This window comes from Mobula hypostoma, chromosome 11 (assembly GCF_963921235.1).
Source record: "Mobula hypostoma chromosome 11, sMobHyp1.1, whole genome shotgun sequence".
Classification (NCBI taxonomy): Eukaryota; Metazoa; Chordata; class Chondrichthyes; order Myliobatiformes; family Myliobatidae; genus Mobula; species Mobula hypostoma.
In genome coordinates, this window is record NC_086107.1 from 92,555,164 (window position 1) to 92,843,521 (window position 288,358).

The following is a 288,358-nucleotide window of genomic DNA, read 5'->3' on the forward strand; positions in this document are numbered from 1 at the left end:
TCTCATTAAAACCACTCCTCCTTCACATTAAAACCACTCCTCCCTCCCCACAACCGCCTCATTAAAACCCCTCCTGCCTCCCCACTACTGCCTCTCTCATTAAAACCACTCCTGCCTCCCCACGCGATCACCCCCACAACACAACACCCCTCCTCCCTCCACATTACGTTCCTCCATACCACAACCCCCTCCCTCTTCACACCTCCACATCCCTCCCCACAACCCCCTCCTGCCCTACAACCTCACACTGATGATGAGATATCTACACCATCGGCGTGTGAGTGAGGAGATGTTGAAAGGCCTGCTTTTTGTGTGTGTGTGTGTGTACCATGTGAAATATTGAGCACTCCCAGGATTAAAAGCAGGAAGCGCTTGCCACATTTGGCAGGTCAGGCAGCGTCTGTGGAGAGAGGAACAGAGTTGGGGACCACGATACCATAGCAGATAGCGTGACACTGTTACAGCTCAAGGCGTCAGAGCTCAGAGTTCAATTCCAGCACTGTCTGTAAGGAGTCTCTATACATCCTCTCCATGGAAAGCATGGGTTTTTCCAGGATGTCCGGCTTCCTCCAAAGACGGACCGGGTAGGTTAGTTCATTACGGTAAAAATTGTGTCCTGATGACGTTAGGGTAATTAGAGTTGCTGGAATGGTGTGGCTCGGTGGGTTGGAAGGGACTACTCCACACTTTAAATAAGTAAATCAAGTTAAGGACGCTTTCTTGGCCTGAGTTACTGCTTGTCTCTCCACAGACGCTGATCAGCTTAGCTTTATTTCTCACATGTGCAGCGAAATCTGGCCTGTTGAGTGTCTGTTGCTTCAGTGGTTTAGTTTTGCATTAATGCATCTCGAAGGGACTCACATTCTCTCACGGGCAGACAGTAACTGCTGGCCTTGGTTGTACTGCCAAGATCCGGAAAATTGATCAGATAAGAAATAAGTTAATTGAACAAAAGGGTACAGGTCAGATACAGAGATAGAGGTCTTTAGACCCACCATTCCTGTGTTCGTCCATCGTCAACACTGATGGTGTCGAGACTAGCGTATGGTTTGGATTTAAGTGAAGGAGAGTTGCACAGCGTCAGCCTCACTCTCTCTTCCCAATTCCCATCTGGATCCAGTGGCAAGACAGAATTGAGATGGCTGGAGATAAGACTAGGCGCAGTGGATGACCAGGATGTCTTCTGTGTCTTGTCCTGCTCTACACGTTCCAATGCGCTTGCAAAGACCGCCTTCTTGACCGTTGGACCTTCCATTGGTCTTGTCCGCTCAATCTGCCAGAGTCTGTCTTCACGTGCTGGGATAGACAACTCCCTATCTCACCGAGGGTTTGAGACCCATTGGCTACCCTCACCTGGTTTAGCCGGCTTGTCGAAGCCGTTGCCCGGGGTGTGGCCGCTGTCGCATGCAAACAGCTACGGGGAGCCACAGGTGAGAGCTGAGTGCCAGGTGGGGACCAAAGGTGGACAAACCGCCTTGAAAAGGGCGCGACATGTTCCCCCACCAGAGGTGCTACCCCTCCCTAACACCCCATACGCCATCATCCCTGTACTGACCATTAAAAAGCATCTACCTTTACATTGGTTTATATCCTTCCACTGGATCCTAAAGGTTGTGATAGCTGGGAGTGGTAATGGGGACAAACTCAATGACGTGCATCTCAAATAGCCTCAGAGAACCAAATGACTCACTTTCAAGGACTCTCCATTCCACGTTCTCGACATTTACTGCTTAATTACGTCTTTCTGTTTGTATTTGCACCGTTTGTTGTCTTTTGCACACTGGTTGAAGGCCCAAGTTGGTGAGGTTTTTCATTGATTCTGTTATGCCTTATTAAGTATGCCCACAAGAAAATGTATCTCAGGGTTGTATATATGTACCTGGGTACATATCTGCAGAATTCCTGTTGTTTACCTGGGTAATAAAGTTGTTTTGCTTCGGGCAGATGGGGCCCGTCTAGGAGAAGGAAAGCTCTGACCTCACCCCGCCACTGCCTTGCGGCCAAAGCCACTCATGGGGAAGGTTTCCGGAGTAAACCCCGAGAGAAAAATCAGGTACTGGGGACCCTAAGGCAGTTGTATGCTGAGTTCGACACTGACTGGCAACTCCTGGTGCCAAACTGTATCGATCTCTGCCATTGCTTTGGATCCGTCGGCTGAGTGGAGAGAGGGGAGCCTGCTGTGCGTACTGTCTGTCAGAGTTTGTACGTTCTCCCTGTGACTGTGTGAGCTTTCCTCCTGAGTTCTGGCTTAATCCAACGTTCCAAGCGTGTCCCACCACCAGTGCAGGTGGACAATAATGTGCAAGGTCCAAAATCAGGTAGACTGAAAGATAGGTTTTACCATTCAAGTGTCTTAATACAGTGGGATAGAAGTTCTTCTTCAGCCTGGTGGCACATGCTTCAAGCTCCTGCATAAATATCAATCACTGTAATAGAAAGAAACTTGTTGCTCATGAATTCCAATAAAGAACAAGGTATAAACTAAGGCCATAAGACATATACGTAATATCCGCATTCCAGTTCACGGTCCAGTTCATAGTTCCTTATTCCAGGTTTTCCGGTTTTCCCTTTTTCTGTTGTGTGACAATAGACAATAGACAATAGGTGCAGGAGTAGGCCATTCAGCCCTTCGAGCCAGCACCACCATTCACTGTGATCATGGCTGATCATCCACAATTAGTATCCTTTTCCTGCCTTCTCCCCATATCCCTTCACTCCGCTATCTTTAAGAGCTCTATCTAACTCTTTCTTGAAAGAATCCAGAGAATTGGCCTCCACTGCCTTCTGAGGCAGAGCATTCCACAGATCCACAACCCTCTGTGTGGATAAGTTTTTCCTCAACTCTGTTCTAAATTGTCTACCCCTTATTCTTAAACTGTGGCCTCTGGTTCTGGACTCCCCCAACATTGAGAACATGTTTCCTGCCTCTAGAGTGTCCAATCCCTTAATAATCTGATATGTTTCAATCAGATCCCCTCTCCTCCTTCTAAATTCCAGTGTATACAACCCCAGTCGCTCCAATCTTCAACATATGACAGTCCCGCCATCCCGGGTGTTCTAATTGAGGCATCTGGTTCCCATTTTGGGCTGACTACATAAGTAGCTCCTTGGTTCAGCTTCATTTGCTGGACTGTTCCCTTCCCTTCACCTTTCTGCTGAAGCCTTGCCTACAACCTCTGCCTGAAGCCCTGGCCTGCAACCTCGTCCTGTCCTTGTGCCTCGCCCAGCCCAGGAGTACCTCGTTTAGTCCAAGCCACGGCTTTGTGTTCTCGTCCTGTGCAGGTGTTCCTCGTCCAGGTCCAGCTTTCCTAGCCAAGTCCTAGCCCAAGTCTGTGTCCTGTCATGTCCCTAACTCCAGTCCTAGTCCTATTCCCAGTACTTCAGTATCTGTGTCTTGCGTTTGGGCCTGCTCCCAGTGCCCCCATTGTGACACTAATAGTGATGGAGGGAGGAATTCATCCAGTGTACGCTGCTGTGTATGGGATGTCCAGGGAGGGGTAGCATCTCTGGTGTCTTGTTCATTCTTGGGGAGCTCACTCACTTTTGGTCTAGCTCACACTTGGCTCTCACCTGTGGCTCCAGGTAGGTGTTTGCATGCGGCCGCGGCCTCACCCTGGTACACTGCTTCAACAGGCGGATTAAACCAGTTGAGGGTAGCCGGCAGCCCTATATCCCAGTGAAATAGGGACATGCCTGTCCTCGCATGTGAAATCAATTCCAGCAGGCTGGGTGGATGGGATCAGCAGTGAGATCCAAGAGCCGAGAAGGCGGTTCTGCAAAGCTTTGTGGAGGACAAAGGGCATGACAAGGCGCAGAGGTCATGGTTATCCCCTGCAACCAAGGAAGACCCCAGTTTGTGACGACTACTTGTACCACCAGCCTCTGACTTCCAAGACTGAGAGAGTGCAACTGTCCCAAAGCAACTTTGAACTTCTCCGGCACAGGTTAACACCTCATCATCAGCGACGATGGACAACCAACACGCTGCTGCGTTCTTCTGATTGACTGTAAATTTATAACATTAGTGCAGACACCTAGTGCAGATAATTGACTCAGTCAGGGTCTATCCGAACCAGAAACCCTGGAGGAACAGCTCCGTGCGAGCAGCTCTTCCCGCGCCACACAGCTTGCGGTGCCGGTAACCAAGAGGAACTCAAAGAAATGCAGCTACTATCTGCGCAAAGTTATCAAGGCAGCAAAACGACAATACAGGGACAAGATCCAGACACAACGTTCCACCAACAACACACGCAGCTTATGGCAAGGCCTGCACACCATCACAGACTTCAAAGCCAAACGCAGTGGAGTTTCTAACATCACTGTCTCTCTCCCAGATGAGCTAAATGTTTTTTTTAATATGTTCGGTTCAATGTCGCCAACAGTGAGCCGCTGAAATGATCTGCACTTTGGCCATCTCTGAGGCTGAAGTATGCAAGTGTTTCCAATGAGTGGACAGTCACAAGGCTGCGGGACCGGGCGGCATCCCAGGGCGGGTACTCAGGATCTGCGCGGCACAACCGGCAGGTGTGTTTACAGATATTTTTAGTCTCTCCCTCTCCCAGTGTAGAGTGCCCTCCTGCTTCAAAACGTCCACCATTGTCCCTGTACCTAAAAAGACCAAGGTAACATGTCTGAATGACTGGCGTCCTGTCGCACTCATCTCAATAATAAGCAAATGCTTTGAGAGGCTGGACAAGGACTACATCTTCAGCTTGCTACCACCCACACTGGACTCTACAATTCACCTACCGACATAACCGAACAACAGATGATGCAACAGCCACAGCTGTACACACCGTCCCCACACATCTGGAGAAGCATGCTTATGTGAGAATGCTGTTCCTGACTACAGTACAGCATTCAACACCATAATTCCCTCCAGGCTCGACAAGAAGCTCAGAGACCTTGGCCTTGGCCCTGCCTTGTGTAGATGGATCCTGGACTTCCTGTCAGATCGCCTGCAGGTGGTAAGAGTGGGCTCCCTCACCCCTGCGCCTCAGGGCTGTGTCCCAAGCCTCCTCCTTTACTCTCTGTATACCCATGACTGTGTCGCCACCCACAGCTCCAATCTGCTAATTAAATTTGCTGCATTAATTGGCCTAATCTCAAATAATAATGAGGCAACCTACAGAGAAGAAGTCATCACCCTGACACAGTGGTGTCAAGAAAACAACCTCAATGTTGCAAAAACAAAGGAGCTGGTTGTGGATTACAGGAGGATTGGAGACAGGCTAACGCCTATTGACATCAATGGATCTGGGGATAAGAGGGTGAACAGCTTTAAATTCCTGGGCTTACACATCACCAAGGATCTCACGTGGTCTGTATCTACCGGTTGTGTGGTGAAAAAAGCACAAAAACCCCTCTTTCAGCTCAGATGTTGAAGAAGTTTGGTGTGGGCCCCCAAATCCTAAAAACTTTTTACAGGGGCACAATTGAGAGCATCCTGACTGGCTGCATCACTGCCTGGTATGGGAACTGTACTTCCCTCAATTGCAGTATTCTGCAGAGAGTGGTGCGGACAGCCCAGCACATCTGTAGATATGAACTTCCCACTCAGTACATTTACAAAGACAGGTGCGTAAAAAGGGCCCGAAGGATCATTGGAGACCCGAGTCACCCCAACCACAACTGTTCCAGCTGCTACCATCTGGGAAACAGTACCGCAGCATAAAAGCCAGGACCAACAGGCTCCAGGACAGCTTCTTCCACCAGTCCATCAGACTGATTAACTCATGCTGACACAACTGTATTTCTATTTCTATGTTATTTTGACTGTCCTGTTATACATACTATTTATTATAAATTACTATAAATTGCACATTGCACATTTAGATGGAGATATAAAGATTTTTACTCCTCATGTACATGAAGGATGTAAGTAATAAAGACAATTCAATTCAATTCATGCAATGCTTCAGATGCTTGCAACCTCTAAATCTTCATTGTTATTGTGACATTCAAGGTGATTGTCAATATCTTCAAATTCTTCATAGTTCCAAACTTGTTGAAGTAGTGAAATTGTTTCATTTTCACTCCCAGCCATTTCTGGCATCTCCAAGCCTGAATGCTTGAAACCACCGTGAGCAAAACGGTTCGAAATTATCTTACTGCATATTTTTCACCAACTATTAGTGACGAAAATCACTGCTTTTTGAACACAAACACACACAACTAATGCTATTTAAAAACTGTTAGCTCCAAGCACGGCATAGAGTCTAAGGTCCATGCAAGTTTACGCAACTGATACTGGTTAGAAACTGTTTGGCAATGGTCTCATGCCCCAATTAAACTCCATAGTGTTCCAGATAAACACAGGGAATCCCAACTATTTTCTCAATTAGTTTTTGTTCTTTAACAATTGCCCCAAAAAAGCAGCTGCCCCAACTAACTGATAGCCCAATTAATCATGATCTACAGTCTGGTGGAGGTGGATATGATAGGGTCTTTTAAGAGACTCCTGGATAGGCACATGGAGGTTAGGAAGACAGAAGGCTATGCATAACCCTAGGTAATTTCTAAAGTAAGTACATGTTCGGCGAAGCATTGTGGGCTGAGGGGCCTGTATTGTGCTGTAGGTTTTTTATGTTTCTATGTTCTATGTTATCGTAAATGTCATCAAATAGTAACTTTAGATTCATTTTCTTACAGGCAATCACAGTAGAACAAAGAAATACAAAAGAGTCAATGAAAAGAAGCTACAGTCAACCAAAGACTGACAAAGAACCAATGTGTAAAAGGAGGGAACTGTACAAATGAATAATAATAGGCATCCATTAGACTTGTGAGACCATGGATTTGCACCTTGGAAGGTTTCCAGGGTGCAGGCCTGGGCAAGGTTTTGTGGAAGACCAGCAGTTGCCCATGCTGCAAGTCTCCCCTCTCCACGCTACTGATGTTGTCCAAGGGAAGGGCACTAGGGCCGATACAGCTTGTCACCAGTGTCGTCGTAGAGCAATGCGTGGTTAAGTGCCTTGCTCAAGGACACACACGCTGCCTCAGCTGAGGCTCGAACTAGTGACCTTCAGATCACTAGACTGACACCTTAACCACTTGGCCACGCACCAACGCACAAATGAATAATAACAATAATATTAATAACAATGCAGGTTGAGCCCCCCTTATCCAAAATGCTTGCGGCCAGAAGAGTTTCAGATTTTGGAATATTGGCATCTATGTAATGAGATAGCTTGGGGATTGGACCCAAGTCCAAACACAAAAAACTTCTGTATTACAGATACAGCCTCTGCATACACCCTTATTTATAGTATATTGATGTATTGTACTGTATAAAACAACACGTTTCATGAAATAATGTCGGTGAGAATAAACCTGATTCTGACTCTGACAACAGATGAAGCTTCTTATTTCCCCTCCAAAGGGGTAAGTCGGGGAGTGGAGAGGTAGAAACCCCCTCACACTGCATGGACAAGAGAATATGGCAGATAGGGCCCAGCAAGGAGACTACCCGGGCAATGCTGTTGACCAACCAGGGTAAAATCCTGTCAAATTTTACTAACTCTTATGTTATTCTTTTATCAATATATAAAGAGTTGACATAATATCATTAAAGTCATTATCTTTAATGTTACACAGCATGGAAGCAGGCAGCCCATCACATCCATGCAGATTATCAAGCACCCATTTACAATAATCCTACACTGATCCCATTACTGACTAACCTCCTCCCCCTACGTTCCCAATGTACACACCAGGGACAATTTACAGCGGCCAAGTAATCCACCTTGCACACCTTGAGGATGTGGGAGGGAACCACAATGCCCCCTGGTGGGTGGGGGGTGAAATCACTGCTGTCACAGGGAGAACGTGCAAACTCTACACAGTCAGCACCTGAGGTCGGGATTGAACCTGGGTCTCCAAATCTCTGAGACAATATTGAATTGAATTCTTTGTTTCTTACATCCTTCACATACATGAGGAGTAAAAATCATCATGTTACGTCTCCATCTAAATGTGCGATGTGTCATTGAAAGTGGGCATGCAGGTACAGCAGGCGGTGAAAAAGGCGAATGGTATGCTGGCATTTATAGCGAGAGGATTCGAGTACAGGAACAGGGAGGTACTACTGCAGTTGTACAAGGCCTTGGTGAGACCACACCTGGAGTATTGTGTGCAGTTTTGGTCCCCTAATCTGAGGAAAGACATCTTTGCCATAGAGGGAGTACAAAGAAGGTTCACCAGATTGATTCCTGGGATGGCAGGACTTTCATATGAAGAAAGACTGGATGAACTGGGCTTGTACTCGTTGGAATTTAGAAGATTGAGGGGGGATCTGATTGAAACGTATAAGATCCTAAAGGGATTGGACAGGCTAGATGCAGGAAGATTGTTCCCGATGTTGGGGAAGTCCAGAACGAGGGGTCACAGTTTGAGGATAGGGGGGAAGCCTTTTAGGACCGAGATTAGGAAAAACTTCTTCACACAGAGAGTGGTGAATCTGTGGAATTCTCTGCCACAGCAAACTGTTGAGGCCAGTTCATTGGCTATGTTTAAGAGGGAGTTAGATATGGCCCTTGTGGCTACAGGGGTCAGGGGGTATGGAGGGAAGGCTGGGGCGGGGTTCTGAGTTGGATGATCAGCCATGATGATAATAAATGGCGGTGCAGGCTCGAAGGGCCGAATGGCCTACTCCTGCACCTATTTTCTATGTTTCTATGTTTCTATAGTAATTTATATTAAATAGAAAAGCCAGTGTAATATAGAATACACTCAAATCAGTGGTCCATTAGTTCTTCAGTCTGACGGCCTGGTGGAAGAAGCTGTCCCTGTTGGTCCTGGCTTTTATGCTGCAGTACTGCTTCCCGCCGCATCATGTCATCCTGAAGGTCAAGTGTGCATGGGGTTGAGAGTGTTTACGGGCGGCTGTGTGTTGGGTTACGTGGTCATACACATTCAGACTTTGGGAATACTTACGGGTGGCTGCCTTCAAGATGTTAATGCTGGGAAACGTTTAACAGTTTAAAGTTGGGTGTTTCAGGTTCAAAGAAAACCACTTCTCTGAGTGTATTAGCTTATTGACTGACTCTGCCAATTTCTAGACCAGTGGGAATTTGGTTTGATGTTCTATGAGTGACTTCATCAATTATTCAGGACACGAGAACTACTAGCCATTAGGTTCCTGAACCAGCCTGGATAATTTCACTACCTCAACACTGAACTGATTCCACAACCCAATGGCACACTTTCAACAACCTTGCAACTCATGTTCTCAGTATTATTTACTTACCATTTATTATTATTATTATTATTTGTTTTTCTGTATTTGCGCCATTTGCCTTCTTTTCCACATTAGTTTTTTCTCAGTCTTTATCTGTAGTTTTCCATTGACTCTACTGCATTTCTTTGTTCTACTGTGAATGCCTGCAAGAAAATGAATCTTTAGTATATGGTGATATATACATACTTTGAAAATAAATTTACTTGGAATTTGAAACTGGACCTGCAGATTGTGGGAGTGTCCATGTCAGAGTCTGTGTCATAGTGCATGGTTTTCCCACTAGAAACAAGCTTACTTCCTCAACCTCCAGCAGCTTTTGGGCCTTAGAACGATGCAGTTCTGAGGGGGTCTGGCGTCAGAACAATACTTAACATAGTTACTGCCAGACCTTGGGCAGCCTTAGACTTATAGAGCACTATAGTACCGAAGCAGGGCTTTCGGCCCATCTGTCTATGCTAAACTCTAATTCTGCCTAGTCTCATCAATCCGTACCTGGATCATAGCCCTCCATATCCTTTCCACTCATATCCAAACTTCCTATCAAAATATGGATAATCCCAAGTTGAATTATCCGATACAAACTTCTCTTAGGTGTTGCGGTTGAACCCACATCTACCACTTCTGAGTGGGGTCAGAATCCGGTTTAATACTGTATGTCATGAAAGTTGTTGTCTTGTGGCAGCAGTACGGTGCAATACATTAAAAATACAATCAATTACTCTAAGAAATATATATTAAAATTGAATTAGAAAGTAGTGCAAAATAGAGAAAAAACAGTGAGATAGTGTTCATGGGTAGGTTAGCTGTCTGTTCAGAAATCTGATGATGGAGGGGAAGACCCTGTTCCTAAAACATTGAGTGCATGTTTTCAAGCTCCTGTACTTTGTCCCTGATGAGAAGAGGACATGTTGTGGGTGATGGGGGTCCTTAACGATGGATGCTGCCTCTTCGAGGCATCACCTTTTGAAGATGTCCATGATGCTGAGTCATTGCTTTGAGATGCTTTAAACTGGTGACTGGTGGTAATAACTATTATTTATTAATTATTATTTGATTTGATTTTTTTAAATACTTGCGCAGTTTACATTCTTTTGCAAATTGGTTGGTTGTCTTTGCTTGTGTGGAGTTTTTCACTCATTCTATTGTGTTTCTTTGTATGCCCACAAGAAAATGAATCTCAGGGTCGTGCATGCTGAAAATTTCTGCACGTTCTTTGATAATAAATTTACTTTGCACTTTGAGTTGGTGCTGCTGCTCCACGAGAGAAGTGAATGGGATCAGTGCACAGCCGTGGAAGTTTGTTGAACAGTGTAACCCTCAGTTTCGGCCGGCGCCATTAGTCTAGGGGACGACAATCTCCAGCCCCGCCAAGCTTGTGAAATCTCGTTTGTGTGGATGCTGTGTGATGTGTTGCCTGGTTACAAATCCGTACCACCAAATATTCAGACGGTACACCATATGCAATTAAACGCTTGAGCTTTATAATTCTCAATATAGGCAGGAGGAGAAGATGGTGGCGTGCCTGCGTGTGCGCAGCCCTCCGGTGAAAAATGATATCGTATCTGTTAAATAGGGGCTGTGGACAATTCTGATTTGATGGAGAATGGGCATGAAAGCACAAAGGAACATCTGGAGAAATTTCTGAAACGCCCGTTCGCTGCTGTCATTACTGTGTGGTCGGGAATCTTTTGGAGGGTAGGCCTCAAAATCCCCGGCCTTGCCTGCTATTGGCGACCGAAAAGGAGGTCGAATCGTTCGGACAGAGATGGCGCTCAGTACTCGGTGTCGTAGAGCTAATCAGCGCTCGAAGTTTTCGGATGACTGAGAGTCGGATTGTGGTCGGCATGGCAGGGAGAGTTTTTCTTCCTTCTCCCGTCTGCGTGAGATGTGGGACATTTGAGAAACTTTGAACTTTACTGTGCTCATGGACTTCTTCATCAAGTTATGGTATTGTTACACTGTTTGTAACTATATGTTATAATTTATGTGGCTTTGTCAGTTTTTTTCAGTCTTGGTCTGTCCTGTGTTTTGTGATATCACACTGGAGGAAATAATGTATCATTTCTTAATGCGTGCATTACTAAATGACAATAAAAGAGGACTACGTGTCTTCATAATCTAAAAAAAATTGACTACAGGGTGAGTAAAGGAAACAACAAGAGAAAGGGCCCATTTTAATGAAACAGTGTAATGAGCACGTTGGAGCTCACGGTTTTCCATCCATTCATTCCCCATCAACTTCCTCCGAGTGTTGTCAACTCCCGGACCCTCATTTCACGTCCACTCCATCTTGTAGTCTACCAGCTCTCTGCATTCGCGCCTTTTCTCTTCATCTCTCACTGACAAAAGACTGTGAACATCTCCTTTCAGGCACACAAGAAAGAAACAACACTCCCCCTCACTGGATGGCGTATATTCCAAAGCCCCTGTTATTTCTAATCATAACCCAAACATGATACTACAGAGAAACCATTACCTTAGCAGTGGAACCTTTCCCAGGGGGTTACAATGGTGAAGTGGGAACTGAATCTGGAGTTATAGAGTCATACAGTATGGCAACAGGCCCTTCAGCCCATCTGGTCCATGCCAGTCAAGCTGCTTCATCCAAATTAGTTCCATATACCGTGCATCTAAGCCATATCCTTTAACTATATCTTCTTAAATTTCTTCTAACTTTTACATTATTTTTCTTTTAAATCCGTGTATCTGTCTTTTTTAAATTTAAATTTTCTTTTTAATGTTGTTACTTTGGCTGCTTCAACCACTTCCTCTGGCAGCCCCTTCCATGCACTGATCACCCTCTAGGTGAAAATGTTGCCTCCCTGAGTTCTCTGAACTCTCCCCTTTTATCTTAACCCTGTGTCCTCCAGTTCCTGATATCCCAGCCCAGAGAAAAAGACTGTGCATTCACCCTGTATATACCCCTCATGAGAAAGTCATAGAACAAACACAGCAGCACAGAAGGAGGCTCTTCAGCCCATCTAGTCTATTCTGAACTATTAATTTGCCTAGTCCCATCGACCTGTACCTGGATCCCACATCCCATCTATGTATCTATCCAAATGTTGTGATCAAACCCATGTCTACCACTTCTGGTTGAAGTTTGTTGCACACTCTCACCACTCTTTGAATGAAGAAGTTTCCCCTCATCTTCTCCCTAAACATTTCACCTTTCACCCTTAACTCATGACCTCCAGTTCTAGTCTCACCCAACCTCAGTGGGAAAAAAATCCACTAGCTTTCAGCTTATCTGTATCCTTTATAATTTTGTATACCTCTATCAAACTTCCCCTCATTCTCCTATGTTCTGGTAAATAAAGTCTTAACTTATTTAACCTTTCCCTATTACTCAGGTCCTCAAATCCTGACATCATTCTTGTCAAGTTTCTCTGCGCTCTTTCAATCTTATTGACAGTTTTCCAGTAGGTAGGTGGCCAAAACTCCACATAATGCTCCAAATTTGACTTCACCAATGTCTTAACTCCAAGATAACATCACAACTGTACTCAGTACTTTGATTTATGAAGACCAATGCGCCAAAAGCTTTCTTTACGACCCTGTGATTCCATTTTCAAAGATTTATGGATCTGTATTCCCAAATTCCTCTTTTCCACCACACTCCTCAGTTTCTTACTGCTCACCATGTAATTCCTACCTGATTTGTCTTCCCAAAGTGTAACACCTCACACTTGTCTGCATTAAATTCTATCTGACATTTGTCAGCTCATTTTTCCAGCTGGTCTAGATCCCACTGCAAGCTCAGATAGTCGTCTTTGATGTTCACTACACCCTCAATCTTGGTGTCTTCCGCAAATCTGCTGATTCAGTTAACCACATTATCATCTACGTCATTGCTATAGACGACAAACCACAAAGGATCCAGCACTGATCCCTGCTGCTCTAGTTGGAGAGGGAACCAGCTACTACCTTTATCTGGCTTCTCCCACAAAGCCTTTGTCTAATCCAATTTACTATCTCATCGTCGATGCCAAGTGATGGAACCTTCTTGACCAAACTCCATGCGGGACCTTGTGAAAGGCCTTGCTAAGGTCCATGCAGACAACATCCACTGCCTTTCTTTCATCAACTTTCTGAATAACCTCTTGAAAAACTTTTTAAAATTGGTTAGACCCAAAGCCAGGTTGTCTATCCCTAATTAATCCCTATCTGTCCAAATACCTATTGTATACATCTGGACCTTTAGAGTACCTCCAATAACTTACCTACTACTGATATCAGGCTCACTGGCCTATTATTTCCTGGTTTATTCTTAGAACCTTTCTTAAACAACAGAACAACATTAGCTATCTTCCAGTCCTATGGAACCTCAACTGTGCACCTGCGGCTAAGGAAATTTTAAATATCTCTTTTAGGGCCCCTGCAATTTCTGCACTAGACTCTCACAGTGTCCGAAAGAATACCTTGCCAGGCCCTGGGGATTTATCCTTCCTAATTTGCCTCAAGACAGCAAACACCTCCTCCTCTGTAATCTATATACAGTTCACGAGCTTTCTGCTGCTTTGCCTCACTTCTATAGATTCTGTGTCCATCTCCTGAGTAACTACAGATGAAAAACCTCCATTTAAGATCTCGCCCATCTCCTTCATCTCCATGCATAGGTAACCACTCTGATCATCCAGAGGACCAATTTTGTCCTTTGATAATCTGTTTGCTTAATATATCTGTAGACCCCCTTGGGATTCTCCTTCACCTTGTTTGCCAGGGCAACCTCATGCCTTCTTTTAGCCCTCCTGATTTCATTCTCAAGTGTTCTCTTGCATTTCTGATACTCCTCAAGTACCTCATCTGCCCCTTCCTGCCTAAACCTGCTACGTACCTTCTTCTTCTTAACCAGGACCTCAATATCGCTTAAAAACCAAGGTTCCCTAAATCGTTATCCTTGTCTTTTATTTTGCCAAGGACAGGCAAAATTGGCGGGAGGAGAGAAAGCAGCGCGCACAGCCCTCCGGTGAAAAATGATATCATATCCGTTAAATAGGGGCTGTGGACAATTCTGATTTGATGGAGACAGCACGGAGGAACACAGAGGAACATCTGGAGAAATTTCTGAAATGCTCATTCGCTGCTGTCGTTACTGCGCGGTAGGGAATCTTCCGGAGGGAAGGCCTCAAAATCCCCGGCTTTGCCTGCTGTTGGCAACCGAGATTGAGGTCGAATCGTTTGGACAGAGATGGCGCTCAGTACTCGGTGTTGGAGAGCTGATTTGGAGGCTCGAAGTTTTCAGATGACTCAGAGACGGATTGTGGTCAGGCATGGCAGGGAGAGTTTTTCTTCCTTCTCCCGTCAGCGTGAGGTGTGGGACATTTGAGAGACTTTGAACTTTTTACTGTGCTCATGGACTTCTTCATCAAGTTATGGTATTGTTGCACTGTTGTAACTATATGTTATAATTATGTGGTTTTGTCAGTTTTTTCAGTCTTGGTCTGTCCTGTGTTTTGTGATATCACACTGGAGGAAATAATGTATCATTTCTTAATGCATGCATTACTAAATGACAATAAAAGAGGACTGCGTGTCTTCATAATCTAAATCGGTACTCTCAAAATTTTATCTTTGAAGGCCTCCTACTCATCAACTACACCTTTGTCAGAAAACAATCTGTCCCAGTCCATGCATGCCAGATTCTTTCTGATACCATCAAATTTGGCCTTTCTCCAACTTAGAATGTCAACACAAGGACTAGATCTATCCATCAGCATAATTATCTGGAAACAATGGCGTTATGATTACTAGATGCAAAGTGTCACTCTGCACAAACTTCTGTCACCTGTTCTGCTTCATTCCCAAATAGATCTAGTATTGCACCTTCTCTAGTTGGGACCTCTATGTACCGACAAGAGACTTTCCCGGACATATTTGACAAACTCTAACTCATCCAGCTATTTCACAGTATGGGATTCCCAGTCAATATATGGAAAGTTAAAATCATCTAATATCACAACCTTGTTTCTTGCAACAGTCTGTGAACTCTCTATAAATTTGCTCCTCTAAATCCCACAGACTGTTGGGTGGTCTATAATATAATCCTATTAATGTGGTCATCCCTTTCTTATTTTTCATTTCCATCTAGTAGATGGGCTCCTCCAAACGACCAGGTGCTGTGTCTTACCGTGGCCGATGTGAGGAGAACCCTATGCGGGGCCAACCCACAGAAGGCTGCTGGACCAGACAATATTCCTGACAGAGTGCTTAGAGGATGTGTAGACCAGCTAGCTGAGATTCTCACTGACATCTTCAACATCTCCCTGAGCAGCTCCGTCGTTCCTACGTGCTTCAAGACTGCCACCATCGTCCCCGTGCCAAAAAAGTCTTCAGTGTCCTGCCTCAACGACTACCATCCCGTTGCACTCACATCCATCATCATGAAGTGTTTCAAGAGGCTCATCATGTGGCACATCAAGACCCTGCTGCCCCCCTCACTGGAACCCCTGCAGTTCACGTACTGTCCCAACCGTTCAACAGACGACACCATTACCATCACCCTCCACCTGGCCCTAACATCTGGACAAAAAAGACACATATGTTCGAATGCTGTTCATAGACTTCAGTTCAGCATTCAACACAATCATTCCTCAGAAACTGATTGGAAAGCTGAGCCTACTGGGCCTGAACACCTCCCTCTGCAACCGGATCCTAGACTTCCTGACTGGGAGACCTCAGTCAGTTCGGATTGGAAGCAGCATCTCCAACACCATCACACTGAGCACAGGGTCCCCCAGGGCTGTGTGTTCAGTCCACTGCTGTTCACTCTGCTGACCCACGACTGTGCTGCAATGCACAGCTCGAACCACATCATCACGTTCGCTGATGACACAACCGTGGTGGGTCTCATCAGCAAAAATGATGAGTCAGCATACAGAGAGGAGGTGCAGAGCCAACAACCTGTCTCTGAATGTGAACAAAACAAAAGAGATGGTTGTTGACTTCAGGAGGACACGGAGCGACCACTCTCTGCTGAACATTGACGACTCCTCCGTAGAGATCATTAAGAGCACCAAATTTCTTGGTGTTCACCTGGCGGAAAATCTCACCTGGTCCTTCAACACCAGCTCCATAGCAAAGAAGGCCCAGCAGCGTCTCTACTTTCTGCGAAGGCTGAGAAAAGTCCATCTCCCACCCCCCCATCCTCACCACATTCTACAGAGGTTGTACTGAGAGCATCCTGAGCAGCTGCATCACTGCCTGGTTCAGAAATTGCACCATCTCGGATTGCAAGACACTGTACCAGCAGTTATGGTCAAAATGACAATAAAAAGTGACTTGACTTGACTTGAGCTCTCCAGTTTATCCTGTCTGAGGACTGCTGAGACATTTTCACTGACTAATAACGCACCCCTCCTCCTTTAATCCCTCCTTCTCTAACATGTCTAAAATATCGAACCCCGAAACATTGAGCTGCTAGTCCTGAAGAAGGGTTTCAGCCTTAAACATTGACTATCCATTCTTTTCCATAGATGCTGCCTGACTTGCTGAGTTCCTCCAACATTTTGTGTGGGTAGCTCTGGATTTCCAGAATCTGCAGAATCTCTTGTGTTTATCAGCTGCCAGCCCTGCCCCTCCTACAAGCAAACCTCACTAATGGTGACAATATCATAATTTCATGTGCTGATCCATGCCCCAAGCTCATCAACCTTTCTTACAATACTCCTTGCATTGAAATATACACAACTCACAGCATTAGTCCCATCATGTTCATCCCTCCTGACTTTGTATGTAAGCTTAACCATCTCTCCCTACACAATTCCATTCTCTGCTCAGGCACTCTAGTTCCCATCCCTTTACAATTTTAGTTTAAAAATCCCCATGCCACACCAGTGAACCTCCCCACAAGGATATTAGCACCCCTCCAGTTTAGGTGCAAAGCATTCCATCTGTACAGGTCCCACCTTCCCGGGAAGAGAGCCCAATGATCCAAAAATCCAAAGCCCTCCCTTGTGCACCATATCCTTAGCCACATGTTAAACTGTATGACCTTCCTATTTCTGAGCTCACTAGCGGGTGACAATACTGAGATCACAACCCAGGAGGCCTTATCCTTTACCTTAGCACCTAACTGCCCGAACTCACTTTGGAGGACCTCATCACTCTTTCTACCCATGCCATTGGGACTGACGTGCACAACGACCTCTGGTTGCTCACTCTGTACTTAGGAGTACTGTGGACTCAATCAGAGATGTCCTGGAACCTGGCACCGGGAGGCAACATGCCATCCAGGAATCTCGTTCTCATTCATGGAATTTCTTGCCTGTTCTCCTAACCAATTAATCCCCTGTCACTACAGCGAGCCTCTTCTCCCCACTTCCCTTCTGAGCTACAGAGCCAAACTCAGTACCCAAGACCTGACCACTGTGCTTTCCCCTGCTAGCTCATCCCTCAAACAGTATCCATAGAAGTATGTCTGTTATTGAGGGGAACAGGTACATGGATACTCTGCTCTGGCTGCTCCTGACACTCACCCAGTTTCCTTGAGTGTAACCTCCTCCCTGTATGTTCTGTCAATCAACACCTTAGCCTCCTGACTGACCAGGAGCTCATCCAACTCTGGCTCCAATTACTTAAGAAGCTACAGCTGGATGCACTTCTTGTCTGGGACAGGGGAGGACTTCCTGCCTTCCCACATCTCACAAAAGGAGCATTCCCCTAACCCGCTTGGCATCTCCCACTGCTCTAACTGTGCAATAAGAGAGAAAGAAAGAAATGAAATGAAAAAAATCTACCTACCCCGTCCGCTTCTCCTCATCGGAGCCTCTACGATCCAAAGCCTGAACTGTCCACTCTAACACTGCTCCGCTCGCACAATGGCCGCTCCGCTCAAGCCTGACGTCTTTTTATTGGCCCTTAACAAGTGCTTAATTATGTACAGTCCGTCTCCGCGGGAACCGCTGCGCGCAGAATGTTCCGACTGCTTCCGTTTCCGACATCTAATCCGTGTTGTTCCAAGGAGGATTTGATCAGAAGCCCTGGGTTCAAGCGCTAAGATTGTGGACTGGTGCGTCTGGCTGTGGACTACAAGCAGGACATGAAGGCGCTTCTCTTCTACAGAAGCAGAACACGCTAACAACCCAGAGAGAGTATTCCATGGGTTTTAAAGATAACTTTATTTGCCCCGTGTATATCGAGACATCAAAGCATATACAATTACGTTTGTGTGGGAGATGTGCTGGGGTAAGTGCCGGCACGCTTCCGGCACCAACCTAGCAAGCTCCAATTCACTAACCGTAAGCAATACGTCTTTGGAATGAGGGAAGAAACCCACGTGGGGCCTACAAGATGGTTGAGGCGGGAATCGAATCCCTGTCACTGGTGCTGTAAAGCGACTGCACTGACTGCTACACCATCGTGCTGCTCCTGAAAACGTTTTGCATGGGTTCCATAAAAAAACTTTTTGTTGAAGGACTTTTTGTCACCGCTAGGTGGTGCCCGAGGAGGGCTCCATCCACAGCGGAGTCGGAATCGAAGTCACAGTTATCATCGCTGACGGGAAATTTGTCAAGAAATTTGTCTTGCGGCAACAGTACAGTGCACTACATAAAAGTCACAATAATTAAATCGATAGATAGATACTACAAATGAGGAATAGAGGGGTAGTATTCATGGGTTCATGGACTGTTCAGATATCTGATGGCAGAGGGGAAGAATCTGTCCCTGAAACGCTGAGTGGAAAACTTTACATCTAACTTGTATACTCCCTGCCCGAGGAGTGCGTGACGAAAAGAAAGCACGGCAACGGCTATATTTCATTCGGAGTTTGAGGAGATTTCGCATGTCAGCACAGACTCTAGCAAATTACCACCGGACCGGTGTACCGTGGAGAGGGAGCACTCTGACTGGTGACATCACAGCCCGGTGCTGAGGCCGCGATGTACAGAGTCGAAAGAGGCCGCAGAGGCTTGTAGACTCAACCAGCTCCTTCACGGGACAAACCTCCCCAGCATCGAGGGCATTCTCAACAGGCAGCGCCCATCTTTAAGGACCATCGCCACCCAAGACATGCCTTCTTCTCGTTTCTACCGTCAAGGAAGAGGTACAGGGGCCCGAAGACCCCCACTCAATGCTGTAGGAATACGTTCTTCCCTTCCACCATCAGATTTCTGAATAGTCAATGAACCGATGAACACTACCTTACTATTCCTATTTTGCTCTATCATCCATCTATCTATCTATCTATCTATCTATCTATCTATCTATCTATCTATCTATCTATCTATCTATCTATCTATCTATCTATCTATCTATCTATCTGTCTGTCTATCTATCTATCTATCTATCTATCTATCTATCTATCTATCTATCTGTCTGTCTGTCTATCTATCTATCTGTCTATCTGTCTATCTATCTATCTGTCTGTCTAACTATCTATCTGTCTGTCTGTCTGCCTATCTATATAAATATCTGTCTGTCTATCTATCTGTCTGTCTGTCTATCTATCCGTTTGTCTGCCTGTCTATCTATCTATCTATCTATCTATCTATCTATCTATCTATCTATCTATCTATCTATCTATCTATCTATCTGTCTGTCTGTCTGTCTAACTATCTATCTGTCTGTCTGTCTGCCTATCTATATAAATATCTGTCCGTCTATCTATCCGTTTGTCTGCCTGTCTATCTATCTATCTATCTATCTATCTATCTATTTAGGTAGTTAGCTAGCAATTTATTCATTGTAACCTATAGTAGTTTTTTTAATATCTTGCACTGTGCAGCTGCCACAGAACAACAAATTTCACAACATATCAGTGATAATAAACGTGATTCTGATTCCGAGAGGGTAGAGGGAGGTTTAACTGGTATCTAACCCTAGTGTCTCCGCCCTGGAAGTGTGTATGGTGCAGAAGGGAGAGAGCTCTCCTCAGAGCCTAACCCATGCTTGTGATTTCTGGAGCAGAGCATGGCGCGACTTCGTCACTTCAGCTGCTATTTGGCTTGTTTCTATTTTCGGTACGCACTCTCGTCCCCACCTCATCATCTGAGCTGCGAAATGAAGTGTGCCGCAACACTCGTCTTTAATAGAAGCGAGGACCAGAGGCGCATTCTTCCTCAGCAAATTCCTCACCACACTCATAAACTCAAGAAATTTTGCAGATGCTGTAAATCCAGAGCAACGCACACAAAATGGCAGAGGAACTCAGCAGGTCCGGCAGCATCCATGGAAATGAATATACAGTCGATGTTTCGGGCCGAGACCTTTCATCAGGACCAGCATTTTGTGTGTGTCCACTCAGTCTCTCGTGTGTCTTACCGCACTTTGTTCATCTGACTGTCACAAGTTCACCCGCTGGTGAATCTTGTGATGCTACTCGCTCGCTTTGTTGTGAATCCAGTAATCTTGCTGAAGTCCTTTCCAAGGGTGTCTCAGACAAGACCCCTTTAAGAGAACACAGCAACTTCCCCTTTAAATGATCCGAGGTTCCCTCCTGACCAGGAGCGCCCTCTGTGGGCTGATCTTGAAGTACAGGTGTGAAGCATCAGACAACTGAGGCATAGGTAACTAGAATGTTTCTCCCGTGGTAGGGGGACTCAACAGCTAGAGAACATAGGCTTGAGGCGAGAGGAAGACGTTTTAAAGGGGATCTGAGGGGTATACTGTTGATATCTGGAACTCGTCCTCAGGGGAGGTGGTGGAATGAGCCTCTTTAGACGCAGAAGGTGGTGGAAGCCATGTCATTGGGTGTATTTAAGGCAGAGGTAGGTAGGTTCTTGGCTGATAAGGGAGTTAAAGGTTACGGGAAGATGGCGGGAGAATGGGGTTGAAAGGTAAATCAGAATGACGGAGCAAACTCAATGGGCTGAATGATTCCGCCCCTGGTACAAGCGCACAATTCATCGAAAGTCACTCCACAGATGGATGGGGCAGTAGGGGAGAAAAAAGCATTTAGCACGCTGCCCTTCGTCAGTCAGGGCACGGAGTACAGGAGCTGGGTCATTATGCTGGAGATGTACAAGTCATTGGTGAGTCCGCACTTGGAGTATAGTGCACAGTTTTGCTCACCTCGTTATAGGGTTAAACTGGAAAGAGTGCAGAAAAGATTTACGAGGTATAAAAGGTCTGAGTTGTAGGGAGAGGTCGGCAGGCTGGGTCTTTATTACCTGGAATGAGAGCCAACTTTATAGAGATGTTTAACATTATGAGGGGTATAGATAAGGTGGACGGTAACTGCCTTTTCCCCGGGGTACCGGAGACCAAAACGAGGACGATAAGTTTAGGGACGGAGGTTCCCAACGTTCACTTATGCCATGGACGAATACCATTAATCAAGGGGTCTGTGGACCCCACGTGGGGACCCCCGGTTTAGAGTAAGAGGGGGAACACTTAAAAGGGACCCGAGGGGCGACTTTTCCATGCAGAGGGCGGTGTGTATATGGAATAGGGTGCCAGAGGAAGTGGTTGGGGCAGGTAGAGTAGTTTCATTAAGAAGTGCTTGGACAAGTACATGGAGGGGTGGGCTTGAAGGGCTATGGGCCAAAAGCAGGAAACTGGATGGGCACCGTGGCTGGCATGGACTGGTTGGGCCGAAGGGCCTGTATCTGTGTTGTATTGTTTTATGACTCTATTTACACTCAGTGGCCGCTTTTAAAAAAATACACCTACATTTGCTTGCTAATGCAAATATCTAATCAGCCTATCCTGTGGCAGCAACTCAATGAATAAAAGCATGCAGACGTGGCCAAGAGGTTCAATTGTTGTTCAGACCAAACATCAGATTGGGGAAGAAATATGATCTCAGGGATTTTGACTGTAGAAAGATTGTTGGTGCCAGACGGGGCGGTTGCAGTATATCAGAAACTGCCGATCTCCTGGAATTTTCACGCACAACAGTCTCTGGGGTGAACAGAGAATGGTGTGAAAAACAAAGAAAAAAATCCAGTGAGCGGCAGTCCTGTGGGCGAAAACACCGTGTTAATGAGAGAGGGCAGAGGAGAATGGCCGGACGGGTTCAAGCTGACTGGAAGGTGACAGTAACTCGAATGGTAAACGCGCTACGCACAGGAGCATTTCTCTACGCACAAACCGAACCTTGAGGTGGATGGGCTACAACAGCAGAAGAGAATGAACATACAGAAATGCACTCAGCTGCCACTTCTGTCGGCACCTCGTGTACCTAATAAAGTGGCCGCCGAGTGTATCTGCAACAGTCTCGATCAGATACTCGCACCGTTCCACATTCGACTGATCATAGACTATGGCTTTGATGTACTTACCCCAGCTGGACTGTTCATGTGGCAGTTAGCCAGGGGATCTGGAGGGAAGGGAATGGACTAAAATGTCTGTAATCTACACTAGAAATAAAAACGGACCTCTCTGTACATGAATAAATGGTAGAACTTACGATATCTCGCTCTGTTGAAAATTGATTCACTAAATCTCATCGGTCTGATGGCCACATTGGGCGGCGGGAGAGATGAAGGGGGTGGGGAGGAGAAGGAGGGGGTGCTGCGGGGACGGGGCGTCTGGATTTGGCCTCAATCTATTTCTGCCCGTGGGGGGTGGGGGTTCGCAGTCGACACCATTAACCCTTTGTCCCGAGGGGAGCGCGCACAGTTACCAGCCACCATCGGGCGGATTTAATTCCGAGCTCACTTGACTTGTGTGAGAGAGGGGAGAGCCCGCCGTGCCCAAGGAGGACACTACCTGATTCAGTCCTACGGCAGCAAGAGAGGCGAGGGCGTAAATCACAGGTCGTGGCAGAATGCCGCGGTGGTAGGTGCATTTAATAGAATGAGACACCTGTCACGGGCATGCGGAGGAGATTTCTGTGTACGGGAATGATGTGAAACACAGGATGGGATTGATAATTAATTGGACGTAAAAACTGTGTGTGTGTGTGTGTGTGTGTGTGTGTGTGTTGTGTGTATGGTGAGCGAGACAGAGGGGAGAATAAAAGGGCACAGGAAGGCGGATGAACAATACATCCGCTTGCAGCCGGTGTCTCCGAGAAACGGACGAGAGACCATCGATCGGGAGGGTTAAAAGGGACGGGTATTACATAGAGACAACGCTACGGCAGAGGAGGGAGGGAGGGAGGGAGAGACAGAGAGAGAGAGAGAGAGAGAGAGAGAGAGAGACGGAGAGGGAGGGAGGGGGAGAAAGAGAGGGAAGGACAGAAAAAGGGGGCGAGGAGAGGACAGGGAGGGAGGGGATAGAAAGGGGCAAGGAGGCGGGGAGGGATTGAGAGGGAGAGGGAGGGGTGAGAAAGAGGGAGAGGAGAGAAAGGAAGAGGGAGGCAGGGGAGAGAGAGGGGAGCGGGAGAGGAGAGGGTGAGGAAAGAAAGGGGAAAGACAGAAAGCAGGAGAGGGGAGAGGAAGGGGAGGGAGGAAGAGAAAGGAGAAGGAGGGGAGGAGAAAGAGAGGGGAGGAGAAAGCGAGAGAGGGAGGAGGGAGAGGGGGGAAGAGAGAGAGAGAGAGAGGAAGGAAGGAGGAGGAGGTATTGGGAGGCTCGTCTGCCAAGAAGCGGTACAGCAGTCGGTTCCGAGGCTCTAGGATCGGGCTGCGTGAAGTGAGAGGGCGGAGAGTCGGTCGGGCGAGCTGCCCGGAATCAGAGGCAGCAGCGGGGGACGAGCAAGGTCTCCGGGCCGGAGACAGCGAGCAGTGGAGGAAAGTTAACGCACCGCCGACTGGGGGATCGACTGTTCCCCGAAGCCCGAGGATCTGTGACCGGGGGGGACCCACACTCCCGGCCCCGTACTGAGGATCCCAGCCCGGCAGCAGCGACTGGAGCCCGGACCCAGGACCAGGGCCATCCTCCCGCCCCGACAGCTGCAGGAACTCCGGCCGGACGTCTAACGGCAGGTATTTACCAGTGCTCCCGCTCCCGTCCGTCCGTCACTGACTCAGCGCCGCGTTCACCGCACTCCCAGCGGCCGGGATCTCGTCTGACAGCCCAGTGCAGTCCGAGCTGGGTACAAGTACCTTTACGTTCAGGTACAGATCTACCCTAGTTGCAGTCGGAAGTGGGTAAAGGTCCAATTCATGTACAGGTATACCCAGAGTACAGTCGGAACGGGTACCATGCTCTTCAGAGTTCCATCCCTTGGATACCGGTCCAGCGCTCATCGCCCACGCTCGGGGTTACAGCAGCCGATCCAGCTGTCCTCTGTTAGGTTTGGGAATTCCTCAACATCCCCCCCCCCCCACCCCTTCCCTTCATACACACGCCCTCTGAAAGCCTCTCCCGCTGGGGCAATTCACCCAGTTCTCGCTGTATCCCTATATCTCTCTCCCATTTTCCATTCCACTATTCTCCTCCTCGATCCCTCTCCCCTTCTATTCCATCCCTTCCCTCTCTTTCTCAATCCCCATGTGCCATTCTCTTTTCGATCATTTACCTCTTGTTTCCCCAATTAGCTCCCTTCCCATTCCCTCCTACCCTCTCTACAGCATTTGCCTCATTACTGTACACACTCCAACCTCTCCATCACTCCCCCTGTCTCGACCCCCTCTCCTGCTCCTCTGTGCCTTGCACTCTCCTTCATTCAGACCTCCACTATCCCTACATTCGACCCAACATCGTCCCCTGAACTACTCCTTCATAATTCCCCTTCTCCTCCCACTGTCATACCCCTCCCCTCAGCAGATACTACACCTCCCCAACACACTTTCCCCTGTTTTTTCTCCCTCCATCTCCCCTTTCTCACTGATCCACTCTCTTCATTTTCTCCATGCCTGTACAATCTCTCCTTTCTCCCTTTGTGCATAGAATCTCACCCCCTTCCCCGTGTATGTACATTCTCTCCCCTTCCCTTTGTGTGTACAATCTCCCCCTCCCTTTGTGTGTACAATCTCTCCTCTCTCCCCTTGTACGAACAATCTCTCCCCTCTCCCTTTATGTGTACAATCTCTCCTCTCTCCCCTTGTATGTACAATCTGCCCTTTCCCCTTGTGTGTACAATCTCTCCCCTCTCCCTTTGTGTGTACAATCTCTCCCTTTTGTGCACAATCTGCCCTTTCCCTTTGTGTGTACAATCTCCCCTCTCCCCTTGTGTGTACAATCTTCCCTGTCCCTGTGTGTACAATTTCCCCTCTCCCCTTGTGTGTACAATCTCTCCCCTCTCTCCTTCGTGTGCACAATCTCTCCCGATGTGTGTACGATCTCTCCCCATGTGTACAATCTCTCACCTTGTGTGTACAATCTCTCCCCTTGTTTGTACAATCTCTCCTCTCTCCCGATGTGTGTACAATCTCTCCCCTTGTGTGTATGCTCCCCATTCCCTTGTGCATACACTCACGCCCCTTTCTCCGTGTGCATACATTCTCTCCCATCACCCCTTGTGCCTACACACTCCTCTCTCCCCTCTTGCGTACAGTCTCCCCACTATAAAGTTCTAATTCAACGTGAATGTTATTATCAGAGTACATATATGACACCGCGTACAACACTGAGATTGTTTTTTATGGCATACTCAGCAAATCTATGGAATAGTAACTAAAACAGGATCAATGAAAAAGCAAGAGCATAGAAGACAACAAACTGCAAGTACAAGTATAAATAAATAGCAATAAATAATGAATATGAAATAACAAGATAAAGAGTCCTTAAAGTGAGATCATTGGCGTGGGAACATCTCAATAGATTAGTGTAGTTACCCTCCTTTCTTCAAGAGCCTGATGGTAGAGGTGTAGCAACTGTTCTTGAACCTGGTGATGCGAGATTTGGGGCTCTTATATCTTCTACCTGATGGCAACAGCGAGAAAAGAGCACGGCTTGGGGCAATAGCTTTGCTGATGGTGGAAGCTGCTTCCCTCTGACAGTGCTTCAAGTAGATGTGCTGAATGGTTGGGAGGGCTTAACCCATAATGAACTGGATGTTAACTCTCTCCTTGAGTGAACGCACTCTGCTCTCCCCTTGAGTCTACACACTCCCCTCTCTCATTTAGTGTACACACTACCCTCTCTCCTTCAGTGTACACACTCCCCTCTCTCATTTAGTGTACACACTCCCCTCTCCCCTTGAGTCTGCACACTCCCCTCTCTCATTTAGTGTACACACTCCCCTCTCCCCTTGAGTCTGCACACTCCCCTCTCTCATTTAGTGTACACACTACCCTTTCCCCTTCAGTGTACACACTCCCCTCTCTCATTTAGTGTACACACTCCCCTCTCCCCTTGAGTCTGCACACTCCCCTCTCTCATTTAGTGTACACACTACCCTCTCCCCTTCAGTGTACACACTCCCCTCTCTCATTTAGTGTACACACTCCCCTCTCCCCTTGAGTCTGCACACTCCCCTCTCTCATTTAGTGTACACACTACCCTCTCCCCTTCAGTGTACACACTCGCCTCTCCCCTTGAGTATACACAGTCCCCTATCCCCTTGAGTGTACACACTCCCCACTCCCCTTCAGTGTACACAGTACCCTCTCCCTTGTATGTACACAGACCCCACGCCCCTTGAGTGTTCATACTCCCCACTTCCCTTAAGTGTACACACTCCCCTCTACCCTTGAGTGTACACATTACCCTCTCCACTTTAGTGTACGCACTCCCCCCGCCGTTAAGTGTACACACTCCCCTCTCCCCTTGAGTGTACACACTCCCCCTCCCTTTGAGTGTACACACACCCCTCTCCCCTTGAGTTTACACACTTCCCTCTTCGCATGAGTGTACACAGTCCCCTTTCCCCTTGAGTGTACACATTTCCCACTCCCCTTGAGTGTACACACACACCCATCCCTTTGAGTGTTCACACTCTCCTCTCCCCTTGCGTGTACACGCTCCCCTCTCGCCTTGAGTGTACACACTTCCCTCTCCCCATGAGTGTACACAGCCCCCTCTGACCTTGAGTGTAGACATTCCCCACTCTCCTTGAGTGTACACCATACCCTCTCCCTTGAGTGTACACACTCCCCCCTCCCCATGAGTGTACACATTCCCCACTCCCCTTCAGTGTACACAGTACCTTCTCCCTTGAGTGTTCATAGTCCCCTCTCTCCTTGAGTGTACACTCGCCTCTCCACTTGAGGATTCACAGTCCTCTCTCCCCTTGAGTGTGCACAATCCCCTCTTCCCTTTAGTGTACACACTCCCCCCTCAGTTTGAATGTACACACTCACCCTCCCCTTGAGTGTACACACTCCCCACTCTCCTTGTGTACACACTCCTCTCTCTCCCTGAGGGTACACAGTCCCCTCTTCCCTTGACTGTACACACTCCCCTCTCTCCTTGAGTGTACAAACTCCCCCCTGCCTTTGAGTGTACACACTCCCCTCTCTCCTTGAGTGTACACACTCCCCCCTCCGTTTGAATGTACACACTCACCCTCCCCTTGAGTGCACACACTCCCCACTCTCCTTGTGTACACACTCCTCTCTCTCCCTGAGGGTACACAGTCCCCTCTTCCCTTGACTGTACACACTCCCCTCTCTCCTTGAGTGTACAAACTCCCCCCTGCCTTTGAGTGTACACACTCCCCTCTCTCCTTGAGTGAACACACTCCCATCCCTTTGAGTGTACACAGCCCCTCTCCCCTTGAGTGTACACACTCCCCCTCCCCTTGAGTGTACACACTTCCCCCTCCACATGAGTGTAGACAGCACTTCTCCCCTTGAGTACGCAGTCCCCTCTTCCCTTGACTCTACTCAGTCCCCTCAGCCTTTGAGTGTACGCAGACCCCTCCAATTGAGTTTACACACTCACCTCTATCCTTGAGTGTACACAATCCCCTCCAGTTGAGTGTACAAACTCCCCTCTCCCCTTTAGTGTACGCACTCCCCTCTCCCCTTGAGTGTACACACACCCATCTCCCCTTTAGTGTACACACTCCCCTCTCTCCGACTGTACACAGTCCCCTCCAATTGAGTATACACACTCCCCTTTCTCCCTGAGTGTACACAGTACCCTCTCTCCTTGAGTGTAAACATTCCTCACTCCCCTTGAGTGTACACTGTACCCTGTCCCTTGAGTGTACACACTCCCCTCTCCTTCAGTGTACACACTCCCCTCTCCCCTTGAGTGTACACACTCCCCTCTGCCCTCGAGTGTACAGACTCTCCCTCCCTTTGAGTGTACACATTCCGCACTCCCTTTGAGTGTACACACTCCCCCCTCCCCTTGAGTGTACACACTCCCCTCTCTCCTTGAGTGTACATGTCCCCCTCTTCCCTTGACTGTACACACTCCCCTCTCCCCTTGAGTGTACACACTCCCTTCTCATTGAGTGTACACACTCCCCTCTCCCCTTGTGTACACAGTCCCCTCACTGTATGAGTGTACACACTCCTCTCTCCCATTGAGTGTATACACTCCCCTCTCCCCTTGAGTGTATACACTCCCCCTCACCTTGAGTGTACACACTCACCTCTCCCCTTGAGTGTACACAGTGTCCGCTCACCTTGAGTGTACACAGTGCCCTCTCACCTTGAGTGTACACACTCCCCTCTCCCCTTGAGTGTACATATCCCCCTCTTCCCTTGACTGTACACACTCCCCTCTCCCCTTGAGTGTACACACTCCCCTCTCCCCTTGAGTGTACTCACAACCCTGTCGCCTTGAGTGTACACACTCTCCCGTTCACTTGAGTGTTGACAGTCCCCTCCTCCCTTGAAAATACACACACCCCTCTCCCCTTTAGTGTACACACTCCCCTCTCTCCCTGATTGTACACAGTCCCCTCCACTTGACTATACACACTCCCCTATCTCCCTGAGTGTACACAGTACCCTCTCTCCTTGAGTGTACAAACTCACCTCTCCCCTTAACTGTACACATTCCCCTCTCGCCTTGAGTGTACAAACTCCCCCCTCCCCTTGAGTGTACACACACCCCTCTCCCCTTGAGTGTACACACTCCCCTCTCTCCCTGACTGTACACAGTCCCCTCCACTTGACTATACACACTCCCCTTTCTCCCTGAGTGTACACAGTACCCTCTCTCCTTGAGTGTACAAACTCACCTCTCCCCTTAACTGTACACATTCCCCTCTCGCCTTGAGTGTACAAAATCCCCCCTCCCCTTGAGTGTACACACACCCCTCTCCCCTTGAGTGTACACACTCCCCTCTCTCCCTGACTGTACACAGTCCCCTCCACTTGACTATACACACTCCTTTTTCTCCCTGAATGTACACAGTACCCTCTCTCCTTGAGTGTACACACTCCCCTCTCCTCTTGAGTGTACACACTCCCCTCTCTGCATGAGTGTACACACTCCCTTCTCATTGAGCATACACACTCACCCCTCCCCTTAACTGTACACACTCCTCTCTCGCCTTGAGTGTACACACTCCCCCCTCCCCTTGAGTGTACACACACCCCTCTCCCCTTGAGTGTACACACTCCCCTCTCTCCCTGACTGTACACAGTCCCCTCTCCCTTTGAGTGTGCACATTCCCCACTCCCCTTCGTTGTACACAGTACCTTCTCCCTTGAGTGTACACAGTCCCTCTCTCCTTGAGTGTTCACATTTCCCTCTTCCCTTGACTGTACACACCCATTCTGTCCTTGAGTGTACACAGTCGCCCCTCCCCTTCAGTGTACACACTCCCCCTCCCCTTGAGGGTACACACTCTCCTCTCCCTTTGAGTGTACACACTCCCCTCTCCCATTGAGTGTACACACTCCCGTCTCCCTTGAATGTACACAGTCCCCCCTCCCTTTGATTGGTCACACTCCTCCCTCCCCTTGAGTGTACATACTCCCCTCTCTCCATGAGTGTTCACTGTCCCCTCAACCCCTTGACTGTACACACTCCCCTCTCCCTTTGAGTGTACACACTCCCCTCTCCCTTTGAGTGTACACACTCCACTCTCCCCTTGAGTGTACACACTCCCTGTACCCTTGAGTGTACACATTCCCCTCTCCCCTTGAGTGTACACACCCCCCCTTGAGTGTATATAGTCCCCTCGCCCCTTGATTGTTCACACTCCCTTCTCTCCTTGAGTGTACACACTCCCCTCTCTCCTTGAGTGTGCACACTCCCCTTTCCCTTTGAGTGTACACACACCCCCCTCCCCTTGAGTGTACACAGTCCCATCTCTCCCTTGAGTGTACACACACCCCTCTCCCCTTGAGTGTACACGGTCCCCTCTCCCCCTGAGTGAACACACTCCTCTCTTCCCTTGAGTGTATATAGTCCCTTCGCCCCTTGATTGTTCACACTCCCTTCTCTCCTTGAGTGTACACACTCCCCTCTTCCCTTGACTGTACACACTTCCCTCTCTCCTTGAGTGTACACACTCCCCTCTCCCTTTGAGTGTACACTCGCCTCTCCCATTGAGTTTACACACTCCCCTCTCCCCATGAGTGTACACACTCCCCGCTCCTGTTGAGTGCACACAGTCCCCTCTCCCCTTGAGTATATACACTCCCCTTTCTCCTTGAGCATACACACTCCCCTCTCCCATTCAGTGTTCGCACTCGCCTCCCCCCTTGAATGCACACACTCCCTTGTCCCCTTGAGTGTACACACTACACCCTCCCATTTAGTGTAAACACTCAGCTCTCTCCTTGAGTGTTCACATTCCCCTCTTCCCTTGAGTGAACACACACGCCTCTCCCTTGAATGTACACAGTCCCTCCTCCCTTTGATTGTACACAGTCCTCTCTCCCCTTGAGTGTACACACTCCCCTCTCCTTGAGTGTACACACTCCCCTCTCCCCTTGATAGGTCACACTGCCCCCTCTTCTTGAGTGTACATACTCCCCTCTCCCCATGAATGTACACGCTCCCCTTTCCCCTTGAGTGTACACATTACCCACTCCCCTTCAGTGTACACAGTACCCTCTCCCTTGTCTGTACACAGACCCCTTGCCCCTTGAATGTTCACACTCCCCACTTCCCTTGACTGTACACAATCTGCTCTCCCTTTGAGTGTACATACTCCCCCTGCCTTTGAGTGTACACACTCCACTCTCCGCATGAATGTACACGGTCCCCTCTTCCATTGACTGTACACAGTTCTCTCTCTCCTTGAGTGTACTCACACCCCTCTCCCCTTGAATGAACACATGTCCAACCCACTTGAGAGTGCACTGTCCACTTTCCCCTTGAGTGTAAACACTCCCCAACCCGTTGAGAGTACACACTCCACTCTCCCCTTGAGTGAACAGTCCTCCCTCTCTCTGTGAGTGTACTCACACACCTCTCCCCTTGAGTAAACACACACACAACCTGCTTGAGTGTACATACTCCCCTCTACCCTTGAGTGTACACACTTCCCCCTCCATTTAAGTGTACACACTCTCCTCTCCCTTGAGTGTACACTTCCCTCTCCATTTGAGTTTACACACTCCCCTCTCTCTTGAGTGTTCAGACTCCCCTCCCCAGAGTATACGCACTCCCCTCTCCCCTTCAGTGTATTCTTGCCTTGCTTGTACACTCTTCCCACTCACCGTATGTGTACGCTCCCTCCTCTCTCTCCGTGTGTGTACACTCCCTCCTCTCTCTCCGTGTGCATACAATCCCTCCTCTCTCTCCGTGCGTGTACACTCCCTCAACTCTCTCCGTGTGTGTACACTCCCTCCTCTCCCTCCGTGTGTGTACACTCCCCCCTCTCTCTCCGTGTGTGTACACTCCCTCCTCTCTCTCCGTGCGTGTACACTCCCTCCTCTCTCTCCGTGAGTGTACACTCCCTCCTCTCTCTCCATGCGTGTACACACTCTCCTCTCTCTCCGTGTGTGTAAACTCCCTCCTCTCTCTCCGTGTGCATACACTCCCTCCTCTCTCTCCGTGCGTGCACACTCCCTCCACTCTCTCAGTGCGTGTACACACCCTCCTCCCTCTCCATGTGTGTACACTCCCTCCTCTCTCTCCGTGTGTGTACACTCCCTCCTCTCTCTCCGTGTGTGAACACACCCTCCTCTCTCTCCGTGTATGTACACTCTGTCCTCTCTCTCCGTGTGTATACACTGCCTCCTCTCTGTCCGTGTGTGTACACTACCTCCTCTCTCTCCATGTGTGTACACTCCGTCCTCTCTCTCCGTGTGTGAGTACACTCTCTCCTCTCTCTCCGTGTTTGTACACATCCTCCGCTCCCTCCATGTGTGTACACTCCCTCCTCTCTCTCCATGTGTGTACACTCCCTCCTCTCTCTCCATGTGTGTACACACCCTCCTCTTCCTCCGTGTGTGTACACACCCTCCTCTCGCTCCGTGTGTGTACACTCCCTCCTCTCTCTTCGTGTGTGTACCCTCCCTCCTCTCTCTCCGTGTGTGTACTCTCCCTCCTCTCTCTCCGTGTGTGTACACACCCTCCTCTTCCTCCGTGCGTGTACACTCCCTCCTCTCTCTCCGTGTGTGTACACACTCTCCTCTCTCTCCGTGTGTGTACACTCCCTCCTCTCTCTCCGTGCGTGCACACTCCCTCCACTCTCTCAGTGCGTGTACACAACCTCCTCCCTCTCCGTGTGTGTACACTCCCTCCTCTCTCCACGTACGTATGCTCCCTCCTCTTCCTCCGTGCGTGTACACTCCCTCCTCTCTCTCCGTGTGTGTACACTCCCTCCTCTCTCCCCGTGTGTGAACACACCCTCCTCTCTCTCCGTGTGTGAACACTCCCTCCTCTCTCTCCGTGTGTATACACTGCCTCCTCTCTGTCCGTGTGTGTACACTCCCTCCTCTCTCTCCATGCGTGTACACTCCCTCCTCTCTCTCCGTGTGTGTACACTCCTTCCTCTCTCTCCGTGTGTGTACACTCCGTCCTCTCTCTCCGTGTGTACACTCCCTCCTCTCTCTCCGTGCGTGTACACTGCCTCCTCTCTCTCCGTGTGTGTACACACCCTCCTCTCCCTCCATGTGTGTACACTCCCTCCTCTCTCTCCATGTGTGTACACTCCCTCCTCTCTCCACGTACGTATGCTCCCTCCTCTTCCTCCGTGCGTGTACACTCCCTCCTCTCTCTCCGTGTGTGTACACTCCCTCCTCTCTCCCCGTGTGTGAACACTCCCTCCTCTCTCTCCGTGTGTGAACACTCCCTCCTCTCTCTCCGTGTGTATACACTGCCTCCTCTCTGTCCGTGTGTGTACACTCCCTCCTCTCTCTCCATGCGTGTACACTCCCTCCTCTCTCTCCGTGTGTGTACACTCCTTCCTCTCTCTCCGTGTGTTTACACTCCCTCCTCTCTCTCCGTGTGTGTACACTCCCTCCTCTCTCTCCGTGTGTGTACACCCCCTCCTCTCTCTCCGTGTGTGAACACTCCCTCCTCTCCCTCCGTGTGTGTACACTCCCTCCGCTCTCCCCATGTGTGTACTCTCCCTCCGCTCCCTCCGTGCGTGTACACTCCCTCCTCTCTCTCCGTGTGTGTACACTCCCTCCTCTCTCTCCGTGTGTGTACACCCCCTCCTCTCTCTCCGTGTGTGAACACTCCCTCCTCTCCCTCCGTGTGTGTACACTCCCTCCGCTCTCCCCATGTGTGTACTCTCCCTCCGCTCCCTCCGTGCGTGTACACTCCCTCCTCTCTCTCCGTGTGTGTACGCTCCCTCCTCTCCCTCCGTGTGTGTACACTCCCTCCTCTCTCTCTCTGTGTGTACGCTCCCTCTTCTCCCTCCGTGTGTGTACACTCCCTCCGCTCTCTCCGTGTGTGTACACTTCCTCCTCTCTCTCCGTGTGTGTACACTCCCTCCTCTCCCTCCATGTGTGTACATGCCCTCCACTCTCTCCGTGTGTTTACACACCCTCCTCTCCCTCCGTGTGTGTACACTCCCTCCTCTCTCTCCGTGTGTGTACTCTCCCTCCTCTCTCTCCGTGTGTGTACACACCCTCCTCTTCCTCCGTGTGTGTACACACCATCCTCTCTCTCCGTGTGTGTGTACACTCCCTCCTCTCCCTCCATGTGTGTACGCTCCGTCCACTCCCTCCGTGTGTGTACGCTCCCTCCTCTCTCTCCGTGTGTGTGTACACTCCCTCCTCTCTCTCCGTGCGTGTACACTCCCTCCTCTCTCTCCATGTGTGTACACGCCCTCCTCTCCCTCCTTGTGTGTACACTCCCTCCTCTCTCTCCGTGTGTGTACGCTCCCTCCACTCCCTCCGTGTGTGTACGCTCCCTCCACTCCCTCCGTGCGTGTACACTCCGTCCCCTCTCTCCGTGCGTGTACACTCCCTCCTCTCACTCCATGTATGTACACTCCCTCCTCTGTGTGTGTGCGTACACTCCCTCCTCTCTCTCCGTGTTTGTACACACCCTCCGCTCCCTCCGTGTGTGTACACTCCCTCCTCTCTCTCCGTGTGTGTACTCTCCCTCCTCTCTCTCCGTGTGTGTACACTCCCTCCTCTCCCTCCGTGTGTGTACACTCCCTCCGCTCTCTCCGTGTGTGTACGCTCCCTCCTCTCCCTCCGTGTGTGTACACTCCCTCCGCTCTCTCCGTGTGTGTACGCTCCCTCCGCTCCCTCCGTGCGTGTACACTCCGTCCTCTCTCTCCGTGTGTGTACACTCCCTCCTCTCTCTCTCTGTGTACGCTCCCTCCTCTCCCTCCGTGTGTGTACGCTCCCTCCTCTCTCTCCGTGTGTGTACGCTCCCTCCTCTCTCTCCGTGTGTGTACACTCCCTCCTCTCTCTCCGTGTGTGTACGCTCCCTCCTCTCCCTCCGAGTGTGTACACTCCCTCCGCTCTCTCCATGTGTGTACTCTCCCTCCGCTCCCTCCGTGTGTGTACACTCCCTCCGCTCTCTCCGCGTGTGTACACTCCCTCTTCTCCCTCCGTGTGTGTACACTCCCTCCTCTCCCTCCGTGTGTGTACACTCCCTCCGCTTTCTCCGTGTGTGTACGCTCCCTCCTCTCCCTCCGTGTGTGTACTCTCCCTCCTCTCTCTCCGTGTGTGTACACTCCCTCCTCTCCTTCCGTGTGTGTACACTCCCTCCGCTCTCTCCGTGTGTGTACACTCCCTCCTCTCTGTGTGTGTACACTCCCTCCTCTCTCTCCGTGTGTGTACACTCCCTCCTCTCTCTCCGTGTGTGTACGCTCCCTCCTCTCTCTCTCTGTGTACGCTCCCACCTCTCTCTCCGTGTGTGTACGCTCCCTCCTCTCTCTCCGTGTGTGTACGCTCCCTCCTCTCTCTCCGTGTGTGTACACTCCCTCCTCTCTCTCTCTCTGTGTACGCTCCCTCCTCTCCCTCCGTGTGTGTACACTCCATCCGCTCTCTCCGTGTGTGTACTCTCCCTCCGCTCCCTCCGTGTGTGTACACTCCCTCCGCTCTCTCCGTGTGTGTACACTGCCTCCTCTCCCTCCGTGTGTGTACACTCCCTCCGCTCTCTCCGTGTGTGTACACTCCCTCCTCTCCCTCCGTGTGTGTACACTCCCTCCGCTCTCTCCGTGTGTGTACGCTCCCTCCTCTCCCTCCGTGTGTGTACTCTCCTTCCTCTCTCTCCGTGTGTGTACACTCCCTCCGCTCTCTCCATGTGTGTACACTCCCTCCTCTCAGTGTGTGTACACTCCCTCCTCTCTCTCCGTGTGTGTAGGCTCCCTGCTCTCTCTCTCTCTGTACGCTCCCTCCTCTCTCTCCGTGTGTGTACGCTCCCTCCTCTCTCTCCGTGTGTGTACACTCCCTCCTCTCTCTCCGTGTGTGTACGCTCCCTCCTCTCCCTCCGTGTGTGTACACTCCCTCCGCTCTCTCCGTGTGTGTACTCTCCCTCCGCTCCCTCCGTGTGTGTACACACCCTCCTCTTCCTCCGTGTGTGTACACACCATCCTCTCTCTCCGTGTGTGTGTACACTCCCTCCTCTCCCTCCATGTGTGTACGCTCCGTCCACTCCCTCCGTGTGTGTACGCTCCCTCCTCTCTCTCCGTGTGTGTGTACACTCCCTCCTCTCTCTCCATGCGTGTACACTCCCTCCTCTCTCTCCATGTGTGTACATGCCCTCCTCTCCCTCCTTGTGTGTACACTCCCTCCTCTCTCTCCGTGTGTGTACGCTCCCTCCACTCCCTCCGTGTGTGTACGCTCCCTCCACTCCCTCCGTGCGTGTACACTCCGTCCTCTCTCTCTGTGCGTGTACACTCCCTCCTCTCACTCCATGTATGTACACTCCCTCCTCTGTGTGTGTGCGTACACTCCCTCCTCTCTCTCCGTGTTTGTACACACCCTCCGCTCCCTCCGTGTGTGTACACTCCCTCCTCTCTCTCCGTGTGTGTACTCTCCCTCCTCTCTCTCCGTGTGTGTACACTCCCTCCTCTCCCTCCGTGTGTGTACACTCCCTCCGCTCTCTCCGTGTGTGTACGCTCCCTCCTCTCCCTCCGTGTGTGTACACTCCCTCCGCTCTCTCCGTGTGTGTACGCTCCCTCCGCTCCCTCCGTGCATGTACACTCCGTCCTCTCTCTCCGTGTGTGTACACTCCCTCCTCTCTCTCTCTGTGTACGCTCCCTCCTCTCCCTCCGTGTGTGTACGCTCCCTCCTCTCTCTCCGTGTGTGTACGCTCCCTCCTCTCTCTCCGTGTGTGTACACTCCCTCCTCTCTCTCCGTGTGTGTACGCTCCCTCCTCTCTCTCCGTGTGTGTACACTCCCTCCGCTCTCTCCGCGTGTGTACACTCCCTCTTCTCCCTCCGTGTGTGTACACTCCCTCCTCTGCCTCCGTGTGTGTACACTCCCTCCGCTTTCTCCGTGTGTGTACGCTCCCTCCTCTCCCTCCGTGTGTGTACTCTCCCTCCTCTCTCTCCGTGTGTGTACACTCCCTCCTCTCCTTCCGTGTGTGTACACTCCCTCCGCTCTCTCCGTGTGTGTACACTCCCTCCTCTCTGTGTGTGTACACTCCCTCCTCTCTCTCCGTGTGTGTACACTCCCTCCTCTCTCTCCGTGTGTGTACGCTCCCTCCTCTCTCTCTCTGTGTACGCTCCCACCTCTCTCTCCGTGTGTGTACGCTCCCTCCTCTCTCTCCGTGTGTGTACGCTCCCTCCTCTCTCTCCGTGTGTGTACACACCCTCCTCTCTCTCTCTCTGTGTACGCTCCCTCCTCTCCCTCCGTGTGTGTACACTCCCTCCGCTCTCTCCGTGTGTGTACTCTCCCTCCGCTCCCTCCGTGTGTGTACACTCCCTCCGCTCTCTCCGTGTGTGTACACTCCCTCCTCTCCCTCCGTGTGTGTACACTCCCTCCGCTCTCTCCGTGTGTGTACACTCCCTCCTCTCCCTCCGTGTGTGTACACTCCCTCCGCTCTCTCCGTGTGTGTACGCTCCCTCCTCTCCCTCCGTGTGTGTACTCTCCTTCCTCTCTCTCCGTGTGTGTACACTCCCTCCTCTCCTTCCGTGTGTGTACACTCCCTCCGCTCTCTCCATGTGTGTACACTCCCTCCTCTCTGTGTGTGTACACTCCCTCCTCTCTCTCCGTGTGTGTACGCTCCCTGCTCTCTCTCTCTCTGTACGCTCCCTCCTCTCTCTCCGTGTGTGCACGCTCCCTCCTCTCTCTCCGTGTGTGTACACTCCCTCCTCTCTCTCCGTGTGTGTACGCTCCCTCCTCTCCCTCCGTGTGTGTACACTCCCTCCGCTCTCTCCGTGTGTGTACTCTCCCTCCGCTCCCTCCGTGTGTGTACACTCCCTCCGCTCTCTCCGTGTGTGTGCACTCCCTCCTCTCCTTCTGTGTGTGTACACTCCCTCCGCTCTCTCCGTGTGTGTACACTCCCTCCTCTCTGTGTGTGTACACTCCCTCCTCTCTCTCCGTGTGTGTACGCTCCCTCCTCTCTCTCTCTGTGTACGCTCCCTCCTCTCTCTCCGTGCGTGTACGCTCCCTCCTCTCCCTCCGTGTGTGTACGCTCCCTCCTCTCTCTCCGTGTGTGTACGCTCCCTCCTCTCTCTCCGTGTGTGTACGCTCCCTCCTCTCCCTCCGTGTGTGTACACTCCCTCCGCTCTCTCCGTGTGTGTACTCTCCCTCCGCTCCCTCCGTGTGTGTACACTCCCTCCGCTCTCTCCGTGTGTGTACACTCCCTCCTCTCCCTCCGTGTGTGTACACTCCCTCCGCTCTCTCCGTGTGTGTACACTCCCTCCTCTCCCTCCGTGTGTGTACACTCCCTCCGCTCTCTCCGTGTGTGTACGCTCCCTCCTTTCCCTCCATGTGTGTACTCTCCCTCCTCTCTCTCCGTGTGTGTACACTCCCTCCTCTCCTTCCGTGTGTTTACACTCCCTCCGCTCTCTCCGTGTGTGTACACTCCCTCCTCTCTGTGTGTGTACACTCCCTCCTCTCTCTCCGTGTGTGTACGCTCCCTCCCCTCTCTCTCTGTGTACGCTCCCTCCTCTCTCTCCGTGTGTGTATGCTCCCTCCTCTCTCTCCGTGTGTGTACGCTCCCTCCTCTCTCTCCGTGTGTGTACACTCCCTCCTCTCTCTCCGTGTGTGTACGCTCCCTCCTCTCCCTCCGTGTGTGTACACTCCCTCCGCTCTCTCTGTGTGTGTACTCTCCCTCCGCTCCCTCCGTGTGTGTACACTCCCTCCGCTCTCTCCGTGTGTGTACGCTCCCTCCTCTCCCTCCGTGTGTGTACTCTCCCTCCTCTCTCTCCGTGTGTGTAAACTCCCTCCTCTCCTTCCGTGTGTGTACACTCCCTCCGCTCTCTCCGTGTGTGTACACTCCCTCCTCTCTGTGTGTGTACACTCCCTCCTCTCTCTCCGTGTGTGTACGCTCCCTCCTCTCTCTCTCTGTGTACGCTCCCTCCTCTCTCTCCGTGTGTGTACGCTCCCTCCTCTCTCTCCGTGTGTGTACGCTCCCTCCTCTCTCTCCGTGTGTGTACACTCCCTCCTCTCTCTCCGTGTGTGTACGCTCCCTCCTCTCCCTCCGTGTGTGTACACTCCCTCCGCTCTCTCCGTGTTTGTACTCTCCCTCTGCTCTCTCCGTGTGTGTACACTCCCTCCTCTCCCTCCGTGTGTGTACACTCCCTCCGCTCTCTCCGTGTGTGTACGCTCCCTCCTCTCCCTCCGTGTGTGTACACTCCCTCCGCTCTCTCCGTGTGTGTACGCTCCCTCCTCTCCCTCCGTGTGTGTACTCTCCCTCCGCTCCCTCCGTGTGTGTACACTCCCTCCGCTCTCTCCGTGTGTGTACGCTCCCTCCTCTCCCTCCGTGTGTGTACACTCCCTCCGCTCTCTCCGTGTGTGTACGCTCCCTCCTCTCCCTCCGTGTGTGTACACTCCCTCCGCTCTCTCCGTGTGTGTACGCTCCCTCCTCTCCCTCCGTGTGTGTACTCTCCCTCCTCTCTCTCCGTGTGTGTACACTCCCTCCTCTCCTTCCGTGTGTGTACACTCCCTCCGCTCTCTCCGTGTGTGTACACTCCCTCCTCTCTGTGTGTGTACACTCCCTCCCCTCTCTCCGTGTGTGTACGCTCCCTCCTCTCTCTCTCTGTGTACGCTCCCTCCTCTCTCTCCGTGCGTGTACGCTCCCTCCTCTCCCTCCGTGTGCGTACGCTCCCTCCTCTCTCTCCGTGTGTGTACGCTCCCTCCTCTCTCTCCGTGTGTGTACGCTCCCTCCTCTCCCTCCGTGTGTGTACATCCCTCCGCTCTCTCCGTGTGTGTACTCTCCCTCCGCTCCCTCCGTGTGTGTACACTCCCTCCGCTCTCTCCGTGTGTGTACACTCCCTCCTCTCCCTCCGTGTGTGTACACTCCCTCCGCTCTCTCCGTGTGTGTACGCTCCCTCCTCTCCCTCCGTGTGTGTACACTCCCTCCGCTCTCTCCGTGTGTGTACGCTCCCTCCTCTCCCTCCGTGTGTGTACTCTCCCTCCTCTCTCTCCGTGTGTGTACACTCCCTCCTCTCCTTCCGTGTGTGTACACTCCCTCCGCTCTCTCCGTGTGTGTACACTCCCTCCTCTCTGTGTGTGTACACTCCCTCCTCTCTCTCTCTCTGTGTACGCTCCCTCCTCTCTCTCTCTGTGTACGCTCCCTCCTCTCTCTCCGTGTGTGTACGCTCCCTCCTCTCTCTCCGTGTGTGTACGCTCCCTCCTCTATCTCCGTGTGTGTACACTCCCTCCTCTCTCTCCGTGTGTGTACGCTCCCTCCTCTCCCTCCGTGTGTGTACACTCCCTCCGCTCTCTCCGTGTGTGTACTCTCCCTCCGCTCCCTCCGTGTGTGTACACTCCCTCCGCTCTCTCCGTGTGTGTACGCTCCCTCCTCTCCCTCCGTGTGTGTACGCTCCCTCCTCTCTCTCCGTGTGTGTACGCTCCCTCCTCTCCCTCCGTGTGTGTACGCTCCCTCCGCTCTCTCCGTGTGTGTACGCTCCCTCCTCTCTCTCCGTGTGTGTACGCTCCCTCCTCTCCCTCCGTGTGTGTACACTCCCTCCGCTCTCTCCGTGTGTGTACGCTCCCTCCGCTCCCTCCGTGTGTGTACACTGCCTCCGCTCTCTCCGTGTGTGTACACTCCCTCCTCTCCCTCCGTGTGTGTACACTGCCTCCGCTCTCTCCGTGTGTGTACACTCCCTCCTCTCCCTCCACGTGTGTACACTCCCTCCGCTCTCTCCGTGTGTGTACGCTCCCTCCTCTCCCTCCGTGTGTGTACTCTCCCTCCTCTCTCTCCGTGTGTGTACACTCCCTCCTCTCCTTCCGTGTGTGTACACTCCCTCCGCTCTCTCCGTGTGTGTACACTCCCTCCTCTCTGTGTGTGTACACTCCCTCCTCTCTCTCCGTGTGTGTACACTCCCTCCTCTCTCTCTCTGTGTACGCTCCCTCCTCTCTCTCCGTGTGTGTACGCTCCCTCCTCTCTCTCCGTGTGTGTGCCCTCTCTTCCCTCTCCCCCTCCCCCCTCTGCTTGTGTGTACACTCTCTTCCCCTCTCTTATTGTACATGCACACACGCTGCTCTCTCCTTGTGTGTAAACTCTCCCCTCTCCCTTTGCTCATTCTTCCCTCTCCCTTTACATGTACCCCTTCCCCTCTTTCTCTGTGCATACCCTCTCCCCCTCTCCTCTCATGCACACACTTGCCCCTCCCCTTGTATGAATATTCTCCCCTCTCCCCCTCTGTGTACCCTCCCCCCTCCCGTCTCCTTATATCTGTGCTTCCTTTCCCCCTCCCTCACCTCGATGCCTCCTCAATCGATTCCCTACCCTCTCACTGTAGCTGCTCTCCTTTGGTTTCGTTGAGCAAGTTCTGCGTGTTCTGTCACCGTCACCCTGGCCTTTGCACATTATCCCCACTCGTGGCCCTCCATTAAAATTCCAATTAAATTCGCACAACTCACTAAACCTGTGTAAAGTCTCTATGAATTCATTACTCTCTGCACATCAACTCGATGAATATAAATGGAAACTTTCCTTTTCTTATTTTTCCATTTATAAGATCAATCAAGATATCTGCTGGTGAGTTTTCTTATCCTGCAACCATCAGGCTCCTAAACTAATCTGATAACTTCAGTCATCTCATCTCAGAACTGAACTAATTCCATAGCCTACAAGCTCACTTTCAATGGCCCTACACTCATGTTCTCAGTATTATTTATTTACTTTTTTACTTTATTTATATTTACTTCTTTTTGTCTTCTTTTTCACATTGTCATTCTTTGTTTTTTGACACTTTTGCATAAATTCTATTGCATTTCTTTGTTTTCTAGTAAATGTCTGCAAGATGAATCTTAAGGTAGTATATGGTGACATATACATACTTCGATAATCAGTTTACTTTGACTTTGACTTTGCCCAAGAAATCGAGCCATGCCAGTGTCTCTGTTAAATTCTATCAAGCTCACCTCTGCCCCTTAACTGGGGTTAGAGTCATAGAGAAAGGCAGCACAGAAAGAGCCCTTTGGCCCATCTAGTCCATGCTGAAACCTTTCAAACCGCCTATTCCCATTACCTACACCCAGACCATTGACCTCCATATCTCTACTATCCACACACCTATCCAAACTTCTCTCAACCTTTCAAATAGAAATTGCATCCACCACTTGTGCTAGCAGCTCGTTCCACACTCTCACAACCTGCTGAGTAAAAAGGTTTCCCCTCATGTTCCCCTTAAACTTGCCCCCTAGGCCTGAGTCGACGTAGTAGTAGTAGTCCCTTTAAACTTCTCACCTTTCATCCCTAACCTATGACCTTTGGTTGTGGTCTCACCCAACCTCAGTGGAAAAAGCCTGCTTGCATTTACCCTGTCTATACCCCTTATAATTTTGTATATCTCTTTCAAGTCCCCTCTCAATCTTCTGCATATTAAAGAATACAGTCCAAACCTATTCAATATTTCTTATAACTCAGGTCCTCCAGACCCGGCAACGTCCTTGTAAATTTTCTCTGTGCTCTTTCAACCTTGTTTACATCTTTTCTGCAGGTAGGTGACCAAAACTACACACAAAACGTTGAATTAGGCCTCACCAATGTCTTATACAACTTCAACATAAGATCCCGCCTCCTGTACTCAATACATTGATTTATCACCATTGCCATCTAACCTAGGTTGTCCTCACCTCCGTTGGTTGAACTGTGTCTACACTGAGCCTGATCCACACTGTGGCTTCTTCCATTGAAGCTGGACCCACCTGGCCTCCACATTGCTTCTACCTCAAACAGGATTAACCCTGACACTGCCTGGCTGAAGATGGCAAATGGAAGGGCTGAGATGGCCTTTTCCGAGCACCGCTTGCTCGGTGTCATTCAAAGGGTCACCAATGATGGAGAGGTCAAAGTTCACTCATCCCTAAATCCCAGCTCTCTGTGAGCTGTGGAATGGAATGAGAGGCCCCATCATGAAAGAACAAGAGGTACAGTGCTGTTGAAAAGTCACAGCTTATATACAGTGCCTGTAAAAAGTATTTACACACTCTCCCCTTGGAAGTTTTCATGTTTTATTGTTTTACAACATTGAATCTCAGTGGATTCTATTTGGCTTTTTTGATACTGATGAACAGCAAAAGACTTTTGTGTCAAAGTGAAAACAGATCTCTATAAAGTGATCTAAATTAATTACAAATATAAAACACAAAATAATTGGTTGCGTAAGTTTTCAAGATGACACACCAAATCATCACTGGTGCAACCAGTTGGCTTGGGAAGTCACTTAATTAATTCAGTGGAGATTTGTTTTTGGAGACCTGTGTGCAGTCAAGGTGTTTCAATTGACCGCAGTTAAGATACGCCTGTACCTGGAAGGTCCGACTGCGGGTGAGTCAGTATCCTGGCAATTACTACAACATGAAGACAAAAGGACACTCCAAGCAACTCCACAAAAAGGCTATTGAAAAGCACAAATCAGGAGATGGGTGCAAGAAAATTTCCGAGTCACTGAATATCCCTTGGAGTACAGTTAAGTCAATCATCAAGAAATGGAAAGAGTATGGCACAGCTGTAAATTTGCCTACAGCAGGCCATCCTCGATAACTGACAGAGCATGCAAGAAGGGGACTAGTGAGGGAGATCACTAAGTGACCTATGATAACTCTGGAGGAGTTACAGGCTTCAGTGGCTGAGATGGGAGAGACTGTGCAAACAACAACTGTTGCCCGGTTGCTTCACCAGTCACAGCTTTATGGGAGAGAGGCAAAGAGAAAGCCACTGTTGAAAGAACCTTACATGAAATCTCAGCTGGAGGTTGCCAGAAGCATGTGAGAGACTCTGAAGACAGCTGGAAGAAGGTTCTATAATCTGATGAAATCAAAATTGAGCTTTTTAACCATCAGACTAAACACTATGTTTGGCATAAGCTGTACACTGCACATAATCAAAAACACCCCATCCCCTGCCGTGAAACATGGTGGTGGCTGCATCATGCTGTGGGGATGCTTCACTGCAGCAGGCCCTAGAAGGCTTATGAAGGTAGAGGGTAAAATGAATGCAGCAAAATACAGGGAAACCCTGGAGGAAAACCTGATGGAGTATGCAAGAGAATTGCAACTTGGGAGATAATTTGTTCTCCAGCAAGACAATAACCCAAAGCATAAAGACAAAGCTATGAAGGAATGGCTTAAAAACAACGAAGTTAATGTCCTGGAGTGGTCAAGTCAGAGCCCAGAACTCAATCCAATTGAGAATTTGTGGCTGGACTTGGAAAAGTGGTGTTCACTCTTGATCCGCATGCAATCTGACAGAGCGTGAGCGGTTTTGTAACGTAGAATGGGGAAAAAATTGCAGTGTCCAGATGTGCAAAGCTGATAGAGACCTATCCACACAGACTCAAGGCTGTAATTGCTGCCAAAGTTGCATCTACTAAATACTGACTTGAAGTGGGTAACAATCAATTATTTTGTGTTTTATATTTATAATTAGATTAGAATCACTTTGTTGAGATCTGTTTTCATCTGTTTTCACTTTGACATGAAAGACTTTTTTTTCTGTTGATCAGCATCAAAAAAGCCAAATTAAATCCACTGTGATTCAATGTTGTAAAACAATAAAACATGAAAACTTCCTGGGTGGGGAAATACTTTTTATGGGCACTGTATATAGATAGGGTGCCTTAGACTTCTGCACAACGCTGCAGTAATTTTACATATTATACTGTACTGTTGTCACAAAAAAAATCATGACATATGTGAGTAATGATAAACCTGATTCTGATGTGGGTCTCTATTCTGGACTGAGAGTGGGAAGGGGGCAGGGAGAGGGGAATCACCGTTGGGAAAAGGGGGAGGGAGCGGGAAGCACCAGAGAGACATTCTGTAGTGATCAATACACCAGTTATTTGGAATCAAATGACCTTGCCCGGTCACTCAGAGCTGAGAGTATCTGCGCTCACGGCACCCCCTGCCCCTGGCACTCCTTCTATGCCACCTGTCCCACACCCCTCCGAGGATGCTCCACTCCCATCCTTTGCTCCCGCCAGATTTACAAGCGTGCTCCATGTTGACAAATACAGTACTGTGCAAAAGTCCCCATAGTGCCCGGAACCTCCAAGTGTTGCAAACTAACCCCTCGCACATGAAATCTAACAGGAGGCAGATCAAATGGCCTGCAGCTAACATGACTTCACTGTGGAAGCAGTTTGATGAAGATGTTAACCAAATTCTGGAGGCAACGGCGAAGGGAGGGGTTGATAGGAAGCTGCAAGTCATGACAACAAATATTGTTAGTCAGCAGGCTGGCTGGAGAGCGAGGTGTCTCCCAGTGGAGGCTGGTTGTAGGAGATTCGTAGCCCGTTCTTTAGTTAGAGCCATCAGCATTTTGGGCATCAAGGGAGAGAGGAAGAGGAGAGCCATCCGCAGTACCACCGATGTGGCAGAGAGGGCCTCAAGATGGCTGTGGCTCAAAAGAGGGGAGCCACAGAGTCATAAGTAACTGGCCATCTGGACACAAGCTGGGGTCTGATCAGCCCCGGCTGGGTCACCTGGAGGAGGTTGTATGATGTTGAAAGACCCGAAACACCCGATGATTCCAGAAACATCACTGAAGATGTGTCCAGAAGCATCAATAGATGTTATGTACACAGTGTCAAAGGTAATAACTACAGCAACAAAACATTAATCTCAGTCTGAAACACCAACTGTCCACTTCCTTTCATTGATGCTATCAGACCTGTGGAATTCCACCAGCACCTTCGCGGACTCATCCATGGTTGATAGGTTCTTGATTAGTCAGGGCATCAAAAGTTACAGGGAGAAGGCAGGGACTGGGGTTGAGAGGGAGAATAAAACAGCCATGATGGAATGGTAGAGCAGACTTGATGGGCTGAAGGCCCTAATATAACTCATATGTCTTATGTCTTACTAACAGTGCAAGGCTCAGGAAGCAACATAATTCCTGGTCGAAGGAGCTCCTTACATGCTGTAGCTTCTAAATAACCTGTGGTGTGGTTTTCTGTTGATGTCATGACAATTATACTGCAGTTTAACTTCTGTGCTGGCATCAGTGGTAGATGCAGTTAATAGGACGTTATTGACATAGGCTGGCAGAATGGGCTGACAAGTAGCAGATGGAATTTCATACAAAGAAGTTCGAGCGTATTTTGACAAGTGAAATGGGACAGAAAGTGAAATAATTTCAACTTTATTCCACAGTTCATCATCTGTGAGCTCTGTGCGTAGAGATTTGATCACGGCAAGACACATTCTGTTGAGAAACAATTGGCAATGTATCTGGGAGTTTGCAATTTAAAACAGAAGGTGCTGAGTAACAAAGGGGAAAAATTCAGTTCAGCCTTGACGGTCCAGTTCTGCAATGAGCTCTTCTGCCCTGTGCGGGGTGCTGGAGAGCATTGGGGTCTAGGGTTTCTTGAGCAACTGAATTGGTTAATTGTTGTTTAGCAAGAGTCGGTAATCATTTAGATTTGATGTGGTTTTGTCGAATGATTCATTCTTTGTAATGTGGTCTCCTGGTGCTTTCTGCTTAAACTTGTTAAGTTTATCTTGAGAGGTTTGGGGATTCCGTGTTCCTTGTATTATTTAGTGGATGCCCAATTATTGCTAATCACGGGGTCCTAGTTTTGAGAATGTTACGTATCACAGTGTCGCTTGGCCAAGAAAACCATGTTCTTTTGGAATTCATATGAATAATGTTTTGGTCACCATTTGTACATCTTTCCTCTGCACGTGGGTTCCGACAATGCCAGTGCATGTTGTGACAGGTTAGGTCATAGCTGGAGGATTCCATGTAGCTCTCGTCATCAGAAGGATGGAGACGTCCTTAAGAGGGTGTAGGAGAGACTTAGCAGCTGAGATTCCTCAGAACAAAGGAAGTTAGAACACAGAATACAACATAGAACATTACATCACAGGACAGGCGATTCACCCCACGATGTTTTGCCTACCATTTAACCTGCTCTAAGATCAATCTAACCCTTCCCTCCCACAAAGCCCTCCATTTTTCTATCAACCACATGATTTTCTATCAACCATAAGATTCTTAAATGCTCCTAATATATCTACCTCCACCACCACACTGGCAGAGTGCTTCACGTACCCACCACTCCCTGTGCAAAAACAACTTAGCTCTGAATTTTCCCCTGTGATTTCCTCTAACCACCTCAAAATGATGTCCCCTGGTATTAGCCATTTCTGCCCTGGGACAAAAAGTCTTTGGCTGTCCACTCAATCTATGCTCTCATCATCTTGTAGACTTTTATCAAATCACCTCTCATCCTTCTTCACTCCAGAGAGAAAAGCCCTAACTCACTCATCCTTTCCTCATAAGACATGCTCATAACTCGTAAGAGTAGAGGATATATTGGATAAATGTGAGCTAGATTATGATGTTTGGGGAGGATTGATAAAGTAATTGTCTTGCTCTTGGGTGTCATTGAGTGACATGGTAGTGTAGCAGTTAGCATAACACTCGTCTGTGCCAGCGACTGAGATTCAATTCCCACGTCTGTCAGTAAGGATTTTGTACATTCTCTCTATGATCGTGTGGGTTACCTTCGTGTACTCTGCTTTCCTCCCACGTTCCAAAGATGTAAGGTTTAGTAAGTTGTAGGCAGGCTATGTTTCCATCACTTGTGGGCTTGTGCTAGGTCATCTTCAGATGGTGTTGATTGTTGACACAAACAACGCATTTCACAGTATGTTTCAATGTACATGTCACAAATAAAGCTAATCTTTAAATCTGATCTTCAGTTAATCCTGCAAAGAATGGGGAGGGGGGAAGACTTGAGGCTTAGGGGAAGGTCCATGAGGTGGATGTGAGGAAGAGCTTCTTTGTGAGGTGGCTTGGGTTTTGTTGATGGAAATGGAGGTGATCGAAGATTTCAGAAGGGATTTGGGCAGGCGTCAGATGGAAATGAAGGTGCGATTGGAGGCAGGTGGTAAGAGAGCGGACCTGAATGGAGGGCCTGAACTTCTTCACTCAGAGTGTGGTGTGAGCGTGAAACGAGTTGCCAGCAGAAGTCCTGACGAAGGGTCTCGGCCTGAAACGTCGACTGCACCTCTTCCTACAGATGCTGCTTGGCCTGCTGCGTTCACCAGCAACTCTGATGTATGTTGCCAGCAGAAGTGGTAGATTGCAACATTTATGAGAAGTTTGAATAAATACATGGATGGAGGCCTGTGATCCAGGTGCAGGCCAATGGGACGAGGCAGAATAACAGTTCGGCATGGACTAGGTAGGCCAAAGGGTTTCTGTGCTGTTGTACTCAATGTCTCTGAAATGTGTGTGGACTGGATGATATCCTCGTGTCGAGAGAACTCGAGGAAGTCTACTCTTCCCAGTGTGATCAGACTAATAATTATCCCTTTCCAACATCAGAGAGGGTGCAGAAAATCACCAGGAATTTACTAGAATGGAGGATTTGAATTGTAAGTTGGGACATTATGTTACAACTGTACAAGATGCTGGTGAGGCCATACTTGCTGTGTAGTTCTGGTCATCCAGCGATAGGAAGCATGCCATTAGACTCAAAAGGTTGCAGAGAAGATTCACGAGGATGTTACCAGGACTGGTGTGCCTGAGTTATAAGGAGAGGTTTAGACCGTTTCCCCCAGACTGTAGGACGCTGATCGTGTATAAAACTGGGGGCGCACAGTGCATAGTTCCCTGAAGGTGGAATCTCATGTGGATAGGGTGGTGAAGAAAGCTTTTGATATGCTGGCCTTTATAAATCAGAGCACTGAGTATAGGATGTAATGTTGAAATTGTACAAGGCATTGGTAAGGCCAAATTTGGAGTATTGTGTACAGTTCTGGTCACCGAATTATAGGAAAGATGTCAACAAAATTGAGAGAGCACAGAGAAGATTTTCTAGAATGTTACCTGGGTTTCATCTCCTAAATTACAGAGAAAGGTTGAACAAGTTGGGTCTTTATTCTTTGGAGCGTAGAAGGTTGAGGGGTGACTTGATAGAGGTGTTTAAAATTATAAGGGGGATAGATAGAGTTGACGTGGATAGGCTTTTTCCATTGAGAGTGGGGGAGATTCAAACAAGAGGACATGAGTTGAGAATTAAAGGGCAAAAGTTTAGGGGTAACATGAGGGGGAACTTCTTTACTCAGAGAGTGGTAGCTGTGTGGAACGAGCTTCCAGCAGAAGTGGTTAAGGCAGGTTCGATGTTGTCATTTAAAGTTAAATCGGACAGCTATATGGACAGGAAAGTAATGGAGGGTTATAGGCTGAGTGCAGGTCGGTGGGACTAGGTGAGAGTAAGAGTTTGGCACGGAATAGAAGGGCTGAGATGGCCTGTTTCTGTGCTGTAATTGTTATATGGTTATATGGTTAACAGTAGCATAGCGGCTAGCGGTACACAATTTCAACACCAGTGACCTGGGTTCACTTCCTACTGCTGTCTATAAGGAGCTTGCACGTTCTCCCTGTGACCGCGTGGGTTTCCTCCGGGTGCTCCGCCTTTCATCCCTCATGCTAAAGGCGTATGGGTTAGGAGGTTAATGGCTCCGTTAATTGATCTGAAGGACCTCCCCGTGACCGCGTGGGTTTCCTCCTGCAGTCTAAAAACCTATTGGTAGGTTGGTCATTGTAAACTGTTCAGTGATTAGGCTGGGATTAAATCAGGGGCTGGGTGGCACGGCTGAACCCAGGAGGGACCATTCAGTGCTATATCTCAATATGTTCAGAAGCTGATAGTTTATGATTCAGATGAAGAGAAATTCTCTCAGAGGGCAATGAGTCTGCAGAATTCTCTCCTTCAGTCTAATCAGTGTTGAGGATGTTCAAATCGGAGATCTTGGACACCGGGGATATCAGGAGATACTGAGATCAGGTGAAAACGTGGATGAGATTCGCATTGTCTTATGGACTGACAAAGGCTGGAGGAGTCTTATGGGTTCTGTTGTAATTCTGTGTTCTTGAGAGGTGACATACACTCAGTAGTCACTTTATTAGATGCCTTCCGTACCTGATAAAATGACCAGTGAGTGTATGTCTGTGGTCTTCTGCTGTTGTTGGCCATCCACTTCAAGGCCTATTTTATTATTGAGATACAGTGCAGATAGGCCCTTCTGGCCCTTCGAGCCATGCATCCCTGTAATCCCCGACTTAACCCTGGCCTAATCACGGGACAATTTACAATGACCAATTGACCTACCAACTGGTACTTCTTTGGACTGTGGGAGGAAACAGGAGCACATGGAGTAAACCCACGTGGTCACAGGGAGAACATACAAACTCCTTACAGGCAGAGGTGGGAATTGAACCCAGGTCGCCTGTACCGTAAAGCATTGCTAACCACTAGGCATCAACATGGCGCTGATTCAGATTTGGTCTCCTGCACACCACTGTTGTAACACATGGTTATTAAAATCACTATAGCTTGAACCAGTCTGGCCATTCTCCTCTGACCTCTCTTATCAACAAGGAATTTTCACCCTCAGAAATGCTGCTTACTGGATGTTTTCTGGTTCTCACACCATTCTCTGTAAATTCTAGAGACTGTTGTGCATGAAAATCCCAAGAGATCAGCAGTTTCTCAGATACTCCAACCACCCCATCTAGCACCGACAATCATTCCACAGTCAAAGTCACTTAGATCACATTTCTTCCCCAGTCTGGTGTTTGGCCTGGAGCTCTTGACCATTTCTGCATGTTTTTCCGAATCAGGATCAGATTTAATATCTCCGGCATATGTCGTGAAATTTGTTAACTTTACAGCAGCGGTACAATGATAAATAAATATACAGAAAAACAAACTGCCCTATATTAAGTATATATATGTCTGTTAAATGGTTAAGTTACAACAAGTAGTGCAAAATAACAGAAAATTTGAAGCAGTGAGGTAGTGTTCGTGGGCTCAATGTCCATTTAGAAATCGAATGGTGGAGGGGAAGAAGCTGTTTCTGAATCGCTGAGTGTGTGCCTTCAGGCTTCTGTACCTCCTTCTGGACAGTAACAGTGTGAAGAGGACATGTCCTGGGTGGTGGGGATCCTTAATGATGGATACCGGCTTCCTAAGGCTCCGCTCCTTGAAGATGACTTGGATACTATGGAGGCTGGTACCCATGATAGATCTGACTAATTTTACAAGTTTCTGCAGCTTATTTCTATCTTGTGCAGTAGCCCCCTACCCCCCACACCAGACGGTGATGCAGCCATTCAGAATGCTCTCCACGGTATATTTGTAGTTTTCAAGAGTTTGAGTTGACAAACCAAAACTCCTCAAACTCCTAATGAAATATAGCCGCTGTCTTGCCTTCTTTATAGCTGCATCAATATGTTGAGTCCAGGTTAGTTCCTCAGAGATATTCACACCCAGGATCTTGAAATTGCTGACACTCCCCACGTTGGATCCCTCTATGAGGATTGGTTTGTGTTCCCTCATCTTACCCTTTCTGAAGTCCCCAATCAGCTCTTCGTTCTTGCTGGTGGTGAGTGACACCACTCAACTAACTGATGTACCTCACTCCTGTAGGCCCTCTCGTCTCCACCTGGAATTCTGCTGACAATGGCTGTATCATCAGCAAATTTGCAGGTTCTGTTCGAGCTATGCTCAGCTGCACAGTCATAGGTGTAGCGGGAGTAGAGCAGTGGGCTAAGCACACGTCCCTCAGGCGTGCCAGTGTCAATGGTCAATGAGGTGAAGATTCTATTTCCAATCTGCACAGATTGTGGTCTTCTGGTTAGGAAGTCAGGATCCAGTTGCAGAGGGAGGTACAGAGGCCCAGGATCTGTAGGTTTTGGCATTGAGTTGCTGTCACATGATTGGCTGATTAGATATTTGCATTAACGAGCAATAAAGTGGACTGAGTCTATGTTGGGAGATTCCGTATACATAAGTGCTGTACATTAAGTGATCACTTTTGAAGAGCTAGAGCAACAGAGGGAATGTATTGCACAGTGCAGTGGCTTTTACTGATCTCATAACCAGATTCGGAGACTGAGCATCCACGGTCAAATCCCATCCTGACAACTAAGACTGTTGACAAAAATTTGGAGACAGAGAGCTTGTGTCAGCAAAAGTGACTGCGGCTCCGTAAAAGTGATTATCAACTCACACTTGAGTTGTCCTCAGTGTGTTTGATAGGACACTGTCAAATACAAAAAGTCTTGTTCAAGTTAGTCTGATGTCAATGGAAAGTTCTGCGGGGAAGTCTATAACAGAGGCAAGCTCACAATGAAAGATAGGGTGAAATTTTGCTGCTAGTGCAGTGGACAGGGATGTAACAGTGACACTACCAGGTACTGGGACAGCTAATTGTGCTCAACATAATCCAGATTAATATTATCTCCCTAAACAGAAATATCACAGTAATTCATTGGCGTGACTCCTACATAGAAACTGTGGAGTTAGGGTTAGTGTCAAGAGAGCTTCACTTTCTCTATAATCCATGCCCTCTCTCTGTGCCAGAGTGTGGTCTAGGGGAGAGAGCTTTACTCCACATTATTCCTGTTTAGCAGGTGACTGTGAGAGGACCTTAACTCTGCCTAACCCATGGTCTATGAGCGCTTGTGGAGATTAGTCATTAGTGCACAGACCTTCACCTTAATGAATCAATAGGTACATTTAATGTCAGAGAAATGTATACAATATACATTCTGAAATTCTTTTTCTTCACAAACATCCACAAAAACAGAGGAGTGTCCCAAAGAATGAATGACAGTTAAATGTTAGAACCTCAAAACATCCCCAGCTCCCCCCTCCCACGCATAAGTAGCAGCAAAGCAATGATCCCCCACCAGCAAATAAAAAGCATTGGTGCCCCCCCCCACCAAGCACACAAGCGTGCAGCAAAGGCACAGACTTGCAGTTCCCCAAAGACTACTCGTTCACCCAGTATTCAACATACCACAGGCTCTCTCTCTCCCTAATAAGGGAAAAAGAAGTGTCCTCATTTCACAGCGAGCGGGGAGACATAACAAAATATGTCGCTTCATGTCGCTTCGTGTCGCTTCTTCCGAGCTCTGTGCCCAAAGAACTCGGGTCTCTGGGCACACAGGCAGCAGCCAGCTCGCTGCTTTCGACCTTCTGTCTCCCACGACGCACCAGTTTCCTGCAGCGGCATCAACCTCGAGTCCGCCCGCCTCCCAGCGCCATGAAATCCCAGAATCCTGAAGGCGCGCCTGTCTTTTAGGCCACGTCCTTGGCAGATCGAATAGCGGCCGGTCGTGAGACCCCGAGAACTGATCCCCTTTCCGCAAAGAACCGAAGTCAGCATGTAACTCCAGGTCAGGGTCTTCCAAAGAACCCTGAAAGGGAAAAATAGAGATATTAAAGATAGAAATAGAAATACAACACAATAAAAGGAAATAGCAAACCTGAACACTGCAAATTCTAATGGATTGGGTGGGTGGAGCAATCCATTTACAAATGGTGTACTCCTGAACTTCAGCGCAATCTTCCATCGCTATCATCAGTTCAAAGTTCATTTCCTTGCGGGCATACAATAAATCCAAGAAACATAATAGAATCAATGGAAGACTGCATCCAAAATAATGGCCGAACAACCCATGTGCAAAAGGCAACAAACAGTGCAAATATGAAAGAAAAAAAAGAAGTAATAAATATCAAGAAAGTGAGAGGAAGAGTCTTTGAAAGTGAGTCCATAGGTCATGGAAACAGTTCTGTGATGAAGTTATTCCCTCTGGTTCAAGAGCCCGATGGTTGATCCATTTTTCAGCCCAGTTTTCCAGTGGGTCCAAATCCCGCTGCAAGCTTTGATTGGCTTCCTTGCTGTCTACTATGCCCCAGTCTTAGTATCATCCGCAAATTTACTGATCCAGTTAACCACACTATCACCCAGGTCATTAGGGCGTACCATTTCCTCAGAAATAACTGTTCCTGGTGGTGTGGGTCCTGAGTCTCCTGCACCTTCCTTCTCATGGCCGCAGTGAGAAGAGAGCATGTCCTGGGCGGTGGGGGTCCCTGATGATGGATGCTGCTTTCCTACGACATCTGTGTCAGATCACCAGGAGGTCCTCCCCAGTAAGCAGTTTATATGATTCTGATGCCTTCTCAAAACCCATGTTTAAGGAAATGTTTTCTCTATTGATTATCCAGAGTTTGTTGCAGATATGATTGTAGATTTTCAGTGAGATTTCAGCTGCTGTTGTTCCGTTGGTAATTACCAGTCTTCACATACTTCAGGCTGGGGACCTCAGCCAATTATGTTGTTGACCTCAACACTTGAACTGAGTCATTGTTCCCTTAATCCTTTTAGTCAAGCATTGAGTCATAGTACACTTTGGCTCATCTGGTACAAATCTGTTATCCTGCCTAGTCTCATTGACTCACACCTGGACCATAGCCCTCCCTACACCTCCCATCCATGTAACTTGTCCTAACTTCTCTTAAAGGTTGCATTCAAACCTGCATCCACCATTTCTACTGGAAGCTCATTCACCACTCACACAAACCTCTGCGTGCAGAAGCTCCCCCTTAGGATTCTCTTAAATATTTCACCTTCACCCTTAACCCATGACCTCTAGTTTTAGTCTCACCCAACCTCAAGTGGAAAAAAAAAGCCTGCTGCATTTACCCTATCTATACCCCTCATAATTTTGTGTAGGTCTGTCAATTCTCCCTTCATTTCCTACGCTGCAGGGAATAAAATCCTAACCTATTCAGCCTTTCCCTATAACTCAGGTCCTCAAGTCCTGGCAACATCCTTGTAAATTTCCTCTGCACGCTTTCAGTCTTTTTGATATGTTTCCTGCAGGTAGGTGACCAAAACTGCATACAATACTCCAAATTAGGCCTCACCAACTTCTTATACAATTTCAGCATGACATTCCAACTCTTTTACTCAATATATGGTCAGTATGCAAAAGATCGCTTTACAACCCCCGCTATCTACCTTTGACACCACTTTCAAGGAATTATGGATCTGTCTTTCCAGATCCCTCTGTTCCTCCTGCACTCTTCAGTCCCTTTCCATTCACTGTATAAGTCCTACTCTGGTTTGCCCTTCCAAAGGACCACACCTCATACTTGTCTGCATTAAATTCCATCCGCCATTTTTCAGCTCAGTTTTCCAGCTGGTCCAAATCCCGCTGCAAGCTTCGATTGGCTTCCTTGCGGTCTACTCTGCCCCGATCTCGGCGTCATCCGCAAATTTACTGATCCAGTTAACCACATTATCACCTAGGTCACTGGCATGTACTGTTTCCTCAGAAAACCTCATTCAATCCAGGTTCCACCTACAGACTCACTTTCAAGGACTTTACAGCTCACATTCTTAGTTCTGTTATTGTTTATATTTGCACAATTTGTCTTCTTTTGTACATCAGTTGTTTGTCACTATTTATGAATAGTTTTTTATATATTCTATCGTATTTCTTTATTTTCCTGCAAACGCCGGCAAGAAAATGATTCTCAAGGTGGTATATGATGACATATATGTACTTTGACGATAAATTTACTTTGACTTTGACCCTGGATACTGTCTGTGTGGATCTTACTTGTTCTCCCTGTGAATGCGTGTTTTAATCCCAGGTGCTCCTGTTTCCTTCCACATCCCAAAGTCGTGCGAGGTCGTAAGTCAATTTGACACAGGAACTTGCCCCTAGTGGGGGTCATTGATGGGGAGTGTGTGAAGAATGCTTGACCTGGAATTATGAGGCTGATTTAATCAGCAATAGTCCTTGTCCCCAAGACAAGGATTCTGTTCCGGGGTCACTGCCTGAGACCTCCATAGACTTGGGATCAATTCTAACCTCTGGTGCTGGCCATCTGGAATTTGCATGTTCTCCCTGTGTCTGAGAGGGTCGAGAAGATTCATTTTATAGAAGAATGGAGGGCCATGTAGGAGGGAAGGGTTAGATTGATCTTAGAATAGGCTGGCACAGCAGTGTGGGCCGAATGGCCTGAAGAGCACTGTAGTGATCCATGTACTATGTTCTATATGAGAATAGAAGTGTGTAAGGGGTCAGTTGAGAAGTCAGCACGCACCTGATGGGCGAAACGGCCTGTGTGATGTGTCTCTGAGTCGGTCAGTAGCTGGACCTCAGCTGGAGCGCGTTGATAATCCAAAGAACCGAACTGGAGGGAAGTCCACTCACAAGGTTTAGTGGGTCAAGTGATCAGTGTGGAAAGGTGAGAGAGAAGGGGATTATTCTCTTTGTGGCCAAGCGCGTGGCCAAGTGGTTAAGGCATTTGTCTAGTGATCTGAAGGTCGCTAGTTCGAGCCTTGGCTGAGTCAGCGTGTTGTATCCCTGAGCAAGGCACTTAACCACACATTGCTCTGCGACGACACTGGTGCCAAGCTGTATGGGTCCTAATGCCCTTCCCTTGGACAACATCGCTGGCATGGAGAGAAGAGACTTGCAGCATGAGCAACTGCCAGTCTTCCATACAACCTTGCCAGGCCTGTGCCCTGGAAACCTTCCAAGGTGCAAATCCATGGTCTCACGAGACTAGCGGATGCCTTTGTTAAGTTGACTAAACTTCAGAGAGAATCGGGCTTGGGTTTAATATCAGATTTAGCTGGAAGTATTGAAATTGGTAAATTGATTTATTACTGTCTCATGTACTGAGGGACAGTGAGCACTTTGTTTGTGGGCCATCTATACCAATCATTTAACTGCAGCAGTGCATCAGTTGAAAACCTTGTCTTACATACCATTTATACAGGTCAATACCTTACAACACTGCATTGAGGTAGAACAAGGGGAAACAAAAGAATGCAGAATGAAGTGTAACAGCTACAAAGAGAGTGCAGAGCAGGAAAAGAATAAAGTGTAGAGTACAGTGCAGGTAGACAATAAGCCACAAGGTTATAAGGATGAAGGATCAACTTTATTTGCCCTGTACATTTACATGTATTACAAATTCGCTATAGTGTGTTGGCACAACATGCCACAAAAACATTCAACAATTATAAAGAAAAAATAATTATATCAAAATATGAAACATATAAGATTATTAAGAGCAACACACATCAAAGTTGCTGGTGAACGCAGCAGGCCAAGCAGCATCTCTAGGAAGAGGTGCAGTCGACGTTTCAGGCCGAGACCCTTCGTCAGGACTAACTGAAGGAAGAGTGAGTAAGGGATTTGAAAGTTGGAGGGGGAGGGGGAGATCCAAAATGATAGGAGAAGACAGGAGGGGGAGGGATGGAGCCAAGAGCTGGACAGGTGATAGGCAAAAGGGGATACGAGAGGATCATGGGACAGGAGGTCCGGGAAGAAAGACAAGCCGGGGGGGACCCAGAGGATGGGCAAGAGGTATATTCAGAGGGACAGAGGGAGAAAAAGGAGAGTGAGAGAAAGAATGTGTGCATAAAAATAAGTAACAGATGGGGCACGAGGGGGAGGTGGGGCCTTCTCTAACTTGCGCTAATGCCCCACCTCCCCCTCGAACCCCATCTGTTACTTATTTTTATGCACACATTCTTTCTCTCACTCTCCTTTTTCTCCCTCTGTCCCTCTGAATATACCTCTTGCCCATCCTCTGGGTACCCCCCCCGCTTGTCTTTCTTCCCGGACTTCCTGTCCCATGATCCTCTCGTATCCCCTTTTGCCAATCACCTGTCCAGCTCTTGGCTCCATCCCTCCCCCTCCTGTCTTCTCCTATCATTTTGGATCTCCCCCTCCCCCTCCAACTTTCAAATCCCTTACTCACTCTTCCTTCAGTTAGTCCTGACGAAGGGTCTCGGCCTGAAACGTCGACTGTACCTCTTCCTACAGATGCTGCTTGGCCTGCTGCGTTCACCAGCAACTTTGATGTGTGTTGCTTGAATTTCCAGCATCTGCAGAATTCCTGTTGTTTAAGATTATTAAGGGGTTGGACATGCTAGAGGCGGGAAACATGTTCCCGATGTTGGGGGAGTCCAGAACCAGAAGCCACAATTTGAGAATAAGGGGTAGGCCATTTAGAACGGAGTTGAGGAAAAACTTTTTCACCCAGACAGTTGTGGATCTGTGGAATGCTCTGCCTCAGAAGGCAGTGGAGGCCAATTCTCTGGATGCTTTCAAGAAAGAGTTAGATAGAGCTTTTAAGGATAGCGGAGTGAAGGGAGATGGGGAGAAGGCGGGAACGGGGTACTGATTGTGGATGATCAGCCATGATCACAGTGAATGGCGGTGCTGGCTTGAAGGGCCGAATGGTCTACTCCTGCACCTATTGTCTATTGTCTATTGTAAAATAAAGTTAAAGTACAGATATGGAATAAAATGCACATAATAAGCATTGTAAAAAGCAGTTTAAAATGTTTACAGTGCAGAGACGGGCGTAACAGATAGAGGGGTGTGGGATAACTAGAATGGTTGATCAGATTAACTGCCGGGAGGCGGGGGGGATACTTTTAAGATGGCATGAAGATTTTGTTTTAATAGTCCTATAGTGCTTTCCAGAAGGGAGCTTTCGGACAAGGTGGAGTGTGCAGTGGGTAGTGTGACCGTCAGCGCAAGTGTCCATTCTATCGTACCAGGCGACCAATTTAATCCAGAGTACAATTTCTGACAGGGACAGAGCTCCTGGTCTCCAGAACATCCTGTTAGTCATTGAAAGAAGGCAAAACAGGAGGTAGGGTGAGAGTTATGTTCCCTGCCAAAAGCAATTCCTTAATTGCTTTTAAGAGCTCAGAAATACTGCAAGGTGAAGTTTAAAAAAATATATATATATGTACATGGGAATGTAATTAAAATACATATAAATTAAAACAGATCTTTTTAATGTTTCCCTTCCATCACATCATCTTTAAAGTTGATAATAAATATTCCTTTAAACTTTGAACTTTTGGGTTCAGCGGAGAGGAGAAATGATTTGTTAGAGGAGACAGAAGAGGCACCAGGCTCAGGTCCTGAACGGGAGGAGGAGGAGGGGTGGAGGAAGAGATCGGATGAATGCAACAGAAGGGCTCGCCGGAGTGAGGCAGATTAGTGCGGAGCAGCAGGCAAGAGGGGTGGGGAGTGGAATTAATAAAGCAAATGGATTAAGACATCTACCAGGTAACCTGAGGCAGTGACAGCTGAGCTCTGATACCAGACGCAGGCTGACGGCGAATGGTGCCCTCCCATGATCGTCTCAGTCTGCTGAGGGGAAGATGAAAGAACATAGAGCATCACAGCACAGTGCAGGCCCTCAATCCATGATGTTGTGCCAAACCTTTAACCTATTCCAAGTCAATCTAACTATTTCCTCCCACATAACTCTCCATTTTTCTATCATCTCTGTGCCAACCTAAGCATTTCTTATATGCTCCTAATGCATCTGCCTCTACCATCTCCCCTGGCATGTTGTTCCACTCCTGTGTAAAAAAAACTTACCTTTGACATCCCTCCTAATACCTTAATAATCTAATGTCCCCCCCATACTTTCCTCTAGTCACCTTAAAATTATGCCCCGTGGTATTAGCTGTTCCTGCTCTTGGATAAAGACTTGGGCTGTCCATCTGATCTATGCCTCTTTTCATCTTGCACACCTCTATCGTCACCTCTCATCCTCCTTCGGTCCAAAGAGAAAAGCCCTAGCTTGCTCAACCCGTCCTCATAAAACATGCTCTCTAATCCAAGGGGGCATCCTGGTAAATCTCCTCTGCACACTCTCTGGAACTTCCACCTCCTTCTTAGAATGAGAAAACACAATCTTCCACGTGAGGTCTGGCCAGAGTTTTACCTCTCTGCTCCTACGACTAATGCAGCCCAGCACACCTCAAGCCTTCTTAGCAACCCTATCAATCTGCGCGGCACCTCTGAAGGATCTATGGACGTGGACCCTCTGTCCTTTCACACTGCGAGTAATCCTGTGTTCTGCCTTTAAGTTCAACCTTTATCTCAGGATCTACAGTCCTAACCCCTCTTGGTCAATCTCCCCTGCACCCTCCCTAAAGCTTCCACATCCTTTCTGTAATGAGGTGACGAGAACTGAACACAATATTCCACGTGTGGTCTGGCTGGAGATTTATGGAGCTGCAACATTACCTTGCCAAGTTATTTCACTGAAGGGTCACAGAATGTTCCTGGTACTGGGAGACAGAATCTTTGGCCGGGTCAGAGGACTGGTCCTCCTGATAGATCCCACTGGGAGCTGCTGCTCAGAGAGTAGCAGGTCTGTCTTGTAGATTCAAGGCCTGCTCCAGAAATCTGACTCTCTTACTTCTGGCACTGGGGAAAGTGCAGCAGCATCAAACGAGAAGTAAATTTATTATCAAGGTATAAATATATTACCATATACAACCTTGTGATTAATTTTCTTACAATGCCAGCAATTGGGAGATCGGGATTCAATTCCCACTGCTGTCTGTAAGGAAGTTGCACGTTCTCCCCATGACTGCATGAGTTTCCTTTGGGTGCTCTGGGTTCCCTCCCACTGCCAAAAGACGTACAATTTGGGTTAGGAAGTCCTGGGCATGTTATGTTGGTGCCGGAATCGTGGCGACACTTACTGGCTGTCTCCAGCGCAATCTCAGATTGTGTTGGTCGTTGATGCAAATGGTGCATTTCACTGTATGTTCCCATGTACACGTGACAAATAAAGCTCATCTAACCAATTTACAGTGGCCAGTCAACCCATCGTCCATCACGTCATTGGGATGTGGGTGGAAACCAGAGCACCTGGGGGAAACCCACACGGTATCGGAGAGAATTTGCAAACTTCACACACCAGCAGTGCCGGAGGCTGGAATCGAACCCAGGTCTGCAAGGGCTGTGCCAGCATGCTACTCCTAAAACGGTGACTACAAAGTGCTTTGGGATGCCCTGGGGAGGTGATGGGACCGGGCGAGTATGTTCAGTCAGTTCGACAGGCAGTGGGAGAGGGGAAAAAAATATTGCAACAGTGAAGATGTTCAGCTAAGAGTGTAGTCATCGAGAGCACTTTAGCTCAAAAGCAGGCCCTTCAGCCTATCTGACCCATGCCAACCCCATTCTGCTGCTTAGTCCAGGGGTTTCCAATCCTTTTATACCAATGAGCCTTACCATTAACCGAGGGGTCCATGGATCACAAGTTGTGAACCCCTGGCCTAGTCCCATCAACCCACACCTGGACCATACCCCTCCATACCCCTCCATACCCCTTCCATTCTTGTACTTATCCAAACTTCTCTTAAATGTCGAAATCAAACCTGCATCCACTACTTCTGCTGGCAGCTCGTCCCACACTCACACCGTCATCTGAGTGAAGAAGCTCCCCCACATTTTCCCTTAAATATTTCATCTTTCACCCTTAACCTATGACCTCTAGTTCTAGTCTCACCCAACGTCAGATACTCAATCTGTACCCCTCGTAATTTTGTATACCTCTATCAAATCTGCCCGCATTCCTCTGTGCTCCAAGGAATAAAGTCCAAACATATTCAACCTTTTTTTGTGGCACGTGGCCAAGTAGTTGTGGCATTGGACTAGCGATCCGAAGGTCGTGAGTTCAAGCCCCAGCCGAGGCAACATGTTGTGTCTTTGAGCAAGGCACTTAACCACACAATGCTCCAGTCCACCCAGCGGAAAATGAGTACTGGCAAAATGCTAGGGTTTAACCTCGTGATAGACTGGCGTCCTATCTGGGGGGTGGGGGGTGAATCTCGTACTCTCAGTCACTTCACGCCATGGAAACCGGCATGAGCACCGGCCTGATGGGCCTATAAGGCTCAGGACGGACTTTAACTTTTAACTGTTCAACCTTTAACTATAAATTAAATTCAGGCAACACACTTGTAAATTTTCTCTGCATTCTTTCAGTTTTGTGATATCTTTCCTGAATGAAAACAAAGACTTTCTGTGCCCCCCCCCGCCCCCAATCAGGCACGTAGTTGGTCAGCTGGAGGTTAGAGCGAGGGAGAACAATGCAGGAGTCTGTGACCTACCTCAATATGTATTCCAGGATGAAATCACTCAGCAGTGCGCCTGCTCCTTGATTTTGCTGAGCTCCTATACAGCCAGCAGCTACTGTGTGTGGGGAGGGAGCGAATACTACTCTGGTAGAAGGTGCCTCAGAGGGAGGGAGACAGAGTTGGAAGCCTTGTGGCAGGTGGCAGCGGGAGCCAGAAGGATCTCATTTAAAGAAAAGCTGGTCTACAAGATCCATAAAAACATGAGATTCTGCAGCTGCTGGAAATCCAGAGCGACACACGCACAAAATACTGGAGGAACTCAGCAGGCCAGGCAGCATCCTTGGAGAGGAACGAACAGTCGATGTTTCAGCCCCGAAATGTAGACTGTCGTAAGACTCACCTTCAAGAGTGTTGACATTTATAGTGGAACGTCAATGTATACAGACAGATCCAAGATGTCTGTTAAAACATCACAGCTGTAAGTCGTCCAGATATTGGTGATCTGAGTTTGGCGAGTCCAGGGCCAAAGTCTAGAGGTCGGGCACACAGAAGATGGCGTGTCCTGAGGTCAAGGCATCCCGTCCCGTTTTTTCCTTGCTGTTGTTGTGGTGTTTGTCTTGTATTTTGGCTGCATGTTGTTCTGCTGAACATTGTGGGCGTGCTATGTTGGTACCGGAAGCGTGACGACCCTTGTGGGCTGCCCCCAGCACGTCCTCGAACTGTGCTGGTCGTTGACGCTGTGATGCATTTCACCGTATGCTTTGACGTACATGTGATAAATAAATCTAATTTTGCTGCAGGGTTGCAAACATACCAATACTTACGGGAGGTCCCAGGTGACCACCTGGAGTGGATCAATATTTAGGAGAGTGATATTAAGTCAGTATTCATGGAGCTACGAGAGATTTTGCAGATACTGGGAATCCGGAATGCCACACACAGAATGCTGGAGGAACTCAGCAGGTCAGGCAGCATCTTGGAGGGAAATATACAGTCAACGTTTCAGGCTGAGACCTTTCATCAAGGACTGGAAAGGAAGGGGGAAAATGCCAGAATAAAAGACACAAAAGATTCTGCGGATGCTGGAAATCCGGAGCAACACACGCACAAAATGCTGGAGGAACTCAGCAGGTCAGGCAGCATCTATGGAGAGGCATTAACATTGTTTTGGGCTGAGACCTTTCATCAGGACTGGTAAGGAAGGGAGCAGAAGTCAAAATAGGGTAAAGGATGGTAAAGACTGCAAGCTGGCAGGTGATAGGTGAGACCAGGTGAAGGGGAAGGCGTGTGGAAAGGATGTGAGAAACTGGGAGGTGATAGGAGGAAGAGGAAGAAGGCTGAATAAGATGGAATCTGATTGGAGAGGACCGTGGAATGAAGGGAAGAAAGAGGGGAACAAGAGGGAAGGTGAAGGGCTGGTGAGGAGAAAGGTGTGTGGGTGGAGGAGAGGGATGAAGGATGAAGCTGGAAGGTGATAGGTGGAAGAGGTAAAGGACCAAAGAAGGAATCTGATTGGAGAGGAAATTGGATTATAGAATAAAGGGAAGGAGGTGGGGAACCAGAAGAGGGAAGGTGCAGTGATGGGCAGATTATGAGGATAAAGGATGGGGAAGAAAATGGGGTAATAAGGCCAGAGGGATAACGGAAGACCAAGAGGCAACATTGAGGCTTTAAGTCTGTCCCGAGCCTTTGTGGCCCATCAGGCCGGTGCTTATGCCAGTTTCTGTGCCGTGAAGCGACTGAGAGTAAAAGACTCCCCACCGCCGCCCCCCATAGGACTCCAGTCGATTGTGAGGTTAACCCCCAGCATTTGCCGGTACCCATTTTCAGCTGGGTGGACTGGAGCAGTGTGTGGTTAAGTGCCTTGCTGAAAGACACAACACGCTGCCTCGGCCAAGACTCGTACTCACGACCTTCAGATCGTGAGCCCAACGCCCTAACCACTTGGCCACGCACCACACTAACATTGGGACTTAGTCCTCCATTAACGTGTCAATCACGAAATGAGACCAGCACATCCACCTCCCCTCCTCCGCCTCTACACTCTTATGCTTGGGAACTTGCTGACGATTAAGATTAGCTTTATTTGTTGCATGGACATTAGAACATGCAGTGAAATGTGTCATTTACGTCAAATCAAATCAATGAGGATGTACTGGGGGCAGCCCACAAGTGTCGCCATGTTTCCGGCTCAAACGTAGCGTGCCAAGAATGTTGTCACCCTAACCATACGTCTTTGGAATGTGGGAGGACACCAGAGCACCCGGAGGAAACCCACGTGGTCACAGGGAGAACGCAGGAGTAGTGGGAATCAATCTCCAGTCGTACAGCTAGCGATGTAAAGCATTGCACCAGCCACTAAGCTGGAGTGTTGCACCGATGTGCCTGTAGCCCCAGTGAACATGGATACTTGGATACCTGGATCTGCTTGTAGCACGACGTTGAGGTTGCCTCCGTGCATACTGACTCCCTCCAGCGATCACTCCTGTAAATACTGATCCACTCCTGGCCACCGCACCCCAACCCCCCACCGACAAGACTGACTTAATACTCCCCCCACCAACAATACTGACTTAACGGCGTGATTCCACGCTAAGTATCACCAAGTCCAGACCACTGTAAAATTGATTCCCACCTGGACAGATACATGGTTAGGAAAGGTTTAGGGAGATATAGACCAAATGCAGGCAGATGGGGACTTACTCAAGTTGGCTAGTACTTGGCATGAATGTTAGGCTGAAGGGCCTGTCTCCATGCTGAATAATTCTAGAAACGTGACTCCATTCTAAAGCTGCAATAAGGGTCTCGGCCCAAATTGTCAACTGTTTATTCCCCTCCATAGATGCTGCCTGACCTGTTGCATTCCTCCAGTATTTTGTGTGTGTTACTTAGAAAACATTGTCACATCTACACTCCTGCAGCCAGTACTGACATAGAGCTGTGGCCCCCTGTAAGCTTTGACTAACATCTGGGATCTGTCTGTAAACACTGACCATCTGTTATTGCATTGTATACACTGACTAATATCTGGCGCTCAATAATTTCACCTTTTGGGGCCCACTGTGAGTACTGGCATGCATACACTCCCAGATTTGTCTAAATATTGATGTATATCTGGAACCCATCTCAAAATCTTGGAATGCATCCGGGAGCCATCTGCAAACACAGGCACACATCTGGGAGCCACCTGTAAATACATTCACACATCTGGGAGTTACCTGTAAATACAATCACACATCTGGTGCCACCTGTAAATACAATCACACATCTGGGTGTCACCTGTAAATACAATCACACAGCTGGTATCACCTGTAAATACAATCACACATCTGGGAACCACCTGTAAACACAATCACACATCTGGGTGTCGCCTGTAAATACAATCACACATCTGGGAGCCACCTGTAAATACAATCACACATCTGGTGTCACCTGTAAATACAATCACACATCTGGGAGCCACCTGTAAATACAATCACACATCTGGGTGTCACCTGTAAATACAATCACACATCTGGGTGTCACCTGTAAATCCAATCACACAGCTGGTATCACCTGTAAATCCAATCACACATCTGGTGTCACCTGTAAATACAATCACACATCTGGGTGTTACCTGTAAATACAATCACACATCTGGGAGACACCTCTGAACACTTGCCCATGTAGGAGCCATGTAAGATAACACGCCTGGGAGCCATTGGCAAGTATAGACACAGTTGGGAATCCCCCTCCTTCCCCTTCCTCCCCCTCCCTCCCTCTCCCTCCGTCTCCTCCTCCCCAATTCTATCCCTCTCTCCCCTTTCCCTGTCCTCTCTCCCCCTGTCTCCCCCTCCCCATTCTCCCTCTCTCTCCCCAACTCTCTCCTCTTCTTTCCCCTCTATCCCCTCCCCGCCCACTTCCTCTCCCTGCTCCCCACCCTCACATCGAGGTTCAGCAACCTGGGACACCAGGAGGGACCTCAGTTTACAACTGCTTGCTAAGTGATTTTCTCCGCAGTGCTGGACTCCCTCGGAACTGTACTAGAGGCATCCACCCAGTGATACGTGTCAGCTCGTCCGAGAGTTCTACAGCACTGGGCAGGTCCTTCAGTCCAACTCATGCATGCCAGGTCAGCCTACCTGACCTGAACTCATTTGGTCCATATCCACTTTTCCTAACCACGCCAGATTCAGATTTATTATTACAGGACTTCGAAACATACAGACATCCAAACAACCAATTTACCTCTATTTCTTCACCTATATCCTTGAGTAATTCAATCACACACAAGAGAAAATCTGTAGATGCTGGAAACCCAAGCAACACACACAAAGTGCTGCAGGAACTCAGCAGGCCAGGCAGCATCTATGGGAAAAAGTACAGTCGACGTTTCAGGCTGAGACCTGCTGAAAGTCCTCGGCACGAAACATCAACTGTACTTTTTTCCATAGATGCTGCCTGGCCTGCTGAGCTCCTCCAGCACTTTGTGTGTGATCCTCTAGTAATGGAGGGCCTAGATAGTATGGACGTGGAGAAGGTGCTTCCTAAAATGGGAGAGTTTAATATCAGAGGGCACAGCTTCAGAATAGATGGACAGAGATGAGGAGGAATTTCTTTAGGTGAATCTCTGGAATTCATTACCACAGATGGCTGTGGAGGCCAAGTCACTCGGTATATTTAAGGCAGAGTTTCTTGATTAGTAAAGGCAGTAAAGGTTACAGGGAGAAGGCAGGTGCAAGGAGTTGAGAGAGATAATAAATCAGCCATGATGGAATGGTGGAGCAGACTTGATGGGCTGAATGGCCTAATTCTGCTCCTGTATCTTGTGGTCTTATTAACTGCCCCAGATTCCATCACTCATTCACGAGCTGGGCGCCAAGTCCAGCAGCAATTAACCTCGCAACCGGCACACCTTTGGGCTGTTCTTCACTCGACTCCCCTCACTCCATCACTGAACTGTTCCCACAACCTGTGGGCTCACTTTCAAAGGACTCTCCATCTCATGTTCTTGGTATTTATTGCTTATTTATTTATTATTATTATTTCCTTTTTTTCTTTCATATTTGCACAGTTTGCTGTCATTTGCACATTGGTCGATGGTCCACGCAGTTGGGCGCAGTGTTTCATTGATTCTTTATGTTTCTTGGATTTGCCCGCAAGAAAACGAATCTCGGGGTGGCAAATGGTGACATGCATGTACTACGATAGTAAAGTTACTTTCCGAACTTTGAAATTCGTGGGAGGAAAGCGGAGCGCCCAAGGGAAGAGCAAACACTCACAAGGAGGATATGCAAACTCCACACTGGCAGAGTCAGAGGCTGGGGCTTCTGGAGTTGAAAGACAGAACAGCTATTGTGATTTGCCACTGTGGAGCCCCCATTACAGGACAGTATGTTTCCCCACTGATGTGATCACACACACTGAGGCAGAGATCAAACTTCAAAGTCAACAGTTCCATGGCTTTCTTTGTGTCATGGCTGTCTGTGGGAAGACAAATCTCAGGGTTGTATACTTCGATAATAAATGTACTTTGAATCTTTGAAATTTATGATCAATGTACATTTATCAACATATGTTACCCTGAGATTCATTTTCTTGCAGGCATTTACAGTAGAACAAGAAAAACTATAGAATCAATGAGAAACTATGTCTTATGGAAAGAGAGAGAGATGGAGAGGTGTAGACCTATTTTCAGCTAGCAATGGGATAATTTGTTCCTCGCACCGATTTTATAAATAGACTGTGCTGCATTGCAAATACTGACTGCTCCGTTCAGCTAAATCACAAAGGCCTGAGCTGCAAAGAAAAGGCTTAAGGTTTCTGTACATAAGAACGCCAAGGGAAATCAGACTGATTTGGCCAAATACAATGCAGAAACCGTTGCTGCACTTGAGTGAGCTAAGCCTGGTTCGGGTTTCTTCAGAGCAAGAGATTGAGAGGCAGCTGAGCTGATATTTAAGAAAGAAAGAGAGAGAGAGAGAGAAAAGAAACGGAACTGTTAAAAGCAATTAAAGTCTCCCTGCTTCAGTGAACTTCGGGGAGACAGCTCGGATTGTGTGCGAGTGGGCACAGGAGTGCAGAATGACTCCTGGCTCCTGGCTGCAGGAGATACATTAATCCCCACCACGGAAGGAGATGGGAAAGTAGGGAAAACATAAATCTGGGTGAAGATGTAAAGACAGAGGAAGGGTGAAAGGAGAGATTTCAGACAGATAATTTCCGAAAGGGTTTTCCGGCCGGTGGAGTATTTTGCTTGAGATGTGGTCAGTGTTGTAACGCCAGTTTATACACTGACTGTGTATACACTGGTTTATACACTGGTTGTGATGCCAACTTAGACATGCTGATTATCCCTCCCTGTTACGGTGGGGGGTGAGAAAAGAATATATGTAGACCAGCATGTCTCATTCAGAATAATACTCAGCCTGTGACTGCTGGGCAGGGCCATGGCATGAGGTCTCATTCGAAAGGTAGTGGTTTTGGATTTGTAGCCCTGCTTCTGAGCTGCATTGGAGCGTCAGACTCCACCTGGCATTAAATCCTCTAAGGGACATCTGACATCTACAGTGGCCTCAAATGGGAGCAAGGTGGCAACAGAATTTGGGAAGGAAGGGGCTGGTGAGCCTGGGTTCTGCTCTGATGGTGTGTGGCACGTAAGGTATGGGAAAGAATGGTGGCCTTAGGGTGTCTTTTGGAGGAGACCACAGAGAGGCAGAGTTAGTCCATTGAGTCTGTTCTGCCATTCCAATATGGCTGATTTATTCTCCCTCTCAACCCCGTCCACTGGCTCTCTGGTGTGTAGCATCCCCTCAGTTCTCACACCCCCTCAGTTTTGTGACACAGGTAGCACTCCCTCAGGTCTATGACAGAGTGTCGTCGCAGTCCCTCAGTTCTGTGTCACAGTGTATCACCACCACCCCCCCCCCCCCCGCCTCACTGGCCGGCTGGTGGCGCAGTGAGATCAGTGCCGGACTCCGGAGCAAAGGTTCCCGAGTTCGAATCCAGGTCGGGCCACCCCCGAGCGCGCTTTCCATCCGTGCCAGGTTGAGTGTCGAGCTAGCCACTCGGCCTCGTAAAAAATACAAGGGTAGAGTCAGGAACGTTCATAATGTGATTCGGTTAATCCCGTCACCACGTGCCAGCCAAGAATGGCTGAATGTCTGGTACGACATGCTTAAAAAACAACCCTCAGTTTTACGTCACAGTGTCCCACCTCTGTCAGTGTAGCACCCCCTCAGTTCTGTGTCACAGTGTAGAACCCATCCGTTCTGTGACACTGACTAGCAACCTCTCAGTTCTCTGTCAGTGTTGCATCCCCTCAGTTCTGCGTCATAGTGTAGCACCCCCTCTGTTCTGTGACATAGTGTAACACCACCCGCCCCCCCCCCACCAGTTCTGTGTCACAGTGTGGCACTCCAACTATTCTGCCCGGGAATGTCACCCTGCACGTTTTCCATGTGGATATCTGTGCACATTGTCTCCTTTCGCACAGTGTTTGTGTGTAGTTTCCCACTGATGCTGTTACATTTCTCTGTTCTACAGTGAATGCTTTAAGAAAATTGATTTCAAGGTAGTATCTGGTGACATATAGGTACTTGGATAATAAATTTACTTCTGTTCAATTAATAAAATAATCTTGCATTAAAGTAATGACTTACTTTACTAATACATTAATGTACAACTTTAATTACTTGAATCAAAGTAATGCACTACTCAGTAATGTATTCACTATAATAAAATAATCTTGAATGAAAGTGATGTATTGTCCCAATAACAGAAGTCCACTGGGTCAGGAATTTGTCGCTGTTACATACCCTGGCTGATAAGTGACTCTGGACACATAAAGAGCAGTGCAGTTATGTGGTGGTTCATATTAATGCTTTGCACACCAGGGATTGAAATCTCGATCCCACCGCAGTCTGTACTTTCTCTCTGTGCCCACGTGGGTTTCCTCCCGGTGTCTGGCCTTCCTTCCGCGTCCCAAAGACGTACAGTTCGGGTTAGTAAGCTGTGGGCGTGCTTCGTTAGCAGTGGAAGAGCGGTCACTCTTGTGGGCTGCTCACAGCGCAGTCTTCGGACTGCGTTGGTTATTGACGCAAGTGACACGTGTCACTGTGTGTTTCAGTGTGCGTGTGTTGAATAAGGCCAGTTTTTAAAAACCGTGAATGGTTCACTGCTAGAGCAGCAGTCTCGTGGCTCAACATTTAACAATTATAAAGAACAAGTAAAAATAAACTGAGAGATTAAAGGACAAATTTGGAATAAAATGTGTACAAATACTGTACATAAATATCAGCATGTATTACAGTGTAAACAGTATTGTAAAAAGTGGTTTAAAGTATTTACAGTGCAGTGACTGAGGTAATAGATAGAGGGGGGTGGGGGGTTAATGAGAATGGTTGATCAGATTAACTTCCTGGGGGAAGGAATTTAAGATGCCATGAAACCTCATATCGTCCAGGTATCCTGCCCTCATAATACCCAGGTATTATACCCTCACATCACCCTGATGATCTGCGCTTCCCTCTTCAAGCATCTTTGGCATTGTGATTACCACAGTCCCCTTTCCCCTCAGTGCATCTTTGAGTCCAACCATTCACTGTAAAGATTAAGTTAGCATTGTTTGTCACATCAAAACATCAAATAACAGTGATATGCATCACTTGCGCCAACGACCAACACAATCCAAGAAGGTGTTGGGGGGGGGGCACAGCTTGCAAGTGTTGGCAAGCTAGCATGCCCACAACTTACTAAGTCTAGCCTGCACATCTTTGGAAGGAGGGAGGAAAGCAGAGCACACAGAGAAAAGCAATGTGACCACTGTAAGAACGTACCAAATCCTTACAGACAGCGGGCAGGAATTGAATGCCGATCACCGGTGTTGTAAAGCATTACATTAACCACTAAGCTATGGTTCTGCCCTATCTGTCTATGCAGCCATCTTTAAGCACTCTTAGTTCTTGTGTACATCAAGGACCACTGTTAGTGGCCAAACATTCACTGTTTACATCTTGTCTTTATTTGACCTTTGAAAATGCATCATTTGGCACTTACCATGATTAAATTTCATCTTCTAATGTTTTGCCAAGATTAAGATTGCAAATTGGGGGGGGGGGGGAATGAATCAAAATCATAAACACAAGAGGTTCTGCAGTTTTCTGGAAATCCAGAGCAACACAATAAATTGCTGGAGGAACTCAGCAGGTCATGCGGCATCTGCGGAGGGGAGTGAAGAGCTGGTGTTCCAAGCAGAAGCCGGGATAAGAAGGTGCTGGGAGTGCAAGCTGGCAGATGATAGGTGAGGCCAGGGGAGAGGGAAGGTGGGTGGATGGTGGATGGGGATGGAGTGAGAAGCTGGGAGGTGATAGGTCGAAGGGCTGAAGAGGAAGGAATCTGATAGGAGAGGAGAGTGGACCATGGGAGAAAGGGAAGAAGGAGGGTCTCCACAGGGAGGTGATGGGCAGGTGCCTGTAAAAAAAAATCTCAGAATCTCATACATACTTCAATAATGTTCGCATTGATCTTTCCTTTGAAATTTGAGAAGGGGTAAGATGGGAGCCAGAATGTGGAATAGGAAAAGAGAGAGTGGGGAGGAAGAAGAAATTCCCAGAAGCTAGAGAAATCGATGCTTATGCCATCAGGCTGGAGGCTACCCAAACGGATATGAGGTATTGTTCTGCCAACTCGAGGATGGCCTCATTGTGGCAGTAGAGAAGGCCACGGCCAACATGTCAGAATGGGAGTGCAGAGGAGATTAAAATAGTGTCACAAATTTACGGAAGGAAGCAGATCCTCTGGCTACTGTGGCTCATTACAGCAATCCCCACATTCCCACCGCGTCTCCCAACTCCCCCCTCCTGTTTTGCCACTCACCCTGTGGCCAATTAACCCACCAAACCTCTACTGCTGGAATGGGATTGGGAAGTAGAATTAAAATGGATGGTCGTTGGGATCCTCAGGCTCGGAAATGAATGCTTGGGAATGGCTGAGCTGTGCTAGAATCCCTGCTAACCTGCACAGACAAAGAGTTAACGTGAAGTGAGCGACTTTGTTATTTTAAAACTGGAATGGGGTATATTTTCTTTTTATTTAGAGATACAGGTTGGTGCAGGCATAGGTTAATTTGTCACTCCTGCTTTCTTCATATTTGCCCTTACGTGCTGGGTGTTTCCCTGGCTACTCTAGTTGCCTCCCATATCCCAAAGAATAGTAACGGTTAGTGAATCGTGGGCACGCTATGTTGGCAAGTCAGTGCAATTATGAAGAAAGCACGGCAGCACTTCGACTTCCTTAGGACTCTGCAAAGATTTGGCATGACATCTAAAACTTTGGCAAACTTCTACTGAGGTGTCGCGGAGAGTATATTGACTGTCATAGCCTGGTATGGAAACACCAATGCCTTTAAATGGAAAATCCGACAAAAAGTAGGATAAGATGATCAGAGGCACTGATCATATGGATAATCAGAGGCTTTTTTCCCAGGGCTGAGATGGCTAGCACAAGAGGGCACAGTTTTAAGGTGCTTGGAAGCAGGTACAGAGGAGATGTCAGGGGTAAGTTTTTTACGCAGAGAGTGGTGAGTGTGTCAAATGGGCTGCCAGCGACGGTGGTGGAGGCGGATACGATAGGGTCTTTTAAGAGGCTCCTGGACAGGTACATGGAGCTCAGAAAAATAGAGGGCTGCGGGTAACCCTAGGTAATTTCTCAGGTAAGGACATGTTTGGCACAGCTTTGTGGGCCGAAGGGCCTGTATTGTGCTGCAGGTTTTCTATGTTTTCTAAGTTTCTAAGTAGTGGATACAGCCCAGTCCATCACGGGTAAAGCCCTCCCCATTACTGAGCACATTTACACAAAACGTTTTTGCAGGAAAGCAGCATCCATCATCAGAGACCCCCACCACCCAGGACATTATCTCTTCTTGCTGTAGCCATCAGGAAAAAGGTACAGGAGCCTCAGGACTCACACCATCCGGTTGAGGAACAGTTATCAGGCTCCTGAACCAAAGGGGATAACTTCACTTGCCCCATCATTGAAATGTTCCCACAATCTAAGGACTCACTTTCAAGGATTCTTCATTTCATGTTTTAGTTATGTATTGCTTAATTATTTGTTATTATTATTTCTTTCTTTTTGTATTTGCAGTTTGTTGTCTTGACACACTGTTTGAACACCCAAGTTGGTGCAGTCTTTCATTGATTCTATCATGGCTGTCATTCCTTCATGGATTTATTGATTATGCCCACAAAGAAAAGAATCTCAGGGTTGTATATGGTGGCATAGATGTACTTTGATAATAGACTTTACTTTGAACTTTGAGCTTTGAACATGATACAAACTCCTCACGGACAAGACGGGAATTGAATCCTGATCGCTGCGGCTCCAATGAGGTTATGCTAACTGTTGTGCTACCGTGCTGGGGTCATCCCACAAGTGTCACCTTATTCTGGCTGCCAATATAGCATGCCGCCAAGTTACGAGCCCTTACTAATCAGTGCGTCTTTGGACTGTGGGAGGAAACCGGGGCTCCTGGAGGAAACCTGCACGCTCACAGGGAGAACGTGCGAGCTCCTTACAGTAAGCAGCAGGGATTGAACCTCTGTTGCTGGCACTGTGAGTCATTATGTTAGCTGCTACACTACTGTGCCACACTGCCACGCAAAGAGAGGATTAACAGACTGAACTAGAAATTAGAAAGGCACAGAGAGGAGGGACAATGTAAGCAAAGGAGAAAAAGGGAGAATGAGCACATCATAATAAATGGTCACCCATTTCATAGAGCGAGGAAAAGGACCTTTTTCTCCTGGGGGTTGTGAGTTTTCAGTAGTTATGGGGGCCAGAACTGAATATATTCAAGGTGGAGATGTAGAAATCGGTCTGCCAATTATTCCACGGTGATGAGGACAGGAGCAAAGTACAGATGGGGCCAAGGTTCGAGCAGGCATCAACTTACTGAATGTTGGGAGAGACTCAAGGGGATGAAAGGTCAACATTTCTTGCTCTGAGAGAGGACGGAAAGGAAGATGAGGGTGAAAGAAGGAAGGGTAAGAAGGGAAATGGAGGTTAAAAGGGTTGAGAGAGAGATAGGGAGGTGGACGGGAAGAGAAGGGAGAGGGAAGGACATGGCAGTGGTTGGAGATTGCAGACAGCGAGATGTTGGGAAGTAGAGGTCTAAGCGTTGGGGAGGGGAGGGAGAGTTGGAATCAGAATCATTGGAATATGTCATAAAATTTGTTGTTATGCAGCAGCAGTACAACGCAATATGTAATAAAATCTGTAAATTACTGTAAGAAATATAAATATACTAAAGAAGTTAAGTAAGTTGTGCAAAATGAGAGGAAAAAGGTAGTGATGTTGTGTCCATGGGTTAAATGTCCATTCAGAAATCTGCTGTTAGAGGGGAAGAAGTTATTCCTAAATCATTGAGTGTTTGCCTTCAGGCTTCAGAGAGACGGGAGGAAAGCGAGAGGAATGGAGGGAGGTGGAGAAGGAAGGATAAAGGAAGAGGATATAAAAGGGTGGGGAGAAGGGGAGAGAGGGATAGAGAAGTGGAGGGGTAAGAGAGGTAAAGTGGATAGAGATGGCAGAAAGTAAGGTGTTGTGGGGAGGAGAGGAGAGAGAGAAGACGGAAAGAAGACTCCTAGATAGGCACATGGATGATAGAGAAAGAGAGGGCTAGGTAGGAGAGAAGTGTTGGATTGATCTTGGAGTAGGTTAATAGAATGACAGAACATTGTGGGCTGAAGGGTATGTACAGTGCTGTACAGCCCTGTGTTCTAAAAACTGCGAAGACAGAAAAGCGGAAGCGGGAGGGAAAGCTGGGGGAGGGGGGGGCACAGATGTACACGCTCCGTGGAAGAGTCAAGCTCATGGCAAGTTTCCTGGGCCTCCTTCTCAGCTCATCATTCCCCGTTAAGTGTGTTCCTTTCCTGTCACTCTCAGCTCAGAGAATTGGCTTTGTCTGTCTCGTTACTTTTGGACGTTCTGCATAAATGCTGTGTGCAGGTGGGTGGAGATATATTTGGGAGCTCAGTGTTATGTGACAATGATGCAGCCAATGAGAGAGGTATCCTCCCTCCACACTGCTCCTCATGAGTTTCACTTTGCCTTGCAGCCTGAGAAGTAGAGCACCAACCTTCAGAATGACTTCTAACTGCGAGAGAGATTTGCCATCCCTCTAAGTATGCCATTTCTTCCATGAGAAATCAATGGAAACAGAAATTAAAGGGAGTCTGGCCAGAGATTTCGGAATTATTGATGCCTCCTCCACTGTAAGCAGTGCTCAATGTCTCTGCTCTTTCTCTTCCGAGGGGGTGGAATAGGAAAAGCAGCAGGGTTTCATACTGCCGTGTCGTTGCCATTGTTCCAGCTTTGACAAGACCATGAGAAGGGCCTGGACTGGCCAGTCCACAGCAACAACGTTCCCCAGATCTGCAGGATAAAGAGGGGCTGCTCCTGACTCCTCACCCAGCCACCAAACCCTCTCACCAGGAACACCAAACCGAGCACGAAATCTGACGGAACGAAGGGTGGATGACTCCCAGCCCAGTCCGCGTCCGGGCTTGGTGGCGGAACATTTTGGGTCTCGTTCACCGGCACGCGGCTTGCCCGAAGTCCCGGAAGAATTATACCAGAATCCAGATCCAACGAGGTGCCTCCTCTCCTAAGTGGAAGATCACGGACTCACTAGCTGAGGATCAAGGGTTGGGATTCACCCAGCAAGGTCCGCCTCTCTCAGTCCAGGCTTTCGGAAGGCCTGACGAGGACAGTCCTCTTGCCCCTTGTTAGAGTTCGGGGTAGCCTCCGAGTTGACTTTTCACCGGGATTCTAGGCCCAGCTCCCTGCCCTTGCCGCCTGCCCGCCCGCCGCCTGTGTGATGCTGTGCCGAGATGTCGGGCGATGGGGAGGAAGAGCTGTGCCGCAACGCGCTGGCGCTGGTCAATGAACTCTGCTTCAGCATCCGGGGCAATCACAACAATGAGAAGTGCATCGAGTTCTCCTACCTCCTCCGGGACCGGGACCGCACACGCCACATCGAGACAGGTAATGTCACCCATCGCCTCCCAGTACCCCCCTCCCTGTCACCATCCCCACCCCCACTCCCCCCACCCGGCCTCTCACCACACGGGACAGAGGCCATTCTGCCCGTTGTGCCTGTGATAGCCCTTGGAAGGCCTGAATGACTGACACCATCCTTTGCTTTATTGTCAGTTTTTTCAGGGATAGATGGGGGTGGGAGATCGGGTGGTATTTACACATATACAGTACATTGAACTGAAGGGTAGGGCAGGGGTAAGGTGTGTGCAGGGGAATCAGGATCAAAATTAGGTTATTATCACTGACATATGCTGTGACACTTGTGTTTTTTTGTCGCAGCAGTACACTGTTACACTTAAAATGTACTATAAATTACAATAAGAAATATATATATATAAAATAATCCATATGAAAGATATGTATATGTTTATATCTGTAAAATGTGTGTAGGGTGTATACATATGTATATACTGTGTGTGTATGTGTATATATAAGTAGTGCAGGCAAAAGGAGATAAAGAAAACTTAGTGAGGTTGTGTTCATGGGTTCATTGTCCAGTCAGGAATCTGATGTCAGAGAGGATGAAGCTGTTCCTGGAGTGTTGTGCGTGAGTCTTCAGCCTCCTGTACCTCCGCCCTGAGGGGAGTAATGGGGGGGGGCATGTCCTGGGTGGTGGGTGTCCTTAATAATGGAAGTGGTCTTCCCGAGGAATCGCCTTTTGAAGGCGTCCTGGATGATGGGGAGGCTGGTGCCCATGATGGAGCTGGCTGAGTTGACAACTCTCTGCAGCCTTCTCTGATCTTGTGCAGAGGCCACTCCAACGCAGACGGTGATGCAACCACTCAGAATGCTTCCCACAGAACGTCTGTGGAGATTTTCTGGAGCCTTTGGTGACATAGCAGATCTCCTCAAGCCCATAAGGCTCCTCAAAGTCAGTGGTCCTCTGCGGCTGTACCCCATCCACTTGAAGGTTCAATGTGTCCTGCATTCAGAGATGCTCTTCTGCCCACCACTGTTGTAATCTGTGGTTATTAGAGTTATTGTCACCTTCTTGTCAGCTTCAACCAGTCTGGCCGTTCTCCTCTGACCTCTCTCATTATCAAGCCACTTTCGATCAGAAAACTGCCACTCACCGGATCCTTTTATTTTGTTTTTCACACCAGTCACTGTAAACTTCAGAGACGATAGTGCCTGAAAATCCCAGGAGATCAGCAGTTTCTGAGTTTCTCAAACCAATCCACCTGGCACCAACAATCAATCTGCGGTCAGTTGCTTAGCTCCCATTTCTTCCCCATTCCGATGTTTGGTCTGAACAACAACTGAACCTCTTGACCACGTCCGCATGCTTTTATGCATTGAGTTGCTGCCACGTGATTGGCTGATTAGATGTTTGCATTATTGAGCAGGTGTAGAGTGAATGTAATAGAGTGGCTACTGAGTGTTTAGCCACTGGCCCGAATTGGATGCCACAGTAGCGTAGCGGTTATTGCGATGGGCCATTCCAGAGTTCGAAGTTCAATTCAGATGTCGTTCTGTAAGGAGTCTGTACATCCTCCCTGTGGAATGCGTGTGTTTTCTCCGGGTCCTCCCGTTTCCTCCACAGTCTAAAGACGTACCAGACAGGTGAATTGGTCACTGTAAATTGCCCCGTGATTAGGTTGGGGTTAATCGGGTTTGCCGGGGGTTAAAGGGGCGAAATGGCTCGAAGTGTTTTGCTGGGGCTGGCCATTGTATGAACGCCCTTTTATGCTGCTGTACCTGGAGTGCCCACAATGGAACTGACGGAGCTGACGAGCGTTTCTCTGAACCCTCTGGAGAATGGCAGAGTTAGCGAGGGAAGAGGGGAGGGGAGAAGGAGCAACTGCGGGTGGGGGCGAGGAGGTGTAGGTCTGAGTGAGGGTGATGCTTGGTGACATAGGGGAGGGCCGAGTGAAGTGGTAAAACTAGTTGGTAACTAATGTTATTATTGCCATTTGTACTGAGGTACAGGGAAAAACATTTATTGTTGTCATCCATAGACATCATTTCATTAAGTTCAAAGTAAATTTATTATCAAAGTACATATATTGTATGTCAACATATATAACTCTTAGATTAATTTTCTTGTGGACATACTCAATAGAATAATAACCATAATATAATCAATGAAAGACCACAGCAACTTGAGTGTTCAACCGGCGTGCAAAAGACAACAAACTGTGCACATACAAAAAGAAAGAAAGGAAGAAAGAAAGAAATAAGCAATAAACATTAAGAACATGAAATGAAGAGTCCCTGAAAGTGAGACCAAAGGTTGTGGGAATATTTCAATGATGTGACAAGCGAAGTTATCTCTTTTGGTTCAAGAGCCTGATTGTTGGCGGGTATTATTTGTTCCTGAACCTGGTGGTGTGAATCCTGAGGCTGATTATGTCAGTACATTGAAAACAATAACAGAATGCAGAGTAGGGTCGCTGAAACAAGCCCTTCGGCCCAACATGGCCATGCTGACCACATCATCATCCCTCCCATAACCCTCCAATCCCCTCCATTCCATGAACCTATCCATATACCTCTTAAATGTTGCAATTATACCCACTTCATCTGCCTCATTTGGCAGCTCATTCCTGGTACGCACTACCTTCTGTGCAAAGAAGTTACTTCTCAGGTCTCTTTCCAATCAGAGAATCTGACGGGAAGAGTAGGGTACAGGGAAAACTGTGGAAGAGGGTGCTGAAGCGTGATCTCTCTGTGAGATGGCGCGGGTATGGTGGGTTGAGCAGCTGGGGAAATCTGGACACATCTTCTACTCCATAGAAGCAAATTGCCCTCTGCCCCGAGGAACCGCTTCTGAAGCAAATGTTAAGGTGCTCCCTTTAGAGGGGAGCACAGGGAACAAAGGCAGGAGTGGGTCACTTGGGCCATCAACACTCTGCAGATTCTATAAGTCCAGAGCAGTACACACAATACAGAGATTGAGTAACTCGTCCACCTATCACCTCCCCAGCTTCTGACTTCATTCTCCCTCCCCACCCACCCACTTTCCCTTTCACCGGGTCTCACCTATCACATGCCAGACTGTACACCTTCCCTTCCTTCCACCTTCTTATTCTGGCTTCTTCCCCCTTCCTTTCCAGTCCTGGTGAAGGTATTCATCCCAGAACGTTCATTGCTTATTGGTCTCTATGGATGCTGCCTGGCCTGCTGAGTTCCTCAAAGATTTTGTGTGTGTTGCCTTGATCAGGGTCATTGGGTCGACTCTACTTCTCACACGATCCTATTCCTTCTCAGCTTCCTCACCGAATCAGTCCTTACTTTAGGTTTGACACACTGCTGTGTTATGTTGAAGTTGTATAAGATGTTGATCAGGCAAAATTTGGAGCATTGTGTGCAGTTCTGGTCACCTACCTACAGAAAAAATATCAATAAGATTGAAGTAGCGCAGAGAAAAATTTACGAGGATGTTGCCCAGACTTGAGGACCTAGGTTACAGGGAAAGATTGAATGGGTTAGAACTTTATTCCTGGAGCATCGGGGAATGAGGTGAGATTTGACAGAGATATGCGAAATTATGAGGGGTATAGATAGGGTAAACGAAAACATGCTTTTTCCAGGTTAGGTGAGACTCGAACTAGAGGTCATGAGTTAAGGGTGAAAGGTGAAATGTTTAAGGGAAACGTGAGGGTGACCTTCTTTGCTTGAGAGTGTGGATCGAGCATGTTTGATTCAACGTTTAAGTGAAATTTGGATAAGTACCTGGATGGGAGGGGTATGGGGGGGCTTATGATCCAGGTGAGGGTCAATGGGACTGGATAGAATGAAAGTTTGGTATGGACTAGATGGGCTGAAGGGCTTGCTTCTCTGCTGTATGACTCGACAACTTCTCAGTCGCACCCTGGAAGCACACATCCGCAGCCTTCAATAGCGCAGAGAACTGCAGAGCTTTCTGCAAACAGGAATTTCCTCCAGCCTCTGTCCAGTGGGCTCCTCCTTACATGCAGAAATAAGCCACGACAGAGTTAACCTGGAATTAGGACTGTCCAAGGATGGAGAATTGGTTTCTTCCCACGATGAAAATCAGTCAAACTTTTATAACAATCTGCTGGCTTAATGACTGCCATTTTTCTTTCCAAATCCAATTCTCTTTAATTGATTGAATTAAAATTCCCCCGGAGGACTCAATCTCATTGTTCTCGATTCAGGTCTCTGAATTACTGGTACTGTTAGAAATCAACTATGTTTTGACATCCTCCCCCCAGCCAGGGACAAGAGAGGAACAACGGTTGGACATTGGGGGAGATGAACTTTTTTCCACTTTAAAATCATAGGACGCAGAACACAGAACACAGACACACAACAGTACAACACAGGACCAGGCCCTTCAACGCAGGATGTCTATACTGAACATATGCTGAATTATTCTCATCCCTTCTGCCCAGACATGATTCATATCTCTCCAGTTCCCATATATTCATGTGTCTGTCTAACAGTATCTTGAACAGCTCTATTGTATCTGCCCCCACCACCACCCCCTGATCGTGCCCTGATCCAGGAACCCACCACTCTCAGTGTAAGTAAAAACTTGCCCTGCACATCTCCTTTGAAGTTACCCCCTTTCACCTTAAATAAAGTTTAAGATTAAAACGTACTGTGAAATATTTGATAGCATCAAATCAAATCAGTGAGGATTGTGCTGGGCAGCCTGCAAGTTTGGCTAGTCTTAAGGCGCCAACATAACATGCCCACCAGTCACTAACCCTAACCATACATTTTTGGACTGTGGGTGGAAACCAGAGCATCTGGAGGAAATCCACATGGTCATAGGGAAGATGAACAAACTCCTTAAAGACAGTGGCGGGAATTGAACCCTGATCGCTGGCCACCGCACCACCCTCATGACGTCTCTACCTTGGGGTAAAGGATTCAGGCTGCCTACTCTATCTTCCTCTCTCTCATAATTCTGTTAACATTTTTTGTTAGAAAATTTTTTGTTTTCTCCAGAGAAAACAACCCATTTTTTGTCCACCCTCTCATTGTCGATCATAGCCTCTAAACCAGGCAGCACCCTGCTGAACCTCTTCTGCACTATCTCCAACCCATCAATGTCCTTCGACCAGAACTGCATGCAATAACGTCATGAGATCCTTTACTTCACCCTGAGAGGGCAGCGGACCCCTTGGCTTATTGTACCTTCAACACCCTCAATACCACTTCAGTTCATTAGTTCTCTGCAGTGGGTCCACATTGCAGGCAGGAGGGGAGAGCATCCCCAATAAGTTGAGGTATCCAACGCACAGATATAACCACATAACAATTACAGCACGGAAACAGGCCATCTCGGCCCTTCTAGTCCGTGCCGAACTCTTACCCTATCCTAGTCCCACCAACCTGAACTCAGCCCATAACCCTCCAATCCTTTCCTGTCCATATATCTATCCAATTTAACTTTAAACGCCAACATAGAACCTGCCTCAACCACTTCTGCTGGAAGCTCGTTCCACACAGCTACCACTCTCTGAGTAAAGAAGCCCCCCTCATGTTACCCCTAAACTTCTGTCCTCTAACACGCAACCCATGTCCTCTTGTTTGAATCTTCCCCACTCTCAATGGAAAAAGTCTAACCACGTCAACTCTATCAATCCCCCTCATAATCTTAAACACCTCTATCAAGTCCCCACTCAACCATCTACACTCCAAAGAATAAAGACCTAACTTGTTCAACCTTTCTCTGTAACTTAGGAGAAGAAACCCGGGCAACATTTTAGTAAACCTCCTCTGTACTCTCTCAATTTTATTGACATCTTTCCTATAATTCGGTGACCAGAACTGTACACAATACTCCAGATTTGGCCTTACCAATGCCTTATACAAATTCAACATTACATCCCAACTCCTATACTCAATGCTCTGATTAATAAAGTCAAGCAAACCAAAAGCTTTCTTCACCACCCTATCCACATGAGATTCCATCTTCAGGGAACTATGCACCATTATTCCTAGATCCCTCCGTTCTAGAGCATTCTTTAATGCCCTACCATTTACCATGTATGTCCTATTTTGATTAGTTCTACCAAAATGTAGCACCTCACATTTTTCTGCATTAAACTCCGTCTGCCATCTTTCAGCCCACTCTTCTAACTGTCCTAAATCTCTCTGCAAGTTTTGAAAACCTACCTCATCATCCACGACACCAACTATCTTAGTATCATCTGCATACTTACTAATCCAATTTACCACCCCATCATCCAGATCATTAATATATATTACAAACAACATTGGACCCAATACAGATCCCTGAGGCACACCGCTACACACCGTCCTCCAATCTGACACACGGTTATCGACCACTACTCTCTGGCGTCTCCCATCTAGCCACTGCTGAATGCATTTAACTACTTCCATATTAATGCCTAACGATTGAACCTTCCTAACTAACCTTCCATGTGGAACCTTGTCAAAGGCCTTACTGAAGTCCATATAAACAATATCCACCGTTTTACCCTCGTCAACTTTCTTAAGAAAGTTGAGATACCTGTATAAAATGTGCTAAAACTTTAATGACACCCAGAACAACATACATAAAATGCTGGAGGAACTCAGTAGGCCAGGCAACATCTATGGAGAGGAATAAACAGTCATTGTTTTGGGCCGAAACCCTTCATTTGTCCCGATGAAGAGTCTTGGCCCGAAACGTCAACTGTTTATTCCTCTCCATAGATGTTTCCTGACCTGCTGAGTTCCTCCAGCAGTTTTTGTGTGTGTTGCTCCGGATTTCCAGCATCTGCAGAATCTCTTGTGTTTATGAATGACATGCAAGTGTGTCTCAGCTGGAGAAGATCAGAGGAGGTTCTAGACCAGTAATTTATTGATACTGGGATCATTTATTACTGTCATATGTACCAGGATACAATGAAAAACTTGTCTTGCATTCTGTTCATGCAGATCAAATCATTACACAATGCATCGAGACAGAACAAGGTAAAACAGTAACAGAATGCAGAATAATGTGCCCACAGAGAGAGTGCAGTGCAGGTAAACAATGAAGTGCACGATCATAACGAGGTAGATTGAAAGGTGCATTATTATACTAGGGACTCAACTACCATTGTTCTGAACCTATATTACAGAAAATAATAAGGACCCAGAATGGTGGATTTTATACAGGATACATTCAGAAAGTAGTTGATTTATCAGAAAAGGGAGATGGTGATGTTACATTTTCCATCTTATTGTACGAAAGCTCCATTCTGGAGTCTGATAACAATAGGTTTAATGTATGAGGAGCATTTGATGACTCTGAGCCCATACTTGCTGGGGTCGATGGGGGGGAGGGGGTCCTCATTGAAACCCGTTGAATACTAAAGCCTAGATAGAGTAGGTGCAGAGAGATGGTTTCCTAAAGTGGGACGAGAGGATCTCGGAATACAAGGACATCCTCTAGAAGAGAGATGAGGGGAAATTTCTTTAGCCAGAGAATGAAGAATCTGTGGAATTCCTTGCCTCAAATGGCTGTGGAGGCCAAGTCATTGGGTATATTTAAAGCAGAGGTTGATAGGTTCTTGATTAGTAAGGGTAATGAAGGTTATGGGGAGAGGGCAGGAGATTGGGAACGGATAATAAATCAGCCATGATGCGATGTCAGAACAAACTCGATGGACTAAATGGCCTAATTCTACTCTATGTCTTTTGGTCTTATGGAATAGAAGCCATCCTGTCAAACTGAAGGATTGTAGGTTGAGTGTCTTTCAGCCTTCCTCTGGCTCCCATTGTTTCCTCAGTTCCACAACCACCCCTTCCCCCTGAGATTTGTAAAAGAAAATCTGTGGTATGGCAGGACTGGGATTTCCAATAAATGTGCGGAGGTTTCCTGTACATAGAAGTCCTATTCATGGACCTGCCTAGGAGATTGGGAAACTCTGAAGGGGTCATTGGTCAGCAGGACTATAGTGGGATGAAGTCTTGTTTCTGTATTATAGGACTCTGAAGGCAAGCGCAGCTGATGAAAGCTTCCTTGTATGCTCAATGATTGGCTTACAAGATTCTTGCAGCGGCTGCTTGGAGGGCGGGATGGTTCAGCTTGTTCATGGATTCAACAGGCATCAATGAGGGTTCTGAAGAAACTGAGGGATGGAAGAAGCTTAGTGAGACTGACCAAGGACATCCTCTCAAGCCTAGCCCCTAAATGCTTCTGCAGTCTGGTCCATCCATGAAATTTAGTTAATTGCTAATTGAGAAAGGCATGGTTGTTGCAATTTTCTAATCCAGGGCCAGTCTTTGAGTAGGTTCAAAGCCCTGAGATTGATAGCTTACTTTGTTCCCTGAGGGACAAGGACAAACCAATTACAAAGAAAGCGGAAAAATATGTCCTCTTTATCACTAAGATACCCAACACCACCTTGTCTTATAGATCATGAATGAATTCAGTGATGAGTTTGAACAATTGGAAACAGAGGGAGAATGAGACTCAATGGACTCAAACCCGGCCCAATTCTGCTGCTCATTTTAAAAATATGGCTTCATAATCTTGAATGAAACTTTCGCATTCATTAAGCACAGCCTCCACACATCCAACCTTAAATACTGGTGAGCATGGGCCAATCAACGACGGAGGGCTAACCCAGAGATCCCCAAGGACTATGGGCAACATCATAACTAGGTCATTTGCTCGCGGTGTTGATCTGTGAAACTTCCTACTAAATGGCTTTTACATGTTCTGCTCTCTGGTCTCTAGTAAAAGCACCAGAGATACTGCAGATGCTGGAAATCCAGAGCAACACACACAAAATACAGGAGGAGCTCAGCAGGACAGGCACCATCTATGGAGGAGAATGAACAGTCGAGGTTTCAGGCTGACACCCTCCATCAGGACTAGAAAGGTAGGGGGGTAGAGGCCAGAATAAGATCATCTGCCAGCTTATATTCTTTCCTATCGCTCCCCCCCCATCTTCTTATTCTGGCTGCTGCCTCTGTCCATTCTAGTAGAGTTGCAGCCCAGAACGTCGACTGCAAATTCTTCTCCATAGATGCTACCTGAACTGCTGAGTTCCTCCAGCATTTTGAATGTATTGCCAAGATTTATTGGCACTCATATATGTCATGAGAATTGTTGTTTTGTAGTAGCGGTACAGCGCAAGACATAAAATTTAACATAAATTACAAATTTTACTAAGTAGAGTAAAGGATGGATGATGAGGCAGCATTCACAGATTCACAGGCCCTTCAAACATCTGATGGCGGAGAGGAAGAAGCTGTTTTTGAAATGTTGTGTGAGTCTTCAGGCTCCTGAACCTCCTCCCTGATGGAATGGACTTCATGAAGTAGAGCCGTGCAGAGATACAGCGCAGAAGCAGGCCCTTCAGCCCATTGAGTCCATACTGGCCCTCAACCATTGACTTACATTGCTCTTATCCTGACTCATTTTATTCTCCTCACACTCTCGTTATGACTCTGGGCCTGGACTTGCTGGAGTTTAGAAGTGGGGGGGGCAACTTATTGATACCTAGCAAATATTGAAAGGTCTAGATAGACTGGATGTGGAGAGGAGGTTTCCTGTAGTGGGGGAGCCTAGGAACAGACAGCACAGCCTCAGAATAGAAGTATGTCCCTTTAGAACAGGGATGAGCAGGAATTTCTTTAGCCTGGTGCTGCTGAATCTGTGGAATTCATTGCCACAGATAGCTGTGGAAGCCAAGTCACTGGGTATATGTAGCGTGGAGGTTGATAGTCAGGACATTAAAGGTTATGGGGAGAAGGCAGGAAAATGGATCTGACAGGGAAAATAATCAACCATGATCAAATGGTGGAGCAGATATGATGGGCCGAATTCTGTTTCTACGTTTTAAGGTGCAGTGGTCTAACTCTCCACAACTTCTGCCATTCACTCACATGCTGGGGGCAAAGTACAGCAGATATTTAACCCACCAACCTGCACGTCTTTGGGTGTGGGACTTCCCAGCGGGAAGCCCAAACATTCACAGGTCATTGGGCAAACTTGACGTAAATGGCACCAGAGGTTGGATTTCTGGTGTTGAAAGGCGGGCTATGCCCCTGTGAAATCCCCCATAAGCAGGATAGTATGCCCCCCCCCACACACAGAGGTGACCTTTCACACCAAGGTAGAGATCCCACTATACCTAGCCCCATCAAAGCTGGCCTTGTCCCCATTGCTAAAATGACAGACCACCGATCGGCATCACAGCGGGAGAGTGACGTGCCAACACATTATGATTCTACTAGGAAGCCGGGGTTAAAATTGGGCCCATATTTGCAATGTTGATCCGAGGGATGTTGGTGCTAAAATGTCTCACTTTACATAACACCAGGAACTTCGCCGTCTGTGAGCCACCTGTTCTTTTTACAGATCTGTATCACAGATGCCGCCCTTGACACAAGTCGACTTTTTATGACTGAGTTTCAAAAGTCTTCCAAGGGGGTGTTCTCCATTTGAAGCTCCATTTAGCAGTACAAGCATGTAGCTTCCTGAAATTGGCGTCACGGGTAGGTAAAGTGGTAAAGGAGGCGTTTGGCACCTTGGCCTTCATTAGTCAGGGCACCGAGTGTAGGAGTTGGGACGTTATGCTGCAGTGAGACAAGATGTTAGTGTGGCTGCACCTGGTGTGTCATGTACAGTTTTGGTAACCTCGTTACAGGAACAGCGTCATTAAGCTGGAAAGGGTGCAGAGAAGGTTTACGCAAATGTCATCAGCGCTCAAGGGAACAGACTTCATTCCTTTGAGCAACACACACAAGTCACTGGAGGAACTGGGCAGGTCAGGCAGACTCGATGGAAACGAGTGGACAGTAGGCGTCTCAGGCCGAGACCCTTTGTCAGGACTGGAAAGGAAGGGGAAAGACGCCAGAATAAAAGGGTGGGAGGAGGGGAAGGAGGTTAGCTAGAAGGTGAAAGGTGAAGCCAGGTGGGAGGGAAGGGTTAAAGGCTGGAGAGGCAGGAATCTGATAGGAGATGAAAGCCGACCATTGGAGAAAGGGAGGAAGGAGGGGTACCAGGGGGAGATAAGAGGCCAGAGTGGGGAATAGAAGAGGGGAGGGGGAGGGATTTTTTTTTATCGGAAGGATAATCAATATTCATGACATCAGGTTGGAGGCTACCCTGGCAGAATATAAGGTGTTGCTCCTCCACCCTGAAGGTGTCCTCCTTGTGGCATAACAGGAGGCCGTGCACGCCTTAGGAGCATGAGGCATGATCTTAAAGAGGTGCCTAAAATCACGAGGGGAATAGATAGGGTGCCCTCAGGGAAAGGGATTCAGAAACAAACAGGCATAGATTCAAGGTGAGAGGGGAATGATTTAACGGAGAGCTGGCGGTATATTCTTCATACCAAGGGTGATGGGGTACATGGAACAAGCTGCCAGAAGAAGTGGTTCCGAATTGGGATCAGAACCAGGTTTATTCTCACCAGCATGTGTCGTGAAATTTGTTAACTTGGCAGCAGCAGTACAATGCAATACGTGATAATATAGAAAAAAATAAGTAAATCAATTACAGAGAGTATATATATGCATATTAAACAGTTCGATTAAAAATGCTGCAAAACGGAAATTTTATATATATATATATATATATATATATATATATATATAAATTGAGGTAGTGTTCATGGATCCAATGTCCATTTAGGAATCGGATGGCAGAGGGGAAGAAGCTGTTCCTGAATCACTGAGTGTGTGCCTTCAGGCTTCTGTACCTCCTTCCTGATGGTAACAATGAGAAGAGGCCATGTCTGAGGCATTGCTCCTTGAAGATGCCTTGGATACTGCAAAGGCTGGTACCCAAGATGGAGCTGACTAATTTTACAACTTTCTGCAGTTTCTTTTGATCCTGTGCAGTAGCCCCCGAACCCCATACCAGACAGATGCAGCCTGTCAGAATGCTCTCCACAGTACATCTATAGAAGTTTTTGAGTGTTTTAGGTGACAAACCAAATTTCTTCAAACTCCTAATGAAGCATAGCCACTGTCTTGCCTTCTTTATAGCCGTGTCAATATATTGGGACCAGGTTAGATCGTCAGAGATCTTGACACCCAGGAACTTGAAATTGCTCACTCTCTCCACTTCTGATCCCTCTATGAGGATTGGTTTGTGTTCCTTTGTCTTACCCTTCCTGAAGTCCACAATCAACTCTTTCATCTTACTGACGTTGAGTGCAAGGTTATTGCTGTGACACTGCTCAACTAGCTGGTATATCTCACTCCTGTACGTCCTCTCATCTCCACCTGAGGTTCTGCCAACAATGGTTGAATCATCAGCAAGTTTATAGTGGTATTTGAGCTATACCTAGTCACGCATTTGGGGGTACCGAGAGAGTAGCGCGGTGGCTGAGGCTGGTACAATAACATTTAAAGGGCACTCTTACACATTCATGAATAGGAAATGTTGAGAGTCAAATGCATTAAAATACCAACTGAAAGGAGTATTTTGTCGACATGGACCTATTGGGCCCAAGGGCTTGTTCCATGTTGTCTAACTCTCTGACTTTGAGTCCTCAGATTCAGATTCATTTTCAGCTTTATTTATCACATGTACATTGAAACATACAGCGAAATGTGTCATTTGCATTAACAACCAACACACACAAAGGTGTGCTGGGGTCAGCCTGTAAGTGTCACCAAGCAGTCCAGCGTCAACATAGCACGTCCACAATGTTTGCCAGAACAACACAGAACACAACAGCAACAAAACAACAGCGAAACAAGCCCCTTTCCTCCCTCCCACTAACTCACGCACCTAGTCCTCTAACGTCAGGATAAGCCCTCTTCTAAGACCAGACAAGTCGTCTTCTTCAGCATCCAACCTCCAGTTTACTCATGGATTCACAGATACTGAGTCTTGAATTCCCTAGTGGACTCACAGAGATTTGCAGAAATGGGGCTACGGCCATCGGGTTCAAGTTCCAGTCTTCCAATAGACAACTTGGCTTTGATTTGAACCTCTGATTGACCTTTGGTATTTGAATCGGATCTCTAATCAAGCCAGTCCTCTGATCAACGATGATGCTTCGATCATCGGTATTAAGCTAGGGCTCGCCGAAGATGTCAAATGAGGGCCCTGGATGAAGGCCCCAAACTCCAGGCCTCAAATGAAGGACATACCGACTGTGGAACCCCAAACATCCTTGCCGACATCTGACCGTGCCCTTGCAGCTGGTCTTTAAAAGTGGAGCAGAGTTAGACTCAGGATACGGCCTGTCCCCCAATTCCCCCAAATCCCTGTCCCTAAATCCTATCATGACCCCAACTCTCTTCTCTGTGCTCGGAACCATCCTACAAGTCATGGTTGTGATAGCTCCTCTGCCAAACTTTCTTTTTCTCTGGACCACAAAGTTCTGTCTCTGCCTAGAGGTGGAGCTCAGTTGTCAATAGAAGGGACAGGAAGCTATCATTCCCTACCTCCATAATGTACACTTAGTGGTCACTGTATTAGGTACAGGAGTGGAATCCGGTGCGGACTTCTGCTCCTGTAGGCTATCCATTTCAAGGTTCAACACATTGTGCTTTCAGAAATGTTTTTCTGCTTACCGCTGTGGTAACAAATGGTTATTTGAGTTACTGTCACCTTCCTGTCAGCTTGAACCAGTCTGGCCATCCCCCTCTGACCTCTCTCATTAACGAGAATTTTTTGCCTGCAGAACTGCCACTCACTGAATTTTTTTTTTGTTTTTTGCACCTTTCTCTAAACTCTAGAGACTGTTGTGCATGAAAATCTCAGGAGATCAGCAGCTTCTGAGATAATCAAACCAGCCCATCTGACACCAACAATCATTCCACGGTCAAAGTCACTTAGATCACATTTCTTCCCCATTCTGATATTTAGTCTGAACAACAGCTGAACCTCTTGACCATGTCTGCATGCTTTTATGCATTACGTTGCAGCCGCATGACTTGGTGATTAGATATTTGCATCAATGAGCAGGCGTACCTAAAAAGTGACCACTGAGTGTGGATTAGCCTGTGAATTACACAAGTTTGGCAGTGTTTGGGCGAAGATATTTTAAAATTCAGTCCATAAATGTCTGCTTTGTTTTCTGTAAAAGACCAGCCTGATGTAGACGTCTGAAATTTTCCTGAGGCAAGCGAAACTTGCCTCAGCTAAAAATCATTTAACTAATGGTGTATGTTATTAGGTTTTCCAGAAAAATAAACATGTTGCAAGGTGTAGGACTTGTAGACCCAACAGGCTGTTCCTTTGGTAGATCTCGAAGACCTTCATGTGGATAGAATTCAGACTGAGAGGTGAACAATAACCTCTGATTGTCCATTGCACAAGGGAGATCAGTAGTTCTACAGATACTGCTGTGGTGACGCCGTACCTGTGTGCAGTTTTGGCCGCCTTATTTAAGGAGAGGCATGCTTGCTTTGCAGCTAGTTCAGAGGAGTTCAGGGGCGGCCCTACAAGGAAAGTTAGTACTTGTATTCAATGGCATTTAGAAGAATGTGGGGTAATCTTATTGAGCCATAATATACTCTTGAGGGATTGTGACTATAGATCCTAACATAATGGTGAAACTTGAAGGTAGAATGCAGGGTTAATAGCAGAGGTGTAGAGGAACAGAGTGATCTTGGTGTACATATCCAGAGATCCCTCAAAGTTGCCCGACAGGTTGTTAGGGTGCTTAAGAAGGTGTATAGTATGTTGGTCTTCATTAGTCATGGGATTGAGTTCAAGAGCCGCGAGATAACCCTGCAGCTCTATAAAACTTTGGTCAGACCACAATTTGTTCAGTTCTGGTCACCTCATTATACTGTAGGAAGGATGTGGAAGCTTTAGAGAGGGTGCAGAGGAGATTTACCGGGATGCCCCTTGCATGTCTTATGTCTTATTGCAAGCTAGGGTGTTTCTCGTTGGAGCAAGGGAGATTGCGAGGTGACTTGACAGAGGTGTACAAAATTATAAGAGGCATTGATCCAGTGGACAGCTGGAGACTTTTTTTTTCCATGGCAGAAATGACTACTGCAAAGAGCCGTAATTTTAAGGTGATTGGAGGAGAGTGTAGGGAAGATGTCAGAAGTAGGTTTTTTAACACAAAAAGTGGTGGGTGTGTGGAACAAGCTCCCACGGGAGGCGGTAAAGGCAAATATATTAGGGATACTTATGAGTGTCTCAGGTAGGCACATAGATGATAGAAAATGGAGGGCTATGTGGGAAGTAAGGGCTAGATTGAATGTGGATGAGGCTAAAAGATAGCAGAACATTGTGGTGTGATAGGCCTGTACAGTGTTGTACTGTTCTATGTTCTATAAAGATAAGGCTTAGCTTTATTTGTCAGATGTTGATCGAAACATACAGTGAAATCTGTCAAAACATCAATGACCAACACCACAGGATGTGCTGGGGGCAGAATTAGGCCATTTGGCCCATCGAGTCAATGAACTCATGTCCTCATACTTTAATTCTACACTATCCCTCTTGGTTCAGTCCCTTCCCACCTACATCTGTGATACATCTCGAGCTCTCGATCTCTTACCTACCTTTCAATTCCCTGGTCCTGACCGCCTCGTTTTCACCATGGATGTCCAGTCCTTATGAACTTCTACCCCCACAAAATGGCCTTAAATCTCTCTGCTTCTTTCTCAATAAAAGAACCAACCAGTTCCCATCCACCACAACCCTCGTTCGTCTAGCAGGACTAGTCCACACCCTCATCAGTATTTCATTCGACTCCTCTCACTTTATCCAGACTCAAGGTGTAGCCTTGGGCACCGGTGTGGGCCCCAGCTGTGCCTGCCTCTCCACTTGCTACGTGGAACACTCCGCGTTCCAAGCCTTCCATGCTAATGCTCCCCAGCTCTTCCTTCGCTACATCAGACACCCATGTTCATCAACTTTGCCCCTAACTTCCACCCTGCCCTTAAATTCACTTGGTCCATTTCTGACACCTCCCTTCATTTTTCAATCTCTCCGTCTCCATCTCTGGAGACCAACCGTTGGCCAACACCTTTTATAAACTTACTGATTTCCACAGTTCTCTTGACTCTACTCCTTTCCACCCTGTCTCCCGTGAAAGTTCTAGTCCCTTTTCTCAGCTCATTTGTCTATTCACTTCAGTTCCCAGCATGTGGCTTTCCTTTCCAGGACACAAGAGATGTCCTCCTTCTTTAACGAATGGGGTTCCCTTTTCTCCACCATTGACGCTGCCCTCGCCCGGATCTCCTCCATTTCCTGAAAATCCATGCTCATCCCATCTTCTCACTGCCTTAACAGAGATAGAGTTCCTCTTGTCTTAACTGCCACTCCTTGAGTCTCCACATCCAATATGCCATTCTCCACAACTTCCGCCACCTCCAGAGGGATCCCACCACCAAACACCTTTTCCTCACCCCCACCCCCCCCCATCTCTGCTTTCCACAGGGCTTGCTCCCTCTGTGATTCCCTCATCCATTTGTCCCTCCCAACTAACCTTCCTGGCGAGACTTATCCCTGCAAGTGGCCAAAGTGCCCATTCACCTCCATTCAGGGCCCCAAACAGTCCTTCCAGGTGAGGCAACACTTCACCTGCGAATCTACTGGGGCCGTCTATTGTGTCCGGTGCTCCCAATGCAGCCTCCTCTACACCGGTGAGGCCTGTCGTAAGTTGGGAGACTGCTTCTTTGAGCACTTCTGCTCCATCCACCATAAACAGATCTTCCCAGTGGCCAAATATTTTAATTCCAATTCCCATTCCCGTTTTGGCATATCAGTCCATGGCCTGCTCTTGTGCCTCCCTCAGGATGGAGGAGAAACAGCATATATTTTGTCAGGATAGCCTCCATCCTGATGGCATGAATATCGATTTCTCCTTTAACCTCTCCTTCTTCCATTCCTTTTGTGGTCCACTCTCCTCTCCAGCCTCTTACCCTTCCTACCCATCAAGCTTCACCTATCACCTTCTCGCTATCCTCCTTCACCTGTCCCCACCCCCATTTTTTTATTCTGGCATCTTCCCACTTTGCTTCCAGTCCTAAAGATGAGTATCGGCCCAAAACGTCGACTGTTTATTCTTTTCCATAGATGCTGCCTGACTTGCTGAGTTCCTCCAGCATTTTGTGTGTGTTGCTGTTATTTTCATCCACCATTTGTTTGTCCCCGATCACTACCTCTCCAGTGTCATTTTCCAGTGGTCCGTTATCCATTCCCGCTCCTCTTTCACTCTTTGTACAGTATTTCTAAAAAACTTCTGTGGAAATGTGCAGCGTGTGTACCATATTGCGGGAGCATCAGTGCCTCTGTTGGCCATGTTTCTGGTAAAAACGTAGTCTGCCCACAACTTGTTGACCCCAACCCATTCGTCTTTGGAATATGGGAGGGATGCGGAGAAACTGGAGGAAACTGACATGGTCACCTGGAGAACATGCAGCCTCCTTACAGACAGCAGTGGGAATCGAACTCTTTCTGCTCATGCTGTAAAGTGTCATGCTACAGCTGCCCCGGGCTTGAACCTGGATCTCCAGGAGGATGTGTGCTCCAAGCCCCGCACCGTGCTCTGTGCGTGCAATTCAGCTCTGAGCTCCATCTGTCCGATTGCGCACATACCTCTCCGCGAGTCTCCACCACCGCCTCTGTCATCCTCACACTTCTATGCTAATGCACTCAACTGTGTGCACGTGTGCACACACACACACACACACACACACACACACATATGTTGAAAGATTGGAGCGACTGGGCTTGTATACACTGGAATTTAGAAGGATGAGAGGGGATCTGATTGAAACATATAAGATTATTAAGGGATTGGACACGCTAGAGGCAGGAAACATGTTCCCGATGTTGGGGGAGTCCAGAACCAGAGGCCACAATTTGAGAATAAGGGGTAGGCCATTTAGAACGGAGTTGAGGAAAAACTTTTTCACCCAGAGAGTTGTGGACCTGTGGAATGCTCTGCCTCAGAAGGCAGTGGAGGCCAATTCTCTGGATGCTTTCAGGAAAGAGTTAGATAGAGCTCTTAATGATAGCAGAGTCAAGGGATATGGGGAGAAGGCAGGAACGGGGTACTGATTGTGGATGATCAGCCATGATTACAGTGAATGGCGGTGCTGGCTCGAAGGGCCGAATGGCCTACTCCTGCACCTATTATCTATTGTCACATGCACAATATACAGTCCATCCTACCTTATTACAGTCAGACTCTCCAGCGTTCACTGTCACGCAACATTCATAGAACATAGAACATTACAGCACAATACAGTCCCCTCAGCCCATGATATTGTACCGCCATTATAACCTACTCTAAGATCAATCAATTCCTTCCCTCCTACGTAACCTCCATTTCTCTATCATCCGCGTGCCTATCTAAGAGTCACTTAACGCCCCTAAAGTATCTGCCTCCACCATCGCCCCTGGCAGGGTGTTCCACGCACCCACCACTCTCCGAGCAAAGTAATCTGTCTCTGACATCCACCCCCCATACCTTCCTCCGTCCATTGTAAAGTTATGCACTTTTGTATGAGCTGTTACTGCCCTGGGAAATTCTCTGACTGCCCACTTGATCTATGCCTCTTGGCGTTTTGTACTCTTCTGTCAAATCGTGTGTGAAAGCAGCTGAGTGCGTGGCTGGGAAGCTCGGCGAGATCCTGAGCGGTAAAGATGCAGAGGAGCCAATGGCTCTGTCTCCACTGTAAGTCATCAGTGATTCAACGCAGGGTGTAAACAGGCAATGTCTGCAGAGTGCACCCTCGGTGTAATTACAGCGCCAGACAGCTTCCCCTCAATGGGAGCTGTTTAACATGCAGGCTGATGTGCACAGATATAGTGGCAGTCTGCCACCACTCGATGCGGAGCTGGCTGCAGAGCTAGACCCAGGATAAGGTCTCTCACAGCTTCGCAGATGCCTCACCTCAAATCAACAGCCCTCACCTACGATTCCCCTCACCCGTTCTTCTCTTTGCCACATCAAACACTCGTCTGGAAACTCATAAACGCAAGAGATTTTGCAGATGCTGGAAATCCAGAGCAACACAGACACACAATGCTGGAGGACACTTCAGGGCCCCAGACAGTCCTTCCAGGTGAGGTGACACTTCACCTGTGAGTCGGCTGGGGTGATATACTGCGTCCGGTGCTCCCGATGTGGCCTTCTATATATTGGCGAGACCCGACGCAGACTGGGAGACCGCTTTGCTGAACACCTATGCTCTGTCCGCCAGAGAAAGCAGGATCTCCCAGTGGCCACACATTTTAATTCCACATCCCATTCCCATTCTGACATGTCTATCCACGGCCTCCTCTACTGTAAAGATGAAGCCACACTCAGGTTGGAGGAACAACACCTTATATTCTGTCTGGGTAGCCTCCAACCTGACATTGACTTCTCTAACTTCCGCCAATGCCCTACCTCCCCCTCGTACTCCATCCGTTATTTATTTTTATACACACATTCTTTCTCTCACTCTCCTGTTTCTCCCTCTGTCCCTCTGACTATACCCCTTGCCCATCCTCTGGGTCCCCCCCTTGTCTTTCTTCCCGGACCTCCTGTCCCATGATCCTCTCATATCCCCTTTGCCAATCACCTGTCCAGCTCTCGGCTCCATCCCTCCCCCTCCTGTCTTCTCCTATCATTTTGGATCTCCCCCTCCCCCTCCCACTTTCAAATCTCTTACTAACTCTTCCTTCAGTTAGTCCTGACGAAGGGTCTCGGCCTGAAACATCGACTGTACCTCTTCCTAGAGATGCTGCCTGACCTGCTGCGTTCACCAGCAACTTTGATGTGTGTTGCTTGAATTTCCAGCATCTGCAGAATTCCTGTTGTGTGCTGGAGGAACTCAGCAGGTCAGGCAGTGTCTATGGAGGGGAATAAACAGTCGATGTTTCAGGCCCGAAATGTAGACTGTCACAAGGCTCGTCTTCATGAGCGTTAACGTTTATAATGGAATGTCAGTGCTTACAGGCAGATCCAAGATGTTAGTCAAAACCTTCAAACGGACCACAGCTGTAGGTCATCTGGATGTCCGCACATAGGAGGTCCCAGTTTGGTGAGTCCGGGGCCAAGGTCTGGAGGTCAGAGGCACAGAAGGTGGCCCATCCTGGGGTTGGAGTCCCAGGTCAGCAGGTCCAGAGGTCCAGAGGTGTCCCAACGTGGTGCAGGAGTGTGAGTAGGACGGGGTTTGTCTTGCTGTTGTTGCATTTGTCTTGTATGTTGGCTGTGTGTTGTCGACACGTGTTAGTCATTGACACAAACAACGGATTTCACTGTGTGTTTCAATGCACATGTGATAAATAAATCTAATCTGGAATCTTGAACCTTGCTGTGGGATCGCAGACATGCCAATACCTACAGGAAGTCCCAGGTGATTGCCTGGAGTGGATCAATATTTAGCAGAGTGATATTAAGTCAGTATTCATAGAAGTAACTTGGAAACACAAGGGATTCTGCAGATACTGGAAATCTCTTCATCATCCATATAGCTTTTGTTCATGGCATTAAACAGTGTCTTTCAGGAGGAAAACTCAGTAATGAACATTTTTGTGCGGACCATAAGACAGAGGAACAGAATTAGGCCACTCGGCCCTATTGAATCTGCTCCACCATTCAACCCTAGCTAATTTTTTCACCCACCCCCCATTCTCCCCATAACCTTCAACCCTTTTACCAGTCAAGAACTTACCCACCTCTGCCTTAAATATTCACCTGGCTAAAGAAATTCCTCCTTATCTCAGTTCTTAAAGGAGTTTCCTATATTCTGAGGCTGTGCCCTTGAATACCGGAATCTTCTACTGTTGGAATCATCTTCTCCACATCCACTCAATGCTGGCCTTTCAGTATCTTGTAGGTTTCAATGATGTCCTCCCCATCCGCATCTTTCTAAACTCCACTGAGTACAGGATGACAGCCATCAAACCCTCCTCATATGTCAAGCCTTTCACTCGCGGAATTATTCCTGTGAACCTCTCCTGGACCTTTTCCAGGGCCAGCACATCAGTATTGTCCCTCGGAGGTCAGTGCTGGGCCCATTCGTGTCTTTCATCTATATCAACAATTTGGATAAGAATGTACAGGAGCTGTTAGTAAGCTTGAAGATGAGACTGGATGGTATAGTTTGTATGGTGGATAATGAAGAAGATGATCATTATACGCTATTCCAGCTATATGTTGAGTATAAAATTTGTGAGGTCATGATAGGCCCTTCCAGAGCACCTTAAATATTTCACCTTTCACCTAAAACCTGTGACATCCGGTTCAGCTCTCTCCTGGCCTCAGTGGAGAAGCCTGCTTGTATTCACTGCATTTTCACAATTTTATTAAATCTCCTCTCATTCTCCTATGCTCCAGGGAATGCAGCCCTAACCTGTTCAACCTTTCCCTATAACTCAGGTCCTCAAGTCGTGCAATGTCCTTGTAAGTTTTCTCTGCGCTCTTTCGACCTTATTGATATCTTTCTTCAGTGAGCAGCTCTGCACACAATAATCCCGGTTCACCCTGATCTTCTTCCTCGTCTCAGTGGCCTGCGCCTAGACCATGCTTCTCCATACCTCTCCCATCCATGCTCCTATCCAAACTTCGCTTAAACATTGGAACCGAACCAGCACCCACCACTTCCCCTGACAGCTCACACCATCCTTCGAGTGAAGAAGATCCCCCTCAGATTTCCCCTTAAATATTTCACCTTTCATCCTTAACCTCTGATCTCTTGTTCTAATCTCACCCAACCTAAGGGGAAAGAGCCTGCCTGCGTTGACCCTACCTCCATCCCTTATTATTTTCGATATCTCTATCAAATCGCTCCTCGTTCTCCTATGCTCCAGTGAATGATGTTCTAACCTATTCAATACCTTCCCTATAACTCACATCCTCAAGACCCGGCAACATCCTTTCAATTTTCTCTGTGCTCTATCAAGCTTATTGATACGATAGAATGCTTGAAAGTCACTATGCTTAAACATGTATGAATGAATTGTTGGGGAATTATAGAGGGGGTTGGCGGACAATTTGATACCAGGCTCTTTCCTTTATTGTGCATTAAATAAATCCCTCCATGGTACTTCCTCCTCACTCAACCATAAAACACCCAGACGTTAGGGATGTGATGGTGCTGGAGGAAAAGCACAGGAGATCCACCCAGATGTTGTCTGGAACTTGGCGTTCCAGTGACGAGGAGAGACTGGACATTAGAAGTCAGTGGAGGGAACCTGATGGAGGTGTGAGAATTACCAAGATCATGGATAGGAAGATAGGTGGAAAATTTCCCCTATTACAATATCTAAGACTAGAAGGTCTTAGTTAAGGTCAAAGTAAGAGGTTTTGGAGGGGACCTGAGGAAGAGGATTTCCACCCACAATGTGTATGGAATCTCCCACACGCTCCCTGAGAGGGTGGAGGAGCTGGAGGCATGTCAGAAGTATCTCGATGAGCTCCGAGATCACTAAGGTATAGAAGGCAACTGATGAAGTGCTGGTGAATGTGGACCAACACAGTCGCATAACGGTTAGTGTAGCGCTTTACTGCACCAGTGATCGGAAGGTCAGGGTTCAATTCCCTCCACTGTCTGGAAGAAGTTTGTATGCCCTCCCCACTACTGCCCCGGTTTCCTCCCACGTTCCAAAGATGCACGGTTAGGTTTAGTAAGTTGCGGGCGTGCGATGTTGGCGCGGGAAGCGTGGCAACACTTGCAGGCTGCCCCAGCACACCTTCGGGCTGTGCTTCTGGCTGCCTCCCCCTTCCTTTCCAGTCCTGATGAAGCACCTCAGCCTGAAATATTGGCTCTTCTTGAGTTCCACCAGCATTTTGCGCGTGTTATTCTGGATTTCCAGTGAAGAAAAAGAATTTCTGGATGTATATTGTATATAGTTCTATGACATTAAATGTACCTATTGAAACCCATTGATCTACAGAATCTCTTGTGTTCAGGCCGTGTTGGTCATTGATGCAAATGACACATTTCACAGTATGCTTCGATGTACATGTGACAAATAAAGCCAATCTTTAAACCTTATCTTCAGTACATTGCGGTCAACTTCATGGTGTGCTGAGAGAACGCATTCATCAAATGTCAAATAGAGACTTCATTCTGAGGTAAAAGAGAATTATTGGCATGCTGGCATTACTGTTTACAATCCTAGCAGGTCAGTGGGACTAGGCAGGAAAACAGGGCAGCACAGATTAGATGGGCTGAAGGACCTGTTTCCCTTCTCTCTGACTCAGTTACAGAGCTGGAGCAGGTTGTGGATTTGAAAGTTTTGAGAAATCTTGCAGCTCAGCCAGGCTGGAGGCCGTTTATCGTCACTGCATGTAGGCCCTTGATAAATGGGAGCTGGTGCAAGCTGTAGTCCGGGCAGCGGAGTTATGGATTGGATCGTTAACTGCGGGGATAGATGTCCGCCCAGCCAGTGCACGGACATTGCTCAGCCTTGAACTAATGAGTGGATGAGGGCCTCAACAGCAGCTGAGCTGGACCAGAGAAGGTTCCGGACGAGAAAGTGGGCCGTGTTGATACCTGTGGAGATCTGACCAGAAGACTCAATGTGGAAGAACACAGAACAAGTTACAGAGTTGCTGTGACACAAACCTCAGTGCCAGTGCAAAGAAATTCAGGATTCAAGATCCAGTGTTCAAGTCTATTTGAGACACACAGTGAAATGTGCCATTGCGTTAACAAACAACACGCAACTGAGGAGGGGCAGGTGGCAGTCCGCAAACGTCCCCACACATACTGGCTCCTTGATAGCGTGGCCACAATGCTCGGCAAAACGAAGCAGAACACAACAAGCACCAAAGCAACAACAGCAAAACAGGCTCAACCTCCCCCCACCCCCCCCCCCAGCCACATCCACGGTTCTTTAACCTCAAACAAGCCGCCTTCTTCGACATCCAGCCTCCAGTGGGCTCGGGCTCAGATTCCGGCCTGCAAACACCGAGCTTCAACTTCCACCGCTGACTCGCAGAGATTCGCAGACTCAGCTTGGGCCAAAGGGACTCGACTTCAGAACTTCTGAATCGACTCTCAGGCTTCAATCCTCATCATCGATCACCACACTCCAGACTCACCAATGACGGGACCCCGAACACTAGGGGTCGAACTCTGGTCGCACTGATTCGCGAACCCAGGGGCTCATTGAAACTTGTTCCTTCTGCCTGCACTGAACTCTGACTCTGGAACCCGCCAACAACTCAGTGACCTGCGTGGGGGGCTGGGGGTCCACATCTACTTTCTGCCATCCTGACATCCAGCCGTGGATGCCCCACGTCTGCCTCACTGGCCTTTGAAAACAAAGGCCTCGACTTTGGCCTAACCTCTAATTCCCCCACATCATTGTCTCTAAACTCCAACCCTCACATCTGCTCTAAAGGAACGTCCTTCTGCTCTGAGGCTGTGTTCTCGGGATCCTGGACCCTTCCACTATTGGAGGCTTCCTCTCCATGTCCACTCTATCCAGGCCTTTCAATGTTTGACAGCGTTCAATGAGATTCCCCGCCCCCCGGTTTCTTCTAAACTCCAGTGAGTGCAGGCCCAGAGCCATCAAACACTCCTCAGATATTAAAACTTTGATTCCTGGAACTATTCCTCTCTAGGCCCTCTGCTAAATGCTATGACATTGGCTGAGAATTTTGGAAGCAGAGGTTTGCCGTTGTTCTGCATTTAATTCGAGCTACTGTTGAGCTGACTGACTGTCTTGGTAATATTTTTTATTTGTTTGAAATTCAATGAATTATCTAGCAGCCAAACCACTGAAAGGAATAAACTAGTGTCTTAATTACTGTATTTGACTTTATTACACAGCCTAAAAATCTTGGGCAAATTATTTGCGTGTTTATAAGTAATTTACTGTGGAACATATCTGTTGTCACTGCCTGGAATGAAGGCTTTCCTACTGCCTGTGATATTTTACATCATTGTGGCTGTGTCAGAGAACCAACGCGATAAAAATGCACAGGCTTCCTCAAGGGATAGACAGGGTGTCGTCGTGAATAGTAAGTTACTAAAGTACTTTGCTTGATGAAGTATTTACAGAGAAGCTCGAAAGATGAGAGAATGCCCAGAGTCTGGGAGACCGTCCAAAGGAGATTAATTATAAATGGTGCTATGGATATTGGTTATGTGGGAAGACTAGTGATGTGGATTAGTGTGCGCAAAATGCTGGAGAACTCAGCAGGTCAGCATTATCTACAGAAGGGAACAAACAGTCAATGTTTCAGGCCGAGACCCTTCATTGGGACTGGAAAGGAAGGGGGAAAAGCCGGAATAAGAAGGTTGGGTTGGTGGGGGGGAGGCCAGGAGCACAAGCTGGCAGGTGATGGGTGAGGGGGAAGGTGGGTGGGTGGGGGAGAGGGAATTTATAGTAAGTAACAGAAGGTGTACTGACACACTCAGCAGGTCAGGCAGCATCTGTGGAGGGGAATAAACAGTCGACGTTTCGAGCCGAAGCCCTTCTTCAGGACTCAGGTCTTGTTTCAGCATCTGCAGAATCTCACTCGTTAGTGATGTGGAATGCTCTCATTAGATTTGAGAAGCTGAGGGCAAAGCCCGGAAGCAAAATACTGGAAATATGAAATTTCAGATAAGCAGCAAATACTGGAAATGCGCAGCAGGCCAGGCAGAGAGAGAAATACAACGCAGAACATAGCACATAGAACGGGGACAGTTCCAGCACAGGGACAGACCCTTCCACCGTTGGCAACTGTGCCAAACAATGATGCAGTATGAAATAAACACCCTCAGCCTGTACGTGATACTTATTCCTTCAATCCCTGAACGTTCATGTGCCTGTCTAAAAGCCTCTTCAGTGCCTCTATTGCACTGGTACCACCGGCACTTCTGGCAGCCCGTTCCACGCGCCTACCACTCCACGTAAAAAGATATCGCCCCCACACGTCTCCTTTACGATTCTCCTCTCCACCCGCCAAAGCGGAACTTCCTGGTGGCCAAACATTTTAATTCCCATTCCCACTCCCGTTCTGACATGTCTTGTGCCACGATGAGGCCACCCTCAGAGTGGAAGAGCAACAACTTAAATTCCGTCTGGGTAGCCCCTGACCGGAGGGCTTGAATATAGGTTTTAAAAAATTCCTCCCCCCCCCCTTCCTTCTGTTCCCTACTCTGGCCTCTTACCTCTATTCACCTGCCTATCACCTCCCTTGGGTCCCTTCCTCCTATGATCCACTCCCTTCTCCTATCCAATTCCTTCCTCCCGAGCCCTTTATCTTTCCAACCCATCTGGCAGGTACAGGGTTCTGAGCTGGATAATCAGCCATGATCATACTGAATGGCGGTGCAGGCTCAAAGGGCCGAATGGCCTACTCCTGCACCTATTTTCTATGTTTCTATCTGCTTTCACCTATCGCTTTCACCTATCACTTTCCAGCTATCCTTCTTCCCCTCCCTTTACCATTTCATTCTGTCGCCTCCCCCCCGCCACCTTCCTTTCCAGTCCTGAAAAAGGGTATCAGCCCAAAACGTTTACTGTTTATTCACTTCCACAGATGCTGCCTGACCTGCTGAGTTCCTCCAGCAATTTGTGTGCGTTGCTTTGGATTTCCAGCCTCTGCAGATTTTCTTGTGTTTATGTTATTCTTTAACAATTTTCCACTCTCATTTTACATTACATTTCTGTCCCGGGAAATGATTCTGCGTATTCTATTTATGCTTCTCATAAAGTCATAGAACACTACAGCTCAGAAACTGGCCCTTCAGCCCATCTAGTCCATGCTGAGACGTTATTCTGCCTACTCCCAACGACCTGCACCTGGACCACAGCCTCCATACCCCTATCATCCATGTACCTTAAATCATGAAATCGAACCTGCATCCCCACTTCCCCTGGCAGCTCGTTCCACTTTCTCACTACCCTCTGAGTGAAGAAGATGCCTATCAAGTTCCTCTTAAACATTTCACCTGAATTCAATACTCTACAACTGTGGCCGGACCAGTCTTATATAGTTGCAACATGACTTCCTGACTTGCACTTAGTGATCCAGCCGATGAAGGCAAGCATAGAGCGCACCTTCTTTACCATCCTAACCCCTTGTGTTACCACTTTCAATGAGGCATAGACATGACTCCAGGATCTCCCTGTACATCAGTGCTGTCAAGGGTCCTGCCATAGGGATATGGATCATCTGCAGGCAAAAGAGAATTAGTTCAACTAGTAGAATTACTTGTGACCCGAAGGGTCTGATCCTGTGCTGTACTGTCCAATGTTCTGTGCATTAACATTGTTCTATAGTCTATGCTCTAGGCTCTGTGGTCTATGATCTATGCTCTAGGATCCATGTTCTATGTTCTATGGTCTATGGTCTCTGCTCTATAGTCTATATACTCTATGCTCCATGCTCTGTGCTCATGCTCTAAGGTCTATGGTCTATGCTCTAAAGTCTTTGGTCTACAGTCTAAGCTATATGGTCTATGCTCTAAGCTCTCTGCTCTATTGTCTGTGCTCCATGGTCTATGCTCCATGCTCTATGCTCTAAGGTCTATGGTCTATGGTCTATGCTCTCTGCTCTATGGTCTGTGCTCCATGGTCTATGCTCTATGCTCTAAGGTCTAAGGTCTATGGTCTATGCTCTCTGCTCTATGCTCTAAGGTCTAAGGTCTATGGTCTATGCTCTCTGCTCTATGCTCTAAGGTCTATGGTCTATGGTCTACGCTCCATGCTCTTTCTCCTTACATTTGACCTCGCAAAGTGCAGCATTTCACATCTGCCCAGATTAAACTGCTTGAGCACAACAGATTCTGCAGATGCTGATAACCTTGAGCACTAGATGCCACAAAATGCAGCAGGTCAGGCATATCTGTGGAGCAGAATTAACTGTCGACATTTCAGGCCAAAGTCACTTCATCAGGGCTGGTAGGGCAGAGGGCAGAAGCCAGGATAGGAAGGTGGGGGGAAGGGAAAGGCTTACAAGACGGCAGGCGATATGTGAGACCAGGTGAGGGGGAGAGTGGGTCGGTGAGGGAGGGGAGATGAGGTAAGAAGCTGGGAGGTGATAGGTGGAAAAGGCTGGAGAAGGAGGAATCTGATAGGAGAGGAGAATGGACCATGGGAGAAAGGGAAGGAAGAGGGGCAGCTGAGGGAGATGATGGGCAGATGAGGGGAAGAGAAGGGGTATGAGGGGAGTCAGATGGGGAATTGAAAAAGAAGGAAGGGGAGGGGGGAGATATTACTAGAAGTTCGAGAAATTGACGTTAATGCCGTCAGGTTGGAGGTTACCCAGAAGCAATCTGAAGTGCTGCTCCTGCAACTTGAAGCGCCCTTATTGTGGCAGTAGAAGAGCCCTTGAGTGACATGTCAGTATAATTAATATGGGTGGCCATCCTAAAATCTTGCCTATTGTGGTGGACAGAGAGAACATGCTTTAATTGGAAACCAAGTGTACTATATCCAAGTGTGATCTAATTTGTAGTTCCACAATATTTTATTACTAACCTATGTGTTTTCCACCCCTTGTCTCAGATATCTCGGTCAGCCTGCTCTCCGTGATTGTCACCTTCTGCGGCATTGTGCTCCTCGGGGTCTCTCTCTTTGTCTCCTGGAAACTGTGCTGGATCCCATGGCGGGACAGAGGCCTGAACCCCCAGCGCCAGAACTCTCACCACCATCCCCACCACCACCTCCATCACCACCACTCACATTTCACTGACCTCGCTGTCGAGAGGGTCGACGGTGGGTCTGAGATGCCCGAGAGGTCCTACCTCGACCTGGAGTCCTACCCGGAGTCCGGTATTAAGCTGAGCCAGACCTCTCCTGATATCCCGGTGGACACCAACTCAGGGAGTAAGGAGAACAGCATCCCGAATGCACACTCCCAGCAGCAAGTCTCTGCGCCTCCTCCAGCAACAAGGTGGGGAGCTTCGGTCAAATGGACGTTGGAGTTGGTTCTTGGGTGGGAGGGGGGTAGAAAATGTGAATTTTAGACCGAAAGACTTAGGAGCAGAGATAAGACTTTGGCATGGCTGATTTATTTCCCTCTCAACCCCATTCTCCTTCTTTTTCCCCATAACCTTTGATGCTCTTACTAATCAGAAGCTATCAATCGCCTCTTCATTGACTTGGCCTCCATAACTGTCTGTGGCAATGAATTCCACAGATTCACCACCCTCTGCCAAAAGAAATTCCTCCTCATCTCTCTCCTAAAGGGCACCCTTCTCTTCTGGGACAGAGCTCTCTGGTCCTAGAGTCTCCCACTAAAGGCGTTATATATAGTTTTTGGACGATGGTGGTGGGGAGAGCAGACTTGCGGCATGGCCAACTTGACCCACTCTAGCGTTTGTACTCCCTATGAACCATGACTATCCTTCTCATAGCAACATTATAAAGATCCAGATTCAAATTCAGATTTATTTACATTCAGTAAAATGCAGCATTTATGTTAACAGCCAACACGCCAATGAGCCAAAAAAGACAAACTGCGCAAATACAAAACGACCAAATAAATAATACTGGGAACACGAGTTGTAGAGTCCTTGAAAATGAGTCCGTAGACTGTGGACTTGGTTCAGAGTTGTGGTGAGTGAAGTTATCCACACTGGTTCGGGAGCCTGATGTGTAGTAAATGCTGCTGAACCTGGTGGTGTGGGACCTGAGGCTCCTGTACCTCTTTTCCAATGGCAGCAGTGAGAAGAGACCAAGGCCTGAATGGTGGGGGTCCTCGATGATGGACGCTGCTTTCTTGTGGCAGTGCACCTTGTAGATGTTCTCAGTGGTGAGGAGGGCTTTTCCTGTGATAGAATGGGCTGTGGCCAGCACCTTCTGTAGGCTTTTCTGTTTCTGATACAACCAGTCAGGATATTCTCCACCGTACATCAATAAAAGTTTGTTAAAGTTTTAAATAATATAGTGAAGCTTTGCAAACTTCTAAGGAAGTATAGTCACTGTCATGCCTTCTTTATGTTGGTACCTACGTGCTGGTCCCAGAACAGATCCTCTAATATGGTAATGCTAAGGAACTTATAGTTACTCGCCCTCTTCCTCCTTGGATCCCCTCATGAGGACTGGCTTATGAACCTTTGGCTTCTGCCTCCTGTAGTCAATAATCAGCTCTTTGGTCTTGCTGACTTTGTGTGAGAGGTTGTTGTTGTGGCTCCACTCAGCTTTAATTTCCCTCCTGTATCCCTTGCAGATTTAACTCGCTCCCGAGACCAATCCCACAGCAGTTAAGCAGCCCAGATTGTGCGACTCAAGCTGATGAGAAGGTGGAGCAAGTAACCAGCATTGGGCAGATCAAGCCTGAATTGTACAAACAGCGGTCGATCGACGCGGAGGCGAAAAAACACCAGAAGGGCAATTGTGGCCGGATCAACTTCCTGCTGCGCTACACCTACGCGAGCGAGCAGCTGATCGTTAAGATCCTGAAGGCCCTTGACCTCCCCGCCAAAGACGCCAACGGATTCTCCGACCCCTACGTGAAGATCTACCTGTTGCCTGACCGCAAGAAGAAGTTCCAGACCAAGGTCCATCGCAAGACCCTCAACCCAATCTTCAACGAGACCTTTCACTTCAACGTGTCCTTCAACGAGCTCCAGAATCGCAAGCTGCACTTTAGCATCTATGACTTTGACCGCTTCTCCCGGCATGACCTCATTGGGCAGGTGGTGCTGGACAACCTCCTGGAGTTCTCGGACCTCTCTGAGGGCACGACCATGTGGCGAGACATCCTGGAAGGCACCTCGGTGAGTTGTATTGGGGTATTGAGGGGTGGGGGGAGGTTTATTTGGCCTTGTGGGCACATCATAGAGTGATGGAGTCACACAGCACTGAAACAGGCCCTACAGCTCTTCTGGTCCATGCTGACCAAGATTCCTGTCTAAGTCAGTCCCATTTGCCAGCATTCGGTCCATATCCCTCTAAACCAGGGGTTTCTGACCTTTTTTTATGCCATGGACCAATATCATTAACCGGGAAGTCTGTGAACCCCAAGTTGGGAACCCCGGCTCGAAACCTTTCCTTTCCATGTACGTGTCCAAGTGGTCTTAAATATTGTTGATGGATTTGCTTCAACCACTTTGTCTGGCACCTCATTCTATGTACACACCACCTTTGCATGAAAAATTTACCCCATGGTTTCCTATTACCTCTCTCCTCTCACCTTAAACCTGTGCCCTCAAACCCTTCCTCTTTTGACTTTAAATGGTGGCTGGCAGTCCAACTTAAAGGTGGGTTATTGGCACCAACTGGACTGGAGTGTGGTATAGAGAACTGGGGGGAAAAACCTTTACTACTTCTCTTTTCAAATGAAAGATAAATTATCCCAGAAAGCCCAATAGATTGTAAGTAATGAAAGACAATACTGTGAATTAAATTAAAGCCACTCCCGTAACTTAACAGTTTTTAAATGAAAACCATCATTGGGTTTTGTCAACCCCAAAATATTGTAGTGAAGACTGCAGTTGATTTCTTTTCATCTTATATGCTTCACACTGTAATAATATATGTTCAGCTGTTTCAAAATGATGACAAAATCTACACAACCCAGAGTGAAGTTTTCCAACAAGATGTAAGGAATTATTAAGCATAGTATGCCCAAGTCTAAGTCATTTCAAAATAAATCTTCCCCTTCTTGCTTTAACCCCTTCTCCCATAAACCCATCAGTTTTATGTATTCTGTAAAGGTTTCACCCCTTATACCCATTATTCTACAAGTCATGCTATAATTCCCCACCCAATTCATAACCCTACCCATCAAATTCTTGATTTCCCCAAACCAAGGAAAAAAGACTTGAGTACCTTCACCTGATCTATGAGACACCTGCATTGATTGGACAGGAAACTGGTGCTCACTACCGCTGATGAAACACAAGTGTTGATTGGACAGGAAATCAGCACTCCCTATCACTGATGAAACACAAGTGTTGATTGGACAGGAACCTTGGGATCAATATTACTGATGAGAAAACAGTGTTGATTGGGCAGGACCAGCTTCTCATGAACATTCAATTGACTACCCATCAATAGGGCAGAACCTGGTTCTTGTTAACGTTGGCTGAACTCTCAAAGTAAGTGGTCAGAACCTAGCCTAATTAGCATTGAAATTGGCATTTACTAGCATTTAGTAAAATGCACTTGGACTATTGTGAACAGTTTTGGGCCCCTTATCCAAGAAAGGATTTACTGGTATTGGAGAGGGTCCAGAGGAGGTTTATGAGAATGACCCTGGGAATGAAGGGGTTAACATATGAGATTCAAGGTTGTTTAATGTACCCAAGTGTAACGGAGAACACAATAATTATTACTCTGGATCCAAGGTAGCACTAAACAGCATAATAAAATACAGACGACAATAAAACAAAACATAAGCGCAATAAAATATAAATACATAAAGTAGCTCATTTACATAGTTTGATTGTACGTACATAAAGTGACATGAGACACAAGAGTGTCTGTATCATTTCCTATCAGAGTCACCTTATGTACATTACTGCGCAAAAGTCTTAGGCATATGTAAAAAAAAATCAGTAATGCAAAGATGCTTTCAATATAGTGAAACGTTTCTAAATATCAAAAATTTACTACAAAGAGCAGTAAACAATAAAAAAAACTAAATCAGATCGATATTTGGTGTGACTACCCTTTGGCTTTCAAACTGCATGAATTCTGTTAGGTAAATTTTTGTGCAGTTTTATAAGAAAATCGACTGGTAGGTTGTTCCAAGCATCTTGGAGAGGTTTCACAGTTCTTCTGCAGACTTTGGCTGTCTTGCTCCCTTCTGTCTGTCCAGGTAATGGTCAGGCAGCCTCAGTGATGTTGAGATCAGGGCTCTATGGAGGCCATACCATCTGAAACCTCATAAAAAATCAAGGGTGCCTAAGACTTTTGCATAGTACTGTACATAAAGTGACTGACAGGAAATGATAAAGTAGTGGTGGTGGGGGAGTGTGGTGTTTTGGTGGGTGATCAGATTTCCTGCTTGGGGAAAGTGACTGGTTTTGAGTCTGGTGCTCCTGGCATGGATGCTATGTTGCCTCCTCCCTGATGGGAGTGGGACAAATAGCCTATGAGCAGGGTGGGTGGGATCCTTTACGGTATTGCTGGACTTTTAATGGCACCTTTCTGTATATGTCCTTGATGTTGGTGATGCATTGGGCTGTGGTGGTTGCCTGTTGTAGAGCCTTCCTAATCGGATGTTCTGTACTGTGCATCTGTAGAAGGTCATGAGTATTGATGTCTCTCAGTACTCATAATGTGAGTATTGAGGATCATTTGATGGCTCCGGGCTTGTACTCACTGGAATGTATAAGAATGAGGTGGGATCTCATTGAAATCCATTGAATATTGTAAAGACTGAGTTGAGTGGACTTGAAGAGGATGTTTCCTGTCGTGGTGGAGTCTAGGGCCAGAGAGCACAGCCTTGGAGTAGAAGGCTATCCCTTTAGAACAGAGATGAGGAGGAATTTCTTTAACCAGAGGCCGGTGAATCTGTGGAATTCATTGCCTCAGTCGGCTGTGAAGGCTTAATCATTGGATATATTTAAAGCAGAGGTTGATAGATTGTTGATTAGTAAAGGCATCAAAGGATATGGGTTAGGAATGGGGTTAGGAATGAGAGGCAATATAAGTTAACTATGACAAAATGGCAGAGCAGATTTGATAGGCCAAGTGGTCTAATTCTGCTCCCATGTCTTGTGCTCTCATTGTCTGAATACCCATATTGTTCAGGCAGAGCCCAGAATTTAGTAGTGGAGACACAAGATACTGCAGATACAGCTGTCCATTTCCCTCCATAGTTTCTGCCTGAGCCAGTGAGTTTCACCAGCAGCTCATTTGTTTCCGCTCCATAACTCTCTCGTATTGATCGGGTGGGCCTGGTCTTCATCAGCATTAGATTCAAGAGGCAGTGTAGATGCTGGAAATCTAGAGCAATACGCACAATTTCTGGACCCATGTCACCCCAACCGCAATCTATTCCAGCTGCTACCTTCCGGGAAATGGTACCGCAGCATAAAAGCCAGGACCAACAGGCCTGAGACAGCTTCTTCCACCAGGCCATCACACTGATGAACTCACGCTGATCTGAGTGTATTTCTATGTTACATTGACTGTTCTATTTATTATAAATTATTATAAATTGCTATGATTGCACATTGCACATTTAGACGGAGACGTAACGTAAAGATTTTTACTCCTCATGTATGTGAAGGATGTAAGAAATAAAGTCAATTCAATTCAACTCAGCGGGTTAGACAGCATCTATGGATGGGAATAAGCAGTCAATGTGTTGGGCCGCATCCTGATGAAGGGTCCCAGCTGAAATGTCGACTTTTTAATTCCTATCCCTCGATGCTGCCTGACCTGCTGAGCTCTTCCGGCACATTCTGTGTATTAATTCATCAGCATTAATTAGGTGTAAACTTTGAGTAACTGTTAGCATTGATCGAGCAACACTGGCGTCTCCCTGGCATTGATTGAGTGGGACCTGGAACGAGGTAAATGTTGATTGGGTGTTAGTGTTGATGGAGCAGGGGCAGATCCTTGTTAGTGTAAATTAGGTGCTAATATTATTAAGTTGTACCTGGTGTACCACACTGAAATAGCATAATATTGTAATGCCATTAGATACAGGAGCAGAATCAGGCCATTCTGCCCATCGAGTCTGCTCCGCCATTTAATCATGCTAAGTTTTCATCCCTCTCAACCCCATTCTCCTGCATTCTCCCCTTAACCATTGACACCCTTACTTACAAAATACCGGATGAACTCAGCAGGTCAGGCAGCATCTAGAGAGACAAAGAAACAGTTGATGTTTTGGGACGAACCCTTCAGCTGGACTGGAAAGACAGGGGACAGAAGCAGAATAAGAAGGTGGTGGAAAGGAGAGGTGAAAGCTGGCAAGTGATAGGTGAAACCAGGTGAGGGGGAAGGTGGTTGAGTGGTGAAACCAGGTGAGGGGGAAGGTGGGTGCGTGGGGGTAAAGAGGAATAAATGAGAACCTGGGAGGTGATTGGTGGAAGAGGTAAAGGGCTGAAGAGGGAGGATTCTAACAGGGGAGGAGGGTGGACCATGGGGGAAAGGGAAGGAGGGAGGGACACCAGAGTGAGATGACGGGCAGATGAGGCAAAGAGAAGGGGAATGAGGATAACCAGAATGGGAAAGAAAAAAGAGCAAAGGGAACGGGGGTGGGGGGGGGAAGAAATAAACGTGTTGGAGAAATCGATGTTCATACCATCAGTTTGGAGGCCACCCATACGGAATATGAGGTGTTGCTCCCCGAAGATGCTGCCAGACCTGCTGAGTTCCTCCAGCATTTTGTGTGTGTTTCTCTGAATTTCCAGCATCTGCAGACTCTCTTGTGGTTATAGGGTGTACCTGGTCATTGCAAGCACTGACAGAGAGGAAGGAAAGGAAGAGGAGAAAGAGGAAAGGAAGGAGTGCTAGTCAGTAACTGATTCCCTCTGTCACACAATGCCTACCAGTCCCAATAAAGCAGGTCTTTAATCTCGCATGACAAGATGGCTCTCCTGACACCACTCTGCTTAATACATCCAGCAGCGGTCAGGTTACGAAGATTGTTTGCCTTTTCAATTCACTGTGACTCCTGCTTAGCCTCGAATGCGTAGGCAGACAGAGGAAGAGTCCTCTGAGCCACTTTAGAGAGCATCAAATCTAAACTGCTGTCAGCAAACAGTGTGTATCCCTGGGCACACACTGCCTGCCCTGTAGTTTTCCGTCCAATCTTTCAGCTGCGTTGGGAACAGCTTGAGCTGAGAATGTGACTCGCTTCATCACCATCTGTTTTGCTGAAGGGGGTCGTAATTATAGCATCAGAATGAGGCCATTCAGCCCACACTGCCTGAACTAGCTCTTAGGAGGCACTGAACAATTTTTTTTGTCACTGCTCCTTCCCTTTGCCTTATTTGGATGGATGTTTCCCAGTCAAGTATTTGTCCAACCCCAATCTAAAGATGAAAGGTGGGCTCTATTTGTCACTTGTACATCGAGACATGTGGTGAAGTGTGTTGCTCGCAGTATTCCTTGATAGTTGTTAGGGTCCAACCATTCACCAAGACTAGACTAGTGTTATTTGTCACAGGGATGTCAAGATGTCGAAACATACAGTGAAATGACCAATACAGTCCGAGGATATGCTTGGGGCAGCCCGCAAGTGTCACCATACATCACCACCAACATAGCATACCCACAACTTACTAATCCTGACCCATGTCTCTTTCTGGAGGTATGTGGAGAACTCGGAGGAAACTCATGCAATCGTGGCAATAATGTACAAACTCCTTACAGAAATCAGTGGGAATTGAACTCTGACCTTCTGATCGAAGGGGCGATAACGTGTAGCAATGACCCCTACGCCACCCCGCCACCTATACATATTGACCTTTGAACTTGCTGGCACAGGCACATTCTGGACCATGTTGAGCTGCCTCAGAAATTGGGGATGACCTTCTTCCACTCTGGATTTGTGTGTTCCAAATCTCAGCTGGGGTTATTGTATGACCCACAGACTCGTCCACACGGATGGGGCAGACAGAGGTCGCAGGCAGGGGTGTTTTAGAGATGGCTTACCTCTTCTCCTACTTGCTCAGGGTCACCGTGTGATCTCGGCAAGTAGCCTCAAGGTTCCCAACACCATCCTGAACGCTCCTCCACTTGGAGTGGTCATGCACTAGTGGTTCCCAGGAGATAGTGTGGAGATTGTCTTTCTTCCAGACTTCCTTGAGAATAATGAAATAGGAACAGGATAAGCCATTTGGTCCTGCAATCCTGTCTTACCACAATCTACACTGGATTCACCTCCCTTTTTGTGTCTGTCCGCCATCGATCTTTCAGATATCGATCTGCTCCACCTTAAATTTATCCATGTTAAATTATTAAGGGTATAGGTAAGGTAAATGAAAGCAGGATTTTCCAACTGAGGTTGGGTGAGACTAGAACCATAGGTCAAAGGTTAAGTGTGAAAGTTGAAATATATAAGGGGAATCTGACGGGAAACCTCTGCACTGACAGAGTAGTGAGAGTGTGGACCAAGCTTCCAGTGGAAGTGGGGAATGTGGGCTGGTTTGCAACACTTAAGAAAAGCTTGGATAAGTAGATGGAGGGGAGGGGTATGGAGGGCTGAGATCCAGATGTGGGTCAACTGGACTAGGCAGAATAACAGTTCAGCATGGACTAGATGGGCCGAAGGGTCTGTTTCTGTGCTGCAATGTTCTATGTTGGGTGGTGGGGTGGAGATACGTCTCTACCAAAGGAGGCATAAGGTGCTTCCTCCCTCCACTAGCCTGCAGGTTGCCCTTGGGCAAGGTGTAGCACCTGCTTCATCCCCCGATCAGGGTCATGTGAAGCCATGTGAGCAGATGGTGGATGGTCGAATGAACAGCCAGTGCATATCACAATTACTGGTTATGCGAACACTGACACCAGGTAGACAACCTCTGAAGAGTATTGACAATAGCTGGGGGCGAGGGGGTCACCTATCTTGTAAAGACACTGCCCAGAAGAAGGCAATGGCAAATCATTTCTCTAGGGAAATTTGCCAAGAAGAATCATGGCCATGGAAAAACCATGATTGCCTATGTCACACGAAGCGAACAAGTGTTCCATGACTATCACTCTACATTATGATCAGATTTCCTTTTGGATGGAAAATTCCAAAAATTCACCAGTCTCTAAAAGAAGGGATTTTCAAACTATCTCCTTTTGTTCATGTTTCTCTAGTGAAAATATCTCAACATCTGAAAATCCCCTCAATCTTCTAAACACTGAGAAATACAGCCCCAAACTTCCTCTTCTTCAGCATACCCTCAAATGTTTGCCTTTGTAACGCCTGCAACCATTTCCCCCAGCAGAACTCAGCACAAAGCATCCCTGAGAAAACTATACAAACATTCCACTTTCCATTTTACAGCTACGTTTCAAAGTCAAGTTTCTTGTCATAGACGCAAGTCCATATTTGACTAGGTGCAATGAAAAACTTACTTGCAGCAGCCTCACAGGGAAAGTGCAACAGATAAGGAGCATTCACACAAAAAGCATAAACTAAACACAGTTTTTACATTTTTAGAACAAAAATGTCCATTTTGGTGCAAACAGATCATAGTTTTCATCAGGTTGCTATACAGAGAAATGAGTTGTGTTACTCAGGTTGGTTCAGGAACTGAAGAGTTAAAGGGAAGTAGCTGTTCTTGAATCTAGTGTTGTGGGTCTTCAGGCTCTGCACCTCCTTCCCGACGGGAGCTGCAAATGGAGGATTTTCCCGGGGTCAATCTCCCAATAACTGAAAGTCAGAAATGACTCTGTAATAGTTTACTGATCGACGGATCTAGCAAATGCCCCTCACCTCCTCAGTGGATCTCCCCTGCCGTCTCCTCAAAATTCCTGGGCACCGCTCGACTAATAAGAGGAGTTTTGCACGGTGCCTTTCTCACCCAGAGGATGTCGAGTTGCTGGAATACACCGTTCGAAGCAGTAATTTAAAAAAGTGTGTAGACAGGCCTTTGAATCTCCCAGGCTTGGCTGGCAGAGTAGCATTATGTTGAGCATAACACTATTAGAGTTCCAGTGACATGGGTTCAATTCTGCCATTGTCTGAAAGGAGTTCCATCTTGACTGCAGGAGTTTCCTCCAGGTGCTCCAATTTCCTCCCACATTCTAGCGACATACAGGTTAGTAGGTTAATTGGTCACATGGGTGTAATTGGGCAGCGTGGGCTCATTGGGCCTATATATCTAAATCTCTTAATGGGCCAAGAGCTGGGAAATAGAACTAATGCCAATGGGCGTCCATGAGTGAGCACGCATCTGATGGGCTGAATGGCCTGCTTCCGTGCTGTGTTGCTTGATGACTATAGCCTCTACCAGTTAACATTTCCAGTGACAAAAATACTGTGCTAACCTGAGGGTCCAGACGAGGTTTACAAAAATGATCTCAGGAATAAAATGGTTAACGTACGCAGAGGCCTGTACTCACTGGAGTTTAGAAGAATGAGGTGAGATCTCTTGAGACCCATCGAATGTTAAAAGGAGCATGAGAAATTCTGCAGGTACTGGAAATCCAAAGCAACACACACAAAATGCTGGAGGAAATTGGCAGGTCAGGCAGCATCTATGGAGATGAATAAACAGTCGACTGGAAAGGCCATATTGAAGTGAGTGGATAGAGTAGACATGGAGAGGATATTTCCAGTAGAGGGAGAGTCTAGGACCAAAGGGCACAGTTTCAGAGTAGAAGAATGTCACATTAGGACAGAGATGAAGAGGAATTTCTTTTAGCCAAAGGGTGGTGATCTATGGAATTCATTACCACAGATGGCTGTGGAAGCCAAGTCATTGGGTATATCTAAAGTAGAAGTTGGTAGGTTCTTGATTAATTAGGATGTCAAAGGTTACAGGGAGAAGGCAGGAGAATGGGGTTGAGAGAGATAATAAATCAGCCACGATGGAGTGGTGGAGCAGACTTAATGGGCCAAATGGGATATCCTTATATTCTGAGGCTGTGTCCTCTGGTCCTAGACTCTCCCACTGTTGGAAACATCATCTACATGTCCACTCTATACAGGCCTTTTAGATAGAAAGCGAAGTGCAAGGTCCACGATGAGACTGTCTGGCAGACCCAAAGTTTATATTTGTGGTGTAAAAGACCCATGATCCCATGATCTCTGTTACCAATACAAAAATTGACTAAGACTTTCTGATTCCTCTCCTCCTTCCCTTTCTTCCATGGTTCATTTTCCTCTCCTATCAGATTCCTCCTTCTTCAGTCTTTTATCTTTTCCTCCTATCACCTCCCAGCTTCCCACTTCATCCTCCCCCACCCACTCACTTTCCCCATCGTCTGGTCTCACCTATCCCCTGCCAGCTTGTACTCCTTCCCCTCCTGCCACCTTCTTATTCCGGCTTCTTTCCGTTTCCTTCTCAATCCTGATGAAGGGTCTAGGCCTGAAATGTTGACCATTTATTCCTCTTACCACTTCTCTTCTCCTCACCTGCCCATCACTTCCCTCTAGAGCTCCTCCTCCTTCCCTTTCTCCCATGGTGCCCTCTCCTCTCCTATCGGATTCCTTCTTCTTCAGCCTTTTCCACCTATCACCTCCCAGCTTCTTACTTCATCTGCCCTTCCCCCTCACCTGGTCTCACCTATCACCTACCACCTTGTACTCCTTCTCATCTCTCACCTTCATATTCTGGTTCCCCCCCTTCTGTCCAATCCTGATGAAGGGTCTCAGCTCAAATCATCAATTATGTATTGTCCTCCATCGATGACGCCTGACCGCATGAGATCCTCCAGGATTTTGCGTGTGTTCCCGCTGCAGAATCAATTTTGTTTAACATCCACCCTATTAAGTCCTGTACAAGTTCTTTAAGTTTCAGTCAGATCACTTCTAATTCTTCTGATCTCCAGGAACTGCAGGTCCATTCTACCCAGACCCTCCTGGTGGTAAGCCCAGCACCAGGAACCAGGCAGGTGGACTGCGCTCTCTCTGTGGCCACTATATGATTCTTGCTATAAAAACAGACTCTCAGTTAATGTCTACAAAGCGAAAGAGCTGTTTATTGACTGCAGGAGAAGGAACTTTGAGGTCCATGAGCTTGTCCTCATGAGGAGATTGGAGGTGGAAAGGGTTAGTAACTTTAAGTCCGTTGACATTACCATTTCAGAGAGTCTGTCCTGGGTCTAGCACACAACTGCCATCACAAAGAAGGAAAGATAATGCCTCTACTTTCATAGAAGTTTGCGCTGATTTGGCATGTCATCTAAAGCTTTGACAAACTTCTATAGCTACACAGTGGAGCGTATCCTGACTGGTTGCATCATGGCCTGGTATGGAACCACCAATGGCCAGAGCAGAAAATGGACTGGTCACAGCCCAGTCCACAGGCAAATCCCTCCCCACCATTGAACATCTTTACAAGAAGCATTGCCACAAGAAGGCAGCATCCATCATCTGCGCCCCGGCCGCCCATCCAAGCCATGCCATCTCCTCACTGCTTGCGTCAGACCAACAGGAGGTACAGGAGCCTTAGGTTCCAGAACAGTTATCCTTCTTCAACCATCAGGCTGCTGAACCATCGTAGATAATTCCACTGAATTAACTCATTTTAAAGGACTCCACCATAGTAGTATTTATTTACTTTTTATTATTTGCATGTTTTGTCTTCTTTTGCACACTGGTTTATTGAGATACAGCGCGGAATAGGCTCTGCTTGTCCTTCGAACTGCGCTGGTCAGCAACTCCCACTTGAACCCTAGCCTGATCCCAGGACAGCTTACAATGACCAACTAACCTTCCAAGCGATATGTCTTTGGACTGTGTGAGAAATCCGGAGTGCCTGGAAGAAATCCACAGGGAGAATGGGAAAAATGTACAAATTCCTTACCGGTAGCAGCAGGAATTGAACCTGGGTCACTGGCACGGTAAAGGGCTATGCTAACCATTCCACTACCATGCCGCCCCATCTGTGTTCATGTATAGTTTGTAAATTAATTTCTATTTCTATAGTTTTCTGTAAATCCCTGCAAGAAAATTAGTCTCAAGGTAGTATATGGTGACATATGCGTATTTTGATAATAAATTTACTTTGAACTTTCAACTTCAGATAAGGGGATTATAGGTGAGGAAGCACATTCAGTGTTTGGCTGCAAAGGTTTAAGGAGCTGACTTATTATCACTTTTGGATGTTATGTTGAGTTTGTGTAAGACATTGGTGAGGCCTAATTTGGTATATTGTGTCCAGTTTTGGTCACCTACCCATAGGAAAGATGTCAATAAGATTGAAAGAGTGCAGAGAAAATTTACAAAGATCTTGCTGGGACATGAGGACCTGAGTTATAGGGAATGGTTGAATAGGTTCGGACTTTATTTCCTCGAGCGTAGGAGAATGAGAGGAGATTTGATAGATGTATGCAAGGTTATGAGGGCTGTAGATAGGGTAAGTGCAAGCAGGCTTTTTCCACTGAGGTTGGGTGAGACCAGAACTAGAGGTCATGGGTTAAGGGTGAAAAGTGGAAACCGAACGCTGAAGGGGAACCCGAGGGGGAACTTCTTCACTCAGAGGGTGATGAGATTGTCCAGCAAGCTACTAGAGGAACTGGATAGGTACATATAGATGGGAAGGGTGTGGAGGGCTAAGGTCCAGGTGCAGATCACTGGGACTAGGTGGATTAATACTTTGCGTGGACTAGGTGGCTCAAAGGGCCTGTTTCAGTGCTATATGACTCTATGAGTCTGTGGCTCTATCTGTCAAGCCTGCTGCCTCTACCAGCTCTCCTCCACTCCAGCTGCCATCACCACTTGCAATTATAAGACCATAAGACCATAAGACAAAGGAGCAGAAGTTGGCCATTCGGCCCATCGAGTCTGATCCACCATTTTATCATGAGCTGATCCATTCTCCCATTTAGTCCCACTCCCCTGCCTTCTCACCATAACCCTTGATGCCCTGGCTACTCAGATACCTATCAATCTCTGCCTTAAATACACCCAATGACTTGGCCTCCACTGCCGCCCGTGGCAACAAATTCCACAGATTCACCACCCTCTGGCTAAAAACCCTGCTCATACCCCTGCTTCATTATTCTCACCGTCCCTTCCTCCCCAAGGGCACAGAAGGTTCCCTTTCACCAGCAGTTCAAGAAGGCTGTGTTGGATTCTGATACTTTAGCGATCCAAAGTTTCCAAGAAGTCAAGAATGAAGCATAAAATTTGTTGCTTACGGTCGTTTTATTAAATGTTACAAGATCCGTGAATGCTTGCATGAAAATGAACCTCAGGGCAGTATCTGGTGATATAATCATTCTTTGATAATAAATTTACTTTGAACTTTGAACTTTGAAGAGCAAAGAAGAAGTGCCCAGAGAAACAAAGATAAGAAAACAGACTAAAAAGTAGTCGTCGTCTTTTCATACCAGACAAAAGATGACAGAAATTCCTTTGATAACAGTTAACCAATAAAATAGCTGATTCAAGTGATACGACCCTGAAACCAAGACGTTTCTAGAAAAATACAGAGGAAACTGCACCGTAATTACTGGAAAATTCGCTGAACAATTATACTCACACTCAGTGGCCACTTTATTAGATACTTCCTGTGCCTAATATAGCCAGTGAATGTTTGTTCATGGTCTTCTACTCCTGTAGCCCATCCACTTCAAGGTTTGACGTGTTGTGCATTCAGGAATACTCTTCTGCACACCACTGTTGTAACGTGTGGTTATTTGAGTTACTGTCACCTTCTTGTCAGCTTGAACCAATGTGGCCATTCTCCTCTGCCCTCTCTCATTAACAAGAAGTTTTCACCCACACACAGATCTGCTGCTCACTGGATTTTTTTTTTGTTGTTTTTTCACCATTCTCTGTAAACTCTAGAGTAGGGTTCCCAACCGACTCCTTGTATTGGTCCACGGCATGAAAAAAGAGACTTCTGTTTTGTTTTGCTCAAGAGACTTCTGTGTGTGAAAATCCCAGGAGATCAGCAATTTCTGAGATATTCAAATCACCCCATCTGGCACCAACAATTATTCCACGGTCAAAGTCACTTAGATCATACTTCTATAGGTTTGAGGTTGGGAGGCTAAACTGCTTTAAGTTCCTCGCCATCCACATCACCAAAGACCTCGCGTGGTCTGTACATACCGGCAGTGTGGTGAAAAAGGCACAGGGGCACAACTGAGAGCATCCTGACTGGCTGCATCACTGCCTGGTATGGAAACTGTACCTCCCTTAATTGCAGGATTCTGCAGAGAATGGTGCGGACAGCCCAGCGCATCTGTCGTTGTGAACTTCCCATGATTCCGGAGGTTTACAAAGACAGGTATGTAAAAAGGGCCCAAAGGATCACTGGGGACCCAAGTCACCCCAACCACAAACTGTTCCAGCTGCTCCCATCCGGGAAACGGTACCACACCATAAAAGCCAGGACCAACAGGCTCTGGGACAGCTTCTTCCACCAGGCCATCAGACTGATTAACTCACGCTGATTTGAGTGTATTTCTATGTTACATTGACTGTTCTATTTATTATAAATTATTATAAATTACTATGATTTAGACGGAGATGTAACTTAAAGATTTTTACTCCTGTAAGAAATAAAGTCAATTCAATTCAGTTCAATTCAATTCTACCCTATTCTGATATTTGGTCTGAACAACAACTGAACCTCTTGACCATGTCTGCATGCTTTTATGCATTAAGTTGCTGCTACATGATTGGCTGATTAGATAGATGCATTAATGAGCAAGTGTACAGGTGTACCTAATAAAGTGGCCACTGAGAGTGGAAACATGGAAGCAAGCATGGGAATGTTAATACACAAGAAAAATAACATTTCTACAGCTCACCCCCACCTTCGCGAGGGCAATTGTGTTTGAGCTGTAGCCAGTGCCAGCGGCGTTCCAAGAACAGGATTCCAACGGGAATATTGCAGCCTTGTATTTTCGCCAAGATTATCAGACCCTGCGTCATTTAGGTACCCGTCCATTAACGTGTGGCGAAATTTGTATGAGTCGAGGAGGCAGTGTGTAAGTGATTACTTTGGCAGGAAACGCTGCTGAACACTGCTGCACTTCATTTGTAGTGTAGACCCCTGGGCAGATGCTCCAGCCTGCGCTCTCTCTGAAGCCATTAGATAATAGAGTTCATCCATCACGTCCCCATTTAAAGGAAGGATTAATTATGTTGAAAGCTAATTGAAATGCCTCTGCATGGTCAATCTCAATGATAAAAGACAGAGACACAATGTCTAAGCTGAAAGAAGGGCCTAGAACAGGAATCAATGCACAGTGACATGAATATTTCAGAGATAATTGTCCTGTTGGATTATTGAACTCACTGTACAGTGGAAGCTTACAGTATAGAATTGACTCTGTCGCTGCTGTGGCGCTCTGAGTGGTTAGAACATGGCAGAGAGAGCATTTGTGGTATCTCTCTAGTGCTTGAGGTGTCATAGTCATGGAGTACCACAGTACAGAAACAGGCCTTTCTGTCCATCTATTCCATGCTGAACTACTACTCTGTCTAGCCCCATTGACCTGCACCTGGACCGTAGCTCTCCATACTCCTCCCGTCCATGTATCTATCCACCCTTCTTTTAGCTGTTGTATTCAGAACCACATCCACCTCTTCCATTGGCAGCTTGTCCCACACTCACACCAACCTCTGTTTGAAAAAGTTCCCCCTCAGGTTCCCTTTAAATATTTCACCTTTCACCCTAAACCTATGACCTCTAATTCCAGCCTCACACAAACTCAATGGAAAAAGCCTGCTTGCATTTACCCGATGTGTTGTATATCACTCTTAAACTACCCTCAATTGCCTCCACTCCAGGGAATGAAGTCCGAACCTATACGGTACAATCTTGCCCTATAACTCAGCTTCTTAAATCCCAGCAACATCCTTCTGTCTGCAGTGGGTGGTCCATCACTTGGGAGTGAACGGGAGGGTGGGGGTGGGGATGGGGGGGTCACAGCCAACAGTAGTGCAGTCTCGCAAGACCCTCCAAATCCACAAATCCACTGCCAGGATGAGGATAATGGATCAGGTCTCAGATCCAGTGTCATTTTTTTAATATACAGTATTTTGATTTTTGCATGTTTTCTTAATCTATTCAATATATGTAACTGATTACTTGTTTATTGATTATTATTATTTTTTATTTTATTTATTTTGTCTGTGCTATATTATGTATTGAACTGCTGCTGCTAAGTTAACAAATTTCACATCAGATGTCTGATTCTGATTCTGACCCAAGTTCGATACCAATCTCTGTGCATGTATGTGCAATTTGCATAACCAGACTTTCCTGAGGCAGCGGGAAGTATAGACAGACGACAAGATGATGACAATGATCATAATGAGGTAGATTGTGCGGTCATGAGTCCCTCTTATTGTATCAGGGATGGGAGCTACCTTTGAGCCTGGTGGAATGTGCCTTCAAACTTGTACCTTTCTTGGTTTTTTTGTGCACAGGGAGAGGGATACGGGGGTCAATGTGCCTATTCCGTTTAGTTCACTTTTTTTGGTCTGGGAGGAGGGATTTGGCAGTTGATGTGCCTATTCCATTTTGTTAAGTTTTTTTGTGCAGAGAAGGGGACTTGGGGCTTGTTGATCATGCTTCCTGTTTTTTTTCTTGGTTTCATGGCTACCCAGAGATGAAGAATTTCAGAGTAGTATATTTGAACCTTTGGTGCCCTTACCAGTCAAGAACCTATCAGCCTCTGCTTTAAATATACGCAGTGACTTGGCCTCCACAGCTGTCTGTGGATATAAATTTTGTGGATTCACCACCCTCTGGTTAAAGAAATTCCTCCACATCTCTGTTCTAAAGGGACGTCCTTCTATTCTGTTGTGTCCTCTGGTCCGAGACTCCTGCACCTTCTTGGCAGATCTCATGTTGGCAACATCTCTGTGTTCAAGGCCTACTTTTTAAAGAAAGTCTTGAAATCATGAATTAGCATTTATATTGTGCCTTCTCCTGGAGCCTTTTGCAGCCAATAATGTATAATCTGGGCACAGCAAACAGCAAGCCCGACTCCTAGTCACTGAAAACACCCAGCATTTCCTTCCCACCGCAACGCTTTCCCTAAACAGCGTGAGAAAAAGGGATCCTGGTCCATTCCCTCATTCTCCACAGTGCTTTCTGCTAGGCTGATGTCCCTAGTTATGGTCTCCTGTCAGAGAGAACAGAGAAAGTGTAACGGCCCTTCCCCTTCAGCCAACAATCTTGATCTGAGCCATAACCCTCAGATCTGTTGTCCGAACTCTTGATCCCACTATCGATGTCTTTGTGGTCTTGATCAACATACTCACAAATTGCTGGAGAAACTCAGCTGATCAGTTATCTACGGAGGATAATGAGAAGATTAATGCAAATTATTGCCTACCTGCACTGCACTTTGTCTATAACTGTAACACTCTATTCTGCATTCTGTTATTGTTTTCCCTTGTACTAGCTCAATGGGCACCTGAAATGAAATGATCTGTAAGGACGGCAGGCATAGTAGAGTTTTCCAGTGTAAACACAAGAGATTCTACAGATGATGGAAAATCTGGAGCATCATACACACAAACACACACAAACATACACGTATACACGCACACCATACATACACATATACACACATAAACACATACACACACACACACACACACACACACACACACATATATACACACATACACACACACACACACACACACATATATACACACATACACACACACACACACACACACACACACACACACACACATATATACACACATAAACACATACACACACAAATAAACAGATATATATAGAACATAGAACATAGAATAGTACAGCACAGTACAGGCCCTTCAGCCCACAATGTTATGCCGACCCTCAAACCCTGCCTCCCATATAACCCCCCCACCTTAATCTCCTCCATATACCTGCCTAGTTGTCTCTTAAATTTCACTCATGTATCTGCCTCCACCACTGACCCAGGCAGTGTATTCCACACACCAACCACTCTCTGAGTAAAAACCTTCCTTTAATATCCCCCTTGAACTTCCCACCCCTTACCTTAAAGCCATGTCCCCTTGTATTGGGCAGTGGTGCCCTGGGGAAGAGGCGCTGGCTGTCCACTCTATCTATTCCTCTTATTATCTTATATACTTCTATCATGTCTCCTCTCATCCTCCTTCTCTCCAAAGAGTAAAGTCCTAGCTCCCTTAATCTCTGATCATAATCCATACTCTCTAAACCAGGCAGCATCCTGGTAAATCTCCTCTGTACCCTTTCCAATGCTTCCACATCCTTCCTATAGTGAGGCGACCAGAACTGGACACAGTACTCAAGTGTGGCCTAACCAGAGTTTTACAGAGCTGCATCATTACCTCGTGACTCTTAAACTCTATCCCTCAACTTATGAAAGCTAATACCCCATAAGCTTTCTTAACTACCCTATCTACCTGTGAGGCAACTTTCAGAAATCTTTGGACATATACCCCCAGATCCTTCTGCTCCTCCATACCACCAAGTATCCTGCCATTTACTTTGTACTCTGCCTTGGAGTTTGTCCTTCCAAAGTGTACCACCTCACACTTCCATGGGTTGAACTCCATCTGCCACTTCTCAGCACACTTCTGCAACCTATCAATGTCTCTCTGCAATCTTTGACAATCCTCTACACTATCTACAACACCACCAACCTTTGTGTTGTCTGCAAACTTGCCAACCTACCCTTCTACCCCCACATCCAGGTTGTTAATAAAAATCACGAAAAGTAGAGGTCCCAGAACCGATCCTTGTGGGACACCACTAGTCACAATCCTCCAATCCAAATGTACTCCCTCCACCATGACTCTCTGCCTTCCGCAGGCAAACCAATTCTGAATCCACCTGGCCAAACTTCCCTGGATCCCATGCCTTCTGACTTTCTGAATAAGCCTACCATGTGGAACCTTGTCAAATGCCTTACTAAGATCCATATAGATCACATCCACTGCACTACCCTCATCTATATGCCTGGTCACCTCCTCAAAGAACTCTATCAGGCTTGTTCGACATGATCTGCCCTTCACAAAGCCATGCTGACTGTCTCTGATCAGACCGTGATTCTCTAAATGCCCATAGATCCTATCTCTAAGAATCTTTTCCAACAACTTTCCCTCCACAGACGTAAGGCTTACTGGTCTATAATTACCTGGACTATCCCTACTACCTCTTTTGAACAAGGGGACAACAATAGCCTCCCTCCAATCCTCTGATATCATTCCCATAGACAACACACACATATATACACATAAACACACACACACACACACACACACACATACACACATAAACACATACGCATACATATACACACATAAACACAAACACACACTTACACATATGAACACATAATATGTTGGAGGTACTCAACAGGTCAGGCAGCATCTATGGAAGTGAATAATCAGTTGACATTTCAGGTCGAGATCCTTCTTCGTCAGAACTGGAAAGGAAGGCAGAAGATGCCAGAATAAAAAAGTGGGGGGAGAAGGAGGACTAGCTAGAAAGTGATTGGTGAAGCCAGGTGGGTGAGAAACGCAAAAGGCTGGAGAGGAGAGTGGACCATGGGGGAAAGGGAAGAAGAGGGGCAGCAGGGGGAGGTGATAGGCAGGTGAGGAGAAGAGGTAAGATGTCAGTGGCAAAAGAGGAGGCCATGGACTGACATGTTGGGACGGGAACGGGGATGGGAATTAAAATGGATGGCCACCGGGAAATTCCACTTTGAGCAGATGGAGTGGAGGTGCTCGACAAAGTGGTCCTCCAATTTACGTTGGGTCCCACCAATGTAGAGGAGGCTGCATTGGGAGCATTGGATACAATAGATCACCCCGACAGATTCACAGATGAAGTGTTGCCCAGCCGGGAGGGACTGCTTGGGGCCCGGAATGGAGGTGAAGGAGGAACTGAATGGACAGGTGTAACATATCTGTCACGTCCACTATACCCTGGTATGTGTAACAACAATAAACCTGCCTACCATCTTATTTTAAGTATTGGCAGGATCGGAGTTGTGATTCCTAATCCTTAATTGGACTATTGTGTTCTGTTCTGATCACCTCATTATAGGGAGGATGTGGACACATTAGAGAAGGTGTTGAGGAGATCTGCCAGCATGTTGCCCGGATTAGAGAGCATGTTTTATGAGGATAGGTTAAGCGAGCTAGGGTTTTTCTCTTTGGAACGAAGGATGAGAGGCGATTTGATAGAGGTGCACTGGATGACGAGAGGCACAGAGTGGACAGCCAGAGACTTTTTCCCAGGGCAGAAATGGTTAATAGAAGGGACATAATTTTGAGGTGATTGGTGGAAATGATAGGGGGATGACAGAGGAAGGCTTTATGATTTGCTGTAGAATGTAGGCATTGGCGGTGAACCAGTCTGTATATGCCCACCCCGGCTGTCGTTGCCAACTTGGTAATGAGCCATTTCTCTGACCTGCCGCAATTACACTGAACAGAGACGATTGTTAGTACCACCCCTATGAAGTTACATTGCCATTGCTCCTGCCTATCCATTCTGATCCCTTAACTAAACCTGAAAACTCTAACTGGATTTGGGAGACTATGGATACATTTGACCTTAGAGCATTCTCTTATATTCGAATCATAAGACCACAAGACATACGAGCAGAATTAGTCCATTCAGCCCATTGAGTCTGCAACCCCATTCTCGTGTCTTCTCCCCATAACCTTTGACACTTTACAGTCTCCACTTTAAATATACCTAATGACTTGGCCTTCGCAGCCATCTGTGGCAATGAATTCCACAGATTCAGCATCCTCTGGTTAAATTCCACATCATCTCTGTTTTAAAGGGTTGTCCTTGTATTCTGAGGCTGGGCCCTATGGTCCTAGGCTCTCCCTCTAAAGGAAAGATCATCCCAGGTTCTTCATCAGCTTTGGGCAAGGCCAATGGTTGTGAAGAGTGAAGTACAGACACACAATTTTCTCTCTGCTTCTGACTCACCATACCAGAGATCCGGGTTCTATCCTGACCTCAGGGGCTGCACATTCTCCCTGTAACCTCGTGGGTTTTCCCCAGGTGCTCTGGTTTCCTCCCACATTCCGAAGCTGTGCAGAGTCAGCAGTTTAGTTGGCCTCTGTGAGTTGCCCATGATGTGTGGGTGAGGGGTGTAATCTGTGGTTAAAAATTAAAAGTCTGTCACGAGCCTTGTGGCCCATCAGGCTGGTGCTTATGCCAGTTTCTGTGGCGTGAAGCGACTGAGAGTACGAGACTCCTCCCCGGACAGGATGCCAGTCTATCTCTAAGTTAACCCCCAGCACTTTGCTAGTACCCATTGTCAGCTGGAGCATTGTGTGGTTAAGTGCCTTGCTCAAGGACACACACGCTGCCCCGGCCAAGGCTCAAACCCATGACCTTCAGATTGCTGGTCCAATGCCCTAACCGTTTGGCCATGTGGAGGGGGGAGTGAATTGATGGGGGTGTGGGGAGCAGAGAAACTGTGATTAATGTACGATTGGTGTAAGTGGGCAGTATGGATTCTGAGGGCGGAAGGGCCAGATTCTGTGCAGTATCTCCCTTCAATTCTCTGTGCAAGGGGCTGGTCTTTCGGAGTAGCTGCTTGCAGAGAAGAGAACCACAAGGCAGAGGCAAGAGAAGGCAAAGTGGTGCAGCACATGCCACGACCTCACCACTCCAGGGACACAGGTTTATAGAACATAGATCACTACAGTGCAGGCCCTTCTGCCCACAATACTTTTGCTGACCTTTTAATCTACTCCAAGATCAATCTAACCCTTCCCTCCAACATACTGTAGCCTCCCGTTTTTCTATCATCCATGTGACTAACTTATATATGGGCTTCCGTGAATCTCATGAGACCATGGATTTGCGTCTTGGAAAGTTTCCAGGGCGCAGGCCTGGGCAGGGTTGTATGGAAGACCAGCAGTTGCCCATGCTGCAAGTCTCCCCTCTCCACGCCACTGATGTTGTCCAAGGGAAGGGTATTAGGACCCATACAGCTTAGCACCAATGTCGTCACAGAAGCAATGTGTGGTTAAGTGCCTTGCTCAAGGACACACACGTTGCCTCAGCCAAGGCTCGAACTAGCGACCTTCAGATCACTGGACGAACGCCTTAACCACCTGGCCACGTGCCAACACTGTGCCTATCTAAGAGTCTGTTAAATGTTCCTAATATATCTGTGTCTACCACCACCCCTGGCAGGGTATTCCATGTGCTCACCAACCTGTGTAAAAGAAATACGTTCAATCCTAACCTCGGGCATGGAGTTTGCACGTTCTCCCAGTCACCATGTGAATTTCCTTTGGATGCTCTGGTTTCCTGCCACATCCCAGAACTTTTGCATACTGTTAGGTTCATTGTCTTTAGTGTGTTCGTGGCAGGTAGAATGTGGGGAATTCTATTATGCATTGGGTTGGGTTAAAATCAGTTCTGTTTTCCTGGTTTTAAGTATAAATGTTTAGAGTGACTATATTCTGAGAGCACATTTGTCTAAATGGGTTTGTCTATCTACTTTCTAAGTTAACACTGGCAGAACAGATATTGATTCACAAAATAAAAAATATTAAAATAAATAAATCAATCAATAGGTTTCAATAGGTACATTTAATATCAGAGAAATGTAGACAATATACATCCTGAAATTCTTTTTCTTCACAAACATCCATGAAAACAGGGGAGTGCCCCAAACAATGAATGACAGTTAAATGTTAGAATCCCAAACTCCCCCTCCCACGCACAAGTAGCAGCAGGGCAATGACCCCCTCTCCCCCCACCAGCACTCAGGCATGCAACAAAGCATCGATAAAGACACAGACTTGCAGTACCCCAAAGACTACTCGTTCACCCGGTATTAGACACACAACAGGCTCTCCCTCTCCTTAATAAGAGAAAACGAGGTGTCCCCATTTCACAGCGAGAGGAGAGACATAACAAACAACTCATTGATTTATGTTCGAAGTCTGTTGCATCTCTTAAGTTTGAAGAGAATATGGATTGAACAACATGGCTTTTGTCTAGGATTCATGTAAATGTGTGCTGATGCTTGTCCTTTGTCAAGAGAGATGTGCTTCTGTGCAGTGTGACTCTGTGAGTCTCACAGAGCAATTCACCATCCCGTTCTCCCTCAGTACCCCTCATTCTCCCTCATATACCCCTCGATTCCCTCAGTGCCCCTCATTTTCCCTCATATGCCCCTCAACTCCTTTAGGTTCATCTACTACCTACACTAAAGAATGATTATCCTACTAGAACATCCTTGGGATGTAAAGCGGCCATTCTTCCTTTGAACCTTGTGGCCAAAATGTTACGTAGGTGCAGACAAAAATGACAACGGAGTAGTATGATTGAACGTTTTTACTGAGCTGTCTTAGTAATGGAACACAATGCACAGCTTACAGAACATCTGTCCTGGGACCAGCTCATAACTGCCATCACAAAGGCAGCACAACAGTGTTCGTAGAAGTTTGCGCAGATTAGGCATGTCACTAAAAACTTTGACAAACTTCTATAGACGCGCAGTGCAGAGTATCCTGACTGCTTGCATCATAGCCTGGGATGGAAGCACCGATGCCCAGGAATCGAAAAGCCTACAGTAAATGGTAGATGAAGCCCTGTCCATCACAGGCAACGCCCTCCCCATCAGTGAGTACATTTACATCGAGTGCTACCACAAGAAAGCAGCATCCATTGTCCAGGACCCTGATCATCCAGTCTATGCTCTCTTCTTGCTACTACCAGAATCGAAATCCTTTATTATCGCCAAGTCTGTGGACACATACAGGGAATTCGATGTCGGTTTCCCTGAGCTCTCGCTGTACAGAATCAAAAAGCAAACAAAACAATAGCGCAAATAATCGTGAACTATATACAATGAGGTATACCTGTGTATGTACAGGTGGACTTGGTTTATAATAGACTAAAATTCAAGTTTTCATAAGACTGATGGCATTCAGAAAGAAACTGTTCTTGTACCTATTTGTCCTGGCATACAGTGATCTAAAGCACCTCCCAGAAGGAAGGAGTAGGAACAGGTGATGTCCAGGGTGTGATGGGTCTACAATGATGCTGCTTGCTCATATAAGTCCTGGATCGAGGGCAGCTTCACACCAATAATCCTCTCCGCAGCCCTGACGGTTCTTTGGAGTCTATTCTTGTCTTGTTTGGTAGCTGATCCAAACCAGACAGTGATGGACACCATTGGACAGGAGGTGCAGAAGGCACCATAGGTCTTACACCACCAGGTTCAGAAGCAGTTATTACTCTATAACCACCAGTCTCCTGAACCGACACAGATAATCTCATTCACCACAAAGCCGAACTGATCCTATGACATACTTCCAAAGACTCTGCAACTTACGTTCTCAGTGTTCTTTTTTATTTGCACAAATTATCTCCTTTTGCACATTAATTGTTTGTCAGTTTGTGCTTATGTATAGTTTTTCATAAATTCTGTTGTATTCACTTTCCTGTAAATGCCTACAAGAAACAAATTTTATTTTGACTTTGACTAACCAAGGGCAATCCTCTTCCTTCAGGAGAAGGCCGACCTAGGTGAGATCAACTTCTCTCTGTGCTACCTGCCAACAGCCGGGCGACTCACCATCACCATCATCAAAGCCACCAACCTCAAGGCAATGGATTTAACCGGATTTTCAGGTAGTTTCACCAGATAAGCTTACCTGCTCTCCTTTCAGCCGAGGCAGTTACACACTCTGACCCCACTTCGGTTCACTCACACTGCTCCATCCCACCCCCACACAATAATAGAGCGCTGATGTAATCTATCACACGCCTGTCTCCACGTGAAGGAGGGAGGTGGGAGAAGCCCGACTATAGCCTTGTCTTCCTCCACGACGAGGCCACTCTCAGGTTGAAGGAACAACACCTCGTATTCCATCTGGGTAGCCTCCAACCTGACTGCGTGAACATTGATTTCTCTAACTTCCAGTAATATCTCCCCCATCCCACCTCCATCTCTCTTTTTCCATTCTCCATTCTGGTTACCCTCTCACCCCTTCTCCTCTCCTCCCCTGCCCATCACCACCCCTCCTCCTTCACTAACTCCCATAGTTTACTGTCCTCTCCTATTAGATTCCTTCTTCAGCCCTTGACCTCTTCCACCTATCACCTCCCAGCTTCTGACTTCCCACCCACCTTTACCCTTCTATCCCTCAGCTTCTGACTTCCCACCCACTTTTACCCTTCTACCCCTCAGCTTCTGACTTCCCACCCACACACCTTACCCCTCACCAGGTCTCACCTGCCAGCCTGTACCCCTTCCTCTCCCCTCCCCCACCTTCTTACTTTGGATTGTTCCCTCTTCCTTTCCACTCCTGACGAAGGGTTTTGGCCCAAAGCATCAGTCCTCCACAGATGCTTCCTGGTCTGCTGAGTTCCTCCAGCAATTTTCATGTGCTGCTTGGGGCGATAACTCCTGGCTGGTTTCTGTGTACTGCTTCTCCCTGCGTAGGGTGCCGAGGCCAATTACAGCAGGGGTCGGTGGGGGTGGGACTGGTCTCTGCGAATATTGGGGTGAGTGAATCAATGGGCTCAAGGCTTTGGCGTACCTCAGCCCGAGAGATGTCCCAGCAGCCTGCTCTCCTCCTGCAGATCCCTACGTGAAAGCCTCGCTGATATGCGAAGGGAGGCGGCTGAAGAAGCGGAAGACATCGATAAAGAAGAACACGCTGAACCCGGTGTACAATGAGGCGCTGGTCTTCGACATTCCCAATGAGAACATGGATCATGTCAACGTGATCATCGCCGTCATGGACTATGATTGGTGAGAACCCCACTGGGCAAGCGATTCCAGTTTGTTATCTCCTGTGGTGTCTGAGATAAGATTGACTCTTAAAGTCCATGTGTGCATAGGGTTAATAGCGTGTGTACGTGTGTGACGTACATCTGTGCGTGTTTGGCAAACATATGTGTAAAAATTAGCTTTAGTTGTCAGGGATGTCAAAACATATAGTGAAATGCGTCGCTTAAATCATTGTTTGTCACATGCTTGCGAGCGTTGTCATGCTTCCAGTGCCAACATAGCGTGCCCACAAGTCACTAACCCTAATTCGTACATTTTTTTTGGAGTGTGGGAGGAAACTGGAGCACGTTCACATGGAGAACGTACAAACAGCGGCCAGAATTGAACCCCCGATCACTGACATTGCAGTAGTATTACCCTGACCATTATGCTATGTGCCGCCTGTAGATGTAGGAGTGTTTCTGTGCAATTGGTAGTACATCCGTGTGTGGATATGTTTGTGACAGCGTGTGTCCCACACATACTAACTCTTCCCCCCCCCCCCCAGGCACAGTCCTGCGCACGCTGACTCTCCCTCAATTCTCATTCGAGAGGCGACAGGTCTAAAGGCGCGACACTGCCAGTAGAATCCAGAGTTTAGTGCGCAAGCCTCTGTCAGCGAGATCAAAGCCTCGACCTTCTGGCTTAGATATGAACACGCAGTGCGCTAAGAGGCCTGTGGTCGAATGAGTTCCTCCCCATCCAGAATGTGTGGCGCCACCTACAGGCTGCCACCAGCACATTCTTGGGTCCGTTGGTTCTTAACGCAAACGATGCATTTCACTGTATGTTTCGATGTACTTGTGATAAGTAAATTAGTCTGAATATGAATCCTCATTTTCATCAGCTGCTCCGAGTTAAAATTCGGCCTCAGTTTGAGGAGACAATGTCCTATCTGAACACTGTGTAACTGGCTACAATGGGCCATTTGATCTAGTCTCTGGGAACATGGGTGTTGCAATGTAATCAGGTGAATATGTGAGAAAGGGTGGTCAGCAAACCCAGTCAGTCTGATCTGCACACTTCCATATTAACCCTTCCCTTCCCAGAGCCACACTGATCGGTCGTTTCATCACCTACCTACCATCCAGCGCAGTCTGTACTCTCAATGGCCAGGTCAGTGGGGAGAGGCCATTTACCCCCTTTCAGAGCCATGCTACCCCTCTATGAGGCAGATTTTAATGTTATCAACTGCAGCTCTTATAGGGAGCAAGACCGATGCCTGGATAAGTAGTGATGGTGAGTGTAGGGATTTGACTGAACTTTTTCTCATAACGTATAGCGGGTCAACAATGATTTATTGAAGGTGGTGGAGATTCTGCAGTTGCTGGAAATCTTGAGCAACACAGACAGAATACTGAAGGAACACAGTAGGTCAAGCAGCATATATGGAAGGGAGTGAACAGTCAATGTTTGAGGTCCAGTCCCTTCAGCAAGCGTGGGAAGAGATGAATAGATCAGGAGAAGAAAGATCCTTTTTGATAAAAACCGGACATCCCAATGAAGTTTTATATGATATGTTCAAGTTCACTGTCATTCAACTGTATAGATAAACGAAACGATGTTCCTGTGGGACCAAGGTGCAAAACACAGTATGTATATCGCATACAGTACATAAAATAATTTTAGCACAATAATATTAAGAAATAATAAAGTAAGTGTTTTGCAGATGTACAAGTTGACATGAAGTGCATATATGACATATTGTTAAATAGAAGGTTCAAAGTTCAAAAGTTCAAGGTGAAATTTATTATCAGAGTACATACACATCACCACATACAACCCTGACACTCTTTTACTGCAGACATGCTCAGTAAATCCATAGGATAGTAACTGTAAACAGGATCAATGAAAGAGCAAGAGCTTAGAATACAACAAACTGTGCAAATGCAAATATAAATAAATAGCAATAAATAACGAGAGCATGAAATAACAAGATAAAGAGCCCTTAAAGTGAGATCATTGGTTGAGAGGGTATCTCAGTAGTTATCCTCTTTTGTTCAAGAACCTGATGGTTGAGGGATAGTAACTGTTCCTGAACCTGATGGTGCCGGTCCTGAGGCTCTTGTACCTGCTACCTGATGGCAGCAGTTAGAAAAGAGCATAGCCTGGGTAGTGAGGATCTCTGATGATGGATGCTGCTTTCCTATGGCAACATTTCATGTAGATATGCTGAATAGTTGGGAGGGCTTTTACCAAGATAGACAGGGCCGAATCCACTATCTTTTGTAGGATTTTCCACTCGAAGGCATTGGTGTTTCCAAACCAGGTTGTAATGCAACCAGTCAAGACACTTTCCACTACATACATATAGAAGTTTATCAAGGTTTTCGCTGACATGCCGAATCTCCTCAGAGTCCTAAGTCAGTCGAGGCACAGTTGTGCTTTCTTTGCAATTACATTTTTATGATGGGCCCAGGACATGTCCTCTGAGATAGTGACACCCAGGAATTTAAAGTTGCCAACCCTCTTCACCTCTGATCCTGCGATATATTATTGTACAACAACATAATGCTACCGGCACTGTCGTTCTGTGTGTAGTGTGTTCTGGGTAGTAGCACGGTGCTCAGAAATTTCAGCCAGAAGGGAGAAGCTGTTACCCAGTCTGGCAATCCTTGTTCTTATACTACGCTGCCTTCTTCCTGACGGTAGCAGGTCAAAGAGATTAAGGGACGGGTGGGAGGGGTATCTCACAATGCTGAGGAATCTGCGAATCCAGTGCTTTGGTGTATATCTTGATGGTGGGAGTTGGGGGGGATAGAGAGAGACCCCAGAGATTCTCTCAGCACTCCTGACAATCCATTGCGGCGTCTTGCAGTCAGATGCCTTGAAACTCCAATACCTAATGTTGGTCAGCACACACTCAGTGGTTCTCTGGTAGAACGTGATTACAATGGGGACTGCGAGTTGCCAATATAGGGACTTGGGGAATTGCTAACATAGTTGCCACTTTACACATAGCAGAATTCCACTGGAAGCAAAGATAAAGTAATTCCTTTTCTATTGACATTGATTGAAGACTTACTGTTGCCTGTGATTCTTTGAAGTAGTAACATTGAATTTCACCTACGATTGGAGGCAGTGACAATGAGATTTGCCCGTGCAGAGGCTCTCTTGATACCTCGCCAGTAAGTCAGATTGGATTCTATCCTTAAGTCACAACTTCCCAGCTTAAAACAAGATGCATTGGAGAGGGTCCGGGGAAGGTTCATGAGGATGATCCTTGGAATGAAAGGGTTAGGAGCATTTGATGGCTCTGGGCCTGTACTCACTAGAGTTTAGAAGAATGAGGGGGAATCTCATAGAAACCTATCAAATATTGAAAGGCCGAGGCAAAGTGGACATGAAGAGGATATTTTCTACAGTGGGAGTGTCCAGAAGCAGAGGGCTCAACTTTGGAATATTGCATCCCATTAGAACAGAAATGGAGAGGAATTTCTTTAGCCAGAGGGTGATGAATCTGTGGAATTCATTGCCACAGAAAGCTAAGGAGGTGAAGTCATTGGATATACTTGAAGGTTGATAGCTTCTTGATCAGTAAGGCCATTGAAGGTTATGGGGAGAAGGCAGGACAGGGATAAAAATCAGCCATGATGGAATGGCGGAGCGCACTTGATGGGCCAGATGACCTAATTTTGCTCCCACATCTTACATTCTAAGATCAGTAAACAGCGTCATAGCGTACAGCTCTTTAGTGAAAGGGGGAGTATGTCAGGCAGCATGCGCTCAGACCCATGGCTGTGCAGTGGAAGCTCCGTGTGCGGAGCTCAAAGTTCAAAGTAAATTTATTACCAAAGTACATAGATTCATATTATTGCAGATGTTCACTGAAATACAATAGAACCAATGAAAAACTACACACAAAGAGAGACTGACAAACAACCGATGTGCAAAAGAAGGCAAACTGTGTTAATACAAATAAAAATAAACAAATAATACTAGGAACATCCATTGTTTGCTCCTTGAAAGTGCTGTGCATAAATCCAGGGCAAAGGTCAGGGACCACACGATGTTCTGGTCCTTTCACAGACTTTAAAAGCAACTCCAATTCAATGTGAGGTTGGAGATAATAAAAAGAGAGAGATCTGTAGGCTCTACTTTGTATTTTCTGCAGTGTCTCCTTTCTAATCCCGGCCACCAGTTACAGGTAGCTTTTCGCCTTTTGTGAGGTTGCTATCTTTGGGCTGTGTGCTCCATTTATTATTGGTATGTAGCCATTAGCTGGAACTGTCTGGTCTACACATAATTACAGAATTCTTAGTGTAAAGTAAGATCTCCTTGCAATATCATTGTGTGTGGTTGGCACAACAGTGCAGTAGCTTTACATTCGAGGTTCAATTCTTGCGGCTGTCTGTGAGGACTTTGTACGTTCTCCCAGCGACCGTGTGGGTTTCCTTCAGGTACTCCAGTTTCCTCCCACAGTCCAAAGGTGCTCAGGATGGGGTTCATGAGTTGGGGACATGTTATGTTGTTGCTGGAAGTGTGGCGATACTTGTGGGCTGCCTTCACCCCATCCTCGGACTGTGTAGGCTGTTGATGTAATTTTCTCTTTTTATTGTATGCTTTGATGTGCAGTACTAGACGCATATATATAGAGCTGGGGGGCCTAAGACTTTTGCACAGTACTGTATTTGGCGATGTGGAGCAGAGAGCAAGTTTGTAAATCTGGCAGGAGCAAAGGGCGCTGGGAATGGTGAGGGTGGAGTGACACGGGAAGCAGCGTGGGACAGGTGGCAGCGAATGAGTGCCAGGGACAGGGGGCGGTGTGGATGTAGACACACCCAGCACTGAAACACCAGGCAAGGTTATTTGGTTCGAAACAATTGGTTGATTGATCATTACAGAATGTCTCTCTGGTGCTTCCCGCTCCCTCCCCTCTCCCTTCCACTTTTCCCAACCGTGGCTCCCCTCTCTCAGTCCACAATAGAGACCCGTATCAGAAACAGGTTTATCATCACTTGCATATGTTATTAAATTTGCTTTCTTATGTCAGTAGTACAGTACGATACATAAAATTACTACAGCACTGTACAAAAGTCTAAGTACCCTAGCTTTATACAGTATCTGTGCCTCAGAGTTTTGCTCAGTTCTGTACATGTGACAAACATAGCTAATCTTAAAACCAGAAGATCATAAGATATAGGAGCAGTATAAGGCTATTCAGCCCAACTAGTTTGTTCTGCTATTCCATCATGGCTGATTTATTGTCCCTTTCAACCCCCATTTTACTGTCTTCTCCCCATAATTTTTGACACCCTGACTCAAGAACCTATTAAAACTCAACTTTACATATATCAAATGACTTGGCCTCCACACCCATGAATTCCACAGACCCACCATCCTCTGGCCAAAGAAATTGCTCCCCATTTCTGTTCAAGATGGCATCCATCTTTTCTGAGTCTGTGCCCTTCGGTCCTAGACTCTTGCACTATTGGAAACATCCTCTCCACGTCCACTTATCTTAAATCCAAGATCGGAAGATTTTTGATGGGTCAAAGATACGTGCTTTGACCTGGGGGGATCGAGGGATTTAGATCACAACTCATTCAGAATTGTGATAGATTATTTGAACAGCCTCTAGAAGCTGAATGAAGCTCCTCCGGCCCCACTAAAATGCAAATCGTAAAGAGCATCAGCAGTGATTGAAGAGTTAATTCAAGTGATTAGTTAAACAGCTCAGCGCGTAAACTCTGCTTCTCATGACAATGGTAGAGGGGGTGAGTTTCAATCAGCCAAGGTTTGATTTCTTTTAAATGTTAAGCATTTTAATCATTATAGTGGTGGCAGTCTGTCAGTGGGAGTTCCTTGGCTCTCTGTCAAGAAGCGCGAGTTACTCACAGAAACAGAAGAATACTATCTCTCAGCTTCTCGAGGGCGTACGCACCACTCGGCATCCAGAACCCAAGGTTCTTCCAAAAAATTCTTGGATTGAGATTAGTTCGGTGTGTGGTGGGTGGTCGGAGGAGTTCACTTCTCAATAGTCTCCGCAGAAATGTTTTTACATAATGGTTTCTCAGTAACAACCCCCTCCATCCCTGGGCTGGCTTCCTCAACGAACAGCACTAGGCAAAGCAGATGATTCTGTCACGCATCACATTAGTGTTTATGGGAGTCTGCTGTGGGATATATTGGCAACCACATCTCCTGCAGTTCAAAAGTGGCCGTGTTTCTAAATGCATCCCACTGTGAATATTTTACCAGAATTAGTTCCAGGCTGGTTACACATTCTTCCTCCTCTGCAGCATGAGCTGAGGATGGTTCAGAATTTAAGGCACATTAGATGGGAGGTTACAGCTGAGAGGCCTGGGTTAAAATCCAGTCCTGGCCCATGTGGTGGACAATCTGTCTTGATTGTTGTTGCTGTGTTCAAACTGGCTTTTGATTAGGCAGAAATATTTTTAACAAAATATAAATTACCTGGGGAATTGTCAGGCTTAGTGGCTTATCATATTTATGTTTCCTGCAGCTACAGGTTCCATATATCATATGTTCCTACAAAGTAGAAGTCCATTTGGTCCATCCATTCTATGCTGGCTCACAGAGCAATCCCATTTTACCACTGGGTTTCCTTTGAAACAGATACAATTGTGCTGTTTAAGAGGCTGGTAGATTGAGACATGAATATGCATGGAATGTAGATCTTGTACAAGCAGAAGCTTGGCATTTATATTAATGATTTGGATGATAATGTGGTTAACTGGATCAGCAAATTTGAGGATGACACTAAGATTGGGGGTGTAGTAGACAACGAGGCTATCAAAGCTTGCAGAGAGATCTGGACCAGCTGGAAAAATGGGCTGAGAAATGGCAGATGGGATTTAATGCAGATAAGTGTGAAGTGTTGTATTTTGGATGCACAAGCCAGGGTAAGATTTACACAGTGAACGGCAGGGCACTAAGGATTACGGTAGAACAACAGGATCTGGGAATACAGATCCATAATTCCTTCAAAGTGGCATCACAGGTAGTTAGGGTCGTAAGGAGAGCTTTTGGCACATTGGCACATTATCTACAGGAAAGATATCAACGAGATTGAAGGAGTACATAGAAAATTTACAAAGACATTGCTGGAACTTGAGGACCTGAGTTACAGGGAAAGGTTCAAAAGGTTAGGACATTATACTTCATACTTTATTGTGGCCAAACAATTGATACTAGAACGTACAATCATCATAGCGATATTTGATTCTGTGCTTCCCGCTCCCTGGATTTCAAATCGATAGTAAATATTAAAAATTTAAATTATAAATCATAAATAGAAAATAGAAAAATGGAAAGTAAGGTAGTGCAAAAAAACTGAGAGGCAGGTCCGGATATTTGAAGGGTACAGCCCAGATCCGGGTCAGGATCCGTTCAGCAGTTTTATCACAGCATTCCCTGGAGTTTAGGAGAATGAGGGGATTTGATAGAGCTATACAAAATTATGAGGGGTATAGATAGGATAAATACAATCAAGCTTTTTCCACGGAGGTTCGAGAGTCTAGAACTAGAGGTCATGGGTGTAATGTTTAAGGGTTACCAGAGGAGGAACTTCACCCACAGGTTGGTGAGGGTGTGGAACAAGTGGCAGAGGATGGTTTGATTGCAGCATTTAAGAGCAGTTTGGATAAGCACATGGACGGTGAGGAGAGCTATCATCCAAGTGTAGATCAATGGGATGAGGCAGAGAATCAGATTGGCACGGACTAGATGGGCCAAAGGGCCTACTTCAGTACTGTAGGGCTGTATGGCTCTAGAACTCGAAGTGAGTTAGTTTAATTCGGTGTAGACATCATGGGCCTGTCTCGAGCTGATCTGTTCCACTTCCAACAATCCATGTTCTGTCCTCCTCATATTCCCATTGACTCTCTCCAGATTCTGCTTCTCACCTACCCACCTGAGGAAATTTGCAGTCGACAATTTCCCTTTCCAAGCCAATATCTTTGGGATGTGGGAGGGGTTCAGAGGCCTTGGAGGGAAACTCACATACTCAGCTATAAACTCCAGACAGACAGCACCAGCAGGTCTCTTTGTGTTGTAAGGTAGTGTCCGTACAGACCCACTAACACCAGCGTACTGGAGAAGGCCAACATGAACAGCATTTCCAGCATGAGAAAGCAATTCCAACTCAGTCCTGATGAAGGGTCTCGGCCCGAAACGTCGACTGTACTCTTTTCCTAAGATGCTGCCCGGCCTGCTGAGTTCCTCCAGCACAGTGTGTGTGTATGTGTGTGGTGCTCCAGTGGGTAGGTTGTGTTTCATATCTCCCCAAACAGATCTTTTATTCCCAGTTGTAGGAAGCTTAGAGAGCCCCTGGTGAGCAAAGGAAACACTCTAAAGACAACATCAAAATCAGGCTGAGAAAAAAATCATCTAAAAACTGGGAAGACATTGCACCTTATAGAATCTGTTCGAGAGGGAGGCACACGACATGAGAATGACTTTCTCTGTGCTGCTGAGAACAAGTAGCAGCTGTGAAAGACAACCGAAAGACACGAGCACTTACCACAGCCACCAATTACTCATATCCACACTGCACCGGAAGATGGGGATCCTGGATCAGCTTATACAGCCACCTGAGGAAAAACCGATAGACAACCCCTTGGGAGAATACCATACTCGACTCGAGTGATCACTACAATGCTGACTACTGTACTCGTGTGAACCTGGTTGTGATGAACAAAACAACAGCTTGCCTTTAATATAGCAAGGTGCCCTCCAGAGGCATTATCAGAAAAGCCTCTTTCAGACTATAACCAAACCAAGTTGGCACTATGTGAAGGTTAGGCTAGAGAGATTTTAAGGACCGTGTCCCAGGAGGAAAGAAAGAGGGAAAGAACTGCCAAAACTTAAAGACCTCTGCAAATGAACTTGGCCAACGTCGACTGAGTGATTTAAAAAAATGGGATGAGTAAGAGTTTTGGGATTGAAGGAGCACAGAGATCCTGGAGCACTTTACGTAGGTGGCTACTGCACAGGATCGAAGTAAGCTGCAGAGAATTGTAAAATTAGTCAGCTCCATCATGGCCACTAGTCTTCATAGTATCCAGGACATCTTTAAGGAATTGTGCCTCAAAAAGGCAGCATCCACCATTAAGGATGCCCATCACCCAGGACATGCCCTGTTCTCATTGCTACCATCAGGAAGGAGGTACAGAAGCCTGAAGGCGCACACTCAACGATTCAGGAACAGCTTCTTCCCCTCTGCCATCCGATTCCAAATGGTATTTGAACCCATGAACACTACCTCACTACTTTTTTATTTCCTTTTTTTTGTTCTACTTATTAACATATATAGACCTAGTGTAATTCACAGATTGTTTTCTCTCAATTATCATTTTTTTATTTATTCATTTACGTGATGCGGGCATCACCAGCTAATCCCATGCCTAGTTGCCCACCCTTGTGAAGGTGGTGATGAACTGCCTTCTTGAACCCCTGCAGTCCCTGAGGTGTAGGTGCACCCACAGCGCTGCTAGGGAGGGAATTCCATGATATTGACCCAGCGACAATGAAGGAACGACGATATGTTTCCAAGTCAGGATGGTGAGTGACTTGGAGGGGGATTTCCAAGTGGCGGTGTTCCCAGATTTCAGCTGTTCTTGTCCCTTTAGGTGGTAGTGTTCGTGGGACTAGAAGGTGTATCATGTATTTCATTGCACTGCTGCCATAAAGTTAACAAATTTCACAACATATGCCAGTGATATTAAATCTGATTCAGGTGACTCTGATTCTGATGAAGACACCCAGTGAGGATTGGAAGATAGGATTAAGCATTTTATAATCTAATGTTGCTTAACGAGGGGCCATTGCACCAGTCACTACATCATTTTATAGCAGGGGTAAGTGAAATCGATTTGGATGCAAGGGAGGAAGAGCCACGGGGTGCACCTAGTTTTGAGTGGTATGTTAACAGAGCATGTAGACAGAATACGGTGGGGGCACAGAAGAGTGGCAGTTAGTGCAATTGTTTTACAATGTCAGCGATCCCTGATCGGGGTTCAATTCCCGCTACTGTCTGCAAGTATGTTCTCCCAGTAACCACGTGGGTTTACTCTGGGTGCTGCAGTTTCCTCCAGGAACTACAATTTCCTCCCACACGGGTTAGGGTTAGTAAGTTGTGGGTCTGCTATGTTGGTGCCAGAAGCATGGAAATACTTATGGACATGACAGCACATTCTTATAACCATATAACCATATAACAATTGCAACACAGAAACAGGCCATCTCGACCCTTCTATTCCGTGCCAAACTCTTACTCTCACCTAGTCCCACCGACCTGCACTCAGCCCATGACCCTCCATTCCTTACCTGTCCATATACCTATCCAATTTTTTTTTTAATTACAAAATTCAACCTACCTCTATCACTTCTACTGGAAGCTCGTTCCACACAGCTACCACTCTCTGAGTAAAGAAGATCCCCCTCGTGTTACCCCTAAACTTTTGCCCCTTAACTCTCAACTCATGCCCTCTTGTTTGAATCTCCCCTACTCTCAATGGAAAAAGACTATCCACGTCAACTCTATCCATCCCCCACACAATTCTTGGATTGTGTTGGTCACTCAACGTCCTGAGAATGAATGGTTCTGGGGATGTCTGAAGCTCACAGAGATGTACACTCACAAAGGGGCAAGACTGAAGCCAGAGCATAAGACCACAAGATCATTAGGCATTGGAGCAGAATTAGGCTATTCAGCCCAACAAGTCTGTCATGGCTGATTTATTATCCCACTCATTCTCCTGCATTCTCCCTTAACCTTTGACACCTTTACTAATCAAGAACCTATCAAACTCTGCTTCAAACATACCTAATGACTGGCAAAGGATTCCGCAGTGTCTCTGGCTAAAGAAATTCACCCATCTCTGTTCTAAAGGGACGTCCCTCTACTCTGAGGCTGTTCCCTCTGGTCCTAGACTCCCCAGCTATGGGGAAAATCCTCACCACATCCACTCTATCGAGGCCTTTCAATAGGTTCCAGTGAGATTTCTAAACTTGAGTGAGTGCAGGCCCAGAGTCAACAAACGCTCCTCATGCATTAACCCTTTCATTCCCAGAAACGTTCTTATGAACCTTCTCTGGGACCTCTCTAATGCCAATACCCAGGTACCACAGTGGCGCCACAGGTGGAGTCACTGCCTCACATCTCCGGAGATCTGGGTTCTATCCTGACCTTGGCGCTGTCTGTGCAGAATTTGTACGTGGTCCCTGTGAGCTTCAGATGCTCTGATTTCCTCCCACATTCCAAATGGGTGCGAGTTGGTCCACTGTACAGTGTCCCTACTGTAGGTGAGAGGCTGAACTTGTGGGCAGTTAATAAGAGAGTGGGGAGAATAAAGTACAGAGAAAATTAGTCGGAATAAGATTGACCTCTGAGGTGGCATAGGCTCGATGGCTTGGCTTGAAATAGGAAATCTGGTAATATAGTATTCATTCATTCATTACGTGCTGAGTCGTAGGACGTGGGCAATCATGATCTTTCCATGACTATGATTGCCCTTGGCAATGTTTTCTACAAGAAGTGATTTGCCATTGCCTTCTTCTGGGCAGTGCCTTTAGAAGACGGGTGACCCCAGCCATTATCAATACCCTTCAGAGATTGTCTAGCATCAGTGGTCGCATTACCAGGACCAGCTGCTCTAATCGGGTGGGGGTGGGTGGCGGGTAGGCTAAGCCGGTGCTACACCTTGCCCAAGGGTGGTCTGCAGGCTAGCGAAGGGACGCAGCGTCTTACACCTCCTTAGTAGAGACGTATCTCCACCCCACCACATGATTCCACCATGTCAAAAAGGCAAGTTTCCCCAAAGGCGTGTAGCCAACTGTACCCCCCTCACTTGTTCTCAGGTATTAAAGCAAGTGTTCAAGAATAGTGTCAGACCATTCAGTTTAGACACGATCGTCCTGTGAATTTTATTGCAGGGCTAAGCTGGTACGTCACCAAAGACTCCAGCAAATTTCCGCAGGTGTATCCTGTAGAGCACTCTGAGTGGCTGTACCACCGTCTGGTATGGAGACTCCAATGCACAGGGTCGAAGAAAGCTGCAGAGAATTGTAAGCTCAGCCCGCTCCACCCTCCCCGCCATCGAGGACATCTTCAAAAGGCAATGCCTCAGGAAGGCAGCATCAATCATTAAGGACCCCCAACCACCCAGGACATGCTCTCTTCTCATTATTACCATCAGGGAGAAAGCACAGGAGCCTGAAGACACACACTCAGCGCTCTAGGAACAGCTTCTTCCCCTCTACCATCAGATTTCTGAATGGTCCATGAACCCATGAATGCTACTTCACTATTTTTGAACTACTATATATATGGATATTCAGTATATAAATACTGAAATTATATACGGTATCCCTTTATACTGTATATAGAGAAATATACAGTAAAGAAATACTGTATATTTCTTTAAAAATAAGAAATATTTGTATATATAGTTCTTACTGTATTGACCGTACTGCTGCCACAAAGAAGCACATTTCATGATATATTTCCTTGATAATAAACTTGATTCTGATTGTGATTCTGGCTTTGACTGGCAGCCCTTGTTGATTTAAGACTTCCCCCAGCTTGTCCCTGCAAAGTATTTCTCTGCTGCACTTGCTCACATTGAGAAAGCTGCTCTCCAAGTGAGATGGATGGGCCACAAGATCTCAGTGGATAGCCGGCAATGAAACGGTATGTAATATTCAGGGAGTGCGTGATTTCATTGCAGTCGGGCAAAACAGATGGAGCAGGGTGTATTTTCTTTTGTCTGTGAAGGATTGTTGAGCCAGGAGCTGCTAGAAATTTATGGCATGTCATTATTCTGTTCCCTTCTGCATTTATATTCAAATCTGTTTGACAAGTTTTAGCCTAAACTGCAGTTTAGTGAAGTGGTTGATTCCACTATCTTCCTTTGTCAGAGAATATTATATCAAGGCACGTTTAAACAGAGGTTTTATTGTTTAATCATTGAGAGAGCTGTAATTTCATTCATACATTCATAGGATGAGGGCATCGTTGGTAAAACCAACACTAATTATCCAACAGTAATTAACCTTCAACACACATAAAAGTTGCTGGTGAAGGCAGCAGGCTAGGCAGCATCTCTAGGAAGAGGTACAGTCGACGTTTCAGGCTGAGACCCTTCGTCAGGACTTAGCCTGAAACGGCGACTGTACCTCTTCCTAAAGATGCTGCCTGGCCTGCTGCGTTCACCAGCAACTTTTATGTGTGTTGCTTGAATTTCCAGCATCTGCAGAATTCCTGTTGTTTTAGCAATTAACCTTACAGACTGGGATTTCAAAAGGCAATTAAATGTCCCTCTGCTGAACTACCTATCAGAATTAGAAGCAGAATCACATTTATTACCACTGGTGATTTCTTTATTTAGGGGTACAGTGCCGAATAGGCCTTTCCAGATACACCACCCAGAAACTATCTACTAACACTAGCCTAATCACAGGACACTGTACAATTAACCTACTAACTGGTACATCATTGGAGTGTGGGAGGATCCTGTAAAATGTCAGATTGCCAAATGGTCTCCCTGACGACTACACCTACGGGGACTGCACCCAACCTCAGCTCCTGACCGACAAGGTCAGGGAACTGGATCTGAAGCTGGATGCATTCTGGATCATCCAGGAGGTCAAATATGATGGCAGAATATAGTATTAATGGTAAGGCTCTTGGCAGTGTGGAGGATGAGAGGGATCTTGGGGTCCGAGTCCATAGGATGCTCAAAGCATCTGCGCAGGTTGACTCTGTGGTGAAGAAGACGTGCATTGGCCTTCATCGATCGTGGAATTGAATTTAGGAGCTGAGAGGTAATGTTGCAGCTATATAGGACCCTGGTCAGACCCCACTTGGAGTACTGTGCTCAGTTCTGGTTGCCTCACTACAGGAAGGATGTGGAAACCATAGAAAGGGTGTAGAGGAGATTTACAAGGATGTTGCCTGGATTGGGGAGCATGCCTTATGAAAACGGGTTGAGTGAACTCGGCCTTTTCTCCTTGAAGCGACGGAGGATGAGAGGTGACCTGATAGAGCTGTATAAGATGATGAAAGGCATTGATCATGTGGGTAGTCAGAGGCTTTTACCCAGGGCTGAAATGGCTAGCATGAGAGGGCACAGTTTTAAGGTGCTGGTGAGTAGGTACGGAGGAGATGTCAGGGGTAAGTTTTTTACGCAGAGAGGGTAAGTGCGTGGAATGGTCTGCCGGCGGTGGTGGTGGAGGCAGGTACGATAGAGTCTTTTAAGAGACCTTTAGATCGGTGCACGGAGCTTAGAAAAATAGAGGGCTATGGGTAACCCGAGGTAATTTCTAAGGTAGGAACATGTTCGGCACAACTTTGTGGGCCGAAGAGCCTGTATTGTGCTGTGGGTTTTCTATGTTTCTATGACACATTTACAGAGCTGGGCACACCCAGAGTGCAGGCTTTAGACAGTAGAAGGGTGACCGTCGGGAGCGGTAAGGGGAGTAAGGGGTCAGTGCACCAAGTAGACCCCTTTGGATGATGCTGGAGGGGAGGATCTACCCGGGCACAGCAGCGACGGAGACACTGTGGCTGGCTCTGAGGATCAGCAGAGGAGGGTAAAGTTAAGCAAAGCGATAGAGACAGGAGACTTGGTAGTTGGGGGGGGGGGGGGAGACAGGAGATTCGGTGGCTGTGAAAAAGATGCCAGGATGTGTTGCCTCCCAGATGCTTGGGTCTAGGATGTCCCAAAGCAGCTGTTGGGCATTCTCAAGGGGAAGAGTGAGCAGCCAGAGGCTGGAGTGCACATTGGCACCAATGACATGGGTATAAAGGGGAAGGTGGTCCTGTGCTGTGAGGATAGGGAGATAGGGAAGAGGCTAAAGAGCAAGACCTCCAAGGTAGTAATCTCTGGATTACTCCAAGTGCCACGTGCTAGTCAGGGCAGGAATGGGAAGTTAGTACAGATGAATGAGCGGCTGAGGAACTGGTGCCAGGAACAGAGTTTCAGGCTCTCGGATAGTTTGAATCTTTCCTGGGGCAGGGTGACCTGTACAAGAAGGACGGGTTGCAATGGAAATGGAGGGGAACCAATATCCTGGCCGGGACGTACATGAATGGAGGGTTTAAACTAGTTTGGCAGGGGGATGGGAAACAGAGCACCAGGTCAGAAAGCGGAGGGATGGAGAGGAAAGTAGATATCAGGGCCAGTAAAAACAGACAGCAGCAAAGTAATAGATACGAAAAGAAGGATAGTTTGAAGTGTGTGTATTTTAATGCAAGGAATATCATGGATAAAGGTAATGACGGAGCATGGATCATTACATGGAACTATGATGTTGTGGCCATTTCAGAGACTTGCTTGAGAGAGGGACAGGAATGTGTGATTAATGTCCCAGGGGTTTGATGTTTTAGAAAAGATAGAGAGGGAGTTTATAGAGCTGAGGGATTTACGCTACTGATTAGGGACAATATCACAGCTGCACTCCGAGAGGCATAATGGAGGTTTTGTTCAGTGAGTCTATATGGGTAGAACTCAAAAATAGGAAAGGTGCAGTCAGTCTGATGGGATTGTACTACAGACCCCCGTAATAGCCACCAAGACATTAAGGAACAGATACACTGACAGATTAAGGAAGAGTGTAGAAACAATAGGGTTATTATCATTGGGGACTTCAACATAGAACATAGAATAGTACAGCCCATTACAGGCCCTTCGGCCCACAATGTTGTGCCGACCCTCAAACCCTGTCTCCCATATAACCCCCCACCTTAAATTCCTCCATATACCTGTCTAGTAGTCTCTTAAACTTCACCAGTGTATCTGACTCCACCAGTGACTCAGGCAGTGTATTCCACGCACCAACCACTCTCTGAGTAAAAAATCTTCCTCTAATATCCCCCTTGAACTTCCCACCCCTTACCTTAAAGCCATGTCCTCTTGTATTGAGCAGTGGTGCCCTGGGGAAGAGGCACTGGCTATCCACTCTATCTATTCCTCTTATTATCTTGTACACCTCTATCATGTCTCCTCTCATCCTCCTTCTCTCCAAAGAGTAAAGCCCTAGCTCCCTTAATCTCTGATCATAATGCATACTCTCTAAACCAGGCAGCATCCTAGTAAATCTCCTCTGTACCCTTTCCAATACTTCCACATCCTTCCTATAATGAGGTGACCAGAACTGGACACAGTACTCCAAGTGTGGCCTAACCAGAGTTTTATAGAGCTGCATCATTACATTGCGACTCTTAAACTCTATCCCTCGACTTATGAAAGCTAATACTCCATAAGCTTTCTTAACTACCCTATCCACCTGTGAGGCAACTTTTAGGAGGAGGAGGGAACTCCCTCTCTAACTTTCCTATATAACCTGGGACCTTCTGAGTGCAAGAAGTTTAGACGGGGCAGAATTTGATAGGTGCATCCAGGAGGGTTTCTTAAATCAATATATAGATAGTCCATCAAGAGGAGGGGCAGTACTGGACCTGGTGCTGGGTAATGAGCCTAGCCGGATGACTGACCTTTCAGTGAATGAACAGTTAGGGAACAGTGACCACAACTCATCAAGTTTTAAGATAGCTATAGATTAGGATAGGTGGGCGAGTACTATATTGAAACAAGACGAATTATGAGTGTATTAGGTAGGAACCAGGGAGGTTTAATTGGTAACCGCTGTTTTTGGGAAGTCTATATCTGGCACGTGGAGGGGATTTAAAGACTAATTGCACAGAATCCAGGACAGGTATCTCTGGTCAGAAGGAAGGTAAGAGAACCTTGGATATTGAGAAAGGTGATGAATTTAGTCAAGAAGAAAAAAGAAAAGTATGTAAAGCTTAGGAAGCTAAAATCAAACAGAGATCTTGAGGATTATAAAGATGCCAGAAAAGAACTCAAGAAGGGAATTAGGAATTAGGAAAGCCAGGAGGGACCTGAAAAGTCCTTGCCAAGTAGCATTCTGTACGTACACCAGGAGCAAGAGGATAACAATGGACAGGATGGGACAGGACCATTCAGAGATAATGTGGGGAATGCTTGCTTGGACATGGAAGATGTGGGTGAGGTTCTTAATGAGTACTTAACATCAGTATAAAATAGGCCGTAGTCAGCCTGGTTTCCTCAAGGGAAAATCTTGCCTGACAAATCTGTTGGAACTCTTTGAAGAAATAACAAGCAGGATAGATAAAGAATCTGTTGATGTTGAGTACTTGGATTTTCTGAAGGCCTTTGACAAGGTGCCACACACGAGGCTGCTTAACAAGCTACGAGCCCGTGGTATTACAGGAAAGATTCTAGCTGGATAAAGCAGTGGCTGATGGGCAGGAGGCAAAGAATGGAAATAAAGGGGGCCTTTTCTGGTTGACTGCCGGTGACTAGTGGTGTTCCACAAGGGTCTGTGTTGGGACCGATTCTTTTTATGTTATATGTCAATGATTTGGATGATGGACTTGATGGCCTTGTTGCAAAGTTTGCAGACGATGTGAAGATAGGTGGAGGGGCAGATAGCTTTGAGGAAGTAGAGAGGCTACAGAAGGACTTAGACAGATTAGAATAGTCAAAGAAATGGCAGATGGAATACAGTTTTGGGAAATGTATGGTCATATATTTTGGTAGAAGAAATGAAAGGGTTAACTATTTTCCAAATAGCGAGAAAATACAAAACACTGAGATGCAAAGGGATTTGGGAGTCCTTGGGCAGGATTCCCTAAAGGTGAATTTGCAGGTTGAATCTGTGGTGAGGAAGGCTAATGCAATGTTAGCATTCATTTCAAGAGGACTAGAATATAAAAGCAAGGATGTAATGTTGAAACTTTATAAAGTACTAGTGAGGCCTCACTTGGAGTATTGTGAGCAGGTATGGTGTCCCTTATCTTAGAAAGGATGTGCTGAAACTGGAGAGGATTCAAAGGACGTTCACAAGAATGATTCCAGGATTGATTGACTTGTCGTATGAAGGGCTTCTGACGGTTCTGGGCCTGTATTCACTAGAGTTCTGAAGAATGAGGGGGCAACCTCATTAAAACCTACCAAATGGTGAAAAGTCTTGATAGAGGGGACGTGGAGAGGATGTTTCCTATGGTGGGAGAGTCAAAGACCAAATGACACAGCCTCAGAACAGAGGATGCCTATTTAGAATGGAGATGGGGAGGAATTTCTTTAGCCAGAGAGTGGTGAATCTGTGGAATTCTTTGCCACTGGCAGCTGTGGAGGCAACGCCTTTATGTATATTTAAGGCAGAGGTTGATAGATTCTTGATTGGTCAGGGCATGAAGGGATATGGGGAGAAGGCAGGAGATTGTGGCTGAGAGGAAAATTGGATCAGCCATGATGAAATAGTGGAGCAGACTCTATGGCCCAAATTCTACTTCTATATCTTATGATCTTATGGTCTATGGTACTTATCGAGGAGTAGGACTTGGGGGATTGGGAGATCAGTGCTGAGCATATTGATATGCTAGAGCATTTTGAGGTAAGGGAGGAGGTAGGGTTCGGTCTCCTAAAGAGTATTAAGGTGGATAAATCTCCAGGGCCTGGTGGGATATACCCCAAGATATTGAGAGAGGCAAGAGAAGAGATTGCTGGGCCCTGGGCCAATATCCTCTTTAGCCACAGATGAAGTCTGGCAAGTAGCTAATCTTCCATTAGTCAAGAAGGGAACTAGGGATAATCCTGGAATTTATAGACTGGTGAGTCTCTCATCAGTGGTAGGGAAGTTATCAAATGGAGAAAGTTCTTAGGGATTGGATTTATGAGCATTTGGAAAACCATAGCCCATTTAGGGAGACGCCATCATGGTTTTGTGCTGGGCTAGTTGTGTCTTACTAACTTGATGAGGTGATGAGGGTGATTGATGAAGGTAGAGCTGTAGATGTTGTCTGTGGATTTTAGTAAGGCGTTTGACAAGGTCCTTCATGGGAGGCTCATCCAGTGTATTAAGATGCATGGGATCTATAGTGAATTGGCTGTTTGGATTCTGAACTGGCTTGCCCATAGAAGACAGAGACTAGTGGTTGAAAGGACTTATTCTAGCTAGAGGGCAATCATTAACGGTGCTCCACAGGGATCTGTACTGGGGCCTCTGTCGTTTGTGATGTGTATAAATGACCTAGAAGAAAGTGTAGATAGGTGAGTTGGTAAGTTGGCAGATGATAAGAAGATTGATGGTGTTGTGGGTAGTGTTATGTTTTGTAACTCCAGAAACTAATTGAAAGATAAACACGGGAACCAAGTATGCGTGTCTACTTTGTTTTATTTTAGCGCACATATATGATGCGGCGGAATAATTACATATGCTGTTCATTTAGTTTTACATATAACCCATAATGCATTATGCAAACTCAAAGAATGATCAATGAAATAATATATTTAACAATATTACTCAAATATTACTGAAATATTGAACACTCTACAGGTGGCAAAGAATATGACAGGATATAGTTCATTTGCAGATATGAGTGGAGAAATTGCGGATGGAATTTATCCTGGCCAGATATAAAGTGTTGCACCTTGGTAGAACAAATGCAAAGAGACAGTACACTAAGGGCAAGATCCTCAATTGTGTTGATGAGCAGAGAGATCTTAGAGTTCTGGTCCATATCTCTGTGAATGTAGCTACACAGGTTGACAGTGATTGTGAGAGTCATAGATAGAGCAGACAGGCAATATCTTTTTCCCAAGTAGAAATGTTTAATACCAGAGGGCATGCAATTAAGACGAGGGGGGTTAATTTCAAAGCAGATGTGAGGGACAAGTTTTTTACACAGAGACTGGTGGATACCTGCATTGCATTGCCTGGAGAGGTGGTAGAGCAGGATACCTTGGGGAATTTTAAGAGACATTTCGAGAGGCACCCGAATGTAGAGAAAATGGAAATATATGGACATTGTGTAGGTGGAAGAGATTAGTTCAGTTGGCCATTTGCTTACTAATTTAATTGGTTCAGCACAATGTTGTGGGTTAAAGGATCTGTTCCCATACTGTGTTCTTTGTTCACCTGGAGGGAACCCACACAGTCACAGGGAGAACACAAACACCTCACAGACAGAGTCAGAACTTAGTTTGGGAACGACCCGAACTGTAATAGTGTCACACTAACCGCTAGGCTCCTTCAGTTAGTCCTGACGAAGGGTCTCGGCCTGAAATGTCGACTGCACCTCTTCCTACAGATGCTGCCTGGCCTGCTGTGTTCACCAGCAACTTTGATGTGTGTTGCTTGAATTTCCAGCATCTGCAGAATTCCTGTTGTTTGTGCAGACCCCACGCTGTTTTGCAGCAGCAGTACAGTGCAATGTATATAAAAAATATTTACAATATGGGATATGCTTAGTGGCCACTTTATTAGGTACAGGAGTCTGACTCGCTGTGGTCTTCTGTTGCTGTAGCCCATCTATTTCAAGGTTTGACGTGTTGTACATTCAGAGATGCTCTTCTGCACACCACTGTTGTAACGTGTGGTTATTTGGGTTACTGTCACCTTTCTGTCAGCTTGAACCAGTCTGGCCATTCTCCTCTGACCTCTCTCATTAACAAGGCGTTTTCACCCACAGAACTGCTGCTCAGTTGGAGTTTTTTGTTTCTCACACCATTCTCTGTAAACTCTAGAGACTGTCGTGCGTGAAAATCCCAGGAGATCAGCAGTTTCTGAGATACTCAAATCAGCCCGTCTGGCATCAACAATCATTCCACAGTGAAAGTCACTTAGATCACATTTCTTCCCCATTTTGAAGTTTGATCTCTACAACGACTAAACCTCTCGGCCAAGTCTGCATACTTTCATGCATTGAGTTTCTGCCACGTGATTGGCTGATGGGATATTTACATTAACAGGCAGGTGTACAGCTGTACTTAATAAAGTAGTCACTGAGTGTGTTTAAAAAAAGTAGAGCAAAAAGGGAGCAAAAATTCATGGGTTCATGGATCATTCAGAAATCTGATGGTGGAGGGGAAGAATTAGTTCCTAAACTGTTGATTGTGGGTCTGCAAGCTCCTGTGCCTCCTCCCTGTTGGTATTAATAAGAAGAGGGCATGTCCCAGATGGTGAAGGTCTTTCATGATGGAGATATTCCAAAAGATGTTGAAGATATTCTCCATGGTGGAGAGACCAATGTTTGTAATGAAGCTGGCAGAGTTTGCAACCCTCTGCGGCCTTTTCTGATTGTGTGCATTGGAGCCTCCAAACCATCCACGGTACATCTGTTGACATTTGCTAGGGTAACATACTAATTCTTCTCAAGCTCCTAATATGCCTTCTTCATAATTGCATCAATACATTGGGCCCGAGGTAGATCTTCAGTGCTGTTGGTACCCAAGGACTTGAGGCAGCTCAGCCTTTCCACTGCTAACTCCTCAATGATAACTGGTGGTTGAGGTAATTCAGATGAAGGCAGCAGACTTAAAGGAAACACACGAAAATGCTGGAGGAACTCAGCAGGTCAGGCAGTGTCTATGGAGGGAACTGGGCAGTTGATGTTTCAGGTCAAAACCCTTCATTTTGACTGAAAGCCGGAGGGGAGATACCAGATGAATCTGCCCTCTATTTTTCAGTACAGATATAGGGTCTAGACCTGAAACGTCCTCTGTCCATTCACCCCTACAGATGCTGCCTGACCGCTGAGTTCCTCCAGTGTTTTGCACATTGCTCGAGATTAGGGCATCTGCAATCTCTCAAGATTTAAAAGAAAATTAGATTTTGTATTTACGTAACATCTCCAGCATTCTTTACCCAGGAAGGCCGTGCAGCTGGATAATTGGGAGTATTTAGAGAAGAGGTAGAGACAGGGGACTGAGGGCCATGGGACCTGTCACAGAGGAGGAGGAGATTGGGTCTGGGGCAAATTGAATAGCAGGACAGTCTTAAGGATGAGGAGGGGCTGTGGGAAGGATGTGAGCTCCTCACCCCTGTTCCTATTTTCTTATGTTCCTTTAGGATATTCCAGAGAGAATTAAGGTTAAAGAACACTTCCCTAAATGAATCAGCATCAAAATCAGGCTTATTAACGCAAACACGAGGAAATCTGCAGATGTTGGAAATTCAAGCAACACACACAAAATGCTGGTGGAACGCAGCAGGCCAGACAGCATCCATAGGAAGAAGCACAGTCGATGTTTCGGGTCCTTTCCTACCACCTGGATTCACCTTTCACCTTCTGGCTAGTTCTTTCTCTCCTGCCTTTTTATTCTGGCACCTTCCTCCTTCCTTTCCAGTCCTGAAGAAAGGTCTCAGCCCAAAACGTTGACTGCTTATTCCATCATTTTGTGTGTGTTGCTGTAGAAAATGTAGTTAGGTGGGAGATGTAGTAACGTAGTGGACCCACCAATGTAATGGCTAAGGTACTGGGCTGAAGGTTAGGCTGAAGGAGTGAAGATCCAATTCCACTCTACCAACTGCAGGGTTGAAATTCAAGTCATTAAACAAACCAAAGTCAAAGTAAATTTATTATCAAAGTGCATGTATGTCACCATATACAATCCTGAGATTAATTTTCTTACAGGAAAATAAAGACATCAGTTTATGAAAATTTATGGGGAAAAATGAAAATCTATACATAAACAAAGGCTCACAAACAACCAACGTGCAAAGGAAGATAAATTCTGGAAAATAAATAAATAATGCCGAGATCTGGAGCTGTAGAGTTCTTGAAAGTGAGTGTGTACGTTGTGGAGTCAGTTCAGAGTTGAGGTGACTGTGGTTGTCCACACCGGCTTAAGGTCCTGATGGTTGTAGAGTCATAATTGTTCCTGAACGCGGCAGTGTGGGTTGTAAGACTACTGCACCTCCTGCTTTTGGTAGTAGCAAGAAGAGAGCATGGCCTGGAGGATACAGGTCCTTGATGATGGATGCTGCTTTCTTGTGACAGTGCTCCATGTAAATGTGCTCAGTGGTGGGGAGGGCTTTGACTTTGATGGACTGGACTGAAATCAAAATGTTTCAGCTCAGACCAGTATGGAGGGTGTCAGAGGAATGTTCTTTACACAGAGAGGTGGGTGTGAGGAACCCCCTACCTGGGGTTGTGGTAGAGGCAGATCCTTTAGGAGTATTTAAGAAACTCTTAGATAGGCACTGGGATAAAACAAAAATGGAGGGCTATGTAGGAAGTTTTGGTAGTGGGGTGGAGACAGGGCTCTACCAAAGGAGTTGTAAGCGCTCCTTCCTTCCACTAGCCTGCAGCTCACCCTTGGGCAAGGTGTAGCACCTGCTTAGCCCTAGGAGTCCTGGTTATGTGACCACCGATGCCAGGCAGACAATCTCTGAGGAGTATTGATAATGGATGGGGGTGGGGGGGGGGGGTCATCCCTCTTGAAAAGACACTGCCCAGAAGAAGACAATGGTAAACCACTTCTGTAGAAAACTTTGCCAAGAACAATCACGGTCATAGACCACGATCACCCGTGTCATACGACACAGCACATAATGATGATGGTAATGTCGGAGGGAAGGGTTAGATTGATCTTAGAGTAGATTCAAATGTTGTGGGCCAAAGGGCCCGTACCATACTGTAGTGTTCTATGTTCCATTTTCTATGATTTTGTAAGCCTCTTTTTTCCTTTCAATCTTTTTTTATTGATTTAAAAGAATAAGGATAAATACAAACCAGAGGAGAGGTTATCTCAAATACATATATCAATAATAGTACAAAGAAAGAAAGAAATGTACACTGTCAAAATCATATATAGTATTAAGCTAATGTAAAGAGACAAGAGAACCACTTCTCCTCTTAACAGTTCATAGAAAAAAACACTCAAGATTTCCTGTTATTGGAAAAAACCACTAACCTAACCTCTAAGGTCATCTGTCAGCCTCGTTCACTCGAGGAAAACAGTCCCAGTCTATTTAGTCTTTCCTTATAATTCACATCATCCAAACCTTGTAACATTACTGTGAATCCTGCCTGCACCCTCTGTCGTTTACTGATATCCTTGCCACAGTACGACAACTAGTCTGCTCGCAATGCTCCTAGTGTGAGCTCACCAACATCTTGTACAACTATAAAATAACATCCTAACTCTTGTGGTCCTGGCCAATGAAGGCAAGCATGCCAAACTCCTCTTTCACTAGCTACATTTTCAGAACTATGTACTTGTACCCTTAGGTCTCTCTGTTCTATTGGTATTGGTTTATTATTGTTACATGTACCAGGAGACAGTGAAAAGTTTGTCTTGCACGCTGTTTATACAGTTCAAGTCATTACACCATGTATTGAGCGAGAATAAGGTAAAAGAATAAACAATACAAATTAAGAGTAAAATCTACCGAAAAAGTGCAGTGCAGGTAGACAATAAGGGGCAAGATGAGAATGAAATAGGTTGTGAGGCCAAGAATCCATCTTATCATACAAGAGGTCCATTCAAGAGTCTGACAATGTGGGGGGGGGGGTGGAATAGAGGGGGTGCCACGTTAGCATAGTGGTTAGGTCAATGCTTTGCATGGTCAGTGATGAGCAATCTCTGGGATCAATTCCCCACTGCTGTCTGTAAAGAGCTTGTATGTTCTCCCCATGACCAAAGAGGTTTCCTCCAGGTGTTCTGGTTTCCTCCCACATTCCAAAGATGTACAGGTTAGGATTAGTAAATTCCGGGCTTACTATATTGGTGTAGGAGTTGTGGCAACACCTGTGTTCTGCCCCAAGCATGATCCTTGGGCTGTGTTGGTCATTGACGCAAGCAACGTATTTCACTGCATGTTTCAATGTTTTGATGTATGTCGAACAAATAAAGATAAACTAGAGAAACACACAAAATGCTGCAGGACTGATGAAGGGTCTCGGCCCGAAACGTTGACTGTTTATTCTTCTCCATAGATGCTTCCTGACCTGCTTAGTTCCTCCAGCATTGTTTTTTTTGTGTGTTGCTCTGGATTTCCAGCATCTGCAGAATCTCTTGAGTTTATGAAAAGTTGCCCTTGCGCCTGGTGGGGCATGCTTTCAGGCTTTCGTAACTTTTAACCGATGGGAAAGGGGAGAAGGGAGAATATGTGGGCTGGGTGGGGTTTTTGATTATGCTGACTGCTTTGTCAAGGCATGGAAAACTATAGACAAAGTCCAGGAGGGGAGGTTAGTTTCCATGATGTGAAGAGCTGCAATCTCTCCATAGTTCCTTGTGGTCATATTCTCAAGCCTTTGATGTATTGAAATTGAGATCTTAGCAGGTTATACTATTGACTTGCTAGCACCTTGGCGGTGCTCAGAGAAACTTCCCTGCTGATTTTCACCTGATTCCCGCTCTGCCTACAGCATTGGACACAACGAGGTGATCGGGATGTGCCGTGTAGGGAATGCCGCCGACGGACCAGGCCGGGAGCACTGGAATGAAATGCTGGTAAATCCACGCAAGCCCATTGAGCAATGGCACCAGCTGGTTGAGGTGAGAAGCTGGCGTGATGAGTCAGAATCAGGTTGATTATCGCCGATATACATCGGAAATTTGTTTGTGTGCCAGCACGACAGTGCAATACATAGAACAGTTGCTATAACTTGCAGTAAGAAACACATATAAAAATATAAATACTGTAACTAGGGCAAAAAGAGAGCAAAATGTACGATGATGTTCATTGTCCCTTCAGAAAGCTGATGTCAGAGGGGAGAAAGCTTTGCCTGAGTCATTGAATGTGAGTATTCGGTCTCCTGTAACTCCTCCCTGGTGGTAGCAGTGAGAAGAGGGCATGTCCCAGGTGGTGAAGGACTTTCACGATGGATGCCCCCTTTTTCAGGGTCAAAGAAAAACAACTCAAGAGACCAAACTTCAAGTGGTGATACCTTTATTCAGCATGATATGATGGAGAGCTTGCAGCAAAGAGCAAGGCTCTAAATTACAGAGTAATTTCGGCATATTTACTGCTGATAGGTGAATATCCATGACTACTGACATGCAAGTTACACAAGCAGATGGACATGTACGTACCCAGGAGCAAATAAGTACACCATAGTGCAATTATAGAGTAGACAAGTAACTAAATCATAAAAGTGCGTGTTCCTCTTTTTGGCCATCTAGATTCAGTGCTGCATCCTGATTATGAAAGACTGTCTAGTGTCTGCAGGTCTAAGCTTAGGACATTGGGTTACAAGGTTCAAATAGAAAAATTCAAGTTAGCTACTTAGTTCATTAATCCTTTTGTTGACCCTTCCTCCACATTGAGGCATGGCTTTCTGAAGATTTTGTTGATGGTAGGGAGGCTAGTGGAGCTGGCTGAGTTAACGACCCTCTGGACCTTTTTCTGCTCAGCGTATTAGTCCTTCCATACCAGATGGTGATACAATCCACGGTACATTTGTAAGAATTTGCTGGAGTCTTTGGTGACATACCAAATCTCCTTAGACTCCCAATGAAATAAAGCCACTGGTGTGCCTTCTTGGTAATTACATCCATATGTTGAGGAGATCTTACCCAGTACGACTCTATGATTCTAATTAGCAAGAGAAACTGCAGGTTATCCTTGTTTTGCAAGACATTTGTGGAATTAAGACATCCTATAAGAATTACATAGAACATTTGCCTGGATATGATGCATAGGCCTGGCTTACGTCCCTACAAAAGAATGTATTTGCGATGGAGAGAGCGTAATAAACTAATTTCTGTGAGGAGAGATCAGGCAGGATAGGCCGATATCCTCTTGCATTTGAAGAGTGAAAATGAAAACACGCAGAGATTTTCAGGAGCTTGAGGGGGTAAAAGTATAAAAGATGTTTCACCTGATAGGGACGTCAAAGTGTCAAAGTAAGACGATATAGGATTTAGATCAGAAAATGTTACTTCACCTGGAGAGTGGAGAATTTTCAAAGTTCTTCATGGAAGAAGTCTATGCAAGCTTCGAGGCTGAATCTATGCAAGAAGATATCTGATATACACTCTATGACCTCTGTATTAGGCAAACCTGCTTGTTAAATGCAAATAGCTCTTTAGCCAATCATGTGGCAGCAACTCAGTGCATAAAAGCATGCTGACATGGTCAAGAGGTTCAGTGGTTCAAACCAAACACCAGAATGGGGAAGAAATGTGATCTAAATGACTCTGACCATAGAAAGATTGTTAGTACCAGAGGGACTGGTTTGAGCATCTCAGAAACTGCTGATCTCCCGGGATTTTCACACACGACAGTGACTAGTTTACAGAGAATGGTGTGAAAGGCGAAAAAAAAGCATCCAGTTAGTGGCAGTTCTGTGGGCAAAAATGCCTTGTTAATGTGAGAGGTCAGAGGAGAAAGGCCAGACTGGTTGAAGCTGACAAGAAGGTGACAGTAACTCAAATATCCATGCGTTACAGCAGTAGTGTGCAGAAGAGCATCTCTGAATGCACAACGTCGAACCTTGAAGTGGACGGGCTACAGCAGCAGAAGACCGTGAACGTACACTCAGTGGCCACTTTATTAGGTACAGGAGGAACTGAATAAAGTGGCGACTGAGTGTATTTTTAGATAATGGGGGAATCAAGGAATATGTGTTAGTGTAGGAAAGTGGAAGTGAGGTTGAGTAATCAGCCATGATATTACTGAATGGAGAGGAGAACAAGGGACCAAATGACTTCCTACTCCTGTTTCTATGTTCCTAATACTTTGGAAACTTCATTCAAATTATCCGTTGCGCAGCAGATGATTCAACCCTTAGGGTTCAGTTGTAGAAAGTTAGACAACACACATTCTATAAAGTTGATGGGCCTTGAAGTGAAGAAGTTGGAATAAAAACTTCTATAGGTGTGTAGTGGAGAGTATATTGACTCCATATCATGACTTGATATGGAAACACTAATGCCCTTGAACTGAAAACCCTACAAAAAAGTAGTAGATGCAGCCCAGTCCATCACAGATAAGGCCCTTCCCACCACTGAGCAGATCTACATGAAGGATTTTCACAGGAAAGCAGCATCTATCATCGGGACATCCACTGCCCAGGACATGCTCTCTTCTCACTGCTGCCATCAGGAAGAAGGTACAGAAGCCTCGGAACTCGCACCATCATGTTTAGGAACAGTTATCAGGCTCTGGAATCAAAAAGGGTAACTCCACTCAACTTCACTTGCCCCAATTTTGAAATGTTCTCATAATCTGTGAACTCACTTTCAAGGGCTCTTCATCTCATGTTCTCAATATTTATTAATTATTTATTATTATTGTTATTTCTTTCTTTCTGTATTTACACAGTTTGTTGTCTTTTGCACACTGATTCAACACTCAAGTTGGTGCGGTCTTTCATTAATTTTATTTGATTAATCTATTATGGATTTATTAAATACCCAGTAAGAAAATGAACCTCAGTGTTGTATATGGTGATGTATATGTACTTTGATAACAAATTTACTTTGAACTTAATTTTCCTGATTTTTCTTACTACCTCTTCCCTCTTTTTTTTCCAGGAAAAGGTGCTGAACAGTTACATGACAAAGGGATACGCCACTGGCTCAGGTGCCGCCAAGCCAGTGACTATCGTAGTGGAGACTCCTCATTCAGACTGAGAACCCCACTCCACATTGCAGAATGTAAGTGCATTCTGATTTACCCCCGGGAGGGGTGCAAACCGGGTGTAGGAATCAATAAACACAATATCCTTCGGGTCTTGTTTTGACCAACAAACAGCAGGGATTGTGGTTATTAACAGGAAAAACTGCAGATGCTGGAAATCTGAGGGAAAAGAATGGAAAATGCTGAATACTCCCACCAGGTCAGTCAGTGTCTGTGGAGTCGTAGAGTCATAGTCATAGAGAAGTACAGCGCAGAAACAGGCCCTTCGGCCTATCAAGTCCATGCCAAACCATTTAAACTGCCTACTGTCATCGACCTGCACTGGGACCACAGCCGTCCATACCCCAACTATCCATGTACCTGTCTGAATTTCTCTTAAACGTTGAAATCGAGCTTGCACACACCACTTGTGCTGGCAGCTCATTCCTCACTCTCACGACCCTCTGAGTGAAGAAGTTTCCCCTCATGTTCACTTTAACTTCTTACTTTTCACCCTTAACCCATTACCTCTGGTTGGAGTCCCACCCAAGCTCAATGAAAAAAGCCTGCTTGCATTTACCCCATCTGTCCCCTCTATAGGGAGGGAAAGTGTTAATATTTCAGGTTGAAAACCCTTCATCAAAAGAGGAGGAGAGAGAGAGAGAGTTATCAGAACAGCTCCAGATGAACCAAAAGGGAATATCTGTAAAAGGGTGAAATAATGTGGCCACTAAATGAACAATTGGGTTCCTTGTCTGTGGATTGAGTTGAGCGACAAAGAAACTGAATCAAAAGAAATTATCCACCGATCCCTCGAAGCTGCCATAAAAGTTGATAGGGGATGTTGGCCGTCATTAGTTGAAGGGTTGAATTCAAAAACCGCGAGATAATGTTGCAGTTCTGTAAAATCTTGGGTAGACCATACTTGGAGTATTGTGTTCAGTTCTGATCACCTCATTATAGGAAGGGTGTGGAAACTTTAGAGAGGATGCAGAGGAGATTTATGTGTATAAGATGATGAGAGGCAATGATCGTGTAGATAGTCAGAGGCTTTTTCTCAGGGCTGAAATGGCTGACACGAGAGGGTACAGTTTTAAGGTGCTTGGAAGTAAGTACAGAGGAGATGTCAGGGGTAGGTTTTTTACGCAGAGAGTGGTGAGTGTGTGGAATGGGCTGCCGGCGACGGTGGTGGAGGCGGATGTGATAGGGTCTTTTAAGAGACTCCTGGACAGGTACATGGAGCTAAGAAAAATAGAGGACTATTGGTAATCCTATGTAATTTCTGAAGTAAATACATGCTCGGCACAGCATTGTGGGCTGAAGGGCCTGTATTGTGCTGTAGGTTTTCTATGTTTCTATCTACCAGGATGCTGTCTGGATTAGAGAGCATGTCTTGTGAGAATAGGTTGCGCAAACTAGAGCTTTTCTCTTTGGGGGAGGATAAGAGGTGACTTGATAGAGGTGTACAAAATGGCAAGAGGCCGAGATTGATTAGATAGCCAGAGACTTTTTCCCAGGACAGAAACGACTAATAAAATGGCTAATATGTATTGAATTGTACTGCTGCTGTCAAGTTAACAAATTTCATGACATAGGCCGGTGATTTTAAATCTGATTCTGATTTGTAATTTTGGGGTGATAGGAGGGAAGTATAAGGGAGAAGCCAGAGCTAAGTGTTTTACACAGAGTGGTGGGTGCATGGACACCCTGCCAGGGGTGGTGCTAGAAACAGATATATTAGGGGCATTTAAGAAACTCTTGGGTAGGCACATGGACAATAGAAAAATGGAGGACTATGTAGGAGGAAATGGTTAAATTGATCTTAGAGCAGGTTAAAAGGTTGGCACAACATCATGGGCTGAGGGTGCCCGTACTCTGCTGTAGTGTTCTATGCTTTATAAACAGAGCAGTGTTTCAAGAGAGAGAAGCTAGTAACTTGGCAAATTGGTTTATTATTGTTACATGAACTGAGATACAATGAAAAAGACTTTGTTTTGCATGTCATCCATGCAGATCATTCATTACATCATTGCAGTGAGGTAGTTCAAGATAAAACAATAGTGGAATGCAGAATAAAGTGTTACAGTTTCAGGGAGAATTCAGACAATAAGGTGCATGGGCATGTGAGGTCTACCAGGGGATAAAGGCCATGATGAGGACGGACTGAGTCAGAGGGAGATTCAAAGTAACATAGGTGCTGCGATACACAAAGAACTGGAGGAATAAATAGTCAATGTTTCCGTCCGAGACATCAGAACCAGAATTGGAATCCTGTTTAATATATATCGTGGAATTTGTTAACTTAGCAGCATCAGTACAATGCAATATATGACAGAGAGATAAAGAAAGCTGTGAATTGCAGTAAGAATATATAATAGTTAAATTAAGTAAGTAGTGCAAAAATAGGAAGTAAAAAAATAATGAGGTAGTGTTCATGGGTTCAATGTCCATTCCCAAATTGGATGGCAGAGGAGAAGAAGCAGTTCCTGAATCATTGAGTGTGTGCCTTCATGCTTCTGTACCTCCTTCCTGACGATAACAATGAGTTGAGGGCATGTCCTGGGTGGTGGAGGCCCTTAATGATGGACACTGCCTTTCTGAGGCTCCGCTCCTTGAAGATGACCTGGATACTACGGAGGCTAGTGCCCATGACAGAGCTGGCTAATTTTACAGCTCTCTGTAACTTTCATCAGCACTGAAAAAGAAGGGGGAAGAAGCCAGAATAAGAAAGTGGGGGGAAGTTATTCTGGTTTCTTTCCCCTCCCAATGAAAGGCTCTTGGCCGGAAATGTTGACTGTTTATTCCCCTCCATAGATGCAGCCTGACCTGCTGAGTTCCTCCAGCATTTTGTGACGTTGCTCTAGATTTCCAGCATCTGCAAAATCTCTTGTGTTTGGAAAGTTCAGTGAGGGAGTCAAGGAGAGCACTTCAGACAGAGCAAGGGCCAATGTCTCCAATATGTTTCATACGACAGTTAGGGTGTCAATAATCCAATGATTAGGATTAAGAGCAAGATTATCTTTAGCTTTATTTATCACATGTAAACGGAAAGATCGAAGCATACAGTGAAATCTCTCGTTTGTGTCAATGACCAACACAGACTGAGGATATGCTGGCATGGGGAGGGAGGCAGCCCACAAATGTGCCAACATAGCATGCCCACAGCCTACTAACCCAAATGTTTTGGGAATGTGGGAGGAAACAGGAGCACCCGGAGAAAACACGCGTGGCCACAGGAAGAACATATAAATTCTTCACGGAAAGCAGCAGGGATTGGCACTGTCAGGAGTTACACTAGCCGCTACGCTACCACAAAACAAAGTGAATATCTTCACTTCACCATGGGTGCCAAGGTAGCGTTGTGCTGTTACAGCTCAGGGCCTCGGAGTTTGGAGTTCAATTCTGGCAAGTTTGTACTTTCCTTCCCATGTGCGTGAGGGCTTCCTCCGAATGCTTTGGTTTCCTCCACAGTCCAAAGATATACCAGTTAGGAGGTTAATAGGTCATTGTAAATTCTCCTGTGATTAGTCTAGCGGGTTGGAGGGTGGCACAACTGGAAAGGCCGTAAGGGCCTGTTCTGTGCTATATCTCATAATTAAATATAAGTACAGTAAATAAACACGCATCACTTGTTTTGTCTTTATCTCACCCTCTCTCTCACAGGGACATGAGAAGACAACAGTGCTATTTTTTCTTTTCTTCAGTTTGTAAATCCTTCACCACGAAAGAGAAAGAGAGAGGGAGAATGGGGAAAAAGAGGGGAAGAGGGATTGAAGCCATTCGCGCCCCCCCTCCCACCACCACCACTGTAGCCTGCTGAGACACTGATGCTCAGTCGAGCGAGCAAGAGAGAGGTGGACGTTGAAGGCGAGGCTCGCGGGTTCACCCAAGGTTCATACCACTTGCGTTGGCGCACCTGAGGCGAGCCTCTGACTGAGCTGCGGCTCTTCCTCTATAGACTCGAGGGGCGTTTAGCCAGAGCCAAGTGGAAGGTTTCGAGAGACACATCGGCGGAAACGGTTCTGAGCAGCAAAGAGAAATTCCACTTCAAACGCATGTTTCACCATGTCGTGGATGTGTGTGCCTTGGATGCATTATATGTCAGTGGGAAACTATTGCCTCCACCGGACCCTATTTCCAGTATTCCCACTGAGTCAACTTTTCCTGAAAATTCCCACCTGCTGGAGAAGGCCCCTGGATTTGCTTCTCAACTCGGATTTTGGAGGAACTCTCTGACTGTTCCAACTGACCTCAGAGCAGCCTTGCTTTACGTTTAGCACCAGGTTTCAGATCTAGAGGTGGGAGGAATTGGGAGGGACGTAAGTTTAACTTGTGCCACCCTTCAGTCAACTGACGGTCAGGAGAACCAGTGATTTCACATTTCTACCTGCCGACTTTTTGCTCTCAATTGAAGCCATGGGTGAGTGCCTCTGGGAAAGGGGGGTTTAAGAGCAATGATCCACCTCATAACGTGTCATTTCCCACCCAAAAAGAGAGGTTAAACTTACTGCTGACTCTACACAGGGGCAAGGAGTTTTCCTACCTCTCCTTGCTCAATGCCCTTCGTCTCTTGGTCAGAGCCTTTGGGATGAATGTTGATGTTTAAGAAGGCTGTCCAGTTGATTCTTGGGAACAGGTAAACAATGTTTTGTAAATAGGGCAATGTTTCTGTTTCCCATCCTTGGGGAGGTTTGTTGACTCTCGAGAATGGTTGTCAATGGATGCAATCTCAAGGGTCCACTTCATGCATCTAGGAGTTCACCTCTCGGACAGAACTTTCTTTCCCCTAAACCCAAACATGGACTGAGTTGCCTCATGCAAGTCGTCACTAGATCTTCACCTGGCTCTGATATTGACAGCTCATATCCAATGGGATGAAATGTTCCCCTCTCTCGTCCCACCCTTTGCATCCGTGGTGACGGGGCAATAGTTTCTCAATCCCTCACTTTTCTTCCTCCGGTTTGGTTGTGAAATTGGACCTGGAAGTAGGAATGTCTGACTTCAAAACCTAGTCCCAAGCTGGACCTCCTTTGCCCTGTGAAACAGAGACATTCTGGGACCAATGAGTAGTATGGGAACATTCAGGAGAAAATGGGGATTGGTAACTCACCCAATGCATTTCAAAGTATCTTCTGGAATAGCTCAATCAAGGGCTCATCTGTGTAATCCAGAGACGAACCACACAGCTACCTGCAGGCCAGTTCTGGTTCAGGTACCAATATGTTTAGCCCTGAGGCAGGAGGTTGTGCATCCATGTTCCACACTTGTGACAATTCTGAATGATGTCCGTGTGGGGATGGATAACTCTATCATTCTCCATCCTGCACGGAGATTATATATCCAGGAAAAGATGGCCCCTTTATCCTCTAATTGGCAGCACTGTGGCAGACTACTGTCGCTAATAATCCTCTGCCTCTTAAACTCGGGGCCATTGACGCTGATGGGATAAACTTGGAAACACAGCACTGGCACAAGGAAGAGTTCTTCGGTTTCCCTCTGGAATATGGGGTTGGACATGGAGGAGGTCAGAATTGTTCCTCTTTCTTTTCCTGAAAAATCTGTAAATGCTTTCAGGGGTTCAAGGTTGAGAACCACAGGATTTTGTGTTATAGGGGAGTCTCGGTTTTGGTTACAAAATTGTTGAGGCTAGATTAGCTCAGTCTAAATCATACTGAAGGAGTTTCGGTCAGCTGAGTGACCAGTTCCTGCTCCCAGTCCTAATTTTCTCCTGAAGGTAGAGGTCTGATAGTTGAGACAGGGAGGACCTTCCCATTTCGAGCATGTGCACTGGGAATGTCCTCAGGAACTCTCAGCTGAAGTCCCACTGTCAAATGTGAAATGTCCTCAGCAAAGATTCTGTCCTCACCCTGTGCTGTTCAGTGAATGGAAATAGTCAGTGGTTTGAGTTCAGGATTTTCTTTACACAGAGAGTGGTGGGTGTGGGGAACATGCTGCCAGGGGCGGTGGTGGAGGCAGATGTAACAGTGGCATTTAAGAGGCTGTTAGACACATGAATACAAGGGAACGGAGGGATATGGATCATGCGCAAGCAGAAGAAATTCAGTTTAATTTGGCACTGTGTTTAGCACCAAAATTGTGGGCTGAAGGGCCTGTTTCAGTGCCATATTGTTCTATGTCCTGTGTTCTAAGATACATGGACAAGGGATCATCAGTCAATTATATTCATCCAGACTTCCAAAAAACAGGCATTAAAGCTCCACACAGAAAGTTTAACAAAAGTGGGAGTCCATGGAATTGGAGCTGAACTATTTGCGTAGATGGGCGGTCATGGAGGAGGTCGAGACACAAGAGATTGCAGGTGTGGGAATCTGGAGCAAAAAAAAACAAAACTGCTGGAGGAGCTCAGCAGATCAGGCAGCATCTGTGGAGGAAAATGGACTGTACATGCATAACAATGATTTCTTTATTTATAGAGTACTTTTCAGACACAATGTAGTTCAAAGAGCTTTACAATGGCATAAAAGTGCAAAATTTAAAAAAAAATGAAAATAAAGGACAAAAAGATGCTCATGAAAAGTAGGTTAAGTAAATAAGATTTGAGCTGGTGTTTAGCTGTGTCAACTGAGTCTGCATCCTTTATAGTTTAGGTATTGAATTCCACAGTTTAGGAGCGTAGTTCAAAAAAGCTGACCTGCCAATTATCTTTTGAGAGAAATTGTTTAAATTTAAGAGATCGGTGGAAGACTTGCCTGTCCTCCACCTGTCTTTGCATCATCTATAAATAACCATCAATTCCATCGTCCAAATCATTGACATACAGCATGAAAATTGACCCAACACTGATCCGCAGAACACCAATGTTGCCAGTAGCCAATCAGAAAAAGCCTCTTTTATTCCCACTCTTTGCCTTCTGCCAGTCAACCAGCCTTCTGCCCTTCCTAGTATTATGTAGTATGATGGTTTCTATCTCACTCCACAGATACTGCCTGATCTGCTGAGTTCCTCCAGCAGTTTGCTGTCATACACGAGAATGGATTGCATTGGCAGGATGTAATAGTGACTTATCCAGGCATCCACACTAAAGCCTTAGACATATGAACAAGCCTAGTTCAAAGAACCAAGTGTGAGTGTCAGTTTGCTGATGGCGGGGTCAGAAAGTGACGGGGGACACTGCAGGGTTAGGGGCATGCAGGCAGGCAATGGCTCAGTGCGAGGAATTGTGCACGTACGGAAGTTAGATCAAAGTGTTTGTCAAATGTTGAGAAACTGGGGAACTTGGATGAGTGGGGAAAATAGTAGATAAGCGTAGAAGTCACTGAAACCTATCAGAAGGATACAGACTATCCTGGCAAGGCTGAGGGAGTGTGATGTGCTTAGCTGCCTGCTACTGAGAGGAGATGCATTGTATTATATCAACAGCCTGCACAGCCGAGACTTTCATTCTCTCAAATATGGAAGATCGAGGGATGATCTGATTAGCTTCTTTAATAGGATTAAAGGATTTGATGAAGTAGATGGAGAGACAGCACTTCCATAACATCAGGGCGTAACCTTATAATGTCTGCCAGCCTGCTCAGAACCAAGTGTTGAAAAAGACTAAGGATCTCCAAGTCCCTCAGCTGTCCAGGGATCAATACAGAATTGTCCTGCCAAGGATTTTAGTTGGCAAAGTAAAGAACTAGAAGTAAAGTAAAGGTCGCCCATGATCTAGTGGAATGTTGGCCAAGTTTCAAGAGACTGAGAGGTCTCCTGTGGGAAGGTATTGAATGGTTTGGAAGAAACACCATTGGAATTCTAAGGCTATACAGTCTGGTCCTAGAGACTCCCACTCAAGGAAGCATCCTCTCCACATCCACTCTATCCAGGCCTTTCAATATTTGATAGCTTTCAATGAGATGTCCCCTCATTCTTCTAAACATGTCAAAAGCCTTCTGAAACTCCAAGTAAAGAACATCCACTGACTCTCCATTTTCCATCCCACCTGTTATTTCCTCAAAATTCCAACAGATTTGAGCAGAGATCAGTGGTTTTTCAGTCAATGAGAACATTTAAGATCAAAACCCTGCAAAAGTCAAGTCTCATTGACCTATGTTTGGTCCGTGTCTTTTCCTACCCATGTACCTGTCTAAATGTCTCTTAAATGTTATAAATGTATCCATCTCTGCTACTTTCACTGTCTACTCTAACATTATGAGAGACATAGATAGAGTGGACAGGGAATATCTGATTTCCAGGGTTGAAATGTCTAGTATCAGAGGGCACTGAAGGTGAGAGGGAGATATGAGGGGTAATTTTTTTTACTCGGAAAGTGGTGGATGCACTGTCTGGTATGGTGGTAGAGGCAACACACATTAGAGGCTTTTAAGAAATGTTTGGCTAGGCACATGGATGTAGGGAAGATGGAGGGAGATTGACTTGGTGTAGGTAGGAGGGATTAGTGTTTTGGTGTTTTTAATTTGCTTATTAACTGGTTCAGCACAACGTTCTGTATCGAGTGGCCCGTCCTGAACTGTAATGTTCCATGTTCTATATACCACCCACTCCCTAAGTTTAAGGTGAGAGGGGAAAGATTTAAAAATGTTTTAAATATTTCTTTCTCACCTTAAACCTACACTCCCTAATTTCAGAGTCCCCTACCCTGAGGGAAGCAATATAACTATTCATTTTATCTATGCTCCCTGTGATTTTATAAACCTTGAGAAGGTCACTCAGCCTCCTATACAGCAGGTGAAGCAGATCATAGAACATATACAGAACAGTAGAAGCCCTTTGGCCCACAATGTTCTGCCAACCCTTTCATCTACTTCTAGATCAATCTAACCCTACCCTCCCACAGAGCCCTCCCTTTTAGCTTATTTAAGAGTTTATTAAATGTCCCTAATTAATCTGCCTCTACCACCAATGTTGGCAGTGTGTCCCATGGATCTATAAGACCATAAGACATAGGAGCAGAATCAGGCCATTTGGCACATCAAGTCTTCTTTGCCATTCCATCATGGCTGATTTATTATCCTTCTCAACCCCATTTTCCTGCCTTCTACCCATAATCTTTGATTCCCCAACTAATCAACAACCTATCAACCTCCGCTTTAAATATACCCAATGACTTGGCCTCCACAGCCATCTGTGGCAATGAATTCCACAGATTCACTACCTTATGACTAAAGAAATTCCTTCTCTCCTCATCTGTGTTCTAAATGGATGTCCCTCTATTCTGAGGCTATGCAGTCTGGTCCTAGAGACCCCCACTCAAGGAAGCATCCTCTCCACGTCCACTCTGTCTAGGCCTTTCAATATTTGATAGCTTTCAATGAAATCTCCACTCATTCTTCTAAACATGTCAAAAGCCTTCTGAAAGTCTAAGTAAAGAACATCCACTGACTCTCCATTTTCCATCCCGCCTGTTATTTCCTCAAAAAATTCCAATCGACTCCTCATAAGGCAATTTATTATGTGCCCCTATGTACCCTGAAACCTTATCCTTGATAATGAACTCCAACATCTTCTCGACCACTGAAGTCAGGCCAACTGGCCTGTTATTTCCTTTTTCTGCCTACCTCCCTTCTTAAAGAGTGGAGTGACATTTTGAGCGACACACAAAAAATGCTGGAGGCCAGGCAGCATCTATGGAAAAAAAGCAGTCGATGTTTCAGGCTGAAATCCTTCAGCAGGACTGGAGAAAAAAATGCTGAGTAGATTTGAAAGGTGGGGAGGAGGTGTTTCTCTCCCCCACCCCCCCACCACCTTTCTAATCTACTCCTCAACATTTTTTCTCCAGTGCTGCCAAAGGGTTTTGGCCCGAAACGTCAACTGTGCTTTTTTCCATAGTTGCTGTCTGGCCTGTTGAATCCCTCCAGCATTTTGAGTGGGTTGCTCGGATTTCCAATATCAGCAGTTCTTTTCATGTTTGTGGAGTGACATTTTGCATCGCTCTTTGTAAAGTTCCCGACTATCCTTAGAACTTTAGTTCTTCTGTCTAAAAACGTTCTTATGAATCTTCTGTGCTCCCCTCCAGCCAAAACCACCCACAATTCCCTGTTGGTGTGGTCTTATGAATAACATTGTATTGTAACTTGTGCAATTGTAATTCGATGATTTACAAATCCCAGTATTCTATGCTATTATGAGGGGTATAGATAAGGTAAATTCAAGTTGGTTGTTTCAACTGAGGTTGTGTGAGGCTAGAACTAGAGGTCATGGGTTAAGGGTGAAAGTTGAAATGCTTACGGGGAACATGAGGAAGAACTTCTTCACTCAGGCTAGTGAGAGTGTGGTACAAACCACCAGCAGAAGAGGTTGATGCGGAGTCGATTTCAACTTTTAAGAGAAATTTGGATAAGAATATAAGGGGAGCCTTTCTCATAGCCTACCCAACAGACACCCCTTAACACCACTGAACCAGCTTAGCTAGTCACTTGTCTGTGGCTAATCTTGGGATCTTGCGGGATTTCTAATGCCCTGTGGTATGAGGGTGATCATACATAAATCAGCAGCTCTTTGAGATGTGCTGAACTCCGCTATGTAAATGCAAGTAGCTGTTTTTACATGGAGCGTGGAGGTCTGGGCAACTAGGGAATAATCGGACAGTTGGAAGGGTCGGTTGACAGGATATTGAGAGACACCCATCAGCACCTGTTATGGACTAGCACTATCAAACTCGGTGACAGAAGCCCAAGCCACTGATTGGCACCAGGTCTTCATGTTCTCTTACAGTGAGGTTTGCCTGATGTTACCGACGGGTTGGGACGAGGGTGGGGAACCAAGTTTACCCTTCTCCATTTTTGCATGTGGTGTCTTGTCAAGTGGCATGCAGAGGCAAGGAGTTATTTGTTTCTTTAGCGCAGAGGGGAAGCGGGGGAAGAAAACAAAATCTCAAATCCAACCTCGTAAATCGAATTCATCCATAGTGACTGTTTGTGGGACGTTTTCCAGTCTGTGTCAAAATATACGTATCCAAAAAATCACACACACATACACTCAAAGCCATAAATGCAGAAGAAATAAATGTAATTATTTTCCCTTTTATTTGAACTGGTTGTGTTAATTCCGCGCACACTGTGGCTGAACTGTTAAATAAAACATTCATGACTTATGTTGAAGTCTCTCTCTCTCTCTCTCTCTCTCTCTCACTAAGGCTATGCATTGTATGTAAGTGTGATAAGGCTCTGTAACCTTCTCACTGGGCTCCTATACAAACTCGGCTCGTCAGCTAACTCTGCCAACAGCCACATGACTCAACAGCGAGAAGGCCACCTTTCATAAATAATATGTCGAGGGTTGGTATGATTTGGGTTTCAACCAGACAGGAACGTCGTGATGTTCCGATTTAAGAAACCTCGATTTGAGTGAATGCTGTGTAAATACTGCTTGTGTACAGTTCTCAGTAGCCCAGAAATGACAGATCAATCACCACATAAAATTATAAAGAAAGTACATTTACTAATTTCTGCTTTATCAACAGTTATTAAAAGAAAGAAGAAAACAAAATAAGAGAGCCTATTACAGTTAGACCAGTCTAAAGGTGCAAATGACCATTGGAGCTCATTTCTTCCAAAGCTGGGTATAACCGTCACCCATGGCGCCAAGACCGCGGTCTGGGTGAAAGCACTCACCGCAGTCCAAACTTCCTTCAAACTCCGTCTCAAGCAAATTGGCTCTCTCTCGGGAGTATTGGCCCTTCCTCCTCATCTGCACAAAGCACCTCTTGCAACGGGAACTCTCCTTCCAACGGCATTCTGTAGCATCTTCCCTTGTGCCCCACTCCGCAGCTCCCACCAGACTACTGCCCGCCACAAATTTCTCTCCTCCCTGCTCCCTCTAGAACTTTCTCCGGATCCCACCATCCTGGCAGGCTGGCACAACACTCCTGAGTTGAACGACAGGGCTTCTTGTCTTTAGGCAGAACCGAAACATTCTACCAGAGGTCACACAGCTTTTGCATAAAACTGCTAAAATGAAATACCTACAGCATAGCAATAGAAATCTTAACCAGGGCATTATAACTCTATGCTTTACAAACCATTCACTATGTGAATCCATCATTGTCATCTTTACTATCCTGTGGCCTCCTCTATATCACCAAGACCTATATCACTGAGGTGTTGCTCATCCAACATGACCTCATCATGGAAATAAAGGAAAGTGTGGTCCAACATGCCAGAATGGGAATGGGAAGACAAATTGAAACAGGTGGCCACTAGGAAATCCTGCTTTTTGTGGGGGATAGAACAAAGGTACTTGATGATGTGGTCCTCCAATCTACATCAGTTTCACTGATATAGGGCAAGCCACTGCAGGAACACTGGACACAGTAGATAACCTCGAAAGACTCGCAGAAGTGTCACCTCACCTGGAAAAACTGGGGCCCTGAATGGTAGAGAGGGAGGAAGTGTAGTTGCAAGTGTAGAACTTGTTACACTTGCAGGGGTAAGTGCCAGGAGGGAGATCAGTAGGGAGGGACAAGTTGTCAAAGGAATGACAAAGAGAGCCATTGAGAGCCATTGGTTCACTGTCAATAGACAATAGGTGCAGGAGTAGGCCATTCGACCCTTCGAGCCAGCACCGCCATTCGCTGTGTGATCATGGCTGATCATCCACAATCAGTATCCAGTTCCTGCCTTATCCCCATAACCTTTGATTCCGCTATTTTTAAGAGCTCTATCCATCTCTTTTTTGAAAGCATCCGGAGACTTGGCCTCCACAGCCTTCTGGGGCAGAGCAGTCCATATATCCACCACTCTCTGGGTGAAAAAGTTTTTCCTCAACTCCGTTCTAAATGGCCTACCCCTAATTCTTAAACTGTGGCCTCCGGTTCTGGACTCACCCATCAGCGGGAACATGCTTCCTGCCTCCAGCGTGTCCAATCCCTTAATAATCTTATATGTTTCAATAAGATCCCCTCTCAGCCTTCTAAATTCCAGAGTATACAAGCCCAGTCGCTCCAATCTTTCAACATATGATAGTCCCGCCATCCCGGGAATTAACCTTGTGAACCTACGCTGCACTTCCTCAAATTTGGAGACCAAAACTGCACACAGTACTCCAGGTGTGGTCTCACCAGGGCCCTGTACAGCTGCAGAAGGACCTCTTTGCTCTTATACTCAATTCCCCTTGTTATGAAGGCCAGCATGTCATTAGCTTTCTTCACTGCCTGCTGTACTTGCATGCTTGCTTTCAGTGATTGATGTACGAGAACACCTAGATCTCGTTGTGCTCCCTCTTTTCCTAACTTGACTCCATTTAGATAATAATCTGCCTTCCTGTTCTTCCAACCAAAGTGGATAACCTCACATTTATCCACATTAAACTGCATCTGCCATGCATCTACCCACTCACCCAGCCTGTCCAAGTCACCCTGCATTCTCATAACATCCTCCTCACATTTCACACTGCCACCCAGCTTTGTGTCATCGGCTGATGAGACAAGGAGCCTTAGGACTGAAGTTGGGGACCAGTGTCAATCTGTAAGTGTATCATTACAAGGCATTACTGAAATCATCTGCCCTATTACTGGGTTCAAGCACCTTCAGTCATTGGCTGTGAGTCAGGCACTTTCACGCTGTCATCCCCCAGGACATTGTCACCACTGGTGCCCATGGCTGTCTGTCAAATCTGGCGCCGTCCATAATTATTTGCTGTGAGTGGGGAGGGTTTAAGTGAGGAGGATTTTGTCTCAGATCTCCAGCGGGGAGAAGTGATGGTAGATGTCGGACGAGAGACAACTGGTAATATATTAATTTAGGAATGAGATAGGGAGAGATTTCATCTCTCAGAGGATGGTGAATCCAGAATCACAATCAGGTTTATTATCTCTGGCATACATCGGGAAATTTGTTGTTTCTTGATTAGTAAGAGTGCCAAAGGTTACGGGGGAGAAGGGAGGAGAATGGGGTTGCGAGGGTTAATAGATCAGCCTTGATGGAATGGCGGAGCAGACTCAATGGGCTAATTCTGCTCCCATGTCTCATGGAGCTGAAGTAGAAGATCAGCCTGGATTTTATTGAAAGCTGGAGCATTACATAACGTATACTATAAATTACAATAAGGAATATATCTTTAAAAATTAAATAAGCAGCGGAAAAAGAGAGCAAAAATAGTCAGATAGTGTTCATAGGCTCATAGAAATCTGATGGAGATGATGCTGCAGCCAGTCAGAATCCAGTGAGAGTCATACAGCCTCACTCACTGGACCAGCATATCGATGCTGTGCATGCTGTTGCCGGCCAACTGCTGCAGAGACCCAGGTCTGATCCTGACTTTGGCTGCTGTCCCTGTGGGGCTTGTATGCTCTCTCGGTGGCTGGGTTCTGTTTGCACCGGGTGCTCTGGTTTCGTGCCACATCCCAAAGACGTTCGCTGTCCTCTGTAAGTTGTCCATGGTGGAGGAGAGTGGTATAGGGGGAGCTGATGGGCACGTGAGAGACGGTAAGTTCAGGATCACAGGGCTGATGAGAGCCAGAATGGGCCCAATAGGAAGTTCACACAAAACGCTGGAGGAACTCAACAGGCCGGGCAGCATCTATGGAGGAGAATAAACACCTGAAATTTTTGCCCAAGACCCTTTGTCAGGACCGACAAGAAAGGGGAAAGAGACAGAATAAGAAGACGGGGTGGGGGAGGAGTGCAAGCTGGCAGGTGATAGGTGAGACCATGTGAGGGGGAAAGAGGGTGGATGGTGGCGGGGGTGGGTGATAAAGTGGGATCCTGGGAGATGATAGATAGATGAGGTAAGGGGCTGAAGAAGAAGGAATGCGATAGGAGAGGAGAGTGGACGTGGGAGAAAGGGAAGGAGGGGCACCAGAGGGGGGTGTTGGCAGGTAAGGAGAAGAGAGTGGCAAGAGGGGAGCCGGAACAGGGAATGGCAAAAGAGAGAGGGGGAGGGAGAGAGATCACCAGGTTAGACAAGTCGACGTTCAGGCCATTCGGTTGGAGGCCACTCAGACAGAATATGAAATGTTGCTCCTTCGACCCAACAGCGACCTTATCATGACAGTGGGGGAGGCCGTGGACTGACCTGTCAGAATGGGAACTGGAAGTAAATTAAAATGGGTGGCCTCTGGGAAAGTCCATCTTTTGTGGCAGATAGAGTGAAGGCACTCGATGAAACAGTGGGTGGACTGGCCGTTTTCTAGAACATGGAGTGCGGAACAATACAGACAAGGAATGGGCCCATCAAACCACACTGCCTATTGATAACATGAGATGAAGAGTAGAACCCATCGGTTAAGGGAACAGTTCAGTGGTGGGATGAGTGAAGTTATCCCTAATAGTTCAAGAGTCTGATGGTTGAGGGGTAATAACTGTTCCTGATGCTCCTTTGCCTTCTTCCTGATGGCAGCAGTGAGAGGAGAGTATGGCCTGGGTGGTGGGGGTCCATGATGATGGATGCTGCTTTCCTGCGACAGCACTTCATGTAGATGTGTTCAATGGTGATGAGGGCGTTACTTGTGATGGGCTGGGCCTTATCCATTATCTTTTATTGGACTCCCGTTCAAGGGCATTGGTGCTTTCATTCCAGGCTGTAACGAAACCAGTCAACATACTCTCAATCACACATCTATCGAAGTTTGTCAAAGTTTTAGACATCTTGCTGAATCTTCACAAACTCTAAGGAAGCAGGGACGCTGATGAGCTTTCTTTGTAAATGCTCTTACATGCTGGACCTGGGACTGATCCTCTGAAATGATAACACCGAGGAACTTAAAGCTGCTGATCCTCTCCACCTCTGATCCCCTGATGAGGACTGGCTCATGGAGCTCCTGCACCTTCCCCCTGAAGTCAATAATCGGCAGTAATGAGTGAGAGGCTGGTGCTGAGGCACCATTCAGCTAGATTTTCAATCTTCCACCTAAATGCTGATCTTCACCATCAAAGATTCGGCCAGTGACAGTGGTGTCATCAGCAAACTTAACTATGGCATTGGAGCTGTGCTTAGCCTCACAGTCAGAAAGTGAGTAGAGCAGGGGGCTAAGCACACAGCCCTGTGCTGCACCTTTGCTGATGAAGATTGTGGAGGAGATGTTGTTGCTGATTCAAACTGACTGGGGTCTACAAGTGAGGAAACTAAGGATCTAAATGCACAAGGAGGTATTGAGGCCAAAGTCTTAAAACCTATTGATTTGTTTTGAGGGGATGATAGTATTGAATACCAAGTTGTAGTCAATAAAGAGCATCCTGATGTATCCACCTTTGCTGTCCAGATGTTCCAGGGTTGAGTGAAAAACCACTGAAAGGACATCTGCTGTGGACCTGCTATTGCGACAGCATGTAACCAACTGATCGATCTCACTTCTGTACACCTCCTTGTCACCATCGGAAATTCTGCCAGCAATAGCTATGTCTTCTGCAGATTTATACATGGTGTTAGAGCTGTGGCTAGCCACATAGCCATGGGATTAGAGAGAGTAGAGCAGTGGGCTAAGCACACACCCTTCAGATGCACCATTGGTGACTGTCCGTGAGCAGTGACGTAATTTCCAATCGACACTGACTGTCATCTAGTTGAAGAGAGAGGTACAGAGGCCTGGGTTTTGGAGTTTGTTGATTAGGATCGAGGATATGATTGCGTTGAATGCTGAGCTGTAATCAATAAACAGCAGTCTGATGTAAGCACTGCAATTTTCCAGGAGATCCAGGCGCAGGGGGTTCAGGTCCTTGCTTAGGCAGGAGTTGATTCTGGCTATGACTAACCTCTCAAAGCACTTCATTGCGGTTGATGTGAGTGCAACTGGGCGATAGTTGTTGAGACTTTCGGTGATAATCGTTAACTGAGACCTCACTGAGTGTGGGATCTCATTTGTGTTTCCTTCTACAGTGACTGACTTCAGAGAGGTTTTCGGGACAGTCTGAAAGGTGCCGTGAAAAACCTATTAACCAGCCGCTCTCTACATGGACACATCTCTCAATGTTTAACAGCAACTTCTAGGTTTTGGCTCAGTTCAACCTCCCCGCTCCTGTTGCCACAAGCCCTTCCAAGACGTGAATCAGCCCCTGTCTTCGCATCAGTTCGAGATGTTAATTTAGTGATTCTCCCTCAACCACCGGTCTCAAAGTCTGCATCGACTGGGCAATTAGTTTGAAGAAATCCTGTCACCAGTGAGGTTTCATTACAGGTTGAAAGGTTGCCTCTGGGTAATGTTTTTAAGTTATCCTTTTGAGTGAGCCCAGGATCACAAAGTACAGAGATTTATTGCAGTGTGGAAAGGCGGAGGGGCTCCTCCTATATACCTCCCCGCCCCGCAGCTGTGCCCGAAGTTTACCGCTGTTTATATGAAGTGCACTGTTCCGAATTTTTAAAAAGAATGAAAATGCACAGGTCAAAATGGCCCCAGAAATTGCAGATTGTCTCTCTGTGAATCCCTTAGGTGGTAGATTGGATTTAATCAGATAGCTGCCAGCCCGATGTCCATGGTGTGTGCATGACAAATTGATCTACTGGTGATGATTGACATCCGTTTGATGGTCTCTCGTTCCTCGCTTCGTTACAGGAGGGAGGGCTGAGAATTGTACCTCATCAGCCGGAGAGAGAGGGACGGGGAGAGAACAGAAACTGCCAGTGAAAACACAACAAGAGGCAGAGGGAGAGAGAAACAGGCGCATGCTAAAAAAAAGCGAGCAAGAGAGGTGGATATTCGGTGGAATGGAGAGAAAAAAAACAAAGTCTAAGAGAGAGAGACTGACAATATAAGAAAGAGAGAGAGCAAGAGACAGTGTGAGAGAGACAGAGTAAGAGGAAGATAGAGAGTGGGAGACAGAGGGTGAAAGAGAGAGAGTCAGACAGAGATGAACAGAAATAAGGGTTGCCACAATATCTTTACGGTACCAGCAACTCAGGTTCAATTCCCGCCGTTGCCTGTAAGGAATTTGTGCGTTCTCCCTGCGGGTTTCTTCTTCTACAGTTTCCTCCCACATTCCAAAGACAGAAGGGTTAGCATTAATAAGTTGTGGGCATGCTATATTGGTGCTGGAAGCACGGTGACACTTGCGTGCTGCCATCCAGCACGCCCTTGGATTGTGTCGGTCATTGATGTTATCAACACATTTCACTGTATGTTCATGTCTTAATACACAAGTGACAAAGAAGGGCAAATCTTCTTTTTCTCCTTATCCTCCAATCCCGCTGATCCCTGTCTCACCACTCGCCCTCTCTTCTCCATACCAGCCGTCTCTCCTCCTCGCTCTCAGTCGTGACCCAGGGTTTTGATTCAAAGCATCGACAGTTCTCCCCCGCCCCCCCCCCCCCACCTACTCCAGAGGCTGCCCAGACTGGAAGATTTCATTCTGGTTGTCCAATTTCTTGGCCAGTGAATGGGTTCCTGCTTATGATTGAATGTCAAAGACCTGAATGATCAATACCAAACCTGAGAGGCGAGCACCACCGGCTCCGATTCACTAGCATTTAATCACTCACCGTGGTTGCATTAAGTGGTTTACTGTGTCATTTCAGAGAGGCGGTATTCTCAACAGAGGCCTGTGGCCTCCTCTAGTGCCACTATGAGGGCCTCCTCAGGCTGGAGGAACAACAACTCATATTCTGACTGGGTAGACTCCAGCCCGATGGCATGAGCATTGACTTCTCTAACCCAGTAATTTCTCCACCCTTCCCGTTCCCTCTTTTTTCATTCTCAATTCCAGCTCCCTTCTTACTCCTTCTCTTCTCCTCACCTGCCTATCTCCTCCCACTGGCGACCCTCCTCCTCCCCTTTCTCCCATGGTCCACTCACTTCACCTATCACATTCTTTCTTCTTCAGCCCTTTACCTTTTCTACCTGTCACCTCCAAGCTTCGTACTTCATCCCCTTCCCCATCCACCTGGCTTCCCCTTCACTCGCCTTTACCCATCACCTGCCAGTCTGTACTCCGTCCTCTCTCCCCACCTTCTAATTCTGGCAGCTTCCTCCTTCCTTTCCAGTCCTGATGAAGGGTCGAGGCCCAAAGCATTCTCTCCCATAGATGCTGCCTGACCTGCTGAGTCCTTCCGGCATTTTGTGTACCTTGTATTGGAAGTATTGTAGATTTGTGATCACATTTAGTAACGCAGTTTGGCTCTGTCATCAACAAGTCCTGGGGTTAAAGCCCAAAGTATACATTGCAAGCCTGAAAATTTATTGAGGCCTGTAGGCCGAATTCCTGGCTCTGCGAGTCCAATGAAGGACCGTGTGTGTGTGTGTGTGTGTGTGTGTCCATGTACGTGTGCATGTGTGTCTGTGTGTGTGTGTGTGTGTGTGTGTGTGTGTCCATGTACGTGTGTCTGTGTGTGTGTGTGTCTGTGTGTGTGTGTGTCTGTGTGCGTGTGCATATGTGTGCGCGCATGTGTGTGTGTGTGTGTGCACGTACGTGTATGCGTTTGTGCATGTGTGTGCGTGTTTGTGTGTGAGAGAGAGGGGAAAGGGGTTTACTTTGTTGTGTTGTTGTTGTTGCTTGAATTGTTCTGTAAACTTGGTGGGCATATTATCTTGGCACTGGAATGTGTGGCCGAGGTAATGGTCTGCCCCCCAGGACCTCCTCCCTGATGGTAGTAATGAGAAGAGAGCCTGTCCTGGATGGTGAAGGATCTTAATGATGTATGCCATCTTTTTGAAGATGCCTTCAATAGCGTGAAGGCCTGTGTTCAGGGTGGAACTGGCTGGGTCTGCAACCCTGGCTGCGTTTTTCGAACTTGACCTTCTCTGAGCGGCAGGGGTGGTGGGGTGGGGGGGGGTTATGTTTTGCAGGTTCACACTGAGAGTTCTCAGAATTCAGTTTCAACCTCTGTGATGGGTCTCCTCTCGCTTTTAGTGTTTAGCCAGGACAGCAATGGTCTCATCCTATCACAGATATTCCCTCTGTTTTCTCCACCTTGTCACTCCTCAACTTAAAGCACATTAATGTTCTCATTTCACCAGTTCTAATGAAGGATTGATGATGTAAAATGCCAGCAACATGTCCGTCTCCACAGATGCTTCCTGACTTGCTGAGTATTTCTAGCATTCTCTCTGAGCCTGTGAACCTGTGGCTCAGAGAGGCTAAACTATCTACTGAACAAAAGCCTTAACTTGTGAGGCTGGACAACAATCTGTACCATCCATTTTTACAAGCCAGAAACATTTAAAATTCAAAAATAAATTTAACAGCTGGTAAAGCCACTGCATCATAGCTCCAGTGATCGGGTACAATCCCAATCTCCAGTGCTGTCTATGTGGACTATGCACGTTCTTCCAGTGACCATGTGGGTTCCTTTGGGTGCTCAGGTTTCCTCTCACATTCCAAGGACATCCAGGTTGCCTCTGTAAATTGCCCCTGGTGTCTGGATGTGGGGTAGAAGCTATAGGGGGGAGCAGTTCTTGTGGAGTCAAACAGCAGAGAGACCAACCCTTTAACAATCCACCGAACACTGGGGCGAGACCACGGTTGACAGGATGGTCTTAGACGTACCTTCAAAAAAGCTGGAGAAAATCAACAGTTCAGGCAGCAGCTATAGAGGGAACTGGACAGTCAACGCTTTGGGTCAAAACCCACCACCTGGACTGAATGACAAAGGGGAGAGAGCCAGTTTAAATAACGAAGGGGTGGAGCAAGAGCTGGCAGGTGATAGGTGGATCCAGATGAGGGGGGAAATGATGGGAATGTCCATAGATCCCTTAAAACTACACCTTCATTAGTCAGGGGATTGTGTTCAAGGCCCCGGGGTAATGATGCAACTCTATAAAACTCTGGTCAGGCCACACTTGGAGTACTGTGTCCAGTTCTGGTCGTCCCACTATAGGAAGGATGTGGAAGCATTGGAAAGGGTACAGAGGAGATTTACCAGGATGCTGACTGGTTTAGAGAGTATGCATTATGATCAGAGATTAAAGGAGCTAGGGCTTTGTTCTTTGGAGAGAAGGAGGATGAGAGGAGACATGATAGAGGTATACAAGATATTAAGAGGAATAGATTGAGTGGATAGCCAGCGCCTCTTCCCCAGGGCACCACTGCTCAATACAAGAGGACATGGCTTTAAGGTAAGGGATGGGAAGTTTAAGGGGGATATTAGAGGAAGGTTTTTTACTCAGAGAGTGGTTGGTGCGTGGAGTGCACTGCCTGAGTCAGTGGTGGAGGCAGATGCACTAGTGAAGTTTAAGAGACTACTAGACAGGTATATGGAGGAATTTAAGGTGGGGGGGTTATATGGGAGGCAGGGTTTGAGGGTCGGCACAACATTGTAGGCCGAAGGGCCTGTACTGTGCTGTACTGTTCTATGTTCTATGTAAGAGTATGTCTTATGAGGATAGTTTGAGAGAGCTAGGACTTTTCTCTTTGGAGTGAAGAAGGGTGAGAGGTGACTTGATAGAGGTGTACAAGATAATAAAAAGCACAGAGGGAGTGGATAGCCAGGGATATTTTTTCAGGGCAGGAATGGCTAATAAGAGGGGGCATAATTTTAAAATGATTAGAAGGGAAGTATAGGGAATGTCAGATATTTACACAGAGGTTGGAGCATGGAACATGCTGCTCGGGGTGGTGGTAGAAGAAGATAGTTTAAGGGATTGTTATGGATGAAAGGAAAATGGAGAACAATGTGGGAAGGAAGGTTTAGTTTGATCTTAGGGCAGGTTAAAGGGTCAGCACAATGTTGTGGGGGAAGGGTCTGTATTATGCTGTACATTCTCGGTTTTGTGTAGGGTTAGTGTAAAATGGGCCATTGTTAAACAGTAATGACTCTCTTAGCTGACGTACTTGGCTCTGCTGTGATACATTGCCTGGGTTAGTGATGGAGGCAGATACAATGGAGATGTTCAAGAGGCTCTTAAATAGGCAGACAAATGTGCAGGGAATGGAAAAAATATGGACTTTATGAAGGGATTAGTTTAGTTGGGCATTTGATTGCATTAAATATTGAATATTAAAGTTTAGCTTTGTCACATGCCCATCGAAACATCAGAAAATACATTGTTTGTGCCAATGATCCGACACAGTCTAAAGGTGTTCAGGGGGCAGCCCACAAGTGTCAGCACACTTCTGGTGCCAACATAGCAAGCCCACAGGTTACAAACCCTAACCTGCATGTCTCTGGAATGTGGGAGGAAACAGGAGCACATGGAGGAAACCCAAATGGTCATGGAAAGAATGTACAAACTCCTTACAGAAAGCAGCAGGAATTGAATCCCAATCTTACACCCAGCACTGTAAAGCGTTACACTAGCCACTACTCTACCATTATTTAATTAGTTTGGCACAACATTGTGGGCTTAAGGGCCTGTTCTTGTACAGTGCTGTTCTACGTTCTACCCCATGACCCTGTGACATTGACCAGTTATGGATCCACACACAGTGGGTGACTGGTTAATGGAGGAGTTCTCAAAGGGTTAACCTTGCCAGGTCCTGCACTGGGCCACCCTTGCCCAAGTAACACCACTGCTTCCCTCCCCAGAGCAGCCTGGAATCTCATTGGGAATGAGGTTCCCATGGCGACAGTTGCCAGTGGAGACTGCTTCCATTCTGATCAATTCTCCGATAAATTGCACAGTAATCACAGGGCCTGTTGCTGATTGTTATCTGTCAGGCAGGGCCACCGTCAGAGCGATGAAACATGCTCACATTCCGTGACCTTCCCTAGCGCTTTATCCTCGCTGTCTGCTCAAAAGCAAGTGGGAGAAGGTCACGGGAATAACGCGCACACTGCTGTGCAGTCACACAGCACCAAAACAGGCTTCGGCCCAACGAGTCACCTACATGTTCCCTACATTCCCATCAACCCTACCCCCAACCCCCCCCCCGCCCAGATTCCACACGTCAACCACTCACTGGGTTTAATTTACAGTGGCCAATTGGCTCACCGTCCCACGCGTCTTTGTGGGATGTGGGAGGAAAATGGGCCACTCTGGGGAAACTTACACAGTCACAAGGAGAACGTGCCACGCAGAGGGCCTGAGGTCAGAGGTCAGAGGTAGGGTTGCCGACTTTCTCACTCCCAAATAAGGGACAAAAGTAGCAGTCAAACACGGGACACTGCAACACTCACAACACGCTGGAGGAACTCAGCAGGTCGGGCAGCATCTGTGGAAATGATCAGTCAACGTTTCGGGCCAGAACCCTTCGTCAGGACTCATATGGGACACTTGTGTTTACCCTGATAAAGACTGCCATGACCATGAATCCTTGCGGGGGCACCTGTGTGCTCACGCATGACGTGTTCATACGTGTACGTGCTGATTTTTTTCTACAAATCGGTTTTGGCTTAATCTTCCCGATTCTGTTAAGTGAAACTACACTGTACATACATTATTTCTGCCTTATATAGGCTGTGTATTTATCATATCATTCCTGCTTTCACTATATGTTAGTGTTATTTTAGGTTTTATGTGTTATTTGGTAGATTATTTTTTGGGTCTGAGAACGCTCAAAAATTTTTCCCATATAAACTAATGGGAATTGCTTCTTTGCTTTACGCCATCTCTGGTTTCATAGGAACGCTCTACCTTAACGGGAGAAATACAGGACAAGGGTGGTCCCGTACGGAACAAAGCAATTTAGCCCAATATACGGGATGTCCCGGCAAATACGGGACAGTTGGCAACCCAAGTCAGAGGTCAGGATTGAACCCATGTCCCTGTAACTGTGAGGATATGGCTCTTCCCGCTGAGCCGCGGAGCCAGCCACACTGCACGTTCTATTTGGCCTTGGTTTAACACACAGGAAACCTGTGAAACAGTCAGCTCCTACCACCAATAACCGGGAATTGCTTTATTATTGTCACATATACCAAGGTGCAATGAAAAATCACCCATTCAGTTCATTTCACAACATCAGTACTAGGCAAAAATAATAACAGAATGTAGAATAAAGCTCAAAGTAAATTTATTATCAATGTATGTAGATGTCACCATGAGATTCATTTTCTTGCAGGCCTTTGCAGGAAAATAAAGAAATACAATAGAATGTATTAAAAAAACTGTAAATAACAAAGACCGACAAGCTACCAATGTGCAAAAGAAGACAAGTTATGCAAAGAATAAAAATGTAAATACATAATCCTGAGTTGTATTATTAAACAAGCGTTGCAGTTACAGAGAAGGCACTGTACAAGCTGAGAATACGGTGCAAGGCCCAGAAGGAGGTAGATTGTGAGGTAAAGAGTCTGTCTTATCATGCAAGAGATCTGGTCAATAGTCTTATTTATAATGCTGGCTTAGAATCTGCCCTCAGTACAGTACATGCTTTCAGGCTTTTGCACCCTCTGCCCAGTGGGAGAGTTTTGGGGTTGGGTGGCTGTTCTACCCAGGCAGTGAGAAGCGTAGACCGACTTCTGTGATGTACTGAGCTGTGCCTGCAACTCTCTGCAGTTTATTCCGGTCACGGTCTGAGAGCAGTTGCCACACCAATCAGTGATACATCCAGACAGGATGCATGGGTAAATTTGATGAGATTCACCGGGGGATATGCCAGATTTCTGGAGCTTTCTGAGGAGCAGAGGTGCTGGTGCACTTTCTTGCCTGTGCCGTCCCATGGTTGGACCAGAATTATTCTTTTCCGATTCATCTGTCTCTACAACAACGTTTCAGATGGTTCTGGATTGTATGGGCACAATGGCTAAAATTTGGGCTGTGAATGCATTGCTGTAGCTCATGGTGAAAGTTCCACAGGTACATGTGGGGCTGACCTTCCCCAAAACGTTCATGTGGAGAGTATCACTGTCCTGGATACTGGCTCACCTCCACCTCCTTTGGGGCAGGTGGAGGTGGGGAATAGATACCGTCCTGCCGACACACCTGACAACCCGAGGATGAATAAACATTCACAGATGTTCAAGAGCTCTTGAATTTAAGCACCACAAGGTACGTTACAGCTCAATAAAACCCTGATTGGACTACACTTTTCGTCCCTCTTCCCTCCGGAAGAAGGTTCAGGAGCTTGAAGACTTGTACGGCCAGATTTGGGAACAGCTTCTTTCCAACTGTGATAAGACTGCTGAATGGATCCTGACCCGGATCTGGGCTGTACCCTCCAAATATCCGGACCTGCCTCTCGGTTTTTTTGCACTACCTTACTTTCCATTTTTCTATTTTCTATTTATGACTTATAATTTAAATTTTTAATATTTACTCATTTTAACTATTTTTAATATTTAATATTTGTAATCCAGGGAGTGTGAAGCGCAGATTCAAATATCGCTGTGATGATTGTACGTTCTAGTACTAATAGTTTGGCAACAATAAAGTATAAAGTATAAAGTACTTGGAATATCGTGTTCAGTTCTGGTCAGGTTGGTGAAGCTTTAGAAAGGGTGCACAGGAGACGGTATCCAGGGTACTGCCTGGACAAGAGGGCAGGTCTTATGAAGAAAGGTTGAGCAAACGAGGGCTTTTCTATTTGGAGAGAAGGAAGACAACAGGTGGCTTCCATGCATTTACCACTCTCTGTGTAAAAAGCCTACCCCTGACATCTCTGTTATACTTTCCTCAATTCACCTTAAAATTATGCCCGCTTGTATGAGCCATTTCTGCCCTGGAAAAGGGTCTCTAGCTGTCCACTCAATCTTTGCTTCTTATGCACCTCTATCAAGTCACCTCTCATCCTCCTTCTCTCCAAAGCTCACTCTGCCTATCAAGTGTCGGTTTCCTGCCACATCCTAAAGGTTGGTGGATGAATTGACCCGGTAAATCGCTCCTCGAGTGTAAGTGAGGGATTAGAGTCTGGGTGGGCGGGAGTTAATGGAGTATGGTGAGAATAAAACACAGGTTTAACGTTGGCGTTAGAGTAAATGGGTGGTTGATGGTCGATGTGAACCGTGACGCCAAGGATCGGATTCCAAGAGCTAGCCCTGTGACCGTATGAATGTAGGTACTGTAGCAACACTCGATATCAATGTCTAAACACGAGCATTTAGTGTTTACGTGGACCCGTCAGTGTATGATTGCAGGCATTTAGTGTCTGAACACGGACAGTTAGTGTATGACTGAAGTCAAAGTTCAAAGTAAATTTTTTTTCAAAGTATGTATATGTCACCAAATACAACCCTGAGATTCATTTTCTTTCAGACATTTACAGTAGAACAAAGAAATACAATAGAATCAATGAAAAACGACACACAAATAAAGACTGACAATCAACCAATGTGCAGAAGAAGACAAACTGAGCAAATACAAAAATAGATAGATACGGTAGATAGATAAATAAATAACACTGAGAACATGAGTTGTAGAGCCCTTGAAAGTGGGTGTGTATGTTGTGGAATCAGGGTTATGATGAGTGAAGTTATCCACGTTTTTTCAGGAGTCTGATAATTGTCGAGTAATGACTGCTCCTGAACCTGGTGTTGTGGGCCTACCTGCCGCCCAATGGCAGAAGTAGGAGGATGGTATGGCCTGGATGGTGGGGGTCCTTGATCATGGATCCTGCTTTCTTGTGGCAGCGCCCCATGTGGACAGTCAGTGTGGGAAGGCACGTCACACCAATCTGCCAGAGGAAGTTGGAGAGGCGGGTACTATTACAAAGTTCAAAACACTTGGACAGGTTTATGGAGACAAAAGTTGTGAAGGAAAATTGTGGTCCGCATGGATGTGTTGGGCTGAAGGGCCTATTTCTGTCCTGACGAAGGGTCTCGGCCTGAAACGTCGACTGCACCTCTTCCTATAGATGCTGCTTGGCCTGCTGCGTTCACCAGCAACTTTGATGTGTGTTGCTTGAATTTCCAGCATCTGCAGAATTCCTGTTTGTTGGCCTATTTCTGTGCTGTTCACCTCTGTGATCCTGCTTCCACGACACTCTACTGGAATACAGTGATTCAGTATTTGAATACAACCGGCCTGCGGCGGCTGTAAGCAATCTGTTTTATTGAACTCAGGCAGTCAGTGTTTGCAAACGAATAATTATTGGTTGCAGAATTAAAATTCCTTTCCATTCTTTATCCATCGTTCCTCACCCACCCCTTCTCTTCTCCTCACCTGCCCGTCACCTGCCTCTGGTTCCCCCTCCCCTCATCCTTTTTCTCCACGGTCCACTATCCTCTCCAATTCAACTTCAATTCAATTCAACTTTCCATTCCCATTCTGACATGTCCAAGGCCTTCTCTACTACCAAGATGAGGCCAACCTCAGGTTGGAGAAGCAGCGCCTCATATTCCATTTGAATAGTCTCCAATCTGATACATCAATTTCTCTAACTCCCCCTCCCCCTTCTTCCTTTTGTCCTCCTCTCACCCCTTCTCTTCTCTTCATCTTCCCATCACCACCCCCTGATTCTCCTCCTCCTTCCCTTCCTTCCATGGTCCATTGTCCTCTCCTATCACATTCCTTCTTCTTCCTCCCTTTACCTCTTCCCCCTGTCACCTGCCAGCTTCTCATTTCATCCCACATTCCCCCTCACCTGGTCTCACCTATCACCTGCCACCTTCTCATTTCATCCCTCCTTCCCCCTCGCCTGGTCCCACCTATCATCTGCCACCTTCTCACTTCATCCCTCCTTCCCCCTTGCCTGGTCTCACCTATCATCTGACACCTTCTCACTTCATCCCACCTTCCCCCTCACCTGGTCTCACCTATCACGTGTCAGCTTCTCACTCCATCCCACCTTCCTCCTCACCTGGTCTCACCTATCACCTACTAGCTTGTTCTGTTCTCCCTCTCCCACTTTTTATTTTGCCTCCAGCATTCTGTATGTGTTTTTGATTAATATTCCTTGTTATCAAATTAACAAACAAAACTAACTGAATTATGCTGATGCCACATTAGAAGAGCGGACACCTACTGGTCATTATCCAGAAACTCGCATCAGTCAAACAAATGATCAAGAAGGTGCCAAGCTGTGATCTCCATCGAGATTTGGCTCAGATGACAAAGGACTGTAAGAACAGCTGAGAGGATCATAGGGATCTCCCTACCAACCATCGAGGACATTTATCAGGAGCACTGCATATGCAGGGCCCTTAGTATTATTAAAGATCCCACCCACCCATCCAGCATCCTCTTTGACATTCTACCATCAGGCAGGGGACTATGAAGCATAAAGTCAAGAATGGTCAGGACGGGAAACAGCTTCTTCCCTCAGGCCATTAAGCATTTGAAGTCTTTGCTGTTTCACATTCGAAGCAGCACTGGTTATTTTGTGCTGTACTTTATAATATTTAATTTATGCACTTTACTTTGTTTTTGAAGTGTAATTTATTTGTAGATTATAGTCTTACTTTGTGTGTTATGTGTACTAGTGTGCTTTACACCCTGGTCCGGAGAAACGTTGTGTCATTAGACAGTATACATATATATATAGTTAAACGACAAGAAACTCAACTTGACTTGTCTTGACTTGGCTTTTTTAAGTTTGTAGGGATGGCTTTGTTGAAAGGGAGGGGAGTTGGGGGTCAGGGTAGCTCTTAGCGACATTAATGGGGGGAAGTTAGAAGTCAGAGTTGGATTTATGGACAGGGATGTTGAGGAGTTAGAGGTCGGGCCTCTGCTCTGCATTTCATATTCCGCAGCATGGATGAATGACAGAGAACATCCACGATCCAGGCCTTCACTCCGCACACCATGTTCGAAGGCCAGCAACGTCTTGGAATTGGAGGACTCTGTGTGTGTGTGTGAGATTGGGTGGGAGGGAACAAAGCAGGTTGTTTTGCCGCTGTTGTTTTGTTTGTTGCTTGTTGTCTTCTGTGCTGTTCTGCTGAGTATTGTGGGCATGCAATGTTAACACAGGAATGTGTGGCAACTCTTACGGGCTGCCCCCGGTGCATACTTAGGTGCACTGTTGGCGCAAATAACACATTTTTCTCTTTGTTTTGATGTGCATGTGATAAATAAATCTGAATCTGAATCAAATGGTCACAACACTAATTGTGGGAGTTTTTTTTGTGCTTAGAGTGACTGGCGTCTCTCAAATCACATGCATGACTAAGGCAGGACATACTTCGTTGCTTCCAAAGTGCTTTGAGACTTCTCCTCATTATGAAAGACACAATAGATGTGAGGATCTGTATTTTGTCTAAGACTGCTGAAGGACTTATTAAAAATCATGAGTGCCAAGAGGTGGAAGATGTCCTTGGTTAGCAGCACTAAACAGAGAGCAGTGCCAGGCCTGAGTATTCACAAAACAGTATGTCAGCAGTTGGTGCTGGATGTCATGTCTCTCCTTAATCAATTCAAAGTTAACTTCAGCTCCCGGTTTCAAACTCCTTTTTTTTTTCAAAGGGATCAATACATGTCATCAGAACAACCTGGTCTATGTGTGAAGCCAATCTTACTTCATGCAAAACAAAAGAGAGATCGAACTCCTATTCATCTGAATTTCAAATGTCGCTAATCTTGATGCGTCCATATGGAGCCTTCCTCTTCTGAACTCGTAAACCTTCCTCCTGAATAGTAATGAGGAGAAATTGTGCACGCAGGGTCCTTCAGGCTTTCCGAAACTCCTGAACGCCATCAATTATCCCCAGGTATGTTTAACCCCTTGTCATCTGGACTGACTACTAATGCTGTGAGGTATCCTTGCAGGCTGGTTTGCTAGACCAGCTGGGGAGGTTTTAAACTGATCTGGCAAGGGGATGGAAACTGGAGTGATAGGACTGAGGATGAGGTGATTAGTATACAAGTAAATGCATTGTGTATTGAGATCCTGAGTGAGAAGATAGTTAGATGTATCAGTATTACGGTGGACAAAGGGGAATTACAGAGAAGGACGTTTTTTGGAAGGGGTTACTATCAGGGATGACGGCGGAACAGCAATGGCTGGAGTTTCGGGGGCCAATTTGGAAGGCACAGGAGAGATACATCCCAAAGATTAATAGGTATTCTAAAGGGAAGATGAGGAAACCATGGTTGACAACAGAAGTCAAAGCCAACATAAAAGCAAAAGAGAGAGCATATAATATAGCAAAAATTAGTGAGAAGGTAGAGGATTGGGAAGCTTTTCAAAACCAACAGAAGGCAACTAAAAAGCCATAAAGAGAGAAAAGATTAAATATAAAGATTAGCTATCCAATAATATAAAAGAAGGTACCAGATGTGTTTCATATATATAAAGAGTAAAATTGAGGCAAGAGTGGATATCTGACTGCTGGAAAGTTATGCTAGAGAGTAGTACTGTGGGTGGGGGGGGGGGGGATAAAGAAATGGCAAACGAACTGAATGAGTATTTTGTTCAGTCTTCACTGTGGAAGACATTAGCAGTATGCCAGAGATTCAAGAGTGTCATGGGGCAGAAGTGAGTGCAGTTGCTATTACTAAGGAGAAGGTGCTTGGGAAGCTGAAAGGTCCAAAGGTAGATAAATCACCTGGACCAGATGGACTTCACTGTCGTGTTCTGAAAGATGTAGCTGAAGAGATTGTGGAGGCATTAGTAATGATCTTTCAAAAACCACTCGATTCTGGAATGGTTCCGGAGGACTGCGAAACTGCAAATGTCAATCTTTAAGAAGGGAGGGAGGCAGAAGAAAGGAATTTACAAGCTAGTTAGCCTGACTTCCATGATTGAGAAGATGTTGGAGTCCATTATTAAGGATGAGGTGTCAGGATACTTGGAGGGGCATGATAAAGCAGGCCAATGCCATCATAGTTCCCTTAAGGGAAAACATTGCCTGACAAATCTGTTGGAATTCTTTGAGGAAATAACAGGTAGAAAGGAAAAGGAGAGTCAGTGGATATTGCTCTCTTGGATTTTCAGAAGACCTTTAACAAGGTGCTACACATGAAATTGCTTAGTAAGATAAGAGCCCATAGTATTACAAGAGAGACACTAATGTAGGTTTTCACAAATAAAACTAAATGAGGCGTTTTATGTTTAATGAAACCTATTTCACATTTTCTTGAACTCCAAAACCTAAACTCAAAAGCAGGCTAAAACTTTAGATAACGTCATCACGTCAGACCAGACCCTTAAAGGAAAACTCCAACTCAATGTCGGTGATTATGAATTATGTACATTTCCACCAGTTACACTACCCTACACTATAGCATGAATAGAAGATTTGCTGACTGGCAGGAGGCAAAGAGTGGGAATAAAGGGGGCTATTTATGGTTGACTGCTGGTGACTAGTGGTGTTCCACAGGGGTCTGTGTTGGGACAGCTTCTTTTTACATTATATGTCAATGACTTGGATGACAGAATTGATAGCTCTGTGACCATGTTTGCAGGCGATGCAAAAATATATTGAGGATCAGCTCATGTTGAGGAAGCAGGGAGTCTGCAGAAGGACTTTGGAGGGATTGGAAGAATATGCAAAGAAGTGGCAGATGGAGTATAGTGTAGGGAAGTGTATAGTCATGCACTTTTGTAGAAAGAATAAAGGCATAGCTATTTTCTAACCGGGGAGAAAATTCTAAAATCAGAGGGGCAAAGAGGCTTGGGAGTCTTTGTGCAGGATTCCCTAAAGGTTAACTTGCAATTTGAGTCAGTGGTAAGGAAGGCAAATGCAATGTTATCGTTCATTTTGAGAGAACTAGAATATTAGAGCAAGAATGTGATACTGAGGCTTTATAAGCCACTTGTCAGACTACATTTGGAGGGTTGTGAGCAGTTTCGGGCTCCTTATCTAAGAAAAGATGTACTGGCATTGGAAAGTGTCCAGAGGATGTTCTCTAGAGATAATTCCCGGAATGAAAGGGCGAACATATGAGGAGCATTCGATGGCTCTGGGCATATATTTGATGGAGTTTAGAAGAATGAGAGGGGATCTCACTGAACGCTATTGAATATTGAAAGGCCTAGATAGAGTGGAGGTGGAGAGGATGTTTCCTATTGTGGGAGAGTCTGGGACCAGAGGGCACAGCCTCAGAATAGAGGGACATCCACTTAGAACAGCAATGAGGAGGAATCTCTTTAGACAGAGGGTGGTGGTTCTATGGAATGTATTGCCACAGACAGCTGAGGAGGCTAAGTCATTGAGTATATTTAAAGCAGAGGTTGATAGGTTCTTGCTTAGACAGGGCATCAAAGATTACAGCGAGAAGGCAAGAGAATGCAGGAGTTGAGAAGGATGATAAATCAGCCATGATGGAATGATGGAGCGGACTTGATGGGCTGAATGGCCTAATTATGTTCCTATGTATTGTAGTCTTCTGGTCTAAATTTCACAGTGAAAGAAGCAGAATGGATTGCAGCCAAAGTCTGAGATGAGACTTGGAGACATTGAAATCATAGAACATAGAACATACGACCATAAAAAAATTGGAGCAGAATTAGGCCATTTGGCCCATTGAGTCTCCTCTGCTATTCCTTTGTGATTAATTTATTATCCCTCTCAACCCCATTCTTCTGCCTTTTCCCATAACCTTTGATGCCCTGACTAATCAAGAACCTATCAACCCCACTTTAAATATACCCAATGACTTACCCTCCACAGCTGTCTGTGGCAATGATTCCAATGACTTACCACCCACTGACTAAAGAAATTCCTCCTCATTTCTGTTCTAAATGGAGGTCCCTCTATTGAGAGGCTGTGCTCACTGGTATGAACTCCCCCACTATAGGATACAGCCTCTTGACCTCCACTCTATCCCATGCCTTTCAATATTCGATAGTTTTCAATGAGACCCACCCCGCACCATTCCTCTAAACTCCAGCGAGAACAGACCCAGAGCCATCAAGCTCTTCTCATACATGAACCCTTTCATTCTCGGAATCATTCTTATGAACCTCCTTTAGACCCTCAAGTTGACCTTTAGGGAATCCTGCACAAGGTCTCCCAAATCCATTTACACCTCTGATTTTGGAATTTTCCCCATTTACTCCACTGAATTTTACCATATACCTGTGAGATTCATTTTCTTGCGGGCACTTATTGGAAAATAGAGAAGTACAACAGAGTTTACAAAAACCTCTACATAGACGAAGACTAACAAACAGTGTGCAGAAGACAAACCGTGCAAACAAGACATAATACTGAGAAGACGAGCTGTGGTGTCCTTAAAAGCGAGTTTGTGGGTTCCGGAATCATTTCAGAGTTGAAGTTATCCATGCCGGCAGATGAAGTGGTCCGGACCTCAAATGTAACTACTGGAGGAACTCGGCAGGTTTGGCTCCACAGATGCTGCCTGACCCGCTGAGTTCCCCAGCAACTTGTTTTTTGATTCACCGTGGAAAGTTCTTCAGACGCAGATTGCCCTGAGGCTGGGAAAATGGATGAAGAATGAGTTCTTTCTAACTCTGACTGTCCTGCTGTGTCCGACATGGGCTTCAGGTCATCCACCCACACTGGTCAGGTCAGTTTGATTGCTGATTGTCCCCCGTCATCGGTCCCAGCGCAAGATCTGGATGTAGCTCCAGTGTTCTTCTATTACTGGTCCATCTGTCCCAACAAAATTCAATATTTAAAATTTTAGAAATTCAGTATTTAGATTTTACCATGGTCAAATGCAGCGTGGTTCCACATTACAGTATAATTTGTGCTGATGAATGACATGAGCACGCAAGCTTAGCTCCTACAATGGCAGCTGGTTAATTTAATTCAACAATAACCTCTTGTTTACTTCCTTTGTGCTACTTACATTTGTAAAACTCAGTTTAGTTTGTCAATTGAGCAACACACACAAAATGCAGGAGGAACTCAACAATTCAGGCAACATCTACGGAAATGAATAAACAGTCGACCGTCAACACAAGCGATTCTGCAGACGCTGGAAATCCAAAGCAACACACACAAAATGCTGGAGGAACTCAGCAGGTCAGGCAGCATCTATGGAAATTAATAAATAGCCGATGTTTCAGGCCGAGGCGTTTCTTCAGGAGTAGAAAGGGAGGGAGAAGGTGCGAAAGCAAAAAGGTGGGGGAGGGGAAGGAGATAGGTGAAGGTGAAAGGTGAAACCAGGCGGATGGGAATGGTGAAGGGCTGGAGAAAAAGGGGTCTGAGAAGAGAGGAGAGTGGACCATGGGAGAAAGGGAAGGAGGAGGGGCATCAGGGAAGGTGATAGGCAGGTGAGAAGAGGTAAGAAGCCAGAGTGGGGAATAGAAGAAGAGGGGAGGTAGAGGGGAGATATTTTTTACTGGAAGGAGAAATTGATATTAATGCCATCAGGTTGGAGGCTACCCAGACGAAATATAAGTTGTTTGCTCCTCCAACCTGAGGGTGGCCTCATCATGACTTAAGAGGAGGCCATGGACCGACATTTCAGAAGCGAATGGGAATTAGAATTGTTTGGCCACAAGGAATTTCCGCTTCTGGAGGATGGAGCAGAGGAGCTCGACAAAGCAGTCCCCCAATTTACAATGGGTCTCACCAAAGTAGGAGAGGCCACATCAGGATCTCCGGACACAATAGATGACCCCAGTAGATTCGCAGGTGAAGTGTTGTCTCATCTGGAAGGACTGTTTGGTGCTCTGAGTACAGTGGAGGAAGGAGGTGAACGGGCAGGTGGAGCACTTTGGACACTGGCAGGGATAAGTGCCAGGAGGCTGAGACCCTTCATCAGGACTGGAAAGGAAGGCGGCAGAAACCAGAATAAGGAGGTGGGGAATGGAAAGGAGCACAAGCTGGCAGATGATGGATGAGGGGGAAAGCAGGTGAGTGGGGGAGAGGGGATAAAGTATCAGAATCAGAATGCTATTTATTATCACGGCATATGTTGCGAAGTTTGTCGTTTTCCAGGTTGAGCTCCATCTGCCACTTCTCAGCCCGGTTCTGTATCCTGTCAATGTCCTGTTGTAACTTACAACAACCTTCTACACTCTCCACAACACCAGCAACCCTCTTGTTCTCTGTAAACCCACCCTTCTGCTTCCTCATCCAGGTCATTTATGGAAATCGCAGAGAGCAGGGGTCCTACAGCAGATCCCTGTGGAACCGACCTCCAGGCAGAAGGCGCACCACCAACAGCTGCCCTCTGCCTTCGGTGGGGAGGCCAGTTCAAAGTGCAGAGAGCCAAGCTTCCCCCGATCCCATTCTTAAAGCAGTAAGATTAGGACCCAGGCAGCTGAAGTCATGCTGGTTCTTTGACCCATTTCATTGTGCAGACCAAGATGCCGAGCTAAGCCAATCTCATTGCCTGCACTTGGCTCATATTTAGATTTAGATTAGATTACGAGGACCCGCAGTCCTCTTTTATTGTCATTTAGTAATGCAGGCACTAAGAAATGATACAATGTTCCTCCAGTGTGATATCACAGAAACACAGAACGGACCAGGACTGAAAAACTAACAAAAACCACATCATTAATACATATAGTTACAACAGTGCAAAGCAATACCATAACTTGATGAAGAACAGGCCATGGCACAGTAAAAAAGTTCAAAGTCTCTCGAAAGTCCCGCATTTCACGCAGACAGGAGAAGGAAGAAAACTCTCCCTGCCATGCCCGACCACAGTCCGACTCCGAGTTGACCGAAAACTTCGAGTTCTGATCAGCCCTCCGACACCGAGTACCGAGTACCACCTCTGCCGAACGTTTCGACCTCAGCCTCGGTCGCCAGCAGCAGGCAAAGCCGGGGATTTTGGGGCCTTCCCTCTGGAGATTGTCGATCGCAGTAGCAGCGGCAGCGAACCGGGCACTTCAGAAATTTCTCCAGATGTTCCTCTGTGCTTTCACACCTGTCTCCATCAAATCAGAATTGTCCATGGCCCCTACTTAACAGAAACGATATCATTTCACTGAAGAGCTGCGCGCGCTGCGTCGCATCGCCATCTTCTCCTCCCACCTTCATATCCCCCTAAACCAGAGGTTCCCAACCTGGGGTCCTCGAACCCATCGGTCGAGGGTCGGGATACATGGCATAAAACAGATTTGGAATCTCTGCTCTAAACTTTTTCTCAATCAGACATTTATTCACATACTCTGAATGTTATAATTGTACCTGCTTTAATTATTTCCACTGACAGCTCATTCCGTACCCACCAGCCTCTGCGTGAAGCTCCCCCTTAGGTTCTTCAATTAACAGCTATATTAAACAAGAGAAAGGCACAGTTTACATCAGAAGTGAGTCCCAGTAATATCGCTTTTCATAAAGCTCCTTAAGGTGGAACTTGTTTAGTTAAAATAATTCCATCAGTATAATCTTAATCCTATTAATCCTCTGCCTCCTCCAGGCCTTCTGCGACTCGATTTGGGAACGTATTGGACATTGCGCTGTTTACTCCTGTGATGTAGAATCGACCAGCAGTGGAAATTAACATAAGGACGTGTTTTTAACAACTTTGCCGAGAGGATGGTGGGTGCCTGCAACTCCTTGCTCTCGCTAGACTTAAACACATGCTTGAGTTAGTGGTGAGGAAGCAAGGACTATAAAAAATAGTCGTTAGAATATGAAAGCAAGGACGTAATGCTGAAGCTTTATAAGGCACTGGAGAGGCCTCACTTGGAGTGCTGTGAGCAATTTTGGACCCCTTATTTAGGAAAGGATGTGCTGATATTGGAGGCAGCTCGAAGGATAAGGATTTCGGGAACGAAAGCCTTACTGTATGAGAAGCCAAGTAATGGTTCTGGGCTTTTACTCACTGGAATTTAGATGAATGGGGGGGGATCTCATTAAAACCTATATTGAAAGGCCTAGATAAAGTGGGTATGTAGAGGATGTCTCCCATGGTGGGGGAGTCTAGGACCAGAGGGCACAGCTTCAGATTAGAAGGATGCCCATCTAGAATGGAGATAAGGAGGAACTTCTTTTGCCAGAGGGTGGAGAATTCATGGAACTCATTGCCACAGGCAGCTGTGGCGGCTGGGCGTATTTAAGGCCGAGCCTGATTGGTTCTTGATTAGTTAGACCATGAAAGGTTAAGGGGAGAAGGCAGGAGAATGGGGTTGATCCGTCATGGTGGAGTTGACACGATGGGCCAAGAGGCCTAATTCTGCTCTTGTGTCTTAAGGTCTTATGTCCAAGTCAAAATCAAAGTAAATTTGTTATCGTGAACATGTATAAATGAAGCTAATCGAACCTCATTTTAGACTGCGCTTGGAGTATGGAGTGCTGTTCTGGTCACCCCACTATAGGAAGGATGTTGAGGCTTTGGAGAGGGTACAGAAGAGGTTTACCAGGATGCTGCCTGGTTTAGACGGCATGTGCTAACATGAGAGGCTGGACAAACTTGGGTTGTTTTCTCCAGAGCAGCAGAGAGCATGCATTTAAAATGGGAGGCAATAATTTCAGGGGAGATGTGAGGGGCAAGTTTTTTCACACAGAGTGGTGGGTGCCTGGAATGCACTGATGAAGGCCCCCAGCCTGAAACATCAGCTGTTTATTCCCCTTCACAGGTGCAGCCTGACCTGCTGAGCTCCTCCAACACTTTGTGTTTGTACTTAGTAAAAAGAATATGAATTTATCTTTTTTATTTGAAAATGTACATTCTTACTTTTAAGAAAGCTGCAGGTGGGAAGAAGCATAATGAATTGGACATTCCAGATTATTCCAGTCAGTTAAGGTAGTAGGCAGAGCTAGTAGAGAATGGACATGACAGGTAATCAATGGAAGCCTGAGGGATGCATCATGTGATCCAGGTACATAGCGACCTTGGAACTGATCAACACAAAACGGCAAGTGGACGTTGGAGGACAATGGAAACCTGGCAGAGTTGTAAAGTTGTGGAAAATTCTGGCTGTTACGGAACAGAAGGGAGCTATTCAGCCTACGTGGCTTCAAGGTTGAGCTATTCTTTGTGCTGTTCCTCAATTCTTTCCCGGTAGTGCTGAAAATGATATTCTCTCAAGTGACTACACAATACCAGTTTGAAGATATTGTGTTATATTTGCTTTAGAAACAAGTCTCTCCTCACATCCCTCCCCCATCTCTTTTGGCCTCAGTTTTTTAAAATCTCTCTCCAGCAGGCTTTGAACCACCCACACCTGTTGTTCCCACCTACTTAGAGTCATAGAGTATAACAGACCCTTCAGCTGAATGAGTTCCTGCAGACTTTGGTACCCACACAGCTACAGACAATTTTCTGTGTTCAGCTCATATGCCTCCATTTTCCTATCCAAGTATTTCCTTAATGATACTATTGAATCTGCCTCAACCACTTCCTTGCGAAGCTCGTGCCATATACTCACCACCTTTTCAATCAATCGTTGTGTTGTCTACCATCAAATCTCTTCGCAACCTTCTTTCAGAAAGGAGAGCAACCCCAGATTCTCCAGTCTAACCTGTTTGCTGAAATCCCTCATCCCTACAACCATTTATTTATTGACTTGCAGCGTATAATAGGCCCTTCTGGCCCTTCAAGGCACGCTGCCCAGCAATCCCTCAATTTAATCCTATCCCAATCACGGGATGATTTATAATGACCGATTAACCCACTAACCGGTACGTCTTTGGACTGTGGGAGGAAACTGGAGCACATGGAGGAAGCCGGCACGGTCACGGGGAGAACGTACAAACTCCTTACAGGCAGTGGAGGGAATTGAACCAGGATCGCCTGTACTTTGTGTTAACCTCTATGACGCCGTGCCGCCCCATTCATTTAGATACATCCATATGGCGGTTCAATCGCTATTCAAAAGAGCAATCATAGAGTCATTGAGTATCCATACAGGCCATTCGGCCCAACCTGTCCCACAGTGCCCACCAGCATTCAGCTCATATCTCTCCAAGCCTCACCCTTCCATGTACCTACGCAGTGCTTCTTAAATGATACTACTGTACCTGCCTCAACCACTTCCTCCGACAGTTCTTCCTCTGTACTCACTGCCCCTCAGGTCCCTTTTAAACCTTCCCCCTCTCACCTGAAACCCATGACCCCTAGTTTTGGACTCCACTACTCTAGGGAAAAGGCTGTTGTTACCCACCTTACCTGTGCATTTCATAATTTTGAACACTTCTGTAAGGTCACCCCGCCCCCCCCCCCCCCACCAGCTCTTGCGATCTCTAAGTCCCAAGTGTCTTCGTGATCAGTAATCTCAATATCCCCTGGGGCTGCACGGTAGTGTAGCCGTTAGTGATCGAGGTTCAATTCCCACCGCTGTCTGTTAGGAGTTTGCAAGTTCTGCATTTGACTGAGTGGGTTTCCTCCTGGTGCCCCGGTTTGCTCCCACATCCCAAAGAAGCGCGAGTTAAGGTGAGTAAATTGTGGGCAAGTTACGTTGGCACCGGAAGCATGGCAACACTTGCGGGCTGCCCCCAGTGCGTCCTCGGGCTGAGTGGGTCGTTGATGCAAACGATGCATTTCACAAAATATTTTGATGTACATGTATCAAACCAAGCTAAATTTTATCTTCACAATCTTTAACATTCAAGGGTTTATGAACAGATGTACCAGCCAGATCCTCTGGTAGAGTTGAAAGGTCACAGTAAGGTAAGTGATGCACAAAGGATGAAAGAAAATTCTGGAAGCTTTGGTAGACTGAATACTGCAAACTAAAACCATAACATAGAGTAATAAACAAAACCAACAGAACTCTGGCAGGTGATTGATAGAGAGCTTAGTGACTTGGTATCATGACAACAAGCTTTCTCTCAATGTCAACAAGGCAAAAGAGATGGTCGTTGACTTCAGGAATAGATCAGTGCGTACTCTCCTGTCTGAGTTTGAGGGGCTTCACAGTTTCAAGTTCCTGGGAGCGAACACCACCAATGGCCTGTCCTGGTCCGACCCCTTAGACACCACGACTAAGAAGGTTCACCAACACCTCACCTTACTCAGGAGGCTAACGAAATTCAGCATGTCCACGTTGACCCTCACCAATTTTATAGCTGCATCCTAGAAAGAATCCTATGCAGGTGCTTGATATGGCAACTGCTCTGCAGGTGACCACAAGAAAATTCAGAGAGCTGTGGACACAGATCAGTCCATCACACAGACCAGCCTCCCCTCCATGGCTCCCTGTCTACACGTTTCACTGCCTCGGCAAAGCAGTCAACATAATCAAAGATCTCACCCATCCCCGACATTCTCTCTTTCCCTCTTTCTACAGAAGCTTAGATTACGTGGTGCAAACCAGCAATCGGTAAATTTTAGGATAGTCGTTCAGGGGTTCAGCCTTTGAATAACAATTCAAAGTTGCGGGTGTTGCCGATCTTCTTTAGCTGTGGTGTCGACGTGGTTGGATCAGGATAGTTTATCAGTGATGTTCACTCCCACAGGAACTGGAAGCTCTCAGCACCTCTCAACCTCAGCACCTTTGATGTAGACAGGAGGGCGTACAGCAACCCTCTTATTGTAGTCATGACCGTTGATCGAATGGACAGCCAGAGAATTTGTTCCCAGGGCAGAAAAGGCTAATATGAGGAGGCTTTCTGTAATTTTAAGGTGATTAGAGGAAAGTATTGGGGTGTGTCAGAGGTAGATTTTTATTTTTACACAGAGTGGAGGGTGTGTAGAATGTGCTGCCAGGAGTGATGTAAGATACTCTTAGAGAGACGCATGGAGGGTAGAAAAATGGAGGGCTATGAGAAAGGAGGCTTTAGATTGACCTTGGAGTAGGTTAAACAGTCAGCACAACGACGTGGGCCGAAGGGCCTGTACTGTGTTGTAACGATCCACGTTCTATCCAGACTCAACTTGTTACTCGCACATTGTGTTTTAAAGGTTGCTTTTATATTTATATTTATTGTGTTTTATACTTATTGTGTTTTTTATGATGCACCAGGCCCAGAGTAACAATCATTTTGTTCTCTTTTACACTCGTGTAATGAAGAATGACAATAAACCATGTTAACTCTGGAATTTATGTTCTATAAATAATCAATGCACAGAGGCAGAATCACAAGAATTGCCTAAGTATCAGCTCAATTTGTTGGAGTAGTTTAAGGCCCTGTTACAGGTAATGAATGGACTGTAAACCTCCTGTAGGCAGGTCTAGTCTCCAGCTCACGTGGACATGGATACTCAGTAGTTAAATGATGGCATCATCGTCATCTGACAACTAGGAAAACTGACATGGTGATGCGAGTTCAAGTCCTACCATGGCAGCTGGAGAATTTTAAGTTCAAGCAATTAAACACGTCCGGAATTTATATTAACAAATGACTCAGCAAAGGTCGATATGAAACTATTAGGGTAGCACACACAAAATGCTGGAGGAACTCAGCAGGACAGGCAGCATCAATGGAAAGGAATAAAGAGTTGACGCTTTGGGTTGAGACACCTCATCAGGACTGGAAAGGAAGGTGGAAGGAGTCAGAATAAAATTGAATGAAGAATGGGGAGAAAGGTGAGGACAGCCCAGTGCATCTGTGGTTGTGAGTTTCCCATGACTCAGGACATTTACAAGGACAATGTGCAAAAAGGGCCCATAAGATCATTGGGGACCCAAGCCATCCCAACCACAATCTATTCCAGCTGCAACCATCCGGGAAGTGGTACCGCAGCATAAAAGCCAGGACCAACAGGTTCCAGGACAGCTTCTTCCACCAGGCCATCAGACTGATGAACTCACGCTGACTTAAGTGTACTCTATATTACTTCGACTGTTCAATTTATTATAAATTACTATGATTGCACATTGCACATTTAGATGGAGACGTAACGTAAAGATTTTTACTCCTCATGTATGTGAAGGATGTAAGGAATAAAGTCAACTCAATTCAACTCATCCATGGCCAAATAATGATGCTTTCAGCTCCTAATCTTGAAGGTGGTTTAAGAACTTTAAACAGCTCTCAAAGAATTCTGGCTCCTTTCCCCTTCCTTTCCAGTCCTGATGAAAGGTCTCAGCCCAAAGTGTCAATTGCTTATTCCTCTCCAGAGATGCTGCCTTAGCTGTGGAGTTTCCCCGGCATTTTGTGTGTGTTACCCTGCATTCCTAGCACCTGCAGAATTCCCTGTGTTCATGTAACTACAAGATTGTTGTAAAAATTACCTGGGAGTAATGTCCTTCAAGAAGCAATATCTTCCATCCAGACTTAGTAAAAATTACTGACTCCTAACTCCCTGCACAGTTCAGTTAGGAATGGACCATGAAACACTGGAATGATCTGTGACATACACAGCCCGTGAGAGAATAAATGTGATAAATGGCACAGCCTGGGTGTCAGGACAGACAGCAGGCAAGGCTGTTAAGGACCAGCTGGTTTTTCAGTCTGAGTTTTGGACAGATGTGGAAGAGAGCCAGGCGCAAAGCTCCAAGGGTTTTTGGTGACATTACCTACGTGGAAAGAGAAAGTTTGATGCAGCAATAATTAATAATCCAGGGGTAGTGCTGAGTACGGAGAACTATGAGTCAGCATTATTAACTTTTCCTCGTCCTTCAAATCTGCACAGAATGAAAAACTTTCTGCCTGAGGCTCTGGAGCCTGTTTGATGTTTAAGAATTAAGCTTTCACATCACCGTGAAAGAAACTAATAGTCCCCGAGGTGGAATTTGATACCTCTAAGGAAACAACATTTGGAAAGCTATTCCTTGAGAACTGTTTAAGATTGTTAAACAACCTCCGAGATTAGGGGCTGAAAGCATTGTTGCCACGGATGAGATTTATTCTCCATTTAATTTTATTTTCAAGTAATTAAAATTTCTGGGTAGAAAAGGTCAGAATCAAGATCATAATCAGAATCAGGATCCGTTTATCATAACTGACATATACCATGAAATTTGCTGATCTGCGGCAACAGTACAGTGCCATACATAGAGAATGATTGTAAGTTGCAATGAAAGAAATATACGAACCAACTAAATGAGTAATGCAAAATATAAGCAAAATAGTGGAGTAGTGTTCATGGGTTTAGGGACTGTACAGAAATCTGATAGTGGAGGGGATGATGGCATTCTACAAACATTGACTGTGTGCCTTCAGAATCCTGTACCTCCTCCCTGACGTCTGTAATGAGAAGAACTTGGAGAAATATGGGCAGAGTGCAGGGAAAAGGGATTAGCTTAGATGGGCATCTAGGTTGGCATTTATGAGTCAGGCTGAAAGGCCCGTTTTTGTGTTGTATGAGAGGCATTGATCGTGTGGATAGTCAGAGACCTTTTCCCCAGGGCTGAAATGGCTAACACGAGAGGGCACAGTTTTAAGGTGCTTGGAAGTAGGTACAGAGGAAATGTTAGGGTAAGTTTTTTACGCAGAAAGTGGTAAGTGCGTGGAATGGGCTGCTGGCGATGGTGGTGGAGGTAGATACAATAGGGTCTATTAAGAGGCTCCTGGATAGGTACAAGGAGCTTAGAAAAATAGACAGTTATGGGTAACCCTAGGTAATTTCTAAAGTAAGTACATGTTCGGCACAGCTTTGTGGGCCGAAGGGTCTGTATTGTGCTGTAGGTTTTCTATGTTTCTATGTTTTTTTAATGGCTCTGTGTCCAGGCAGTGTGAGGTTAGGTGTGAGAAAATGAAGTTTAGGGCCTGGACTCATTGGTGTTTAGAAGAATGAGGGAGGATTTTATAAAAACCTACCAGATGTTAAAAGGCCTAGATAGAATACTGTAAATGTGGAGAGAACATTTCCTATAGTGGAGGAGTCTAGAACCAGAGGGCATAGCCTCAGAATAGTAGGACGGCCCTCTGGAAGATAGATGAGGAGGAATTTCTTGAGCCAGAGGTTGGTGAATCTGAGGAACTCAGTTGGCTGTGGAGGCCAAGTTAAAGTGGGGTTTATAGGTTCTTGATTAGTAAGGATGTCAAAGGTTACAGGAAGAAGGCAGGACAACAGGGTTGAGAGAGATAATAAATCAGCCACGATGGATTGGCAGAGCAGATTCAATGGGCTGAATGACCTAATTCTGCCCTATGTTTTCTGCTCTCATATTGTTAGATCAGTAACATATTATGTGTTTTTCTATCAAGTATTTGTCTATGTGGTCAATAGTACAACAGAATTTCCTGGTGTGATGGATGTTGTGTTCCATCAACAGCAACATGGGTAATTGCTTAGTTCATTCAGAGCAAGAGAGATAAAGATAAAGAGATTCCTCGCTGATGTCACTGACCGGCGATGAGGCCCCTGCACTCGAACCATTTCTCTCTCCCTCCATGGTAAGTGAGAACCTGTTGGTGTTCAAGTCTGTGGGTGTGTGTGGGGAAGGGATGGTTGCTCGGACAGATTGCAACATCCAGATGGTGTGCTGTTGATCTCCACTCTCGTCTTTTGCGGGAGCAAGCTCTGAGAGCCTGACTGAGATGTTGAAGTGTTGGCCTGGGCAGTAGTTTTTGATGGACTCTAGACCATGGTCTCTGGGGCTTTGCTATTGCTTGCATGGTGGATGGTGAGGGTTGACGCTTTGCTGCTGTTTGTGAGTGGAAGGGGAGGGGGCTTTGGGGTTCTAACCTTTTTCTGCCATTCATTCTTTGGGGCTTTTCCTCTCTGTTTCTTGGATGTATGCAAAGAGTAAGAATTTCAGGTTGTATACTGTATACCATTCTCTGATATTGAATTGAACCATTGAACAATTAAGATTCCAGATGTTATCTTTAGTTGTCAGATGTACATCGAAGCATCAAAACATACGGTGAAATGTGAGTATGCGTCAATGACCGACACAGTCCAAGGACGTGCAGGGCAACCCACGAGTGTTGCCCTGCTTCCAACGTAGCGTACCCACAACTTACTAACCTAACCTGTATGTTTTCAGAATGTGGGAGGAAACCAGAGCACCTGGCAGGTAGCCATGCAATCAGGGGAGAAGGCACAAACTCCTTACAGACAGCGAAAGGAATTGAACTTTGATTGCTGGCGCCGTAAAGCATTACGCTAACCACTACGCTACCGTGCGGTCCCCAGGTGTGGTGATTAGAACGGGTGAGAGGGGAACCAGAATGTGGAATGGTAAAGGGGGGGGGGTGACAACACTGGAAATTGGGGAAGTCTGGTCAAGCAGTATTTGAAGAGGGAAATGAACAGTGAATGTTTCGGGTTGAAACCCTTTATCAGGACTGAAAAGAGCAGGAGGGGGGGAATAGCCATTATAAAGAGCTGAGGAGCGAAAGGATCAAGAGCAGGTGGATCCAGGTGAGGGGGCAGCAAAGGAGGACAGGTGAGTGAAAGGAGAGTGGAAATATGGCAAGAAGCTGGGAGATGATAGGTGGAAGGCCTGAAGAAGATGGAATATGATAGGAGAGGACAGTGGAGCTTGGAATTAATGGAAGGAGATGAGAAGGAGCACCAGAGGGAGGAGTGTGTGGATGATGGATAGATTGAGAGAGGTGTGAGAGAAAAAGAAAAAGGTGTGAGGGGGCAAGTGGGATAAAGGAAAAGAAAGCAGAGGGGTAGATTTACCAGAAGTTAGAGAAAGAAAATGGTGGGCTATATGAGAGGGAAGAGTTAGAATGATCTTGGTGTAGGTTAAAGGGTTGGCACAACATTGTGGGCTGAAGGGCCTGTACTGTGCTGTGTTGTTCTATGTTCTAAACTCATGTTCATGCATCAGGTTGGAGGCTACTCCGACCGAATATAAGGTATTGTTCCTCCAACCCAAGGTTGTTCTCATTGAAGTAGAGGAAGTCATGGACAGACATGTCAGAATAGGGATGAACTTACAAAATGCTGGAGAAACCCAACAAGTCAGACAAACACACACAAAATGAAAGGGGAAGACAGTGACCATCACCATTGTCCCAAACTTAGCAAAGTGCAAAGTGAAAAAGGCCCCTTGTGTTTGATTTCAGGAATGTGCCTTCCCTCACTGCTGCAAGCACGGAGTTTAAAAAGCTGCGCACTAGTTACTTTTCCCAGAACTGATATCCTTCAATTTGAACATGAAAAGAGCTGGCAGTTTTCACTATAACGAAGTGTAACTCAACTCCCACATGCTGTCAGACACACTACTTATGCTAACAACCCCACTCAATGCACATCATTCACTCTCACAAATGAACATGAAAGGAGTGATGTGCTTGGTTCAGGGTCACCTATTGTATCCAGTGCTCCCGGTGCAACCTCCTCTACATCGGTGAAACCCGTTGTGGACTGGGGGAGCTGCTTCATCAAGCACCACCTTTTGTCTGCCAAAAAAGCCGGGTTTTCCCAGCAGCCATCAATTTTGATTCTACTCCCCGTTTCCATTCCAGCATGTTGGTCCAGGTCTTCCTCTACTGCCACAATGAAGTCACAATCAGATTGGAGGGGCAACACGTCATATTCCATCCGGGTAGTGTTCAACCTGACAGCACGAATATCAATTTCTCTAACCTACAGTAAATTCTCTTCCCTCCCCCCTTCTCTCTTTTTTCATTACTCATTCTTTCTCCCCTCTTACCCCTTCTCTTCTCCTAACCTGTCCATCATCTCCCTCTGGTGCCCCACCTCCGTCCCTTTCTCCCGTGATCCATTTCACTCTCCTTCTTCTCCACCCCTTTACCTTTTCCGCATATCACCTCTCTGCTTCTCACTTTACCGCGCCCCCCCCCCCACTCACTCACCTTCCCCCTGACCTGGTCTCACCTGTCACCTGCCACCTTGTACTGAAATCCTTTTTACTCTGGCTTCTTCCTCCTTCCTTTCCAGTCCTGATGAAGGATCGCGACCCAAAACATCAACTGCTTGACCACTTCCATAGATGTGGCCTGATCTGCTGAGTCCCTCCAGCATTATGTGTCTGTTGCTCTGGATTTCCAGCATCTGCAGAATCCCTTGTGCTTGTGATCCACTCCTCACTGCCTTTTGGTCACAATCATTTCTGAGACGGAAACCAGTGAACCGGAATTTCTTGGAAGTTCTGTCACTGCCTGGGTGAGTGTATCACTTGGTGGGGCTTCAGCACAAATGCAGTTGATAAAGGTAATGGGGCATTGGAGCCAGATCCTCTGCTAACCATAGCCAACTGTTACTGGAGTTCTGATGATGGCAGGTTGATAGCTGAAAGGAATAGTTCTAGCTGATTGCAGTTTGGTCTTTTCAATACACCTGGGCATCAGATATTCCAGGTTCCAGTCGATCATAGGTAAAGCAGTCCCTGTGTAGCTGTGCCATGTGAAACCAGCATCTATCATCAAAGACCCCACCATCCATATCAAGCTCTCTTCTCACTCCTACTATCAGGCAGAAGGTATTGAAACCTTAGGCCTTTATACCACTAGGTTCAGGAACGGATATTACCCAACAACCATCAGGTTCCTGAACTTCACTTACCTCAATTCTAAACTGATTTTGTGACATACAGACTGTTTACATTTCATGTAGGGTTTTTCTCTTTGCAGCCAAGGATGCAAGGTGACTTGATAAACGTGTACAAGATGACAAGAGATATTGATTGAGCATATAACCATAGCTAGAAACTTTTTCCTAGGGTGGAAATAGCTTGTACGAGCGGGGCATAATTTTAATGTGATTAGAGGAAAGCATAGGGGGATGTCAGAGGTATTCACAGGCATTAGTGGGTGCATGGAATGTACTGCCAAGGGTGGTGGTTGAGGCAGTTACGTCTGGGACATTTCGGAAACATGGATGATAGATAAATGGAGGACTATGTAAGAGAGAAGTTTTAGATTGATAATAGAGTATGTTAAAAGGACAGCACAAAAGCACGGGCTGAAGGGCCTGTACTGTGCTGTAATGTTCTATGTTCTATGATCTCAGTACTTCTATTTGCAGCTCGCCTTCTTTTGCACATTGGCTGGTTATCAGTCTTTGTGTGTTTGTGTATAGTTTTTCATAAAAATTCTATTATATTTCTTATTTTTCCTGTAGATATCTGCAAGAAAATAAATCTCAAGGCAGTATATGGGAACATACATGTACCGTACTTTGATAACAATTTGTACAAGAAGCTGGAGGGAGCCTGATTTACTTTTCCTTCCATTGCCACGGAAAAATAACAATGAAAAAAGGATAAGAGAAAGAATAGGGGTACGTTTGTCAACCCCTCGAGCCTGCAGGTCATGACAGGTCCTGAAAATCCCCAAATCCTTCGGTGTTTTCAAATCTGTCCGTTTCCACCTCCAACACTCTCCACGGGTCTCTGGGGCAAAGATTTCCAACTGTACATGGCCATCCCACTGCAGAGATTCTTCATCCTACAGGAACGACCCCTCATCCCAAGGGCACACTCAGAGAACCTGCCTCTGTCAGTCACTCACAGAAGTTTGCGCACCTGGGTCAGAATCAGAGTCGGAGTCAGGTTTATTACCAATGAGATGTATCGTGAAATTTGTTGTTTTGCGGCAGCAGTACAGAGCAAGACATAAAAAATTACTGCTACATAAATAACAGCACAGTCCAGGCCCTCGACCAGCACTGTTGTTCCAACCTTTTAACCTGCTCTAAAATCAATCTAAGAATAGATGAACAGAGAAATAGATCACTTACTTTCCTAAACTCCAGTGGGTATAAGCCCAACCTACTTAATCTCTCCTTGAAATGCCAAACAAATCTTCATTGTTAAGAAAGTTTATTAAAATTGTATTCAGGCATCAAATAACTCATTGTTTACTTTCTGGTTGAGCGAAGCAACCATATTTTGCCGTCATTGCTGATCTTGGTAAGTGTTACAGCACAGGTCTAAAAAAAAATTATGTCTGAAAGGGCACCGCAAGCATCATAAAGTTGCTGCCCTGTTGAAGGATCTCGGCCTGAAACGTCAACACTTTATTCCTTTTCATAGATGCTGCCTAGCCAGCCAGTGGCATAGTGGTATCCGCACCAGAGTTCGAGGCGAGAGGTCCTGGGTTCGAATCCGGCCAGTTCCCTGCACACTTTCCATCCATGCTGGGTTCAGCATTGAGCCTCGAGCCTCGTAAAAACCAGGCAAATACTGAAGAAGTGGCAAGGGTGCCCAACCAATGTGCCATAAGGCGTGGAGAGGAGCCACAACATAGGTGCTGCCTGACCTGCTGTGTGTATCTCCAGCATCTGCAGAATCTCCTGTCTTTATTACAAGCATCATGTTGGATTAATATTTCAGAATCTTTATATTTTAAAACAGACATGAAGGCACAGGAGGAGGCAATGAGATGATTTTGAAATGTGTAGGAATAGTACACAGTTAATGGCCAGACCCTTAACAGAGATGTACAGAGAGATCTTGAGGTCAAGTCGACAGCTTCCTGATTGTGGCTGCACAGGGTGACCAGGTGGTAAAGAAAACGTATTGCCAGAGTCAGGAAATTATGCTGCTGCTTTATAAAATTATGCTTAGGTTGCATCTGGACTATATCATTCGGTTCAGGTCAATAATCATTCCATCAATCTAGGAAGGATATGCAGGCTTTGGAGAATGCTGCTTCGATTAGAAGGAGTTAACGATAAAGAGAAGTTGGATAAACTTGGGTTGGTTTCAGAGGCTGAGGGGAGACCTGATAAAGGCTTATAAGATTATGAGAGACATAGACAGCTAGCTACTATTCATTTCCCAGAGCAGAAATTTCTTACACCAGAAAGCACAAACAAGAGAAAATCTGCAGAAGCTATGTGTGTGTTGTTACACCAGACAGCATGCCTCTGGGGTGAGAGGGACAAAGGTGAAAGGAGATGTGCAGGACAAACTTTTTGCATTGGGAATGGTGAGTGCCCAGAATGTGCTGCCAGACGTGGTGGCAGAGGCAGACATGTTTAAGATTCTTAAATAGGCAGACGAACGTGCAAAGAATAGAAGGATACTGACATTGTGTAGGCAAAAGGGACTAGTTTAGTTAGACTTTTAATTAATAGTTTCATTAGTCTGGTACAACCTGTTCTTGTACTGTACTGTTCTATTGTTCCATGTTCTAATGATATAAATTAATGTTATCAGAAAGCTGAGGATGTACGCATCGGTAAAGTGCTGATAGACTGCATGTCCTTTCTCTTGAGGAGAGAAGGTTGAAGGGTGATGCGACAGAAATTGTCGGAAGGGTAGGAAGCTTTGCCATAGTGGATACTTTGAGAATGTTTCTATTTGTACGGTAGAAGTTGTAAAAGGTTAAAGATTAAGTTTATTTGTCACATGTACATTGAAATATCAAAACATACAGTGAAATATGTTGTTTCTGCGCCCACGGCCGACGCAGTCCAGATGTGCTGGGGGCAGCTCGCAAGTGTCACCATTTTACCTTGCTAACCTAGCATGCTCACAACATACCGACAGCACTGACCCATACACCTGTGGAATATAGGAGGAAACAGGAGCACCCGGAGAAAATCCAGGCAGTCACTGGAAGAACATACAAACTCCTTAATCGCTGGTACTGTAAAGCATGGTGCTGGGTACCAAGAAAGCCCGGAAGGAACTGGGGAGAAAATGTTCTTTTCCAAAGAGCGATGAGAAGGTGGAACACCCTTCCACAGAGAGTGGAATGGATGGGTTTAAGGGGAGGTTGATGAGGGTGAAGTAGTCAAAGTCAAAGTAAATTTATGTGCGTATGTGTTACCATTCATTCTCTCGCAGGTGTGTACAGGAAAATAAAGAAAGGCAATAGAATTGATGAAGAACTATACAAAAACAAACACTGACTCACAGCCAATGTCCAAAGAAGACGAAGTGTGCAAGTCATGAGAATGTGAATGCAGGAACCCTGAAAGTGAGTCTCTGCAGGCTGTGGAAACAGTCCCGAGTTGTGGTGAGTGATGTCATCCATGCAGCTTCAGGTGCACAATGGCTGCAGAGTAAACACGGTCCCTGGACCTTGTGGTGTAGGACCTAAGGCTTTGGTATCTCCTGCCTGATAGCAGCAGTGAGAATGGATGGGCTGAAGGGCCTGTTTCTGTGCTGTAGTGTTCTATGGCGCTGATAGGAAAGCTTTAGAGGGATGAGGGCCAAAGGCAGCCCAATGGGACAGACTGGGTAAGATGGGCCGAAAAGCTCACCTCTGCCCTGTACAGCTGACTCTGTAATCATGTGCAATCATAACATCTAGCCTTCACAAGCCAAGATTTAACAAATGCACAGTGCCTGTCCAGTCTTACTTGTGCTTGAATGTAAATAAATTACAAGCCTATAATCATAGATCCAACAACACAAAGGAGACCACTCTGCCCATTACATCTATGTTAGCACTCTGAGAGAGCCCCTTTGTCCTCACGGCCCTGCAGGATATACAAAAATCTGACCAGTTTCCCATCCAACATGCTTCAAGCAGGGCAGCCTGCATCAATGCAGATCACCAAAAAAAAAGGTTTTAAAAACTCTCCTCATCCTGCCACTGTTCTTGCCTTCTGACCCTAAATCCCCACCCAGTCTCGTTCCTGCCTGCTGAAACAGTTTCTCTGTATTTATCAAATCTCCTCCTATTTTCGGTCACCTTGACCTGACTAATGTTCTTTGCTTGAAAGAGGACAGTCCCAGTCTCTTGTCTCCCTGATTAAAAGCAGATCCGCAGTGCTTTGGTGAGTCATCCCTTCACGTTCCCCGACAATGTTGCCTGTCTGGCATAAAGCAGAGAGAAATCTCTGCAATGAGTGTACTCGGGCTCCGGAGAGGCTAAATAAAAGCTGTGGAAGGAGTTTACGTTACAAATTGCCTGTCACTCCTTAGTAAGATTGCATATGCAAGGAGACGCTAATTGAAATTAGCTCTAATTAATAAAGTTGGTTCTAACTTGATTGCAATTATATAAAACAGAACCAAGCGTGGGACGTTCAACTCCTCAAGCACTGCTCGTTCAATTTCTTACCCAGTCCCCGCTTCCCTGGAGTCCTCAGACCATTGATTGTAAGCTGGACATCTTCAGGACCTTAACAAGCAGTCAACGCCAGTGATCTACAATGCTTTACCCTGAGATATTCATCTATTTATTGGGAAACGTGTGGGATAGGCCCTCTCGGCCCCTCGAGCCACGCCGCCTAGCAACCCACCTATCTATTCAGGAAACAATTTACAATGAGCAATTAACCAACTAACCTGTGCATCTTTGGACTGTGGGAGGAAACCAGAGCACCCAGAGGAAACCCACACAGTCACAGGGAGAACGTACAAACTCCTGACAATTGAACCCAGGTGACTGGTACTGTAAAGCACTGTGCTAACCACTACGCTACCGAGCCACCCAAACCCTTCTCTCCCTTTACCTCCCAAATGATCAATGCCTTTTGCTGGGTCTATCCCTCCGGGTTGAGTTACCAGCCTCGAGACATCACTCTTATTTGTTTATTAGGATATTACAGGTAATTCAGTTTCCATCTATAACTGAAGTCATAAGCATAGCCCATTTCATCTATACCCACCGTGTTTCTCAATGCACTTGTCCTATCTGCTAGCGTTTGGCCCATAACCCTCTATACCTCTCCTATCTATGTACTAGATGGGTTTGAAATGTTGCTGATGTGTCCACCTCAGTCACAATTTTGTATCTTTTTTATTTAGAGATACAGAATGGTAACAGGCCTTTGCAATCCAAGAAGCCTGCACCATGGCAGTTGAATTCCACAGAGGGTGGTGAATGTATGGATTTTGTTGCCGCAGACAGCTGCGAAAGCCACGTCATGGGTATACATAAAGTAGATAGGTTCCTGATCAGTAAGGGCGTAAATGGTTACAGGGAGAAGGGATACTAAATCAGCCATGATGGAATGGTGAAGCAGACTCGATGGGCCGAGTGGCCTAATTCTGCTCTTGTGTCTTATGGCCATCCTATTACACCAATGTGGCCAAATAACCTACTAACCTGTACTTCTTCAGGATGGGAGGGAGCGTTGTCAGTGGAAGAATGTTGCCTGCCTATCCAACGTAGCAAGAAGTATAGACGGAGTCCACGGGGGGGGGGAGGTTACTTTTTATGCCCACAACTCCTGATGGGCTACCTGAGGAGATGATTTAGTTGCACTCTACTTCGTTATTAAAGTGCTCAGCGGACAGTCTATCAGTCTATCCCCGATCACCATCCAGCGCTACTTTTGCATTAGCTACTTCGTAGGTACAGTCGAGCCTTCTCAACTCTGTTGGATGGACGTGGGTCACGCTCGGAGCAGTGAAGGCAAGCCTCCGCACTGGCTTCTCAATGCCAAGTGCCAAGAACACGCTGCTCTGCTGGAGGAATTTATCAGCTAGCTGCCTGCTCTCCTTAAATCAGTTCAAAGTTCTAAGTAAATTTATTATCCAAGTACAAAATATATTACATATGCTCTCTTGGGATTCATTTTCTTAAACATAGAATGTAGAATGCCAGTACAGGCACAGTACAGGCCCATCGGACCACAATGTTGTGCCGACCCTCAAACCCTGCCTCCCATATAAACCCCCACCTTAGATTCCTCCATATACCTGTCTAGTAGTCTCTTAAATTTCACTAGTGTATCTGCCTCCACCACTGACTCAGACAGTGCATTCCACGCACCAACCACTCTCTGAGTAAAAAATCTTCCTCTAATATCCTCCTTGAACTTCCCACCCCTTACCTTAAAGCCATGTCCTCTTGTATTGAGCAGTGGTGCCCTGGGGAAGAGGCGCTGGCTATCCACTCTATCTATTCCTCTTATTATCTTGTATTCCTCTATCATGTCTCCTCTCATCCTCCTTCTCTCCAAAGAGTAAAGCCCTAGCTCCCTTAATCTCTGATCATAATCCATACTCTCTAAACCAGGCAGCATCCTGGTAAATCTCCTCTGTACCCTTTCCAATGCTTCCACATCCTTCCTATACTGAGGCGACCAAAACTGGATACAGTACTCCAAGTGTGGCCTAACCAGAGTTTTATAGAGCTGTATTATTACATCGCGCCTCTTAAACTCTATCCCTCGACTTATGAAGGCTAACACCCCATAAACTTTCTTAACTACCCTATCCACCTGTGAGGCAACTTTCAGGGATCTGTGGACATGTACACCCAGATCCCTCTGCTCCACCACACTACCAAGTATCCTGCCATTTACTTTGTACTCTGCCTTGGAGTTTGTCCTTCCAAAGTGTACCACCTCACACTTCTCCGGGTTGAACTCCATCTGCCACTTCTCAGCCCACTTCTGCATCCTATCAATGTCTCTCTGCAATCTTCGACAATCCTCTGCACTATCTACAACACCACCAACCTTTGTGTCGTCTGCAAACTTGCCAGCATTTACAGGAAAAAAGAAATACGGATGAATTTCATGAAAAGCTGTACATAAACAGACAAAGGCCGACAAACAACCAATGTGCAAAAGACATTGTGCAAATAAACGCAATACTGAGAGCATCCACCTCCCGTGCAAAATGTCCTTTGTTGAAACTTGATTTGAAGAAGACCATGTTAACTCTTCATAATTGCCTTAGGAGGATAGGCTGAGTGAGCTGAGGCCTTTCTCTTTGGAGTGAAGGAGGATGAGAGGCGACTTGATGGAGGTGTACAAAATGGAAAGAGGCATACATGGAGTGGAGAGACAGAGACGTTTCCCAGAGTGGAAATAGCTGATACGAGGTGACATAGTTTTCATGTGAGTAGAGAGTATGGGGGTGGGGGGGGGCGATATTAGAGGTAATTATTTTATACAGAGTATGGTGGATTCATGGAATGTCTTGCCAAGGGTGGTTAGAGAGGCAGATACATTATGGCCATTTAAGAAGCACTTAGATAGGCTCATGGGTGATAGAAAATGGAGGGGTATATGAGAGGGAAGAGTTACATTGATATTAGAATAGGTTAAAATGTCAGCACAATATGGTGGGCCAAAGTGCATGTACTGTTCTATGATCTTTGTTCAATGTTTTATGCTCTATGTTCTATGTTCTGTAATTGTCTCTCAGACAAAAGCTGGTGTATTTGTAGGAGGTTATTGTGCACAGACTGGTTCATACAGAAGAGAAGGAGACATTTGGCCAATTGAGGAAAGCTGTTTCATCTCACTGGAATCCAATCAAGTCGCTCGTACTCCCTTAGTCTTCTCCCTCAGTTGTGTGAGTTAGTTATCCAGATAACTATTGAAATCTTCCGTGGAGCATCAAGGCCAGATGAAGTGGTTGAGGCAAGCAGTCAGCTGAATTTAAATTCTGTGTAGGCTGCTGTAACAGAGCTCTGGATTGTGAATTCGTGGCTTGATCTCATGTGGATGCTTCTGAGATGGGTGTGGGACGCAATCCTTGTCATTCTGCAACCTCTGAATGTTCAGATAAAAGAATATCCTTTACTAATTCTGCCAGTGTTAGGAGCCAAGTTAGACTTAATGAAGAAACAGGGATGACTGGAAATTCTTAAAAATCTATTGAATTTAGAACATGGAACACAGAACAGTACAGCACAGGAACCAGCCCTTCAGTCTACAAAGTCTGTGCTGAACATGATGCCAAATTAAACCATTAGCAATACCTCACACTTGCCTGAGTTGAACTCAATCTGCCATTTCTCTGCTCATACCTGCACCTGACTTTTTCCTGCTGTAATAGAGAAAGGAACTAGTAGAAATCAGTGGGTCGAAAAGCACCTGTGGAGGGAAATGGACAGTCGATGTTTCTGGACCGGAACCTATATCATCTGCAATCTCTTGTGAATCTGCATCATCAGAATCAGAATCAGGTTTATTGTCACTGACATACCATACTATGCAAAAGTCTTAGGCACACACATATATCCCTAGAGTGCCTAAGACTTCTGCGCAGCACTGTAGTAATTTTATGCATTGCACTGTATTGCTACTGCAAAAAAAATCAGATTTGATGACATATGTGAGTGATGATAAACCTGATTTGGAAACGGGTCTCTTTTGTAGACTGAGAGTGGGAAGGGGGCAGGAAGAGTGGAACCATGGCTGGGAAAAGGGAAGGGAGAGGGAAGGGAGCAGGAAGCACCAGAGAGATATTCTGTAAAAATCAATAAAACAATTGTTTGGAATCAAATAACCTTGCCTGGTGTCTCAGGGCTGGGTCTGTCTGCCACCCGCATCATCCCCCACCCCTAGCACTCCTTCTCTGCCACCTGACCCACACCCCTCCCACAGCGCTCCACCCTCACCACTCCCAACATCCTTTGCTCCCGCCAGATTTACAAACTTGTCAATGCTCCTCGTGGACAAATACAGTACTGTGCAAAAGTCTTAGGCACCCTAGGTGTATATATGTGCCCAAGACTTTTGCACAGTACTGTATGTTGTGAAATGTATTGTTCTGCGGCAGCAGTACAACATAAATAAACAAATGAATAAGTGAATAAATAAACAGATAGATAGGCAGATAAATAAACAAGTAGTGCAAAGGAGGAATATTGAGGTAATAGTGAAAGACCATTCAGCAATCTGATGCAGAAGGGAAGAAACTGGCTGGGGCGGAGCGAAGTGAGGATGGCGCTAAACGGCGACTCCTCTGCTTGCATCTTCGGAAACTGTTCTATTTCCATCTTTAATGTCTCTATTTTTCCTTTTCAGGGTTCTTTTGAAGACCCTGACCTGGAGTTACATGCTGACTACACTTCTTTGCAGGAATGGGACCGGCTCTCGGGTTTTCATAACAGGCCACTGTTCGGCACACCAAGGGCTCGGCCTAAGAGTTCGGCTCGTCTTTGGAGGCCTAGGATCTCGGAGCTCTGGAGACGGGCAGATCGAAGGTCGGTATCCCGGACTGGTGTGTCATGGGAGCTGGAAGGTCTTTGACTGTGTGCCCAGAGACTTGAGATCTTTGGGCACAGAGCTTGAAAAAAGCGAGGCAGGAGACTTTTAAAATCATAAACCAGCGAGTTGTTTGTTATGTCTCCCCTCTTGCTGTGAAAATGGAGAGACTTCTTTCTCCCTTATTAGGAAAGGAGAGCCTGTGATATGTTGAAAACCGGGTGAACAAGTAGTCTTTGGAGTACTGCAAGTCTGTGTCTTTGCTATCGCTTTGCTCGTGCAGATGCCAATGCTTTTTTGCCAGTGGCAAGAGGGGGGTTGTTGCTTGCTACCGCTTAAACTTGGAGGGATGGGGGGAGAATTTGGGGTTCTAACATTTAGCTGTCCTTTATCCTTTGGGGCACTCCTCTTTTTTCATGGATGGTTGTGAAGAAAAAGTATCTCAGGATGTATTTTGTGTACATTTCTCTGACATTAAAATGTACCTTTGAGACTGTTCCTAAAGTATTGAGTGTGTGTCTTCAGACTCCTGACTACTAGCTCCTCCCTGATGGTAGTTATGAGAAGAGGGTACGAACTGGTTGGTGAGGGCCCTTAATGCCTCCCTGAGGCATCGCCTTTTAAATATGTCCTCAATGGTAGGGAGGGTTGTGCCTGTGAGGGAGCTGGCTGAGTCGACATCCTTCTGCAGCCACTCGCGATCCTTCGCATTGGTCCCTCTGTACCAGAGAGTGATGAAACCAGTCAGAATGCTCTCCCTAGTACACCTATCAAAACCTGCTGACGTCTTTGGTGACATACTAAATCCTGCGGTATCACTTGAGAACCTTCTTCGCCATCTGTAACTCCAACAATTTTTGTGTTGTCTTTTAACTTATCCCACCTATGGTTTCATCCAAGTCATCGATACACATCACAGACAACAGAGGTCCTAATACTAATCCCTGCAGAACACCACTGGTTATGGACCTCCACCACGACACTCTGTCTCCTATGGGGAAGCCAATACTGAATCCAAAGTCCCAAGTCAACATGGATTCCATGTATCTTGGTCTTCCAGATCAGCCTACCATGAGACAACTTATAGAAACATAGAAAAACCTACAGCACAATACAGGCCATTTGGCCCACAAAGCTGTGCTGAACATGTCCTTACCTTAGAAATTACCTAGGGTTACCACTAGTTCTGTGTTTTTCTAAGCTCCATGTACCTATCTAGGTGTCTCTTAAAAGACCCTGTCATATCTGTCTCCACCACTATTGCCGGCAGCCCATTCCACGCACTCACCACTCTCTGCGTAAAAAACTTACCCCTGATAGCTCCTCTGTACCTACTTCCAAGCACCTTAAAACTGTGCCCTCTTGTACTAGCCATTTCAGCCCTGGGAGAAAGCTTCTGACTATCCACACAATCAATGCCTCTCATCATCATATTCACCTCTATCAGGTCACCTCTCATCCTCCTTCACTCCAAGGAGAAAAGGCCGAGTTCACCCAACCTATTCTCATAAGGCATGCTCCCCAATGCAGGCAACATCCTTGTAAATCTTCTGCACCCTTTCTATGGTTCCCACATCCTTCCTGTAGTGAGGCTTGAATGTCTTGCTAAAGTCCAAGCATAACATTAGAAAGTGGGAATAGGAGTAGGCCATTTGGCCCCTCGAGCCTGACTTTCAACGTGATCATAGCTAATCTGACCAAGACCTCATCTCCTCTTCTGTGTCAGTCTGCAATTCCTGATTCTGCAGATTGATGTCCTCCTTAAATGCACAGGTAGCCTCCATGGGCTTCTGAGGTAGAGAATTCTCGACCAAGGCACACAAAATGCTGGAACTCAGCAGGTCAGGCAACATCTATGGAGAGGCCTCAGCCCGATACGTTGACCGTTCATTCTTCTCTTTAGATGCTGCTTGACCCATTGAATTCCTCCAGCATTTTGTGTTGTTGCTCTGGATTTCGGGCACCTGCAGAATCTCTTTTGCTTCTGAATTCCAGAAATGTATTCCCAGAGATTTTCCTCCTTCAAAGGTGCTTTGGGTTCTGCAGAGCACTGGGTCCTGAACCTATCAGGCACACAACCCACCCCACTGTCAAGGACACCTTCAATAGGCAGAACATTGGGGAGGTGATACAGTACAGGAGCCTGAAGACCCATCCTCAAAGATTCAGAAACAGCTTCTTCCCCTCCACCAGCAGGATTTGAATGGTCCATGAACCCATGAACACTACCTCACTATTCATTCTCTTTCTTATTTTGTAAATTATGCTGATTTTATGTAATTGTACTGTACTGCTGCAAAAGTAAGTGATAGTAAAGATGATTCTGATCTTACAAATGCTCCGAAATCCTTTCCATCATCTGCGAGGTTCTGACCGTGTTGGGAGGTACGATTCAATGCTTGGGTGAGGGCAGCTCCAACAACACTCAAGGAGTCCGACACTATCCGACCACTCAGCTGGCGCTCAATGCACCACCGTACGTAATCCCCTTCACCGCTGGCACGCGCAAAGTGAGCACTACAAAATGCAACCACCTCCCCCCCCAACTACGATTACTCCAACAGCACCTCCTGAACCCAGACAAAGGCACCACCTGTGGATTTCCTCCCAGGTCATACACCTTCCTGACTTGGAAACATATCATGTACGTTGGATCTAAATGCACATCTCCCCAACATCTCTGCGGGAGCACCTTCAACAGGGCAGCACTTCAAACCTGAAGCTCGCCACCACCATGTCAAGGACCAATAAGGGATGGGCAATAAATGCTGGTCTTGTCAGTAACATCCAGATACAGATCCAGATTGAGATCCAAATTCAGACTCAGATTCAGATCCAGATCAAGTTCCAGATTCAGATCCCAATTCAGATCCCGATTCAGATCCAGATCCAGTTCCAGATTCTGATCCAGATCCGGATTCAGATTCAGAACCTGATCCACATCCAGATTCAGATCCCGATCCAGATCCAGATCCAAAATCCAGATCCAGATACAGGACCAGATTAAGATTCAGATTCATTTATTTATGACATACAGATGGAAACATAGTGAATTGATTCGTTTGTGTTAACAACTAATGCAACCTAAGAAGGTGCTGAGGGCAGCCCTCAAGTGTGGCCACACAGTCCAGCACCAACGTAGAATGCCCACAATGCTCTGCAGAACAACGCAAGCAAAACAGCAACAAAACAACAACAGCAATACAAGCACCATTCCTCCCTCCCTCCCTCTCACTCGCCCACCTACCCACACACACAGTCCTCCAACCCCAGGACAGGCTGTCTCCAGGCCTCCAGCCTATTGCTCTGTGGGCATGCTATGTTGATGCGGGAATTTGTGTTGACCCTTTGTACGTATACCCATGACTATAATCTTGAACTTGTTTAATAGTTCATTTTTGAGGACTTTTTTCCTCAAAAAACGAGTTAATAAAACAGGTTCAGGTTTAAATTTGTTACCATGGGCATACTTACACAGGGTATAAGCGCGGTGAAAATCAGCCTTTTGCAGCAACAGCACAATACATTTCAAACACGACAAATGTAAAATATATGAAGTTAAATTTACATAAATTATACACAACCTACACAACAAGATAAACAAAAATAAACATAGCAATGCTAGTGCAAGCAAAAAGAAAAATAGCCCGAGGTAGAATGAGGGATTTTCACGTTGTTTCAAGAACCTGCTGGCAGTAGGGAAGAAGTTGTTGTTGAACCTTGAGGTGTTGGTCCTCAGGATCCTGTACTTTGTGCCTGATAGTAGCATGGAGAAGGGCATGGTCCGGATGGTGAGGGTCCTTATTGATGGGCGTCATCTTCCTGAGACATTGCCCCCTGTAGATGGTAGGGAGAACAGCAGCCCTAATGGAACTGGCTGAGACTCACACACCACAGATGCTGCCTGCGTTCCTCCGGCACTTTGTGTGCATTGCTCAAGATCTCCAGCATCTGCGACGTCTCTGGTGTCCAACAATGTCTGTAGTCTCTGGTGTACTGGAGTTCTCACACCAATGCAAGAGGTTTCCGTGAACAAGAGTGTTAGAGTGAAGGGCAAGTGGTTTTGAGGGGATCTGTTGAGGAACTGTTTAGAGGGTGGTTAGAATCTGGAGTGCACAGCCTGAGGGGTGGTGGAGGCAACAATTCTCACAACATCAAAGAAGTGTTTATTCAAGCATATGAATCACCAAAGCAGAAATGGCTACAGTCCAAAGACCAACTGTGTCCAGCTGTGTAGACACTATGGGCAAGAAAACTCACCAATCCTTCTACCTCCTCAGAAGGTTAGGGAAACTCAGCATGTCCCCGATAGCCTTCACCTATTTTCATAGATCATCATAGCTTGTCACACCAGACAGCACTTTTATAGATGCGCCGCAGGAACTATCCCATCCGGATACGTCGTGGTTCGGTATGGCACTTGCTCTGGGCAGGAACACAAGAAACAGCAGACGGAAGCTTTTGCTTGGGTGCCGTCCAGACAGATCATTCCATACATAATTACAGTGTGTTGGTGTAAAGGGTAGCAGAATGTGGCATTTTAATCACACTGACCAACCTCCCCACCGCAGACTCTGTGTCGACACGTTCCACTGCCTCGGTATAAAGCAGACAATGTAATCAAACCCACCCCTCTTGTCTCGTATCTTCCATCGGACAAAAGGTACAAAAATCTGAGAACACGTAACCACCAGCCTCAAGGACTCCTGAATGTACCTCTGGCATGCTGAAAGATGAACTCTTCCCCTCACACTCCCCCTCATTGTGGCCCCTTCATTTTATTTGTCTGCCTGCACTGCACTTCATCTGTAACTGTTACACTCTATTCTGCCTTCTGGCTTCCTTTTTGTACTTGGGTATGGAATGACGCAAGGACAACAAATTTCACGACGTATGCCGGTGATATTTAACCTGTTTCTGATTCTGATTCTGATCTGTTTGGATGGCAGACACAAGCAAAAGGTTTTCTCCACATGAAAGTCAAAGCCAAAGTAATTTTATTATCCAGGAACTTGTATGTCACCATTTACTACTTTGAGATTGATTTTCTTGCAGCCACTTACTGGAAAATGAAGAAAAACATCAGAATTTATGTAGAACTGTAAATAAACAAGGAATGACAAACAACCGAAGTGGAAAATATCGTGATACCTGTGACCATAATAAACCAATACCAATCCTACGTGTGACCAGTACAGTTGGGCACTTGATGGTTGGCATGGATATGATGGGCCAAAGGGCCTGTATAATTCCATGGGACCAGGGCTTGGGGAGAAGGGTGAAGGGAGGGGAAAAGACCCAATCTCGTTTCCCGCTCCCTTGCCCTACGGACAATCTCACTTTGGTCCGTGCTCTCCTGCGATGGATGGGCAGAGACGGGCTTGTCAGCCAGAGCTCCCCCCTCCCCTGCAGATCTCAGCCTGCTCCAGCAGGCAGCAAGCGGCGGCTGGCACGCAGTGCAGTTTGTTGAACAACAAGCCCTTGCCCCCTGCATCAGGGACGCTGTGCAGACATTAACTCATTAAATTAGGTTTTAAAATTCACAGCCACCACAGAGGGCATCTCTGTAGCAGGCTGTCAGCTGAACAGGCTTACCTTTTCTCCGTAGACGAACCCAGCCTTTTGAACCTGCCTCAGCAAGCTGCAGATCCATATTTAACATCTTGCTAGTTAATAGCTTATTGACGTTTAGTTATTTTAGCTGCAAAGGAGAGATCTCACCTTCCCTCCCTTGGCCTTCCCTCTCCTCGTGGGAATGCACCTCGTGCTCGATGTCATTCTGTTTCTAGTTTACCCCATACAACCATACTGTCAAGCTATTCCACTGCAGTAGGCAGTGCGCTGGGGTCTAGAACGGTTCTCGTTCCGCTGCCTGCACAGGCGGGGGTATTAATGAGAGGTGTCTGACAAGGGTATTAATGAGAAGGTCTGGCAGGGGTATCATTGAGAGGTGTTTGGCAATGGTATTAAAGAGAAGGGTCTGGCAGGTGTATTAATGACAGGAGTCAGGTGAGGGTATTAATGAGAGGGTTCAGGAGGGGTATTAATGAGAGGGTCTGGCAGGCGAACTAGCAAGAGGGTTCTGGCAATGGTATTAATGAGAGGGATTTTAATGAGAACTAGCAGGGGTATTATTGAGAGGGGTCAGGAGGGGGTATTAATGAGAGTGGGTCTGGCAGGGTATTAATGGGAGGGGTCTGGCAGGGGTATTAATGAGAGGCATCAGGAGGGGCTATTAATGAGAGAGGGTCTGGCAGGGTATTAATGGGAGGGGTCTGGCAGGGGAATTAACAAGGAGGGTCTGGCAGTGGTATTAACGAGAGGGATTTTAATGAGAACTAGCAGGGGTATTAATGAGAGGGATCAGGAGGGGCTATTAATGAGAGAGGGTCTGGCAGGGTATTAATGGGAGGGGTCTGGCAGCAAGGAGGGTCTGGCAGTGGTATTAACGAGAGGGATTTTAATGAGAACTAGCAGGGATATTAATGAGAGGGTGTTGGCATGGGTATTAATGAGAGTGGTCTGGCAGGGCAATTGGCAAGAAGGGTCCAGCAGTGGTATTTAATGAGAACTAGCAGGGATATTAATGAAAGAATGTTGGCAGGGGTATTAATGAGGGAGTCTGAGTGAGAGGAGAACTGCCCAATCCTGTTTTTCCCTCAATAGACGTTGCTTTGTCCCCATCATCAGGCTGGAATCGACCAACTAACCCAGTTTGGGATTGGATTATAGAAGATGGACCAGTACAGTACAGGAACAGGGTCTTCGGCCTACAATATCTGTACTGAGTTAAACTAAATCCCTTCTCCCTGCACGTGATCTATATCTCCCTATTCCCTCCACATTCATGTGTCTAACAGTCTCTTAAACATATCTGCTTCAGAATTAATCTGGTTACCTTTTTTTTCTGCTGAGACGACTGTTTAGATATTTTCGTTTAAGCATTATTTTCTTTTGAAAAAAATTGAATCAAAAGGAACTTAAATTAATACCCAAAGTACAGACAAAATGCTGGTGTCATGGTCCCAACTTAACAGCGGCAGGCATCCAACTTTCAGTGATCCAATTCCCCAGCGTATGGTTAGCTGCCACTGTCCAGTTAAGTTTCAGACAGCCAATTATTGCCTGCCACATCCCTTCATGGGAAGTCTGTACTTATAGGCCTTATGCTGAGCACTCAGTACTCAATCATAGGAGTTCCATTTCTAGTGCTACTGTTTGTGATTTTGTCTTTGGATTTCATTTGTGTTGTCTTGTTTAGTCTAATTCTAGACCCTAATCTGCACCACAAACAAGACGTGCTGGAAGTCCAAGCAACACACACAAAATGCTGGAGGAACTCTGCATGCCTGGCAGCATCTATGGAAAAAAATACGGTTGATGTTTCGGGCCAAATCCTGCACTGGGGCTCACCGCCATCCATAGCTCTCTCGTTACAGCTGGAGGTACTCAGCAGGTCAGGCAGTGTCAATGGAGGGGGATAGGCAGTTGTGTTGGTGCTGAGATCCATCAGCAGGACCTCAGAAAATTCCCCAGTCCATGTGCTGCCCATCGCTTGTGAAATGTCTCGCGGCTGCGGGAGGGCACCTCAGCCAGAGAGACAAGGGTTCAGTGCTGGCATCCAGTTCTGCCCATTGTGGATTGCCTCATTCTCCCTGCCCGGGATTCCTCCAGATGCTCCAGTTTCCACCTGAACCCCAAAAACATGCCTTGAAAGGATTAGAGTTAAAGATTGGCTTTATTTATCACATGTACGTCGAAACATGCAGTGACATGCGTCATTTGCATCAAGAACCAACACAGTCCGAGGATGTGCTGGGGGCAGCCTGCAAGTGTCACCACACTTACCGCGCCAACGCCAACGTAACATGCCCACAACTTAATAACCCTTATCCATACAGGAGGGACCAAAAGCCTTAGGCATGTATACATGCAGCTAGGCTGCCTAAGACTTTTACACAGTACTGTATTTGTCAATGTGGAAAGGAGAGCAAGTTTGTAAATCTGGCGGGAGCAAAGGATACTGGTGGAGTGTAATAGGTATGGGAGAGGTGGCAGAGAAGAAGTGCCAGGTGTAGGGGGTGGCACAGGTACAGACACACCTGGCCCTGAGACACCAGGCAAGCTTATTTGATTCCAAAAACATTGACTTCTCAAACTTCCACTAATGCCCCACCTCCCCCTCGTACCCCATCCGTTATTTATTTATATACACACATTCTTCTCTCTCTCTCCTTTTTCTCCCTCTGTCCCTCTCACTATACCCCTTGCCCATCCTCTGGGCTTCCCCCCTCCCCCTTTCTTTCTCCCTAGGCCTCCTGTCCCATGATCTTCTTGTATCCCTTTTGCCAATCACCTGTCCAGCTCTTGGCTCCATCTCTCCCCCTCCTGTCTTCTCCTATCATTTTGGATCTCCCCCTCCCCCTCCAACTTTCAAATCTCTTACTAGCCCTTCTTTCAGTTAGTCCTGACGAAGGGTCTCGGCCCGAAACGTCGACTGTACCTCTTCCTAGAGATGCTTTCACCAACAACTTTTGTGTGTGTTGCTTGATTCCAAACAATTGGTTTACTGATCATTACAGAATGTCTCTCTGGTGCTTCCCTCTCCCTCCCCTCTCCCTTCCCCCTTTTCCCAACCATGGTTTCCCCTCTCCCTGGCCCTTTCCCACTCTGTCTGCAATAGAGACCCATATCAGAATTAGTTTGATCATCACTCACTTATGTCATGAAATTTGTTTTTTTTTGTGGCAATATATAAAATTACTACAGTGCTGTACAAAAGTTTTTTTTTAATAGGCATCCATTAGTCTTGTGAGACCATGGATTTGCGCCTTGCAAGGTTTCCAGGGCGCAGGCCTGGGCAAGGTTGTATGGAAGACCAGCAGTTGCCCATGCTGCAAGTCTCCCCTCTCCACGCCACCGATGTTGTCCAAGGGAAGGGCACGAGGACCCATACAGCTTGGCACCGGTGTCGTCGCAGAGCAATGTGTGGTTAGGTGCCTTGTTCAAGGACACACACGCTGCCTCAGCCAAGGCTCGAACCAGCAACCTTCAAATCACTAGACGAACACTTTAACCACTTGGCTATGCGCCGACACAAAAGTACTGCGTGTATATATATATATGGGTGCCTAAGACATTTCCTCAGTACTGTACGTCTTTGGATGTGGAGGAAGGCCGAGCACCAGCAGTAAACCCATGCAGTCTCGGGGAGAATGTACAAACTCCTTACAGACAGCAGTTGAATTGAACCCCAATCTTACAGGTAGTGCTGTAAAGCATTACTCTAACCACTATGCTAACATGCCATCCCTTGGCAGATTTAATTGCACACTGTAAGTTACCCTTCATGCGTAAATCTGGGCACAGGGAATAGGAATGTGGGGAGAATGAAATAAGTAAGGATAGGAGAGGTGTACAAATGGCTGCTTGCCAGTTTGCATAGTCTCAGTGGACCCAGGGGTCTATTTCTTGGCTATATCTCCATGCCATGTGTTCCCTTTCTCCCGATACCAGGACTGAGTGATTGGGATGGGCAGAAACCAGGCCACCCTCATCCCTGATAGCCCACTTCCTGGACCTGTGAGTGAGCACCTTATCAATGGGGGCTGCCTGTGGGGCAGACTTTGTCCAGCGCACCCACTCTCCCGGGGTTTAGGATCTTTGGGCTGGGAACAAGCAATCAAAGTATGAGGAAAAGAATCCTCAAGAAATCACAATGGTTCACGAACAGCTTCTTCCGCTCCGCCATCAGATTTCTGAATGCTTAGAAAACTGATGGCAGAGAGGAAGAAGCTGTATCAGAAACACTGAGTGTGGATCTTCAGGCTCCTGTACCTCCTCCCCAATGATAGCAATGAGAAGAGGGCATGCTTTGGACTGTGCGCGATTACTGGCCTTCCACTTACCGTCACACTTCTGACACTGACACACCAAATGGAGATTGAAAACAAGAGGCCATAATATTCCACTGAGCAGCTCACAGCGGCCTCCAGCAGATCGATCGGTTATTTAGTAATTCAATCCGACTTTGATTGTCTCTGTTTGAGCCAGCACTACATCTGCATCTGTCAGCGGGCTGACATTCCACTATTAACCCCCGGAGTGCCGGAACGCCATTCCTGTCTCTTCAATACAAGCAAGGGGGATGAGGAGTGAGGTAGGTCAGCTGACTGAGCGGTGTCGCGGCAGCAAACCTCGCACTCAACATCAGCAAGACCAAGGAATTGATTGTGGACTTCAGGAAGAAACACTGCCAGTCCTCGTCGAGGGAAAGGATGAGCAGTTTGAAATTCCCAAGTGTCAACATCTCTGAGGATCTATCCTGGGCCCACGGATTGACGTGACCATGAAGAAGGCACTTTAAGACATTTGGAATTTGAGGAGATTTGGTATATCTTGCAAATTCCTGCAGACGTACGGTGGAGCTCATTGTGACCTCTATGGAGTTTCCAATGCACAGGATCACAAGAGGATCCAGAAGGTTGTAGACTCGTCCAGCTCCAACACAGGCATTAGCCCCACCACCATCAAGGGCATCTTCAAGAGGCAGTGCCTTAGGAAGGCAGCATCCGTCATGAAGGACCCTCACCATTCCGACATGCCCAATACTACCGTCAGGGAGGAGGTACAGGAGCCTGAAGACTCAAAACGACTAGAAACAATGCCAGCATCTTTGGCTGTACACCTGAACAGGTGTACACTTTAACCCTGCTTTCTAGTTCTTAAGGCTGATTTATACTTGTGCATCAAATCTACGCCGTAGGTACGGCGTAGCCGCGTACCCTACGCTGTACTTTACGCCGAACCCTAAGCTGTAGCCTAACGCGCACCTCTCCCAAAATGTAACTACGCGTCGCGGCGACGCAGACCACAACAACTGTGATTGGTCCACTTGGTAGCATCGCATTTCCTCCTACGCTGCAATAGCTTCCCATTGGGCGACTGAAGGGCAGGGAAGGAACTCTGGCTGCAATGCTTTCCGTAAAGCTTTACAGACCTCCGAAATTATGGAGGACCCTGTGCTTGATGCCAGTTTGTAGCTAGCTGCTACAGCCTGTTGACTTCCACCTGAAGCTAAAACTCGAATGGTGATTGCCAGTCTCAGAGTATACTGTGCATACACTGATGCGAAATAAATGGTTGGAGACGATGAACCAAATCGTCAAATCTACCTGCCGACATCCAAAAATATTTGAAATGCATTTCCTCATCCATGTCTCTCAGTGGCCGAACAAGCACAGAAAATTCACCCTCCTTCAGTTTCAGTCGCCATTCTTTGAAGTTCGAGTTTCTTTGTGTTGAGTTTCAACACAAAGAAACTCAACACAGTGGCATAGACACCCCACCGCCAACTTGCGTTTTGGCGGTGAATTGCAAAGAGATGCAGACACACCAATGCACAAGTATAAATGCTCACAATGGCGTCGCCCACTTGCGTAGGCTACGGTGTAAGCTAGTACGCACAAGTATAAATCAGCCTTAAATCTGAAACATTGACCATCCCCTGTCTCCGCAGACGCACCACAACACATTGCGCTCCTCCAGCAGTTTGCTGGCTTCATGATCCAAACGAGCCAGCCGGTGGTGTAGCAGCGTCTGCATCGGATTTCAGGTGTGTGGTCCCAGGTTCAAATCCGGCCGGCTCCCTGCACGCTTTCCGTCCGCGCTGAGTCGAGCATCAAGCTAGCAACTGGACCTCAAAAAAAAAAGGACAGATGCTAAAGAAATGGCAAGGTTGCCACCCGATGCGCCACGAGGCGCGGAGAGGAACAACGACAACAATGCTCCAAATTCCAGCATTTGCGGTCAACTGAGTTACCTGTGAGCATGCCCATCTTTGGAATGTGGAAAGAAATCAGAGCCCCCGGGAGGAAATAGACAAGGTCACAGGGAGAACGTACAAACCCCACACAGACAGTGACCGAGGTCCCTGATGCTGTGGGGTAGTGGCTTTACTGCACCATTACACCACCCAGCGACCCAACAGCAGGAGAGATAGTTTAGTGCAGTGGGACCTCAGGTGCCAATGAAAGGGCTGGAGGGGGCTTTAAGACCATATTACATGGGAGTAGAAATAGACCATTTGGCCCATCAAGTCTGCTCCACTATTTCATCATGGCTGATTTATTTTCCCTCTGAACCACATTCTTCTGCCTTCTCCCAATCTTACTAATCAACCTCCCAATGATTTGTCCTCCGCAACCGAATTCCACAGAATCACCGTCCTCTGGCTAAAGAAATCCCTTCTCATCTCTGTTTTAAAGGGACGTTCCTCTATACTGAGTCTGTGCACTCTGGTCCTAGAGGAAACACACTCTTCACATCCACTCCATCTAGCATTTTCGCCCCACCCTATCTCCATCCTTTCTCCCTCAGCTTCTCACATGTGGACTCGAGGAGGGTGAACATAGAACACAGAACTGTACAGCACAGGAACAGGCCCTTCGGCCCATTATGTCTGTGCTGAACAGATTAGGTTTATTTTAAAGATTAGCTTTATTTGTCATATGTGCATCAATTCATCAAATCTCTCTCTCTCTCCCTTTCTCTCTCTCTCTCTCTCTCTCTCTCTCTCCCTCCCCCCCACTCTCTCTCTCTCTCTCTCTCTCTCGCTCTCTCACATAAGAAGATGGCGAGAATGGGAAAGGTACAAGCTGGAAGATGATACTCCATGTGTTTTCTAAAGTGGTAGTAATATCCCTAATTTATATTTTATTCCTTGGTCTATGAAGCATGCTTATTAAACACAAGAGATTCTACAGATGCTGAATACTCAGAAAAAGACACACAGCAGTACAATGAGGAACTCAGCGGGCAAAACAGCATTTATGGAGAGGAATAAACTGTTGACATCTTGGGCTGAGCCCTTCACCGGGATGGCAAAGGAAGCGGGAAGAAGCCAGAATAAGAATGTGGGTTGTTGTAGAGTTATTGCTAGGAGTGGGTGTCTCTGTGATGGCCATACTTATGACTGGGTGGACCTGGTGAGGGAAAGATTTGTAAATGGGTTGGGTGGAATGCATGAGGATAATCCCAATGGAAGCTCCTGGAGCCTCCCCCAATTTACCCCCCCCCCCATTGAAAACAGGGGTGGGTGTAGACACCAGGGTAAATCCCAACATTTGCTTGGGGCACAGTATCTGCCAAATGTCACCAGAGGCAGAGAATAGTTGGAGGTTTCTATCCAAGAAGGCTCATTTGTTGAAGATGGGATAAGTACATGGATGGGAAGGGGTATGGGGTCCAGATGCAGGTCAATGGGATGAGGCAGAGTAACACTTTGGCATGACTGGATGGGCCAGATGGCCTTTCTGTGTGGTAATGCTCTCTGACTCTGACTCTGTCACCTGTTCAAAGTTGGAGCTGACGAACTTCAAAGACACAACAGTACACCTTGCCTGGTTCCTTTGCACTGTTACTGTCTGGAGCTAACCGTGAGCCACTGCTAGGAACACAATCACCTCTGGCTCGTTGATATCCTCAGGGAGGGAAGGAATATATGATTGTGAAGACATGTAGTCCTCTTTTATTGTCATTTAGTAATGCATGCATTAAGAAATGATACATTATTTCCTGCGGTGTGATACCACAAAACACAGGACAAACCAAGACTGAAAAAACTGACAAAACCACATAATTATAACATAATGTTACAAACAGTGTAAAAATACCATAACTTGATGAAGAAGTCCATGAGCACAGTAAAAGTTCAAAGGTTCTCAAATGTCCCACATCTCACACAGACGGGAGAAGGGAGAAAAACTCTCCCTGCCATGCCGACCACAGTCCGACTCTCAGTCATCCGAAAACTTCGAGCTCTGATCAGCTCTCCAACACCGAGTACTGAGCGCCACCTCTGTCCGAACGATTTGACCTCCTTCTCGGTCGCCAAAAACAGGCAAGTCCGGGGATTTTGAGGCCTACCCTCCGAAAGATTCACGACCACGCAGTAACGACAGCAGCAAACGGGCATTTCAGAAATTTCTCCAGATGTTCCTCTGTGCTTTCACGTCCATTCTCCATCAAATCAGTATTGTCCACAGCCCCTATTTAACAGATACGATATCATTTTTCACTGGACAGCTGCGCACGCACGGCGCACTGCCATCTTCTCCTCCCGCCGACAGGCTATCCTTCATGGGAGGCTCATCCGGAAGGTTAAGATGCATGGTGAATTGGCCATTTGGATTCAGAACTGTCTTGCCCTTAGAAGACAGATTAGTGGACAAAGGGACTTAATCTAGCTGCAGTTCTATGACTAGTGGTGTTCCGCAGGGATCTGTATTGGGACCTCTGCTGTTTGTGATGTTTATAACTGACATGGCTAAAAATGTAGATGGGTGGATTAGAAGTTTGCAGATGATACGGAGATTAGTGGTGTTGTGGATAGCATAGAAAACTGGCAAAGAATACAATGAGACATAGATCAGTTGCAGATATGTGTGGAGAAATGGCAGATGGAGTATAACCCGGCCAAATGTGAAGTGTTGCGCCTTGTAGATCAAATGCAGAGAGACAGTTCACTGTTAAGGGCAAGCGCCTTAACAGTGTTGATAAGCAGAGGGATCCTGGGGTCCAGGTTCATAGCTCCATGAATCTGGCCTCACAGGTTGATAGGGAGGTTAAGAAGGCACTGGGCATACTTGGCTTTATAGTTAGGCCAGGTTTGGAGTGTTGGATGCAGTTCTGGTTGTCCATTCTCAGAAGGGTGTCAAGGCGTTAGAGAGGGCGCAGAAGATGTTTACCGGAATGTTGCCCGGATTAGAAGGCATGTGCTATAATGACAGGTTGGACAAACTTAGGTTGTTTATTCTGGAGCAGCTGAAGATATTTATAAGATTATGAGAGACATAGATACAGTAGGCAGGCAGTATCTTTTTCCCGGAGTTGAAATACCTAATTCCAGAGGGCATGCATCTAAGGTGAGAGGGGATAATTTCAAAGGAGATATGAAGGGTGATTTTTTTTACACAGGGAGCAGTGGATGTCTGGAATGCACTGCTGGGTGGTGGTAAAAGCAATAACATTAGAGACTTCTGAGATACATTTAGATAGGCACATGAATGTGAGGAAAATCCAGAAGGATATGGACAGTGATTAGTTTAGTTGGCCATCTGATTACTAATTTAATTGGTTCAGCAGAACATTACGGGCTGAAGGGCCTGTTCTTGTGCTGAACTGTCTACGTTCTATGGTTTTTACCCAGTCCAACCTGCACATGACTCCAGAACATCCTGAAATCCTCTCTGAAACTGGCCAGCAGCCACTGTTGAAGGGCAATCAGTGGTGGGCAGTAAACGCTCAGTTCAGTTCACAGTGTCGGGCACATGGCCAAGTGGTTAAGGTGTTCGTCTAGTGATCTGAAGGTCGCTAGTTCGAGCCTGAGCTGCGGCAGTATGTTTGTACCCTTGAGCAAGGCACTTAATCACACATTGCTCTAGTCTGTGTGAGGAGTGGCACCCCACACAGACTTCCAATCTGTGCCTTGTAAGGCATGAAAATGCCCGACGCAGGCCTCTCATGGTCTGAGTCGACGTTCCCTCCCTCCCTCCCCTCAGTTCACAGAACATAGAAGATTACAGCACATTACAACACCCTTTAACCAACTGTAAGATCAATCTAACCTTAACCTCCTACATACACCTCAATTTTACTATCATCCAAGAGCCTATCTAAGAGTCTCTTAAACGTCCCTAATGTATCTCCTTCTAGCACCCCCTGGGCAGGGTGTTCCATGCACTCGCTGTGTAAAAAACCTATCTCTGACATCCCCCTATACTTTCATGTTTGCTTTTGTGTGCTGGGTAGCAGACACCAACAGAATCAACAAACTCATTCGTAAGGCCAATGATGTTGTGGGGATGGAACTGGACTCTCTGACGGTGGTGTCTGAAAAGAGGATGCTGTCCAAGTTGCATGCTATCTTGGACAATGCCTCCCATCCACTACATAATGTACTGGTTGGGCACAGGAGTACATTCAGCCAGAGACTCATTCCACCGAGATGCAACACAGAGCGTCATAGGAAGTCATTCCTGCCTGTGGCCATCAAACTTTACAGCTCCTCCCTTGGAGGGTCAGACACCCTGAGCCAATAGGCATAATTTACATATTATTATTAATTATTTATGGTTTTATATTGTTATATTTATACTCTATTCTTGGTTGGTGCAACTGTAACAAAACCCAATTTCCCTTGGGATCAATAAAGTATGTCTATCTATCTATCTATCTATCTATCTATCTTTCCTTCAATCACTTTAAAAGTGATTCAATCACTTGAAACACTTCAATCACTTTAATACCTTCGTATTAATCACTGGCTATTTACTCAATTTATGCCTCTTATCGTCGTTATACGCTCTCATACTCTTCTGATCCCAAGGGAAAAACCCTAGCTCGCTGAGCCTATCCTCATAAGAAACATTCTCAAGTTCCTGAGCTATTAAAAAATTAATACAGGCTACCATTTAATTAAACATAGCATACGTAGTGTAGCGCACAATTAACACATGAGGAGTGTTTGCTATCTTTGGGCCTGTACTTGATGGAGTTTAGAAGACTGAGGGTGGGGGGGGAATATCATTTAATCCTACCAGATACCAAAAATCCTGGATAGAGTGGATGTGGAGAGGATGTTTCCATTAGTAGGAATGAACAGGACTAGATCGAACAGCTTCAGAATAAAGGGACATCCCTTTAAAACCGAGCTGAGGAGAAATTTCTTCAGCTAGAGGTGGTGAGTCTGTGGAATTTGTTGCCGCAGAGAACTGTGGAGACAAGCCATTGGATGTATTTAGGGTAGAGATTGGTAGGTTCTTGGTTGGCATGTGGGTTAAGGGTTACAGGGATGAGGCAGGAGAATGGGTGAAACAAGAAGTCAGCTTGGATTGAATGGCAGAGCAGTCTCAATGGACTGAATGGCCTAATTCAGCTCCTGTATCTTAAAGAACACTCACACATTGGGAGCCCTAAAACCCAGGTTTGAATTCCAGGTTTAGCACCTGGGGTAGTGTTCTGTCAGGTGCGCCATTTCTTGAAGAACTACCCCAGTGTCAAGAGCATATATTTACAATTCTGTGCAAAGGTCTTCGGCACTTGCAAAAAGATTTCTGGAAAGTGAAGATACTTTCAAAAAGAATGAAATGAAAAGTTTCTAAGTATCAAAAAAATACTATAAAGAGAGCAGTAAACAGTAAAAAAAACTAAATCAGATTAATATTTGATGTGACCAACCTTTGCCCTTAAAACTGCATCAATTCTCTTAGGTACATCGTTGTGCAGTTTTATAAGAAAATCAGCTGGTAGGTTGCTCCAGGCATCTTGGAGAACTTGCCACAATTCTTCTGCAGACCTCAGCTGTCTCGTTTGCTTCTGCCTCTGCAGGTACTGTAATTCTGGATAGCCTCGGTGTTCTTGGAGGCGAGGGTGGAGTGCCATGAGAGGGGTGGCAAAAAAAGGAGTGCCAGGATGGGGGTAGGGGGGTGGTGAGGATGCAGACACCCCCAGCCCTGAGTCATGAGGCAAAGCTCTTTGATTCCAGACAACTGGCTTATTGATCATTACAGAATGTCTCTCTGGTGCTTCCCTCTTCCTCCCCTCTACCTTCGCCTTTTCATAACCATGATTCCCCTCTCCATCTCCCCTTCCCACTCTCACCCATATCAGAATCAGGTTTATCGTCACTCACATATGTCACGAAATTTCTTCTGTTTCGCGGCAGCATTATAGTGCAACACATAAAATTCCCATTGCTGCCTGTAAGTAGTTTGTACATTCTCCCTGTGACTGCATGGGTTTCCTCCGGGTGTTCCAGTTTCCTCCCACAGTCCAAAGACATGCCGATTGGTGGGTTAGTTTGCCATTGTAAATTGTCCCATGATTAGTCAATAGACAACAGGTGCAGGCGTAGGCCATTCAGCCCTTCGAGCCAGCATCACCATTCACTATGATCATGGCAGATCATCCACAATCAGCACCCTTTTCCTGCCTTCTTCCCATATCCCTTGACTCCGCTATCTTTAAGAGCTCTATCTAATTCTTTCTTGAAAGAATCCAGAGAATTGGCCTCCACTGCCTTCTGAGGCAGAGCATTCCACAGAACCACAACCCTCTGTGTGAAAAAGTTTTTCCTCAACTCCGTTCTAAATTGTCTACCCCTTATTTGTAAACTGTGGCCCCTGGTTCTGGACTCCCCCAACATCGGGAACATGTTTCCTGCCTCTAGCGTGTCCAATCCCTTAACAATCTTATATGTTTCAATCAGATCCCCTCTCATCCTTCTAAATTCCAGTGTATACAACCCCAGTCGCTCCAATCTTTCAACATATGACAGTCCCGCCATCCCGGGAATTAACCTTGTGAACCTACGCTGTACTCCCTCAATAGCTAGAATGTCCTTCCTCAAATTTGGAGACTCAAAACTGTACACAATACTCCAGGTGTGGTCTCACCATTAGGCTAGGACTAAATTGAGGGGTGCTGGATGAGGCAGCTCAAAGGGTCAGAAAGGCATATTCTGCACTCTATCTCAGTAATTAAATCAAAATAAACCTTACTACAATACTGTGGAAAAGTCTTAGGTGCCATATATATATATACATATATATGTGTATATATATACATATATATATACACACACACATGTACATACATACATACATACATACATATATATATATATATATATATATATATATATATACACACCTATCTACACCTAAGACGTTTGTATAGTACTGTATGTATAATACATAACCTATTAACAATAAATTGTTGAGAATAAATAATATTAACAATAAATGCTCTCTATTGTAAGCTAGATGTGGGAGTTTGCTGGAGACAAATTGGCTGCTGGGTTTCCTTCATTATAACAGAACCATTTGCTTTAAAACACACTGAAATTCTATGAAGATTGCAAGAATTTCTTCCTTGTTTTGGAGAACAGATTATCTAGTCAATGAGGTTTTGTTACAGATTTGCTCATATATTAAAACCTGCAGCTAATTGAGTGTGGCAACATGAATCTTCCTGAGTAATTGCTGCCAACACTGACACATCAAGATGTCATGAGTAATTGATGGACTCTTACCACCGATCTGTTCTTCAGTCACTGGACAAGATGTCTGTCAGCTCGTCATTGTGCCCCCTACCCCTCCGTATAATGCATTGGTCAGACCACAGCTGGACTAGTCACACACCATAAACTACTTCCCTTCAACCATTCAGTTCCTGAACCAGCCAGCACAACCCTAATCATTCAAACTGCACTAAAATTGACTTCTTCACTTTGCACTAAAATTGACTTTTTCTTTGATCTAATTGAGTTTTCTTGTAAGAAAGACAAGCGCCTTTGCTCCTCCCTCTGCAAAAGGCAGGATTTCCTGGTGGCCTTCCCATTCCCATTTTAACATGTCTGTCCAAGGCGTCCTCTACTCCTAAGATGTGAGGCCACTCTCAGGTTGGAGGAGCAGCACCTCAAGGTTTGAGGTCTTACAAAGGGGCATGGATTGAATGAATGCAGTCTTTGCCCTAGGGTTGAGGAGAGAATGCCCGGGGTAGGTGGGGTCTTTGACTGTGCTGGCTGTTTTACTGAGGCAGCGAGGGGTATAGACAGAGTCCACAGAGAGGAGGCTGGTTCCTGTGATGTGCTGAACTATGTCCACAACTCTCTGCAGGTTCTTGCAATCATGTACAAAACAGCTTGAGCACACACTCCCCCTTTCTGCTATAAAATTTATTTGACAGTTTGCCTTCTTTTGCACATTGGTTGTTTTTCAGTGTTTGTGTATAGTTTTTTATTGATCCAGTTGTATTTCTTTGATTCACTGGGAATGCTTGCAAGAAAATGAATCTCAAGGTAGTACAGTCTGACATATACATATTTTGATAATAAATTTATAGTCCTGTGCAAAAGTCTTAGTTTCCCTCGATGTTTCATATTGTTTCAGATAGTATGGTTTCCACAGAGCCCTGATCGCACCATTATCAAGGTTGTCTGGGATTATCTGGAGAGACAGAAGCAAGCGAGACAGCTGAAGTCTTCAGAAAACCATGGCAAGTTTTCCAAGATGTTTGGAACAACCTACCAGATGATTTTCTTAAAAAACTGAATGACAGTGTACCTAAGAGAATTGGCGCAGTTTTAAAGGCAAAGCGTGGTCTCATCAAATATTAATTTGATTTCAAACAACAGGAATTCTGCAGATGCTGGGAATTCAAGCAACACACATCAAAGTTGCTGGTGAACGCAGCAGGCCAAGCAGCATCTGTAGGAAGAGGTGCAGTCGCTGGTGAACGCTGTCCTGACGAAGGGTCTCGGCTTGAAACGTCGACTGCACCTCTTCCTACAGATGCTGCTTGGCCTGCTGCGTTCACCAGCAACTTTGATGTGTGTTGCTATTAATTTGATTTAGTTTTTTTCTCTTTACTGCTCTTTATAGTAATTTTTTTGATCTTTAGAAACGTTTCATTTCATTATTTTTGAAGCTATCTTCACTTTACAGATTTTTTTTACATGTGCCCAAGACCTTTGCACAGTACTGCACTTTGAACTTTGAACTTTGAACAATATGGTCTAAACTAGTGAATGGGTACCAACTGAGTCACGCATGAACTTTGCAAAGAAACCACAGAAGAATAGAAATAAATGTTACGCAAAGTTTACAAACGGATGATTATATAAGCTATAAGCAAATGACAAACATAACAGCTAAAACTCAAGGTAAAACACAGGTCAAACGACAATCTGGACCCTAATGCATCATCACCCAGTGACTAGCTACTTTAGCGCTCAAGGAAAGTGGTTGATTGTTGCCAGAACCCCTTGTTACATCAGTGAGGGAAGAGGTGTAATGCTGCATGAATTATAACAGAGAAACATGCTGAACTGTTAAACGCTTGCTAAACACTTGCCAGTCAAATCTCCTGTAAAAATACATGAGCAGAGTTAGGCCATTCAGCCCAATGAGTCTTCTCCACCATTCCACCATGGCTAACTTATTATTCCTCTCAACCCCATACACCTGCCTTCTCCCCATAACCATTAACGCTCTTACTAATCAAGAACCTATCAAACTCTGCTTTAAATATGCACAATGACTTGGCTGCCACAGCCATCTGGGGCAATGAATTCCAAAGACTGATCACTGTCCTCATCTCTGTTCTCAAGCTGTGCCCTCTGGTCCACTTATGGGAAACATCCTCCTCACATCCACTCTATCTAGGCTTTAATATTCAATAGGTCTCAGTGAACTTCCCCCCCCCCGCCCCCATTCTTCTAAACTCTAACAAGTACAGACCCAGAGCCATCAAGGGTTAACCCTCAATCAAATGCTCCTCATGCGTTAACACTTCCATTCCCAGATCCATTCCTGTGGACCTTCTCTGGACCCTCTCCAATGCTAGCTCATCCTTCCTTAGATAAGGGTCCTTAAACTGCTCACAATACTCCAATGACCAACGCCTTAAAAAACCTCAGCATTACATCCTTGCTTTTAAGGTGGCATGGTAGCATAGCACAATGCTTTACAGTACTGGCAACGTAGGTTCAATTCCTGCCACTGCCTGGACGTTGTCCCCGTGACCATGCGGATTTCTTCCAGGTGCTCAGGTTTCCTCCCACAGTCGAAAGATATACCAATTGGTAGGTTAATTGGTCATTGTAAATTGTACCATGATTAGGCAACGATTAAATCAGGGGATTGCTGGGTAATGTGGCTCGAAGGGCTGGGAGGGCCTATTCTGCACTGTAGCTTAATAAAAATTAAATAAATGTTCCAGTTCTCCTGAAATGAATGCATATTTTGTGCATCCTGAATCATGGGCTGACAGGGCCATTTCTGCTCGTCCACAGAAAGATGTTGGTCAGTCTAAGCAGTTGGGGATGGTGGATGGTCAGGAGAGAAATTCAAAACCACAACCCCATCTGTTCTCTGTCATTTTGCTTTCTTCCTTCCCCTCTCACTTTTCCGCCTTCAGTTTTATTTTTATACATCCTCACCTTGAATTTGCAATTCTGATTTTCTCCTACAACATTAGAGAGAGAGGAAAACAGTGAGCATCAGGCTGGTGTGCCTGGCCAGCTATTCGAAAATGTCAACACCACCTTCCACGCTAACCCCTCGATATCCCTTCCCAGCTAACAATCTATCAAGCTTTTCATCCCAATTTCACACTTACAATTTCTCTTCAGTCGATTGTCAAGCTCTCTGTGCTCTCTCTCTCTCGCTCTCTCTCTGCCTTCCCACATTCACGTTACACTCTTCCTCCATTCTCCCTCTCCATTCATTCTCTCCACTCCATCTCTCCCTCCCATTCTCTCTTCCCACTCTATCTCCCTTTTAACTCTCTCCCTCTCTCTCTCTCCATTCTTTCCCTCAACTCATTCTCTCTCTCACTTTCTCTTTGCACACTCTCTGCCCATTGTTCCTCCCATCTCTCTCTCCCAAGTCTATCTTCCACTGGACTCTCAACCCTTCTCTCTCCATTCTCTCCGTGCCACATTCTCTCTCCCCCAGTTCTATTTCCCCAATTTATTTTCATTCTGTCTGCTCCCTCTCCACTCTTTTACTTCCCGCTCTCTGTCACTCTCTCTCAGCCACTACTTCGGTCTCTAATCTTATTTGAATTCCTTGAAGATCAATCCCTGCTCCTTGACTGTTTTTTTCTCCCTAACTATCAATCTTTATTTTCAAAGACTGATGGATCTGTGAGACACCTCCCCCGCTTCTGCCTGACTAACTGTTGGTTAAAAGAACAGATTAGATGTTATTTAATTAATGCTTTTTTATCAGGCTGATAGCTTAGCCTGCCATTGACTAAGTGCCTGATGACTTTTAAAATCAAAAATGCAAATTCACTTGATGCAAACCTCTCTTTATTCATCTCCAGTATTTGAGCTTCAAAAGTTCAACCATTTATTTGTTTCTTTTATCTGAACAAGGATTCTAATGATTCATTCGATGACTCAGTGATGTGGAGAACCAGAAGAGAATCAAACAACTGCTCTGTATTTCAATTTAGGGAGAAAAGCCGGCAGCCTGTCACCAACTCTGTGTGTGTGTGTGTGTGTGTGTGTGTGTGAGAGAGAGAGTTCACATGACCGTGTGTATGTATGTGTGAGTGTGTGTCTAAGTGCTTGTGTGGCTGTGTGTGCATGAGAGAGAGTTTGTGTATCTGTCTGTGTGAGCGAGAGAGTTCGCAATACCGTGTGTGTGTGTGTGTGTGTGTGTGTGTGTGTGTGTTTGTGTCAGAGAGAGAAACAGAGTTTGTGTGTGTGGCTGTGTGTGAAAGTTGTGTGTGTGGGAGGAGGAGGTGTGTGTGTGTCCCCGTATGTGTGTCTTTGTGTGAGATAGAGAGAGAGAGAATATGTATGTTTGCGTGCCTGTATCTCTGTGTATGTGTGGCCTCTATATTAGGTACAGCCAGGCAACAACTCAATGCATAAAAGCATGCAGACGTGGTCAAAAGGTTCAGTTGTTGTTCTGACCAAACATCAGAATGGGGAAGAAATGTGATCTAAGTGAGTTTGACTGAGGAATGATTGTTGGTGTCAGACAGGGTGGTTTGAGTATCTCAGAAACTGCTGATCTCCTGGGATTTTCACACACGACAGTCTTCAATGTTTACAGAGAATGGTGTGGAAACCAAAAACATCCAGCAAGCAGTGGTTTTGTGGACAAAACGCCTTGTTATGACAGAGGTCAGATGAGAATGGCCAGACCGGTTCAAGCTGACAGGAAGGCGACAGTAACTCAAATAACCACGGGTCACAACAGTGGTGTGCAGAAGGGCATCTCTGAACCCACAACACGGAAAGCCATCTCACGGTCTAAGTAGAAATTCTGGACCAAACTTGACCGAACGAAGGATGCTTGACAGTTGTGGCAAGGCTTGAATACTATCACCTCTTGTAAAGTAAAATCAAACAGCATAGGAGACAGCAGGGCTTCGGTTCCAGCTGAGCTCAATGCCTTCTTTGCTGTCCTTGATCACCAAACTATGAAGGAACAATCACAAACTCCCACATCCCTGATGATTTAGCGACTCCCATCTCTGAAGTTCTCTCTCTCTCTCACTCTCTGAAGCTGAAATGTGAGCTGCCTTCGGGAGGGTGAACCCACACAAAGCATCCTGCCCAGATGGGGTACCTGTACCACACACTAAAGACCTGTGCTTATCAACTAGTGTTTTCACTGAGATCTTTAACCTCTCATTTGGCAGTGTATTCTACCCACCTGCTTCCAGCAGGCTTCAACTCTATTAGTGCCCAAGAAGAGTGTGGTGACATACCTCAATGTCTATCACCCAATAGCACTTACAACCACAGTGAGATTAGTGATGAAACATATCAACTCCTGCCTCAGCAGTGACTTCGATCCACTCCAATTTGTCTACTGGAGCAACAAGGTTCACAGCATCTCACTGGCTCTTCACACAACCTTCGAAAATCAGGACAGTGAAGATTCATACATCAGAATGCTCTTTCTCGACTGTGCCTCAGCATTCAATACCATCATCCTTTCCCCACCATTGAGCACATCTACATGAAAGGCTGTCGCAGGAAAGCAGTATCAATCATCAGGGACCCCCACCACCCAGGGCATTTTCTCTGTTTACTCTTTTCCATAGATGCTGCCTGGCCTGCTGAGTTCCTCCAGCACTTTGAGTGTTTTGCAAGGCTGTGAGTCGTTTGTTCCTGTGGAGAGATCCATAATGTGAGACATTGGAGTCGGTGCCTCTTCTGTGCCAACGTTCCCGATGGAAGGCAGCCACAGTTGATCTCAGCTCAGTGAGTCCCAGGGTTGGAGACCCGTGCGAGTCCAGAGTTCAAAGTCCTGTCCTCACCAAGTCCTAGGGTTGATACCAGAGGTTGAAGACCTAAGTTCGATGAGCTCGGAGCTCGAGGACTAAAGGTCAAAGCCCCCTGGGTCAGCATGATCAGAATTTTGAAATTTGCAGCAACAGTACAGTTCGTTCGTTATGTTCCACGTCACATGATGTGGGCGATCCTGGTCTTTCCATGACCGTGATTGTTCTTGGCAGATCTTTCTACAGAAGTGGTTTGCCATTGCCTTCTTCTGGGCAGTGTCCTTACAAGACGTGCGACCCCCAGCCATTATCAATACTCTTCAGAGGTTGTCTGGCTGGTGTCAGTGCTCGCATAACTAGGACTTGTGATGTGCACTGGCTGCTCACACGACCGTCCACCACCAGCTTCCGCGGCTTCACGTGACCCTGATCAGTGGGGGCTAAGCAGGTGCTACACCTTGCCCAAGGGTGACCTGCAGGCCAGCGGAGGGAAGGAGTACTTACACCTCCTTTGGTAGAGACACAGCGCCACTCCGCCATCCGAGCAGTACAGACCCATATATAATAAAATTACTATGTTATGATAAGAAATAGGTATAAAAATTAAATAAGTAGGGCAGAGAGGGAGGTGGCATTGATGGGACATTCAGAAATCTGATGGCGGAGGATAAAAAGCTGTACCTGAACTGTTGAGTGTGATAAATGACTGAATCTGATTGACATGATAGACTGGCGTATTGAGAGCATGTCCTGGGTGGTGGGGGTCCCTGATGATGGATGCTGCTTTCCTGCCACGGCATTTCATATAGATGTGCTCAATAGCGGGGAGGGCTTTACCTGTGATATACTGGGCTGTATCCACTACTTTTTTGTAGGGCTTTCCGTTTCAAGAGCATTGGTGTTTCCATACCAGGCTGTGGTTCAGCTGGTCAAAACACAGTCAATAAAGCACTAGATCATTTTTTATACTCTCCTCTGCTTGCTGAGTTCCCAACTCAATAAATGCTGAACCAGGAAGTAAAAAAAAAGGGAGCAGGCCATTCAGCCCATCTTGCCTACTCCATCATCCGCTTCCCTGTGCTAGCCCATCTCTTGACCCATATGCCCATGAATCTATCACAGGCAGGGCATTGTGGAGACACCAGAGAGATGGTAGATGCTGGAAACTTTGAGCAACACATGCAAAATGCTGGAGGAACTCAGCAGGTCAGGCAGCATCCATGGAGAGGAATAAAGAGTCGACGTTTCGGGCCTAGGCCCTTCATTAGCAACAAACAATCTGCTGGAGAAACTCAGCGGGTCAGGCGGCATCTGGGGAGGGAAAGAAATTAAGCTCTAAGACTGTAAGATGCACTGGAGAGGCAAAGTGATCTAGAGTCACAGAGCAATACCACATGAGTGATGGAGCTGTACAACAGGGACACAGGCCCTTCAGCCCAACCAGTCCATGCTAACCTCATTGTCTACACAGCTACTCCGAATACCCTGAGTTTGGTCCATATCCCTCCAAGCCCTGCTCCTCCATGTAACCCTCCAGATGGTGGTTGGCCATCATGTCTGACGATGATAAGAAACCGGTGCTGGAGAGTTTTTAAAGTGGAAAAGCCATCGCACTGACACAGTTCCACTCTCTCGAACTTAGAAGTCCGGGTCCAGTGGTACAAACGAGCATCACAAACTGGGATCTTCCTTGATTCCAGTGGGTGACCATGACGTCTTCTGTTCCTTGTCATGCCCTTTGCTCTCCACGGAGCATTGCAGAACTGCTTACCTGGCCATTGTATCTCACTGTAGATCTCATCCGCCCTGTCCACTTCACATGGTAGGACTGGCATGAAGCCTATTGAATGGTGAAAGGCCTTGATAGGGTGGATGTGGAGAGGATGTTTCCTATGGTGGGAGAGTCCAACACGGCCTCAGAATAGAGGGGCGTCCTTTTAGAACGGAGATGAGGAGGAATTTCTCAAGCCAGAGAGTAGTGAATCTGTGGAATTCGTTGCCACAGGCAGCTGTAGGGGACAAGTCTTTATGTGAATTTAAGGCATGGGTTGATAGATTCTTGATTGGTCAGGGCATAAGAAGTTAGGGTGAGAAGGTAGGAGATTGGGGCTAAGAGGAAAAAATGATGATGAAAATGTGGAGCAAACTCAATGGGCCAAATTCTGCTCCTATATCGTATGGTGTTATGGACTTATCTCCCTCTGTCACCAGGGTATGAGGCCACCGGCGACCTTCTCCTGGTTTAGCCCATCTGTTGGAGCCCTTTACCAGGGTGTGGCCACTGCCGCGTTTAAACAGCTACTCGATTGCTCAATTGAGAGGCGAACGTCCAGTGGAGACCGAGGGTGAGTGAGCTGCCCCGGGACAGACACAATGTGCCCCCTTCACCCCTCCCTGGACACCCTGTACACCAAAAGTATCTCCGCAGGATCTTCTGAAATGACAAGCATGAGCGTGTCCTGCTGTAGGGTTTTGACCTGAAACATCGATAATTCCTTTCCTCCCACGGAAGTTGCTCAGCCCACTGAGATCCTCCAGGAGATTGTTAGTCGCTCCTGTACACTGAAATTGGCAGCCAACTTGGAATTTCCTCAGCTATGTTGTTGCCAGGTTCAGGATGCAAAGACAGAGATTGCCAAAAGCTTCTTCCCACAGCACAACCCAGGACACCATTTTGTAGGGACCACACAGTGATGGGGTAGTGTGAACTTTTCTGACTGCCCCATTGCAGAAAGGACTTGGGGCTATGGAGAGGGAGCAGATGTTGCCTGTATTTCAGGGTATGAAGCAACACATACAAAACGCTGCAGGAACCCAGCAGGTCAGGCAGCGTCTATGGAAATGAATAAACAGTTGACGTTTCAGGGTGGGACCCTTCTTCAGGGCTGGAAAGGAAGTGGGAAGGCACCAGAATAAAAAAGTAGGGGAAGGGAAAGGAGGGTTGCTAGAAGGTGATGGGTGAAGCCAGGCGGGTAGGAAAGATAAAAGGCTGGAGAGAAAGGAATCTGATAGGAGAGGAGAGCGGACTACAGGAGAGAGGGAAGGAGGAGGGGCACCAGGGGAGGTGATAGGCAGGTGAGAAGAGGTAAGAGGCCAGAGTGAGGAATAGAAGGAGAGGGAGTGAATTTTTTTTTAACCAGAAAGAGGAATCGATATTCATGCCAGAGGGTATGAACTATAAGGAGAGGTTGGACAAGTTTCTCTCAAGCGCAGGAGGCTAAAGGGAGACCTGATAGGAGTTCATAAGATAATGAGATGCACAGATAGAATAGGCAGCCCGTATCTTTTTCTCAGGGTGGAAATATCAAATACTACAGAACATGCATTTAAGGCAAGAAGGGGGAGGTTTCGAGGAGATGTGCACAACAGGGTTTTTAGCACAGAGGGTGGTGGGTGCATGGAACGGGCTGCAGGAGTTGCAGTGGATGCAGATACAACAATGTATTGCTGAAGAGGCTGTTGGGTGGAACCATGCTGTGGCAGGGAATGGAGGAAAACAGGCCACGTGCTGGCAGAAGGGTTTAGTTTAGTTCAGCGTTGTGTTCGGCACAGGCACGATGGGCTGAACAGCCTAATTCCGTGTCACACTGTCCGGTGTTCTGTGTCGTGTGAGGTCTGGATTGTGCAGAGTTGCATGGGTGGAACAGGTGCGAGTCAAAATCACAGTCAAAGTCAAATTTATCACCAACATGCATATGTGTTACCATATACTTGAGATTGATTTTCTTACAGGAATTTGTAGGAAAATAAAGAATACAACAGAATTTATGAAAAACCAGACATAAACAAACAACTAATGTACAAAAGAAAACAAATTGTGACATAGATAGATAGACAGGTAGGTAGATAACACTGAGAACACGGGTTGCAGAGTTCTTGAAAGTGAGTCTGTAGGCTGTGGAACCAGTTCCGAGTTGTGGTGAGTGAAGATGGTCTTTGGTTCAGGGATTCACTTCCTCACGTCTCATTGTGACGTGACGTCGGTGCAGGCAGTCACCGGCCTCTGCAGCTATTGCAGCTGAGAGTCACGCAACACCCAGCCTAACGGGACGGAGGAACAGAAGGGACCAAAGGAAAGGACCCAAAATGCTGACTGTACTGTCCCCCTCCACCCAGCTGATGCTCTCGTCTCGCTGCTGCCATCGGGGAGAAGGTACAGGAGCCCCAGGGTCCACGCCGCCAGGTTCAGGAGCAGTTATTACCCCTCAACCATAAGGCTCTCTTCACTCAACTTCACTTGCCCCATCGCTGAACTGTTCCCCCAACTATTGGACTCACCTTCAAGGACTCTTCATTTCACGTTCTCAATGTTTATTTCTTATTTATTTATTATTTTTCTTCTTTCTTTCTTTCTTTGTGTATTTGCACAGTTTGCTGTCTTTGACACTCTGGTTGTCCATCCTTTTAGTACAGTCTTTCATTGAGTCTATTAGGATTTTTGGATTTATTGAGTGTGCCCTCATGAAAATGAATCTCAGGGTTGTATGTGGTGACATGCATGTACTTTCAACTTTGAACTTTGTACAGCTTCTTCCATGGATGCTGTCCGGCCCACTGAGATCCGCCAGAACTTTGCTTTTTGCAGTGAAGTTAACCGTCCTGTTTAGTTTAAGGGTCCCCCGTTTTCCTATCACTCAGAAAACTCACAAGGTGTTTTATTTTTAATTTGCTCATCAGACAGAAACACACCAGGCTGTTCCTTCATGGTTGGGGAATCTTTCTCAAAACAAACAAACGATGATTATACACTTGGGATACATGAGCGTTATTCCATCTCACTGAGAACAATTGGGAGGAACGCTACAGTATGTTTACAAACGTTATTGTCTGCATCCCTCTCCAAAAAAACAATTACCGAATTTAAAGTATTTATGAATCAACTTTAGTATCAAATAGCTTAAAAATATTACACCTTAATGAAAAGAGCCCAAGTTCATTTTTAATACAATACTAAACCATAATTACTTTTAAGCAATATTTGTCTCAAAAAATAACTACTGGTCTGTAATTTTCTTTCATAAATATTTCAAATTGAATGCATTCATTTTTAAATAAGTGTATTACTGGTTCTGTTTTAATCGTGTACATAGTCCAATTTTTACCGGTACTCTGTAAATTATTATAAAGGTTAATTAAAAACGCAATTATTACTTCCTGGGTTGTTGTCGGTGAAAATCCTTTCATGTTAATTAGTTTTCAGGTTAATGCAATAATACCACTGCTGCTGGATATCAGGGATCCCTTTGAACTTATTTACTGGTGACAGCAATGGCCATTAAAAGGGAGAGGAGAGGAGATGGGATGTAATGTTCAAATTGTACAGGGCATTGGTAAGGCCAGATTTGGAGTATTGTGTACAGTTCTGGTCACTGAATTATAGGAAAGATGTCAATAAAATTGAGAGAGTACAGAGGAGGTTTACTAAAATGTTGCCTGGGTTTCATCTCCTAAGTTACAGAGAAAGGTTGAATAAGTTAGGTCTTTATTCTTTGGAGCATAGAAGGTTGAGGGGGGACTTGATAGAGGTGTTTAAAATTATGAGGGGGATTGATAGAGTTGATGTGGATAAGCTTTCTCCATTGAGAGTAGGGGAGATTCAAACAAGAGGACATGAGTTGAGAGTTAAAGGACAAAAGTTTAGGGGTAACATGAGGGGGAACTTCTTTACTCAGAGAGTGGTAGCTGTGTGGAACGAGCTTCCAGCAGAAGTGGTTGAGGCAGGTTCGATGTTATTGTTCAAAGTTAAATTCGATAGATATATGGACAGGAAAGGAATGGAGGGTTATGGGCTGAGTGCAGGTCGGTGGGACTAGATGAGAGTAAGAGTTCGGCACGGACTAGAAGGGCCAAGATGGCCTGTTTCTGTGCTGTAATTGTTATATGGTTAACTCCATGGGGCCAGGAGGGGGCCTGTCCTGGTGTTGGAGCCTGAGAGTGTGTGTGAGGGGATGGCTGGCTGGGAAGGGGGGACGTAGGCTTGTTTTGTAGCTATTGTTGCTGCTGCTTGTGTTGTTCTGCTAAACACTGTGAGGAAGCTACGTTGGCCACACTTGCGAGCTGTCCCCGGAACATCCTTGAGTCATGTTATACACAATAGACAATAGGTGCAGGAGAAGGCCATTCGGCCCTTTGAGTCAGCACCACCATTCACTGTGATCATGACTGATCATCCACAATCAGTATCCAGTTCCTGCCTTATCCCCATAACCTTTGATTCCAGTATCTTTAAGAGCTCTATCTACCTCTTTCTTGAAAACATCCAGAGACATGGCCTCCACTGCTTTCTGAAGCAGAGCATTCCACATATCCACCACTCTCTGGGTGAAAAAGTTTTTCCTCAACTCTGTTCTAAATGGACTACCTCTTATTCTTAAACTGTGGCCTCTGATTCTGGACTCACCCATCAGCGGGAACATGCTTCCTGCCTCCAGCATGTCCAATCCCTTAATAATCTTAATGTTGGTGGTTAATGCAAACTGTATGCTTCAATATGCATGCAGTAACTAAATCCTCCTTCTTCCGACCTTTACCTCTTCCACCTATCATCTCCCAGCTTCGTACTTTATCCCCCCTCACCCACCCACCGCCTCCCCTCACCCCCACCTGGTCTCACCTATTATTTGCCAGCTTGTACTCCTTCCCCTCCCCACCCCCTTCTGCCCCCTTCCTTTCCAGTTCTGATGAGGGGTCTCTGCCCGAAAGCAATACCAGAATACAGAAAATAGTGTAGCAGTTCCAGACTGTTCATTCCTCACCACAGGTACAACTTAACCTGCCGAGTTCTCCAGCTCTTTTAGTTTGCCCCTCTGGATTTCCAACAACTGCACAACTTCTTGTGCTTATGGTAAGCTGCCCGACCTGCTGAGTTCCTCCAGAATTTTTTGTGCATTGCTTTGACTTTCCAACAACTGTGCAATCTCTTGTGTTTATACAGTGTGCTCGCCTTCAGAAACTGCAGAATAAAATATAAAGTTGGGATGTCATATGACTGCTTCACAAAACGCAGGCTAGCAGGGGGATCCCAACCTTTTTTATCCCATGGACCCTACCACTAACTGAGGGATCTGTGGACCCCAGGTGGGGAACTCCTGGGCTAGAGTATCACCTGCCAGCGTATACTCCTTCCCCTCTCCCACCTTCTTACCCTGACTTCTGCCCGCTTTTCTTTCCGGCCCTGATGAGGAGTCTTGGCCCAAAAGTTCAAATTTCAAAGTAGAATTTATTATCGAAGTTCATACATGTCACCACATACAACCCTGTGATTCTTTTCCCTGCGGGCGTACTCAGCAAATCTATAGAATAGTAACTGTAAACAGGATCAATGAAAGAACAGGAGCATAGAAGACAACAAACTGTGCAAATGCAAATATAAATAATTAACAAAAATAACGAGAGCATAAAATTACGAGATAAAGAGTCCTTAAAGTGAGATAATTGGTTGTGAGAATATCTCAGTAGATGAGCGTAGTTATCCCCTTTTGTTAAAGTCCGATGATTGAGGGGTAGTAACTGTTCTTGAACCTGGTGGTGCGGGTTCTGAAGCTTTTGTACCTTCTACCTGACGGCAGCAGCGAGAAAAGAACATGGCCTGGGTGGTGAGGATCTTTAATGATGGACGTTGCTTCCCTGTGACAGCGTTTTATGTGGATGTGCTTAATGGTTGAGAGGGTTTTACCCGTGATGGACTGGGTCTAACCCCTAACTTTTGTTGGATTTTCTTCTCAAAGGCACTGGTGTTCCTATACCAGGCCATAATGCAGCCAGCCAGCACACTTGACACCACACATCTGTAGAGGCTTGTCAAGGGTTTCGATGTCATGCCAAATCATCGCAGACTCCTGAGGAAGTAGAGGTGCTGTCGTGCTTTCTTTGCCATTATATTTATATGATGGGTCCAGGACAGGTCCTCTGAGATATTGACACCCAGGAATTTAAAGGTACTGACTCTCTCTATCTGCTCCTCCCATGAGCACTGGCTCATGAACCTCTGGCTTCCCTCTCCTGAAGTCTACAATCAGTCCCTTGGTCTTGCTGACATTGAGTGAGAGATTGTTGTTATGACCTCACTTGGCCACATTTTCAATCTCCCTTCTGTATGCTGATTCATCACCACCTTTGATACGGCCCACAACAATGGTGTCCTCAGCAAACCTGAATATAGCATTGGAGCTGTACTTAGCCACACAGTCATACGTGTAAAGTGAGTAGAGCAGGGGGCTGAGCACACATCCCAGTGGCGTTGCTATGTTGATGGTGATTGTGGAGCAATAACAGAGTGCAGGTACAGAGAAAATGGCGTGCAGGTCAGCAGTAAGGTGCAAGGGCCATGTTGAAATGGACAGAGAGATGAACAGTTCATCTTTATCATACTAGAGGTCCATTCAAGGATCCTTTAATTGTTGGATCGAAGATGCTATTTAGCTTGTTTGTATCTTTTTCAAGCTTAGCGTAGCGACATTGCTGGCTGCCCCCTGAGCATCCTTGGATTGTGTTGATCGTTAATGTAAAACGACCCACTTCACTGTCTGTTTTGATGTTTCAATGTCATCATCATCATCATCACCATCACTATGTGCCATATCTTATGACATCATCATTATGTGCTGTGTCATGTGACATCGGCAGTCATGGTCCATCCATGACCATGATTGTTCTTGGCAAATTCTTCTACAGAAGTAATTTGTCATTGCCATCTTCTGGGCAGTGTCTTTATAAGACGGGTGACCCCTATCATCATCAATACCCTTCAGAGATGGTCTGCCTGGCATCAGTGGTCGCATAACCAGGACTTGTGATATGCACCAGCTGCTCATACAACCATCCACCACCTCCACCCATGGCTTCACATCAGCCTAATCAGGGGCTAAGCAGGGGCCACACCTTGCCCAAGGGTGACCTGCAGGCTAGCAGAGAGAAGGAGCACCTTACACCTCCTTTGGTAGAGACGCATCTCGACCCCGTCAGCCGGTTTTGAAACACATGTGACAACTAGGGCTAATCTCTAAAAAACTGATCGGCCTTCTGAAGCTGTTTTGGGATTCAACATGTGAATATGTGCAAGATAATAGTTCTCTTGATGCAGCTAAAGGCTGACGTCAAATCCAGTTGCAGAGATCCTGATGGGAGGGGTTGACGAGCAAATAACCAGATAAGAGGGGTCTTTGATAATTTTCTATTATTGTGTCAGCAGTAAGACTCATGTTGTCATGTTGCCTACACCACGACAGTAACTAAACGTCAAAATGCCTTCATTTTTTGGAGCACTTTGTGCTGTGATGTAATGATAAAGCTGATATTTTCTTGCATCTAGGTTATACTTTACCTGACTGCATCTCTGTGACCAACCCTTTCAAGTTCTGTCTCACTATTTCAATTACGTCATTCCTATTAGTCATTCTACGTAATTGGCAAGGAAAAGTACGTTGGATCTCTGTAAATCAATTTTGACATCAACCTTCAGTTGCATCGAAACACTATTAGCTTGCAGATATTTGCTTATTGAATGCCAACACAGCTTTGGAAGGCCATTTTAAAAATTTTATCCTGATTTACTACAAGTACATTGAAACATCAAAACTTACAGTGAATTGGGTTACGTTGCAGCAATGACAACACAGTCCGAGGATTCCGGCGCCCACTACTTACTAACATTAACCCATACATTTTGGAATGTGGGAGGAAGGTAGAGCAGCTGGAGGAAACCACTGCAGTCGTGGCACACCAACTCCTTACAGACGCCAGCGGGGATTGAACCCCTATCACGGGCGCAGCAAACGCCGTGCTAACCGTGACACGCTCCGGTGAAGGAAGCAAGTTTTAAGTAGCATCAGATGAAGGCAAGCGCGACAGCTGCAGGGAGTCAGACCACAACACCACATTTACATCAGAGGCATGCTAACTATGAACAAGTATAAAATATTAATGCCATGTTTTATGAAAATATGCTTACAAAGATTAAATGTTATCCTGAGGAAAACCTCAAGTCCTTTGAGAGCAAAATATAGAACATCTCATTGTACTTTTCACTCTCTCTTTTTCTAAAGACGTTTAGTTGGACTGAGACATCTCTCCACATGTACCAGATATTCCCTGGTGGCTTGTTGCCGTGTCCTAGATAGGCAGCTTATCTGCATAAGTGTTACTATAAATAAGGTATATTTACACACACATTAGCAGAGACTCCCACGATCCAGGCCGTGCCTTATTCTCGATGCTGCCATCAGGCAGGAGGTACAGGAGCATGAAGACCGCACCTCAAGGTTCAACAATAGCTTCTTCCCCCTTGCCATGAGTTCTTGATAAACCCTAACACTTCCTCAATCTCCCTCTCTCTCTCCAAACTTCTACTAATATAGTTATGTTATTTTGTTGTTTATTCTGTTGTGTGGTCATAGACTAATATTGAACAGGATTAGGCCCTTTGCCCAAGATTCCCATTTAAATGAATCCCATTTTCCCTCATTTGGTCCAAATCTTTCCTATCCAAATATCTTCATATACTAGCATCAACCACTTCCGCTGGAAGCTCATTCCATGTCCTGACCACCCTCTGAGTGTAAAATCTGCCTTTCAGGTCCTTATTAAATCTCTCCCCTCTCACCTTAAACCTGTGCCTTCTGGTTCTTGATTCCCCAACCCAAGGGAAAAGACTGTGTGCTTTCACCCTATCTATGCCCCTCATGATTGTATATATTTCTATATAATCACACCTCCTTCTCTTGGCAATAAATTACATTAAATTTATGCTAACTTATGTTTGTCATGATTTTAAAGATTTGAAGATTAGTAATATTTGTCACATGTATATTGCAACACACAGTGAAATGTGTCGTTTACATCAATGACTAATGCAGTCCTAGGATGTACGGGGGGGGGGGGCAGCCAGCAAGTGTTGCTATGCTTCTGGCGCCAACAAAGCGTGCCCAAAACTTACTGACCCTAACCCGCATGAGGGGGGAGCCACAGGAGACCCGCACGGGGAGAACACGCACACTCTTCAAGGACAGTGGTGGGAATTGAACCTGGGTCACTGGTGCTATCGAACATCACACCAGCCACTACACTATCATGTTGTGATAAGCTGTGCTACAACTCTCAAAAAGTTGATTTTCATGGCATTTCTACTGTGCGTGTGTATGCCTATGTCAAGAAACCTGAATTTGAACTTATAAAACACGGATCTTTTTTTTAAATGGTATCATTGGCATGTTTTGTAGTTTTGTTGTTGCTGTGCTCTGTGTCATTCTGGCCATTGTGGGCGTGCTATGTTGGTGCCGGAATGTGTGCTGACACTTGCCGGCTGCCCCCAGCACATCCTTGGGTGTGTTGGTTGTTTATGCAAACAATGCATTTCACTACATGTTTCGATGTACATGTGACAAATCAAGTCAAGTCACTTTTTATTGTCATTTCGACCATAAACTGCTGGTACAGTACACAGTAAAAACAAAACAATGTTCCTCCAGGACCATGGTGCTACATGAAACAACACAAAACTACACTAGACTAAGTGAGTAAACACAAGGCTACACTAGACTACGTAAGATAACACAAAAACTACACTAGACTACAGACTTGCACAGGACTACATAAAGTGCACAACACTGTGCAGGGCAGTACACTAAATAATAAACAAGACAATAGGCACTGTGAATGTCAGTCTAGACTCTGGGTATTAAGGAGTCTGATTGCTTGGGGGAAGAAACTGTTGCCCAGTCTGGTCGTGAGAGCCCGAATGCTTTGGTGCCTTTTCCCAGATGGCAGGAGGGAGAAGAGTTTATATGAGGGGTGCATGGGGTCCTTCATAATGCTGTTTGCTTTACGGATGCAGCATGTGGTGTAAATGTCTGTAATGGCGGGAAGAGAGACCCTAATGATCTTCTCAGCTGACCTCACTATCCACTGCAGGGTCTTGCGATCCGAGACGGTGCAATTTCCAAACCAGGCAGTAATGCGTCTGCTCAGGATGCTCTCAATACATCCTCTGTAGAATGTGGTGAGGATGGGGGTTGGGAGATGGACTTTTCTCAGCCTTCGCAGAAAGTAGAGACGCTGCTGTGCTTTCTTTGCTATGGGGCTGGTGTTGAGGGACCAGGTGAAATTCTCCGCCAGGTGAACACCAAGAAATTTGGTGCTCTTAACGCTCTCAACGGAGGAGTCGCTGATGTTCAGTGGAGAGTGGTTGTTCCATGCTCTCCTGAAGTCAACAACCATCTCTTTGTTTTGTTTACATTCAGAGACAGCTTGTTGGCTCCGCACCAATAAACTTGAATCTTGAATTAATGTAACACCTTTAACGAATGGGCTAAAGATAACCCAGAAGTTTAACTGAGCACAGATTAACATTGTGAGTGATAGGTCAGAGAGGCAGGTGTTATTGAACATTCCAAGGGTAAGTTGAAGAGCTTTAGAGTATAAATTGCAGAACTAAGGGCTCAGAGAGATGAGAGTTTATGTGGCAAGAATAAAAGAAGTAGAGGAGAGGGGAAAAGATTCAGATTCAGACTAATTTATTTATCATATGTATTTAGAAACATACAGTGAAATGCGTCCTTTGTGTTTACACCCAACATACCCAAGCATGAGCTGGGTGCTGCCTACAAGGGTCGCCACACATTCTGACAGCAACATAGTATGTCCACAATGCTTGACAGAACAATGCAGAGAATAACAGGCAATGAAACAACAGCAAAACAAGCCACATTCCTTCCTCCCACGCGTGCACATACATTGTCCTCTAACCCCAGGGCAGACCATCCTCTTCGGCCTCTAGACTCCAGCAGATTCGTGAGTTTGCAGTCCTGGGGCCCTCAGCTCTCCAGTAGACTCACAGAGATTCATAGATATGATGTTTTGTAACTCCAAAACAGAAAACTAGTTGAAAGAAAAACACAGAAGACCAGAAGATGCACATCTTAGTTTTGTTTTGCTCTGGTGAGACGTGCACATGTGACGTGGTGGCATAATGACGTATGCCATTTACATACTTTTACATATAACCTGCAATGAATTATTTAAATGAACAAAGAATGCTTAAGCAAATGACTTACTTACAATTTTACTCAAAATACTATTTAACTATTAAATATAGACATCCTCATTTTTAATTTTCTCATTCAGGCCCAAAGATTTACTCGCTGTGGAGGATTTCTTACTGGTGGGATAATATCTTTCTTGATAAGGTGGGGTGGGGGGGGGTCACTCTGCTTGGCAGGAGAGACTTATGGCTGTGAAACAATCTCAGTTTCTGGGGCCTCCTCTGTGGAGATTGTAGGAGTCGACTCTGAGACTGCAGGATGTGGGTCTGACAGCTCTGGACACCTTTCTTCTCTAACAATCAACTCTGCTCTCCTCAACTGATCGATGTATCGTCTCCAAACAATCTCTACCGTGAAGGATAGTGGTCCAGTTCTGTCCTTAATTTTGCCATGTACCCATTTTTGATCAGTAACAAGGGGAAACACTCTCCCATACAAGTACTGGCTGAAACGTTTTGCACACTGAATCAAGGCCTTTCTCTCAATATGTGCATAATTTTTCTCTGCAGAAGTAAACGAATGTGTTGCAAAGTCTATGGAGTGTTCACTTCCATCGGCACTCGTAACATGTGACTCGACTGCACCTATACCATAAGGCGAAGCATCACAGGCAAGCTTCACTGGAAGATGTGAGTACAATGTCTGAAATTACCATTTGCTTTGTCCTTTGGGAAGCCTCCTCACACTGCTTTATCCATTTTCATTTCCTCTCAATCTGTAGTAAGGAGTTCAGGGGATTGGAGCATTGTAGCCAGGTTTGGCAGGAACCTGTTACAGTAATTGACAAACCCTAAAAAGGACTGCAACTGTGACATCCTTTGGCCTTGGAGCATCCATCATTGATTGAATTTTCTCAGCACACTTGTGTAATTCTTGTGTGTCAATGGTGTGACCACAGTAAGTAATGTTTGATTTAAAGAATTCACATTTGTCACACCATGATCTGAGCCCATAATCTTCTAATATTTGCAACACTGTCTTGAGATTTCAGAGATGTTTCTTATCGCCTTACTAGGAACAAATGATATCATGGTAACAGAGTGCCTGGGCAGCTTTGCAATGCTGGCCAATAGCTTTCTGCTAGAGTGCCTATTATAGCAATAAAGCCCTTTATGAGTGTTTATGGTGAGAAATACCTTGGACTCTTCTTCCATCTCCATCTTTAGGTAGACCTCAGTTAAGTTCACTTTCCTGAAATATAGTTTGCAAAGGTATCCTTTATCCAGGGAAGAGGGTATTGATCTAATTTCACTACCGGGATAACGGTGATCTTAAGATCACCGCGGATCCTGACAGACCCATTCCTCTTGGCCACTGGCACCATAGGTTTTGCCCATCAGCTCCACTCAACCTTGAAAAGGATTCCTTCAAACTCCGTGTGATCACTGGCTACCTTATCAGAGTGTAAAGAACCAGATGGTCTTTGTAAAACTTGGGTGCTGCATTTTCATTTAACACTATTTTACCCTTGAATTGTTCCAGTTTTCCAATGCCATCCTTGAACACTGCTGTGGCATCATCCAGTACTTTTTTAAATTCACTTTCAGTTGACTCTATTGCAGGGGATGGGCCTGTCACAATGGTGGGGCATTGGGAGCAAGGGTGGACCCAAGTGCAAGACACATCTTGTGAGGTTACTTAGATTTAGTTTATTGTTTGATGCCAGGAGAGCAAGACAGGAGCAGGAATAGCGAACTGGACAAGGACTGAGGACTACGACTAGGCTGGGACCAAGGGTCTGGGCTAGGACTCGGAATCGGCTCCCAGAACTAGAGGAGACATGAAAAGGCTAGGGTATGGACTCCGAGCCAGAGACTGGGCAAGGACCCAGTACTTGGGTCTTGCCTTGGGCTTGGACCCCAGAACCAGGCAAGGACATGACATGGGCTAGGGACAAGAGGAACATGGGAACACAGAGCCTCGGTCTCAGGGAGCAGGTACATGGAACCACGGATACATACACAGAACACAGAGTTGGGACCCCTCCTTGGGTACAGGACATAGGGCCGGGACTCACACACAGGACAGTGAGCCGGGACCCCTCCTTGTGCACAGAACATAGGGCCGGGACTCATGATCCTCCGCGGGGCAACGGCAAGACGACCTGACCTACCCCACGGAGGCAAGGACAAGACACGACAAGACCAACACGAATGAACACCAGACAGTACCTATCTAGCTCCGGTGATGGAACTAGGGGCTGCAGATTAGGGCTAGAGGCGAGAGGGGCAGAGAAGGGATTCAGACAAGGGGGTAGGACAGGAATCACAGACCGCCAGGGCCAGGACTTGACTTGGAACTGGGAAGCCGCCAGGACCAGGACTTGACTTGGTACTTGAATGCCGCCGGAGCCAGGACTTGACTTGGAGCCTCCGGGTAGTGGCGAGCTCTCGACTCAGCCCAGGAACAGTAGACAGCGGTTCTTGATTCCCTCCGGCAGGTTAACTGACGGACCCACCTTGGTGAGGAAAATTTGCAGGCTCGCTTTGGCGAGGTAACTGGACAGGGTTGCTCCAGTGAGGAAGGATGAATTACCGGCACTCGCTTCGGGTGGAGACTAGGCTTGCTCCGGCCAGATGACATTGGCACGCCGTACCTTGGTGACTTCGCAAACGCTCCCGCTCCGAACAGCTGAAAGCCGGAGACCATAAACTATCGATTCAGCCGAGCGTTAATTGCCTCTAATCACCAAAGTTGAGGGACACGGGAATACAGGGAATCAATGGTCCGGATTGTAACATAAACAAGGTAAATTTAAAGGGACCCTGATCCGGAGCATGACAGGGCCATGCAAATAGTGGATGGATCTCCAATCAAGTGTAGTTGTCTCAGCCACTCACAAACCCACAATGCCGGCCCTCCTGTTTTTACCACATACACGCCCAATGTGGCTGGTTGGTTATTGTATTTCACTTACAAATGTCATTCCCACAGGAGTTAGCCCTTCTCTAGTACAAGTTCTTTGTTGGATAGCTGCAGGCTTTAGTTCAGTATCTTTGAAATGCCATTCAGACTCATATTATGGAATGACTGAAACAGCTGAGTCAGTATCCAATTTCATGTTAATAAATTTGCTGTTCACTTCTGGTGTAAGCCATATTGCTTGTCTATTATTACAGTAGCTTTCACATTGTAATTCTCAAGGCTTCTTAGTCCTGTATCATTCTCATCATTATCAGATTTTCATTACAACATACAGATTAGTGCCCTTTTTGAAACTGCAACTTGACTTCTTACCTTTATTCTCCCCCGTGCAGTCCAATTATTTTTGTCTGTCCAACATGCTCTTTGAGTGTGTCCTACTTATTGCTTTTTCTGCAAGTTTTGCCTTTAAATCTGCATTGGTCTGGTGTATGTGAGTCTCAGCCACAATGGTAACACAAATTGTTCAACCAAGCCAGTTTCTTTTCGGACACTGCAATTTTGTTCACGCTCACTTTCATTCCTGACTGCAATTCAATTGCACCTCTGACTGCTGTTTCCATTGACACAGCGATTTCAACTGCTCTTCTAAATTTGAGTTGCACTTCAGATGGGAGCCATATTTGAATGTTTTCTTATGACTCCACTAAATGATCTCTCAGTGCATCATTAAGCCTATCACTGAACCAGCAATGCTCAAACAATCTCCTCAATTCAGGCATGTATGCTGAAATGGACTCCCCTTCCTTATGATTCAACTTATGAAACCTAGACTCTGCAATCAACAACGGTTTGGGTTCTAAAAGTTCTTCCATTAATTTCCAATATCATCAAAGACTATTTTGGCAGGTTTGGTGGGAAAATTCAAACTTCTAAGTAAACTGTATGCTCAGTTACACTCAGCAAAACTAGAACTCACTTCTCATTGGCTATTTCATTTGCTTTAAAATGCTGCTAAATTTGCTCAGTATACAATATCCAGTTATCTCTTGTGATATCAAATGCATCTATCTTTCCAATGTAGCTGGCAATTTTTGCTTTTTAAGAATTTATTATTATTACTACCCGGTATTCACCCATAAACTTGTCTGTTTTCTGTCTTTTTTTTTAACTTGACTGGCTTTGTCACGTCTCAGAGAAGCACATGCTGTACTGCTTTTTAACTCAACAATTTCTCTCTATGCTTTTTTAAAAATAGAACCTCTCACTGTGCTTTTTTTAAACTCAAACATCTTGCTATACTTCAAAAGGTGGTAGTTGTCTCAGGTTCATTCAAAACTTACATGTCACCACTCTTATGATTTCCAACTCTAAAACATAACACTAATTGAAAGAAAAACACGGAGAGACTGGAAGACATACTCCTTTGTTTTGCTTTACTTTAGTGAGGCACACATATATGACGTAGTGGCCTAATGAGGTATGTCATTCATGTACTTATACATATAACCCTTAATGAATCATTTAAACAAACAAAGAATGCTTAGTCAAATAATATATATATAATATTACTCAAATATTATTGCCATATTAAATACACAACAGCAGAATTGGGGCTCCAGCCATCAGGCTTCGATCTAACTTTTACATCAACCTTTGGATCTTGATCTTTGGAATTGACCCAGGACTTACCAATGATGACGAATGAGGGCCCTTAATGAGGACTGAAATTCCAGGTCTGAAACTTTGATTTCGCAGACTTGCAAACCTAAGGGATCACCGGCCCTTGTGCTTCCTGCCCATACGAACCTCCATTCCCGGAACATGCTAACACTGACTGGAGGTGGGGGGCCCACAAGCTCTTATCCTCAATGTTCCATAACCACATCACTGGCCTTCAAATGTAGACCAGAAGCTTAGATTCCAGTCTGTCCTCTAATTCCACCACTAACTGGTTCTAAACCCAAACCTGACCCCTAACCAACCCCCCATCCTCAAAACTATCCTTATGGATCTAAAAAACGCTGAAGAGCAGTGAGGTTTGAGCTATAATCCCAATGGAGTTTGTAGCTCAGCAGGTGATAACAAAATGATGTCAAAGGTTGGCAGTGGGGAATAAGCTGTTGTTGGACATTCCGTGAAGCATAGGAGAATGAGGGGAGATTTGACAGAGGTATACAAAATTATGAGTGGTATAGATGGGGTAAATGCAAGCAGGCTTTTCCCCTTCAAGTATGGCAAGACTAGAACTAGAGGTCATAGATTAAGATCGTAAGACCATAAGATATAGGAACAGAATTAGGCCATTATCTCTGCCATTTCATCATGGCTGATCCAATTTTCCTCTCAGCCCCAATCTCCTGCTTTCTCCCATATCCCTTCATGCCCTGACCAATCAAGAATCTATCAACCTCTGCCTTAAATATACATAAAGACTCGGCCTCCACAACTGCCTGCGGCAAAGAATTCCATAGATTCACCACTCTCTAGCTGAAGAAATTTCTCTTCATCTCCATTCTAAAAGGATACCCCTCTATCTGAGGCTGTGTCCTCTGCTTTTAGACTCTCCCATCATAGGAAACATCCTCTCCACAATCCACTCTACTAAGGCCTTTCACCATTTGATACATTTCAATGAGATTACACCTCATTCTTCTGAATTCTCATGAAAACAGGTCCAGAACCATCAAACGCTCTTCATATGACAAGTCGTTCAATCTTGGAATCATTTTCGTGAACCTCCTTTGAACCCTTCCCAGTTTCATCACATCATTTCTAAAGGGCCCAAAACCACTCACAGACTTAAGGGTTAAGGGTGAAAAGTGAATTATTTAAGGGGAAGGCATTTAGCACAACCGTTTTACAGTGCCAGATGGCAATTATCGATCGGGGGTTCAATTCCCACCGCAGTCTGTAAGGAGTTTGTACTCTCTGTGGCCACGTGGGGTTCCGCTGTGTGTCCTAGTTTTCCCCACAATCCAAAGACATACTATAATGGAAGGAGGGAGGAGAAGATGGTGGCGCGACACAACACGTGCAGCCGTTCCGAATTGATATCGTATCTGTGAAGTAGGATGCCATGCACAATCCTGATTTGATAGAGACAGACGTGAAGAGGCATGGAGGAATATCTGGAGTAACTTCTGAAATGCCCGCTTCGCTGCCGCTGCTACTGCGCGATCGAGAATCTCCGGAGGAAAGGCCCCAAATCCTCGGCCTTGCATATCGCCTGTTGCTGGGGCCGGGGTCGAAACGCTCGGCAGAGATGGTGCTCGGTGCATCGGTGTCGGGGAGCTGGTCGGAGGCTCGGAGTTTTCGGACGGATTCGGAGTCGGACTGTGGTCGGATGCTTCCGGGATGCTGCATCGGCAAGTTTGCGGCGCTGGAGGTTCACCGTCTGCGTGAGATGATGGGACTTTCGAGAGACTTTGTGACTTTACCGTGCCCATGGTCTGTTCTTATCAAATTACGGTATTGCTTTGCACTGTTGTAACTACACGTTATAATTATGTGGGCTTTGTCAATTTTTCAGTCTTGGTTTGTCATGTGTCTCTGTGATATCATTCTGGAAAAACATTGTATCATTTCTTAATGCATGCATTACTAAATGACAATGAAAGAGGACTGCGTGTCCTCACAATCTAATGTTTTGTAACCCCATAAACTAGTCAAAAGAAAAATGCTGGAGCTCGGGATAAACTTTGCTTTTTACTTTAAGTAAGGCATAAAAATATGAATAATAATGTAATGACTCGTGCCATTCACATACCTTTTTCATATAACCTGTGTAAATAAACAAAGGATGCTTAATCAGACAATATATTTACAATATTACTGACATATTAAGCACACAACAGGGACAGCTCAAGTCATTATGTTCAGAAAAACTGGCCGGCTAAATATCTTTCAAAGGAGATTGTTTAAACTTAAGAGACAGAAGGAAGAAGATCTGAGAGCTCAAGCAGATTACAAAAACAAAACATTTTTGTGATATACTGCGGTCCCAGGGCATTAGAGCTTTAAATACAAGTAAGAGAACTTTAAAATCAATTCTAAAAGATCCTGGAAGCCAATGTAGAGTAGCGAGGATGGAAGTGATCTGTTCCCTCATCCTGGTTTTGGTTAAAAGTGTAGCAGTGGTATTCTGAACGAGTTGAAGTTTGTCAATAGATTGCTTTGGAAGGCCAGTAAAAAGTGCATTGCAGTAATCTAGTCTAATGACAATTGGAATCAGAATCAGATTGTTTAATATCACTGGCATATGTCATGAAATTTGTTAACTTAATGGCAGCAGTGCAATGCAATATTTGATAAAATCAAAAACAAAAATTACAGTACATATATATTAAGGAGGTTCACGAAAATGATTCCAGGTCTGAATGGCTTGTCATATGAAGAGCATTTGATGGCTCTGGGCCTGTATTCACTAGAATTCAGTAGAATGAGACCCATTGAATGGTGAAACACCTTGATAGAGTGGATGTGGAGAGGATGTTTCCTGTGTTGGGAGAGTCTAAGACCAGAGGACACAACCTCAGAATAGGGGGCGTCCTTTTAGATCAGAGATTAAGAGGAATTTCTTTAGCCAGAGAGTGGTGAATCTGTGGAATTCTTTGCCACAGAGCCAAGCCTTTATGTATATTTAAGGCAGAAGTCAATAGATTCTTGATTAGTCAGGGTATGAAGGGATACAGGGAGAAGGCAGGAAACTAGGCCTCAGAGGAAAATTGGATCAGTCATGGTGAAATGGCAGAGCAGACTCAACGGGCCAAATGGACTAATTCTGCTCTTATATCCTGTGGTTTTGTGGTCCTATATTAAATACTTAAATTAAAAATAGTTCAAAAAAAACAGAAACCATATTAAAAAGTGAGGTGGTGTTCATGGGTTCAATGTCCATTTAGGAGTCGAATTGCAGAGGGGAAGAAGCTGTTCCTGAATCACTGAGTGTCCCGGGTGGTTGGGACCCTTAATAATGGACGCCGCCTTTTTGAGGCACTGCTCCTTGAAGATGTCTTGGATACTACAGAGGCTAGTACCCAACATGGAGCTGACTAATTTTACAACTTTCTGTAGCCTCTTTCAATCCTGTGCAGTAGCCCTCCCCCCTATACCAGACCATGATGCCGTCTGTCAGAATGCTCTCCACAATACATATGCAGAAGTTTTTGAGTGTTTTAGATGACAAACCAAATCTCTCCAAACTCCTAATGAAATATAGCTGCTGTCGTGCCTTCTTTATAGTTGCACCAATATGTTGGGATCGGGTTAGGTCCTCAGAGATCTTGACACCCAGGAGCTTGAAATTGCTCACTCTCTCCACTTCTGATCCCTCTGTGAGGACTGGTGTGTGTTCCCTCGTCTTACCCTCCTGGTCCATAATCAGCTCTTTGGTCTTCCTGACATTCAGTGCAACACCGCTCAACTAACTCGTATATTTCACTCCTGCACGCCCTCTCATCTCCATTTGAGGTTCTGCCAACAATCGTTGTATCATCAGCAAATTTATAGATGGTATTTGAGCTATACCTATCCACTCAGTCATCAGTATAGAGAGAATAGAGCAGGCTGCTAAATACACATCACTGAAGGGCACCAGTGTTGACTGTCAGTAAGGAAGAGATATTATTATCAGTCCACACAGATTGTGGTCTTCTGGTCAGGAAGTCAAGGATCCAATTACAGATGGAGGTACAGAGGCCCAGGTTCTGTAGAGTATTGATGAGGACTGTAGGAATGAAGGTGTTAAACGCTGAGCTATAGTCAACAAACAGCATCCTGACATAGGTGTTTGTATTGTGCAGGTGATTTAAAGCCATGTGAATAGCCATTGAGATTGCATCTGCCATAGCCCTATTGTAGGAATAGGCAAACTGCAGTGGGTCCAGGTCCTTGCTGAGGCAGCAGCCATGACCAACCTGCCAAAGCATTTCAACACCGTAGATGTGAGTGCTACTGGACGATAGGCATTAAGGCAGCTCTCATTATTCTTCCTAGGCACTGGTGTGATTGTTGCTTTTTTGAAGCAGGTGGGAACTTCTGACAGTAGCAGTAGCAATGAAATTGTTCTTGAATACTCCTGTCAGTTGGTTGGCACAAGTTTTCAGAGCCTTTTCAGGTACTCCATCGGGGCCTGCCACCTTGTAGAGTGTTCGCCCTCCTGAAAGACAGCCTGACATTGGCCTCCAATACAGAAATCACAGTGTCACTGAGTACAGCAGGGATCCTCACAACTGTTGTTATATTCTGTCTTTCAAAGCTGGCATAGAAGGCGTTGAGCTCATCTGATAGTGAAGCATCGCTGCCATTCATGCTATTGGGTTTCACTTCGTAGGAAGCATTGTCCTTCAAACCCCGCCAGAGTTGACGTGCACCTGATGTTGCCTCTAACCTCGTTTGGAATTGTTCCTTCACTCTTGAAATAGCCCTCTGCAAATCACTCTGCTTTACTTGCATGGATCTGGGTCACCAGACTTAAATACCACAGACCTAGGCCTCAGCAGATGACGAACCTACTGGTTCATCTGCAGCCTTTGCTTTGGGAATGTACAGCGAGTTTTCATAGACACACACTCACCCACGCAGGTTTTAATGAAGTCAGTAACAACTGCAACATACTCATCCAGATTTGAAGGTGAATCCCTGGATACAGTCCAGTCCACAGATTCAAAGCAGTTCTGTGCTTCCCTTGTCTACACCTTCTTGGTCTTCACTACTAGTGCTACAGTCTTCAGTCTCTGCCTATGCTCAGGGAGTAGAAGTACAGCCAGGTGATCAGACTTATCAAAGTGTGGGCATGGAATAGCTCGGTGGGCATTCTTGATGCTGGTGTAACAGAGTTCCAATGTGTTTCCTCTGGTACTACAAGTGATTTATTGATGATAATTATTTAGTGACTTTTTTCAAGCTGGCCTGGTTAAAATTCCCCAAAATGATGGGGAAAGTGTCAGAGTGCATTGTTTCGCGCATGTTGATCACATTGCTCAGGTCATCTAGAGGCTGTCTGACATTGGCCTGAGGTGGAACGTACACTGCTACCAAAATAATCGCTGAAATCTCACGCCGCAGGTAAAATGGCCGACGCTTAATTGCGAGCTATTCCAGGTCTGGTGAGCAGAATTGGAACATTTGTGCACCAAGAGGAGCTGACCAGGAGGCAAACATCTCCACCTTTGCTTTTGAGAAACTTGACAGTCCTATCCTGACAGTCAACCTGTCAATCTGAATCGTTGCGTCCAGTAAAGGAGGGGTTAGGCAGGATTCCGTGAAGCCGAGGACGCAAAGCAGTCCTCATGTCTCTCAATTCTAATCGATATAAAGTTATTTGTGAACTAATTCTTCAGCATCAGAAGGGAACATAAAGTGTAGAAATACTGCTCTGGTCGCTTACTTTCTTTATGTGGGATTTAAAATTCAAATCTAAATCAAGGATAACACCCAGGCTTGTTATTTCTGATTTTACAAGGGGAACCAAGTTCCCAGGTTTATCAAGGAGTTTATCTCTTTTGGTTTTGGGACCAAGCAAGATTATTTCAGTTTTACCTTCATTTAGTTTTAGGAAATTATTGCTCATCCATTTTAGCCATATCAGAAGTCAGAGAAGATAGTGTGTTATCATCATCAGGTTCAACTGAGATATACAATTTGTGTTATCTACAAAACTGTGCAAGTCAAGTTTATGCTGCCTAATGATTGTACCCTAAGGGGAGCATGTAACTGTTCAGCGTGTTTTTAGTGGTTGTGGTTACCTTTGTATCTTTCTGACGGGTATCACATTACTTGTATTGGGGCTTTCTTATTGGTTGACTGTTATCTTATGGAAATTCAAAAGTACTAGCAATCTGGATCTAATGAACTGCTGGAGGAACTCAGCAAGTCAGGTAGCATCTATGGAGGGGAATAAATATTTATGAAGGACTATAAGAAGACCAGATCACATTGGCTCTAACTCTTCTTTCACTTCTGTCTGCTCTTTCGTCTCTGTTCTTACCCCGTCACTAGGCTCTTTGCCTTTTGTTCTTTCACTCTTCCCTTTGCTCGTTCTTGTAATGCGTAACAAATGACCATAAGCAACAAGTTTATGCCTCATCCGTGGCATCCGAAGATCAAAAATATCAGGATCCAATTCTTCCCATATAGTCCCCCATTTTTCTTTCCTCCATAAATGTTTATTCCCCTCCATAGATGCTGCCTGACCTGCTGAGTTCCTCCAGCAATTCATTCATTTATTTATTGAGATACAGCACCTGACATCCTCCCGATGCTTTCCTCCACTGACCTTGAAATTATGCCCCCCTGTATTAGCCATTTCCACCATGGGAAAGAGCAATCTGTTCTGCCACTCGATCTATGCCTCTTATCATCTTGTATGTCTTTGTCAAGTCACCTCTCAACCTCTTTCACTCCAAAGAGAGAAGCCCTAGTTCGCTCAACCTATCCTCATAAAACCAGCTCTCTACTCCAGGCAGTAACCTGGTAAATCTCCTCTGCACCCTTTCTGAAGACTCCACTTCCTTCCTCTAAAGAGGTGCCCATAGCTATGTGAGCATTTACTTTCTGCCGGAGTGTGCTCCAGTATTTTTTCATCTCTGTCTGTCACCAGGACCCTTCATTCCCTTCTCCCTTGAACCTCCACCATTCGTCTCAACCTCTTCCAGCTGGGGAATTTAAATTTAAACACTTACAAGTAAATCACTGATGTAAAACGCTCAAGTCAATAATAACAACCACAAAGCTACTAGATTGTTGCAAAAATCCATCTGGTTCATTAATATTTGTTTTGATGCAGGAGCACTGCCATCTTCACATGGATGCTGCTTCTGAAAACTCTATGGGATGTTTGGGTAACTGTTTCACACACATGCACTTAAATTATACTTATCCCCCTAACATCTGTGTGTGGGCACGTGGCCAAGTGATTAAGGCATTGGACTAGCGACCTGAAGGTCGAGAGTTTGAGCCCCAACCGAGGGAACGTGTTGTGTCCTTGAGCAAGGCACTTAATCACACATTGCTCTGCGACGACACTGGTGTCAAGCTGTATGGGTCCTAATGCCCTTCCCTTGGACAACATTGGTGTCGTGGAGAGGGGAGACTTGCAGCATGGGCAACTGCCTGTCTTCCATACAACCTTGCCCAGGCCTGCGTCCTGGAGAGTGAAGACTTTCCAGGCGCAGATCCATGGTCTTGCAAGACTAACGGATGCCCCTGACATCTATCAAAAACGTCCATTGTACCAAAGACCTCCATAATGTCACCCACAAACCTTCTTTCCCCAGAAGAGAGACCGAGTCTATTCAAATTGCCCTGATGTACACTCAGTGGCCACTCTATAAGGTACATGGACCTGATGAAGTCGCCACGACGCACGTTCACGGTCTTCTGTTGCTGCAGCCCATCCACTTCAAGGTTCGAGATGTTGTGTTCAGAGATGCTTTTCTGCACACTGTTGCTGCAACGTGTAACACACACAAAATTCTGGAGGAACTCCGCAGGCCAGGCAGCACCTATGGAAAAGAGTAAAGTTAACATTTTGGGCCGAGACCCTTCAACGGGACTCGAGAGATAAAAGAAGAGGAGCCAGAATAAGGTGGGTGGAGGGGAGGAAGAGATGCAAGGTGATAGGTGAAACCAGGAGTGGGGGGGAGGTGAAGGAAAGAGCTGGAAAGTTGATAGGTAAAACAGATACAGGGCTGGAGAAAGCCTTAAAGCTTTTTGTTGCTTTCTGGACACCAGACTCAACCAGTTCCCCTCCACCACCACTCTCCTCCGTCTGGCAGAACTTGTCCATACTCTCAATAATTCTCCTTCGGCCTCCTCGCACTTCTTTCAAACTAAAGGTGTAGCCACGGGCTCTTGCATGGGTCCCAGCTATGCCTGCCTGTTTGTCAGCTACGTGGGACAGTCTATGTTCCAAGCTTCCACTGGTGACCGACCCGACTTTTCCTACGCTACATCGACGACTGCATCGATGCTCCTTCCTGCACCCGTGCCGAGCTCATCGACTTCATCAGCTTTGCCTCCAACTTCCATCTTGTCCTCAAATTTACCTGGTCCATTTCTGGCACCTCCCTCCCCTTTCTCGATCCCTCTGTCTCTATCTCTGGAGACAGCTTATCTACTGATCTCTATTATAAGCCCACGGACTCTCACAGGTACCTGGACTAGGGCTCTTCCCACCCTGTTACTTGTAAAAACACCATCCACTTCATCAATTCCTCTGTGTCAGATGCATCACCTCTCAGGGTGAGGCTTTTCATTCCAGAACTAAGGAGATGTCCTTCTTCAACCATATCTCTTCCATTTCATTCATGTCTGCCCTCACCCCATCCTCTCGCCACCCCATCAGGGACAGGGTTCCTTTATCCTCACCTACCACTCCACCAGCCTTTGCAGCCAACTCATAAGTCCCCATAACTTCTGCAAACTCCAACAGGATCTCACCACCAAGCACATCTTTCCTTCCCCCCCACCCCAACTTTCTGCTTTCTGCAGGGATCACTTCCTATGCAATTCCCTTGTCCATTCGTCCCTCCCCACTGATCTCCTCCTGGCACTCATCCTTGTGTGTGGAACAAGTGCTATACCTGCCCCTACACCTCCTCCCTCACTACCATTCAGGGCCCCAAACAGTCCTTCCAGGTGAGGCGACACTTCATTTGTGAGTCTTTTGGGGGTCATCTACTGTACCCAGCGTGGCCTCCTGTAAATCAATGAGACCCGATGCAGATTGGGAGACCGCTTCACCAAGCACTTCTGCTCCATCCGTCAGAACAAGCGGGATCTCCCAGTGGCCATCCACTTTAATTCACCCATTCCAACAAGTCAGTCCATGGACTCTTCCATGGTCGTGATGAGGCCACACTCAGGTTGGAGGAGCAACAACTTATGTTTTATCTGGGCAGCCTCCAACCCAATGAACATAGATTTTTTGAACTTCCTCCTCCTTCACCATTCCCCATTCCCATTTCCCTCTCTCACCTTATCTCCTTACCTGCCCATCACCTCCCTCTGGTGCTACTCCCTCTTTTCTTTCTTCCATGGCCTTCGGTCCTCTCCTATCAGATTCCCCCTTCACCTATCAACTTCCCAGCTCTTTATTTCACTCATCCCACCACACCCGGTTTCACCTATCACCTTGTGTTTCTTCCTTTCCTCCCCCCACCTACTAACTCTGACTCCTCATTTCTTTTTTCTCCGGTCCTGATGAAGGATCCCAGCCCAAAACATTGACTTACTCTTTTCCATAGACGCTGCCTGGCCTGCTGAGTTCCTCCAACACTTTGGTGCGTGTTGCCTGGATTTCCAGCATCTTCAGATTTTCTCTTGTTGCAACATGTGTTTATTTGAGTTACTGTCATTTTTCTATTACCCTGAACTAGCCTGCTCATTCTCCTCTGACCTCTCTCATTAACAAGGCGTTTTCACCCACAAAACCGCTGCTCAGTTTTTTTGCACCATTCTCTGTAATATCTAGAACCTGCTATGTGCGAAAATTCCAGGAGGTCAACAACTTCGGAGCTACTCAGACCACCCCATCTGGCACCGACAATCATTCCACAGACATAGTCACTTAGATCACATTATGATCTTTGGTCTGAACAACTGAATCTCTTGACCATGTCTGCATGCTTTTATGCATTGAGTTGCTGCGACATGATTGGCTGATGAGATATTTGCAGAAACGAGCAGGTGCACCTCATGAAATGGTCACTGAGTGTCTGTCAGAGACAATAAACTTCCCCAGTCCTAACGCAGCGTCTCGACCCGAAATGTTGTAGGTTCAGACCCCATTTCGGAGATGTATTACAGGTGAGGTGCAAAGGGATGTAACGCGGTGTGCATTTTATGGGAACACCACCATTTTAAAAGGTTTCACTGACCTGACTGCTATGAGGCTGTAATCATTACTCCTCTCAGCCTTGTTTTAGTACCGTGTGATGTGTGATTAGAAATTCACCTCTGAGCAAGTCCTATTTCACTTCCATTAGCTCTGACATCTCTCTGCGTTCCCAAACGGGTGATGTGTCATTCACAGGCAACAGTAAATTAATCCTCAGTTGCTTTCTCTTCCACTGTCACACACCCCAACCACAAATTGTTTGGCTGCAAATGTTGCGCCATTAATCAACAGAGAGACTGAGAGAGAAAGACAGAGAGAGAGAGAGAGAGAGGGAAAGAGAGAGAGAGGAAGAGAGAAAGAGAGATGGGGAGAAAAAGAAGAGGGAGAGGGAGGGAGAGAGAGAGGGAAAGAGAGAGAGAGGAAGAGAGAAAGAGAGAGGGGGAGTGAAAAAGAAGAGGGAGAGGGAGAGAGAGAGGGAGGGAGAGAGGGGAAGAGAGAGAGAAGGGAAGAGAGAGAGAGGGGAAGAGAAAGAGAGAGAGAGTGGGACAGAGAGAGAGAGAGGGAGAGAGTGTGTTTGTGAGAGAGAGAATGAGAAAGGAAAGAGAGGGAGAGGGATACAGAGGGAGAGTGAGAGGGAGGGAGAGAGGGAGGGAGAGAGGGGAAGAGAGAGAGAGGGGAAGAGAAAGAGAGAGAGAGAGTGGGACAGAGAGAGAGAGAGAGGGAGAGAGTGTGTTTGTGAGAGAGAGAATGAGAAAGGAAAGAGAGGGAGAGGGATACAGAGGGAGAGTGAGAGAGAGAGAAAAGAGGGAGAGCAAGGAAGGAGAGGAAGGAGCGAGGGAGAGGGAGAGAGACAGTAAGAGGGAAAGTGAAAGAGGGAGAGAGGGAGAAGAGGCACTGAGAGAGAGAAGAGGGAGGAGTGGCTCTGAGAATGCAGAGATAGTGAACAGTCACATGGAGGGTCATAGGGAGAGATACAGGAGAGTGGGGAGGATTCAACACAGGAGTGAAGAGAGGAGAAAGATGAGAGGGAGAGGACCATGTGACAGAAGGCAAAGGTAGTGAGTGGGGAGTTGGGGGGGAAAACCTGTGTGTGCAGTGTGTATGTGTATATCTGTGTGCAATGTGTAAGTTTGTGTGTGTGTGTGTGAGAGAGAGACTGGCAGCTTCTGCAGTGCGCGCTGGTGCCAAGCTATATCAGTCTCTGCCATTCCTTTGGATTCATCAACAACGTGGAGACGGGGAACCTGCTGCACGGGCAACAGTTCGCTCTCCATATTGTACTGCCCTGGCTTGCTCATTGGCTTCGCCAGCTAGGACACAGCGTTCACGGCCACGCCTGACCAATGGAGGTCTGTCGGTGTCTCTGTGTCTGTGCATGTTTACGTGTGTATGTATATATGTAATGTATGTGTAAGAGAGAGAGAGAGAGGTTCAAAAGTTCAAAGTTCAAAGAAAATTTATTATCCAAGTACATATATGTCACCGTGGACAAACTTGAGATTCGTTTTCTTGTGGGCATTCACAGTAGGTGCAAAGAAACACCATCGAATCAATGGAAAGCCGCACAAGGAGTGTTGTCGCCTTCCTGTGACATCGCTCCATGTAGACGTGCTCAATGGTTATCAGGTCTTTACCTGTGATCAACTGGGCCGCATCCACTACATTTTGCAGGATTTTCCATTCGGGGGCTATTTGGTGTTTCCATACCAGGCTGTGATGCAGCTGGTCAGTATACTCTCCAGCACACATCTATAGAAGTTTTTAAAAGTTTTAGATATCATGCATGATCTCTGAAAACTCCTAAGGAAGGAGAGGCGCGACAGTGCTTTCTTCGTAATTGCACTTACCTGGTGAGCCCAGGGGAGGTCCTCTGAAATGATAACACCTCGGAATTTAAAGTTGCTGACCCTCTCCACCTCTGGTCCTCTGACGGGGACTGGGTCATGGGCCTCCGATTTCCTCCTGCTGAAGTCAATAATCAGCTCCTTGGTCTTGCTGACACCGAGTGAGAGGTTGTTGTTGTGGCATCACTCGGCCAGATTTTCAACCTCCCTCCTGTATGCTGATTCATCCCACCATCATTTTGGCCAGTGACGGTGGTGCTGCCCACAAATTTAAATATGGCATTGGAGCTGCGCTTAGCCACACGGTCGTAAGTATAAAGTGAGTAAAGGGGAGGGGGCTAAACACACAGCCTTGTGGTGCTGTCTGTGTGTTCACCCCCACCCCCACCCCATAAGGTATTCCCCATTTCACACCAGCCTCAGAAACTGAATCACAGGGTTGTCGGGGACTGTGGGAGTCTGTGAAGATGCCTCCATATTTTGACAGTCAAAGCATGCATAGAAGGCTTTGAGCTCATCTGGGAGTGAAACCTTGTTGTCACCTACGTTGCTTGGTTTCACTGTCGGAGGTGATACCATTCAAGCGCTGCCACAGCTGTCGTGAATCCTTCAGTGATTCGAGTTCAGAATGGCCACTTCGCATATGAGAAGGCTTTCCTGGAACTCTTGTTCTTCACTTGGTTCCCCAGACCTGACCTGAACACAATTAATCTTCAAATCGACATGTGGAGGATCTCTTGGTTCATTCGGGGCTTCTGGTCAGGGAAGACTCTACTTGATTTTTTGGGGCAAATTTGTCCACAACTGACTTTATAAAGTCCATCACAACCGTGGCATATTCTTTAAGATTTTCTAATGAGTCCTTAAACATAATCCAGTCCACTAGCTCAAAGCAGTCCTGTAGATGTTCCTCTGACTCCCATGACCACCACTTTGTTTTCCTTACTTCTGGAGCCTTGCTCTTTAGATTAGGTTAGATTAGATTCAACTTTATTGTCATTGTGCCGAGTACAGATACAAAGCCAATGTGATGCGTTTAGCATCTAACCAGAAATGCAAAGAATAGTGTTATCTACAAAATAACTGCGAATAAAAAAAGTGCTACAGCACACAAATATAAAAGTACTGAGACAGTACAATATGGATGCAATACTGCTTAGCACTGTGATGAGAGGTTCAGCAGGGTCACAGCCTCAGGGAAGAAGCTCTTCCTGTGCCTGCTGGTGCGGGAGTGGAGGCTCCTGTAGCGCCTACCGGATGAGAGGAGAGTAAAAAGTCTATGGTTAGGGTGAGATGCATCCTTGATAATGCTTTTCACCCTGCCCAGGCAGCGTTTATGGTAGATGTTCTCAATGGTGGGCAATTGGGTGCCGATAATCCGCTGGTCAGTTTTCACCACACGCTGGAGTGCTTTGCGGTCCGATATGGGACAATTGCCATACCACACTGAGATGCAGTTGGTGAGTATGCTCTCAATGGTACAGCGGTAAAAGTCCGTCAGTATCCTGGGACAGAGGTGAGCTTTCTTCATGCTCCGCAGGAAATAAAGGGGCTGTTGTGCCTTTTTGATCAGGATGGAGGAGTTCAGGGACCAGGTGAGATCCTCGGAAATGTGGACACCAAGGAATCAGCCTCTGCCTGTATGCAGGTAGGAGCAGGACAGCACAGCCAGATGGTCAGATTTCCCAAAATAAAATATAGGAACAAAAAACTGAGGTGCAAAGGGACTTGAGAGTCCTTATGCAGGATTCCCTAAAGGTTAATTTGCGGGTTGAGTCTGTGGTGAGGAGGGCAAGCGCAATGTTAGCATTCATTTCAAGAGGATTGGAATAGAAAAGCAAGGATGTAATGCTAAAACTTTATAAAGCACTGGTGAGGCCTCACTTGGAGCATTGTAAGCAGTTTTGGAACCCTTATCTCAGAGAGGATGTGCTGGAGAGGGTTCAAAGGAGGTTCACGAAAATTATTCCAGGATTGAATGGCTTGTCATATGAAGAGTGTTTGATGGCTTTGGCCCTATATTCACCAGAATCCAGAAGATTAAAGGTCGACCTCATTGAAACTCATAGAATGGTGAAAGGCCTTGATAGAGTGGATGTGGAGAGAATGTTTCCTAAGACCAGATGACACAGCCTCAGAATAGAGGAGCGTCCTTTTAGAATGGAGATAAGGAGGAATTTCATTAGCCAGAGAGTGGTGAATCTGTGGAATTCCTTGCCACAAGCAGCTGTGGAGGCTAGGCCTTTAGGCATATTTAAGAATCTATAAACCTCTGCCTTAATCAGTCAGGACAAGAAGGGATATGGGGAGAAGGTAGGAGACGGGGGCTGAGAGAAAAATTGGATCAGCCATGAGGAAATGGTGGAGCAAACTCAATGGGCCAAACGGTCGATTTCTGCTCCTCATGGTCTTATGGTATTTTGAGAACTACTGTTTGTGTTGGGAGGTTCTGCGTGGCCCAGTAGCAAATGGGTAGCACAGTACTGTGTGGGCAGTATGTTAGCGTAGTTGTCACGGTAACGCTATTACAGCGCTAGCAACCTGGATTCTCATCCACCACGGTCAGTCAGGAGTTTGTACGTTCTCCCCACGGCCGCAAGGGTTTCCTCCAGGTGCTGTGGTTTCCTCACACGTTCCGTTAGGGTCAGTAAGTTATCGGCATGCTGTGGTGGTGCCAGAGGCACGGCAACACTTGCGGGCTGCCCCCAGCACTTCCTCAGACTGTGCTGGTCATTGATACAAACGAGACATTTCATTGCATTTTGCAATGTACATGTGACAGATAACGCTAATCTTTAATCTTTAGTATTTTGGTCATCACTAGCTGCTGCTGTTCTGACAAATTCCTGATTGTATCTGAAATACATTTCCACAGATCTTGAGCTAGGGATTATCACGGCAAATGAAGAGAGTGCTGTTGCTATACACAATCCTTGATCATCTTTGGCTCACGCTGTACGATTCACTTAGACCAGAGATGAGCAGAAAAATACCACTTGGGAAAGGTGTCTCAACAATCTTGTCCACCCACCCGAGTGAAGGATTATCAACACACTTCAGCTTCGAGTGCCCCCCTCGATATTTGCCAAGCACAACAGCGCTGCCCTTTGTCTCAAGTGGAACATAGGAAAGAAATCAATAACCGCACTCATTTCTGTCGTGCGACCACAACTTCAGGACAACCTAAAGTGCTTCACAGCTAATGAAGTATTTTTTAAGAACACCAGAGATTCTGCAGATGCTGGAAACTTTGAGTAATGCACAACACACAAAATGCTGAAATAACTCAGCAGGTCAGGCAGCATCTATGAAGACTAATAAGCAGTAAAATGCTTCATCAGGACTGGGAAAGAAGGGGGCGGAAACCAGAATAAGAAGGAGTACAAGCTGGCAGGTGGTAGGTGAGGTCAGGTGAGGGGGAGGGTGGGTTCGTGGGGGAGATGAGGGGTGAAGCAAGAAGCTGGGAGGCAGATGAGGTGAAGAAGGAATCAAATAGTAGAGGAGAGTGGACTATGGATGAAAGGGAAGGAGGAGGGGCACTAAGGGGAGATGATGAGCAGGTAAGGAGAAGAGTAGAACCAGAATGGAGAATGGAAAGACAGAGAAGGGGGAGATACTGATGTGCACACCGTCAGTCTGGTTCGGGATGTTGTTGGCTTGCTTCTATTGTTTGCACAATGTGTTTTTTTTTACTCTCTTTCACTGTGCAGTAGTTTTTGGTCTTTTTTAAAATTGGGTTATTCAGGTTTCTTGCTTTATGGCTGCCTATAAGCAACAAATTTCAAGGTGTATAATTTATGCATTCTTTGATAATGGGTGTACTTTGAATCTTTGGATCAGGTTGGAGACGGTTCAGCTGGAATATGAGGCGTTGTTCCTCCATCTTGAAAGTGTCCATATCATGGCAGTAGATGAGGTCATGGACCGACATGCCAGAATGGGAATGGGAAGTAGAATTAATACGGGTGGCCACTGGGAAAATCCTGCCTTTTGTGGCAGATAGAGCAAAGGTGCTCGATCTATGCCAGGTCTCACTGATGTAGAGGAGGCTACACAGGGAGCACTGGATATAGTAGATGACCCTGACAGACACCTCACCTGGAAGGATTGTTTGGGGCCCTGAATGGGGGTAAGGGAGGAGAAGGGGCAGGTGCAGCACGTCCCATTTGCAGGGACAGGTGTCAGAAGAGAGATTGGTGGGGATGGACAAGAGAGTCACATAGAGAAAAATTCCTATGGAAAGTGGAGAGAGTGAAGAGGGAAAGATGTGCTTAGAGGTAGGATCCCATTACACACTCAGTGGCCACTTTATTAGGTGCCTGTACACTTGTGCATTAATGTAAATACCTAATCAGCCAATCATATGGCAGCAACTCAATGCAGAAAAAGCATGCAGACATGGTCAAGAGGTTCGATTGTTCAGACCAAACATCAGAATAGGAAAAAATGTGATGAAAATGACTTTGAGCAAGGAATGATTGTGGGTGCCAGATGGGGTGGTTTGAGTATCTCAGAAACTCCTGATCTCCTGAGGTTTTCACACAGAATGGTCTCTAGAGTTTACAGAGAATGGTATAAAGAACAAAAAAAAATCCAGCCAGGTGGAATGGTTTGAGTATCTCAGAAACTGTTGATCTTGTGGGATTTTCAAGCACTAGCCTCTAGAGTATTGGCGCGTGGCCAAATGGTCAAAGCGTCGGTCTAGTGATCTGAAGGTCGCTAGTTCGAGCCTTGGCTGAGGCAGCGTGTTGTGCTTGAACAAGGCACTTAACCACACATTGCTCTGTGGCAACACCGGTGCCAAGCTGTATCAACCCTAGTGCCCTTCCCTTGGACAACATCGGTGGCGTGGAGAGGGGAGACTCATAGCATGGGCAACTGCCGGTCTTCCATACAACCTTGCCCAGGCCTGCCCCCTGAAAACCTTCCAAGGCGTAAATCCATGGTCTCACGAGACTAATGGATGCCTATTATTATTATTAGCCTCTATACCGAGAATGGAGCAAAAAACAGCTAGCAGTAGGTCTGTGGGCAAAAATGCCTTGCTAATGAGAGAGATCAGAGGAGAATGGCCAGACTGGTTCAAGCTGACAGGGGGCAATAGCAACTCAGATGACCACGTGCTACAACGGTGGTGTGCTGAAGAGCATCTCTGAACACACAACATGTCAAACCTTTGAGTGGGTGTTCTACAGCAGCAGAAGACCATGAACGTGCTCTCAGTAGCCACTTTATTAGACACAGCAGGTATATAATAAAGTGGACACTGAGTAAATCACCCGCCCGTCACCTCGCTACTTTCCTTTAACTGATTCTGTGGATGCCTTAATCAGGTAAGCCGCCTTCCAACAGTTGCAAAGGATGAACTTTTATGTTTAGCGGGGCAATTTTGGCGACATAATGACAGTGGGAGTTTGAGTCATTTTATGAAGTTTTTTACAGAGATCTTAATGTAATTCAGTCTGACTCCAGGGAAGAAGATTGGCAAATGAACACACAACACGCTCATTTCCAGAAATCTAATTTCATCAGCAGGATAAATTAGTGTAATGGCAAGGCTCACTCTGATTAATTCTGGTCGCGTACACTTCAGCCCATTTATGGGATATGAATGTCACTGGCCATGTGGGCACCCACTGTCCTTTACCAACAGCCCTTGAGAAGGTGGTGGTCAGATGCCTTCCAGAGCCCCTAGACCCTGCAGAGAGCATGCCATCGGGAAGGGAGACAGACCAGGGACCACAGAGAATTTCTTTAGCCAGGGGGTGGTGAATCTGTGAAATTCATTGCCATAGACAGAGGAGGACAATTCATTGGGTATTTTTAAAGTGGGGGGTTAATAGATTCTTGATTTTATTTATCTATCTATCAATCTATTTATTTATCTGTCTGTTACTTATTTATTATTTGTTTGTTTGTTTATTGATTGATTGATTGAGAAACAGTGCAGAATAGGCCCTTCTGGCATTTTCAGCCCCACCACCCGCCTACTCATGGAACTATCTACAATGACTGATTAATCTGCCAACCGGTAGGTCTTTGGACTGTTTGATTAGGAAAAGTTTACAAGAAGAAGGCAGAAAAACGGAGATGAGAGAGATAGTAAATAGGACATGATGGAATGGTGAAGCAGACTCAATGGGCCGAATGGCCCCGATCTGCTTATGGAGAGGAGGTTCCTTTAATAGCCAGGTGGGTGGCTTGAAGGCAGAGCCCGAGATCCGAGAGGAAGCCTCACGACCGGCACTTCAGGAAGTGAGGTTGAGGAAAACAATTGCGCCTGGCTAATATGAGGAGCGCAATGTTAGGAGATTGCAGGAAAGTATAGGAGGGATGTCGGAGGTGGGTGTTTTACACGGAGAGGGGTGGGTGCGTGGAACGTGCTGCCAAGGTGGTGGTTGAGGCAGATACATTCAGTGCATAGAAGACAGAAAAATAGGGGGGGGGGAGTATGTGGGAGGGAGGGGTTAGATCGATCTTAGAGTAGGTTAAATGGTCAGCACAACATTGTGGGACAAAGGAGGCTGTAATGTGCTGTGCTGTTCTACGTTCTCTGTTAAGATCTGGAATCTGGAGGAAAGGGGGATGACACATTATGAAACAGAGTTAATATGCAGGATTAATGGGCAACTAAGAAGACAGGGACCACTTCCAGCAGTGATGAAGGGTCATCAAGGGACACAACATTGTGGACTGAAGCGCCTGTACTGTTTTATGTTCCACGTTCTTCCTTGTTCTTTCATAAAATCATATAACCCACTTGGTCCGTACTGACCCTAATGCCTCTCCATGTTAAACCCATGTTCTTGAATTAGGCCAGTACCATTCCACACTGTTCCTTTACCTATGCAGTTGCCTTTTATATGTTTTGATTGTATTTTTGGGTGGTGGAGTGGACATACGTCTCTACCAAAGGAAGTGTAAGGAGCTCCTTCCCTCCGCTAGCCTGCATGTCACTCTTGGGAAGGTCTAGCACCTGCTTAGCACCCCCCCTCCCCCGATCAGAGACATTTAAACCATGGGAGCATGGTGTTGGATGGTTGTATGAGCAACTGGGGCATATCGTAAGTCCAGTTTATGTGACCACTGATGTCAGGCTGACAACCTTTGAAGAGTAGTGATAATGGCTGGGATCACCCATCTTGTAAAGACACTGCCCAGAAGAACCCAATGGCAAACCACTTCTGAGGAAAAATATGGCCAGAACAATCATGGTCATGAGAGGACCATGATCGCCCACATCAAACGACATAGCACATAATGAATGAATGGATTGTATCTGCCTCTACAACTTCCTCTTTCCAGATAATTGTGTGAGAATCTTACCCCTGAGATCTTATCCCACGGTAGCGTACTGATAAGCACCATGCTTTTACAGCATGGAGAGTTCAGAATTCAATTCAATGTCATCTGTTAGGAGCATGTCCTCCCTGTGGAATGCATGGGTTTTCCCTGGGTGCTCCGGTTTCCTACCACAGCCCAAAGACAAACCGGCTAACAGGTCAATTGGTCATTGTAAATTGTCCCATGATTAGGCTGGTGTTGCTGAGCAGTGCGGCTCAAATCAGAATCAGGTTTAATATCACCAGTGTATGTCGAGAACTTTGTTACCTTTGCGGAGGAGCCAGATGTGCACTGTATCTTCAATAAGTAAATAAACAAATATCCTATAAATATCTCCTCTCTCTGTGCCCTCTAGCTCTGTACTCCATGTGTAGGTAAAGAAAGAATTGACCTGTGTATCCTATTGGCACAATCATGTAGCAGTTAGCGTAAGGCTTTACAATGCCAGCTGTAAGATCGAGATTTAAATCCTGCCATGCTCCTTAAGGAGTTTACACATTCTCCCCGCGACCGCAACGGTGTCCCCCCACATTCCAAAGACGTGCAGGTTAGGCTTAGTGAATTGTGAGCATGATATGTTAGCGTTAGAAGCATGGAGACACTTGTGGGCTATCCCGAGCACATCCCCGAACTGTGCGGGGCAAACAATGCATTTCTCTGAGAGTTTTGATGTGCTTTGCAAATAAAGCTAATCTTTCATCTTACAGTCTTTAAGACCTCTATGGCGCCACTCCTCGGTCTCAGTAGGAACAAATGCAGCCTTTGCGATCTTTCCACAGCCATTCATTCCATGCACCGTCCTGGCACATCTCTTCTGCAGTCTCTCCACTGGTGCGCATCCTTCTTGTTGAGTGGCAGTCACCTGTGGGCTGCCCCAGTGCATCTCCAGATGATCTTGATCGATGACGCAAATGGCACATTTCACTGGTGTTCCAATCTTTCAATGTGCATGTGACAGATAAAGCTAACCTAATCTAATCCACAGTCAGTGGCCACTTTATTAGGTACAGAAGCAGAACCCATTTTGGTCTTCTGCTGCTGTAGCCCATCCACTTCAAGGTTCAACGTGCTGTGCGTTCAGAGTTGCTCTTCTGCACACCACTGTTGTAACATGTGATCATTTGAGTTACTGGCCTTTTCCTGTCGGCTTGAACTAGTCTGGCCTCTTCTGACCTCTTGCATTAACAAGGCCCACAGAATGGCTGCTCATAGGAGTTTTCTTTTGATCTTCACACCATTCTCTGTAAACTCTAGAGGCTGCTATACATGAAATTCCCAGGAGATCAACAGTTTCTGGGATACTCAAAACACCCCAACTGGCACCAACAATCAATCTACGGTTAAAGTCACTTAGATCACTTTCCTTCCCCATCCTGATATTTGGTCTGAACAACAACTGAACCTCTTGACCATGTCTGCATGCTCTTATGCATTGAGCATGATTGGCTGATTAGATATTTGCATTATTGAGCAGGTGTACCTAATAAGGTGGACACTGAGTCTAATGTTATATTAAGACCGTACCACCCTCATCCCAGGTCCCTTCTCTGAGGTGAAGAACAAAAATCTCATTGAGGAAGTGTGGGACCAGGGTGGAGACCACCACTCCTGATGCAGGTCTTCCTATGTTTGTGTCACACACTTGAATGGAAGTGGGTGGGATGCTCATCATAGAAGAAGTGCCCACCACCTCATCATCATTATGTGCCATGTTGTATGATGTGGGTGATCATGGTCTCGTGGCCATGATTGCTCTTGGCAAATTTCTCTTCAGGAATGTTTTGCCATTGCCCTCTTCTGGGCGGTGTCTTTACAAGACGGGTGACCCCAGCCATTATCAATACTTTCAGCAAATGTCCACCTGGCATCAATGGTTGCTTAACTAGGGCTTGTCATATGCACTGGCTGCTCATACAACCATCCACCAACTGTTCCCATGGCTTCATTGGCTGGGGGTGGTGGGAGGGGAGGCTAAGCAAGTGCCACACCTTGCCCAAAGGTGACCTGAAGGAATACCTTGCCTTGCACCTCCTTTGGTAGAGACGCAAATCTAACCCGTCACCCTGCCCACCACCTGGATGGTTTAAATGTTTCTGGAAGAATAACATTTCCTCCGTTTCCCCTTGCCCACAACAAATTCCCTCTTTATAGCATGGCTGTAAAACTGTGAATTTTTAAGACAACAACCTCAGTGCTGCTCACTGACAGCAGGAATTGTTTTATGAAACTCCAGAGAAATATAGAAATGTTTCAGCCAGACTCCAGGGAAGAAGATTGGCAAATTAACACACAACACGCACATTTCAAGGAATCTAATTTCTTAAGCAGAATGAATTGGTGTAATGGTGGAAAACCTTTTTGATTAATTCCTGATAAACTGCCAATTAGTTGGAGCAAACTCAGCAATTATGTAACCCACAGCGTAGTTCCATTTCCACCTCCTGATTTGCAGTCATAGTCATAGAGTCGTTAAGCACAATAGCACAGAAACAGCCCCTTTGTCCCATCTAGTCTGTGCCAAGCCATTATGCTGCCTAATCCATAGGCCTCTATACCCTTCCCTGGGTATCCATGAGCTTATCCAAATTTCTCTTAAATGTTGCAATCACACCTGCATCCACCACCTCCACTGACAGCTTGTTCCACGCTCGCACCACCCTCTAAATGAGGAAGCTCCCCCTCACGTTCCCCTTAAACGTTTCATCTTTCACCCTTAGCCCATGACCTCTAGTTCTAGCCTCGCCCAGCCTCTATGGAAAAAGCAACACACACAAAGTGCTGGAGGAACTTGGCAGGTCAGGCAGCACCTGTGAAAATGAATAAACAGTCGACATTTTGGGCCAAGACCCTTCTTCAGGACTTGTGGGAAAAACCTTCCTGCATTTACCCTTAATATTTTGTATACATCTTTCAAATCTTTCCTCAAATCTTCTGATTATCTATGTAAAGTCAGTTGTTTCACCTCCTTTTTCCACCCTCCCCTGGCCCCTTTCAAACCCACAGCCCTGTCCTCAGCCACTCACCCTTTCATGAAAAGCTCCATCTTTTTGGTATGTGTCGAGTGGACAACCAGAGACTCTTTTCCCAGGGCAGAAATGGCTAATACAAAGGGGCATAATGATGAATGGTCTCGGCCCGAAACGCCGACTGTACCTCTTCCTATAGATGCTGCCCGGCCTGCTGCGTTCACCAGCATTTTTTGTGTGTGTTGCTTGAAATTCCAGCATCTACAGATTTCCTCGTGATAACTTTAAGTGTTGGAAGGAAAGTATAAGGCAGATATCAGAAATTTTTTTTTACATGGAGAGCAGGTTAAGGAGTTGGCACAGCAAGTGGGTCGAAGGACCTGTACTCTGCTATAGTGTTCTATGTTTTCACCTTTCAGTTCAAACTGCAGTTCTCCCCCTTTGTGTGTTCTGTGCTGATCTGCTGAGCTTGTTACCACTGATCCTGGGCACGTTATGCTGTCGCTGGAATGGGTGACAGTGCTTGTGGGCTTGCATCGTCACATCCTTGGGTGTGCTGGCTGTTAACACGAAGGACGTATTTCGCTGTATGTCTCGGTGTCCGTGTGACAAACAAGCTTGGATCCTGCGTTCTGAATCACGCTGCCATTTCTCCGCGGACCCTTCACTGGAGTCAAAGTGACGGACGTTTTATCTGGGGTGGAGGTACAAGCGGACCAAAACAAATGCGTTGACCTTAAGCTGATGTGTTATCCCTGTCGTCTGGGAAAGAATCCAGAAGCAAGCTGTTGCTCAATACATTGCTGTTATGGCATCCTGTTGTGAAATTAATCGACTGCTGTTTGATTACACTTCAAAGAAGATATAATATACTCTCCCACCTCCCGCCTTCTTTATTTTACTATTCTAGTTCTCCTCTCACCTGCTTCTCTTTTCCTTTCTGTGGTTCCCTCCTTCCCTTTCTCCCATTGTCCACCCTCCTCGCTTATCAGATTCCTTCTTCCCCTTTACCTCTACCACCTACCACCTCCCAGTTTCTTACTTCCACCCTCCCCCTCATCCCTCACCCACCCAACCTCCTCTCACCTGGTCTCACCGATCACCGGCCCCTCCTCTCACCTTCTCACTCTGCTTTTTGCCCCCTCCCTTCCCGGTCCTGATAAAGGATTTTGGTCTGAAGTGTTGACAGCTTATTTCCCTCCATTGATGCTCCCTGACCTGCTGATTTCCTCCGGCATTTTATGTGTGTGTGTTGCTCTGGATTTACAGAATCTGCAGAATCTCTTGTGTTTACGAGCCATGCTTCTCTTCATAGACTAGGGAATAAAATATAAAGTAGGGATATTACGTTACCACTTCAGAAAAATCTGGCTAGACCACACATGGAGTATCAGCTGTCAGCTTGCACTCCTCCCCTTCCCAAACAAGAGAAAGTCTGCAGATGCTGGAAATCCGAGCAACACACACAAAATACTGGAGGAACTCAGCAGGCCAGGCAGCATCTATGGAAAAGAGTACGGTCGACATCTCGGCCCAAAACGTCGACTGTACTCTTTCTCATAGATGCTGCCTGGCCTGCTGAGTTGCTCCAGCATTTTGTGTGTGTTATTCCTCCCCTTCCTCCCCTTCCTCCCGCCTTCTTATTCTGGCTTCTGACTTTTCCAGCCCAGATGAAGGGTCTCAGTGCAAACTGTTGACTGCTTATAGATTCTGCCTGACTTGCTGAGTTTCTCCAGCATTCTGTCTGTGTTGCAGAGGGCACATGGGTCAGAAACGGGGTAAAGCTCTCACTACACCATCCTGTCACACACTCCAAGGTTCAGGTAGCCTCCTGGGGGCAGGAAAGGATAGCTATCCATGTATCCTGGAAGCGGGCAGCAGAGGACTCCGCCTGGCAATATTCCAGGAGTACGTCTGTGTCTGGGTAGCCACGGAAGAGGAACCCATGGTGTCCACAGATACCGTCATGACCACAGATTTTGCCGCAGAGTCTGGGGCCCTTTCAGGCAGGCAGCTGAACATGAGAATGCATATTCCAGCCAGTTAGTATTTCATTGTGGTTGTACGTAACTCCCTGCCTTGTTGTTTCATCTTTGTCAAGTCTTGACCAACGGACAGTGATAGCTACCTCCCACCGCTCCCCCCTTACCTTAATCCTTATTCCAGTACAGTTTAAACTGATGCTGTAAAGAGGTGGAATTAATTTAGTGTTAAATTACTACTCTGAGCTAAAGTGTCATTGTTAGCTTTAGTTTGAGAGTTTTAGTTAATGGCCTTGTTGGCCTAGCTCTTATTATTCTCTTTCCTTTTGTTCTGCGCAGTTCTTATTAAAATTCAATGAACTGTTCAATCTGCTTTAGTGTCTCTCCCTCTGCACTTGGGCTATCACTGCACATCTGTCTGAACAAGACTCAAGCACCAAAATGGACCCAGTGAAGAGAGAACAGCTGAGCATGGCCCTGACATTCATTGTTCAGGTAGGAGAGAAGTTAAAGTCAGTGGAGGCTGCGCTAGCAGCGGTGTCTCATGCAGTGCGATAGCTACTCACAAAAGACAAGCCCAGTCCAAACTGAAGTTCGCAAAGGAGAAGTTAAAGTCAGTAGAGACTGGGTTGGCAGAAGTGACCCACATAGTGTGACAACCACTTTAAGAGTGGCAGGCCCAGTCCAAGCAGGAACGACTGGTTTCAATACTCACACAGAACAGTTCAATAACTCACCACGAACAGCCAGAACCAGGTGGCAACATTAATGCTCTCGCTGCCGCACTTCAACAGCCTTCAGCCAGGACGTTCCCACTCCCAGCATAAGCACCTCCCACATACTCCTCTATAACAGTTTCATACACCTCAGCCACTAATTCTCCAATTCCCTTGGCAGCTTCTGGACCTGAACCAAGCATTCCTCCACCAGAAACTCCAGAGACCCCCCCCCCCTCCCGCCATGGCTGCAGAAACTTTATTACCCACTGTGAGATGACTTTCCAATCCCAGCCAGGTCTTTTAGGTGATGAAGTGTGTAAACTAGTTTACATGATGAATTTCTTAGATGAACTCCGAGTCAGCCTGTTCAACGTTCAATGAGGACTAAGTTCCCCTGCAGCCCAGTCTTTCGTGCAATTTGTAGTCGAGATCAAGAGAGTTTTTGATCTTCCGGTACGGGATCGGGAGGCTGATGGTCAACCTCTGGGCAGCAGCAAGAACGACCTTTCCGCAGAACCCCTCCAACTTCTGCTAGAAGGCAACCGCAGGGAACAGCTCTCCTAACCTGAACTGCTGTTGGTACTTGGCCTTGCCTGGCTATCTCCATACAACCCATGGATCTGCCACTGTGCGCCACAGTGTATTGGATTGAGGTCACCCTTCCCATCTGCTTGGCCACACGTGGATTCAACAGACACTAGAATTTATAGAGAGACTATTTTGGTGGTTGTCTATGTCACAGGATGCCCACAACTTCATCTCTGCCTATCCCACATGCCCAGAACAAGACACCATGTCAGCACTCTGCCTCTAGTCCCAACTCTCAATGGATTTTATCACTGGCCTCTCGCCATCAGATGGAGACACTTCCATTCTGGTAGCTGTGGACCGGTTCTCCAAAGGTGCCTCATTCATTCCTCTCCCCAGGGTCTCCCCATCAGCTTGTGAGACTGTCACCCTCATGGTTCAGCATGTGTTCAGGCTGCACAACTTCCCTCTGGACATTTTGGGAAGATTTTCTGTTCTCTTTTGGGAGCAACAGACAGCCTCTCATCAGAATTACTCTCACGATCCAATGGCCAGACTGAGACAGTGCATCAAAAGCTGCAGACAGCCGTGCACTGCCTTGTATCTTCCAAACCCATGACCTGGAGCTCTCAACATGCTTGGGCAGAGATTGCCTACAATAACCTCCAGTCATTCCCCACTGGTATGTCTGCCTTTGAATTTCAAAAGGGATTCCAGCCACTGCTCATCTCTGATCAAGAGAATAACATGGGAGTTCCTACCCCTGTACAGTTGGTCCAACGCCAGAAGCACATGTGGGAATGGGCTGGGGCTTAGACCATAAAATATAGAAGCAGAATTAGGCCAATTGGCGCATCAAGTCTGCTGCACCATTGCTTCATGGCTGATCCAATTTTTTTCTCGGACGCACTCTCCTGCCTTCTCCCTGTATCCCTTCATACCCTGACCAATCAAGAATCAATCAATCTCTGCCTTAAATGTACATAAGGATGATCTCCACAGTTGCCTGTGGCAAAGAATTCCACAGATTCACCACTCTCTAGCTAAATAAATTCCTCCTCATCTCTGTTCTAAAAGGATGACCTTCTATTCTGAGGCTTTGTCCTCTGGTCTTAGACTCTCACACCATAGGAAACATCTCCTCCACATCCACCCTGTTAAGGCTTTTCACTATTCAATAGGTTTCGATGAAGTCACCCCTTATTCTTCTGAATTCCACTGAATACAGACCCAGAGCCATCAAATACTCTTCATAGGACAAACCATTCAATCCTGGAATCATTTTCATGAACCTCCTCTGAACCCTCACCAGTTTCTACACATCCTTTCTAAGATAAGGGGCCCAAAACTGTTCACAATACTCTAAGTGAGGCCTCACCAGTGCTTTACAAAGCCTCAAAAGGCATACTTTTATATTCTAGTCATCCTGAAAAGAATGCTAACATCTCATTTGCCTTCCTCACCACAGACTCTATCTGCAACTTAACCTTTAGGGAATCCAGCACAAGGACTCCCAAGTCCTTTTGCGTCTCAATTTTTTTTTGTATTATCTCTCCATTTAGAAAATAATCAACCCTTTATTTCTTCCACCAAAGTGCATGACCGTATACTTCCTAACACTGTATTCAATCTGTTATTTCTTTGTCCATTCTCCTTATCTGTCTAAATCCTTCTGCAGCCTCTCTACTTCCTCAAAACTACCTACCCCTCCATCTAACTTCATATCGTCTGCAAACTTTACAACAAAGCCATCAATTCCATCATCCAAATCATTGACATATAATGTAGAAAGAATCAGTCCCAACAGAGACTTCTGTGGAGTCAGTGGCAGCCAACCAGAAAAGGCTTCCTTTATTCCCGTGCTTTGCCTCTTGCCAATCAGCCACTGTTTTATCCATGCTAGAATCTTTCCTGTCATACCACGAGCTCATAGTTTGTTAAGCAGCCTCATGTATGGCACCTTGTCAAAGGCCTTCTGAAAATCCAAGTACGCAACATCAACCAATTCTTCTTTGTCTATCCTGCTTGTCATTTCTCCAAAGAATTTCTACGGATTTGTCAGGCAAGATTTTCCCTTGAGGAAACCATGCTGACTATGGCCTATTTTATCATGTAGCTCCAAGTACCCTGAATCCTCATCCTTAACAATTGACTCCAACATCTTCCCAACCACTGACATGAAACTATCTGGCCTACAATTTCCTTTCTTTTGCCTCCCTCCCTTCTTGAAGAGTGGAGTAGCACTTGCAATCTTCCAGTCTTCCAGACCCATTCCAGAATCTAGTGACTCTTGAAAGATCATTACTAATGCCTCCACAATCTCTTCAGCCACCTCTTTCAGAACTCTGGTGTGTACACCATCTGGTCCAGGTAATTTATTTACCTGCAGAACTCTCAGTTACCCAAGAATCTTTTCTCTATTAACGATAACTTCACTCTTCATGACCCCTGACACCTGGAATTTCCACTGTACTGCCAGTGTCTTCCACAGTGAATACTGACGCAAAATACTTATTCAGTTCATCCACCATTTCCCTGACCCCATTACTACTTCTCCAGCATTGCTTTCCAGTGGTCTGATATCCACTCTTGTCTCTCTTTTACACTTTATGTATCAGAAGAAACTTTTGGTATCCTCTTTAGTATTACTGGTTAGCTTACTTTCATATTCAATTTTACCTTCTTAATGACTTTTTAAGTTGCTTTATGTTGTTTTTTAAAAGCTTCCCAATCCTCTAAATTCCCACTCATTTTTGCTGTATTATAAGCCCTGTTATTTACTCTATTATTATTGCGATTAAATAATATAAAATACTGATTTTTGTGTTGCTGTTGTTGCTTGTGGTGTTCTGTTCAATATTGTGTGCATGCTGCACTGATGCCAGAATACGTGGCAACACTTGTGAGCTGTACCGGTACATCCTTAGCTGGTATTGCTTGTTCATGCAAACGACACGTTTCATTGTGTGTGTCACAGCTAGGGTACTGTGTGCGGCTCAGGACACCACACCACAGGATGGGTTTGATTGCACTGGAGCGGATGCAAAGGAGATTCCCTCTTCTCATTGCTACCATCATGGAGGAGGTACAGGGACCTGAAGACCCACACTCAATGTTGTAGGAACAGTTTCTTCCCATCACCATCAGATTTTTAAATGGTCCACTTACCCTTTCTCCCTCCCTCTCTCTCTCTCTCTCTCTCTCTCTCACCCACACACACACACTCACATACACACACACACACACACACACACACACACACACATACTCTCTCTCAACAACTCAAAGTAACTCAGTTAATTTATTATCAAAGTGCATATATGTGACAGACACGGGTGGTGGGGAAAGAAAAAAAAGTGCATATATGTCATCATATACAACCCTGAGATTGATTTTCTTGTGGGCATACTCAATAAATAATAACTATGACCCCTGACGCCTGGAACTTCCACCATACTGCTAGTGAAGACTGTTGCAAAATACTTATTCAGTTCGTCTGCCATTTCCTTGTCCCCCATTACTACCTCTCCAGCATCGTTTTCCAACGGTCCAATGTCCACTCTCACCTCTCTTTTACACTTTATGTATCTGAAGAAACTTTGGGTATCTTCTTTAATATTATTGGTTAGCTTACTTTCCTATTCCATCTTTACCTTCTTAGTGACTTTTTTTTAGTTGCCTTCTGTTGGTTTTTAAAAGCTTCCCAATCTTCTATTGTATGTCATCCCTTTGGCTTTTATGTTGGCTTTGACTTCTCTTGTTATTCACGGTTGTGTCATCTTTTCTTTTGAATACTTCATCCTCTTTGGGATGTATATATCCTATGTCTTCTGAATTGCTTCCGGAAATTCCAGCCATTGCTGCTCTGCCATCATCCCTGCCTGTGTTCTTTTCCGATCAATTCTGGCCAACTCCTCTCTCATGCCTCTGTAATTCCCTTTACTCCACTGTAATACCAGTACATCTAACTTTAGCTTCTCCTTCTCACATTTCAGGGTGAATTCAATCATATTATGATCACTTGCCCATAAGGGGTATCTTACCTTAAGCTCGCTAATTAGTTCTGGTTCATTACACAACACCCAATCCAGAATAGGTGAGCCCATATTGGGCTCAACCCCAAGTTGCCCAAAAAAGTCATCCTGTAGGCACTCTAGAAATTCCCCTTCCTGGAATCCAGTACCAACCTGATTTTCCCAATCTACTTGCATATTGAAATCCCCCATGATTATTGTAACATTGTCCTTTTGACATGCATTTTCCATCTCACAATGTAATTTGTAGACAAAATCCTTACTGTTGTTTGGGGGATTGATATACAACTTCCATCAGGGTGTTTTTACCCTTGAAGTTCCTTAGCTCTATCCACAATGATCCAACACCTTCCGACCCTATGTCACCTCTTTCTAATGATTTGATTTCATTTTTTTACCAACAGAGCAATGTTGCCTTTCCCTTGCCTTCCTGCCTATCCTTTCCATACAATGTGTATCCTTGGACGTTAAGCCCACCTTGAAAGGGATAAGAACCTTTTAATTTAGTTTGTGTTAGTTATTGCGTTTGTGTTTGCTGTGGTACTGTAGCATGGAATTTGTAATCAACATATTTTTGTCAGAGAAAATGTAGGTTAGGTACAGAGTAAAGAGTAAAGCTCCCACTACACTGTCCGATTATCATACGACCATAAGACATAGGAGCAAATTTAAGCCATTTGGGCCATCGAGTCTGGTCCACCATTCCGTCATGGCTGACTTATTATCCCTCTCAACTCCATTCCTCAGCCTTCTCCCTGTAACCTTTGATGCATGATGGAACAGCCTAATTCTGCTTTTATGTTATGTCTTAAATCTTATGGTCTTATGGACTGTGCCCCCTGGTCTTAGACTCCCACATTATAGGAAACATCCTTGCATTGTCCACTCTGTCTAGGCCTTTCAATATTTGGTAAGTGTTAATGAGATCTCCCCCCCACCCTCATTCTTCTGAACTTCAGCAAGTACAGGCCCAAAGCCAGCATTCTTGTGGAACCTCCTCTGGACCCTCTCCAATGCCAGCACATCCTTTCTTAGATAAGGGGCCCAAAGCTGCTCACAATACTCCAACTGCGCACTACTCCATCCTGCCAGCCATTCCAAGGACAGGGTG

General features: G+C 46.1%; 1 protein-coding gene and 1 long non-coding RNA gene across 2 annotated transcripts; one reads left to right on the top strand and one right to left on the bottom strand.

The window, feature by feature from the left end:
• Positions 1-4,560: 4,560 nt before the first annotated feature.
• Positions 4,561-24,213, bottom strand: LOC134353949 (uncharacterized). Its single transcript, XR_010019701.1, has 3 exons — positions 24,057-24,213; positions 9,248-9,381; positions 4,561-4,608 (listed from the first exon to the last, which is right to left on the bottom strand). It is a non-coding gene; the product is annotated as an uncharacterized LOC134353949 (long non-coding RNA).
• syt3 (synaptotagmin III) lies at positions 23,911-170,202 on the top strand. Its single transcript, XM_063062532.1, has 9 exons — positions 23,911-24,048; positions 74,732-75,660; positions 104,012-104,399; positions 105,678-106,227; positions 129,534-129,654; positions 130,609-130,780; positions 155,964-156,093; positions 159,076-159,198; positions 162,824-170,202. Exons 2-8 carry the CDS (start codon positions 75,507-75,509, stop codon positions 159,172-159,174), a joined length of 1,614 nt encoding a protein of 537 aa, XP_062918602.1. The 5' UTR covers positions 23,911-24,048; positions 74,732-75,506; the 3' UTR covers positions 159,175-159,198; positions 162,824-170,202.
• The last annotated feature ends 118,156 nt before the right edge of the window (positions 170,203-288,358 follow it).

Bases quoted from the DNA above. Each gene is read 5' to 3' on its own strand.
- syt3 (XM_063062532.1), top strand. From the start codon at position 75,507: ATGTCGGGCGATGGGGAGGAAGAGCTGTGCCGCAACGCGCTGGCGCTG. The intron at 106,228-129,533 runs GTGAGTTGTATT...CTCTTCCTTCAG, and splicing joins ACATCCTGGAAGGCACCTCG to GAGAAGGCCGACCTAGGTGA. The intron at 129,655-130,608 runs GTAGTTTCACCA...CTCCTCCTGCAG, and splicing joins GGATTTAACCGGATTTTCAG to ATCCCTACGTGAAAGCCTCG.